Raw genomic sequence first — 288,358 nt, 5'->3', positions numbered from 1 at the left:
ATGAATGATTGCAAAAAAGGTCTCCCTTTTCTCTTGCCCCCTAGCCCTTTTTTGTTCATAAAATCCTTATTACTAAGCTGTAGAGAAGACCTGCTCCTTTTAGGTCCTTAGAACTACCCAGAAAGAGCTTTAGCAGGGGATACTTAAAATTGCATGTTACATTAATTTTATTTAGTAAATTTGGCAGATAAAAAAATTCATTGGTTCTTCCAGCAACAGCTCAAGAATAGTATTTAGCTGTGAAGTTACCTATGACTTGTTTTGTATTTAAGCTTTTTCTTACACAGTTTTTGTTCACAATATAATCCAAAGCCTGTTAAATTTAGTGGGAACTGTGTTGTTGCTTCTGTTGCTCAACTGGAGATTTTTTCTCGTGGTGCTTTAAAAGCTCTGCAGAAATACAAGCAGGAAAGTTTCAGTCTAAGAAGACTGCTTGACATACATTAATTATTGAACACATTAATATTCATAAGGGACCCAATTATCTGGGAAAGTCATAGTGATCTTATTTGCTGATTGGCAGAGAGAACACTGACATATTTTTAAGTTCACCTTGTTGACTAAAATTTGTGTTAGTGAGCAAGCGCAAGGTTAAGATGGAATAAGAGGATAATCACACTGGTGAGACAATAACTGCTCAAGTAAAAGTGATAGACATGCAGCTGAGTATGATTCTTACCTGCTGAAAAATCAGTCACACGATAATTTAGTTTGGAAGGACCTCTGGAGGTAGGTTGGTCCAACTCCCCCATCAAAGCTGGGCCAAACTCAAAGTTACATTCTTCAGGGCCTGCAAGGGACACTGCAGTGTCAACAAAACATGAAAAGGGAAATGCTTGAACAAAGGACATAGATATATTTAGGTATAAAAGACATACTTAAGGGTCGTTCTTTGGAGTTTCATCCAGGGAAAATAGTTTTTTTGAAGTCATCAAGCTGTCCTGTTTGGCCAGGCAGTGTTAAAAGTAAGCAAGATAAAAGGCTGAAACATTATCTAAAATGAGTGTTTTCATTCTGATCATAAGGGAAAGTTTCCCAGTTTTTGCTAAAACAAACCTTAGGTTTTCTAGAAAAATGACAGTGATTCAGGACAGCCATGAATGTAGAAAGTATCAGCTGGGCCTTATCTAACAATTTAACTGAATAGTCAGCATCCCCAAAACCTCTGGATCTCTTACTGAAGGACCACTGCAGAAGTGGCTCACAGGAGACACCTGCCTCAGGTCTCTGGGGATGAGAAGAGAACTTCACAGCACAGTACAGCACCGTAGGAAGAGTGGCCAAGCTGTACTGATGTCTTCCTGAGACCTGGTGCGTTATGAGCAGCAGCCCTACACACACAAACATCACCATGCTCACATGCACGCCTCCTGGCGCATACCTACACTGCTCTCCATCATATATATTAAAGCCAGAGAATATTAGTTTATTCCCACTCCTGGGAAGGTTTTCCTTGAGATTTTATCCAGGATGCACTCAACCTCGTTACAGCTCTGCCCACTGCTCTTTATCTGTCTCCCATTGAGGGTGAGAATCAAAGGCAGGTGAAGTTCTTGTGGGAGCTGACCTTGTTCCGCAGGGCTGTGCCATCTTCAGACAATTTTCAGGTTGCCTCTATACAGCAAGAAAAGGCTGACTCACTTGGTTGTTATGATGTAAAAAAGGTACTCAGTATCTTCCAGGAACTTTAGAAATTGGATTTTGGTTTCTACTGTTTCCACACTGAGAATGTTGCCATTTTTGCAGCTGAGACTGGGCTAATTTGACAGCTGGAAGAAAAACTGATAAAGATCCTCATGGAACAACTTGAATTTTTCCCCTATATCATATACAATTTTTTGAAAGCCTGAAAATTAAAAGATCAGGAAGCTTACTGACTTATATGAGATTTTCTGAATGCCTAATTTCTCCTTACATTTGCTGCTTATTTTTCTCCCCCTTGTTTGTCTTCTGAAGTACCCATGCCAGCACAGCCTTACTGACTGTGCATGTTTCATTATTCAGTTCTGATGTATTGGTGATGAAATTTTTGGGATCTGCCAGCTATTCTATTGTCTCATGAAGTGCTGTAACACTTGCTTTAATTTTGCAATGAAGGATTAAAAAGACTGCCAGTCAGAAAAGCATGTAAAAGTCTGATTAAAAGGCTAGCTTTCCAGTGGTAGCTTTTGGATTTATGCAAGCGCCACAGACAGAATTCTGTGTCCTTTTTGAAATGTTTACCAAAACGTACAATTATTATTTTTGTAACATGACCTCTGCAATGCAAGTTTTATCAAAACTGTGGGTACGAAGGGAAGATTATGAATAATATTAATTTGTGAATATAAAATTCAGTTAATCTCAAATAGTGTCTTCTCTGTTTTGAATTTAAAGCATCATAAGTTCCAGACTGCCTCCCTGAGAAGATCAGCTTGAATAGCTTCTCAGTCCAGAGCTGTTTTCAAGTGAACAGGAATGTGCATAGCCAGAGCTAAGGAAGATAAATTCAGAAAGGTTTTAGCAGTTGGAGGAAAAAAAAAAAAAGAGGATGGGGTATGGCCTGTAAGCTATGAACAGTAAAAAGAGAAAGGCAGAGGAAAGACTTATGGGTGTGATCTTGAGAAGAAGCTAAAAGATGGGTCCAGGCCCTGGAATCACACACACGCACTTTTATGGGTGATGAAACTTCCTACCAATGTTTGCTGCTTCTGCCTACACAGAAACAGCATTTATGCACATTTTTTTTCAAATAAACAAGATTATACTAAGAACATATCTAATTTGTATCAGCAATTTTTATTCAAGTAGAAAAAAAAATCCTTTCAAGGCCTTGCAATCCGATAATCCACTTGAGCGAAAAGGGCAATAATATCTCAATGCAAAACTCTTCAGTAGACCTTGAAATGCTTTGAAGAGTTGACTTTTAGTTAGCATTTTGCTCTGCGATGGTTACAAAGTAAACTAAAATATCAAATTACACTTCTGTTTTTTCTCAAATACTGAAGAACAATGTGTGTGATTATGCACAATAATACAAGACTGAAAGGAGAATTGTTAAAACCGATCTTCAGAGAAGGCAAATCTGGACACAGCAGACAAGCAAAGAAACTGAAAAGGTTTGGGAAAGAAATGAGAATGAGCCGAAAGTCTGAAAATGGACTACAAATCTCAAACATGTTTGGTACTGCTACAGCAAAGGCAGAACTTTACATAATCGGAACTTCTCCAGAGCTAATTAGAAATGCAAAAGAAAATTTTAGGAAAACAAATTTCTGAATTCTCTACATTTATGAATACTTGACATTTGTGAGATACTGAAAGAAATCCTTTTTTTTTGAAGGCAAATATATATTTGTGTGTATACACATATGGAAAATTTCAAACTGTGCAAAGCTAATAAAATGAAACATCCATTTACTTCAGAAAAAAGGACTGATACAAAGTTTTCATAGATCAGAATAAATCGGATTAAAACAGGATTTTCTTGCAGCTGCAGATTCACCTTTAGGTCTGTGACACATACGCAGTGACAGATTAAATCTGGTTGGCTGAAATTGTATCTCTGACTGTCTGTCAAACCTTTAAGGCAGAGCTAATACCACAGTGTTTTAAATCTGAAAGCAAACCAACCGTAAGCACAACTTGCCTTGTCACAGTAGCCTGAAAGCTGCGGTGGTCCAAAAGCTGCTTCACTTGCCATTTACTTATTCCATGGCAGGGTGAGGCACATATGTGGGGTGGGCTGAATCTGCCATCAATTTTAATTTGCCATCACATTGTGTTCAAGCATTGAGTACAGTTCTACTGCTGCCAGAGAAGACGAAACTTCAGCCAAGAAATGTCATTGGACAAGACAAACTTGAGAAAAAAATGTTCAGTCTGATCTGTGAGGAAAAACATACTGAAAAAATGAGCCAGAGAAGCTGGTTTGTGGGTGAGATCAGTTCTGTAAAAGGTATTAATTACCTTAACTATTTAGCCCATCACCTGTATTTGGGAACAGGATGTAGAAGAGCCAAGAAATACCCTCATTCATGTAGCTAACTTTCTTTATAGCGCAGTAGCATGAATGTGTCCAAAAGCATTTTGACCTTAGTTAATGACTTCTTTCACAGCAGAACTGCCCCCTAATTCAGTCACTCCTTGCATGATCTGCTTGTCATTCCAATCCCTTGCATGGTTTCAAATGTGAAATCAGGACTTCTCTGGGACCTTCTCTTTGGCTCTGGCTCCAAATTACAAGAATGCCTGCTGGTGTCCCACACATGGGAAGTTAATGGACAGACCTCACTTTAATGACCATGTTTTGTCTTTGTTACTCTCTCAGTAGAGTCCCAGCACTGTTTTCTCAGACCAGCTCTCCCAGGAATATTTGCATTGCTACAGCTCATTAGGTAATTATAGACCAGGATTCCTCACATGGCAGTACATGGTCTCTGTTCAGGCTGTGAGTAAATCAGCTTATCAAGGCCTGGCAAGACTGTGGAACAACCAAGACCATAGGGAGAGCTCAGTCAGCAGCACAGGAGGCACTCTGCATAGGAGGACAGGCTGCTTGGGCAGCAGGGAGCATCCTGTGTCTGCTTCCCTGAGGGGCAGGCCCTGTGATCCCTACTTGTCCAGTACTACTGCTGCTGGCTCTCCTGTCGGAGCTCCCTGAGCCCCTCTCTCAGTCCCTCCCGATTCCTGGCTCTGGCCCTTTCATAAATAGCAAAGGATGAGGCTCATGTGAATAATACCCACATTTAATAGGAGCACTTCAGCTTTAGCACAGAAGCTGTTGTCCAGCAACACATTGCTTGCTTTCACTCTTGAAACATCCCAGCCACCAGCCAAGAGGACTAGAGGTGGTGTGGGTAGCAAAATGTTTTTTTAAAATAATATTTCAGTTGGAAGGGATCTACAATGTGACATCCTTCTCTCTAAACTGGAGAGACATGGGTTTGACCAGTGGACCACTTGGTGGATAAGAAATTGGCTGGATGGTCACACTAAAAGAGTTGCAGTCAACAGCTCAATGTCCACATGGAGAGCAGCGGCAAGTGGCATTCCTTGGGAGTCAGTGTTGGGACTGGCTCTGTTTAACATATTTGTCGGTGACATGGACAGTGGGATTGAGTGCACCCTCAGCAAGTTTGCTGATGACACCAAGCTGTGTGGTGTGGTCGACTTGCTGGAAGGAAGGGATGCCATCCAGAGGGACCTTGACAGGCTTGAGAGGTGGGCCTGTGCAAACCTCATGAAGTTCAACAAGGCTAAGTGCAAGGTCCTGCACATGGGTCAGGGCAATTCCAAGCACAAATACAGGCTGGGTGGAGAATGGATTGGGAGTAGCCTTGAGGAGAAGGACTTGGGTGTGGTGGTGGACAAGAAGCTCAACATGTCCTGGCAATGTGTGTTTGCAGCCCAGAAAACCAACTGTATCCTGGGCTGCATCAAGAGAAGGGTGGCCAGCAGGTTGAGGGAGGGGATTCTACCCCTCTACTCTGCTCTTGTGAGACTCCACCTAGAGTACTGTGTCCAGCTCTGGAGTCCTCAATACAAGAAAGACATGGACTTGGATCAGGTCCAGAGGAGGGCCATGAAAATGGTCAGAGGGATGGAACACCTCTCCTACGAGGAAAGACTGAGAGAGTTGGGTTTGTTCAGCCTGGAGAAGGCTCTTGGGAGACCTTATTGCAGCCTTTCAAGACTTAAAGGGGGATTATAAGAAAGATGGAGAAAGGCTTTTTAAGAGGGCTGTAGTGACAGGATGAGGGACAATGTTTTTAAACTAAAAAAGGGTAAATTTAGATTAAACATAAGGAAGAAATTCTTTACAGTGAGGGTGGTAAGACACTGAAACAGGTTTCCCAGAGAGGTTGTGGTTACCCCATCATTGGAAGTGTTCAAAATCAGGTTGGACAGGCCTCTGAGCAACCTGATCCAGGGAAAGAAGTCCCTGCCTATGGCAGGAAGGTTGGACTAGATGATCTTTAAAGGTGCCTTCCAGCCCAGACCATTCTATGACTCTATGATTCTTCACATCCAAGCCCAGACTGTAGCAATAAAGAGTAGATGGAAAATAAATGTTAGTAAAAGGGAAATGCTATAGACAGCAAAATGGAAGAGGTCCCCTTTTTCTAGGCTCTTCTTATGCTCTGATGCATTTACTTCAGACTTGCCCTGTTTTTTCTCATCTTCTTGCAGTTACTGTATGTTTGGGAGTTCTCTTTACAAGCTCAGCTCAGGTACTTGCTCATGGAGGAAGCAGTCTCTTCCTTTTCCCAATCATTCCACTGGTAGAGTCATACTCATCTTCATTTCACGATGTCAGCTATCAAGAAGTAACAAATTCATTTTTTGCTCTAAGAGGCAAAGCTGCATTTCGCTTTAAGGTTGCCAGCTAGCATTTTCAGATAGCTGCAACGTTCACCTGCTTCTACCATCAAATCTGACATTTACAGGTGTTTCTGATACAGTCAAGTGCTTAGGTTTTGTATTTGGGATTTTTCCTAGTATTTCGTATAATTAGTATCCCTTGGTGTTTTATAGATGTTCACAGGGTATCTCAGGAGAGTGAGGAGAACTCCTTCTTTCATTAACGCTACTTCCCTCTCACACTGGTGAACAGCTGGTTTTGAAACCATGAGAGAATGCAAATTCATAGAATTAAGTTCCAGGAGGGGACACAGTCATTTAAACTGTTGCACGAAATACAAACCATCTTGTGTCAGTTACCTCTGGTGCCGTTAAAAGTCATATAATGGACAAACAGGGGATCAGGCCTAGCCAGCATGGGTTTATGAAAGGCAGGTCCTGCCTGACAAACCTGATCTCTTTCTATGACAAGATGATCCAACTATTGGACGAGGGAAAAGCTGTGGATATTGTCCACCTGGATTTTCAAAAAGCATTTGACACAGTTCCCCATAGGATTCTCATAGAAAAACTGGCTGCCCATGGCCTGGGTGAGCAAACGGTCTGCTGGGTCAAGGACTGGCTGGATGGACAGTCCCAGAGAGTGGTGGTCAATGGAGCTAAATCCAGCTGGCGGCCAGTCACAAGTGGTGTTCCTCAGGGCTCGGTGTTGGGACCATTTCTGCTCAACATCTTTATTGATGAACTTGATAAGGACATAGGGTGTATCATCAGTAAATTCACAGATGACACCAAGTTAAGTGGGAGTGTCGATCTGCATGAAGATAGGGAGGCACTACAGAGAGACTTGGATAGGTTGGATCGGTGGGCCAACGTTAACGGGATGAGCTTCAACAAGGGCAAGTTCCAGGTCCTGCACTTGGGCCACCACAACCCCATGCATCGCTACAGGCTTGGGGAGGTGTGGCTGGAGAGCTGAGTGGAAGAGAAGGATCTGGGGGTTCGAAATGACAAGCAGCTGAACATGAGCGGGCAGTGTGCCCAGGTGGCCAAGAAAGCCAACGGCATCCTGGCTTGTATTAGAAATAGTGTGACCAGCAGAAGTAGGGAGGTGATCGTCCCCCTGTACTCTGCACTGGTGAGGCCACACCGGGAGTATTGTGTCCAGTTTTGGGCACCTCAATACGAGAGAGATATCGAGGTGCTGGTACAAGTGCAGAGGAGGGCAATGAAGCTGGTGAAGGGCCTGGAGAACAAATCCTATGAGGAGTGATTGAAGAGCTGGGACTGTTCAGTTTGAGGAAGAGAAGGCTGAGGGGAGACCTCATCACTCTCTACAACTACCTGAAAGGACATTGTAGAGAGGTTGGTGCTGGTCTCTTCTCACAGGTGATTAGTGACAGAACAAAAGGGAATGACTTTAAACTCCAACAGGGGAGGTTTAGACTGGACAGCAGGAAAAAAATTTTCACAGAAAGAGTGGTCAGACAGTGGAATAGGCTGCCCAGGGAGGTGGTGGAGTCACCATTCCTGGATGTGTTTAAGGGTTGTTTAGATGAGATGTTGGGGGATATGGTGTAGGGGAGAACTTTGTGGACTAGGGCTGATGGTTGGACTCGATGATCCCAAGGGTCTTTTCCAACCTGAATGATTCTGTGATTCTGTGGTTGGCTAAAGTATGTATAACCTGACACCTGATTTACAGGCATAAAGAGATGGCTCTATCATCTCTCCTGAGAGTCGGTGCCAGGCATTAATCACACTCGGCAATACACATTTGGACCTTATTCCTCATTTGAATGACTCTGGAACAGTTGGTAGCCACTGTTTTTCAGCCACTGATGCTCGATTAAAGAATCCACTGGCACGTGGGATTTTTTTTACACAAAGGTGTTTCTCTGCTATAATTCAGTCATTTCTCAGTCATCTGTTTGACAAATTCAACACAATTAATTTCTTACACATCCTAGTAAAATGCATTTTCTCCAGTCTTAAAAATCAGGTGTGGTGGTCTTTTGCTCACCTTTTTTTTTTTTTTTCAATTTTTAAGGTTGATTTTTGGCCTTGAGAACACAAATTCCCACGGGCCATTCTGGTATCATTGTCAGCAATGCCATATACTACAATAAAATAATTTTGCTTTTTCTACTCACTCTGCTCATTTATACATCCAAAGATTACTACTACAGTACCTCTTGCTACAGCAAGGGGATATGCCTGTTTAGTGATTTTCACAGTTGCTTCTTTCCACAACACAGTTCCTCACTTTATACTGACTGAAGTGTCAAGAGAGATTCCAAGACCCGTGACCTTAAAATACATAAAGCACGAGATAAGCCTCAAGTATCCATTAGCTTTTCAAAAAATTCTGCATCAAGCAGTTAAAAGAAAACTAAAAAGCAGAAAAAGCTAAAGACATCGGTTGAGAAGTTCCAATAAACAGAAATTAGTGATTAAACTGAATATGAATTCCTTTACTGAAATCACCTCCCGTTTGGCTTTGGCCCTTTTGTATTGCAAAATAACACACGCAGGCAGCAGTGGGGCTGTGAATCAGACCCTGATACAGAGACAAAATATGGGAGAGTTTTGGAATGTAATTTAGCAAAACTCCACAAGAGGGGGGTACTAGCCAGAAGCAAAACCTGCTCGGGAAATGTAAACGTCATCTTCCTGGCTTGGTCTGCAGAGGGTTTGGCAGGAGGCTTAATTTACGTAGCAGTGCTTCTGGGGGGGCTCTTTGGAGATGGAGCTACAGCCCCAGTGTGGTTGCTGCTTAGACAGCCCTACCTCAGTTATTTTTAAGATTCTAAAGTAGCTGCAATGCTTTCTATATAAAATAGTTGATAATTACATTTATTTAAGTAAATGTCGATTGAAAATATCCTGTCAGTCACTCCAGCTTTTGAGATAATAGGAAACAAAGTCTGATTCTAGAGACACACAGCAGCACATAACAGTAAAATTTGTTCCCATGCCTTTATAAGAAAGGAAAAAAAACAGATATCCCTTTTTTACAGGGAACATTACTGAGTCAAAACTACAAATCTCATTTAAGCCAGCACTGTTCACATATGACTGCACCATACAGAGCAGCACTTAAATTCATATTTAACCTCTTTTCTTACCTTTTAGCCCTAGATATTTTGTGGGTTTTTTTTTTTCAAACTTGAGAGTTTGAAACAAGAAAAGCTTGAGTCTTGTAAAATCTGTTTTACTTGTTTTCAGTGCAGCTTCATTCTCTTCTGAATGCTAAATGCTTAGTAGAGAACTGCTTCTGTAATCAGGACACTGTGATAGCTGTGTATCTGCAGAATGAAAAGGTCAACCTTAGGGTCCTGTTGGGTTCATTTCTGAACAATCCCGCACGTATCAATTTCTCCATCACTGATGGAAGCTGAAAGCAACCAGCATTCTCGAAAATCATCTGAATTTTAGCTAAGAAAAACAAACTTGAGGTTGTACCTTTAGGGAAACGTGTATAATTCAAGGTAAACTCTGTGTTTATGTTTCTTGATATTTATGTTTCCCCTTGTCCTGGTTTCGGCAATACATTTGCCCCTTCTCCTTTTGAAAGGTAGACAATTGCTAGTTACTGTGGGAATTAAGAACTGATGGTTAGCAAAATGTAAACTGACCTTGAGGTTAGAAGAATGATTGTGGGGAACTGAGGCAACATTCAGAACACCATGTTGCGAGCGTCAGAAACAGCAGGCCGGAACACCGCCTGCAGAATGCATGGTGAGCATGTGAGCAGTAAACAGATAAAACCTGAAGGTCAGTAGGATGTAGAAGGAAAAACGAACCTATGTAAACAGGTGGTAATAAATTGGGAGATTGCACTTAGTGCAGCGGCAATGCCCCCCCTTCAACAAACTGGTGTGAGTTTGTCATTCTTCTGTGCGTTGCCCCGATCCCGGCTGGACCGAGATCAACAAGTTACTTCTGTTGTTGTCCTGGAGATTAAGACAACCAACAGCTGTTGTAACTCAGACCTATTACGAGAGATTGCAGTGGGAAATGCAGTAGCTGTAGCCTAAACTGGTCTGGAGGAAAGGGTCGTGGGTGCTTGTCTCACTAGAGGTGACTACCAGCTCATTACATGCAAGTAGAGAGTCCTGTAGGAGGGCACAAATGCTGTTAAAGTGCTTCCTACAAGGGTTTCATGCAGCAATATTCATCTACACTTTGACAGTGGAGCTCTAGAGCATCTAGAGAGTGACCACACTCTGCCATGGGTAGAGCTCTCTTGGAGACACTGCTTGTGTCACCAGTCCTTGCTGTGGTAGCAAGTACCTGCTAACCACCGTGTTTTTGTCCTCACTCTCAGTGAATGAGTCAGGGAAGGGAGATTACCCAACCAGAGTGTGAGTCCTCTTGGCATTCCACCAGCCCCCAGTTGTGTTTGTGGCTGGTTGCAGTGGGCAGCTAAGGATACAGACAGCAGCTCTACAAAGCCTGGCTGTGTGGAGGATGCCCCACACATCATTTTTGAGGGACTCAACCTCTCCCTGGAGGAAGAGGCAGGCCAGGAAGGACCATCAGCGAGCCTGATTCTTCTCATCAGACTTGACTGAGCTGAAAGAGGCTGGTGATCTTGAATAAGCAGAACAAATTTGGGAGCCAGAGACCTGTCCTAAGCTAGGGGAGACAGAATCCATGGGACATGGACTTGGCATTGGCAAAAACATGTGGAAGAAGCTAGAGCAGGACATTCAGCAGTCACCATTCAGAGATGGTGAGGCAGACAAGAAGGGTGGAGATAGACAGCAGTTTTGGCAGCTGTCTGTTTATAATTGTAGCTGTGAAGCAGCCTTGAGCAATGGTTGTAGGTACCTGAATAGTCCTATTGTAGAGAGACTACTTAGTGAGCTACCTTACAGGGAACACCCCTCTGGTGGAGGAATAGCAAGTTAGAAGGCAGTGCAACCTTTCATCTAGGGGTTCCTATGTCTCTCAGCCAGGGCCAAGTTTGATGTAGCACAGCTGAGTGAATTTCAGTCACTTTTATCGAGGAAATTGTTAAGATGTGAAAAAATACATGAACTAAAGCCTTGCCAGATAAGAAAAATAAAAAAACAGAAGACAGAAGCAAAGTTGTTGAAATTGTAATAGCAGCATAAGGATTAGAGGAGAATTCTGATATGAAAGGTATACATTCCTAAAAAACAGATCAGGAGATCAGAAGAGAGCAACTCAGCAACACTGAGGATGCCTCTGCTCCACAGAGCAATGGAGGTCAGCCTCTCCACCTGACTGATGTTCTTCTGAAAAGCAAAGAGCCACAGGGCATCTTACCTAGGGCAGCAAGCATATGCTTAGCCCAATAGCTCATTAGTTCCAGCTCTGTATTTGTCATATATTTAGGCCAACAAATGTTTGGGTTTTGCTCTTCAATTGTGTTTATCCTGCCTGAAGAGCTTTTGCTTAAACAGTGCAAGTTACCTGAACAAAGTGGCCTCTGATACCCTCATCTCGTCAGGGTGGATCATTATAAAGATCAGTATCCTCAAGGAGGTGAAATAAGAGATGAAAAGTGCCACTAAATTAAGCTTGAACTTCAGAGGAAAATATTCAGTTCTCTGATCCAAAGGAGTATTTTGTTCAGGAGTACTTTTTCCAGTTTTTAAAGATTAAGAACCTATTGCACCTCCTAATGAAAAACTAGAGTAGATGCAGAAAAGACAGAAAAGAAACAGGGAAGATGGATGGCAGGGAAAATATACAGAACTCAGTGGAAGAACTTATCAGCACCCTGAGATGATGAATTTTCAGAAGTTTTTATCACATGCTCCTACAGTCCACAAAGACAATCTTTGGTTTACAAACCATCCAACCAACCAAAAAAACTGCTGAATGGAACTTGCCAGCTGTGTGGATTCTCTCCAAGTTTTGTAGGTCAGACATCTTGCTGTAATGTGCCCCTCCAGAGCCTGCAATTACAGGCTGTCCCCATTTTTACTGACATTTCCAACTTATAATATTCAGTCATAAACTTTACCTATCCTTGACATTTATAGATGTCAAATGATTTATATGTAAAACACTTCTATTTGCAAGCATACTTTTTGTTATGCAGTCCTGTGGAATTTAGTGTGTGGCAATTAACCTTCTTAGGAAATAAGTTAGCTCAGCAGCAGGAAAAGTTCACTGACAGAAAAGTTAGTGTGGATTAATTCCTGTCTCATAAGAGTTTTTTTGTATTTGCTAAGCTCACTCTGCTGTTCCCTTCTTGTCCTGGCTTGTCCTTTCTATCTGCCCTTGAAAGCTGTTCTGAAATTCTGGTGTTTGTTGGTGCATGGATGGATTATTGTTGATGTGTAATTTCCAATTCCACTTCATGGGAATTCACCAATATGAGCTGCTTTCCTGTTTGTAGAGCTAGTGCACCTCTTGCTTCAGCATTGCTCCATACTGAACTTGAAGACTTGATTGTCTTCTGGGTGGATGTGAGCTCCAGCTATGTAGAAACCAACTGCTCACTGAACACACAATGGAGAGAAATGGCCTCTGGGATCCATGACAGCTCTGCTGTAAAGAGAAGGAACTGTTTGGATTTCACATGGAGATAGACACTACAGAGGCTGCCTTTCTGTTCAATGCTGTATAACTGCACAAAAGGAAAGACTTAATAAATGCCACTACAACACTGATATGCTTCTCTACCCTACCTCTGCCTTCTGTTTTTTTAACCTCTTTTTCCCTTCTCAGTATCTGTAGTCTGTCTGCTATCCATTAACCCTATTCCTACATCACCTCCTTCACACCACAAGCCTGAGGACTTTAAATGTCTTTAGTGCCTTGTGAAAACATTCTGCTGTCTTCAGCAAGGCATGACTAGGAAATGTCTATGGAATGGATCTTCAAAATCAGAGAAAAACACAAAACTCTGTCACTGCTGGTGTGAGGACTGCAATTTTTAAAATAGTGAGTCAGCCTTTCCCTTTCCTTTCCTTCTGTCCCAGTCAGCTGACTTGCGATTATGGATATCATTGACTGAAAACTTGCCCCCTCCATATAGTAAGGAAAAGAGGTAAACACACTGATATTAAAAAAATCACAAATTTGCAATCTTAGAGATGAAATTCTAGAAAAATAGACAGCTTAATTGCAACCTGAGAGGGAAAACAGAACCAAGGGGACAAGTGCTTATATATATGTAGCTGTTGGGGCTGACACAGGGGGCATGTGGCCACTGGCTATACCACAGCCTGTATGTTGGCTGTATTCCTCAAGCCTGAGTAACTTTAAATTACAGCCTGGACTCCCCAGGCATTACAGCTTTGCCCCCAAATAGGTGCCCTCCTAATGTTCTGTACTGTCAGACTGCAAAGAACATAATAGCTACTGGCTTTAATTCCCTCATTATGCATTAATAAGAGACAAATTATTTTACAATCTTCCCACTGGGATAGAGAGAAAATATTGAAAAACATCCCTTTGAACACTTTATAAATACAGTATGTCATAAGGATGAACTTTCATGATGTGTTGCATATTTTAAACTTCATAACGGAATTCCAATTCATGCATTACATATATATTTGATGGTTTTGGTGTTCCTCGGACATTAGGCTGGTTTTTTGATGTTTATGAAAAACATACTGAAGACATCTGCAGAGCTCTTCATTGTGATAAGTCTTGAAAATATCCAACTGCACTGCTTTGTTAGAAAAATGAATGAAACCACTCAACTTCTCAATATAATAAAATCCCCATGAGGAATAACAGTTTTGTATTCCTTCATACATCCACTGATATATACACAATTACAGCCTTTTATGCAAGTGACCTCTTGCTTCAAAGCTCAAAGCAACTCTAATTCTGAATAACTGCAGTTTCATATAATCGTTCTTTTCATTTTGAGGAACCCTACCACCTTCCTCTTCCAAACATTTACCAGGCTCTGCTTCTTCTCATGATGATTAGTGAAACCTAAGGATAGATATTTGTCTTTCACCTTTTAGTCTACACACCAGACTTTCCCCATCTATCTACCAGTGTGGGCAGATGACCATTAATTGGATGCACAGTGAGACCAAGCTCTAGGACACGTGCAGCATGTCTATGGACAGTGAGGCTCAGTCTCGTGTGGCACATGCTGGTCAGTTGTGCGGCATATAAGTGATAGGTCTGATACCCTGGAGATTGGTCCTGACGCACGTGCTGCCAGGGTAGTTGTGACCATGAACTAGGGGCATGTTTTCTGTTTTATGGGTCTGCATCACAGGATGGCATACACATGATGCCTGCTTCTGCACAACTGGCAAATTCTTCATCAAGTAGTTTATTTTTTATACCCCAGAGTTCAGCCAACCATGTCTGGTTATTCCAGCATCATATTCTTTCCCTGCCAACTGCTGGTTGTCCAAGTCTGAAAAGAGCATTTCGCTGCTTCTGGAGAAGGGATAAGAGAGAAGTCTGCTCAACTCCAACCTCTTCTTGGGTGCCTTTATTTCCTGGTTGTGACCTTGTTATGGAATTTTAGAAATTCTTGTTTCAGCCTGTTCATGTTAGCCACTGTGAGATTTAAATCATGAAAAGATGTTTCATAGTAGTCATCTTGACAGGGTTTCACAAGTGAAGGAAGAAGTCTCTTATTCTAGAAACAAAATTCTTAACAAAGTTCAAGAATGCACATAAATACAAAACAGAAAAAAACATGTTGTTTTGTAAAGTTGGACAATAAGGCCATAGCAAAAAATCAGTAGCTCTACCTACCTATCTACAGAAATACCTTTTTATTTACAATAATGTGAACATCAAAAAATAGCTCTTACAGTGAACAAAGAAATGCAAATATGTCACGCTCTTCACCATAGCCAAGACAGTGAGAGTAAATGAAGAGGTAGTGGGGAGTCACCCACTTTCAATGTCTTGGCTGGAAATACAGAAATGTTCTGATGATATCTGAGCCTTGAACACATGCCTCTGTGAGTGCTGCATTCAAACCCAGAATTCGGTAATTGCTTCAATTCCCAGCGCTAGCCACTCCAAATAGAAGTAAGAAGAAAAATGACTCACAAATTACATAATCCTGAAAGACATTTTCCATGAGTGTTTCATCAACAGAAGGTGATTTCTTGGGGTGGAAGAACAAGCGTGCAGTTTTGTTGGTCACCTAATAAGATCTAATTACAACCTGCAGCTGAAGGGACACCCACACTCACTCCTTCCTGTACCAGCCCTGTATTACTGCCCTCTGCTCTGGTTCAGGCGCAGTGGCTACCGGGTGACTTGGACGAGACAGAAAGTTGATGTTCTGTAGTGGGTTACACTTACATGTTGTCACCAAGTCAACACAAGTTACCTTACAGCTGCATAAAGGAGGATCCACAGTGGGGAAAGAAGGGTTTTGTGTAGTTTGCAGTAAAGCGTAAGATGAAATCTTCCTCTAATCTTAAAATCATCATACCATTATTTCATTCACGTAGTTCTGCTTCAGCCTGTTTTCTTAAACACCATTCTTCCTTCTGTTAGCCACTTAAGCTTGCTCTGGTCCTCGGTACAGTTCTGACTATGCACTTGCATCACTCTGGTATTATTTTCAGTAGTTGTTGGTTCACATATGTCAATTGACATTTCTTAGTCTTTAGAAGGTTTGTGTTGGTTCCAGTAACTTAAAGGCTATGGTTCTTTTCATGTTTGGTCTCTAGCATGAAATGCCCAGAAGGTTACACGCCGTTTAATTTGGTCTTACAACATGCTGAGTGACTCTGTAGAGCTCAGTTCATTAAAAAAAAGCATGTTTAGCAGGCACAAGGAACATTAGCGAACACATTGAAATCAAGTGCAGATCTATGTAAGAGGTTCAGTCTCAGGTGGTTTAAACATAAAACTTGCTGACAGCTGTAATAAGCCTAGTTCAACCTGGGGAAAAGCAGCTCCTGCTGTGAACACCTTTTTACAGGTAGATGCCTAGGATTACAGATGCCTGTGCTGCACCAGAGTTCATTTCATCACTGAGGGAGTAACCATCATTGCTGGACGAGACCCATGTCTTTACCATATAGAAAAACCTGTGCTTGACCTCATAGCTCACAGGATCTTTATTTTTAGCCTGAACTGACTGATCTGATGGATAAACCAAAGCCCCTTCTCTTACTGGCTCCTGTTTTCGCCTGCATTTATTCAAGTCTGCCAAATTGTTTTCAGTCTCCTTTTCACTGCATAAGAAACTACTAAACGTCTTTCCCCTCTTCAAAATCCGCTCTATTTTACCACTGCAAAGTTCTCATCTCCTTTTGCTCCATTTGCATGTGATTGGTTTTGCTCATTCTTTCACCAGTTCTGCCTGGAGTGGAGTCCTGACGTGTTTCATAGCTTCATCACTTTTAAGTATTATTATACTGTAATAGACTTGTTCAATATTGTTGCACTGCAACACGTACATAGCCCAAGGTTGGTCCCTCTCACAGAGAAAAGGGACGACCATAGGTGTGTGCCCCCGAGCAGCTCAATGCTAAAAAAGGATAATTTCTGTTTTGTTGGTTTTGTCCAGCCATACAAATCATCCCAGGAGCAGATCTTCAAACTCCCGGTCGGTAAGGCTGGGGCACAGCAGGCTCTTTCTTACCTCGCACCCCCTCCTCCCGTTTCTCCCTTGGGTTTTACATTTCTGGGCCCAGTTTGGGGCTGAGCGGCTGGCAGCCTGCCCCTGCCCCTCAGGCTGTCCCGCGGCCGCCTCGATGCCGTCGCCATCGCCCCCCGGGCCGCCTGACGACTCCCGCCCACGGCCCTCGGCCTCCCCACCGGCCCCTCAGGCACCTGCGCCCCTAGCAGCGCGCATGCGCGGCCCTGTTAGGCAGCCGGGCGGGAAGGGCCGCGGTAGCGCTCGGCCCGCCGCAGCGAGCAGCCGCCCCTCATCCCGTGGCCATGGCAACCTCGGCGCTCCCGCCCCGCCCTCCCCGTCGTCACATCGGCCTAGGTGCTCGGCGGGCGCAAGCCCCGCCTACCCCCCGCTCGGATTGGGCGCCTGGCCATAGCGCCATCTCGGCATAGCACCGCCGATTGGCCAGACGCCGCTGAGGCACGGGGCGCGCGGTACCTAAAAGGAGGCGGAGGCGATGGTTCATTAGCATAGCTCCGCCCTCGCCGGCCGGTCCGCCAGCCCGCGCGTGTGTCCCCCGCCCCGCCTTGCGCTCGCGCTGGGGCGCCGCCGGGGTCCGGGGCGCCGGGCGGGACACGGGGGCGGGGCGGGGGGCGCCGGCAGCGCCGCGTCCTCCCTCCGTGAGGCGGCTGCGGGGCCCCGACGCGAGCAGGCAGAGCATCAGCCGCGCCCGCCGGGTGTGAGCCTTCCTCCGCCCGAGCCCCCGCTGGGTGCGTCACGGGCGGCTGGGGCGGGCCCCGCGCAGGGCCGTCGCCTCGCTCACCGGGCGTGCAGTCTCCGGTCGCATCGCTGCCCGCGGGAGCCGAGGCGGGGCTGGGCGCGGCGGAGGGGTGACCCGGGAGGCGGTGGGGCGGGGACGCGCTCCAGCTCCGCGAGCATCGCTTGTGGCGGGCGGCGTCGTGCATTTCCTTGAGGTGCTGTGCGGAGCTGGGTGATTTTTAAGAAGACGTTTTATATTAATTTTTTTGGGGGGCGTTTTTGAAACCTTTCTCTGGGCTCCCGTGGCAGCCCGGCGAGGTGGGGCTTCATCCTTTACATGGTTTTGTGGAGCTCCTTGTTTTTCCATTGAGATCTCCCTCCTTGCCATCAGGAGAGGAAGTCTTTGCGTTTCTACACATATATTTTTTTTTGATACCTTGAACAAAATCCCATTTGGGGCAGCTTCCATCAACGGGAAAGCTTTGGAGAAAGCAACCAGGAACAGTGACGGGTCCCCTCACAATGTGGACCTTTCTAGGTATCGCCTCCTTCATCTACGTGTATAAAAAGTGTGGAGACCTCATGACTTACGCTAATAAGGAGGTGCTACTCTCCGTGTTAGTGTTTTTCTCCCTTGGCTTGCTGCTATCGTACAGGTACCACTTCAGGGGGCCCAAGCAGCAGCAGCAGCGGAAGGCCCACCTGGGGATGCTCTCCGATGTTCTCTCAGCTTTACCACTTGTTGGCTTCATCTGGGCTAAACCCACTCCAGGATCTCAACAAGTTGAACAACCCAAATCCAGAAAGGTAGGTTCAATTCAGATGGGGTGCAGTGTCCTCCTCTTGTTCCCTCTGGCTGCTGATCCTCTGCCCTGATGAGGGAAAGGAGCTAAGAAAGGATTGGAGAGGGTTTGTCTTTAGATGCTGGATATCTGTTTTGTCATATTTTTTGTTAGTTTTGAATGGCAAAAGAGATGGTGAAACTCATTTAAGTAGTAAACTGGGGGTTTTGTGTAGTCAAATGTGTTTTAAGAAAGATTTGTAGTAAAGGATTATTATACTAGCAAAAAAATACCTTCAGTTGCTAGTGTGTTGTAGAGATGAAGGACTGGTGCATCTCTCCTATGAGAAAAGGCCAAGAGAGCTGGGACTGTTCAGCCTGGGGAAGAGGAGGCTCAGGAGGATCTTATCAATGCATAGAAATACCTGAAGGGAGGGTGCAAAGAGATGGAGCCAGGCTCTTTTCATCGATGCCTAGTGACAGGACCAGAGGCAATGGGTGCAGACTGAAACACAGGATGTTTGCTCTGAACATCAGGAAACACTTTTTTACTGTGAGGGTGACTGAGCACTGCAACGTAGTTTCCCAGAGAGGTGGCAGAGGCTCCATCCTTGGAGGTATTCAGAACCCAGCTGGATGTGGTCCAGGCCAGTCTGCTCTGAGTCTACTTGAACAGGGGGTTTTGGACCAGATGACCTCCAGAGGTCCTTTCCACCCTCAGCCGTTCTGTGGCTCGGTGATCAGCTTCCTAATATTTATGGATAAAACACACTTGTCTAGACAGTGGTACATAGAATTATTTGGAAATTATTACCAAACTATTGTTTGTACAATGGCTACAGGCCCTGAGCTGAGATAGTCGGTTCCGCTCAGCCCAGGATGAGACTTTGTGAGACAGTGGAGAGAGCTGTAGTTCCTGGCTGGAGCTTAGCTGGAGTCCTGCCATCTAAGACTGGACTTGCATATTCAGTACATCAGTGGGTTGGCACTGTTTGGCTTCTTTCCAGTGTACTTCTGGGCAATTTCAGCTGAGCACTGACCCCCTGAACAAAAGAACTTGAAACTATTTTTGGCTGCAAGTCAAAGGTTCTAGATTTTTATTTTGTTTTGCTGGTAAAGCCTGCCTTTACGCCAGTTTCTTGTATTATCTGAATTCAGATAGTTTTGCACTCCCTTGCTGCGTCATACATATAAACGTGACACTATACCACTAGAAATTCTGGTGTCAGTGTTGTTCTGTGCATTTGTTCCACTGATGCAATCGTATTTTACCACTGTCAGCAGTGCAGTGCTGAGGCATTTGTGAAAGAGTGAATTTGACTTTATTCTTCATTCTACCAGCTGGAGAAATGACTTGCAGGTTTGCACTGGAATAGCCCTTGCAACATTTTTTCACTTTGAAGAGATGCTGTTAGGAAGGTACTATAACACAGCTGGTCTTCATGTACCAGTTTATATGTTAACTGATACATAATCTGATGTATGACAATTCCTAACAGTTTTAAATGTAGTTGAATGGTAATTTTGCCTGTACTTTTTGACTGTCTGATATCAGAGTTTTCATTTCAGGACCATTTCTTTGTAACATTTCACAGGTAGCTGCTTCTGCTGACACTTTTACATGCTGAGTATTACCATAAACTGTTATTTTGGTAGGTAGGTTCACTTACAGTAAAATTAAAGAGGAATACATTTTCCAGTGAATCTGATAACATTTTCACTGCAAAGTGCTAAGGCCTCCGTGTGGTAGTGACTCACTGATATGATGGCATTGGTGTGTTACTTTATAGACGAAGGGTATGGGACAGCCTTGGCTTACTGCGTTTTATAGTAACTTGACTTTCAGTTTCTCTGAGACTATGTTAGTGGTTGTCTTTGATCAGCAGGACAGTTTTACGCAAGTATCTTGATTTTGTTTCGGGGGGTGTTGTTTTTTCTTTTCTCTGCTTGTTGAGTTTTTGTTGCATTGTAGAGTACAACTGATTTAATTTTGAACAAAACTAAACTGGAAGATGTTCTCTTAACTACTGGTGTGCTCTCAGTCCTCTGGGTCAAAGTAGGACTAGTCCAGAGTCAGCCCTCTGACAAGATTATGGTACACATGCATTGGCACATGTAACTTTGTTGGCTTTCTTTTCTAAAGGGTAAAAGAGAAGTAAACTTCTCAGATGTACATCTGACAGAGACTGCTCCAAATGCAACGTTATCACCCCAATATGATCCAGAAATTATCATTGTGGGATCAGGTGTCCTTGGTTCTTCCTTGGCCACGGTGCTCTCAAGGGATGGAAGAAAGGTGACTGTGATAGAGAGGGATCTGAAAGAACCCGACAGGATAGTTGGAGAATTGTTGCAACCTGGAGGTTTTAATGCACTTAGAGACTTGGGTCTTGAAGGTGAGTGCATTTTAAAATGTAAATGTATCTATAACACAACGGTTATTACACTCAATTATGTTTTTAGAAAAAGCATGCCTACTGGGAAAATTAAGAAATACATTATCTATCTTTAATATTTGAATTAAAATTGCTTGCGTATTTCCAGTCTGCCATTTTGAAAATATTCATCCTTCAACATGTGTGTTTTAAGAAAATCGGACTCTATGTAAAGAGATACTTTTCATGCATGATTAAGCTTTCTTAAAGACTTTTTTAAACTCTTCTATTGCAGATACAGTAGAAGGTATTGATTCACAAATAGTAAACGGTTACATAGTTCATGACAGAGAGAGCAACTTGGAGGTTGAAATTCCTTATCCAATATCTGAGGATGGCAGCGTGGCAAGTGGAAGATCTTTCCATCATGGCCAGTTCATCATGGGTCTCCGAAGGGCAGCTATGGCAGAGCCCAAGTGAGTCACATTGCAAATGGCACAGCTGGGATCCAGAGATTCAGAAGCACTGTTCCCAGCGTCCATGAGATTCCTTAACTATTTCACTCTGACCCCACAAAGAGGGCTGCAATGAACAAGACTGAGAGAAAGTAACAGCTATAGTTGCTCATTCTGTTTTCTGCAGACATGTTCATGAGTTGCATATACATCATACATTACCCTTTGGGACAAGTTAGTCTTTAAACTATGGGAATATAGGCTTTAAATATTAGGCAAGGTACTGGCCCATCCATGTGAGAGAACAGTTCAAGAGTAAGGGGTTGATTCTGTTCTACTGATTCTTGGGTTCGGCATTTTACCAGAGAAATGACCGTTTCTCAGTGAGCAACGCGTAGAACTTTGGTCAAGAAACGAGTGGCAAATCTGGTATCACTTCTTAGCATCATAGAATGGTCTGGATTGGAAGGGACCTTTTAAAGGTCATGTAGTTCAACTCTCCTGCAATGAGCTGGGACATACATTTCTTGCATTGATGTTATCTATGATGCCAGAAATCAAGCTTCTTTTACATTTGCATGTTGTTCTGGTTTTAATGTTAGCAAGAAATCGAGCAAAATAACTAGAAAGGAGCACTAAATGGAAGTAGCTCTTTCCAAGTATTAAGCTCTGGTTTTCAGAGTCTTGAAGACACCTTCTCTTCCTAATGAAAGAAAAATTAGTGTTTGTTATTTCCTCTCTAACTGATTTATTTCTTTTATACAAGAGATGAGAAGGAACTTTTATTGAAAACAGATTCTAGGTGCTGGTTTCTGTGGGGTATTTTTTTGATTTCTCTTTTTTTTTTTTCTGCTAAATAATGCTTATAAGGGAAACGTGGCATCATTTTTTATGTTACATGTCTTTATTCTGAACTGGAAAATCTCTTTCTCCTATCATATCTGTTATATTATGAATTACTAAAGTAGGACTAAAGACAGCAGATCTGTAGTACAGTTAAAATTAACAACAGCCACATTTACTAGCTATAAAAGCTACAGCCTTCTTGTTGAGGGTTCAAGTTCAGTGAAATTTGGACACCTGTTTGCTCCACTTACTGGGAAAAGTCCAGTATCTGTACACAGTCTTTGAAGCAGAAACTTACAAAAGCTAGTTTGTGACTTGAATTCAATGCTTTCCTCTTTCTCCACGCTGTCTTTAATGTTCATTTTGTGTATGTTTGCTTTACATTTTAATTGTAACATAGAAAACTGCATGTTAAATTAAGGTCTGGGAGAGGTCAAGAACTCTTAATAGTGCCATGACACTTTGTTTTTCATCTCAAAGCTTGTGAAAGTGTAATTATTACTGATTAATACAGCCTCATTATAAGTACTAGGCAATATGAATTTATTTCAGATGAGTAAAATTAATTTTGCAGAGTGAAGAGGTAGGGCATCATTAGTTAATTATTTTTATAGTGGGTGAAAACGAAGTGAGCATGCACTTAGATAACTGAAGTGACAACTGTAGAAGAAATTTAAAGCCGATAGGATCCTCAGAACTCTGATTCACCTGCTGTTAACCTGACATGTTGCTGTACTCCCTTGCTGTTAGTGTGCTTACACTTAACCATTCATATTTTGATACAGCCAACCTGCCTGTTGCCTGGCAAATTAAGTCAGTCACGATCTGCTCTGAAATTTCCATGCTGGCTGACATGCAGAAAAGATGTGAATTCAATTGCTTATGTTCTCTGAGACCCTAAAATATTCAACTGTTGTATTCTCACGTGGACCTTTAGCTCATTTCTCCAAGTTCTAGAATTCCATCTAGATATGAAAATATTTAGAGAGAGTGTCCATTTTGAGCTGTGAAGTCTGAACTGCTGGGGTCAGGTCTAACAGCTCAGACCCCACAAGAGATGTAAGTTTACAGAGATTTAATTTGTGAATCCCAAATAGCTCTCATTGGGAGGTAGAAGATGCTCAGTTCCAACTCTAAACATAAGCATTAGCAGAACTTTAAAAGCATAAATAGCAAAATAAAAAAAAGTGTATCCTGAACTCCTGAGGTGAAAAGGTAGATGTCTCTGTCCTAAACAGGTTAGATTATTTTGGACTACTCTGAGAATTGGGTGCCTCACTTTTACCTAGTGTACGTGTTAAGTGTTGAAGTGCTACTTCAGATCTCGCTTCTGAATTCTGCTTGGAGTTATGTCTCACCCACGCTGCCAGCGTTTCCCGCCATTTAGCAGGGATGACTCAGTCAGCTGCCTGATTTCTGACCACTGTTAGGTGTCAAACTCCTGTCTGGAGCCATGGCCATGGAGCACCTGAAGCACAACTGAGGATTCTGCTAAATGGTAGCGTGTTTAAGATAAGGACTACAGTTTTAGAATATTCTCAGGTATCAAACCAAACGGTAGTGTTGAACTGAAATTAGTGACAAACATTTTTGATGTTTAATGTGGCTTCTGAAAGTGGTCAAGAACACATCTTGTCTCTAAAACTTAAACTGTGTTGGCAGAGACAAGATTAGTGAAAATCTGTCTCTCCTGTGTCTAATGCCTTGAAATGTTGGCATCATTAATCCTCTTCCATTCTGTTCTAACCCCTCTTTTTTATTTCAGTGCAAAATTCATTGAGGGAACTGTGTTACAATTGCTTGAGGAAGATGACTGTGTTGTGGGTGTTCAGTACAAGGACAAAGAAACTGGAGACACTAAGGTAAGACAGTTTTCTGTTACGATCTTTGTTAAATTATTGAGAAAATCGTTGGTTTATATATATATATAAAACTTAAAAAAAAAACCCTCTTTCAAAGCACTGGTACAGAAATAATGCAATTATCAAGAAAGTGAAAGCTTTAATAAAGGGAGATTACTTTCTAGTGGATACAGTCCCAACATAGGGGAATTCTTGTTATAACTTCTTGTACAGCTTCTGCTTTCAGTGTCTCTGGAGAATTAAGTTCATTATTTATTTCAATATTCATATGTCTGGAGTTTAAAATCTTTTGAGAGTTACTGGTGAAAAAAACCAATATATTCAGATTTGTGCTTTGCCTGTGTGTAATGGTCTACATTTCCAGATATACTTCTACCATTGACTGAGGTGTCTGAAAATAAGAAGATGGGTGTTTATTCATAGAGATAGTTCTGTTCAGTCATTTCTTGGATCACAGAAAGAGAGTTCTGGCCTATTTTAATTGCATCACTGATTTGATTAATGTTTTTTGCCTCAACTAGTACTAAACTGCTGAGCATTACTAACAATCTTTCATCTTCAGGTCATTTAGAAATGGAAATGGGGATATAAAAACATACATAAGAGAGCCTTTTAAAAGTATTTGCCCAAGACGTAGGAGAGCTAGTTGATTTTAGGCCCTCCTCAGGCAAATGCCTCCCTTGATGGCAAAATGCTGTAAATAGGAAGCTGTAAGAGAGCTGAGTAGAAACAGTATCTTTGGCCCCTCTGGAGGTAGCTGGAGGAAGGGGGAGTTCCAAGTCCTGTTCCTTGGTCTGTCTTTCATGTCATGTAAAATTAATAAAACTATATTAGGAAATCCACTCTAGCAGAATAAGCCATTGAATCACAGGTGGGTACTGGAAAGATAGGGAGTTAGCAGAGGAGGAGGTTTTTGGCAGGGATGGAGTGGTTTGTTTGGTTTTTTTTTCCCCAATCCAATTGGCTTTATCACCCAGCAATGTAAAGGGGTTGTTTTTTGTTTTGTTTGGGGAGTGGAGGGGGATAGTGCATATTTTGCTTTGAGATTTGTTTTTAAGCTTTACGCATTTATGGATGTTGTTGTAATTTTAAGTGTGGCTTATCTGACCAGCAGTAGGGTGACCGGTGTTTTAGCCTGCATCTTTCCTGAGGGCACTTGTGGTGTTCTTAAGGCTTTGAATTCCCTATCTGTATAATGGGAATAAACAAATTCATGTTTCACTCTGAATGCTGAAGTTCTGTGGCTTGAAAGAACTGTTTCATTTGCTGGCCTAGATCCCCTTTGATTTTAGAAACCTAGTGTAAGTAACTTTCACTAAACATTTCTTCTTAACTGTGTTTCCCTACCTCTGACTCTTTACAGCTGGGAAGCTACTTAGGGGAAAAAAGCCAAAGCCTGTTTGCATTCCTTAGTCTGTTTTCATAAAGAAAGGAGGGTGATCTACATTTTGTCTGTGGTTTTCTGTTCTCTCCATCCCTGTTGTCCACCACATTACCTTTGAGATTTTTATTCTCTTAAATGAGATTCAAATTAGCCAGCATGCTAAAAATCAACTTAGAAAGTTTATCAAAACCAGGCAGCTGAATAGAGTAAAGGTCTTAGTATGTTGATTGTGGAGAAATTGTAGCATAAATATTCAGATCATTAGACACCAGGGAACCCATATGGGCAGGTGACTTTGCTCTAATTGCAGGAATAATTAGAGCTTGCAGTCATCTGAGACAGGAATCCGTAGGAAAGTGGTTTTGTTAGCTCTACTCTGGAGCTCACTTCTATAAGCTCAGACACCATAAATGTATATTGTTTTACTCAGCTCTACGCTCACCTGACTTTTGTCTGAGTTCCCTTTACACAGCAAAAGATGTAAGGATTGTGTGACACAAGTGACTGAGTTGATTCCTATGCAGGAGAGAACTGCTCGTAGAGGAACCCATTCACATACTGGCTCACCAGATGCTTCCATCCAATAGTAGAATATTTTCTAGGAGTGCTAATGAAACACAACATGCTTTTTTGCCTTGTTACTTGCATCCTGAAAGCTTGAAAGGAAAACTTTTTTCCTGCTTATGCCAAATGTATGAGATTATTGAAGGCCAAGGACTAATGCTCAATACAAATCTAGTAATTTGCAGTTAAATCACTGAATATACTGACATCAAGAAAGCTGTAGGTAGAAGGAAACATCTACCTCTAAATGCCTTCTAGTATAATAATGTTGTTATATTACCATAATAGTAAAATGTTTAAAAATGTATTTTAATAATCAGAATAATTTGCTCATGTTAGAGAGCAATGTGTATGTGTTAAACATTAGGAATTTGTGCATACGTTCAGGCTGAACCTAATCAGTTTACTCAGATTCTCTTTTCTATTTTGTCTGTATACACTATTTGTTCTTATAGTTCCTAAATATACTAGGAACTGCTCAGAGTTTGCTGCTTGGTCTTTTAAAGAAGGTCTTGGTATGCTTACTGCATTTCAGTTTGCTACACTTCAGTTTGTTTTTGTTTAGTTGCTTATGAATGGTTCTTTAACTTAAAATTTCTTAGGTTTTTTTTTTCTTCCTGAGGAGCATTATAGGCTCAAGGGATCAATTACTCTACTTTTCTTGTGGTGGGTTTTTTTTAATCCAAGTTCCAACACAGTCCCATAACTCTGTTATCTGATTGCATGTCTAAAAAGGCTGGACTATACGATTAGATCAACTTTTAGAGGAAATAGTTAAATATGAATATGAGGAAGGCAAAAAATACTCTATTTCTTAATAACTATATTATAAATATGGTCTGTGATTCTCTTATATGTTTGTTGTTTTGTAGAACATCTGAGAGCTTTGGAGTTGTTTCCTACTGTTAAGCAAAATTGGAAATATCACGTCTTTTTTTATTTTTTCTTTATGCTGCAGGAACTTCATGCGCCACTTACTGTTGTAGCTGATGGACTTTTCTCCAAGTTCAGAAAAAACTTGGTCTCCAGCAAAGTTACTGTTTCATCCCATTTTGTTGGTTGCATTTTGAAGGTAACTTTTATGTATAATACTGTATAAGCCAGTATGCTGCCACTTCTTAATGTGGGTCTGAATTTCACTGAATATATTGTTGTTCATTATCTTTTCCAACAGAATCAACTAGAACTATGCTTTTAGAAATATATATACAGCTGTTCTATCAGTTTCTGTGTCCCTTTGAGGAGCGCTTGGAAATTCTGGTCTATGTTTTTAACTCTTAAATTATTGATGCATACTCCATCCCAGCTCTAGGATGGCTGAACTTGCTATGTCAGACTTAACATGTTTGGTACAGTTACAGATCAGATTTTCAACTCTTAAAACACTTTTAAGTAACTGTGAGCCACTTTTGGTTTTGGTTGTTTTTTTGTTTAAAGTGTATGTTGTTCTCAAAAGTTAGATTCTGGTTTTAAGAGTGGAGTAGTGTTAATCTTAAACATATAGATGAACAAGGGAAGGTTTAAAAAAACCAGAGTAGGATTCAACATCGCTAGTTTAAACTGAACACTGGACTCACTAGACCAGTTCATAGAAAATACTTCTTTCCTTTTTTAAGGAAAAGCAGTTTCAACATTTTATGTAAGGTAGTGTTATGTGTGCTATTAGTGCTATATTTCACATAGCACTAATCTCTGGAGTAGAAGTAGGCACCATTGTAAAGCTGGAACCCAATTTGTAAAATTGTTTCCCTGGATATAGGTTCTTTGACTGGTTTGTGTTAAGACAGCGGTAGCTAAGATGGTGACACTCATTTTTTTGAAATGCTTACGGCACTTGTTCAGGGAGCAGTTTTAGATCATCCTACCAGCTGTGGGTCAAACCACCTGTGTTTTATACTCCAGAAGAATACCCAAACTGTGCTCCTGCCTGAAGGTGGGGTACCTTGTAACCAGGTACATACATACCTTCAGGACCTGTAAACTTCAAGAGAAGAAGTGGGAATCTGGGTTGGTAGCTGGGTGGTTGGAAAACCCAGTTAGAAATCCTGTCTGGGTCTTGCCCTCTGTGGCTGCTGCATTAACTATGGCATTAACAGCAAAAATAATTAAGGGAGAAGGAACCAAAGCTACAGAATTTTCACTGGACTGGAAACACTGACCTGGAGGAACTTCAGCACTTTTTGGTCCCTAACCCGCTTACCACTGCCCAGGTGCCTCCTGTTTCTCTACTTTTGGAAACATGTTTAAGATCTAGTTAGCTAGGACCCTATGATTCTTCCTCAGTTGGTATCTCCATGTAGTTGTATACAGACTAGAGTATTTCTTTCTCTCCCACCACTTTCTTTATGAAAACAATATGATCTTACTGAAAGCTACCACATTGATTACATTACAGGTTATCAATGGCATGTATTAAATATTAGTGAGGTATTCAAATTAAAAGTATAACTTCATATATTCTAGTAAATATTACAGTGTATTGCCAAAAGACTTGTAACTACACTGAAGTTTGGCACTTTCTTTTTGAAAACACTTCTCTTGTTCGTTTAAAGAGAAAAATAACACAAACAATATGATATGGGATTGTATTTCAAAAGTTCTTCAGAAAATGATTTTGTATATCTGAAGTTTAATATCCTTTCATTAATCATTCTCAATCTTTCTCCCCCTTCTTTCTTTTTAAGGATGCACCACAGTTTAAAGCTAATTATGCTGAACTTGTTTTAGCTAAAAGTAGTCCGGTGCTAGTCTATCAGATTTCTTCAACTGAGACTCGGGTCCTTGTTGATATTCGAGGAGAAATGCCAAAAAATTTAAAAGAATACATGATTGAGAACATTTATCCACAACTACCTGGTAAGTCTAGAAAGATCTCCAGCCGTAATTGTCACAATTAAATGTGCCAAAAAAGGCACATTTTATTTAATTCATTGAACTGTGTGGGCTTTTTCCATGTGTGCAGTTACTGTTTCAGTAACCATTCGTTCTTCTTTGATTCCATGTCACACAGCAGTTTGTTCAGCCCACATCTGTAAGGTTAGCAATTCAGAAGGATTATATGTCTTAAGATATATATATATAATTATATAATTATCTCAAGATATATAATGGGTTGTGTGCAAATTATTTTAGACTCTAAGTAGTATAACTAAAATATTTCGTTATTGCAGATCACTTAAAGGAACCATTCTTAATAGCAGTTCAGAATGATCGTTTAAGGACTATGCCGGCCAGCTTCTTGCCTCCTTCAGCTGTAAACAAAAAAGGTGTGTATTATGAAATAAAAGGAGTGAAAAAGGCATTATAAACTTCTTCTGGGACCTAGGGCTTTGTTGTCACAGAGGTATATTTGTTGTTCAGTACAACTGTCTCATAATTCTATGAAAAACAGTATTTTGAAAAGGTGTACCTTGGGCACAATTTAACTGGAACGTCTATCTTGACACCAGACTTTAAATGAATGCCTGCTTTATTTTTAAGTTTAAATCACTCAGTTGTTCAAGATTATAGAAGTGTGGTCTTTTTAAGAAAAACTTGATTGAAAAAGGAAAGAAATTACCTTAAAAGGTGTGTGTGTGCCTGTGTTCTTTCACACACACACATGCATACTTACAGGGAAAGAAATATTTTGACCATGATCATCATAAAGGCTTTTTAAGCCTGTTAATTAAAAAACATTCTTTTTTTTCCCCCTTTCTTTTTTCTTTTTTAATTTCTAGTTGTTATTCATCTTATTTTCTGGTGGGAATGAATTCTGAGTAAGACTGATTTTTAAAAAAATAGATGGTTTGAGTTCTAAGATTGTGTAATGGTCACGCAGTATCCCATTGTTTTTTCTCTCTTACCTAGGTGTTCTTCTTTTAGGAGATGCATATAATATAAGACACCCTTTAACTGGTGGAGGAATGAGTGTTATTTTAAATGATATTAAAATATGGAGAAGTTTGCTCCAGGATATTCCAGACCTTTATGAAGATGCTGATGTTCTTAAGGTGAAGCTTTATTTTGGACTTATTTTAGGTAGCTTTTGCTGCGATTTAATGACACACTTTTAGGTTTTATGCAACTTGGGGGCAGGTAAGTTATTAGTGAGGTACAGCAGTTTTCAAAGCTTTGGCTAGATAAATCATACATTAGTCATTCCCCAGTAAGTGGAGCTGTGAGCGCTGTGGCTGTGTGGCAAAAGGCACATTCAAAACTGCTTATGGACTTGTGTTTTGCTTGAGGAGACCGGTGTGATGTGTCTAGTCAGCATGCTTGGCTAGTATAACCTGATATTCCCATATTAGTAGTGCATTTGTAATGCAGATTGATCTTAAATGGGGTGGGGTCAGACCATTACATTTGTGTGGGTGGTACATAGAAAATAATGAGCATGTGTACCCAGTTTTTCAAGGTGCATCTCAGTGCTCCGCTAGCCTCTTGACTGCTGCATTAATCTCACAGTAGTAAGTTGGAAGACATCCTTCTTTCCCAGGAATCAGCACCATGAGTGTTGATGCTAGGTTTATTTTTTCAGTGAGATTTAGACCCAAAATTCTGATGAGTAGGTAATAAGATTACTTATTTGTTTACTGCTTTTAATCAGGTTAGACACATTGTCTTGGCTAAATTAGAGCTAGAATAATTATAGACTACAAGTAAATTATTCAAAAAGTGTATTTGAAAATTGAGAAGCACTTAGAGGGACCCTGAATGTCAGGACAATACAGGACTTACCTGACCAAATGCACATACTTACATTTCAGCTACTCACCTTAGACTTCCAGTTATTTCCTACTTAATCAACAGAGAGAACTAGGTGGACATTATCCTTCAAGTTTCTGACATACCCCAGCCACCTACTGTAGGATGAGATGAAGCACACCTTGGAACTACCTTTTTTTTTTCTATATTTAGTGTAAGAGGAGCCTAGATAACAGGTTCAAGTTTCCAAAATTCCTTAATGACCTAGCTTGCAACTGATCTAGCCTATCACTAAATCCACTCTACATTTTCACGAGTGAAAATGCCACCTCTTAGGGAATCTTTTGAATGTTCTTCTGTACTTACTGACAGAAATATTTTTTTTCCCCCTTTTTTAGGCAAAAAGAACATTTTACTGGTCAAGAAAAAGATCTCATTCTTTTGTAGTGAATGTTCTTGCGCAGGCACTTTATGAACTCTTTGCTGCCACAGATGGTAAGTATATTTTAAAGGTAACTTCTGACTAGTTACAACGTAGTAACTGCCTGGGGAGGCGATGTGTATGTGTATGTGTGTATGTCCATGTGCTTGTGTGTGTATGTGTATATTGATATACATTAAATGTATGTGTATGTAAATGCATGTATGTGTATATTAATATTAAAAGTATATCAATCAATATATATTAAAAATACATCAATAAATCAAGTATTTTAATGAGTTAGCTTGGGTTCTCTGCCTAGTTGTTTAGTTCTAGTATTATGTAAATGAGTTATAACAATGTGAAGGCAAATCTGGAGTTAAGATTAAAAAAACAAAACAAACAAACAAACAAAAAACCAAAAACAAACAACCAAAACCAAAGAAAAACCCCACAAAGGAAAAAAACAGAAAATACTTGTTCTTGTGTCAGTTAATTTAAGAATATGTAGATATTCTATAAGGCTATCCTCTGCTTAAATAAAACTAGCTCAAAATCCAGCTTAATTTAACAAAACAACAGCTACTGAAGTACCAAAGTTCTGGATTTAATATCACTGTTGCATATGCTGAAAAAAATTTTGGTGTATGTTGAATATATTTGTTGAGTGATTTTTTTTTTGTGATTTTTTTTTTTTTTAATTAATTTTGTAGATTCCTTGCATCAGCTAAAGAAAGCCTGTTTCCATTACTTCAGACTTGGTGGAGAATGTGTTTCGGGTCCTGTTGGATTGCTATCTGTGTAAGTTCAGTGTGCTCCTAATAGTTGATGTGAACCAGGTCGAGCACTGTGAGGCTTGGCTTTGCTCCTAGTCAGCTCTGCACAGGGGGAATGGTCCACATGAGCCTGTATTTTTAGGATTGTACTAAAAATTGGAGCTTTAGTAGAAGCTATGTCTTTAAATGCTGACTTTTTTTTTTTTTTCCTTTGTAAGAAATGCCCCTAAAAGCTGGAGAGGAAGTTAATGTAGGTGGCATGGAAGTTTGAATGAGGTAGAGGGGTCCAGACTAGCAGAGGAGCTGGTGGAGATGTTTCATGCTTCACAACTAATAGTTAAGGATCAGGTGTCCCATAAAAGAGCATAAGGAACTGGGAAATTGGTAACTATGAAGGTGCTTTGAATGACCCCTCAGAAACCAGTGAATGCCCAATAAATCATGCTACTTTGAACATGTGAGAATGTGTGCATTTATATTTCTCCATTTCTGGAGTGAGAGCTAAAACCGATAGAGCCTGTTGAGAGTAATCCCCAGGGGGTTGATAAAGGCAGAGACAGACTACCTGAAATCAAGAGAAAGCAGCAGTGTATGTTGGCTGTACTGTAGAAGGAAATACAGGGTGTGTAGCAGCTCCAAGACAACCAAATTTGTATTTTTGAGTTGAGACGGCAGGACCAGAGCTGTCTAAATCAGAAGGGGGTTTGTAATCTTGAGTGAAGATCTCTATTTGTAAAATGAAAATTTGTCAGTGTTTTCTCATTCTGTTTATTTACATGTTTTATCTATTTATTTTTAATACAGGTTATCTCCTAAACCAATGGTTCTGATTGGCCACTTCTTTGCCGTGGCATTATACGCTGTTTATTTTTGCTTTAAGTCAGAGTCCTGGATCACCACACCTCGAGCGTTTTTCAGTAGTGGAGCTGTTCTTTACCGGAGTTGCTCTATAATATTTCCACTTATTTACTCTGAAATGAAGTATTTAGTCTATTAAAATCCAAGGGGAAATGACTGGAGGAAGAAAACATGAAAATCTCAATGCCTTCAAATCTTTGGACATGTACTATTTAATATTATGTTTTCTTCTCTTCAAAACACAATTTCCTTGATAAGGATTTGACTTTAATTTTGGTTTTGTGGCTATATACATATATATTATATGTAAATATTCTTTTCTTTGCAATTAAAGTTCAAAAAGGAGTTAGCTGTTTACAAGGACCATAATTAAGTGTTGACATGTGGTAGATAATTGCCAGTTTTGTCGGAATTTCATTCCTTGCTTTATCCATTGCTGAGTGCACCACTAATATGAATAAATTAAAAAGTGAAAACTGTAAACCATATGCTGCTATTATCCGTCATGCTTTTTGCTGTTCACTAGTTTCTTATACTTTATTACTGTGAAATATTGTAACATTCTTGATTTGGGTTATTTCATTAGGATTTGCCTCTTATTTTTCTGTTGCAGCTAAGATACTAGTCTGCTGACACTTAAAAGGACACTGTAAAGGATTTCAGATCTTGAAGTGTCACCATATCTTTAACTTCAGTCACTATTGCAAGTGCCATGTTGCTCTTCTGAAATATTTTTATTACACCAGAATTCATTTAAACAGGTAATAATCAAACCATGATTATGTTGGCTACTGCATTCCACTCAGGTACTAAAAGCACATGTTTTTGAAAATTTCTTCCTATCTCACTTTCTTTTAAAACTTTAGGGAGTTTGTTTTGTTTTGCTTGGTGTGTGTGCAACTGAAGTTTAACGCTGCCACAAACTGAAGCATAGGAACAAACCATATCCACTGAAACAAATTCAGTCCAGGCTATTTCCAGTAGACAGTAAAGTGATCTTTAATATTATTTAGAAAAATTAATGAGAAGTACCACAAAAGTGTCCTTTTAATACTTGGAGTATTTTTTTTTCTGTAGAAATTACTGCATGCTACTAAAGAGTTCATGTCTTTAACTGTTGGTTACTATTCCTCTCAAAGTTATCAGTATGCATTCCTTTGTTCTTGTGTATTTTCATTTTTCTCTACCTTTCTTATGATTGCTTTGTGTATCACTGTATAGGTCTACTATTTTGGCTTACCTAAACAATCACACATCAGTGCAGCCAACCGTTTAGAGAGCACTAACAGATTACGTTTTTCTGTACTGGTGAAACTTTGACTATATCTTGAGAATGACAGATTGCGTAAGCTGTATGTAAACATACATTTGATGTTGGACTGTGGAAAACAAAAAATCCATGGAGAGGCTTTTTTTAGTATTTTATTTGACAGATATTTCAAATGACCTGTTCTTTTCCAGAAGCAAAAGTATGTATATTTTTCTAACCATTATCCCTTTTGATACCCTCTTGAAATTACTTGCATCATGAATATGTCTATGTTTAAACTTCAGGGTAAAGTACTAATATTTTCAAATATCATTATATATGGTAACTAAATGATGCCCCTTTAAGGGTACACAAAGTTTGCAGAATTTGTACAACTGTTTTCAAAATTTGTGACAATTTTGAAAATATTGATTAATTTTACATTTTCTATTTTTTTATATTATTTGCAGTCAGTCTCTTTAAAGTCAAGGATAAACAGTCCTGAGCCAAATACGCATCCTCAGCTAACTTAAATAAAAAGTTATGATACCTGTAGAATTTTTTTTTTGTTGCTGTATCTCTGGTTAATGAGTTTTGTTAGGTCCTGACTTACCAGGAAATACCACTGTGCTTAATTTTACATATATGTTTAAGCATTTTTTTCTTTTCTTGAACTCAGTGCCTAGTTAAGTGTCTTGATGATCAGGGTAATCATCAATTGTTGGAAATTACCGTGGGGGAGAGAACAGTCTTGCATGTATGTGTAAGGAAGAGCAACATGAAAATATGACTCATAAAATGATGACGTGCCTTGTCCTCAGGACAAGATGAAGGATCTTGAAGTATCAAACAAACTCGGATCACTTGCACAGGGTGCATGTGGGCTTCTAACTGAAATTACTGATGAGTTAGTCTTGGGTAGTATTTGACAGTGTTGGCTGGGCTCCTACTCCAGCTGCTCAGTGGCACACAGCAGCACTTTGCCCTGATGAAGAAAAGTCTCAGGGCAGAATTTCAAGCTGTGTTCTGCAGTCCCTGGCTGCCATGTTTTTCTCAGAGACGCAGAGGCTGGGGGCTTGGGGGGGAAGTCATGAAAGAAGCAGTTTTTGAGCCAGATGAGAGTAAGAAGAGTAAAGCTGGCGGTGAGTGGGCAATGCCAAAAAATACCAAAATGGCCAAAAATAGAAACAACAGCTAATCCTAGCCACAATATGCAGCATATGGTCTGTTAAGAGTCCTGGTTTTCATTTTCTACACCAATATGCAGCAAAATGAAGTGAGTGATATGCCAGGAAAGATGTGTCATAGCCATGATTCAGAATCTGAGAGGAACACAACGCATACATTTGATGCAACTTGTGAGCTGTCTATATATCTGGAAACTCTGAAGAGGTTAGTTCTAAGGATTTGTACACTGCAAAATTTAGTACCATCCATGGCCTCAGCAGTGCACCTAGATAAGTGGTGTGGGCATGCGAGACATGCGTTGTGCATATGTGGTTACCCCTGTATTCAAAAGACTGGTGCAGCTGCAGCTAACAGCAGAAGCAACAAGAGAAGCAGCTACGTAGAGGCAAGGTTATAGTTGGTGACATGGTGCAGGAGTATGAAAACTTGCTAGTGGTGGGGAAGAAAGAGGAAACTGCAGTTGCCTTCTCTGCTAGTCTGGTGGTCTGGAAGCTTGTTCATAGGTGGGGAGTTGATTCATGCATGCAAGTGTTACAGTTACAGTCCGTGGAGCTTGCTTGAGGAAATTGTGTCATGTAGGTTAAGCGTTCTTGGTCTTCTGTTTTGTGGGGTTTTGGTTTGTTTTGAACAAGCCTGTTGTGGTTTGAGCCCCGAGGGTGACTGAGTACCACACAGCTGTTCACTCATCCCTTCCCTGCCAGTGCTGGGAAGGAGAAAATGAATCAGGAATGGAGATAAGGACAGAGAGGGGTGGCTCACCTGTATGATCATGGGCAAAAAACCCAGGTTTATTAGGGGAAGAAAAAAAATTAATTCAAAACACTAACAACAATGACACTTAACAGACAGAATGGGACAGTGAAAAGCGTTACCATATCTTAAAAACACCTGCCCCCACCCTTCCCTTCTTTCCAAGCTCAGTTTCATTCCCAATATCTCTACCTCCTTTCCCAGCAGAGCAGGGGCAGAGGGGTGCAGTCAGTTCGATGCTTCCTCCTGCAAGGCAGGGAAGCACTCTTCTGCATTCTTCCCCCTGCTCCATGTGGTTCCCCTCCTACAGGAGACACAAACTCTCCACAAACTCTCTCTGCCATGAGTCCTCCCCACAGGACACATTCTTCTCAAGATGCTCTGGCGTGGGTCACCTCCACGTGCTGCAGTCCTCTCAGTGCTGAACTACACCAGCGGGGGCTACTTCTTCCTACAGAGTCCTGGGGATCCTCCACAGGCCGCAGGTGAATCTCTGCTCCTCTGGTGGCCTCCATGGTGGTGTGGGGGGTGGCCTTGCTGTCTCACCACGGGATACAGGGGGACTCTCTGCTCCAGAGCACCTCCCACCTTCCTCCTCCTTCCTTCCACTGACCGTGGTGCTTGTACAGGTGTCCTTCTCATAGCTCCTCCTCACAAGTCCCCCCTTCTTTCAGGTTCCCCTTCCTAAATACCTGACCACGAAGGTGCAGCCACTGCCGCTAATTGGCCCGGCCTTGGCCAGAGGTGGGTCTGACTTAGAGCCAGGGAAGCGTTGAGAAGCTTCTCCCAGGGGCCACCACTGTAGCCCCCTCCCCTGCAAAAAACCCCACCACACAAACCCAGCACAAAGCCCTTTACTAGAAAATAGATGGGGCAATGAGAGGTTTATTACAGCTTTAAAACGCCTGCTCGTACAGGCATGCTGTGTGGGATTTCATGTGAGGAGTGATACCTGTTTGGGCTGTGTGTGTGTTTAGTGCTGCCTCTAGCTCCAGTGCAGCAATTAAAAGGCAGACTAGAGGTGGTAGTTTTCCTCCCACCTACACTTAATCACCTGGAACAAAGAGAAAGCACTTGATTAGTCCTGGATCAGCTGCCGGATTTTGTAATTTGTGACTTGATTGTGCTTCTGATACAGTAGTGGTATAATGTGATGTTAGAAATCTCAAGCATAATTACAGTGCCTCACTGGGGAGGTGTATGAATAGAGGCTTAAATAGTCTGTTCTGCAGCTGAAGAGGAGCCCTCATTTTCTGTAGATGTAAATGATTTGTTAATGACATCTGAATAGCACTTGGAAGACTACACTTAAACTGATATCTGCAGTAGAGTCAGGGGAAAAACAACAACCAATAACAAGGAACACGTGCTATTCCTCAGCTGTCTTGCTCAAGCTCTGTTTCAGTTGCACAATGATTTGGGTTTGAAGAATGACACTTGAGTTTGGTTGTAATCAAGCTGTTCCAAAGTATGTGCAACATCAGTGCTGCTACCATGGTTTCCAGACACCTGTGGAAATCTGAAAAGAGTGGATGATTAAACCAGAGTGTTCCTTCTGGATAATGCCAGTTTCTCTGTTGTCTTTCTCCCTTGTGCTCATGTCGTATGCCTGAGCTCTGCCTTCTTCCACCCAGTTTTCTGGTCCTTGCTCTGCAGTCACAGCCAGAAACATGCTGCAATATAAGGGCTCAGTTGCTGCCCTGCAGAAAGGTTAGACAGGAAAGGTGCGCGGAGCGTGTTGCCTGTACTGGTTTCCCATGTGGAAGCTGTGACCTGTGCTACTTCAAAGGCTGCTCTCATCTCCTAAAACCTCCACGTTGGTATTTATTGTATTACTGTCAATGCACACCGGTTGTTTTGTGTCAGTAGGGCAGTAATTTATGGTTGGCTCACGCTGCTTGCACATATTGCTCACTGGAACCAGCTTGTGTATTCTGGACAAAAGCAAAATCTGTTCAATCCAGAATAAATATGGGCAGTTGATAAATTATGTATCCTGAAATTCTGGCTTGCTCAGCATGACACTACTACATGGAAAATGGTGTCAGCAGTTCCTAAATTGTTCCCTGTGGAGCTCCAAAGAGCTGCGCAAGCTCCTGTGCTGCATAGTGAACAGCAGCATGACAGAGTTTGCTGAGATAAAGTTATTCAAGGTACTGAAAATAGAAGCTGACAGGGTATTTTAAATAGTAACTGAAATCCACTGTTAATGTAAGCAAAGTAACATAAATAGGAAAAATAATCCTGATGGTGGAACCTAGCTGTGAGTGTCCTGGAATCACCATGACTGGTCCTCTCCAAGCTTCTACTCAGTTCGCAGCGGCAGTCAAAAAGGTAAACAGGGTGTTGGAAATTGTTAGTGAAGGGCTAAAGCAAAAAAACCACAGTTCTGCATGAAATGAACCTTTGCACCAGCTGATGTATGGCAGAGCAGGAACTAGTAATGCTTTGAGCAGAGCCAAGAGAAGCTGCAGAGTGAAGTGTGGGACCTTTGACAGTATCAATTTTCAGAAAGTAGAGATAGTGAAGAACCATGGAGGAAGGGGCTTCTGGTATTGCAGCCAGGTTTTAGGGCTGGTCTTCAAGCACAGGTTATCAGGCCAGCCAAACACAAACAGCAGAACTGTAGGCCAAATACTGAAATACTCGTTAACGCTAAGGCAATAGGTGCATACATAGTGGGCAATTCTGGATAAGCACCCAGACGACTTAGTGGGGTGTGTTGCATTCTCATATATGATTTTAAACAGTTCCACTGATGCTATTACAGTGGCTAATTTATTTTTTCATGGGAACGTTTGGATTTTCTTCAGCTCCACACCTTGTTTACCTGTGGGTCACTCTTATGCAACTCTTGCTTTTTCAGGTTTCTGTGATGCAGCTAGTTTCCTTCAGATGCAGATTCACATTTTTCACGCTGTCTTCCCAGGTGTGGTTTTTGATAACCCTAATATTGGGACTGAAAACTTACATTGTCTAGTAAAAGTATACTTCTAACCACTGTCTATATACTTATGGCAGTACCGTTGGTGTGGGATTGCTTTATGGGTTCTTCTAGGCTATGAGACTGGATTCTCTAAGGGCAGGACAGGACAGGGAAGCTTGCAGAGGGGTAAGGGTCCATAGTCCCAGCTGTGGCTTGCTAGCATGAAGGCTTCATCTATACTGGGAAACACACCAGGAGCATGGCTGTCTGTCCCCCTTCACTGGTGTCGCTCTGTCTACAATGATCTTGGCACAGGCCCACTTGTGCTCTCCCAAGCACCTCCTGGGTGTGATTTGGAGGCAAAGGGGATTAGCGTGGAGTAGGTGCCAACACTGAGTGGATCAGGCTGCCCTGTTTTGGGTGTTGTAGTAGCTCAAACGAAATCCATTGCATAGTCACTTCCTAGCTCAAATGAGCCATTGTATAGCATTAATAGAAAAACTCGCTAAAGCCTTAGGCCACAAGTGATGAAATTGTACTGAACTTACGTACATGTGACTTGGGTACACTGAAGGGAGACCCTAAAACCGGTGCCTCCTATGAAAAATAAGGTAGCCACATCTGTCAGCAGAAACTGCATCCTCAAGATAAGAAAGGGAACAGCCAGCCTAGAGATGGAGCAAGGATACGATGAGGAACAAGAATACCCCAGACCCAAATATTACTGTTGGACCAAACCATCACGTGAGGGGAGGGGAACTGAGATTGTATGAGGGTATAATTGTCCAGGGATTTCTTTGTTCAGGACCAGGAATAGGTCGAAACTAGGGAAAGAGAAAGAGGAATGAGAAGGAATAATGGGAGAGAGTGCTATTATTGTGGAAAATCGGGACACATAAAGTGGGAATGCCCTCTCCAGCCACAGGAAAGGGAAGGGAACTATCATTGAGAAAAACTAACTCAGGAGAATATGCAATCACAACGATTGGAGGAAGGGGACCCTGTGGATCATGGTCGGGGGAGAAAGATTAGAAACTTAATATGTGAGTAACCCAATTGGACCAGCAGGGACATATTATAGGTAAGGTTGAGAGTTGTGAAATTGAATTCTTGCTGGATACAGGAGCCACATTTTCCATTTTGAATTTTACCCGGAAAGGGTCTAGGACCACGGACAGAATTTTAATGTATGGAGTCACAAGACAGAGAACAGAATTTGAGTAAACCCCTTCTAATAACAACGGGAAACAAGAGCGGGGGATGTGGGAAGACAACAGAAGATTGGTGACGGGGATTGTAAACCCGCCCAGGTGACTTGCAGCTGGGGCATCAAAATACACATCTATCATACTAATTGTTGTTTAATTTTGTGTGCTTGATAGGCAGAACATCTGTGTTTAGATAACACAACCCTGTGATAGACTCAGAGGCACCTTATCAAACATCCTTGAAATTCCCACCCCGCTGTGGGAAAGATCAAAGCACAGCAAAAATCCCTGATATATACAGGTGAAAGCAGCAGGTTTGAGATCTTTTCTTTCTTCTCCTCTTTCTGGCTAGCCAGGACCAAGCTCCGCGTTCCCTGTGTCCCCACTTGCGTGCTTCTGCCCAGGTGCTGCTGAGATCACCTGGGTCATGAGGTAATAAGAATAAATATACTCTTTGCATTTCATCTGTGGTTTTATGGTTGTTCCTGCATCCTGCCTGTGTCAGCTTACACAGGGGGTGATTTATATTAGCAGAGGACTCCCCAGCACGCCCATTAGGAAAAGATATCTTGCAGGCTCTAGGCACAGACTTACACTTGACACCTGAAGGAATAGACCTAATAATCATGGAAGTGACTGATCACTGAGAGCCCAGATAAGGAGTTAAAAATGCTGGAAGTATTGAAATCCATATCAACAAAGCTGTGGAGTGAAACAAAGAGAAATGTAGGATTACTGGTTTCATCTCAACTCATAAACATAAAAACAAAGAGAGGAACCCCTCCCTCTGGCAGTGAAACAGTATCTTATTACTCAAGAAACTAAAAAGAGCGTTCAAAAGCGGTTAGACTGGTATTTAGCCCAAGGAATTCTAAAAACGTGTATATGACCTTATAGTACTCCTATACTCCCTGTAAAAGAAAAAAAAAAAAAAAATTGGACCTGAAATACTGTTTTATACAAGATCTAAGGGTAGTTAACTAGCACATAGTGTCTCCTCAGCAAGTAGTACCCAATCCCTCTACCATACTCTTACAAATACCACACTGGGTAGGGTGTTTTACTGTAATTAATCTAACCACCACCTTCTTTAGTATCCCTTTAGATAAGGACAGTCAACTTTTGTTTGTCTTTACATGGAAAAGACAACAATTAACCTGGATGTGCCTCCCACAAGTGTTTGTGGGGCCTCCTACAATTTTTTCATGATACTGGGAAATGATTTGAGAGACTTAAAACTACTGGGCTAATCAACTCTTACACAATATGTAGATGATTTGCTAAAAAACAAGTAAAGATGAAGATGTCTGTATAAGAAACACTGTACATCTATCTATGTACTATTTTAGAGAAAAAAAAAAGGTCACATCTCTTTCTAAGCTTCAGCTGTGTCATCAGGAATTAAAAGATTTTGGATTCATATTAAAAGAAGGACAAAGATTAAAAAACCCAGAACGAGTCTAGGCTATTGTTATTGTAAAAGTACATCAACTGGTAACAAAGAAATATTTGTGAGGATTTTTAGGGGCAGTAGGATACTGCAGACCATGGATACCGGGACTAGGAGAGTTAAGTAAGCCATGGACAAAAAACTACCAAAGGAGAGGGAGTGAAGCCTATACATTGAGATCCAGAGAGACAAAAGGCTTTCCAAGCTATAAAAATAAGCTTTAACTTCTGCTCTGACATTGGGATTGCCAGATTACTCCAAGGACTCCCCTGGTTACTCCTTTGTTCTCATGCACAAATAGTTTAAAGGCCCTGAGACCGGTGCCTCCTAGGAAAAATAAGGTAGCCACATCGGTCAGCAGAAGCTGCATCCTCAAGATAAGAAAAGGAACAGTCAGCCTAGAGATGGAGAAAGGATGCAATGTGGAACAAGAAGACCTCAGACCCAGATATTACTATTGGACCAAACCATCGCATGAGGGGAGGGGAACTTAGATTGTAAGGGTATGTAAGGAACTGAAAGGAGTAATGCCTCAAACATTTATTGACACAGAAAACCTCAAGGACAAGCTGTGGCCTTTGTGATTAGTCTAAGGAATGTCACCCAACGAAGCGGGAGTGTATCGAAAGATGCACCTCCCACTCCCTTACCGCTGTACTGGCAAACGCCTTAGATAAGCCTCAAAGGGGGAAACCTGGACTGGGTGAAACCAAATGTTTCCCATCAAGCACAAGGACCCCTAATCACTGTCTTCATTGTGTAAACTCGACACTGTGTGGCTGTATTGTGTAAGCCAGACACCATGCAGGCCTTGCTAAGGCTTCTCGACTTCACCACTGAAGAGGTGATAAGAACTGATAAGAGGTGATCATTTCTGCCCCAGAAGCCAGATGATTGCTCAAGAAGCATGAAGTCAGCAAAAATGTGGGGACTGAGGATAAAAAAGGTGGCCAAGGTGAGCATGACCACCAACTCAATTGGACAAGGGATGGTGCACGCCATTCCCCCTCAGTGTATGCTCAGAACCCATGCTCCACCTTTTTCCTTTTCTCTCATGGAAATGAGTTCATGCCTCTCTTTGTCTAGTATGCTAATCAGCTGATAAGATGAACTTAAAAGGTGACAGGAACTTTGCTGGGTGTGCACCCACCACCCAGGATTACCGGACCTGAGACAACGCTGGATCCAGGGGTGGTGATCCAGATTTCTTTAACTGTCTTTCTCTCCTTTCTTTTTCTTTTCTTTCCTTTCTTTTCTTTCTTATAGATTTATAGGAGACCACCTTCCTTATTATCCTTTTCCAAGTTTAAATTGTTTTCTACTGCGAGTAAAACATTTTAACTGGTCGTTTCATCTTAATTTAACCCAATGGGATCACAGAACTGTTGTGACTCTCTTGGGCTTCCAATCCAGGCCATGACAGGGTATAATTGCCCAAGGATTTCTTTGTTCAGGGTCCCCCTCCAGAAGCACCCAGCTCAAGCTCTTTTTCCTCTGTACTATCTGAATAAATTATTTTTATAGGATTCAATGCCTGAGACTCTGCTATGGGAAACCTGGGATAAAGAAATTTCTTTAACATTGGGTGTGAGCCGTGCTGTACCGGGTGGTTCCTGTATCACAAGATGGGTCCTGACACGTTTTATGAAGTTGTGGAGTGAATACTGAGATCCTGGACCCGAATGAACATGTGGGGCTTCCTGGGCATAGTGCTGAGCCTAGCAACAACTGGTTCATATACTTTTTGTGTGGGAGGTACAGCATAAACATATCCCCCACCTATATTTCAAGATAAATAAAACCCTGTTATTAAGGTTTTAGATTACAAAGATTTACCACCTTTCTTATGACTGGATATATTTGGTGACCCTGCATTTTCCATGCCAGAACAGTGGTCGTTTTATCATGTGCTTTGTCCTCATGTCTGCTGGAGGACACTCTTGCAGAAGAGGCCACTGATACCAAGAAATTGGTTGCTATTTTGAGAATGTGGTGGATGTGCTTTGATCTTGACTAATTTTTGCTTTGCTTTTTGGAATGTGCGTTGAAATGGTGGACTGAAATGCATTTTGTTGACAATGATCACATTTTGGTGCACATGCTGTTGTAGCTGGATAAACCTTTCAAGCATTTGAGATGAGATACTATCATGTGCAGGAAACCATCTTGGGTGTCCCTGTTTCAATCTTCCCTTCAGTCCTTGTTACCACCTCCAGTGGTCGGAAGCGATTCTATTGACCTTTAGCCTTATACTGCTTTTTCTAGTTGAGTTTTCTCTTTCAAGTGAGAATTAACAGGAGGCAGGAGAAGTTTCTTCCACAGGCTGCTGTGGGATGTCGGTGGTCATTTGTACTCTCTGATACCTTGCCCCATGCCAGAAAGTTTTCTGACTAATGACTGCTGCCTATATTGCATTTTTCTCCGAGGTCTCCATTTCTCCTCCCATCACCAGACATGAATCAGATCCAGTACCCAGGTTTTCAACTCCAGTTGCCTTTATCTGTCAAACACGAGCTGTAAAGTGGCACTGCCTTGGCTCAGGTTTGACCATACAGTAACTTGGTAACCAGAGGTCATTACACAGTGGTGGAAACTGGATGTTGACGTACCATGGTTTCCTCTGTACACAGAGTATGCTTGCTAATTGCTATAGAGCATACACAGAACCACTCTGTCTCTCAATAATGTATGTGGTGTCTGCATTTTTTATCTTGTCCACAGCTAGTTTCTACTGCAGATGACATCTGGAAACAAATAGTGCATATAGATGTTATTTGCAAGCCCAGCTTGAGGCATTTAAATCAGAGGTCTCTTGTTTTCATGTGTCTGATCACATCAACATCACCCGGCATCATTCTACTCCATATGATGCCTACACAGTACCTGTCAGCTACCATGTTTGTCACATACCATCTTTATACTCAGATAAATTAAAACCTGTAACAGGAAGACATTTATCCTCTCAGACTTCTGCTTTACCAGTCATCACTGCCTGATACTGCTAAGAAGACCCTTTTGATGATCTGGAACAATACTCTGGGGAGTTGCACACCTTAAAAATATCCTTATAACCTGCTTTTAAGGACCAGCATACCTGTAGAAAGGATTATCTTGATTTTATTCAGTTATATTTGGACAAGTAAATGAAGGTGCTTATTTGCCAAATGCAAAATAGAGACGAACACAGCATTAGGTTTAAAAGACACAAGCATACAGAGAGGAGGTTGTATCTGCATTAGCCTAGTGCATAACATCAGCTTTGAAAGCCCTATGTGATGCTTGAGGCTTCAAAATCTTTTATCCTTGTACAGCCATTGCAGCACTGGGGAGTGTGGCCGGGAGGGAGTCCTGCGCTGGGGCATGTTTCTTTTTTAATGCTGGAAGAGTCTCCATGGATATTCTTGTTTTGGGTGGAGATGCAAGTTACAGATGCCTCCTCTCCTCAGGAAGGAGTTTCAAATGCCCCACTAACATGCAGGCTAGATAAATGCAATCATCCCCCGGGCAGATCTGAGTGGGAGTCTTGTTAGTCAAGCTTCTCTCAAGTCAGCTAATGAGCTTCCCTGGGGCTGGTTAAACAATTAAGCAACGGATAATGGTGCTGGGAGACAACGCTGTCTGCCACTATCAAACTTAGGAGTAAATGCAATATATTGGGTCTTTTGTTTCACGCTGGAATGTGAACTGAGAATTATGTTTTAAACATACTACTACTCACTTGCTCTTAATTCCCACCAATGCTAATGGGAACCAAATAGCTTGTGGTGGAACTGGCTGTAGGGTGAGCTATAGCTGTGGCAGCTCTGGTTTCGGGGCAGTGGTGGGACGTGACCCCATGCAGGAAGGCTCCTGCCACTGCTGTTTGGCGTCCCAGGGATGGGGTTCGCAGTGGCGTGGGGTGACCGGCACCCTCTGTGCAGAGCAGTGATTTCAGCACCACAAAATAGCCAGCTTGTTCATGAGTCCCTGCTCCGGTGGGGTTTCTTGGGAGTCAAGAACTTAGTTTTTTAATTCTTGTGTGATACTTAATTTTTGCATTACAAAAAATTTATAGATGAAGAATTTGAAGTTGGAGGATGTTGTTTGATATTACTTCATTTGTATATAAATGGATTTTCATTGCCTTATTTGTTGTTACTTGTTAAAAAGTACAAAATGTGAAAGCTGGAAGCCTTGTTTTCTGTGGATTTCTACTTATTTTGATTATGGAAGGATGGGAAAATATCATGGATATAACCAATTGATGTCTGCTAGAATCATACCTCTATCATTATTCTAAGTATTAATTTTTCTGTCTGAAGAGACACAGGAGTTAAAATTAAGCATTGTAATTAAAAATGGCATAAATTGCATTTTGACTTCTGTGGAATGCTATGTACCAGTTGGTTTGTACATGCTTGAAGTGAAAGGGAATCCTTGCACTGGTGGTTTATATTCGAATAAAGCATGAGATGGTAATTTCCAGGGAGGAATACTGGTTAACTCTGGCATCATGGATATGTCCCAAAGCAGATAAGTTCAGAGTCAGGTCTTCAAAAAGCATTATGGAGACCTGAAGCATAATATAATGTTTTAAAGAAGAAATGCAGGGATATATTCCCTGCTGAGGCATACTGTGATGAACTAAAGCACAGGAAAGACACCTGCTGATGTTTATGGGCTACATCAGCTGCAGAAACTAATTACAAGCATTTTTCCAGTGTTTTTTTTCTAGTCTGTCTGTGACCACTAGTTTTTCCTTAATAATAAAATCATTATTGATTTTTCTGCTTGCTGAGTCACAGCAGTAATTTACACTGCCCTTGAACTGCCCCTTGTAATCTGCTTTTCCCCCAGGGTCCAGTGTAACTCCAAAACAGGACCTAAGACTTGAAGCTTGATCATAAATAATTGCTTTAATAACAAAAGCCCTAATGTGTTAAGAGTTTTCCGTGTGTTTTAACTTATCTTAACCAACTTTAGGAAACTGTACATCTGTGGTGGGGACAGGATATTTGTATTTGTTTTTGGGAAGTTCAGAGCTTTATAAAGGAAAACCTTTAAATTCAAGTAAGGAAAAAATAGTTTGACACCAGTTTGTATTCTTCCTTGGCTGCTGTTTGCTTTCCTACCTGTTAAAGTAGGGGTACGTGTCTCTAGCATGGGTTAGATGTTAAAGGCTTCAGGTTAATAATGCTGGGTGACACCTACTCCCCTCTTCCCCCATTTCATCCAATTTCTCCTTTTTTTTCTGCAATCTTGCCACTGTGTTCCCGCTTTCTCTTGCTGTACACCTCCATTTGCTTATCTGGTGTTGCAGGTGAATTATTAAGAGACGTCATCATTACGGGGTTAACTAAAAGGATTTTATTAATGATCAAATGATGATCAAATGTTAATCAATTGATGACTGAAAATCAAATGGTAATCAAATGGTGATTAAGCAATAATTTAATGTTAGTTAAAGAGTGATTTGATTTGAGGATGATTTAAATGATAATTTAGATGGCGATTAGACAGTGGTCAAGCACTCTACTACTTACAACACTTCTAATAATAGGTGGATATAAAAATGTTGCTAGCATGCAATATACCTTCAGGCCTAATGTAAAATGTCACTTGCCTCATTATAGATATGAGATGCTGGGTAAGGGGTCTTCCAATCTCGAGGTGTAACCTTGAGAGGCAGCCCTGTTCAAGGGGGAGATCACCGCCGTGCAGCCTGTTGCTGTGCAGGAGAGCTCAAGGGGCTTGAAGGGGCTACAGATTTTTATAGTGTAGTGATTAACTTGTAGTCAAACCCCGCTTCGGTGTATGCGCAGGAGTGCAGCTGTACCAGTTTTAATTATGTCTAGTCTCAGCTTGCGCTGACACTCTTAGCTCCTGATGTGTCCTAGACTTAATTCCCGAGGCGATGTGGCCTAGCACAGTTCTCACGGTTTGCACAGCCAGACTGATTTCAGTCAGGCCTTCTTGTCAGTGATGCCTGAACCAAAGTGCTGCTCACTTACACAGAGGAAGTGCATCTGTCATACCTGGAGGGAGACATGGAGGCCAGACGGGCACTGGATGCCAGAGGCAAAGCCTATGCTGTATCTTGGCTGACATGAACATGCCAAAGCTCTTGCATGGGCAGGGAGATGGGTGTTGGGGAAGCCTCTCCCTGCTGGAGAGGGAAGGGCTGTACTCCTAACAAAGCCAGCTGCTGGCACAGCTTTCTCCCCTGAAAGCCAAGGTACTGTGACACAGGTTCAGCTTTTGCAAAGGCTGAGCTGGGAACAGGTGAAACAAGAACACTTGGCAGTGCCAAACCCCACAGATCAGTACTCAGTCCTTCAGCAGAGGAGGACCAGGTTGGGGAACATATTTAAACAACATGGCTCTAAAGAAGCCCATGGGAGCTGGTGGGATGCACCCTGGGGTGTGGGGAGAGCTGGCAGGTGTCAGTGTGAGGCCACTCTCAATTCTCTGTGAATGGTGGTGGTGATCCTGGGGCCTGGACAACAGCAAACATTACTCTTGTCTTCAGTAACAGCAAGGAGGAGGATGAGGGAATCTGCAGGACAGCCATCCTCACCACAGTCCCTGGGAAGGTGATGGAACAAACAGACCTGGAAACCATTCCCAAACATACAAAGGTCAAGAAGGTGACTGGCAGTAGTCAGCATCGATTTACAAAGGGAAACCCAAGCTTAACCAACTGGCTCAATAGCTGGGCCCAGGGGATCACGATCAGCTGCACAATGTTCAGCTAGAGGCCAGTCACTAGTGGTGTACCCCAGGGATTGATATTGGTGTCAGTGCTATTTAATATCTTCATTAATGCCCAGTGGATCCTTGGCATGTTTGCAGGTGATAAAAAACCATGAGGAGCAGCTGACACAGTGCAGAGTTGTGCTGCTGTTCTGGGGGACCTGGGCAGGCTGGAGAAATGGGCTGACAGAAAGTTCATGAAGTTCAGCAAAGGGAAGCACGAAGTCCAGCACCTGGGGAGGGATGACCCCAGGCACTGCAACAACTGCTGGAAAACAACTTGGCAGAAAAGGCCCTGGGATCCTGGGGGACACCAGTTCACTCCTGCAGTGGTGGTCACCAGCCTCCTGGTCTGCATCAGGCAGAGTGTTGCCAGCAGGCTGAGGTAGTTGATCCTTCCCTCTGCTCAGCCCTGGTGAGACACATCTGGGTGCTGTGTCCAGTGCTGGGCTCCCCAGTACAAGAGAGACATGGATGTACTGAAGGGCCATGAAGATGATTAATAGTTTGGAGAATCAGTCATATGAAGAGAGGCTGAGAAAGTCAGGACTGCTCAGCCTGGAGAAGGCTCAGGGGGATCTTATTCATGTTGATAAATATCCAATGGATGGAGGGAGTAAAGAAGACAGAGCCCAGTGACAGTAAGTGGTGCTCAGTGGCAGGACAAGAGGCAATGGGCATGAACAGAGACACAGGAAATTCCATTTAAACATTAGAAAAAAACTTTTTTCACTGTTCAGGTGGTCAAACACCTGGGCAGGTCACCCAGAGAAGCTGTGGAGTCTCCCTCCCTGGAGATACTCAAAACCCGGCTGGCCACAGCCCTGGGCACCTTGTGCTGGCTGCCTTGCTCTAAGCAGGAGGGTGGACTGGACAGCCCTCATGGGGGACTTCTGAATTCACCGCAAACCAATGGAGACAAGAAGGGTACAGCCTAGCACTGTAAAGATGGGGATTGGCCAAACAGGAACCATCAAAGAGTTCAGTCCTGTTTCTTTTTCTAGCAGTTTTTCTCCTGAGGCTTTCAATCTCTTACACGTAAAAGCACTGAGAAAAAGGATGAGTGCTGGCTGTGCCAGTCTGCTCACATTATTCTAGAATTTAATTTACAAATATAATAAAAAGCCAGTAAAAATTAATGTTAATTAATGAAGCAAGCTGAGTATGAGCACAGTGTTGTCCATCCATGAATTGCTACCATTGCATGAAGCCGTTCAGCCTCCTGCTGCTCGCCCACCCTCGTCGGAGCTGTCCGTAAGGCTGCTAAGGAGCTTCAGCCTTCTCACCTTACAGAGAGCACCCCGCTGCACTGGCTCCCAAGTGGCATCTGGGTACGTGGGATGCCCTGGCTCCGAATCCATCTGTAGTTGTCATTGACACCCAGGTGGCCAAATTTTTTGTGGACCCACTTAGAGAGAGCTTCATCATCGGGTGGCAGAGCATCAGGGGATGGGGTATGAGGAAGCAGTGCCACAAATTTGACCTGACTGATCACCTGTGGCATTGTGTGCCTCATTTCCCTGACACCCCGGGTGATGTGAGCATCAGCATGTCAAACCCACAGGTGTAACTTCAGATATTTCTGTGTTAAGAGCTTCCATAAATCCTGACCCTACCATGGTGTATTGTCCAGTTGTCCACTTACACTAACCCATGGAGTTAATGCCTTATATACCACCCAGAAGGCAGTACATAACTCAGGAGTGGTGGCAGGGTCTCGTCTAATATGAAGATCATGACCGTGAGTTCTGCATACTGGCTGCTACCCTCACCTTGCTGAGTAAGTTTTGCTTTGCAGATCATAGAATCAGAGAATGGTTTGGGTCAGAAGGGACCTTAAAGATCATCTAGTTCCAACTCCCCCGCCATGGGCAGGGATACCTTCCACTAGACCAGGTTGCTCAAAGCCCCGTCCAACCTGGCCTTGAACACTGCCAGGGAGGGGGCAGCCACTTCTCTGGGCAACCTGTGCCAGTTTCTCACCACCGTCACAGCAAAGAATTTCTTCCTTAGATCTACCCTCTTTCAGTTTAAAACCATTACCCCTCGGTCCTGTCCCTACACTCCCTGATCAAGAGTCCCTCCCCAGCTTTCCTGTAGCCCCCTTTAAGTACTGGAAGGCTGCTATAAGGTCTCCCCAGAGCCTTCTCTTCTCCAGGCTGAACACTCCCAACTCTCTCAGCCTGTCCTCACAGGGGAGATGCTCTAGTCCCCTGATCATCTTCGTGGCCTCCTCTGGACCTGCTCAAACGGGTCCATGTCCTTCTTATGTTGGGAGCCCCAGAGCTGGACACAGCACTGCAGGTGGGGTCTCACAAGAGCAGAGTGGAACAGGAGAATCACCTCTCTCAACCTGCTGGTCACGCTGCTCTTGATGTGGCCCAGGACATGGTGGGCTTTCTGGGCTGCCAGCACACACTGCTGGCTCATATTCAATTTTCCATCCACTAGTACCCCCAAGTCCTTCTCCGCAGGGCTGCTCTCAATCCACTCATCGCCCAGCCTGTACTTGTGCTTGGGATTGCCCTGACCCATGTGCAGGACTTTGCACTTGGCCTTGTTGAACTTCATGAGGTTCACACGGTCCCACATCTCAAGCCTGTCCAGGTCCCTCTGGATGGCACATCCCTTCCCTCCAGTGAGTTGACCGCACCACACAGCTTGGTGTTGTTGGCGAACTTGCTGAGGGTGCACTCAATCCCACTGTCTGCATTGCTGACAAAGGTGTTAAACAGCTCCAGTCCCAACACCAACCCCTGAGGAATTCCACTCGTCACTGCTCTCCACTTGGACATTGAGCCGTTGACAGCAACTCTTTGAGTGTGACCATCCAGCCATTCCTTATCCACCGAGTGGTCCATCAGTCAAATCCATGTCTCTCCAATTTAGAGACAAGGATGTCGTGCAGGACAGTGTCAGATGCTTTGCACAAATCCAGGTAGATGATGTCAGTTGCTCTTCCCTTATCCACCAGCGCTGTAACCCTGTCGTGGAAGGCCACCAAATTTGTCAGACATGATTTGCCCTTAGTGAAGCCATGTTGGCTGTCACCAATCACCTCCTTATTTTCCACTTGCCCTATCATAGTTTCCAGGAGGATCTGCTCCATGATGATAGGCAGCATCCTTACACTGCCTTGACGTGCTTTGCTGGGTGAGGGGGGAAGAGGTGGGGGGGGTGTGTGTCTGTGTGTGTGGTGGGGCTGCCTGAGCCCAGGCAGAAGCTAGCAGCATTCCTTCACCTTTCAGCCTCAAACTCCAATGTGCAAGATCATCTCCTGAAACAAGGACATCCAGCTCAAAAGGTCTGCAAGGCTGCCTAGGTCCCAGCACAACTGCAGGGCAGAGTGCTGGGCTCATTCAAAAGCTCTTTTTTCATCTTTCCTCCATAAAAACTGGTTCCTCTTTCTCACTGCATTATACAGGGGCCTTAAAGCCTGTGCTTAGTGTGGGATAAACTGGCGCCAGCACCCCAGTAATCCTACAAAGCACTGCACATCAACTGTGTTTTGGGGCTCAGCTGTATGAAGTTTTATTTGTTTCCATAATCTGGCAGGCTCCTTTCCAAATGATGCCCCAGAATTGCACTTCATTTGCTGGTCTGTGTACTAATTTCCCAAGAATGCCCTCACTAATTTCTCAAGAATGCCCCCATTGCTCAGTGCCTCCCCGATATCCCGCAGGGCAGGATCAGTCTGCAGGTTATCATTAAGGTAAGTAGAGCAGGTGACAGACATGGGAGGGGCTGCACTGCTCCGAGGGCTGAGCCACAGCCCTGTGACGACTCGTGGGGCTGTGCAGGTATCCCTGCGGCAGCAGCCGCTGCTGTTTGAAGGCTATAGGCTTGGTGGGGGGGAGCAGTCACAGTCCTCACTGCCGCGAGCTCCAGGGTCCAAGCTGGTCAGGGACCAATGCAGTGTTTTCCCCTAGTAGGGGACAATCTGTTACAGATCAAGCCCTGTGACCTGTTCAGGCACTCTCGTAATCCTCACCTCATCCAAAAACTGTGGGTACCCTGCTAGTTGCAAGATTACAAAATCTTCTTGATCCAACCCTTCCCCCCTCCCAAATTCATTAATATTCATCTATTAATTCTTGTGGTAATGGGACTAATTTCTATGAATTAGGGCTGCTTCTGCACCGGTAACCAGCAGGGCCCTAACCTGTTATTTGTTAGGCTGGCTTCGCTGTAGCACAAATGGAAGGGGTAGACGCTGGCTCCCTGCCCCCATCCCTTTGTCAGCCATAGTGGAGGGGGACCACACCTTCCCTCTTCTTGTTTCCAGGGGAAAAGGTTGGGGTATTTAGGGGCAGGTGAAGAAGATGCATCTTCACTGCAGCCAGAGGGTGACACAGACAGGACCAGCATCCTGGGGCTGCACAGCTCCTTTGATGTTCCTTTCTAGAACAAGGAGTCAATGTTCCACTTACCCCCTCCAGCTTGTCTTAGTGCCACCAGTGCCTTTTTCTGAGTAACATTTCCCTTCAGCTGTTGCATTTGCCTCCTTTTTTCCAGTCTGATAAGCACCAAGCTGTCCCAGTGATCGCACAACATCCCCCCCTGGCTTTCCCCCAGCAGCCTCTAGCAAGAAAATTATGCCAGGTGTAAAAGGTTCCACACCAAGACTGAAAGTTCTGTGAATAAACACCTTGTCCCCACCATTTGTCATAGCACAGTTGCACTGAAAGAAATCTTTGTGCCTTCAAATAGTATCACAAGACTTTTCAGCCATGGATATTCAATTATTTTTCCATTCTCTACAGAGGAAAATTAACTTTTTGTAGTACAGAGGCAGACCCCAACCTCTTTTCGCTATATATTCCTTCTCACTCATGGTTCTTTTAACAGGAAAATTGACACTTTGGACTCATCGGTCCTGACAAACTACCCAACACCTTTATTTCCAATTTCATTGTTCATTTGGGATACAAAAGTCAAACTTCCACAAGTAGTTCTTCAGAACAAAAAACTAAATGATTTATACATAAACAATTACATACAGCATTTATATAACGTGCAGTACAAAATGTACACTGTTTGGATGAGTTATAAATTGCGTATCGTCAAGATTTAAACAAGTATTAATTATATAGACTAGAGCTGATGGTTACATTTCATAAAGACAGTTGTAGTATTGCCTTAAAGCACAGAAAAGATACACATCTGAAAAGCTGTACTTGTCTCATCCTCAGTCCCCAGCTCCCTGGTTTCAGGTTTGGGGGAAAGACTTGGTCCTTCTTCATATTCATAGAACAGTTCTGAATTCATCAAAAATGAAGCTAGGCACGTGTGCTTCAACAACCTGAAGTAAACAGGAAGGCAGGGGTAAGTATTTTCTTCATTTTCTCATTATTCATTTGTATGCTCTACTCCCCCATTAACAAGCACATCTAATCTATGCATCAAGTACACAACACTATTGACCTGAACCACCTGGCTTTATTATGTGCTCCCGGATGTGTTCTTGCTTGGTGCACAAAGGAAGGGAGGAAGGAGAACACCGTGTCAGGCAGGTAGGGCAAGCCCCGGGCTGTGGGGAGGCGCCAGGAGCACAGGTACTGTGTGGCTGGAGGAACGCTGACACCCTCTGCTGTTTCTCCACACAGCACCAGGCTGAAGGGGCAGCGGGCACAGCTACCAGATACAGCAGCTGCAAGGCTGATGTGGGGACTTCTGCTACATCTCACTGTGGGCTGGGAAGAAGAGAGAAACTGGAAGAATCTCTCTCTCTTTTAGTTGTATTAGCTGGGAAATGCTTATTCAAGAATCACTGGGGTAACGCCTATAGCAAATGGGATTACGACTTATTTTTAATACCATGTATAAATAATAGATCATCCTCAAATGCAGTTAAGTTGCATTTAACCCTAAAATACAAGCCCAGACTTTCAGAACTCCCCTTGCATGCAAAGTGAAGAAGCTGCCTGGGAATCTATGCTTTGGCAGGAAGGGAAGGGAAGGAAATCAAGGACTGAAGATAGTGTTTCACCAAAATTTAAGACTTTCTACTTAGCTTTTTGCCCTGCATTTAGAATACTGTTCAGTTTATTATTACTTAATTCTGCAGCATCTCAGAACTTCCATTTTATTTCTTCCCTTCTCAAAAGCCCCCCAGCAATGTACACAGTCTCTGAAGACTAAACGGAACAGACTTTTCCTAAATCCACACAAAGTTGAAATCCTTTCCGTATTTTGTATCCCCTTTGTATTTTCTAGAAAATAATTTTTCCATAAGGATATCATGACTAATATAGGAACAGTTACACAAAGTACACAAGTAACACAATTTGCAGTTTGTACAGGGTAGAAGAATTCATTATGACCCATTCCAATCTTTTTCAGAACATCTGAAAAGGGTCAATATTGCTTTCTGGACAAACTTAACAAGTCCATTATTTTGGATATTTGTTTTCAGATGGCGCCATGTTCCAGAGCAGATACACGTGATCAAACTGCTAGTACGTAACCACAGCATAAACCAAGATTTAGCTCACCTGAACAGGACCCCTGCTCAGTGCTACATACAGGAGACATGGAATTCTCTCTTACCTTTCTTGGTAACTTTGTGTAGCGAATGTAATCTTCCAGGAACATGAGGGCACCCACTACATCAGCAGGCATTTCTGGTATCTTCTGGCTAAAATTAAACCACCATGAAAGATTACACTCTTACTAGCCAAACAGTTATTTGGATAAAATTACACAAAAATGCCAGCCTTCAAACAACACCATTTCCACTGGGTACCATGTGATTTCATTACAAAAAGAAATAGTATTTTAATCTTATATTTAGTCAAATATATTGCTATTATTATGTCAAATATACTCTGCTAGAAAAACATACTGAAAAAGCAGTGATACTACTATGAAGCCCTCTTCACAGAGGTGATACTTAGGGAAAAAGTAAAACATGGATACCTTGTGCACTGTTCCATTGTTGAACGAATAAATTGACCTATCAGAGCCAGGAATTGTTCTGTGTATCTTGAGTGAAACTGTTTCAAGAGGGTAAGGAGTCCCAGAACTAAAGGAAGCCAGTCAATTTGATCAGCTGGCCGTTTGCACACCACTCCTGCACCGAAAAAAAACCCAAAACAACACATGTTTATAAAATAGAACAAATGCTTTACAGCAGAGGCAAACTTTATAATATACTCTCATGATGTTTTTTGCTGTGCCTCCCCTTCTGCTTGCCCACACATAAAAGCTAATGTAACAACTACATTTCTTCCATAGCAAATAGCTTAATGATATTAACTAAGGCATAGGATGGAATGAGAAAGTCAGGTGTTTGGGTTCTGTTTCCTACTCTGTATTTTTGAATACTCTGTATTTGGCTTCAATATTACAACAAACCTGCCTGGACACATGGACTAAAGTCAGAAACCAAGTATTTTCTATGCAGATAATTTTGCTATCTTTTCTACAGATAATTTCACATAGATTTTCATTAGATTTAGACAAACAACAATTTATACAATACCTAAATTTCTGTTGTATTGAAGTTTTGGAAACTGGGAAATGAGAAATAGGAAGTTGACAGTGGGAAAATATGGCAGACGTTTTGTTGTTATGTAGATCTGAGGGGGAAAAAAAAAAGAGGAACACATTTCTTTCACATGTTAATTTTTTTCTCAGTTAATAATCAGTAAATTAGAAAAAGCAAACTGTACCAAGCACTGGAATGTAAGTCTGACCTTATTTAATGGATTGTGAATACCAGCTGCTTCCAGATAAGCTGTGATTTCATACAAGAGAGTGTTGTCTTCTTTAGGATAAGGTAGTGATGGGTTCTGATAATGCGCTTCAATGTCAGCCAGTATTGCTCTAAAAGGAAAATAAATTGATTATATTAAATACTTATTTAAATTATCACCAAATAAGCCTTATACAATGCCTTATCTCATATTAATGTAAAAACTTCGAAGACACAAAACCTGTAAATGGTTACAAGCAAGAGTAAACCACCTTTTTTGGAATATCTTTTTACAAACATCATACACGATTCAGAATCAGCACCACACATATTCACTGTTCTTATTTCTTATCCAAATATGACCTCAAATCCAGGTATAACCAAATGCAATTAGAAGGTGCACTGTCCACTAGCATGTTCATACAAATTACTTGCCAAGTTATTTATTTTCGATATGTTTGTTGGGTTCAAATTCAAATATTCATCAACAAAAACCTAAATACAATCAGACTCCACATTTTGCTGTAATTTAGATTTTAAGGATTGCTGAGTTGATAACAATTACATCACAGTGATACATGCAGCTCTTCAGCACATTCTGCTTCTTACTTATTGAGATTTTCCAAAGCAGCAGCCAAATGCTTGGAGTCAAACCTGCAGGAATAATTTAATTCATTGGTAATCTGTCGTCTTAAAATCTGCATCTGACCAACCTATTGAAACAAGCAAACAAAAATATGGTGGGGTGTTATACTGAGCACAATGTAGGAAGAGTAAAGTCAAACTAAGGAAAAACTTAACGCGTAACAATTTACAGTTAAATCAATTACACAAACTCCTCATTACACCTAACAGCCTTTGTATGGCTGCCCAAAGCAAGGACATACATATTGGTTGGACCTACTTCCTCATTTCAGTAACAGGACACTGATTCATCATAGAATCTCAGAATGATTTGGGTTAGAAAGGACCTTAAAGATCATCTAGTTCCAACCCCCCCGCCATGGGCGGGGACACCTTCCACTAGACCAGGTTGCTCAAAGCCCCGTCCAACCTTCCAGGGAGGGTGCATCCACAGCTTCTCCGGGCAACCTGTGCCAGTGCCTCACCACCCTCGCAGTAAAGAATTTCTTCCTTATCTCTAATCTGAATCTGCCCTCTTTCAGTTTAAAACCATTACCCCTCGGTCCTGTCCCTACACTCCCTGATCAAGAGTCCCTCCCCAGCTTTCCTGTAGCCCCCTTTAAGCCCTGGAAGGCTGCTGTAAGGTCTCCCCAGAGCCTTCTCTTCTCCAGGCTGAACACTCCCAACTCTCTCAGCCTGTCCTCACAGGGGAGGTGCTCTAGTCCCCTGATCATCTTCTGGGCTCTCCTCTGGACCCGCTCGAGTAGGTCCATGACATTCTTATGTTGGGAGCCCCAGAGCTGAACACAGCACTGCAGGTGGGGTCTCATGAGAGCGGAGGGGGAAAATCACCATCCCTCAACACCCTCCACTACTACCCCCAAGTCCTTCTCCGCCTGCAGTCAGGACTGGCAGACCTCAACAGTGCAGTGCAGCCAAAGGGAGTAGTCACAGCACTCAAGATTTACACAGTTCATGGTAGCAAACACAGGCAGTGTGAAAAGGGCACTAAAAGGCTAACAGGTGTAAAACCCTCATTACTTGCTTGTTTTTCACTGGTAAGCGAAAATGCTTGTACTCTTTTCCCCACCTCTCCCTAGACCTTAGGGTCAGCAATGGCAGGGATAAAAACCATCAGAGATGCTTGTTGCAGTCAACTTTCCCCTTCCTTCCCTGAACCTTCCTCTTCTCTTCAGTAACATAAACAAACATTCACAGCACTCTGAAAGACACTAGTCACAAAATATCACTACAGAGACAAGATAAAGAGACATGTTAATGGGACAGCTTGTTCAAATCTTTAGCACGGTAGACTGCCTTCTGTGTGAACAAGGCAAGTTCAGGAAACGCTACTGCTCCAAACTTCAGCCTTAGGTACATTACGTTCACAAGGCACTGAGGGGATTCTCAGAGCTCCTGATACTGAGCACTCACTCGGTCTTCCCAGATCAGATCTCTAGTGCCAGACCGCTCTTCTGGCAAACATATGAATCTCAGTCCTAAACACTTTGTGGAGTGTGAGCTGTCATACAAACGAAGCTCAGGAGCTCTTGCAAATCCAGCCCTGCTTCACTTGTAATGTTACAGAATTCCAGGTCAACATAATACAACATTGTAAATTAGCAGATTAAAGTATGTAACCAAAGATCCTAGAGTGAATTCTGTGTATGACTAAGTCACGTAAACATACCTTCATTATGGAGTCTAAATATGCTGTCCAGATCTTCTGAGTTTTTGCAATTGCTGTGGAATAAACCTTGTTTGAATTTGCTGAGAAAAGAAAAGGGATGAGGCATTAAAAAAAGAACAAGTAAGAAGAGAAACAAATGCAAGTGTACAAAGACAACAGTTTTCTTCATCTTAACCAGTAAGCACTTACCTATAATTCCTTTGAGAGGACTGACAGCATTCATAAGTGTTTTTAAGGTATCCTGTACTGTCCTGTCACGCCATATATTTTTCTGAAACATACTGAGGAAATTCTAAATAAAAGAAAGAAATAAGTAAGTAAAATCCTCACATATGTACTCTATGCTTAATCTTGGTGGTACAAGAGCCATATTTTTTAACAGCAGGGAAAGAATATTTCCACAAAGAGTTGAGGAATTCTGTAGTTAGACTTTGTGCTTTTCAGTGCTAGGTCAATTAGCAGATCCCCCTCAACAATATTTAGTACCCACTGTAGACAACTCTTAATTCAATTTTTGAGGAAGAACTGTCTTCATCAATACTTATTGTCCTTAAAATCTTTAACCAGGCTAGGACTGGATTCAGAAAACAAAAAAATTTGGTTTCACATAGAAGTATTAGGGAAAAAGTCATTACACAGAATTGACACCTTATTTATATCATGGCAGACCCAAATAATCTAATCCTTTGTTGATATCTCAGCAGAAGAAGAGAAGTTGACCTGAGATCAACTTTTAAGTACACACAAGTGTACACCTTCAAAAGGCGTTCCTTGCAAACCACCGTTTAATGTAATGCATAAGCTTGTGTTACACAGCACCATTTATTCAAGAGTATCAACTTCCATAATTATATCTATAACTGAAATTCTTACCTTTGGGTTTGAACACACATTTTTCAAATGCTTTTGATTTCAATTTACCATTTCAAAAATGAACAGATTTTTCATTTCACTAGAAGTTATTAAACAATGAAAGCATCATGACCTTGAGAAACCAAAGTCCAAAATTACCTGCAGTTCCTTTACAATCATGAAGCACAGCAGCCTGTCTAAACCATTGAGACCAAAGGTACCTAAAGTATCTTGGATCTCCGAGAAGAGACGACTATTGGTTACTTCCTGATGAGTTTTGATATCATACCAGGTGTTCATTTGGTCAATGTAACATGTGATTCTGAGGAGAAATTAAACAAGCAAATACTTCAGAATAAGCTCCAGACAGTTCCTGTGATAATCTGACTGATGAGTTATCTTTATTCAGGCAGAGATCAGAAAGACTCTCTAAGTATCTCAGGTGATGTTTAGTTACTCCTCTCTCTGCAAGGTTTCTGCTACCCTTCCCTGGTTCTTCTCTGCTCTATTTGTGTAACACACTGCTTTCCTTCTTAATCAGAACTTTTCTAGACTAGTTCTTAAAATGTACAGAATGGATTGGGTAAATTTGGTTTTAGATGAAGACAGTGACATGACAGCTATGGACAAACTGTTGCGTATTTTATTTGTATATGGTGAAGCAATCCAACGTGTGGTGCTGTAATACAGCTTGTGACACGCAGTACTTACTTTGGGTCTGTGATCCTCAGGATTTCTCTACAAAGTCGACCAATAAATGTTACAGATTCATCCACAGGTGTGAATTTTGGTATAGGAATATGAGTAGACTGGTATATGCTTTGCCAGTCTTGAATCTGAAAAATAAGTTTTAGAGTAATTTGCAGTGTTACCACTGCACATTTTTAATGCACTTAGAAATTTGATTCCTTTTGTTTAATTTAAAAGTAGTACATTGTAAGATAATATTGTAAATTGCACACAGCAGAACACTATAAAGATAAAATAAATCAGAGAGAAGAATGAGTTTTATGACAAAGAGCAAGCAAAAGGTAAGTGTGGAGGTTGAGAGAACTACCTACATTTCTGGTGAGAATTCCACCTCCTCCTTTCTGCAGTAAGACTAGCCATCATTTTGTTAGCTGAATATAAGATCTATTCACTCCACCACTTGTGAAATATCATAAAAAAAGAGCTGGTAACTACTGCAATCTTTCTAAGCTTGTGTTCTGATGACTAACAACAGATATAGAGAGGACTATTATGATTAAGTAGTTATTTTCTGTTTTCTTTGAGAAAGAGAGAAGGCATATTGTTCACAGGCAAGAGATATTAAAATACTCTGTTTGGGGTACTTTGCTCTCCTTATGTACAACTAATGCAGTGGGGATGCTGAAACCATCCAGAAAAAGCTGAGGGCAGATGTTTTACACAGTAGTTAGCATATTTAGTTGAAGTCACAACAGTGTGGACTGTGCACAGTGGGGTACATATGCTGAATCAGCCACAAGCTTTGAAATCCAAATATAAAGACATTTATCAACTTTTACTCATTCTTGTTTTTGAAGGGGCACCTTTGTTCTTAAGAAGTTATTGCACTCCTGCTCCACATTGTAGTTAATAATACGAGACACTTCCTCTTGCCAAATTTTTAAACCATATATGTTGACATAATCCTGGATATATTCAAATGATCGATGGAACCCATCCATTGTAGCTGCCATTTCTTTCAGTTTGGGCATCAGTTCGCTTGGCTACAGATGAAAAAACAAAAAACAAACCAAAAACCAAAACTGTGAACAGGTAGAATACAAAGAAAATGTATAAGGCTTCTAAATGACTTTACACAACAGCCTCCAGAGGATTTCACTATGTTCCAGCCAGAACTGAAAACCACTGAGAAATTTATCAAAGGTTGTTTGTTATCTGAAGTAATTCTTCTTACTAAATATTTTTTTCCTCCTGCTTTTAATGTTTATTTTAGGCTTCCATGGTACTACTAATTTATCTAGGAGACTCAAGAATCTGGACAGGATCAAATCAAGGAGTCACACTCCTTATTCTATCATTGCCTTTCTATGTTTACCTGGTTTACATATATTGTGTTGTCATCAGTCGTCACAGACAAACAGAACTGTGAACTCAGAATTGAGAGGATACTCGGCAACAGAATAAAAATAGTTTTGAATTCTATGTACTCTTGGCAGTTTATGAACTCATTTTAACATCAAATAAGGCTTTCTAAATATCCTTTAAGAAGTTCCAAAAGTGTATTTTTTTACAAAAAGGAAATCTGTATAGAAAAGTATGAATTATTGTCTAGCAAGTAGTATAATAGAGGTCCCAGCAAACCCAAGATACATAAAATAAAATCAGACCAAGCTCTTACACACCTTAGCTCTAGGATTAAAGATGAGTCCCCTGTGAAGGGCTAGAGCTACACGTTTTACTAGCTCTTTCCTTATTCCATCCTCTAGTAACTGTTTTGGGTCCACCTAAGTAGAAGAAACATTTTTTTTCTTAGTCAGAAAGGTCTAAAAAAATAGAAAGGATTTCATTTGTACCAAAAAATATTTTAAATACTTATGATGAATTGGAAAGCACTGCTAACAGATGCACTTTCCCACCAGCACTGTCCAAAGAGTAAATATTGGAATACCTCTACTAGATAATAAATGATTCCTTTAAGTTGAATGACAAAGGTTTGTAGTTCTGATATTCCATCGAGAATGTTGTACAATTATAAGAAGCCAGTATGCATCAAGAAGTGTATACTTCTTCAAGAATACTTGCTCCTGGTCCTAAAAGAGGTATCTTAACGTAGGAAGAGCAGTCTTTGCCAATGGAAGAAGCAGCTCTTCAGAAAAGCTTGCAGTCATTTTTCCAGTAGTGGAAGAAAAAAAAGAGCGTCAATTAAGGCTGATAAATTTATTTACAATGAGCACTGTGGGTTCTTAACAACCTTAAATAATACCATTATCTGAATGCCAAGTTAGGCGTCACCATTTGAAAATCTGTATGCAAACTTATTTTTTCTTGTCTTTTTATCTTTCCTCAAGGTCTTGCTTAATGTGTCAAAATATCTGTGCTAAAGTGTTAATTGACATCAAATGACTTTTTCCTACTGGAATAATGGAACATTACCTTGATGATACCAACTAAAGTAGTTTTCATCATGAGGATACCTTCAGTGAAGATTGAAATTGCATGGGTTAGCTTGGCAACCTTTAACAGAAAGAGAAAATACAATTTTTTGAAGTGATTAAATAGATTCAAATAATTATGCTAAAAAGATACACATCCTTCCCAGTGGTAGCTTGCTATTTTAAAGTAATTTTTGCTGATATAGTTTAAATTTTACATCTTGTTCTAGACTTATTTATAGTACAATAATAATCTTTCTTTTAATTAATATAGGTATGTTACCAGTAGGAAAGAACAGGTAACCCTCAGAGGCTTTAGAGAGATTATGGGAGGAAAGACCTATCCGGCTGTATCATGTGTGTGAAAACATCATGGACAAAACTCTGAGTTGGTACCTCGGAGCAGGCTAGGGACACAGCTGGAAGTAGTTATTCCATAATAAAGCCTGCTGCCAGCAGTAAGATCAGACAAGCCAGTCTTTTGCCTTTAAGACATTTACAACATAGAACAGAGACAACAGTTCAGACTTACAGTTCTACAGAAATCAAAAATGAAAAGCTTTTGTGTGAAATGACGAGTTTCTCCTCTACCTCCTCAAAATAAAAGAAATATTACTGAATACTGCCTCCTCTTCCATCCCTGTCTGTCCCCCCCAATAAACTGTCTTTACAAAGTTTAATGGGGGAGTCTAAACCTAATGTTTAGGTCTGAACATCAGCTTAATCCAAGATCACAGCCTGTTTGTACAAAACTCTTAACAAGTGAGCACTTTGGCAAAGATACATTCTTTGAGGGAAAGAGTTACTGGTCTAACGCAGGTTTTTGCTCCTCATCTTCCTCTATTAAAAATAAAACCAAGTAATTTTAATGTTTGCTCACTATTCCAGACTGATAACAGTGCAGAAAAGAGCCCTACAGAAAGCCAATGAGCAATAGCAGCTTTATCTGATCAAATCAACATTCCTCCATGCTGTCCTCACATTTGAGGGCAGCAAAAAGGCTTTTTCAGTCCTCAACCTTCTTCTCCTGGAACAAGCACTCCAAATGTGGAGAGCTCCATTTCAGACTTGGGTTTTTAGTTCCCCCCACCTAAATAAATCCAAAAATCTTTACTCTCATTTATAAATATGTTTAGGTTTCCTCCCCTTTTCTACAATATCAAAAGTTTAAACTTTTACAAACAGAAGAGCAAAAGTTACTCATCTGTCCTCAGGAAACCTAAGGTATACTCATGATAACACTAGTCAATTTTAATTCTTACTTGGTCAACAAATCCAACTTCAGTGTTGAAGTATAACTCTCTGGAGCTGTACCTATTTAAACTTAGTCTGAGTTTGGCCACCTGTAAGATACGCTTTTTCAGAATTCCTTATTTTAACTGCACCTCGTATCGTGGTCCAAGCTGAGCATAATCTCGTAGCTTGTCCTTATCAAGGCGAGTAGGCACTTCAATAATATCATGAGTTTGAAGCTTTATAATTTTGAGAAGAGATGTAAACATGCTTTCTGGAATTATCTGTAAAACCTTTGAAATGAGAGAGCAAACACACACAGTCAGTATATTCTCATAAAAAAAAAAATAATCTTCCATTAGGAAAAAGTAATTAGAGAACAAGATAGTTACACGTCTTCAAACGCCTACCTTTCTTACATAGGAAACCAACTCGCCAGAATAATACTGTGATACACTGAGAAGATCGGGACTGTTTGCTTGATTGATGCGGAGAAGCGGCAGGTCAAGCGCAGAAGCAAGCTAGAAATAAAGTTAACATTTTAATGTCACATGTCTGCTTTTCTAATGTAAATTACATGCTTGATCTCTCCTGTTCAGGCTCTTAACCTCCAACTCAAAGCACTAGATTCTTCCTAAAGCGCAGTGTTACAACATCAGGTTACCCAACAGGAAAAAAAAAGCGTTAAAAGTCAAAAAAGTCCAACAGTCTATAATGCTACGTTCCCCTTGTTAATTTTTTTTTAAATCTTACCAGTTGCATGAGATTTTTTTCATTGTAATTTTATACTCCCTCCCATGCTATTTCCCATTCTTATTTCTATAGAAAATATTTTCATCTGATGCCAAATCTTCATCATGACAGACAAAGGGCACAGCCATCATCATACCAGTAACTCCTTCAGCCTCTCTGATACATATGCAGAGGATTCCATCTATGCACCAATGTCTCCAGCAAATAACTGTAATGAGTAAAGGCTGGATGATGAGATTTATTTGCTTAACAGCAGCAATATAACTGGCTGCATAAAAAACCATGCATAACTTGGTTTTATTTTCTTTAAAACTAACCTTGAGTTAATTTAATACAGTCTAAACCATCTGGATATAGAAAATGTTGGTAAAAGGAAGTTTTGACTCTTTTGTGACTTCACAGCCTTAAGGTCTATTTAACAAATGTTTTGGTTGACCTGCAGTGTTCAAATACATTCACTGTTGTTCACACTTACCTTCAGGAAAGTGGCTCTGAGTTTAGTTACCATAGATGGACTGACTCTTATGCTTTCCTGCATAATAGAGGTAAAGCTGGGGTAGGAAACAAACAAAATAAATCAGCTTCTTCCCCTGAAACTCTTATTTTCAACTCTTAAGTCATATGTCACCAGCACCAGTGTAATCTAGAAGTGGCACAGGAGATCACTAAAGAACTTCATTAAAGGAGGATTTTGTCTGAAGAGATATTGGCTAGAAAAAAGCCTGTAAGATAAAGGGGTAGGTGGGGCAAAAGAAGAGGGCATGAGGGAACGTCAACAGCCAAGATAATGAAGTAGTAGCCCAGGAAAGTCACACCATGGAAAAGGAGTTCTCTAACATTTGTCTTTCCTTGTTTGTTTTTGGTTGAAATAGGAACTCCAGTATTTTGGAGAACACTTAACCAGACTAAAGGCTGGAGATAGAAGCCTTATCAAAATTGTTATATTTAGAACAGGATAGACAGTAAAAAGTTACAGTATTACTTAACCTGCAGCTAAAACCATGACAAGGATGACTGTTAATTCCTTTTCAAGTTGATTAGGGTTTAATATACTCAACAACTCATAGAACAACACTTCAAGATTGTTTTTAAATTGTAAAGTTTATAGTATTAATAATATTTATGCCTGTTATTTCCCACAAGTTCTGCAAATGATGACTGAGAAGAGAAAGCTCCTGCTAAGATACCTGTCTATTAATTGCCAAGCATAAGAAAGATCACCAACTATCTGCATGGTGATCAAAACCTCTTCTTTAATGTTGATAGTTCGGATCATCTGATGGAGAAATTTGCGGGTGTCAGCCAGAAACTGGCAAACTTGCAGGTTAGTTTCCAGCTGGTGAAACTCTTGGACCTATATTTAAAAAAACAAACAAACAAGCTCCATAAAACAACCCCTTTTTTTCTGTTCGTCTTTAACAACAGCAATACAAATAGAATCAGTAAACTGCCATCTTTTTTCAGGATGTTATTACAGTAAGACACTTAACAAATCCTGGCCTACTTTAGAGTGCATTAAATAATAAATTTCACAAATTTACGCAAGGAGGGGTACTATGATATTTTTATTTTGCCTTTCAAATTACCTTCTCTAGTTCAAATGAATTTATTTTCAGGAATTCTAATAAAATGAGTAATGCCGTCAAATAATGTTTAATACTGAATTAATTTCTTTGAAAAACCCTACTAATGCTCAGCTACAGGTGGCATGATTTTTCATGCTATATCCCTTATTTTACAATCACAAGTTCTATAAAGCAAGTCCTGCTGACTGTATATATAAAACTGCAAAGTTTTACAGACTTAAAGAGTTGTTAAAATGCAGATCTGTTTTGAAACTCATCAATCGGAAGTCAATGTGTGTGTATCAAATGTTATTTTTCAAAAGGACGAGGTCATTTATCTCAATTTCTTTGCCATACCTCCTCCAGTGCCTGTATTAGCTGCACAGTTTTTCTGCCTGCTGCAGTGGAATCATCATAGTTTAGAGACATTATTTGCTTGGAGATTTCTCTGAACCAAGCTTGAAGATTTTCTGTGTAAGAACAAGAAAAATTTAATCAAATCTTTGCATGTATGGTCAGCAACAAAGACAGGGAACTTCCTAGTTAAAGCAAAAAAAAAAAAATTCAATGCTATAAGGGTAGGTGATTGCTTAAAAAGTCTCCATTTTACTCTTACATTTCTAGTCTTTCAAAATGCAGTCTTGTAAAGAGGCAAATGCTCGGGTAAGTTTCATATACAACATTTAAAAAAAACCAACTACCAACACAAATGGACATTACAAAATCTATATAAAAATGATAAAGCCCTTCAAATCATAAATTTGTGTTTTATGAATGGTTTTACAATGTAATTTCCTTGGCAGTTGCAATTTCTATGTTTTAGCTACAAGTTTGCTGACATGAAAAAGATAAAGGGAAATATTTTAGTAAGGTAATTCTGCTTTTAATTGGAAACAAGTGAGAAAACTGCCTGTATTCTAAGTTTTGTTGTTTTGGACTGATCATAAATGTTGCCCTTACACTGCCACTTTATGCAGTGTTCCTGATTAAATAAGAGAGTGATTCATAATTCTTATTCTTACAACAGTTCAAGAAAAAAAAAAAAAAAAAAAAAGAGATGTTTCAAAAAACAGAGCAAGAAATTTGAAGAAATTTGCAAAGAAATAGATCCAGCACTTTTAAGTCCCTGGAGATCTTGGAGAATCAGAAAGATACCACTTGGTGCAGAAGAGAAGTAAAAGAAGGTTTGAAAAAATGCCAATACAACAGAAATCCATGTTACAACTATGGAAAGAATAGAGGAGTGGTTAAACCATCCCCATGTTTAATGGGCATGATTTTTGCACTCCTTTGTACATAGATCACAGTAATGTGAACTCATTATACACGGAAAAGTGAACTGGCATTTCATAGTCTTACCTGGCATGTCTAAATAAAGTAATAAAAAATATTTTATAAATATGGCCATCTAAATATTAGGTAGCTAAATATGGCTTACATATGGAATATATGCAGAAAACCTAAAGAAGACAGCGTATAAGAGACATCTGTGGCAGCTGAGAGACATGAAAATTTTCTTTATTATCAGTATTAGCATCATGTATTTTCTTCTGGTATCAGTTTAAAAATAAAAAACAAAATTACTTTTTTTCCCCACAGTTTAGTTTTCAATAATTACCATTTTTCTCCACTCTAGTAAGAGGTTTAACTCCTGAGAAGACGTCAGCAAGCTCAGTCATCCTTTCAGATCCCTCTTTTTTATAGTTCTCCCACTTCGTTTGTTTCTCTGACAGCATCTGCTTGAACATCTATTGAAAAATGAAGCCTTTGGTTTACCAAGATGGCAAGAAAGCATACTAGAATAGATGAAATAAAATACTGAAAACTGATGGAACTGACTTACAGTGATTACTACATAACTTCAAGATCTTACCAGAATATTAAATACAAAATTAAAAACATTAAGAAATACAGCCAGTATGATGGACATACAGTGATAGAAATCAACTGAATTTAAAAAAAAAAAAAAAAGTACGATACAGATATTATTGAATTTTAGTCACTTATAAAAATATCCAGTAACTTTTTTTAGCTTAGAGACCCTAGAAGACTCTGGTCTAATGCTGACTTATACTTTGCATGGTCATCTCAGCCTATGCAGAGAAACCCAATACAAAAAGGCATGTACGTGAATTTAAGCATACTCTTACATATTCTACCAGGTTAGTACAAGAGCATTAATGGGGAATCTTTCAGAAATGGCAGAACTTCATACATAGGTGTAAGAGTTTTCTTAGAAGCTTATCCTCAGCGTACATAAGTTTTTGTTTCTGTTCAAAAGAAAGCCTGAAAAAGAGAAGTATGACAGGATAAAAAATTATGCAGCTTCCTCAACAGATTTTGTTATGCCTGTTATCAGGATGTTCATGCAAAATTCTGAGTAAATATAAACACGCTGGGTAAGAATGAAAACTGCCAATTATTGAGAAGACTGCAAAAGTCACTTTCAAGAAACAGTAGTTTGTAATCTTCTATAGAAAACTCACAATTAACAAATCAAAACAATCGTTCTTTACGTAAGTGGACTGTGCGGTAAATGTATCACTACTATTCAAGTCTTCAGCTCTGTTCTGCCATTCAGGGGAAAACACTGAAGAAGGCAGCAGCACATTACCTCTTTCAAAATGAATTCAAATTGAGCTGTATCCAGAAGGAGCTGGAAAAGGATCCTGGGATTGTACCTTGAGTCTGTTAGAATTTGATCCTTTATCTGGCGGAGACGTTTGTTATTTGGATCACAAGCTGAAAATGGAAAGACAACATTTCTCCACTGTTACAGAATTTGGGCAAGCTTTTTAATCTTTGTAAACAGACTCTTTTTTTGATAGTTTGAAAGCAAGACCAATCTGCTCTGAGTCCCTACTTGTTCTCCATTTACATGGGTCTCACCACCCTTGTACAACCCTTCCTTAGAATAGGAAATAATTAAGGTTTCTGTGGTGCTTCAGCCTTCTTAAAACTCTTCTGCTGGCTTCTGCAAACTAAATGTGAATTTAGTACACCTCACTGAGAAGACCAGAGATCAACATTTCTGAAACCATTACAGAAAACTCATGGAGGTGTAACAGAAGCTCGCTCACATACCAAGAAGCCCCAAAGACAGCACAAACATTCAACCAAGAGAATGTCTAAATAGCTAAGTTTACAGACCCAGACTCATGTCAGAGACATTACTCAGCAGTTTCAGTTGAATTTTAGTTCAGCAGAATAAAAACCTTGGTATTCATTACTAAGATAATAAAAAGTTGGCTACTTTTGGCACTACATAAAACTTTCACAATGATGCTTTAAGTGAGAAGGCAGAAAAAAAGAGAAAGTTCCCAGACTTTCTGCTGAGTATTATTCGACAGGATCATGACTTCTCATGCTACTTTTTATATTTGTGTCTAGCTTGTAAGAATTAAGAAAATGTATGTGTGCTGTTTCAGCCGAATACTTCAGGAAACTGTTAGCAAAAGAACAGCTCAACAATCTATTGAAAACAGTAGATGAAACTCTGCTGACTTCAACAGCAGCACACACTGAACTTCCCTCGGGACGTAACAAGAAGCACCAGTATAGCAGGATTGACAGCTCTGTAATAAAAGTCTAGCATGAAGTCTTACCTGTGTCTGCAGTGTGAAGCATCAGCCAGCGGATTGCTACATTGCAGTCTCGCAGGCAATTCAGCAGCTTCGGAATATTGTCCAGCACCAGCTCTTCCCTCAGACAGCCCTCTTTGAGAAACTGCTGCACCTGAGTGTGCACTCGCTCAGTGACTGCAGCATATCTGCTTGCCTTAGAATGTACAAAGCTTGCATCAATATAATCCTTGCCTCAAAGAGAATACATCATGTACAATGTGACTGTGGCTTCCCGAGAACTTAAGGGGCACACAGATCAAAAAAGTGCTTTAAAATTATCATCATTACTAGTAGGCAATATCATACACTGCAACTGCATGACAAAGGATGTAAACTAAATTTTAAAGCAGAGCCTAGACAGGAAGCATAACGTTTCAAAAATGCAGACTTGTAAATCTACTATATTCACTTATGTACTCTCTAGAAATTATTCCTGAAAAACACTACTAATCTTTTGTTGCCTAATGAGAAAGAACAACAAAAATCTACTTCAAAATGGAAATACTTGTTATGAATTAAATGTCAGTTCTACTTAGCGAACTTCTTCTCTAAAGATGAAAGAAAAATTTCTGCTCATATTCCTTAAGTTTACTATTCAATGTATAGTACAGTTCTCCTAATTAGACACTTCTGTCTGTTCTTTCCTGAGTGCTGAGGTCAGATTCTAAGGAGGTATTTAGCTATCATCAGTCAACAAATTGTTGTTGATTGGGCAAACTATCAACCAACCCAATATTACTCACTGTTTTAGGCCTGGAAAAATTATTTCACATAAAAAGAACTAACTGCATTGCATCATAAAACATTCTGGTATAATTCTTTCAAATTGGATGCTTTTTCCAGATTATTGTTTATTTAGTTTTAAATGGGGCCTCCCAAATTAAGTGCCACACTCTGTCAGCATAAATATGCAACTACTAAAACTGTTATCTATGAAAGACCAAACACTGTAGTCAGCTTAAAACATCCCAGTAGTGATCAACATGGCGATAAGTGCTAGCAGCTATTCAGTCAAGTCATAGTCCTGAAACTTTTAGGGGAAACAAACACTGCAAGAGGAAGTGAAACAAACAGTGCTGTGAAGATGAGATTTTGAAACTTTGAAGTATCTTTAACTCAAAGTTATGTACAAAGTGATGTACTCAAAAGTACTGTACTTTAATGTAATGCAAATAATTGTACGCAAGAAAAAGGACCCATGCATTACTGATGTCATGTAATATATTTGAGATGCCCACACAGCTTGAATCTTGCTAAAAATACTTAAATCTGGCTTATGTACCTGCTCTTTGACATTTGAAAGATCCAGCGTGTAGTTGAGGGCAGTTTTAGCAGCTTTGTAGGGTTCCCATGCTTCTGCTAGATTTACAGTGATTCCCATGTAAATGCTAATAACCTAAGATTGGAAGCAGAAAACAAGAAGTTGTGTTTATATTTGTATTAAGAAAAAGACATTATTTTCATTTAACAATATGAGTAGAAAGCATTATGCTGTGGGTATACATATGAGATAACTAAACTCTTTTTGTAGCTGTACTTTTTGTTCCACCACCTCTGGAAATCAAGGAGTAAGAAGACTTTGAAATAAAAGGCACACAGTTAATTGAATGAATCCTGCACTGAGAATGCCAAAAGGACCAAATTGAAACGTAACGCATCTTCTATCGTGAACACAAACAGAAAGAAACTATGATGCCAAGCTATGATTTTTAAGGAGCAAAGAGGAACTGATTTCAGACTCCTAGCTCAAGTTTAAGTGTGATTAAAAATACAGAATTGTGGTTGACTTACAAGTGTTTGTAAGATACCTGATTAAAAATGGAAGACTTGGGTTATGGACAGGTGAAGGATATAGAGAGCTGTGGTATTATGAGCTTTATCACACTATTCCTCCAATATTCCTCCATCCAGGAGTGATCACATTTAGGGGGACACTGTCAGCCTTAGAGCTCTTCTGACAGTGCCAAAAATGAAGCCAGTAAATGCAAATGGGACACTGGTCTGCTGATATGAGGATCCCTCTCATACTGTTGAAGTGAAGCTCATTATTTCCTGTAGATGACAATTCCTCAAATGGCTACAATTCAACTGCTAACAATCATTTGAAACCAGCCTAAGAGTCACGTATTCTGTACGATGCAGCTAACTCATCCATACCCGACAACAAGAAGATAGGTGGTGTCTTAAAATAACAGTTTGTACTGTGAAGTCCAGTGAAAAAAAACGCTGGCATAATCAAAAACTCACAATGTCAAGTTCTCATTTCTAAAATAAGCTTGCAGTTTTTCAGAAACTGGTAGGTTCTAATGTCTATTAAAATAGCCAGCTATTACAGTTTCTTCCTTCTCTCCTTTCTTCACTGTCACACTTGTGGTACAGAAGAATACAATTTGAAATAGAGATACACAAATTAATTTATAGTTTCTTTGTTGAGTCTGATTCCCTTTGATACAGACTACCCAGGGGCTCTATTGTTACATGCCAGCCTGTTTCAGTAGCATTTTTTGCAGATGGATGGAGATCCTAAATCTCAGTACTGAGACACAGAGTAATTCCATTTTGATCATTGCATCTGAAAAGGTCCTGCCCAGAGTGACAGGTTTTGCTTCTAAGTTATTTGGACAATGGCATGGAATGAATCCTTAAATAAGTTTTTAAATAACATCAGTGTGTGGGGAATTGTTGGAGAGCAAGTCTGTCATCCAGAGCATACTTGATAAGCTGGTAAAATTCACCAGCAGAAACCACATGGAGTTCAATAATGATAAATACAAAGTCCTGTACCTGGGACAAAACCAAACCCTTGCAACAGCACAATGTGGGAACTGACTGCCTATATAATGATTCTGCAGAAAAGGACCTAAGCATCCTGGTGGACAGTATCAGACACGCAACCTTATGACAATAAAGAGTAACCATACACGAGGCTGTGTCAGCCAGAGCGTAGCCAGCAGATTGAGGGAAGTGATTATTTCCATCTAGTCAGTCCTCATGGGGTCCCATTTAGAGTAACGTGCCCAGATTTGGGCTCCTCGGTATGAGACGGACATGGACATGCTGGAATGAATCGAACAGAAAGCCTCTAAGACATGGGGACCCACTATGTAAGTAGAGGTTATGGGACCTGGGTTTGCTTAAGCTGGAAGAGAGATGACTAAGGGATCTGACTGTGGTCTTCTACCACCTAAAGGGAAGTTATGAATAAGACAGAACCAGACCAATCTCAGACATCCACAGTGAAAAGACAAGAGGCAACAGTCACAAGCTACAACAAGGGAAATTCCAGTTGTACAAAAGGAAGAAATTCTTCACCATGACAGTGATTAAGCACAGCCACAGGTGCCCACAAAGGCTGCAGATTCTTCATTTTAGATCATTTCAAAACCAACTGGACATGGCCTGAGAAGCCTGATTTAACTTTGAAGTTAGTCCTGCTTGAAGAAGGCTGGACTAGAAGATGCCTATAATACCTTCCAGCCTACATTTTTCTATGATTCACTGTATCATGATGGTACTACAGTGCAGCTGATTTAAGCATTTAAGACAATAATTGATACTTTCAAAGGACAGCCTTCCATGCTTATCCAGAAGGTTTAAGTCAGACTGCTTCACTCTGAACAAAGTAAAATTTCCACAGAGAAGAACCTATTCTAGTTTTAGGACATTATTATTTTCTATAATGCATACTGAAAAAAAAGCTAAATTGTTCCTATAACATTAAATCCAGGGAACAGTTCTAAAACAGAATTAATTTTTACCCAATTATCTGGAAAGTATTTATCCACTATCTCTCTCATTTTTGCTTGCTGAGTGTGAAGAATAGAAGGGTCAAAATACAGTATCACATAGAGCATAGCAGCCTGAGTAGCCAGGGCAGTGCTGCGGTGTTCTGGTAATGGATATGCTGAAACCTAGGAAAAGGAAACAAAATGAAACTCAACATAATATAATGCAATATAAACCACTTGCAAACATGATGGGGCACATTAAGGCATACAGCATATAGATACTAGGAAGACTATGTGGATAAGCTAGACAAGATTACATACGCAGCATATTTACCAGATATATTTTACAGTATATAAAAGCTGACTGTGTAGATACCTGCTAACTTTAACAGGGTATAAGATATTACTGTGCTGTAAATGAGTCAAAGGAGGGATGAACAAAAGAGCTTAAGATGAGATGAAAGGAGCAGAGTTAGAACTAAGTATTTCATAACAACTGGGTATGTTTAGTTCATCTCAGATAAAACCAAGTATTCATTTAACTGAAGTAATAGGCAATTAGGATGCAGTTAATTGAATTATTCACCAATTCCGTGTACCAGCAAGATCAAAAAGATTCAAATTATCAACTGAATTTTCATTTAAAAAATACATAGGACAATATATTAAAAGACCTCCTTACTAACAAAATGTTGGCATCAAAATCATATTCAACATTTTGAAAGGAAAACAGTTCTGTGCTTTTGTTTAGTAACAACCTATTTATCTTTAATTTTGTTTGGTTATTACATTAAGTTAAATGTTCAGACTAGTAAGAAGAATCAGGAGGCTTCTGCCCACTGCCATCAAGAATACGATGCAAGTATCAAACGAGATAACACCTCACACATAACATTATTTATTAGAACAAGTTGTATTCTTTTGGGGTTGAGCTGAGTATTTCTACCCTACTTTTGTACTACATTTGGAAACACCGGTTATAATCATGCTGTGTATAGAAACATCACTGTTTTTCATTATCAACTGTAAGCACTACAAAATAGAAATAAAAATTCTGTTATTCTTCTAATGTAAAGGCAATAAACCAACAGTATTATATAAAATAGAGATCAAGTAATTTTGATAAAGTATCAGCTGATTTAAGTAAGATTTCTAGGTTAAGTGCTTTACAAGAGCATATTCTCAAAAACACTTCAGTTTCCTATCATAGACATAAATTATGTCATAAACTGGTCTCTCTTCACAATTTGCTAAGTTATCTTTTGTCTGTTTCTAGAATTTTGCACAGCTTAAAAAATTCTTAAAGTACCCGAAAAGGCATTTTTTCCCCTTTGAAGGTTATTATGTCTGTCCATAACATGAAAGTGTTTTTCATAAGGTCCCTACTTTCAAATTATTATTCCTGCCTAAAATTTTAAGCCTTTATTTCTTATAATCAGTCATTCATCTTCAAATGCTAGTTTTCTGGCATCTATAAACTGCTTCATTTATTCAGGATTCACTAAAAGTGTGCCAGTCATTATAGAAACAAGATTGCTTGTCCATGCTAAAGATGGAAGCCTGCTCAAAAGTAAATGCTTTGTTAAAGATCTCTTAAAGGAGTCATATCAGAAGAGACTGTAAATGTAGTAGCCATTACTCATACTTTGCTTCAATTTTTGTTCTTTTCCTTTATTAAAACAATTGTCATAGTTAAGAACTGCGATATTACTGTCTACTAAATGATGATAAATCTCTTTTCAGTAACTAAAAGAATGGGAATCTCTGACGGAATTATGAGTTATTAAGAGTGGCCAATCATTTATGATTTAATGACATTAAACATTTTTTCTAACCACAACATGTGCTGGGTTTGTGTGGCAGGGTTTTTGGCAGTGACGGAGGGGGCTACAGCAGTGGCCCCCTGTGAGGAGCTTCTCGAAGCTCCCCCAGCTCCAAGTTGGACCCAGTTCTGGCCAGGGCCAAGCCTAATTAGCAACAGTGGCTGTGCCTCTGTGATAACATATTTAAGGAGAACCGGGGAGGAGGAGTGGGAGTTGGGAGGAGGAGCTGTGAGTAGGACACCTATGTGAACACCAAGGTTGGTGGAAGAGAGGAGGAGTAAGGTGGGGGAGGTGTGCCAGTGGAGAGAGCCCCTCTGCAGCCCACAGTAAGAGGGCAGGCTGTGCCCCTGCAGCCCACGGAGGTCCATGGTGACACAGAGATTCACCTGCAGCCTCTGAGACCTCACACTGGAGCAGGTGGCTGCGCCTGAAGAAGGCCGGGACTCTGTGGGAAGAAGCAGCCCCTGCTGTTGTAGCTCAGTACTGGGAGGACTGCAACACGCTGGGGTGACCCAAGTCAGAGCAGCACAGGAACGGCTGCATCGCATGGGAAGGACTCATGTTCGTGGAGGACTGTCTCCTGTGGGAGGGATACCATGCTGGAGAAGAGGACAATGCGAGGAGTCCTCCCCCTGAGGAGGAAGGAGCAGCGGACTGACCGTAACCCCCATCCCCTGCCCCCTGTGTCACTGAGGGAGAAGGAGATAGAGAGATTGGGAACAAAACTGAGCCTGGGAAGAAGGGAGAGGTGGGTGAAGGTGTTTTTAAGATGTGGTAATGCTTCTCATTGTCCCACCCTGTCTGTTAAGTGGTGTTAGTGATTGAGTTAAAGGGATCTTTTTCTTCCCCTAACAAGTCTGTCTTTTACCCCTGACAATAAAGGGTGAAGTCATCCTTCTCTGTCCTTATCTTGACTCCTGATCCTTTTGCTTTTATTTTCTGCTTCCCATTCCTGAGGGGGAAGGGGTGAGTGAACAGCTGCGTGCTGCTCAGTTGCCTTCTGGGCTCAAACCACAACATAATGTCAGCCAAAGAGTGGAGCAGGTTGCCCAGAGGTTCTGCAGTCTGCACCTCTGGAGGTGCCCAAAACCCAGCTAGACTCAGTCCTGGGCAATCTCCTCTAGCTCACCCTGCTTGAACCAGGAGGTTGGACTAGGTGATCTCAAGAGGTCCCGTCCAACCTCTGCAATTCTGTGATTTTTTTTTTTTTTTTCCCCTGGGCTTCATGGTTAAGTAACTAACCTGAGAAACCATTTTATATTCACCTTTAGATCCCTCTTATCTCACAGTAACTTACCTGGTTATAAATGTCATCTGACCGTAAGCGGCCAATAACCATGCTAATGAATGTTTCACTTATGGGTACCCTGCTGAAGTAACTCTCGGGGTAGTTTGGAGGTCTTTTAGCTCCAGGCTGGCTTGAGTATCCAGTGCTTCGAAGCAATTTACAGATATCATCTAAATTGGAATCAGCAGAGGATCGGGCTGCACTGTGTTATAAAAGAAAGAAACAAATATTGAGCTGTATGATCCAACCATTTCCTCCTCTCCCTCCCCTTGTAACCACACTTTTTTCCAAGAAAATCATCAGATACTAAGATTTAGAAGATTTTAGGTTGTTTACTCTGTGAATATAATGTTTACCACATTACAGGAGGACACCGATGAATGTCCATACTGGAATCTCAGATAAGCAGAAACAGAAAAATGAACTTCACTCAGGAACAGAAACACGTAGCTTTATATTCAGAGGAGGAGTTTTGTTCTTTTTTTTTTCTTTTTCTTTTTCCTTTCCATTTCTGAATTCCTCTTGTTGATCCATTTCTTTATTCCAGAGTTAAGGAATCCTCTCTCATTCTACACTGAGAGGCATAACCATAGTCAAAAAAGCATAGGAACCGGATACCCCCTTTTTTGTATGTGTGAAAGGATTTGCACCGACACCCTTTCAGACCCTGTCATACAATGATGCTATCAACCTACCCTGGAAAACTCATTATTGATTTGACTAATCAAGCACTGTAACTACAAGAAGTCTGACTTGCAATACATCTGTCATGTAGATACTCAGGACTTTTCACCAAGATTTGCTCGTACATTTGGGAACTTATAATACTTTCATAGCTGACACTTTCAAGGTTAAAGCTGTAGCTGAAAGTTTATTTGTCAGTGGACTTCAAATTTCTATTCAGCACAAAAAATCTGTTGCTCCAGTTTTGCAGCTAGACCTACAAACACAGTTCTACTGATATTCAGAGAGTTCTGCTGAATTATCAGTCTATCTGTATGTAGTCAGTTGACCAAAAAGGTGCTGATATTTCCCTTCATCTTAAATCAATAACCTATTTAACTGAATATACTGCATGTCACATCCTTTCAGCCTTGAGTGCTTCTGCATACCAATATACATTACCTGTATCTGTAGTAGGAAACCAACATTCTTTCTCTGACTTCTCCTTCAATCTTCTGGTCAATGACCAGTAGCATGACTCCATACAAATAGAGCGCTTCACACTGTTTGGAAAAAGAAAGAACAAAGGAAGGAAATCACATAAAGACAATTTTGTAGTAACACTTAAAGACAAACACACGTTGTCAAACTAACCCAATGTCAACTACATAGTCAATACAGTATGAAAAATGGCAGGCTGTAGATTTTTGGTCTTTGTCCTCCTTATAGTGAGTCATAGCATTTCCATGCATTTGGTAAACTTAAATTTTTGTCTAGTTTGGCACTAAACTAGTTGGTTCATTTTCTGCTATTACAAAACTGTTCAATACTTACTAGAAGCTGTTTTCCATCTTCATTAAGGAGGACTGTTTCTAATGTTTGCTGAATGTAAATTCCTTCATTGAGGTCATCTAAATATCTAGGAATCATAACAAAGAGTTGTTCATTGGCTATTTTGCTCTTAAATCATATGTCCTCAGAACTCAAATGGTCAATTTTCTCTGAAAGTCAACAGACACATCAGAACATTTCCCTAGTACAAATAGCATGGAGTTTTTCAGACGCAGAAGAAGAGATGCTCTACTGTGAAATGAGAGGCTGGAACTCCTAGCTAGAGCCAACCAGTTGGCAAAAGCATCCTGCCATATCCTGATGGTAGATGTGAAAGACACAAGAGGATACTTTGTAACTTACAGCTAACATCCTCTTAATCTTCTTAAGGATGGATAACAGCCTGAGAAGAGAGTACTGAGAAGGCTTCCACTCCAAAATTAAGTGAAACTTTTCAAAGTTACCTCAAAAACATCTCCTGGAAATACCATAAATTGATCTCAATTGCAATCTGGAAGGTAGAGCTAGAAATAGAGTATGTTCAACTCTATTAACAGAAGATTTCTTCCTATACTAGTAAGAAATGTTAAAGATTTAATATTTTAATTAATCTTTTCATATAAGATCAATAACAAACACAATTCGTATGCTTAAGATTCTCTGAAACTTTATTTTCTTAGAGTATTTCATGACCCTTTCGTACTTTTTTTACAGGTAAGAGTAGCAAACTTGAAAATATCGCAACTCCACTGAAAAATTAAGTTCAGAAAAACAATTCCAATGAAAGTTAAAGAAACAACCCTACCTGATATTGTTTTGCAGACGACAAAAAACTTAGTTTAATAATATGAAGTCTTCTCTTATTAAAAAAAAAAAATCTTCAAGACAATCTCCACGATAAAGAAAAACTAGCTCTAGCTTACAATTGAGGAAATGAGGTGGAGAGGTTTAATGTTTTCAAGTCATGTATTAAGCTGGTAAGCAACAGTAGGAGTAAAAGTTAGTGTTCACTCCAGCAATTCCGGATTACAGGTGCACATGAATATGCTTCAACAGCGAGTGTATTAAATCTCTCAGGAAAAAGCTTCTCATTATTAAGACTAAAAAATAATCTAGTCTTTAAGAAAATCCACATGTATTTAAGATACTGTACCTGTTTAAATCTACAATGTATTTATGTACACTCTGAAAAGCTAGGTAAAATCTTGTCAAAATTTCAATGTTGTTTTCACGAAATTCTTCATCTAAATCCAGTAACTCAGGTTTGGCTTCCAGTTTGCCTTCACATGTCTCAGGCCCCTAAGAGAATAAATTAATCTTTAGAGACAATATTTGACTTTGACCTCTGTTTGACTTCTCTTCAGGAGGACACAGAACACGTACAACCACCACTGTGTGCACACCACCAGAATTAACATTTCTTACCAAAACAAGAATCTGTAGTATTCCAAGCTACTTTATGATTGAACATTGATTACATAAAGATGAGTATTATACTTTGTTGCAATCTGTAATGATTTTAAATTTGATTTATCCTATGTAACCAATGGAAAAGAACAGTTAATGCTTTGAGTAAAGCCCCAACGCATCTGAAGTCACTGTGTGCTTTTCATAGTGCTATCTCCCTGCTGGAAATCGTTCCTTTACACATTTGATCCGATTGATTCCTCCGACAGAAATCATAACATTGAGGCTTCACAAAGCTTAGTACTTTCTCATACATTTAAACTCCTTGAAAGTATTAGACCTGATTTTTTTTTTAATTTTTTTTTTTCTTCCCCACAGACTCTGGCTCTACCTCAATGCTAGTCCCCCAAATTAATGCAGAAACTATGTCATTAACAACCGTGGGGGAAAAAGGGTTGGGATGAAGAGGCTGACTTCCTTAAAGCAATGGTACAAACTTTTCTGACCATTTACCACTGTCAACATTTCTCATAATCGCCGTTTGGTCTTATTATCACCATTTAATGAAAATACCGTTAATGTTTAATTGAAAATATTATTAACATTTAATTGAAAAATACTGTTAATGTCATTCCACAGACCACTTATGACAGACGAGATCATGGCTTAAAAAGATTTAGTCAACACAAGCTCCATAAAAAACAGAGTTAAAATAAAATATCAAGCTTAATCTCAGCTGACAAAATTTTGTGTGATTTAAAAAATGCTCTTCTGCTTCTCTTTTCATGTAAAATACTTACATAAAACAAATGATAAAAGCAGGCCCCAAACTGCCTATGAAGTTCAAATGGAGAAAGTAAACAGCCTGAATTTTCAAAATCTCAAATCTCTTCTCATTAGGTAATTCTAAGAATCATGAATACAGAAATGGCACACTTGCAGTGAAAATATCTGTAAATTCACTACTCTCTGCTTTATATCTTTTATGGATTTTGAGGTGCTTACTCTGAAAAACAGCAGCACTGTTATGCCTCCTTAACATGCGCAAATCTTACAAGTTCAAGGATAATTGTATTTCTCACCAATTATACCTACCTGCTTTTAAATTTTCAAGTAATTTGTGTAAAAAAAAAGACTTCTAACAGGAACTTGGGAGTTAAAGGTATCTGGAAAATCATTTGTGCTCAGGCTTTTCAGTGTCCAAGGCTCACAGTTAGTGCTTAAAATTTACAACTCTTACTAAAAAAAATAAACACACATACACTCCCTGCTTTACTATTAGCACGTCTTATATTGTACAACCCAGATAAAGTCAGATTAGATAGTCTCTGTAGTTCCTTCTTAATCATGTTGGAGAATGACAGAGGGAAATAGGTACTGCAAGAAGCTTAGTTTTGTAAGGCAAATAATGCCTTTTTATGGACACTACCCTTTGATTTATTTATTTGGCGCATGTGAGAAGTCCAGTGAATGAACAATCACTGTACTGTCAAACAGGAAAGCAGAAAGCAGTTTTCAAGGCTGCAAAGAATAAGCTACAGATAACCAAAGGAAGATGGGCATACTGCCCACAGTACTGCTCTAAAGGAAAACAGCGCTTAGGGATATGGTGTAGTTGGGAACTGTCAGTGCTAGGTTAACGGTTGGACTAGATGATCTTCAAGGTCCTTTCCAATCTAGATGATTCTGTGAACCAAATGCACAGGCTCAAAATCTGCTGGGTGAAAGTATAACATAATGTTCCTGCAGGAAATAACAACAATAACACCAAAAACCCCCAGTTTTATATAATCAGTACCCATCAAAGTTTACAGGCCAGATGACTCATCAAACATTTTAAAAGGTGTAGCTGGGACTGCTCCTGAATGCACTTAAAACTGTCACCTGCTTCTTGCCCTCATACCCTCAGTGCATGTGGCGGTTACACTTATATTCTGCCCAGGGGTCTAAGCACAGAACCTTCCCTAGACTGTTTCTGCTCGCTGAAACAAGATGAAGCTGAGTAAGATCATAAGTATATAAAATACAAGACAGCCCAGAAGTGGAATGTTAGCATGCAAGCACATCCTGATTGCTATCTCAGTTTGGTGTGTTTTTGTTAAAAACTCAGCAAGTAAGAAGTCATGATAGTCAATTCTGAAGAATGCTAGTAACAAATACAGTGGTCAGGAACAGCTGTTTCATAACCTGAAGCACCCTCAAGCAGGACAGCAATGCTTTAAGGCGAAGTTTAGCAATAAAAGGATTTACCTTAAAATAACTGAAATCAAATATGATATCCCCATACTTCTGTTGATCAGCCTTGTCCTTTAGCCTGAAAACACCAGGAATAAATTCAGAAAGTCTCAGAAGTTCTGCAATGATGGCATTTCCACAGGAGATAATCCGAAGAACTGCCTGACCACAGAGATTGTTTTCAGCTAGAAAATCAACCATTGTGGAGCTGGACGTGACAGAGCAGCAGAAGTCCTGCAGCTGGATTCTGATTGTTAGCCTTTAGGTTATTTGAAGAAGAAAGTCTGATGAGAAAACTAGCTGCGCCATTAATAACCTGTAAAAACAAAACCACAGACATTGAGTGGATTGTATTCCTATTTCTGATAGTTTAATCTATGTGGATTTTTAAGTATACTCTCAAATCTTTCAGTTTATGAAATCTAAACTATCCACAGCTTTGTAACATGAAAAAAATGCGCTGCATCAATCTTCAGCACATACAGTGTTTGACTCAGTCACCTGTGTGACCAGGCAAGGAAAGCATGGCCTTTTGTACCAGAAAAATTGAAGAGAACTACTGAAAAATGAGACGATCACAAATACTGAAGCAGCTGAGACCATGCAAGGAGACGGCAGCAAGGAAAACAAAAACATGTTACAAGATGTGTTTATAATAACCACTTTAAAAATACAACCAAAATGATTGTAATAGGCTTTAGCAACAAGGAAAACTTCTACAGCAAACGAAACGATACAGCTCTGTTCCTTTATTTATTGATGAAGGGTTAGCTCCCACGCTGTGGTTGCATTTCCTCGTGACATTTTTATTTATTGACATGTTTCCTGCCAGATATGGAGCACAGCACTGCTGAAAATAAGCTTTTACGTTTCGAAACATTTATGGGGAGTTACGAGTTGACTTCTCGCCAATAACCTTCCAAACCACTCACGATGGCAGTGCCTCCTGCGCCCCAAAACGAGCGCCCGGAGCCCGGCCTTCCCGTTCGGCGAGGTGCCGGGCTCCTCGGCAGGGCCCAGGGCGGGCGCGGGACCCCACAGCCGCCGGGCTGGGCTTTGAACCACCGCCCATCCCTCTCCGCCAGCGCCAGTCCCACCGGGACTGACCGCTCCCGCCTCCCTCACGGCTTGAGCCCAGCCCCAGGGCAACCGCCTCGGAGCGGCGGCTCCCCCCGACCCCGCTCCCGCCGCCTCCCCTCACCCAGCGGCCTCCCCGCCGGTGCACCCCCGCTCGGCGGCGCTCACCCTCCCCCGCCGCTGGCGCGGTGAGCGGCGGCGGCAGCGAGGAAGGTGCTCGGCTCCGTCAGCGGCTGCGGGCAGGGCCGGCAGCGGCCGCCTGAGGGGAGCTGCGGCGGCGGGCGGGCAGGGAAGGAGGCGGCGGCCCTGCGTGCGGCGCGGCCGAGCCCTCCCATCACGTGACGGCGCCATCACGTGGAGAGGCGCCGGCTGATGAGGCGGTTCCGTCGCCCGCCCGGACCGCCTACCCCGGGCCCAGCTCGCCCGCCCGCCCGCCCGCTCCTGCCGCTGGGAGGGCTGGTGTGTGGGCCACCTCCGGGCCCGGAGCCTCCTCGGGCCTCGGTGGCTGGGAGCAGGTGAGCAGCAGCCGCTGGTGAGGGCGGCTGCCTTCGCCGCCCCCTTCCCTTCTGGCGGGGTGAGGGCAGCGCTCGCCCGGCCGAGGAAGCGGGGAGAGGCGGGCGGGGAGGGGATGAGGGGCCGTTGCCCTCCGGGCGTGAGGGGTGGGCCGGGCCAGCTGCCCCGGCTTGGCACGGGCGGGGGAGTGAGGTGGAGGGCTGGGAGAGCGGAGCTGCTTGCCTGGTGGGCTCTTCCCCCGACCTGTGTGGCAGGATGGTCACGGAGCGTGTCTAGGGGGTGGACACTAATCCTGGTAGTCAGTGAGCCCTTGTCACCTATAGAACTTGTGTTACAGAAGTAACTTTTTTTTTTTCTTATCTCTGCTTCATAGTTTGGGGTGTTGAAGCATAGAGCAGTTAGGTCATTTGCTCAAATCTTTAAAATAAGTGACAGAAACTGTAATTTGAGTTTGCTGCTTTGTAAGCCTGTCTAGACCATTTTATCACTTATTGTTGAAAGGAAAAAAAACTGCCTCGGTAGTCTCACTTGGTCTCCTTTTCACCTCTGATTTTGCTGGTTGTGTTTTCCCAGAGTGAGGGGGTTGGGTGTGGCAGCTGCAGATTTTAAGTGCTTCATTGATGCACCCATTGAAGACATTCCTGGCAAAAAAGAGTGCCTTGAAAACACTGCTGTGAAACTGATTCCAGTGAAGAATGTGGCATCTCCTCTGAAGGCAGAATGGACAGCTGCAGGCTAAAGTTGAAGAATTCACTTAGAAAATTCGAGTGAAATCTTTGCTTGAGATCATAAACAGTTTCTAAGAAAAATAATCTTTTATTTAAAAAACAGAAAATCTGTCCAAAGATACTTAAATTACTTTCCAAAAGACAAATTGAGTTGAAACTACCAATGCAGTGGTATAAGTTAGTATTGTAAACAGTAACTTCTGTTCCTGTGTAGTTTGCTCAGTGCTTCCATAAATGTCAAGAGAATGAAGAAGCTGTTTTAACTTCTTACTGTTGTTTTTTTCAGATTCCTGCCTTTCACAGTGTGTATCTGTGAAATTTCCAAAAGAACAGCAGGCTTTCTCAGTGAGTGAGATTTACTAAGTTCAAGAAGGGAATTAGGTTCTCACTGTTAACTTTGATACACTAAACGGGCCCAGAAGGATAAAGCTGCTAACATGATTTTATGTGACTATTTAATAGTGTATATTTGCATCACAGAGGTTCTATACTGACAGTTGCTATGAGGCAAACAGGTGCCTTAAAAAATTAGTTAAATAATGTAACAGCTGAAAGCATTTGTTATTAAATCTTTAAGCGCATCCTTTTCCTTTACTTTCAAGGAGTTCTGTAAGGAACTTCTTCCTTGTCTTCTGTTGCCAGTTTGACAGCCTCTAAAGATAGCAATCATTGTCTTTTGGCAGGGAGAGCATAAGCTGACATAACTGCAGCTGTTGCTGAAGGCTGCTGCCACCTCTGTGGCAAGATGCACCTTTAGAAGGAGATGGAGATGAAGGCAATTTGTACGTAATTCAGTTGTGGTGAACTTGAACTGTTGTTAAAATGTTGGAAGCACGTGACCTAAAACTGGTGTCATAAAAGATAGTCTTGAGTGGACAAGTATGTTTTTTAAATGAAAAAAAAAAATCAGAAAAAGATATGAAATAAAACATTAGGAGAGGTGAGAGTGTGACAGCAGGTCTCACAGTCTGCATGATGTTCATGAGGAATGTGATTCAGGTTAGGGTGAGCACAAGATGTAGTGGAGGGAGATGTATGAGTTTCAGCTGTAGGAGTTTCAATAAGGCCAAATGCCGGGTGCTGCACTTGGGCCACAACAACCCCCAGCAGCGCTACAGGCTTGAGGAGGAGTGGCTGGAGAGCTGCCAGTCAGAGAGGGACCTGGGGGTGTTGATTGACAGCCGGCTGAACATGAGCCAGCAGTGTGCCCAGGTGGCCAAGAGGGCCAATGGCATCCTGGCTTGTATCAGAAATAGCGTGGCCAGCAGGGACAGGGAAGGGATCTTACCCCTGTACTTGGCACTGGTGAGGCCGCACCTCGATGACTGTGTTCAGTTTTGGGCCCCTCACTACAAAAAGGACATTGAATTACTCGAGCGTGTCCAGAGAAGGGCAACGAAGCTGGTGAAGGGTCTGGAGCACATGTCGTACGAGGAGCGGCTGAGGGAACTGGGGGTGTTTAGTCTGGAGAAGAGGAGGCTGAGGGGAGACCTCATCGCCCTCTACAGCTACCTGAAGGGAGGTTGCAGAGAGGTGGGGATGAGTCTTCAACCAAGTAATAAGCGATAGGACAAGAGGGAATGGCCTCAAGTTGCACCAGGGAAGGTTTAGACTGGATATTAGGAAGCATTTCTTTACAGAACGGGTTGTTAGGCGTTGGAATGGGCTGCCCAGGGAGGTGGTGGAGTCCCCATCCCTGTAGGTGTTTAAGAGTAAAGTTGACTTAGCGCTGAGGGATATGATGTAGTTGGGAACTGTCAGTGCTAGGTTAACGGTTGGACTAGATGATCTTCAAGGTCCTTTCCTACCTAGATGATTCTGTGAGATACAGCCTTAGGTATGCAAAGCTTTGTCCTTCCTATTTAGGTATTTTTCCATACTTCTTTTGGATTATAGCCTGTCAAAGGCTATTGTTGATAGAACAACTTGCCCCCTTGTTATTTTGTGTACAATTCAGATAAAACTTCTGATATACCCCAAATTTGATTGTGGATTCCATGCTCTACCTCCCCCAGTATCAGCTCAGTATAGGCCTTGCACATATTGATTACTATTTAAATGGACTAATGCAGTTATTTCTGTCTATCCAAGACTTTAGTGGGTTTTTTTTTGTGAACAACTGCATATTTAAAGCTGAGCAGAATTTTCCATACCTCCTGCAGCTTACACTATAAAATTCTGCACACCAGGTTCATGTTGTCTGAGCAAGTTATGGCAAAACATGAAGAAGGAAGAGCAGAAGTTGGAATTTTTGAGAAGAAACCGACTGATGTGAACAGTGTGGATAGGCACAGCATAAGCAAACCCACTTGAAGGTTGTATTTGTGACAGGAGAAGCAGTTAATCCCCGCAAGGCTGTAGGTTGTGGGTCTGTATTGGAAAGTGGCGATAAAGGAGATAAACGTGATTTCTGTGCAACACTATTCTGTGCTACTGGAATATCGGTCCTAAAAGTTTGTAGCATCTTTGGGGGAAGTAGGTATCATTTGTAAGGTGGGCTTTTATTTAAAGATGGTGCTAGATGTTTTGCTGTGAAGTACATTCTTAGAAGAGTGGTCCTTTGTTAGATTATTTTTGCCAAGGGCCCACTGTTGAAACAGGCTTGTAGTTGGTGAGGCGGAATTGGATGTGAGAAGTCTTTTTTCTTTCTATCCTAATTGATAATATGCCTAGAAAACACAGCCAAGTTTTTGGCATGTGGGCTTCTTTGGATCTGAAATAGAGCAGTAATTTTCAAGCGAACATAATCATTGAGTTTGAACCTTATTATGGTTTAGCAATAGGAATGAGCAGCTGAAAACTGAAAGTTGCTTTTTGTGGTGTAGTTTTGCTTAATATTGAATAGGAGGTGAACTGAAAACCTTTGGTGAATTACAGTTCCACTGAAATTACTGACATCTTTGGAGCTAAGATTTCATCCCTGCTCTCTGATGTTTCAGTGGCTCTGTTGACACTGCTTTATGGTTAGCTGTCTGTACTTCTGTTTTCTCTTCCAAATTCTTTGGGTGTAAACTGCATTCAAAATGTTGTATCTGTTATTTCTAGAGTAACGATTTCAAGATGCCAGGCGGTGCAAGAATCTCATTCAACTGTGTGACTTCTTCTCTTTCATCTTTGAAAAACTGCCAGTCTTACATAAATACTGGAATGGATATTGCTACTCATGTTGCCCTTGACCTTGTGGAAAGTTCCAGTAAGTATATTCTCTCTTGTATTGCATCCTGAATCTGACAGATGAGTCCTAGGTCTACATATTTTGACTTAGTTACTGTCAATATCTATCTTCATTATAGGAACTGTAGCTCTTCTGGCTAGACCAGGGTGTTTTCATTCCAATTACTTCATTGTCTTAAATGATAAATTAAGTGAAAATGTAAATACCGGGCAAGCATTGTCCCATCTTTTGTAACACCCAAGATTAATTGTGTTCCAGTGGTTGCTACCCTACAGCTTTGTAAAAACTTTAACAGTGTTGAATGAGATGAAGGCCTCTTAAGTGGGTGAATAAAATGACTTCATTCTAATACTGCTTCTTTGTGTGTTTTATTTGATGTTTAGGGCAAGATATATTAAAATAATGCTAATGATTTTGAGTACAAAGCTTCAGACATCTGTTAGGGCATGCAGTTTTTTTAAACGTGCTCTCTCTCTGCTGAAAATCAGGCCCTTTTAGGGTCCTTCAATTTGGACACTTGCAAAGTGGGGTACCTTAAATCTGTAATTACTTCTATCAGTCTTGTCATTGCTATTTCACAATAACAGGTGCACTGTAAAGCTACTTTTCAAAGGCATCCCATTTCTCAGTCTTCTTAGATCTGTGGTAATGTTTTCACCAGGTAAAAATAAAAACTTTAAAGCTCCAAAACCCTAATAGTTTTAATTATGAGTGGAGAGTGGAGAACAAGAATCCTCTGAAACAAAAGTTTTGCTGTTCATTATAAATCTTGCACTCAACTAAGCCAGGGTTTATGTACAATCAAGACGAATGCTTTTCTCTTTGTCTAGTGTGATAGTTCTCTCTCCTTTGACCTTTTTATCCATACTGAGAGACAATTGACCTCAGAGACAATTGTCAAGGCCTCAGAGACAATTGACATGTCATTTCTAGCTGGGTAGAGGAAATGGAAAGCTTGTCTGAACAGTCAACTGGGGATTCCCTTTGAGGTAAAACTGGTATAACCAGTTCTGTTTCCTCTCTGCTTTTGTAGTCACCATCTCTCCTACTTTGCATAAGCAATACATGGAAATACACTGAATGTAGTGAATTCTTTCAGTCCCAAGACTGCAGAATGATCCACAGAAATTAGTTATTTGTACAGAAGTTAAAAGCTTTGATTAATTTTACCTTTCAGTAGAAGCCCCTGTTGCATTCCCTTTTGGAGGTGTGAAAAGCAAATTAAGCTCTACTGTGGCGGGTCTGCAGCTGGAAGTCTGTGCATTATACTCCTAGGAAATGTCATTATCTTCCTCACTTACCTGCTTCTGACACATTAATCTTTAATTACAACCTTGAAATTATTTTGTTCATTTCATTCAGTAACCAAAAGGACCATAATTAGCATTCTATCCTGAGAGGAGATTACTTTTGATGAAATACCTATGGTCATTGCTACAGTTAAGTTGTATCATGTGACTGGAAAACAGCTCCTAGACCATAACACTCACTTTATTTTAGCAGGGGCAACTTTCCTGTAGAATCATAGTTATAGAATTACCAAGCACGACCTTTTAACATACTCCCTCTCGTTGCTCTACAGAAAAGGTATTCCAGACTTGTATTTGTAGTTTATAGCTCTTTGCTCTGGTGTTATGGCGTTAGCTTTTTACTTACAATAGCTGTCATCTTCAGTCCTACATTTTTCCTCGCAGATGTATGTACATGTGTGCACGGAGCAAACAAATGAGTGAAGCTCCTCACTTTTGTAAGGTTTGGTTTTCACTCTCCTGACTACTCCACTTGGACTTCAAGTTCATATGTTCTCTACACAGTGCCATCAGGAAAGGTACAGGGTTTCTGTTGCATGACACGCTTTTGGTAAACAAATACTTTCAGTGCTTTAGAATTAGTATCATCTGATCTGCCACACTTGACTGTTCAGCTCTTACCTCCAACTCATATGTGGTGATTTCTATTTCTAGAATTGTTAGTCATCTGTGCTACTTTGCCTTCATGTTCTGAGGCAAAATATTAATTTAATTTTGAGCCAGCATTAGACAATATGTTTCTGCAATCTTGTTCCTGTCCCATTTGCAATTTGTTTCAATATCCCTTAAAAATTTTTAACTGTCCAGCTTCTGACAGGTTTCACTGCCAGGCTTTGTAGAAGCAAAAAATTCTCTTCTAAAAGCACTATTTCTGTGAAGGTGTTTTGTTCCTTTGGACTTTCACGTTGGACAATGCTCATTTTTGGGAATAGTAACAAAAATTTTCAGAGCAAGTACATGAGAGAAGTTTACATCTGAACATAAATAACTGAAAAGGCAGGCAAAGTTAGTGCAGTAAGTGATGTCTGTTTCCTCTCTTAATTGCTATTCTCCCCAAGCCCAATCCTGAAAACATTTACTGGTAAGCATATTTATTAAATAGTACACAGTAGAGTTTTCTGGACTGGCTACTGTTTAATGCAGTATCATGGAGGGACTTCCTATAAACATATGTGATGCTAAGATAGATCAAAAGACCTAACTGGATCACTTTTCCCTTCTTTCTTAAGTATGGTAGTAGTGGGTTTGCTCTGGTGCTGTATTTGAGATGCTTTTTAGGCAGCAAACACCATAGTTCTTTTTGTTTTTTTGTTTTTTTTTTTTTTAACAATTAAACAGTGGTTTGTGAAAGAGCCTATGTGTCATTTTTCTAACTTCAGAGCTCTAGTAAAATGGAAATATAAATTAACAAATTTTAAGTTTTCTTTGACATGTGTAAAGGGATTTTATAGTATGCCAATTTTGTGGGTGTTTCCCTGTTCAGTAAAATTCACTTCCTGCATATTAGCACTGCAGGGCTAGAAAAGGCTCTTTGCTTTCTGATGTGTTTAGTGGAGAACGATATGAAGAATGCTTCTAAAGGATGTAAAAAGAAAACAGTTTGGTGTTTCAGCACTTTTATATGCATCTAAGTTATAAAGCAGCCACGCGATTGTTCAGGTGGAGTGAAAATCAAAGCTCACTAGGGGGCAGAAGAAGATAGGAAGTGAGCAGTACTGCGATTTAAGTTGCAAGAAAGTGGCCTCTTTACCTGTGTGTTGGTCTGGCCGTGATCCTTGAGTAGCCTAAAGTCCTCTCCAGTTAAACCATCCAGAGAACAAAGAACTCTTGTACTGGTTATGGAAGCTATAAAATCCTCTCAGAATGATTTTAAATTTAAGCTTTGTAAACAGATGGTGGTAGTGTTACATAGAATGAAGAGGGAATAAAACTACTTGTTTGATCGTGAAACCAGAGGGCTGCTGATAGGAAGAGCTGCCAGACTTGTGGGCAGGAATTGGCTCAGGATATTCCATGATTTATAGTAACCTATAGTAGCCTTTCTTCAGACATCTCAGATGCTTTGCAAATACTGGCTAAGCCTCTCAACTCTCTGGGAGGTAAATAATGGTTACAGGGATTACTTACTTCACTGCCACTGAAATGAAACTTTTGGGTGAATAATAGTTGCTATATAGAAACATTGTAACTGTATCATAATCCAAAAGAGAAACATAAAATTTCCTCCATCTGACTGAAACAACTGAGAAAACTTTATTAGAGAAATAGATAGAGATTTATGAATTTGACATCAGGGACATCAGCTTAAATTGTTTACTCATGAATAAATATCACAATAGATCTTTCACACCTTTATTTGACATAATGTTTGAAAGTTTCAAAACTCAATCAAATACTGGGTTTTCATTTCAACAGTAATTTCACATGGAGAATGCCTCCTGTTGAACTGAACTATCCTTTTTGCACCATAATTCCTTTTAGGAAGCTGCTGTCTACCTACCACTTCAGTCCTGCTTAAATTGAATTTATCTATTTCTGGGGGCAACATGGCTGCAAGCCAGTGCATATACTGATGCTACTATTGATTACTGTGCCTACTGTTCATTTCTGTGCTGCTGTAGTTAAAATTTATTCTGTTTTAAGAGCTCTATGTACATCTATTCATTATGTTCTGAAAAATGAACCCTTTTGCTATTCATAGTTAACTTACACGAGGCCATTACTCTCTGGCAATAACAACAGAGCCTTTTAGTTGGATACAGTTCTCAGGTTTGGGGTTCTTTGCTCTTCTTTTTTTCTCCTACAGGTTAATTGTTCTCAGAACTTCTTATTAACTTGGTATTTTCCCCTATAGCTTTTGACTTTCTGTTCTGGAAAGATAAAGTAATCTCACTGGACACAGCTATTCTGAGGAGTATAAATGACTGTTAAAGAAATTGATGGGGGAGGAAGGGTTCAATTAAATAATTAAACATTGTAGTTCTGCAATAAATAGTGGTCACAAAAATCTAGAAAAGTGAGGGAATCAGTTTTACAAATATAAATTGCAATCCAGATGCCTTTGAAGATCTAAAGATTTATAGCCTCTTGTCACATGGTCCCACATTCTGAAATGTAGGACAGAATGTACTAATTAATCTAATTCTCCATGACCTTGAATGAGTTCATTTTACTACTTTCTGCAAAATAATAATGCTAATAAAAACAATGCTTTGCTATTTCATATGAATAATAGAAAGATTTAATATCCAATATTTTTAGGCAGATTCACATTCATCTCCACTTACACATATAGTTCTCTTGATATCTGTTTGCAGTCCACAATAGTAAATTTAAAAATATTCCTGTCCATTTAAGCTTTATTTAATGCTGTGAAACGTTTTGGGAATCCTAGTGAGAGATAATATGGAAATGTGGATTTTTTTAATTGGAATTGTGAATAATAACAGACCTTGCATGCAGAAGTCAAAAGGAAAATATTTCACAGTAGAATTAAAACAGTCTGAAATGTTTGTGAGGCCTCTAAATGATACAAACACTCAGAATCTGTTCCCAGCTTTGTAATACCTCCCCTTTATTTTTTGCCTTCTAGCATCTTGATCACTGCTGCTGCACTCGAGATAAATCTCAAGTTAGCTCTAACCACAGTGATTCCCAAGTCTCTTTCCTCTAAGGAATCTGCTGTTCACAGTGTGCCATAAGGATGAGATACTTAAGACTACTGTAAGGTTCATTGCCAAAATTGCACTTAAGTCTTAATTTCATCAGTGATGCTATTGCTTAGTCCACTAATACATTATGTCCTCTGTTCTAGTCCTGTATAGATTTATGAAAAAAGATTACTAGTGTTAAATATTCAGGTCAGGCATTGCTTATTTATGAACATGTGTGATCTCTAGCAAAATAAGGCAGAGTTTCTGTTAACTGCTGTTAATTTAGGTGAAGAATAATTTTAATGCATCTGATCCTGAAAACCTTTTATTTTTCAAGTACCTCTGCTGATGTCCATGAAGTTAAATTGTCAATTAAGATCACCCTGTCCATTGAGAATCTGCAGACTCGGGGATTAAGGATCTGTATCTAGAGGTGAAAACTAGTTTTACTGAACTGAATGTCAAAGGGAAACAGCCAGTTTAAAAGCTCATTTTATTTAATGAGTTATAAAGCTGAGTTTTATGTCCATCCCAGTCTTTCTGCTGATTAGATAATGACGTTGTCTAGAGGTCATATTTTTCTCTTTTTATCAAGAATATCATTGTGATATGGAAACATTGTAAAATGTTACTATATAAAAAAAACATGTATGCAGAAAAACAGACTGTGCACAGTTGGTTTCAGTATGTCCTCCCTGTGCTCAAAACACTGTTAGATGTTCTGTGGCCCAACCTAGCAAAATACTGAAGGAAAGGATACATTGACATTCTTGAATAGTCCACCAACTTTCAGTGGTCTGTATATTTTAAAGCTCAAGCACATACTTGCATCCTTTGCTGGATTGGAGTCCTGATACGTGAATTTGAAGGTGATACTGTTCAAAATCAGTTATAATGCAAGTAAAATCACCTAAGTTCTACTATAATTTGCATCTTCCTAAATTTAGCCTCAGCCTGTTTTTGAGCTTTAGTAGCGTGACTGAAAAAAGAATCCACAAAGTCAGTACTTGTTTGGCAATGTCTCTCAATTGTAGTGCTCCTAGTATTGGACTTTAAGCCCCGTATTGACACCTCTGCACACTGAGGAACAGCTGTTTGCACTGCTAATTTAACTTCTCTTAGTTGCTGAACTGTCTTTACTTAAACTACTTAAAGTAGCTCTGTAGAGTTAGAAAGCACTGCTGGACATCCATGTGAAATACTTGGAGGAAAAGTCTTATTCTCTGTATTTGGAAGTGTAACCTGCTATGTGTGTTGGCTGATGTGCTGGTAATGATATGAATATGCCGGCCCAGTATAGGTCTGCCAGATCCAAGACGGGCATCCATTCCCAGCTTTGCTCAGAAGTTATTGGATGTGAATTCTGTCAACTTGCTGAGGATGGCAGTTTTATCTGACTCCTCGGGAGAAAGCAGAAGAGCTTTCTCAAGAATATAGGACTGTGAAGTACGGAGAGCTATAAATATTGGAATAAAAAAGACTAACTCATGGTCATCTCCAGGCTTCCAGCCCAGCAGCTTGCTCTTTAGAGGAGCTGTTGCTTTTGTCTGGGCTGGAGCCAAAGCTATGTGGTACTGGGAGGAATGTCCAGTACAAATGGGAAGTAATTGGGACGGCTGGAGTGCATGCTAACTACTGACAAGATGATATGAATTTCTTAGCATACAACTTCTGAAAAGCATTTTAAAGCATTAACAGATAGAGTTTTGTTTAATTAGCTGAACAGGTTTTCTAGTAGAAAGCAAGATGCTTCCTTGATGTCTGGGACTGACTTTCTTCCAACCACATATCACATTCCCACTGTGAAGTGTAGAGGCCTTGGAGTGTGGAATAGCTGGGTGGAAAGCAGTTATAGCACCTGAACTCTAATCTTATTTGGGGAAAAAAAAATTAGCTGCTTTTTCTTCAAAAACTTGCCCTAAAATGTCATGGTCAGCTGTTACCCTTGGCTGCTTGCCATCTGTATTACACGGCAGTCATCTTCCCATAGCAATATCAGGGAATTCCTCCTCTCCTTCTCCACACTTTGAAGGATTTTTCTGCCCACCAATATGTACAGGGCAGGCCCATGGGTCTTACACAGTGTTAGTGATAGGATTCTTTGGCATGTGCCCCAGATTAAGTTAGCCCTTTACAGCTCTGGCTTTTCCTGCTTGTCTGCTCGTTTCCTATTGCATAACCTGCTCTCTGCCAGCAGAGCTTAACTCAATTCCGGATGCTTATCCCATTTGTCTGTTCCCCTTGCCCCAGAGCTGTCTGCGCTTTTCTTCATGTGTGCTGTACTGCATCTCACACGTACAGTGTCCTCCCTTACTGACTGCTTTCTCTTCTCCAGATTGCTTGGGATCCACTTGTGTCATGATGCCTGTTAAACACTGGCTAAACAGTAGTTGGTAATGTGGATTTAGCTCTGCGAGATTACCCACATCACTTTGATTTTTCTCACTGCTCTTTTGAAACAGTGTTAAACAGGAATCACTAAAGGGTAGCAAACTAAGGTTGCTGACCTTTGTTGACATAGGAAGGAGTGTAGAGAATATAGACATGGTGGTTAGCCTAGTTTTATGAAATTATTGGTAGCCTTTTAATAGTTGGTTCATGAGTTTTTGGAATATCCACTATTCTTACATGCAGTGGCTTTCTAAACACATTGGAGCAACCTATAACAAACAGTCAGACTTGAACATCATAAGTTCAAGTTATTACTGAGAGCAGGAGACCTTTCCATGGAAGTTTCTCTGTCATTGACCTAAAACATATCCTACTTGGGATGGTGCAGACTCCACTATAAGGATGGACTCTGTAGCTGAATATAAAATGATTTGGTTAGTTTATTTCCTTTGTTTTTTTTTTTTTTTCCTAGTTTATTTTTCATTGAAAATTCAAATGCAGGATTCCTGGAGGACCATAACATAACATGAATCTTAACACTGGCAAAGTTCTTGTGCATGAAATGACCATGATGTGATTGTTTTGGGATCCAGAAATAAACGGGCTGACACCTGTGCTCCTACAATTCTCATGCTCTGTTAGTTTCCATGGTGTTAGAGATCATTGTACTTCATAAAAATAATCAAAACATAAGGTACTTGTCCTGAGAACAGGGTATAGTGTATAGGCTAGAATGACACTTTGCAACTTGCTTTGAGTAAGGTGTAGCATGAAGGTTTGCAAATAGCAAACGGTTTTATATGCAGTGCAGGAATAGCAATAGAATTGAGCAATCCATTACTTCTTTATGGACACGAGGGAACAATCTTACCTGGATTTGAAATCTCCCGAGTGTGCCTCAGTCTCTCAGAATTTACTTTGTCATTAGGTTATAGTAAATTCCAAGTAAGAGTTGCAGGATTTTTTTTTTCTTTTTTCTTGTTGGAGAATGTAAGTGTAGAATGTCAAAGACTATCCTGGAGATAAATGGCTTTTCACTGGTGCTTACTATCCAAAAATGTTTTCTAGCTATGAGAGAGGGTACTGTAGAAAACAGAGACCAGTGATCCATGAAGTTCAGTAAACTTTCTGTGTTAGCCTCTACCAGATGCTTCTTGTGAAGCTGGAAGAATTCTCTCATGATACCAAGCTGTTCACAGAGGAAGTTTCTTTCTAACCTCAGGCATTTATCTGCCAGAAGCTGTTTGTTAACTGGTCTGCTTTGTTGCTACACCAATGTCTGTGGTACTAATTGGTGGCATGCACAAACTCAACGTGGGCACCAAAATTACATATTTCTTCTTGGGAAGGTTCTCTTCTGTTGTTTAAAGAAAACTTGTATTTTGGGGTATGTCATATAAAATGTTTCAGATTCCCTTTCTCAAAAATACTGCTTTTGTTTTCCTTCAAATCGCTTGCTTAAAATTCATCCTTTTAGGAAAGATATTCTTTTTTATCTAAGTATTTCTTCTTCAAGTAATTTTTTTTTTGAAACAAAAAGGACTGGTTGGGTTCTTGTGAAATGCTTTTCTGAAGACAAAAAAAAATACATTTTGTGCATTATACCAAAATTTTGAGAAGATAGGGTTGGATTAATTTTTTCTACTACCTTTGTGCTTCAGTAATTACAGCATAAAAATTACTTAAAACATTTACAGCCAGCACTGATGAGCCCATTGCTGGAGTACACTGGTTGTTTCTGAAGGCTCTTCTTCAAAGAAGCTGTCTGAAAAATGAGAATTTGGAAATGTGCCTTGTTTCAAAATCTGGAAAAATACGAGTTGTAATGAAAGATTTGTGTTCTTTTAAATTTATCCAAAAACCACCCTGACCATAGTCTGCAATCTTACAAAGAGGGAAGAAACAAATATGTGGGGTTGTTATTATTTCCTAGCTGGAATTTTGACTGTAAAAAGAACACAGTGCAGCGAAGGGAAAGTAGCTATATTAAGCCGCATGCTTTTGTTCTGCTGGCTCTTTTTCATTTTGGGTATTCAGCAAGCTGAGTGCATTCAAGTATCTTTCTTCCTCAACTTTCCCAGTTCTTGAAGGAAAGAGAAACCCATGAGGTGGCAGCAAAGGCTTTCCCGCAGCTTGTGCCGTTACTCCTTCACCTGCTGTGGTCAGCAGCTGTGGCGCTACAGTAACTCACTCCTAGAGTGGATTTAGAGGTGTTGGGGCCATATCACCATGCTCTTGCACTTCGTAACACTAAAATAGAAATGGAGGATTAAGATTAATAGTGGAGAAAAAGAATTCGTATTATCAGATCATAGATTTTTAAGGCTGTTCGGGACCAGCATGATCTACTGGTTTGACTTCCTGCATAATACAGATCATTGCATTTCGTACAGTTATTCTTGCATGAAGCTGGTATATTGTGGTTGAACTACAGAGTATCATTCAGAGTGAAATCTAGTCTTGATTTAAAGCTAACTTGCTGAATAACTGTCTTTAGTGCATTCTCATGGAAATGTACTGACATCTTGCACCTGAACAGAAGGTCATACTCTGGACAGTCTCAGTTTTTGTCAGAACTCTTGTGAGTGCTCAGATGAAAACTGCACATTTTCTATTTCTTAGGTTTCAGCAGGTGGTATTCACATAGTTGCTGATATCAAAATCATACATACATATGTATGTGTGCATATTTATACTTTTTTCCTATGTATTTTCTTAAGGAAGCAGGTAATTCTTTCCCCCCAAAGGTTATTATGAGTTAGGGAGGTTTGCAGTCACCTGGTGGGTTACCTCATGTACCCATAGTCACTATAAATTTCTCTGTGTCCTAGACCTCATAAATTCTCAGCAGTCTTCAAAATAGATCATAAGTGGGATTTAAATGCTGTATAGACCTTTTTGCAGACCCTCTGCACACTAGTGATGTTAACCTTGAGAGAATGAGTGAGCTTACAGCTGTAAGTTATAGGCTTGAAACTGCTGGGTGAGGTTCTTTGGCCTCTACTATGCATGAGATCAGAATAGATGATCCTAATGGTGTGTTTCAGCTTCAAAATACTATGAAGTACTGCAGAGGTCTTGTGTGGGCTCTTTAGCACAAAGATAAATCAGCCTCTTTGAACATAAGCCAGAAAGGAATATTTTATCTGAGTAATTTACTGTATGAAAATATTCTCTGTAGTATATTAATCTGTCATTTTCTTATCGTCATATTTCTGCCACAGAAATGTGGCAATAAGAAAATACCGCTAACTCCTGTTTAAATGGAGAGGCATACAGTGTATATATAGAAAGTAGTGTGGGCTTTGAAGAACCCTCTCTGAAGGCTTTAATTTTTATCAATTTAAGTAGATCAGTATTTAGCTTTCAGTGATCTAATTATGTGCCTAAATAACTAGGGAGGGAGGAGGAACCCACAAAAGTAGGAAAAAACCTGGGGTTGGCAGCATTCAGAAAGATTAAGAATATAAAGCAATTGTATTTCTTTTCTTGATTCTTTCCATTAGGGAAAGATTTATCTGGGTTAAAAGTAAGCATTGTGCTGACATGTTTTCATTGTTTGGTCAAAACATGAAAGAAGCCCTTATGTAGATGTGATCACTCTGAAGCCTTCATCCTGATCCCCTACCAGAAGACACAGGACACTTTTTTTCCCCCCTTTCTTTTCCTTTCTCTTCTTTGTTCTTCTCTTCAAGAATTCAAGAACTTGCAACTGGTTTTTTCCTTTCTTTTTTTTTTTTTGATACTCAAATAACTTGTCAGTGCATGTAGAATTAATTATGATAGGTTTTTAATACTTTCAGATAAAAATAATTACAAAACTTAAAAATGCACTCTGACTCAAATCCAGGTTTTATGACATGTTTCCATTTACACCAAAATTATATAGCACGCTGATGCTCTAGTGAAGAATGAAGATTATAATATGTACTGATAAAATTCTAAGAATTTAAATAGCAATGTTTACTTTATCAGTCAGAATCACATGTAAGACTTGTGTGTTCCTTATGATTGCTGACACTGAGACCTATGAAAAAATTCATACTTTGGAGGACAGGCAGAGGTTGGTTGTTTGAATTATAGATTTAGGATTTTTTTAATTATAATTTTCATGGATTTTTTTGCTTCCCTTCTCATTTTCCTTCACATTGTCTCTCAAGAAGATCAAGGAACTCATAATACATTATATGAAAGAGATATAACAACTGAGATGCTCCAAGTCTGATTTTGCTGAGGCCTTGAGGCTAGGAACAACTGTTATTTCAAACTGGCACTGCACTGTGTGGCCTTGGGCAAGTAATTGAAGTTCACTAGGCATCAACTTCCCTTCTATAAAAAGAGGTGTCAGGAGTGTTTTGAGAGGATGTATGAACACCTGAATATCTCAAACTCCTGTGTAGATATTCACTTCTGTTGTTGCTTATGTCTTCTGCTGCAAGAGTCTAGAAATAAAGTGAGCTGTCTGTAATGGTGGTAGGTGGGTCAATAAATAATACTATGTGATGAGAGAAAATATTTCACTGATTCAAAAAATGTGCTACTAAAACTGCTTATGGAAAGAACATTTACAGTGAAACTCACAGTCCAGCAAAAGGTCAACTGAAGTGACAGAGAATCCATGCTATCTCTAATAAACAGTTCAACCTTGTATTTTCTTTCTTCGTTAGCTTCGTTTCAGTTTTCAGGCACTGGATCTTATGTTTCTGTCTGATAATCAAAGAGCTCAATATGTTCAGAAATTTTCAGGACGGTAGCAGTAGATCAAGTCACCCATAGCATCTCAAACTTCGCAAGTTGAGCTGCTTTAGTCAGTCTTGATGAAAGTCACACTTTCCAGGCATTGAGTAATTTGTGTTGCTCTTTCTTTGAAATACTGAAACAGCTTATTGAAGGAAAATGCAATTAGCAGGATTTAGTCTCATGCTTGTTGGTCCAGAAAGGGTCTTTGCCCGAATTATACACTATGTGCCATATAAAGATAGGGATGCATCTGCAAAATTGTCAGCATACAATCAGCCCCTTTTATAAAAAAAAAAAAAAAAATTAGAACAATCCCTGTACCCCTCCTTTGACGTTGAACAAGGGTCTGGCATTCATCATAGGCATCATATAGCGCAACCTTCTGTGTAGGGCATACAGTAATAGCCAGGTGACCTGCCAGCACTCACATTGCTGCCCCAGCCACCCTTTCAAGCATTTTTTGCATTATGTTAGTTCCAAAACTGTGCACTACATAGCAGTTACTGTTAATGAGTGGTGAGCTTATGTCTTTTTTGTTATTGTTGTTTCAGTTTGGGGGTTTTTTTGTGTGTTAATGGACCTTTATGCCAATAAAAGAAAATCAACAGCCAGCAGTCTGTTAGAGTTGCTATTATATAAAAGGATGGGAGAAAGTAGGTGGTAACCCCCAAAGATTGTGATCACCAGGAAGATGTCACTTGCTGACACAGAAAGAATCAAAAAACAGGCTAGCAAGTCCTCAGGGAAAAGAAGAACAGAAATGGGGGAACTGGTTAAGGAGGAAGAGAAGGGGAGAGGAGCAAGTGGTAAAGAAACGTGTAATGAAGGAGAAGGAGAGGTAAGAAATAAGAAAGCCACAGCAAAAGGATTAAGCAGGACAGTACGCTGATTGTGCTCTAGATGATGAAAGATATTTAAATACCATGCTAATGATGTTTCCCATGTAAGCAACTTCAGTAGTTTCCACAAAGGTGTTAGCTTTTGCAAATGGGAAGAGTAGTCTGGCATATAAATTGAAGGAGGTCTGCTTCATGTGGCTGAAAATGAGAAGAGAGATGGGGTCTTTCTGATTAGTCTTACACTGTAGTTGTTCAGCATAGATGTGTGTGGGAACCTCCCTACTTTTTTGACATTATCAACAAATGCTGTAGATGCTCTGAAATATGCATGTGCCGTAGCACGCAATAGAAGCTGACAATCTCAAACTGCTCCATAAATTACATATAATGAACTTTCTTATTAAAAAAGACTTAACAAAAGGAGCCAGCTGGCTTAAGGAGAAGGTGGCAGATGAAAAGAACACAATTCAAAGAAGTGTTCACACATTAAGGAAGTATTTTAACAGGCTTTCCCCAGACTGTAAGTGGGAATGGAATTATACATTGCATGTAAATGTCAAGTGACAATAATATCTTCTGAGTGAAATCAACCTTGCAAACTCTTTCCTATTTTTCTTAAGCAGATGAATAAAGTTTAACTTGTGATTTCCTTACTAATCATCTTAGTAAGCAGTGGGTGAGTAGACTTTGCTGTACGGGTAGATTAATGTGACATTTTCACAAGACCTTTTTTTTTAAAGTTTATTACTTGTAGGTGTGGATCTAATTCACAGCTGTTTTTTCAGTAAATTAGGTATGCCATCACTCATTCAAATTCTGTATTTCTTCAGTATTTTTAGATTAATTTTTTTATCCATGCTTTGTTGGAGGTGTGTAGTCTGTCCTGATGCCTCAATGTAATCTCAAGTTAATCAAGATGACTTCTCCACTGAACACACTTACTTTAGTGCACAGATTTGGCTCAGTCACTTTTATAGAAAAACAGATTTTAAATTGAACAAAATTCAAAAGCATATCAGTATAAAGGGGAAAAAATTCTCTCAACTGGTACATGTCAGCTACACAAATCTCAAGCCCAGTCATATGGTTCTGAATTTAATTTATTTTAATAACATGTCTGATAACTATGTGATAGTTTACCAGTTCTGTTTAAGTACTGAACAGAGGGAGCCTTCTTCCTATCTTGTTACAGAACATTTCCACACTTGGTTTCAATTTATGTTCCTGTTTTTTCAAAACGGCCCCTTCAAATGCCATGAGGCCCCCACAAAGCTACTTCTTTCCTACTATGGACAAAGATAACAGTGTTATCTAAAAAACATGCCAAGAGACCATCATCTGTGGTGTACTGTAAGCCATCAAACAAACTCCTGTTTCCTCTCAAAATCATAAATATTTGTGTGTATATGAGAGACCCAGGCAATACAGAATTGTGTTGCCCTTTTTTGCACAGAAATGTGCATTCTCCGTATGATAACAAACTAGCAGCTCCTCATAGTAGGAGAAATTTTTCTATGAAGTTTGTGGGAAATGAAATTCCAGCAATGGAAAGATTTAGCTCTGTCACTTACCAGTATGCAAGCAACAGAATGAATGCCACATACCAGCGATTCATGCCAAAAAGGGGAGATCTGCCAATTCACAGAAGAGGTTTTATGCAAAGGAGGCCTGCTAGAGGCAGAATGAATTGCTGGTTTTCATTATGCTTGCAGTTTATGTGCAGTCTTTGCCTTTGCCTTGTCTGTGTAAGAGGATTAGGTTGTGGGTTGGTTTTTTTTATGTTGGTTTTTTTGGGTCATACTGAGGAATTATGGGCCCTGAAAGTCCTAACTTTAGTATTGCTGCATGGTTAGCACTTCAAGTACCATATCACTATGTAATTCATGCTGAATTGGATGTTTTGTGTGGGGAACATCACTTGACCTTTGCTTGCATGAGACACTGGTTTTCTAGACTCTTTTAGTTTAACCTTGGTTGAGTTCTGTCTGTTAGCTCTCTTCAACAGAAACTGGAAAATATCCAAAGCATATGGAACTATCTACATTTTCAACAAACAATTAACTTTGGAGATGATAGTTATATCTATTTCTACTAACCTTCCCATTTCTGATAATCTAACAAATCAGTGTTTCCGATTTAAAAACCCCAAACTTTCCATTGTTAGCTGTATATTATGAATCTGCTTTATCTTTTGTTTATTCCTTTATGTATGTGGACCCGTGTCAGCTCTGTTGTAAGACACATCACTGCTCTGTTCACAGTGGTGTAGAATGTGGAGTTGCCTGCCAGCCAGATTTGTCTAAAAAGCTGACTATAAAACTGGGTTGTTTTTCTACCCTGAGCTGCTTGCTGCTGCAGCTGCAGTATGGCCAGTGCCCTGGTCAGTCAGCTGAAGTCCAGCCTTTCTCTGTCTGGGGCTACCGATTAGCTTTTCTAAATTCTGAAGTCAGTAGTGCCAAAGGTTGTAGAAGCAGAAATATAAAAACTTAGAATGAGAGACTGTGTGGGTTCAGAGGAAAAAAAAAAAAAAAAAAAAGCTATGTTTGGAAGTATCTAATAAAAATATTTGACATTTAAAAAACAGACATATTTTGGCATTTTTCCTCCCCCAGCTGTTTCATTTTAGGTCAATAATGTTAAAATTTGAGTGCTGGAGGAGGGTTCATTTGTGTCTGCATGAAGCTGTTGCTGTTGGTTGTGGAAACTTAGTTTGGATTCTGTGGATTTTTGTGTGGGAATATAACTATGACCACTGAACTGAGCCGAAATAAGTTGGTGCTGGATTGCCTTGAAGTGAAGGATTGTCGTGGTCTTACCTCCCTGTTTGATATGTGTTCTACTGCTTTAACTTGTATTAGAGCTTATGCACACTGCACTCTGCTAATCGGGCTTTGCTTGCATTAGAAAGAACAGCTCGCTCAGTTTTAGTGGGACCAGTTCGTTGAGCACTTCATGCACAAGCGCTAGTACTGATGCCTGTGAAGTAGGAAGGGAGCGTTGCAATGAGGGACTGGGAGTGAGACTGCCTCTGTACTGAAACTGCACTCTCCATCACTTTGCAAGGTGACTCTCCCATGCTTCTGTCCTGAGTCATGGCCCTATTTTCTGGCCAGGCCATTGATGATGCACCATGTGACTCCTATTTCTTGTGGTGCCACATGCAGCATGTCTAGTCTGTGCAATTAGATTTCCAATCAGATATGTCTGCACCAGACTTGGATATTATGATAGCTTGAGCGCAGAACGAAGATAGTTGCATTTACTGAAACATTATATCTGATTAAGTACGCTCTGATGAGGGCTTGTTAGCTTAGTCTCTGAGCTAGGCTGCCTCCAATTCTGGACAGAGAAGGAACGTTTCTGAGAATTTTGAAGGTCTTGGGTAAAAAGGGGTTTACTTCCCTATCTTTACTGATATGTCTTTCCAACACATTTCCTCTTTCCCCCAAATGGAGGACATTCTAAGCAACTGCTGCATTTAGTTTAATGAAGGTGCACTTTGAATGAGCTTTTCTGAGATGAGAAATATAATAGGTTCATTAAAACGAAGTTTTTTTGTGAAAAACCTAATGGTATTTTTTACTGCTGGATAATAACAATCATGCCTTTTATTAGAGACAGACTTGCACTTCACACTAAAATATTTATTTTCCACCTGTCAATGCAATTTAAAATAAGAGAAGAATTGGTTATTGGCAGCAGAAAACATTAACACAGTTGGCTTGTAAACAAAAAAGGGGTGGATTATCTCTGTAGAATTCATAATGTGCAAGTAGAGATCTTGAGTAATATAGAAGAAATTGTGCTTAAAAAAATTCTAACAATTTGGAAATAAACTTGTTAGAATCATAAAAAAATCATTAAAAATGTATTTTGTTGGTATTCCTTTCCAGTAGAAAGCAGCCTGTGCACCTTTTATGGAAATTGTAAATGCCCATTAAAAGTCTTGAAATAAAATACTTCATTTGAAATAGCAGTTTTAGAAAGTGTTCTGAGGGATCAAAGAGTAAAAATTACAACACCTTAACAAATATTTTACTGTTCTGTGTGAGGGAAAAGATTTCAAGAAAATTTTTACCCAAGTTCTAATGTTACCATATCAAATTCTAAGAGGAGAAAGTGGGTAGAAGGAGGACAGCAGTAGACCCCTTGTTTTTAAATATTCCCAGCCCTCCTGTCTCTCATTCTGAGGAAGGCAAGAGCAGCAGCAGCTCGGGGCTCTGAACCATGCTCTCTTGTGTGGTGTAGACATGCCCACGCCTCCACAGGCAAGAAGCTCGTTAGTCATAGGAAACTCCTTTCCCATTAAAATTATTAGTGAATGTTGTTTTCAGCCTTAATTTCATCGTATGTTGAAATCCACTGAGAAGAGAGGGATATATATATATATATAGTTAGGAAAATAGAGGGGGGTTTGTTACTTGTTTAATGAGAGATTGGTCAGATTTGTGTGTGAAGATAGCATATGTCTTGTACTTGCTTAGAAAATACAGGTGTGGTTCCTCTAATTTTTTCCTGGCAAACAAGTCTGTTTAGGAAGTTCTTCCCCCCCCCCCCCCTCCACCCTGCTACAGTTTGCCACCCCCCCCAGTGTACTGGTACAACTGTTTGTGTATCTGCATTTCAGATTCAATTACTGGAATACCATGGTTTTGGGTTTTTTGGTTTGGTTTTGGAGGATGGAATACTATTTTTAGCTTGGATTGTTTCATTAATCCAATTTTTAGTATAACTCTGTGAAAAGTCCTGTTATCCTAGCTGAGGGGCAGCAGAGGAGGAACACAGAGGAACAGCAAGGATGAGTGCCTGGGGAAATGACCTGTGAAGCTCCCTTTGTTGCCAAAGAAAAGGTACATGAACCCCAGCCTTGGTGTTTTCTTGCTGCTTGTCTGTCAACTTGTGTTTCTCTTCTTGGGCCTGTGGATGTAGATAGTGTTGAGGAATGCTGATTTACTCATTTGCTGAACAGAGCACAGTAGTTCTGGATGGAATCACCATAATGCCAGGAAACTGATACAGAATTATGATAGAGGAGCTTGAGTGACTTCTCAAAACTGTTGCATCTTGTAAATGCTTTATCCTTGCAGAGGATCCTTGCAGAGAGTAAATGCTCCTTGCAGAGCTTCTGCTTACTAGTTACACTGTCTTTGTTAACTTTAAATTGGCCTGTCTGCAAAGTTAGGTATTGGGTAGGTGTTAATTGGTAAAATAAAGATTAACCTCACTGTGATCTTGGAATTTAGTAAGGAGAAAGGAGGTGCTGGACTCTTTTGTCTGAAGGGAGGGAAGTAGCGTGGGAATTGTATAGGCCTTTATTTAGTTAAGCAAGTTAAGCATTTTTATTTGGGGAAGTGTGTACAGGCTACCTGTCTTCATGTCTTGGTGCTGTATGTGTGGCATCAAATGTAGAGGTTACAGTAGCAAAAATATGTAGATACGATATTTACACTTTTTCTGTTCCATAGCTAACTCTGTTTATTTGTATGAGAGATTAGTTGATGTCTTTTTATTATTTATGTGCCTCAGCCTAAATTAAGCCATCTCTATTTGTGTTGAATAATATTTTACTTTGGATTTTATACAGCAAAGCACGTCAGCACATGTTGGAGTGCTTTGCTAAATCAAACTCTCTGTGAGAACCCTGGTTATTTCACTTGGTATTACCACAGTGTCCATAGGTGTTCGAAGGTATTGTCCTTCTTTATGTTGCAGTCTGTTTGGATACTGTGGCAGAAATATCTGGTAAGATAGATCTTTGTTACAGCTCTCAAGTCTAAACTGGGATCATTATGACTTTTTAGCCTTGCCCTGGTAGTCTTGAAGAAAAAACATGTATTGTAAAGAAGTTACTTTCAAAAGCACTGTTGGCCTAGTTCTGCTGGCAATGGAGTTTAAGGGAGTTTCATTCTGAGCAAAAGTTTCATGATTACTTTATTACAGAATAATATAGTAAGTTATTTTCAAAAGTGGTTAGTAATACTGGGTACCTCAGCTTCTCTGTGCCCACTCTGAGATGACTCTGTTTTCAGAATGTGTGCAACACCCACTCGCTGGAAATGCTGGCCCCTTGAGATGTTTCAAACTGGGCATTCAGCAACTGAGATGTTTCAGAGTGGCCATTCAGACCCTGCATGGTCTGTTTCTCTTGAAATTCTGACTCTCTCTACAATATAATGTACTTGGGTTTCATTTCCATGGGACTAGCAGGAGGCTCCTGGGTCACTGAATCTTGTCTCTTCCCATTTCAGACTGTCATAGCCTACAGCGAAATGGCTTGTAACACAAGATGAGGGGTTTTTTTGTCAGGAGTAGTCTGTAATCTAAAAGACACTCCAGGCTCATCTTACTCTAAAAAAAAAAAAAAAGCATGGAGAAATGGATAATTGAAGATTTTTTCAGTTACTTAGTGAATAAAACAAATGTTTAAATCCAGACTGAAAAGCACTGCCCTTTTCTTTCCAAAATAAAACCTTAGAAGACTTTACTCAGGTACAGCAAAATGCTTCACCTAAATCCAAGTATTGTAGTTTGATTTGCAATTTCTTAACAGAAGACAAATAGAAAATAAGATGAAACTTTAGAAATTATTCACAAGTGATAGATCTGGTGCAACTGTGGGCATAGTCAAGTAACAGTGTTCTTCTGTGCTGGTCTTTCCTTTACAAGCTCTAGGTAGTCCTGTCTCCCACACTCCTCTCACTTTTATTCCTTCTACTCAGATTTTTTATTTGATAGAATATGGGAAACTAAGATTCAACTTCCTTCATTGCTTGAGAGGACTTGAACTTGAACTGACTTTCAACCATCTACCAGAAGAATGGTTTAGAGACAAGGTTATTGGTTATTGAGGAATATAGAATCACAGAATGGTTGAGGTTGGAATGGACCTCTGGAGGTCATCTTGTCCAACCCCCATGTTCAAGCAGGGCCACCTAGAGTAGGTTTCTTTTTCTCTCATGTCATTTCATTTTGTAAGACATACCTACTTTTCACCGGAGTGCTGGTATCTAGGAGAAGGTATTGGTCTGTGAAATCACTCATGCATGCTTAGTCTCGTAACTCCATGTGTATGAAAGCATTCTGTGCAAGCAGAATGGCTTCATTAGGGGACAGTGAGGGACATCCAGCTTGAAATAATCTACAGCCCAGTTAAGACATTTCCTGAGAAGTTGGAGGTTTCTTTAGGGCTAGCTTCAGTAGTAACTTACTTCTGACTGTTACATGGAGGGAAATTTTGCAATTGCTGTCCTAAGTTCCCCTTTATTCCACCAATTGCCATTCCCTGAATGATTGTTGGCCCTCTAATGAGCAATAATTTTTCTTCTCTTATGAACTGCAGTGGTTAGTTCCCTATCTAAAGGGCTCCATGGAGATTTTGGGGCATTCTACTTTCAACCATTTCTCTGGAGGACACCTGTATTCAGGAGATGAAAATGGTTTTCTCCAGTCTTTTGCTGTTCCTTTGATTAGCTTCTAATTTATTATGGTTTAGAATTTTCTGTACTAGCATTTTGCTCTTTTTGCAGCTTAATAGATAAAGTATGTTACAGGTCAGGGAGAGTGAAGAGTTTTCTGAGGAGCTGTCCATGTACCTGCAGGAGAAAAAGTGAAGATGCATCCTCAGCACCACAGAAGCACTCAGTCTCCTGTTTAAGTCTGGAGTACCATGGCAGGGTTCAAGTATCTCTAGACAGAGGAGGGCAATAAGACAGTGGTCTACATAGGTAGATCCACTACTGAGCATCTAGACAGTAGAGGGACATCTTGCTACTGTCTACTCCAAGTGTTTTGTGAATCTGTTTGTAAAGAGTGTGGGTTGGTTGGTAGTTTTTTTCAAGATGTATTGTCCAACTTGAATTACTAACAGTTTTGAGTAGACCAAAATTGGGGTTGCAGGGAGGTGTCTTAGCACTTTTGGTTTTGAAAATGAAGTACTTGCTAAAAACAACAACAAAAATGCTTAGCTGTATCCTGAACTAAGAATGTACATTCTCCTCCAGAAGATGGAACAAAATCAAGGAGTTGGGGAGCTTGTGTTCCTCTGCTGTCAGCAGTAACTTGAAACCTGCTGGCAAAGTGTGTATTTTATCTGCTGCTGGTGCATACGAAGACAACTGCCTACTACTGCTGTTGCTATTGGCTCAAGTGACAGATACTTGTGTTACGTGTGTTTTAAAAGTCTGAAATCTACTGTCAAAATTTGTGGGCAATGGTACACCATTCTTCTTCTGCCTTGAATGATGGGAGAGCCTGATAGAAAAAACAGCATGTAGCCTTGAAATTCAAAGCAACCTAATATGTAGTGCAAGAGGTAGAATTGACAATGTTCTGTTTTCTTGAAATTGAAAGTTTGAATTTTGTTAGCCAATACTATAAAAATACACGAGTATATATATTTATGTTAATCCATGTTGTTTGTGCTTAAGCATTCATTTTAAGTACTGTTATATTTGTAGGCTTGGAGCCTTCCTGTAATTTCATGGTATTCCAAACTATTTTGTGTTTGAGATAGTCTGTGGTGGAAGTGAATGCTTATTTGAATTGCTGTGTATTGGCTGCAGGACAGCTCTAATACCCTAAATAAGCAAATACTGATGTTGTAACTTTTGCACAGAAAAAGAGGTAGTTGTAAAAAATCTTTAGAAATTTTGCTAACTCGTGGATGTATACAGGGAACTAAAGTAAATATGAACTCAGATGTTAGAAGGAAATGCAAGTTTTGGATAAATGGGTGGCATTTTAGACGAGTGTTAATATAGGAAGTTTTAAACCAGTGCTGACGTGACTCTATCGTGTTATTGCAACTTCTGTTTTAACACTATGAGGTTCATGATACGTAACCCAGCCCTGATCGATTAGAGTTTGAATCAGCAGTAAGGCACCTGAGCATGATCAGTTTGGCCTCTTGCTGAGACTTTTGCTAGTCTCTTTATGTAATTTTGTTGTTTCATAGTTAGGGAGACTTTTCAGAGTAATATCCCTGTTTATATTACAAAAAGAGATCATAAAGTCATGCGAGCTGGGATTCATAATCACGAAATGCGTATATTGAGCCAGATAACTTGAACATGATGCACGTGGGCCTTTGAAAATGAAAATTATGGCCTTGAACTGGACTTTCTGTGAGTAAAAGATGTAATATTGCAAAATGTATAATCTCTGGGTGGTGAGGGTAAGGACTTGTGGAGAAATGCTTACTAAACTCAACATATTTAGCCTAGATAACAAGGAGACTTAAGTACAGTATGCAACTTTGATGGTATTTTGTGGCAGTAGCTAAAAGCATATGCAAAGAGTTTGGAATGCATTCCTTAGATATGAATTAGAAACAAGATTAGGATAAATTTTGATTAGATAATAGAAGGGCACTGATCCAGCACTTGCAAAGCGTTTGATTTTGGTGTTGAGCTAGGTTGTTGGCCTGCAGAGTGCAAGGTTTGAGTACTTTGGAGAGTTAGCTGGCTTTGTAGCTGGAGTCTGGCTGGAGGGTGTTCAGCAGATAATGTGGTCACAGTCTGCTGGAAGAGAGGCAGTGCCTTGAATCTCTTTACCATGAATCTCCACTGCCTTCCTCACAACTGAAATAAAAGTAGCAGTGGGGCTTGCAGAGTGGATGATGGACAACACCTTTTGAATCTTTCAAAAGCCTGATATAATTATTAAGTTTTGATTCTTCTTGATATTATAGGGTTGTTAAACTAATGGGTTGGTGGGCTTTGGGAGAGTGAGTTGTGGGATGGTGTGAAGAGAGAGAAGTCTTTCTTTTCTAATTGCTTGTTCCCTAGTAAGATCAGGTCAGCTGATGTGTTCTGATTAGTCTATGGTGGAGTCTGTTGTAAGGAAACATTGAAGGTGCTGGGATCCCTGCCTTGGAGAGTTGTAAAACTTCACATCCTCATACAGTCACCCACAGCTTCTCATCATGTGCTCCCAAGCTCTGCTCTGCATCTGCTCCTTACCAGGGAGGGGCAGAAGTGCTCTTAGATCATCAAGGGGAAGGGAGAGTGTGGTGGGAGCAGAGGAGCCATGCACAGCGGGTTATTGCAGTGTGTAATGTGGGACAACAAGAGTTTTTTAAAGGCAATTAGAATAGCCTGTAATGTAAGTTTTCTTTTAAATCTTGTTTAGGAGATGGGGAGATGAGTGGCTGGGAACATGGGAGATTTCCTCTTAGCTCTCAGCACCTTGGACTATGAATTGAACTGCGAATAGAAAATGGACTCTAGTATCTGTCAAAAGGCAGAAATAAGGGATGGACAATTGACCTGTATACAGTCCTTCAGATCTATCTTTATGTCCATAATGCCTTCCTTCAAGGGTAGGCTATGATCATGCATTAGTGCCGCTTTCAGTGATTTCCCAGCATATATAACATACTTAATATGCATGAAAGAACAGCAACAGGGAAACTGCAGTGAACATCACTGAGACTCAAAACAAGCCGGTGGATGGGTGGAACAGTCAGTACATGAAGAATGTAGGGCAGGATGTAGTTGACAGATAAGGTCCCTCTTGCCTGAGCTGTGTTCCACCTCTTTCTTTGAGCTTTATTTTAATGCATCTTTCAAGTTGCAACATTATTATTCTTTACCTAAAGCTTTTTTTAACTTTTAGGAAAGATGGCGTTAATACAGCTCTCTCAGTGTTTAACAATGCACTTCTCTTCCCCTAAAAGAAAAAGATTTGGGCCACTGTAGTTTCTTTATGTTGTGGATATGATTCATTTTGGCCATGGGAGGAGAATGACAGTTACTTGCTACACAAACCTTTCCTGTGATTCATGGAATGCCATTTGTGTCAGCCTTGAAGGAGGCACTTCATATGCTTCCTAGCAGGAAGGAAAAAGAGCATGATCATAGTTACCAAATAGGATATGGAAATTGGGTGGGAGGGAAGGGAAAGGGGAGAGGGAAATGCTGATTATTCAGAAGAAAGTTGCAGGAATGCCAAGATTCTGTCTGCAATATCCATTCATCTACTTAATGAAAAATGGATACATACCAAGCCTATATATAATTAAGAGAAACATCATGACTGGAATTGCCATGTTCACAAAATAATATGACTTATTATGTAACTTTTTTGTGTAAATATATTTTAGCGCTTTTCCTTCTGTCTCCTGGATCCATCACTGTTTCATATGCTATGAAGTTCCTATCCCTGAGCGATGTGTTTCAGCAAGAGTTTCAGGTTTTGCTCTCAAGCTATGATGGCCGTATACAATGGTTTATGTTCGCTTTCTGCAGACAGATTTTTGTGCTCTAACATACTAATATAGTTAGCAACTTAGGAAGTGCACTGGTTTGCCAGATCAGAAGACATTTTCCTCTCTTCACAAAAAAGTAATTTAAAAAGATATACTACAATTTTCTTCTTAAAAATAACAGCACAGAAATCAAATGGCTAGTGAAACTGCTTGTAAAGAAGAATACTCCATTAAATGACAACCCCCAATGCTGCACGGCAGACTTTGGGGCTCTTTCACAGCTCCCAGCTGCTTCCAGCTGTTTTCTCTATACTTGCAAACTGCAGGGTAGGAATAAATGGGAGTAGAAGTGGAAACTTATGTTTCCTAATTTCTTAATTTCCTAAATGGGTCAGGGGCTTGTGGCTGGCTGTCCCTGTGCAGTTGGCAGTATTTGGTGTGGTACATGCACCTGTGTCAGGAGATACAGCTGCGGCTGTGCAGCCCTGTAGCACCTACGAAGAGTCCGTATCCAGCTAAGCAGATGCACAGCAACGTTAGAATGGGAAAGCAGAGGTGTAGTTGGAGATGAAAGGAGTGAAATTAGGAGGAATGCAGAGGAGAATAAAAGTGGATGTGAATTACTAAGCACATGTCCTGTATTCATTTATTTTCACTGGCAATTAAAATTTTACTGCTTGATTCACCAGTGCTATTCAGTCTTCCATTATCTTCCGTGTTATAAAATGCTGGCTCTGTTTTGATTTTGCAGTAGCTATGTTTATTGGGGATAAGGGGCCTAATTATAGCTGTGAACTATACTGTACTGAGAGGGCATTTAAGTTTCTTCTGACTATTTCTGAGGCAATGTGATGAGTCATGAAATATAACTTTTGCAGAAAATATCCTGATTGCCTAATGACTAGGTGTTGGTAGATGAAATCGCACACACTCTCTCTTGTTCACATGAAACCAGGGAAGTATCTTTCTGAATAAGCTGTTTGTTCAAGTTACCCAAGAAATGTCAAGGTTTACAGTTGGAAAATAGGAAAAAAGTATATGAGGAGCTTGAAAACACCTGCTGTGCCTTACAGGTGCTTTAGAAATTCACAGTATTAATACTTGTCTTCATATCTGTAAAGAAAAAATGCTGCCTGAAAATAATACAACTGATCATCCATGTACAAAATATTTTGTTTTGCAGATGATGTAGAGGATGTTAAGAGTATGGAAGATGTCATGTTAGAATATGCTGCCATGGACAGAGAACTTAATCATTATATGAGAGCAGTTGAAGAAACGGTGAATCAGGTAAACTGCCACTTCTATTAAAGTTATGAAAACATATCCTTATTTAAATATTATCTTTTAATAGATACAAATATTACATTAAAACAACGCATAGTTGGACAGATAGATCTTTCACAGGTATAAAATACTACAGTTGCCAGTACAACTATTAATTTTTCTTCCTAACTCACATGCGGTGCAATAGAGTTTCTGATTCCTCCCCACCAAACTCTTGCACCGGTTGGAATATGGGATGAATAGTGCTTTGGGAATGGCTGAGGACTGGGTAGTTAAGACACTGTAGTCTCAGGTAATACTTGCTTCACGTATTGCAGAAGATGGAAGCTGTGTAATGAATGAGGCAGCTGATTTCAGGCAGAAACAAGCGGCAGTGGCGCGGGGAACTGATGAAGCCTGGTTTCCAGTGCCTTCCTGCCACATGTATTTGATGGTGCTTCATACGGGGTGAGCTTGTTAACTGTTCGCTCAGTTAACCAGGGTCTTTGTTCGCTCCCTGACCACTCATTTTGGCAAGAGCTGTCGCGTTTCGGGATGTTCGGGGGGTTTGTAGCTCGGCGTTGAGCGCCGCCGCGGTTGCACAACAGGTGCCGGGGCTCTTGGGCCGGAGCCCGCAGCGCGGGCTGCCTGAGCTCCATTTCGTTACCAGGCCGGGCTCGGCGGGGGTCGCCGCGGGTTCGGCAGCCGAACACCAGCGTTCCGAGAGCTTCTGCCCCCTCGCTGCCGTTGGCGGGCGGAAGGCGACGTCGAACTGAGCCCGCGCTGTCCCCGCCGCGCCCCCAGGGCCGGAGCGCGGCGCTGGCCGAGCGCTCGGGCCGGGCCGGGCGGGGCCGGGGCGCGGCGGCGGCGCTGGCCGCCAGGGGGCGCCGAGGTTGCGTTGCCCACGGGCCGCGCTCTGCGGCGGCCGGACCGGGCCGGGGCCGGGGCTGGGCTGGGGCTGGGCCGGGCCGGGGCCTGCGCAGCGCTTCTGCCCCCCCCCCCCGCCCCCTTCCCGCTCCGGCGTTGTCTCCTCTTTGCTCCCCATTATCGCCCTGCCAGCCCCCTTCGAGTCTCTGCCCCTCGCTCTTGGACTCCGCGTGAGCCACTCAGCCCTGTCACCTCGTTCCCCCGGGTCCTGCGCGCGCTCGGGCTGGCCCTGACCGCTCTCTTAAAACGGCGCCTTGGTTTCCTCTCTCTGATCATCGCAGCCTGGCCATTAGCAAGCAAAGGATTGAAAGTGCAGGCTCCAGGGCAGCGCCAGACATTGAAAGAGTCAATTTCAGTGCGGTCTGTACTTGATCGCTTCGGTTTTTGGGCCACATCATGCTTGGAGAACTCAACTTCCTAAGTAGCCTATTTTAGTGTCTGCAAATAGGCTTTTAGGTGACAGTTTTCTATGGATTTCTCTAGAAAAGACAAAAGCACCTCCCTGATTTCCCTTTGAGATGTCAAATCTGTGTTTCAGAGCATGAAGGTAGTAGAGCTTTTTAATTAAACCTCTCTTGCTATTATCTTGCTATTGTTTTTTGCTATTTTTAAAACAGAAACAGGAGAGCAAAGCAATGCATCTTTCACTAGTTGTATTCTGAAAAATGCCTACATGGTTTTTATTTTTGTAGAAAGGTTTTCCTTTAATTTTTAAAATCGCCCTGAGTCAGATGCTTGACTGAAAAATCTTCATTCAAATAATTAAATATTGCATGTTTAAAGGGAGTTGAAAACTAGGTCTACATCAGCAAATGTTGGACAGCATTAAATACAGTCACTGTTCCCCATGCAGTCTTTAAATATAAATTTCAACTCAGATGTCACCGTAATTGCAGACCTTCTAGTTTATATTTGTCAGAAACTGGGTGGATTAGAACTTTTTCCTTTTATTTGGAATATTCATGATTTTTAAAGCTTTCCTAGTAAAACCTAACACAGTCCTCACATCGTTAGTGATTAATGGTGTATACCCAGACTTGAGTGAAACATAGTAGGTTTATATTTTGATTGTAAGCTATTAACTAATTGATGTCTTATTGTTGTAATAGGATTTTCAAGTCATTTTCAACAATGTGACTTCTTTCATTATTCCTATGTATCAGCAAAACACTTTCTTCATCTTTAGGAATATAAAGAGTAAGCTGATGCCTTCACCAACAAAGCACTCAAATCTTGTTTACTTCAGATGCATTCACTCATGATCTTTGAAGTTAAGCACAGGTTTAACTGTTTGACTGAAGTGAAGATATTTTTGTGGGTTTAGGCAGGGCAATGATACCTTCATGATTTTTAGGGTTGGATTCAGCAGCATCTACTGTGTGCATATCTGTGCTTGTGTGGGGAAAAAAAAAGTCCTGGAAGGGTTGGTTTTCATTTTTTCCCCTTTTTCCCCTCATATAGCTCATTTATGTTGTGTCAGAGACTCCTTGCTTTGCAAAACAGGCTCCTTCCCTGTTCATTCATTCCCAACGTTTTAAAAATGCAGCTCCAAGACATTTGACACATTTAAAGTTTATGTGGATTATAAAGTCAGTAATGGCTAATCTATTAGCCTCTAGCCACACTTCTCCTTTCTGTGTTTCCTATCTCGCTCTAGGGAATTTTCTGTACTTTCCACTGCTAGCATCCTGAACAAACCTTTCTGATTAAGAGAAAGAAATTTATATAAGCTTCTGCAGTAGGACAGAGATACAATCTGTTCTCTGAAAAATAACAGTGCTTTATTTTGGAGGATAGCGACATGCCATGCCTCTAGAACGGCACAGCGTATCTCCAGGTACCTGTGAGAGACAGTTTAAAATCTGCTTCTGGGAAACAGATACTGTTGCTGAATTTAGGAGCGCACCTGGAGGTAGCTACAGAAAGGCTTGGGTTTAACATAGTGGCCTCCACTGGCTTGCTCCCTGTTTCCATCAGAATTCCTTACCTGAGGGCTTTCTCTTGGGAGTTGCAGCAGGTCATTCATTTTCACAAGCAGACTGTTTTTCATATACAGTGTTAACAGTATTTGTCTCGAGCTGCAAAACACATTTTATCTCATTATTTTGTGAATTTGTAGGTTGTCATTTCTTCTGGTCTGTAGTTTCTTCATACAGCAGTGAATCTGAAAGTATATTATAGTCTGTGTTTCACCTTCTAACGACCTGCTTGTAGTGAAATGTCTAACTGGAAGTTAGCAAGATAAGGAGACAGCGGCAGTTAAAATTCCTGATGTATTATTTTATTATGTGTACCTTTAAATGACATTGACAAAAAGATTATATTGTGCAACATAACTATGTAATGTAAATAACTAGGAACTAGCATGAGATATAGTCATATGTTTTTAAAAGCCAGGTTTTTTGTTGATTTAAGCTGCAGTGGGTGGAATGCAGAAGGTGAAACGTACCAGCATCCTCTTCTGGTTGAATCAGCAGCCTGTTGAGCAAGAAATGAGCAATTGAATCACAGTGTTTCCAACAATAGGCTGTGGGAAATCCTTTGTTTGTGGAAACTCCCTGTGCCACTGGATTTTCTTGTACCTGTGTAATGACTGGACTCGTACTGCTGCTTCTTTTTTCATTTTTAACGGGTATTTTTAAAATAGGTTAGTCAATATTCGGGTCCTTTCCATGCAAAGTCTGGACAGCACTCTTATTTTTAGTGTAACAACAGAAGACTGATGGAGCTCGAGTATCTCTTCTAGACTTCTTTATACTCTTGAAGTGGAGCCAGGTGATTGGGACCCAGGCTGATTTAGCCAATTCAAGTGTCCCCTACTCTGGGAGAGCTCTTAAGTGGCCAGACTGCCAGCGTATTGTGCCTTTCTCACTCCCACTCTGCTCTCTAGATTAGCAGGGGTGTTGATGGTGGACTATCTATGGTCACTATCTCAGCTTTTCAAGTGTTTGGCTTGTTTGGGACTGCAAAAGCTAGGGTAAATTTTCTGAAGTTTCCAGACTTCTCTAAATAAAATGAATCACAATGTATTGCAGATTGATCTAGAGAACAAGGAAGACATAACTAACTTTCTAATGTTGCATTATTCCCGCTTCTCTTCTTCTCCTGCAGTGAAAGAGAACCTGGGCTATTTCATTTTTTTTTGCAGGTGAGAGCAAAGTGTTGAATGTGCTAGTGGCATCTCTGGCAAAGATTGCTTAGTACTTCCTCTTGTAAGTTACTGCTTTGCCAGACATCAATTTATCTTGCTTGAATTGTGTCTGCCTTTTGCTAAGCCTGAGAATTGTGAGGGAGGATAAAATCTAAACCAGAGTGAGGTGGAAGAAAAACATAGGAGATGTGTTTAAGAAAAAAATTAAGAGTCATGTTAAGGAAGAACTGAGGGTGGGAAGAGGCAGATGGAAAGGTGAAGCACATGGGCTTGGGAAGCCATGAGGTCATGTAGACAGCTGGGGAAGAGACTGGTTGAAAGAGTGTGAGGAAGAGGGTGGTGTTAAGCTGGAAGAAAAATATGGAAATATTAGAAGTTGTGTTGGTGCTTGGGTTTTATCCTGACTTCTGCTACAGCTTTCTCATGTTGTTTTAGGTGAGTCATTTCTATCACCGTGTCAGTGGCTGCTGACATCTTTGTTTTCTGATTGTCCTGCATGGAAACTGATTTGAGCAATTATAACTGTAAATTAGATCAAAGGTAATTATTGTTTGGACACAGAAAGTGAAATTAAACATGTTCTTTCCTGGGTTTTATCTCTAAAACTACATACAACTGATGCATGTGTGTGTCTTGCATAGGGTTTGACGTTGGTCATTGATGCCTGTGTGACTTCACACCTTGTCAAATGTTCAGTCTTCCTTTGGCAAAGATGAGGAGTGCACCATGTTCGTCCTACAAGAGTGGTTTTGTCTCTACGGAATATACAGGAACTACTCTTTCATTTGTTTTGTACTTTTGATAATAGTTCTCTTTAGACTAGTAAGTTCATTGGGCAAGGGATAGGAGGGGGTGTTTGTTCACTTTCTCGGTAATTTAGAGCAGATTACTTAGTATTGGTGTCTGTTATCTTCATGGCCAAGTGTGTAGATTTTAATCCTGCAGAGGAATAATTCCCTTCGGTGATGCAGGTCATATTCATTCCAAGTGTGCAGCTTGTGAGTGATCTAAGGAGCATCTGCAGGAAAAGAAATAATCCTATTTAAAACTGCTGTACAGGAAAGTCCATGGGCTACGTTCGACTTGCAAAATATTTATAAGAATTCCAGTTTCTTCACTTAAAACTTATAATATAATTCTCCAGTGACTTGAACAGTCTTCCTTGGTCTCAGAAAAATGAAAGGGACTTAAAGAGAACATCTTTGTTACCCAGGCTCTGCCAGCATAGCCGTGTTGTCCACAAGTCCTATTGGAGAAGGTTCTGCCGATATATCCGAGTCATCTTTTTTGACAAAGCAAACTAAACCAACAAAACACTTTCTCTAGTGGTAGCTCCACCTGGAATGTGGGTTTTGAAGGAACAGCAAAGTCAACCGAGGAATGTGATTCCACCCAGCTCCCATCCTCCTCGGTGGCACAGCTATGGCAACAGAACTAATGTGATGATCAAGTCCAGTCTGTGTGGCAGGCAGTGACAGTGTCATCAGTGACCTCTGCAGGCTGTTAGAGACAGGGCTGTGCTTCAAAGTCAGACTGTCACTTAATTTTCTGTAGGGCTAAATAACAGGAAGAATATGAATCCTGTGGGATTCATGTGTTTTAGCTGATTCAGGACTATCTGCCAGTGACTGGCACTGTGATAACCATTACAGTGCTGTCAGTGAAACAGTTTTTACATGGAACTTGCTAGTTTCATGGAACAAACAGCCTTATTTGGTGCTGATGCTTTCTTCATGAGCACTTTGCTCTTCTTTTTCTTCTTGCTGCGCTGTCATGACAGCATGTTTTAGGGCAAAATCCACTGATGATATCCGTATCTGCAACTGTGACCTTACTGTTCCAGCTGAGTTCAGAGCATTTTCTTTGATATGTGCAGTGCATCAGTGTTTCTTGATTTTGAAATCTTGTATGCTAGCCATGAAAATTTTGAGACCTTCTTTTCATCAAAAAAATCATCTGCTACACAGAAATAGCTCAGGAAGATGTCTGCTACCATGAAAATGGGTTTAGTGAAATAGATATATCTTTTCTTGGGCTGGTAGGAAAAATAGAAGAGCTTTTGTAGTCTTTCACTACGTTTATTCTGACTATAAATGTAGAAGCTAGTGAATCTATCTTGAAGTTTGCTTATAGTGTGTTGAAGTGCACCATCAGCAGCAAGTCCCCTGGTGAAAGACATTGTACCTCTGCAGTGTCTTCTCTCCCATCAGAGAGTAAACAGATTTCTGGAGAACTTGCTTCATCTTTAAAGTTTTTATTAACAATGTATGTCTTCTTGACCGTTATTTAGGTACCTTGAATGCTAACTGGAATTGCTCTTTACTGCTTGTTTACTTGCTATCTACTAATGAAGCCACTTCTGACCGGTAATTCATCTTACAGAATAAGCAGAATATGGACATCGGATCAAATGCTTATCATGACTTGGGCAGGATAGTAGAGGAAAACAATATGTGACTCTATAGTTATACCTCTGCATATATAGAATGCCATAGGGCTTACTAAAACTTTTACAGGCAAACTTAATTCTGGCATTTACTAGCTATGGCGTTCTTAACATTTTTAAGTTTCTTCAGTGCAATTTGATACAATTCATAATCAATAGTGTAATGTTTGCTCTGTCCTACTGCCATCTCCAAACAGTAATTCAAACAATATTGCACTGTTGTAGGCATGTACTCCGTTTCCTGTAGAAACTGGGACAAGGATGCATTTCAACACGTTTCTAATATTTACTTTATAATATTTACTTTACTTTTTTGTGTCTGTCTCTGTACGTGTTGGGCTAAACATTTGATGGAAGCTGCTTTTTTATTTTCCCAGAATTAGTAAGCTATGTGTATAGTTCACTACAGTAATGTGTTAGAGGCCACATTTGATGAGCTGCAATAAAAATATTTTTTTAGTGAGCAGTATATAAAGAAGTAGGAGTAGTGTTTTATTTTATGTGGGTTATATAGCACATACTCAGTAGTGTGTCTGAGTGTCTCATAGCAAGCATAAAAAATGTGTCCTGCTTTTTGGAGACTAAATCCTGGAAATCCTTGCACACGAACATAGGTTTATTTGACTTCACTGCGGTTACTTACATTTGTCAAGCTAAACATTTTCCTAAATATTTGCAGTGTCAACACTGTAGCTGCTGAAATGGACCTTGGCTTGTATGGGTAGCAATGGGGCAGCGGGGGCCACAACTGGTTAGCAGAGCGAGGATTTGGGTGAAAAGAAATGTTCCGGACCTAGGACCATCACATGGAGCTGGGAGCACCGTAGACAGGGTGGCAGCAGGGATAGTATTTAGAACAAATGTGCCAAAGAAATCCTCAGAATCCCATTGTAATTTGAAAACTGTGTCTGTTATGTTGGGCAGCAGTGCTGCCCAGTAGGTAGCAAACTAGCCTGGGATTAAGGAGGACTGGATACTATTTTCAGGTCTACTAGCAGCCTATGTGGTTGACCTTGACAAATTGTTTCACTCTGCGCCTTGGGCTATGGTCCCATGTTCATTAATACTACTTCTGTGCAGGACCAAATCACTTCGTAGCACATTCTCATCAAGTAAGCCAGGTCACATGATACCATGTTTACGCTGGCTGTATGCCGGTTGCAGAAGGACAGACGCTACCTGATGGAGCATAACTCTGTGCAAAATTAGAATTGGCAGAGTGGGTTGCAGTTAATCAGTGCGTCATGCAGCTGTGGTGGTTTTGATCTTGTACTAGACATAGTGAAACTGAATTTACTATCTAGTTCAACCACGATCTCAGTCATGTGGACAGCATCCCATATCTCTGTCTGTAGAGAGATTTTTTTTTCTACCTGAAGATTTCAAAGCAGTTTGAATTAATTTTTTTAATGATTTTATTTCAATACTAAGGATTGTAATTGGCAGTCTGAACTGTTTCTGGAATTCCAGAAGGTCAGAACAGAGAGCAACTGAAAGTCTCTGTGGTTTGGATCCCTGCTTTTCTAGGCAATGTCTGCATTTCAGAGTCAACATGAGTTAACTCTGTCTGGCTTAGTTTAGCCTAGAGGAAGAAGATAAAATTATGAAATGTAATGAAATCGGTAGGTGTTGAGGTGGATAGCCAGTGCAAATTAAAAGGCCATCTTAATCTCAAATCATGGATTATTATTTTTTTTTTGTTGATGAAACTTGTTACTGGAAACACTGGAGTTGTAGTTTCAGTTGATCAGTAGTGAAAATAGTTTTCAGATTAACCATCTCATCTAGAAAGCTCCTGCTGACAGTCCAAGGATTTAAATGCTGGGGCCAGGAGGTAGGGGAGAGTGCTAAAGGCTGGATGATTCTCAGCAGCAGGGGTTTTGACTTGAAATTAATTTCTCCTGTTAATTGAACACACCCAAGTTGATCAGTGTCTTTGGGGAGGCAGTTTTGGAATTCCTTCCATAAAATGTCTCTCTCCAAATGTTCGGTGTTGTTTTAATTACTGTAATTGTTTCCAGAAATTATATATGTATGTTGGTTTTTTTAATAATCCTCCCCCAAAAGTTTAAATGTTAGGTCACTCATTTAAAAACATTTACTCTTTCTCCTAGTATGTTTTTTAACTGACCTTATCAATAAAAATATTCAGTTATACAGATTTTCTCTCTACAAAATTCTTAGCAGCTTCATAATGAATCACAGATAAAACGTTGCTTACAGCATTAACTAGATCACACTTTTTTGTGGCTGCTACTACCATGAATTTGTTTTTGTTAAAGAATTTCAGTTAAGAAGAAGTTAGAAGTTGCTACTCTTGTTCCTAGCTTTCTCATAAGTTGTATTGTTTGGGACTTTTTCTCATTGAGCTATCCAATACTGAGCATAAGCAGGAGTGTGCATGCAACATGTTACGTGTAGTTTTGAATGTACCAAATTATTGTGACTTCGTAATATGGATTGTTCTGAATGTTCTAACTTTTACAGAACTGCATATTTAGGGCCTTTGTTAAAATGGAAAGAACCGAAGGTTTGTGGAGCATTTCTTTGTTTTAATTTTTGATGTTGGGAGTTCAGAGAGCTTTTTGACATTTATTTCATTAAATTGTATAATGAGTTTCTCATGATTTTTAACACACGCACTCAACCTGTTCTGCAAATGTTGAATTGTCTTTCTCACCTTTCAAATTGCTCCCGTTGATGCGAGGTAGTGCTTTGATTTAAAAGAAGCAGCATGACTTCGTGTTTGTGATTTCTTGCAATATGTAACTATGCCTATTTTAATGCCTACTAAAATAAAAAATCTGCTTAATAGTACATATGCATTTTATTATCTTTCCAATTTGAGGTAAAGGTTTCAAAAAAGACCTAAATCGTGCCAGAAATCAATGCCAGATGTCACGGTATCTCCCAAATGTGGCCCCATTGTTGATAACCTACAGTGAGTTACAAACACTGTGCTTGATAATAAGGGTTGGCACGTTGGACTAATTTCTGGGCTTATTTAGCTGAGCTAGGTGAATAGCCTGAGTAAGCTGATTTAACAAGCTGAAGGATTTCTTTTATCCTTAGACCTGTGATCCTTAATACTGACAGTGAATGAAAAATATTTTAAAAGACTTAAGAAAATAAGTGTGTACATCAGATACACTCAAAACTTCCTTGTAAAGTGTAAAGTTCCCACGTTAACATGTACTCACACATACTATGCCTGATAAATTCCACAAAACCAGAGAAATTAAAAGCTCAGTGATGTTGTTACTGTTAACTCCTCTGGCTCTTTTCAAATGTTGGTGCCTTACTGCACTGCCACGGCTTCTGTGTGAACAATTCACAGTGTTTATTCAACTAGATACTCATCCTCCGTTCAAAGCTGTTATGATGCTATTTTTTCTCCAGCAGTCTGTTGTGTGGGGAGAGGATAGGATGGTAAGGACTTGGATGCAATGGTGAGTTTACAAGGGTTGCTGGGAAGATGGCAAGTCTAGTAGGGAAAACTTACGGGGTGTGGTTTTGTGGTGTGTGATAATTGTTGCAATGATGAAGTGTGGGCTGTAGATTAAATGTTTCTCCATGGATATTTTTATGCTTAGTTGGAGGTGATCAGGTGATACAGATAAAGGCTGGGCTGCACTAGAGGCAATTTGGTCCAGTTCAGTAAAACTGTCTATTGAAGCAGGGTGTTTCTGGACATAGCTATTAGCAACCTCACTGTATGCCCTTACTCCCTGCTAAACAACCCCACCTTCATCCACTGCTGTCTGTTAAATTCCACTAACTACTGGAGCCACAGCCCTCATCACCACCTCTTCTTGCTGGAGTCACGTTGATTATGTTCAGTTTGGTGGGCAGCTCCTCTTCCTCTCCCCTTACTTCCCCTCTTACAGCCTGCTTGGGCTTTAGAATCTCTTTCTTGTCTTCTTTTAACCAAAACCAGAGTTGGCTGTTGTTAGTTGGTGGCATGCACTTGGAGAAGACTTAGAGAAGCACTGCCTTTTCTCCTATCCACAGCAGTGCATTGTATCTCTTGGCAGACAAAATCCGACAGAACAGTAGAGATCCTGTTGAACTGTGTCTTAAGGGAATCTGGTCCATCAGTCAGATTTGCACAGAGCTGCCCCATCCATTATAACAATGTATGTCTCTGCTAACCCTCTATGAGCTAATTAGACCTGAGTATAGCTAGTCAACCTCTGTAATCTACCAGTTAGGTTTGCATATGCCTGGCCTCCTTCATCAGTCAGGCTTATAAACATATATCAGACAAATCCCATCAACCAGGTTTATATGCACAGCGTAGATAACTGTAGTTGTAGCATGTATTACAGCTCAAAATGAGTTTGCACTCAGCCATTTCAAAAACCCCACAAAACTCAAACCCAAACTCCTTATATTAGTCCCTCCTTATTCAGTATTTATTTGTCTGTTAAATTTTTAATAGAAGGACAGTGTTTTATGGTAAGGAGAAAATCCAGCTAAAGCAAAAGGCACATATAAGGTGTCACAGGTGTGGCTTTACTGCTGTTCAAGGAGAAACTGTCAGTTAATTCAGATAGGAGGTGACTATAATAGCAGTATGCACAGTCATGGATGGAACAGAAGGGCTTGTTCACAATGTGTCACATAAAAACAAAGAGCCATTTAATGAAATTATCCAGCAGTATGTTTTAAACCAACAAAAGGAAGTAACTTTTTACACAGTGAATAATTACATTGTGGAATTAATTGCCACAGCATGTTATAGAGACCAGAAGCATTAATGGATTGAAAAAGCTACTAGACAAATTCATGGAAGAAAAACTAATTGACAGCTATTTCATGTAAAGATTAAAATACAGTCACTGTCTTGGGAAATCCCTAAACTGCAAGTTGCTAGAAGTAGGGAAAGTATATGGTGGGAAACAGGGGAAGATCTTTCTGTTTGGCACTCTTGTTATACTCCTACTCCAGCTTTTTGCTTCTGCCACTGTGAAAGACAAGAGAATATGCTGGATAGATCTTTGGTCTGATCAGTACTCACATCTTTATGCAGCAGAAAACAAACTACATAAACTATACAGAGTCCACAAGCACTACTGCATCCTCAAATTTATGTTGACTGGCTACATAGCTTTAGATAAATAACATTTATACTCTGTTTCAAATCTATTTTGGAACATAGTTCTATCTAAAAACTACCTTTCACCTCCATAATTTTAAAATTTGGAAAGTCTTCAGGGTATCTAATAATTTATCTCTCTGTTCTTACTCATATATTTGATGACTTAAAAAATAAGTAAATGAATAGCTCCTGCTCTGGGCATTGTTACATAATTGAAAAATTCTTAATCTCAAAGCTCACTTCAAATCTCTATCATATAAAACCACACAAACCATTTAATAATTAGGTTCTAGCAGATAAAATCCGTCTTGAAGTTAGCAGAGCTACACCCACTCGGACCAAAGAAGGGAGGAATCTTCAGCTAGATCCTTGTCTTGCAGCCAGTTTTGTCCTTAATGCCCAAGAAAAACTTAATAACTTTTTCCAAATAACAAATCTTGCTTATAATATTGATGGGAGGAGGTGAGCTACAGCTCTGGGTGAGTATCTGCTGGGACCCCTTCTTATAAATTTGGTGAAATTCCAACTTAAGTACCTGCTCTGATCTCAACCATACCAAATGGGATGAAATGTTTTCCTGGATGGCTAGGTACCATACAATGTAGATTTTACTTATTTTAATAGATCAGAATCTGAAAGTTTTAAGATCAGTCCTTGAGATTCCTGGATCAGTGAACATAAAAATGCCTTTTATATCCTCATCAACAGTGTTGTAAACTAGAAGGGTGATCCAACTGGGATTATATATATGGTCAACTAAGTTGTGACTATGGGCTGCTTATTACAGGAGATACTGAATAAGAGACAGCAAAGCATGTCTTATTTTCTAAAAAACAAAGCACTAAGTTCATAGCACTGTCAGAAAGAGACTGTGATTTTACATGCATTTTCATTACTTGATGAAAGCTTGGTTCCACCATTTTTGTAACTCTTCTTCAAGTAGTTTTTGCCTCCCTTAGCCTCCTGTTTATCAGACTAAAAAACCCATCTGCTTCAACTTCTATCAGTCATGAGCCCATGGCGCCTCCCCAGACTCCAGTTTCTCCAGGTACCTCTTGAACTGGGTAGTCTGATACTGGATGCAGTATTTCAGCTATTGACTAATCAATGCTTCATATAGGAGGAGAGTAACTTCCTTTGTCCTACTGGCCACACTGCTCCTAATGTAGCTGGTATTCAATTTGCCTTATCAGCAGTGAGAAGTTTCCTCACATTTCGCTTGGCATCTACCGTAACCTCCCTGTCCTTTTCAGCAGAGTTGCTACAAAGCCAGTCAGTTCCTAGCATGCACTGATGCATGGGGTTACCCTGCCCCTAGAAAAACTTCAGAACTTTTCTTGTTGAACTTGACATTTCCAGTCTTGAATTTCCTCAAGGTCCTTCCTGATTAAAGCTCTACTGTCAAATACCACTGTGTTAGTATTGTCTAGAAGATTGGTAAGAGTGCATTGTGTTTCATCATCCAGGTTGGTGGTGAGGATATTGAACATTTTCAGCCCTGCTTGGTACTGGCTACCAGTTGGATATCAAACTAATGCTTACTGTGAGTGTTACCCTCTGAGCCCAGCTGTCACAGTAATTTTCAGTCTACCTACCAGACCATTTGATTACATCCACCACTCTCCCCACATCTGCATTTCAGGTCAGTTCATCACATAAGGCAATCAGTTTGATCAAGCATGAACTGCCCTTTGTAAGTCCATGTTGATTGTTGCTGATTACCTTTTTGTTCTCTGCGTGTTTGGAGGTGGAATCCAAAAGGATGTGGTATGTAATCTTTCCAGGGGCTGCGGTGAGGCTAACCGGCCTGTAGTTGCAGGCAGGGCTCCTGGAGTCACATCAGCCAACTCTTTCAGCACTTTCAGATTAATCTTGTCTGTCCTCATAGATCTGAATACATCCAGCTGCTCTAACTCATTCCTAACTTGACATCCCTAACCTGTTCCTTGCCAAACCATCCTGATGCACCTGGAAATCTAGGAGTAATCTTTGTGAAGATTGAGGCAAAAATGTATTGAGTACTTCAGCCTCTTCCATCTGCACAACCACTAGGATGTCTCCCCCATTCATTAACATCCCCACATTTCACCTGAATTTACACAATTCCCTCTTGCTGTTCTTCATATCCCTCACTTGTTCTAATTCTAAATGCACTTTGGTTTTCCCAGTTTTGTTCCTAAGTGCTGAAGTAGTGCTTTTGTACTTTTTTTGTTGCCTGTTCTTGTTTGCTATATGCTGTCATTTTGCATTACAGTTCATTAAGAAGCTCCTTGCTTAGTCAAGTGCATCTTCTACTGAATTTTCCAGTCTTCTTGTACAACAGGATTATTTGTTACTGAGCTCTCAGGAAGTTTTCTATAAAAATTTACCACCTATCCTAGGCACCTTTTGCGCCAGCTTCCTGGGAGATTCTGCTGAGCCATCTCCTGAATAACCCAAAGTCCACTTGCATAAAATCCTGAGCCCTAATTCTTCTGCTTACCTTCCCAATCTTCTTCTGCATCCTGAATGCAATCAGCTTGTGATCACTGCTCCCAAGCTATTGTCTGTGACCACATTTGCCACTTGTTCTTCCTTGTTTGTGCACAGAGGTCACATAGAGTATTACCTTTGTTTGGTCTCTCTAGCATTTGCATTAAAAAGTTATCACCAATGCAGTCTAGAAATATCCTGGATAGCTTCACAATGCCATGGTGCCCACATGGTTGAAATCCCTAATGAGGACCAAGGCTGGTAATCGGGTTGCTTTTGGTAGTTGTTTGTAGACAGCCTTATCCACTTTGTCCCCTTGGGCGGGTGGTGTGTAACAGGCCCCACTGCTGCATGGTCAGTGTTGCTTTTGCCTTTGTTTTCGACCAGAAGGTTCCTGTCAGATATGTCTCTGGTTTCACACTGGACCTCTGTGTAGACAAGGAGATGCTTTGTAAGAAAGTGCAGCTGCCCTTCCTCTTCATTGTCTGTTCTCCTTGAACAGCCTCCACAATGCTGTTCTGGTCATGGATGCTATCCCATTTAATCTTTGTGATCCTGATCACATCAGAACTCTCTGACTGTGCATAGACTTCCAGTTCTTCTTGTTTGTTGGCCAGGCTCTGTGTGTTAGCATCCAGACACCTGAGGTAAGCCTCTGCATGCCCTGCCTCCAAGTAGAAATGTGTAACTTTCACTTGTGGCCTTTTCTCACACATACTCATACTTTCTCCTCCCTTCCCTTACCTCTGGGCCAAGTACCCCTTCCTCAGTGAATTTAGTTTAAAGCCATCCTCACTAGAATAGCAAGTCTCTTTACAGACATGTTTTTCTTGTTGTCAGGTGGCTTCCATATCTTCGTAGCAGTCCATCTTCATTGAATGAGGCATTGTAATCAAAGAAACCAAAGTCTTGCTGGTGACAGCAGCTGTACAAACAGGCATCAGTCTGCTGGTTACATTGACTAGAAGGATTGAAGAGAGCACCACTGGGATTTCTGCCTTCTCATGTTTGTTTTGAGCTCTCTGTTCCATTTGAACTGCTCAGGGTTTCCCTTGGCTGTGTTACTTCTATTCCACAAGGGTTAACAGCAAGAGGCAGAATTTGGAAAGCTGACTGAGTGTTGGCAATTTCTCTGCAACATCAGTGATCTAGGTTCTGGACAAGCAGCAAACTCACTTGGATAATAGGGATGGATTCTTCAGTTTCACACAGGGGACCATCATCAGCCACTAATACCAGTGCTTTCTTTAGTAGTGGTACTAACCCCAAGACTTGAGATCTCCACTCAGAATTTTATCCCTAAACACCCCCTACTGTTCCTGAAGCTGTTAGCTAGGCACAGCTGGAGGAGGAAACAGAGCTTTATTCCTGTTACTAGAAGTCACAGGCTTCCAGCTTCCACCCTCCATAAGTTTGTATACTCTTCCTGGTCCTTCAGTCATACCTTTCTTCTTAGGATCATAGAATCAAATCATAGAATTATTTAGGTTGGAAAAGACCTTTAAGATCATTGAGTCCAACCATAAACCTAACACTGCCAAGTCCACCACTAAACCATGTCCCTAAGCGCCACATCTACACGTCTTATAAATACCTCCAGGGATGGGGACTCCACCACTTCCCTGGGCAGCCTGTTCCAATGTTTGATAACTCTTTTGGTGAAGAAATTTTTCCTAATGTCCAATCTAAACCTTCCCTGTCACAACTTGAGGCCTCTTGTCCTATCACTTATTACTTGGGAGAAGAGACCAACACCCACCTCATTACAGCCTCCTTTCAGGTAGTTGTAGAGAGCGATAAGGACTCCCCTGAGCCTCCTTTTCTCCAGACTAAACAACCCCAGTTCCCTCAGCTGCTCCTCATAAGACTTGAGCTCTAGACCTTGGCCAGCTTTGTTGCCCTTCTTTGGACACACTCGAGTAATTCAATGTCCTTTTTGTAGTCAGGGGCCCAAAACTGAACACAGTATTCAAGGCACTGCCTCACCAGTGGTGAGTACAAAGGGACAATCACTTCCCTAGTCTTAGTAGCCACGCTATTTCTGTTACAAGCCAGGATGCTATTGGCCTTCTTGGCCACCTGGGCACACTGCTGGCTCATATTCTGCTGACTGTTGACCAACACCCCCAGGTCCTTCTCTGGCAGGCAGCTTTCCAGCCACTCTTCCCCAAGCCTGTGGCATTGCATGGGGTTGTTGTGACCCAAGTGCAGGACCTGGCACTGAGCCTTGTTGAATTGGCCTCAGCCCATCGATCCAGCCTGTCCAGATCCCTCTGTAGAGCCTTCCTACCCTCAAGCAGAGCAACAGTCCCACCCAACTTGGTGTCATTTTCAAACTTACTGAGGGTGCGCTCAATACCCTTGTCCAGATCATTGATAAAGATATTAAACAGAACTGACCCCAGTACTGAGCCCTGGGGAACACCACTTGTGACCTGCCACCAGCTGGATTTAACTCCATTCACCATCACTCTTTGGGCCTGGCCATCCAGCCAGTTTTTTACCCAGCGAAGAGTACGCTCATCCAAGCCATGAGCAGCCAGTTTCTCCAGGAGGATGCTGTGGGAAATGCTGTTAAAGGCTTTACTAAAGTCTAGGTAGGCAATATCCACAGCCTTTTTCTCATCCAATAAGTGGGTCATCTTGTCATAGAAGGAGGTCAGGTTATTCAAGCAGGACCTGCCTTTCATAAACCCATACTGACGGGGCCTGATCACCTGGTTGTCCTGTACGTGCCACGTGATGGCGCTCAGGATGATCTGCTCCATAACCTTCCCCAGGACTGAGCTCAGGCTGACAGACCTGTAGTTCCCTGGATCCTCCTTCGGGCCCTTCCTGTAGGCAGGCATCACATTTGCTAACCTCCAGTCATCTGGGACCTCCCTGGTTAGCCAGGACTGCTGATAAATGATGGAAAGTAGCTTGGTGAGCACTTGTGCCAGCTCCCTCAGTACCCTTGGGTGGATCCCATCTGGCCTCATAGTCTTGTGTGTGTCAAGTGATGTAGCAGGTTGCCCCCTTGTATTATGGGGGCTTCATTCTGCTCCCCATCCCTGTCTTCCAGCTCAGGGGGCTGCGTACCCCTAGAACAACTGGTCTTACTATTAAAGACTGAGGCAAAGAAGGCGTTAAGTACCTCAGCGTTTTCCTCAGCCTTTGTCTCTATGTTTCCCCCTGCATCAAATAAAGGATGGAGATTCTCCTTAGCCCTCCTTTTGTTGTTAATGTATTTAAAGAAACATTTTTTATTGTCTTTTATGACAGTAGCCAGATTAAGTTCTAGTTGGGCTTTGGTCCCTCTAATTTTCTCCCTGCATAACCTCACGACATCCTTGTATTCCTCCTGAGTTGCCTGCCCCTTCTTCCAAAGGTCATAAACTCTCTTTTTTCCCCTGAGTTCCAGCCAGAGCTCTCTGTTCAGCCAGGGCAGTCTTCTTCCCCACTGGCTCATCTTTCAGCACATAGAGATGGCTGTTCCTGTGCCTTTAAGACTTCCTTCTTGAAGAATGTCCAGTCTTCCTGGACTGCTTTGCCCTTCAGGACTGCCTACCAAGGGACTGTGTCAACCAGGCTACTAAACAGGCCAAATTCTGCCCTCCAGAAGTCCAAGGTAGTTCTGCTGACCCCCCTCCTTACTTTTCCGAGAATCGAAAACTATTGTTTCATTATTGCTATGCCCAGGATGGCTTCCAACCATCACATCACCCACAAGTGCTTCTCTGTTCACAAACAACAGGTCCAGCGGGGCACCTTCCCTAGTTGGCTCCCTCACCAGCTCTGTCAGGAAGTTATCTTCCACACACCCCAGGAACCTCCCGGACTGTTTCCTCTCCACTGTATTGTATTTCCAGCAGACATCTGGTAATTCTTACCCCAGTGGGGCTTAAACGTGTGTCTGGGAGAAATTTCTTCAGAGATCCTAGTGGTGTCCTGTGCAGCACCCCGATGCAGTGAAGTCTGCTGACCTCTCTGGCAGCTCTTCCCTGAGTGTAGCAGTGACTTGATCAGAACACAGTTCCCCAGCTCCCTGCTCAGGGAGGAGCACCGGGTGTCTGAGCAGTCCAAGCCCTGGATGGCCCAATGTACCCTCAGCACTTCCTTGGAGGCTGAGGTTGCCAAACTACCAGAAAGGCTTCACTGGTGACCTGTGCTGTGTTATCACCGTTTGGGAGCAGCTTCTGTTGGTGACACATCTGGGATTTCTTTATGCTCTCTGCAATCCAACTGCCATATTAACTGCTTTGCTTCTGGTTTTGCGTCCTGATGGCAGGGCTCCTTGTTGCTGGTGTTCCCTAAGGAACACCATCTCATCTCTAGATGAGTAGGAAGCTGATGCAAGTTAACTCTGCCTGTAGTGAGACTCCCACCTGGCAGGGAGCTCCTCATGCTGCCGGTTAGTTAGTTAGTTCCTTGCCCTGTTTGCTTTGCCTTGCCTTGTGATCACATCACATCACACATTGCTTCCTCTTGCACTGCTGCTCAAAACAAGGGTTGGAGACTGTGCATGAGTTAGCCATGCTGCTTTAGGACTAGGACTAGCAGTCCTAGTTTTGGGATAGGCAAATTAAGGTGATTTATACAGGATTTGGTTTTATGTGCTTTCCACAACAACCATTCAATAAAGTAAATATATGTTGTTATTTTCTTCTGTAAAGTATTTTTAGTAAATCCTCAGTGCCTGTTTTATTGAATGACTAATGCATTTTGGTATACCTGAATTACATCTATACTGAGTCACTTTGCTTTGTAATGACCTATCTAAACGTTTAAATCTCTACAGAAATTAAATATTATAAAAGACTTTAACCTTTTGTTCTGGGAGTTGGTTTGTGCCTGTATTATATCACCACAAGCCTCTGCTATGGGGAAGAACTCCTCTAAGCTGAAAACTAACAGAATGCTGTTGTCGCAGAAACCTTTTTGGAAACCATAAATGAGCCAGTGTGTTTTTGCACAGCCAAAATTTGGTTTTTTGAATCACATCTTCCCCTGCTTGCTCTGTAATGTTGTTGCATTTAACATTTCACAATACTGTTGTTGGACTCTTAATTTTTCCTAAGCCACTGTTCACCCAACATTTCTAAAATTTTCCCTCATCTATTCTCAGACTGCAGTTACTTCACATTTTGAAACTAAGACTTTGTTTATGGGAAGGTTTTGCTAGTGACAGAACTGAAATAGTTATATCAGGGTTTTTTAATATTTTTTTTCTTTTTTTTTGGGTGGGGTTTTCTTTTATTTTGTTAAACTCTCATATAGGACATGTAAGCTGAAATGAAATAAAAGGATCTGCAAGTTTTATACCAGGATAACTGTAAAATAAATGTAAACATTTATTGCTTGTGTAGACCAGTTGAACAGCCTTCCTTGAATTACTTTGTCATGTGTACTGCTTCTTGAACTACTTCTTCCCTAGTCTGCTATCTTTCTCTTATCAGCTCACGATGCCCTTATAGTCCTTGAACAAATGCTTGTTATACCAGGCTGTCCTTATTTTGAAATACCTTACAAGCTTTCACTTGTGCTTCATTATCATGGATTTGTAATCTGTGTTTCTCCCGATCTGTGGTTTATATTGTGTCTTTGCTTGTGTGCCAGGTCCATCATTCACTTTGCAAGCTCTTTAAGGCAGAGAGCTGTTCATCACATCATGTGCTTTCTGAAGCCCATACCATATTTTTAGAATCCAAAGAATGATCATCAGTCATTGTGAAAGACCAATATCCCTTTATTATGCTATCTGTGAATACTGTTTGAGGCTTCTCGTTGCCTTCTCCAAGCAAGGAATCAAAACTAAGAACCACAGAAAAAGTTGGGTTTGTACTTGCACAAATGGGTTGTATTGTGACAAAAGGTTTGGAAAAGATACACATCCCCACCCCCACCCCCACCAAACACAACACCTAGCTTTCACCATTCAACAAGAGAGCTGGGACTATGTGTGAGAAGAATAAGAGATATTTGTAGTGGTAATCCTGAGATGAATGTCACTTTCTGCTCTGTGAATATTTGTATGTAAAATGCAGAGAATAGGATTTTCAAAAGTGCCTACATGATTTAAGAACCTTGCAGAAACAAAATGAGAGACTGAATCCACAGCTGAATGGTTAGGCAATAACCTGGGATGTGGGAGAGTCAGGTTCAAGTACTTGCTCCAATTATCTTTTAATTAGTTATACAAAGTGGAACAACTTCAAACAGGAAAGATCGAGATGTCTTACCCCTGAATACCCAATAGCCTATGGGCTAGGACAACTAATATGGGATGAGCAGAGATTTGAAAACAGGTCACTCACCTTACTGATGACTGTTTCAACCACTGAGATATTAAATCTGATAGTATGTGGATTTCTCTCATCACTGTTTATGAGGAAGGATTTGTCTGGCTTAAGCAACTGACTGAAGGAAAGGGTTTGTGGTGGAGGCACCCATTGCCATTAGAGGAATAGGACTCCCTATCTCTTAGACAACCTTTGCTTAGGTAGTTGGATTTTGTGATTCCTGTTTTTTGACATTGGCTTTCTCCATCCATTTTATAAAAAAGTCTGACTGTCTAATTTAGGGAGGGGATTACTTTAGGTAGCAGGATCTCTAAAGCTTAAGTGCTACAATTTGCATCTTTGCTACAACTTAGTCTTTTTGTGCATCTAGTTGTCTGCCACTAAGTAGGGATTGGAACAGAAAGGTGCAAAGGACTTTCAGCAGGGCTGACATAATAAATAGCAGACATAAAGACATTACATATTGTTAAAATGTATTTACTGCTAAAGGAGGAAACCATGCTAATATACTAATTACATCATCTTGAGAGACTCATAATTATCTCAACAGGATTTCATGAGTCCGCATCCATTTGATTTGTCCTAATTCAGAGCCTTGTCATCCTCATCTGCAATCTCTTGCCCAGATGGAGCATGGAAATCGACACAAGCGTTTCTAATATGCAAATAGAGATCTGCAGTTCCACTTCAAAGCAGCAGCTTCTGAAGTGGGAGTTTTAATTATTCAATTTTGAGTTAGTGACTCTGCAATAGAGTTTTTTTCTTCTGCCAGTGAGTTGGGTGTTCTTTTTTTTCAGTTTTGTTATCCAACTTTGCAGTAGACATATCTCATTTTCTCTGTCATGCGAACAATGAAACGGTTGACCAGTTAATGATCCATCTGATTACTGATTGTAATCCATAACTTCCTCAGGGACTTGCTTGTCCTGTTCTTGTGTTCTTTTGCATGTAGTATTTTATATAACAATATGAGATTCCTCATTGCTCGTCACAGGAGTCTGTCATGAACTTGAGAAACAAGGGCAGGTATCAACTGCCCTGTATTTTATAGAGATGAGCAAATGCTGGCAAAACTTAAGTCCCTTGGACAAGAGAATGTGCTGGTGAGATTGGTGGAGAAGAGAAACTCATGAAGCAAGAATTGTTAACATGTGACTGTATATTGCATGGAAGAAGACAAAAACTAAAGAGAGTAATCATGATGGGGATTGATAATAGTTAATCTGCAGGAACTGGCCAAAATAGTAAGTGATCGGCTGAGAAGCAGCTGAAATTTCATCTGATTATGAATAGCTACAGCGTAGTGTCAAGTCAAATTTAAGTATTTTGCTGTGACATATACTCATAGAGAAGATCCCTGTTGAAGTGTGAGATGCAATTATAAGATCTAGTTACTTATGGTGAGTTACAGTGTTCCACTTTGGATGGTGTATTTTCACTTTATAATGAGGTGACTTAAGGAGGTCACTGATAGTTGAGGAAAGTGCGCAGCAGTAGCACTGTCAGGACAAAATATTCCTAGGTACCAGTGGGTGCACTTGGGAGAGCACGTACTAACAACACCCTGTCAAGGGATCAGCACAACGTACTGTTCCTGTGAGACTGCTGACCCGTGCGTGTAGGGGAGGCAGTCACTTGCTCCGTCTGCTCCCTAAATCCTTTGCCAGTGACTCAGGAACTGGTGTTTGGTGAGAATGTAATATATAAAAGGAAGAATGGAGGCATCCCATAATTAGGGCTAGTAATGAGAGAGGAATCAGTTTAGCATGTGATATACAGTGAATGAGTCAGAGAAATGAAGGAAAAGCGAGTTTGATAGAGTTATAAGAAGGAAAGTTTGGTACTGAAAAATTGTGATGAATGGTAATGAAATGAGCTTCAAAAGAAGCTAAAAAAGGGAAAGCAAAGTAATATGAGAAAGAGGAAGGGCAAGTTCAAAACCAGTACTAAATATAAGAGCTAGGAGTGTAAATTCAGGAAGATGTAAGGAGAAGTTCAAATGGCAGGGAAGGTGTGATCAGGAGACTTGGCTGGCATAGGGTTTATGCTAGCAGCCTGAAAGAATTTGGGGAGACAAATTTGATAGCGTTGCAGAAACTGAGGAACAAGAAAAAAATGCATCTATTGAGTTTGAAAATAACAGAAAGGAAATACTTGCATGCATAGAGTGATAATTTTAGAAGAAAATTACTTCTTTTTTATGTTTTTAAATCACAGTAAGTGACAATTTCTAGTCATGGACAGCATCAATTTCTGGGATTGCCAGCCAGCATAATGGGAATGTTTTTGATAGTCAAATACTGAGTTTTTTCAGTATTATGGCCAAACTCATACTGGTTTGACTTCCTGTGTGAGTAAGTTCTTACAGAGACAAACAAGATTTCTACTCCATAACCTCTTATTTTCAACCAAGGCAATATTAAGAAAAGTGTATTTAAATTTGAGGCTAAGCTTTTTAATGTATTTCGCTTTTACAAACAATATTTCAACAGAATATGTGAAGAGTACTCCTTTTAGGAATTCTTATGTTTTGAGCTCCTTTTTTTTCCTATTGCCGTGCAGGCAGACTCTCAGAACCATCTCCTTCAGCCTTGTAACTGCAGTTGAGGACTCTCATTTTTTCCCTGTTTCTTCTCACCCTATTGTCACATTTTGCATGCATGAGTAAACTAATACTGTTGTCACACACCATTCTCATTTACAGAAATTGTTATTTTAACTACTATTTAAAAACTTTGAAAATAAAGTTGTATTTTAATTACTTCCAATAACATGTAAAAATCAAGGGCTTATGTGTAATGGGGGAGTCTATATGGGCTGGAGAGTTGGAATATGATTTCATTTTTAGTCACAATTTTAAACCTGGATTGATAATTTATGTTTATGATTTTAAAAAGGCATTACCTATAAATTGCAAGAGAGTTGCAAAACAAATGTCTCTGAATTTTTAAAAACTCTTCTTGTGTACTTTGTATTCTACAGTCAGCTATCGGGTTGCCTCCTGTATCCACCTTACAGTTAGGTATTACTATTGCTAGTATTTTAATTACAGCTTATTATATTGTTCACAGTTTTTCAGGTTTCCTTTAATGTGGAGAGTATGAAGCAAGCTGGTTTTGAGCTACAATGTGGAAGTTAATGTAATGACGTATAATAAAAAAGCTGCTCAGGTTTTTACAAATTTCTCAGGACCCAGTTTTGCGAGGCTCTGTATAAAAAGGGATGCTGTGGAATCGGAAAGTTGGGTTGAGTCATGCAGGACACAGCTGTCATAGCACAGAAACTGTCAGACAGTTGTGAAGGGCTCTGTGGGCATCATAATAAAGGAAGATGTTTTTGAACAAAGATTTTGAAGAAGGATTTAAAGATATATTCCCAAATGTTAATGAGGAGCTTTCTGACAGCAGGACCAGGAGACAGTGCGAACGCATTTGTTTCGAAAATCAAACAGGTAGAGTGATGGGGACTGGCGTCATCAGTTATCTACTGGCAAGAACCAGCCTCTTGATGCTCTGGTTGATAACAGGAAAGGTGTGGATAGACTTCAAGGATTTTGGAAAGTCGGTGGGAAGGATGTGTAGGGTAGTAACGTAGTCAAGATTAATCCAGGCTGTTACACAGCACATATTGTCTGCAAAAATTGGTGACTATAGAGGAATGTATAAGTAGCTTAATCTAGCATACTAGGAACAAAGGCCCTTTGAATGCTAATTTTCTGATACAGTTCTGCTTCTGAGGTGTTGCTGAAACAGCATTCATAACAAAGATGGGACCTATAGCAAAGAGGAGGAAAAGAATTGCTGTTGAAAATATCATCCTCTGTCAGATGAGACACTGCCTGCAGGGAGCCTATAAGAACTAGGGAACTGAGATATCCTGGGACACCTAGATAGCAAAAGGGTATGTTAGCTTTCCAGAGTGTCCTGTGCAACAGAAAAGAATCACTTGTGCGTGTACTAGAATAGCACATAGTGTTTGCCAAGACAAGGGAAGAGGTGCAAGCTGTCAGCCAGAACTGGTGAATCAAGAAGGATAAGAATGGAAGACAGACCTGGGATTTAGTGGCTAATAACTCTACTGAGGGCTGTCCCAATAGGAAGCTGGATAAGAATGCATCACTAATAATGATTGAAGAATATGATATGTGGAAAGGCTCAAGGGAGAGACTTGTCTCTAAGGCATTCACAGTAAAGTACAAAATAAAAGGCAGTTCTGACATGGCACAGACTGGGACTGTCATACAGGCGAGGTGTTTTTTACCCACTGCAGTGTAAGGAAGGTAGGTACTCCCAGTTTATAAGGAAATTGAGGGGGCATACTGCAGTTGCACTTTTTTTTTTTTTTTTTTCTGCTTAGTGCAGTGGAGCAGACCCTGATGGAAGTATTGCCATCTTGAGCCATATATTAATATAGATACATTAATTCGGTGAGTCTAGCCTGTGTCAGCCAGGATATATGTTTTTCAACTAATGTCAATTCAAATAAAGCATGAGTCTGTACTTAAGAAATCTTATTGCTGTTTCCCAAAAGTGTAAAGGTTACATTTAGTCTTGATGAAAAATGACAATATGACTCACATTGCTGTTTTGGAGAGTATGAAGAAGAAATGCTGTCAGTGCTGAAGAACTTTTTGAGGACAATAATTTCATCAGATGAATGTAAAAAAAATGAGAGGAGTAAAAATCAAAAAAGTCTGCTTGAATTTTACTGGAGGTATACCCAAGGAATTTGGAAAATATCCCTCTGGAAAATCATCTGATTTTAACAATACATGCTGTATGCAGGTCACCAAAGGATAAGTCACACTTTGTATTTAAACAGGGATCAGCTTCACAGCTGGCATAAATCAACAGTGTTTTGTAGGAGCTGTTGAAAATAACACTGAATTGTACTTGGTTTAGGATTTAGCCCTTTATTTCCACACTATGGAAAACATGGGTTTTAGTGATCTCAGTCAACCAAGCAGAGCCATACAAGAGTAAACAGGTTGTTAATCTGAAATCACCTTAGGGCCGCCTTCTGCTCCCACTGAAATCAATGTCTAAATTCCCATCAATTTGAGTGGGATATTAAAGGCAAAAAAAAAGCTCTAATATCCATGTTAATGTATTTTCTAAATACGGAATTAATCAGCAGCTTGGTAAACTGGTTCAACAGCCTGATGCATTTGCTGAATCAACCTTGCTAAAACAGATGCACCATCTGCCTCAGTTTCTAACATGCTGTTAAAACAAAGCAACGTTTTTATAAGAATAGTTATTTTTGCTGTTACAGGCCTTAATTTGTGCTTCTGCACATACTTCATATATTGAAAAACTACAGAGAAATAAGATGAAGACAGACTTCTGTTTGTTTGAAATCATTAAGAAAATTCAGTCCAACCCTGACAGCAAACCACAAGCAGTTGGGATTTCAGAAATGCTGAAGGGATTAAGGTGCTAAATATCCATTAACTTTCTTCACTTTGGTACCTTGGGAAAACCTCACTGCTAATGCTCAAAATTATTGCTGTCTTTATGAGCCAGTGTTACATTACTGGTAGCAAGTAGTTTCAATAGTGGTATTTCAGTAAGATCCCCTTTAATTGCTTCTTTTTGCCCCTTTGCACTTTGCAAAGCAGTGCACAAGGGGTCTTGGTGAAAGACAAAAAGATGTTCATGGTCTGGTCTCTACCATAGTGGGTAACTGGGGAAAATACAAAGAGCATTTTTTTTCTCTTAAAACATGTGCAGAGTAAAGCATTTTGCTTGAGGTGAAACTTCTAACAGATGGGAACCCCAAGAAATGCTGTTCAGGCTGTAAACTTTGCATTTGGGCCCAGGCGATTTTGTTTCTTCACCTGGTGCTCATTTACTTTAATCCCACTCTGTATATATAGTTCCTTTCTAAACAGGAGAAAGAAAACAAACAGGGTGGGCCAAAGTCCATTTCTAGCCTTACCCAAATGACTCTAATATGCCATGACTTGTGAAGAGCTCGTTTGAATATACCCCAGTGTACATGGAAGCAGTGCGTGCTCCGCTGTGCTTACTTTCTTTATAAAGGTTAAACATCTCCAGCTGCATTCAAAGCAGGGAAAAGACACTGTGGAAGGTACTAGCAATTTCATTATGGGGAACACCTTAGCTACAACCACCATATTGACATGCTGCTTTTGAACCATGGCAACCCTGCTTCACCTTCAGACTGTTACTCTGGCAGAGTTTTGGAATATTTGAAATGTGCTGACAGTCATTTTCTGTTGTGTTGGCCCAGTTTAATAGGCAGAATGTGTCATAAGTATGGGTCAGCCCTTATAAATATGCCTCTCTTGGCATTTCACAATTGTCTGTGAAGGTGTTGCTCAACCAGAGTCCCAGCCCTGCAGCCATGATGTATAGAGGTGTTGAATCTCCTGAATCAGATGTGGGCCCTTAGGCAATTCTGACTGCAGCAGAGCTGTGTTCAAACTAGCGCAGCTCCTGCTGCTGAATGATGATATCCTTTTTGACTGCCCTTGCAGCTGTTTCCAAGAGCTGTGTTTTATTTGTGCATCAACAAATGATCTGATATTTGCTAAGGGTTTGAATCCAGCCATTGAAGAATAATAAATGACTGTTTAGGTTGAGCTGAAATTTTGCAGCCTGATTCAGTTACAGTGGTGACTCACTTAGAGTTGGTTCTCACATGATTCACAAAGTGTATGGGTGACTCAACCCACAAATTTACTTAGCTCCCATGTTATTTTCCCTCTCAGTGAAAAAAAAATTGGTTATAATAAATAATCACAGAAAACTTTGACTTACCCTGAGGTAAAATAAATGTGCGTGTTGAAAGGCTGCATATTTGTAATAATAAATTATTTAGTGAGGTAAGGATGAAATAATAGGATGTAGAAATTGTTAAAGAAGAAAGAAATATGACGTGCATTTTTGGTTGATTTTGTTTCATAGCAGTTGTAAATAAAGGAAGAATAGTTATTTTTATCTGATGAAGATGCTGAGAGAGGCTCTTTTGACAGCATCTGTACTTATTGCTATAGCCAACCAATTCTTGGCATTTGTTCTCTGAAATAAGTAGTTTTAGATATGTCCATGTCTGTGTCAGACATTTTAAAGTGATGTCAATTCAGAAAGTGTGAGATACCTATGTTCTGAAAACTGGGTCTTAGGATGCCTTAGGCTAGTCCCTCCAAGTCAGTACCTGGAGTTGTCTGTGAAAAATCTTGACTGAGTTCCTTTACAATATCAAATTCACAGAGATAAGAAATTGTGTCCCAACAGGAGCTATAAGATACTGTTTTTCTTCAAAAGATGCAGGCTGCTATCAGTGTTCCATAAGCATATGCACAGGCACATGGCTGTAGTGTAAACACAGTCTAAATTACTATGAGTTTAGAGTTAGCTGGACACATCAGTGCATCCTTTTTTGGGTTGTCCCAAAAGGCTATAAATATCTAGGTAACTGCATACCCCCAAGCTTCTTAGCACTGAGTGACTAATCACCCTCCCTTTCATAAATGAAACGACAAAGAATCTGAAAAATGAAGAAATTCTGCCATGTCAGCTGACTTGGTCATTAAAAAGGTCATTAGCAAGCTGGAATGTTTCTTTACCTCACAAATACCAAATGCCAATAATATCCATAAATTAAGCTTTAAAAGTCCGTATTTTGTAGGGATTAAATTACAGGGAACAAATATTGTGTGGTTTGAAAGATTAAGGTGAGAGTTCCGAATTCTTTGGAAAGATAGTTCTGCAGATTGCGTCACTGGTTTGAGGAAACCTCAACATGGTTCAGGTACAGCAAGAAATTTCTGAGAAATAGAATGGATGGCACTGGCAAATGCCCCAAAACCAAGAGACATAAACAAGAGCCCTGAGAAAGAGTATCTAGAAACAGCGACAGGATTCAAAATATGCAGCTAAAGGACTTCTGTGCTAGAGAGAGAAGAAAGAAAAGGCTAAAAAATAACTGTGGAGTGTCACATGCTGAACCACTGCAATGCAAAGTCCAGTGGAGCATTTTTGTGGTATACAGAATCCTGCTCTTTTATCACAAAGTTTGCCAAGCAGCCACAAACTGTTTTAGGCCTCTTTGTAAAGAGTGAACTAAATACACATGTTAATTTGAACTTTCCCTCAGCTAAAGGAGAAGGTAAAAGGATGGCTTTGTGCTCAAAGCACAGAACTGGGATTGATTATTCTTGTTTCTGCCACAGTCTCCCTGTGCAACCTTAGGCCAATTTATTAATCTCTTCATGCCACAGTCTCCCCATTTGTAAAATACAGTTGATGGTACATATGTCACAACAGGCCTTTGAGGCTAAATTCTTTAACGTTTGTAAAGTGTTTTGGGACATAATACTGGGAAGGACAGAGTACTAAATGCTGCAATACTGCATGCAGTTATTCTAATTAGTGACTTTTTAGACACTGATTCTTTACTGTATGTAGACTAATACTGCAAGCTGGTCCAATTTTAGTCTATGGTACCTTTGACCTCATTGGTTCTGGAATTGATCTGGAACAGAATAATTTATTTCCTGTTTGGTGGTTATGGTAATTGATGAAATAAAAATTCCCCAGACTGCCCCTTAGGATACCCTGAGTTTACTGTTATCTTGGACTGTGCAAGTTGACCTTTCAAAAAGTGTGATTTTTGGAGGCATAGTCTAAAAGTTTATGCATGTAATAGACACACTACCAGTGAAAGAACCTACAAAAGGAAGGCTCATCCTTACAGACAGATACTGGCAGAGGTCAAAGACCTGCCATGTACTGGCTTATTTCATAAGCATTGCCCATCAAGTGCAGTAACCTCTTTGCACATATCAGCTGTGACCAGGTGGTGTGGTGTGTTGCCATGAGCAAATGTATCTTTTGATAGGTAAACCACAGCTACGTTTTTCTAAACAATTATTTTTCTAGTGTTTCTAAATGTGTTTTCTTATCAGCACTGCTGGTAGATCATGTATGGAGTACCATTAATTATCATGTATAACATGTCTGTTCTCCCTCTTACTGCTGAGCTCCCATGTAAACACCCATGTGGTTCTTCGATGCTATGGGACTGTCACAGCAGATGCTTTTGCTTTTTCTATTGCTGTAAACAAGCTGTTGTGACTGATACTTCTTTTCACCATATGTCCAGAACACTCCCAGTTCATAGTTGTATGTCATTTCCAGGATGCTTTGTAGGGTGTGTATGCCTCCACCCCATTTCAAAATCAATGTAACTCTCAATGGATTGACTAATGACTGCAAGGTGTTACTTAGCATGCTGGTTTTGGCTGACAGTGCCACTAAACGAACAGTTGTTTGCTTAACATGTCTTGCATGGTTCCCATGTGAAGTAACTTTTACTGACAAATTGAACATGGCTTCAGGTTTGCTAGTAAGCATTTATCTGATATGCTGCTGAGACCAAAAAGAAGTATGACCCCAGCTTGTTGCCCTGAATATCGATAATTTGCCCTGTCCCTTAGCCATATCCTATGTTTGTATTATCCTCATACATATTGTTGTGCTGATCTCATCATCACTACATACATCATGGATCTGTAGAGTAGGAGTGGGTGCTGAGAAGTAAAGAAAACTGTCATGTACCTGTAAGGGTGTTGTGCTGATGCTGTATATAAGAAGTTGCAATTCTGTCCCACCATGAGGAACTAGGACTGATGTCATATTTTCTTTCATTAGTTTACAGTTATGTTGTTGGGTTGGACCATTCTCAACCCTCTTCATGGAATAGGATATGTAGCACGAAAGAGAATTTGCTGGTTCACAGCAAACGTATTTACTTGTTATTATAGTGGGTGGACATGCCTTATTATTCACCTGTGACATGTTGACCTTCCAGAAGGTCTACCTGGCATTTCAGTAATAGCATGTGATGGTACAGTACTGAGTGTGGTCAGGAATGGTGCTTCTACTAATCATTTTAATGAAAGCAATAGTCTGGAGGTGAACAGAAACTGAATTTAAATTGTAAACGTGAAAGAAGTTAAAACTACAGGAAAGAGCATTCTTTGAGCATCTCTCTCATCTGAGTCTTTAGGTTTCTATATTAGATGGTTGTCTGATGATATGTCATATGTGCTGCATTGCTGGACTATCCTCACAATGTAGTATATTGCTATTGGCAATATAGCTGTTGTGAAATACTTTTATTTTTCTTGATAACTGGTGGAATTGTTCATGTTGCCTTTAGCAAATAGCATGCTACCTCTTATTTTGTTAGATATATGGCAGCAAGCTGTATGATTATGGTTACGTAGCCAAGGGACGTTTTTGTATAATTGTTCTCTTGAGCTTAGTACAGATGTCTACATTCAAATTTTTGTAGCTCCACAGTGGCAGGGGCAAAGCTTATTCATGTGCATTTAATGCAGTTTCTCAAACATCTGTTCTTTTTGCTAACATAACGGTATAAGTTACAGTTCCTGCTCTTTTTCTACTCATATGTGTAAAGTCCTTTAATTCTGGAAGTTGGAGTTGAGAGAACCACTGTTTGAACTAACACTGACTGTGCCCTTCTCTTCACCTCTCACTCTGAGGGTATGATTGAAGATGCTATGTTGGTGAATTTCTGTACTCAAATCTTCCACGAGTCAAGAAAAAGATGAAAAGAGCCTGATGTAACTATATCAACGTGTAACAGAGTCCCTGTGGAGAGGAAAAGATTATTGACATTGTCTTTGCTACAGATGGATGTTTGTAATGAATGTCTACATCATTTCTTTTACTCTTTGTGTGACTATTGGAAACTTAGAAGCATTTTGGAGTTTTTTTAGTATACACAGCTGGATCTTCTGTATGGTGTCTGGCCATAGTGCTCTTGTTCGTGATGAAGGCAGGTCTTAGTGATGGGCTATGCTTGTGAGTGTGTTCCTGTGTTTGTACGTTATTTTTATGTTAGGGAGAGAATGTCTGTAAAAACAGCCTGATGGAGTTGTTGAAGAAAGGAGTATGTTTGCACTACATGTTGTCTGAATCAAATCAATATAACATGTTGAATTTTAAATGTATTTTGATTCAGTAACTGCTTTCTTGTGCTTGCATACACGTGATGGGCAAGTTTCTTCTCCAGATGAGTACTGAACAATGTTGGTTTTGGTTGTGATAGACCTTCTTTTGCAGCAGGTTTGTGTGATGCTAACATGGGCAAATCATTTGATCATACGATTGCCCCCAGTGACCTGGACACAGGATGTTCTGTTTTCCTTTGCTCCTTTGGTCAAGTTTCATAGGGTAAGGACTGTACGCTACTGCTTGGCTTTATGCAGCAGTCTGAGCATCTGTGATGACATGCTGCTGGCCTTCCATAGTCACTGTGCTCCTTAGGTACCAAGGTATTCCTGAGTCTTTCCCATTCACAGTTGGATGTTGTGGTAGGTGATCTTTTATCTCCAGGTGCCTTTGAAAACTGCATGCTATCACCTGGCAGTGTGTGGGTTTTTTTCTTATTTTTCTTCTTGCCACAACTCGCATCTGTCTAATGCAGATGTGCCAAACTGGCTTTACTCTTGGAAGAAATAATATTTCTATGGATTGCTTTGCTTTGATTAAAAGGAAAGTTTTCATGGCTATGTAGCATTTCATATATCTGCAAAGTCCATTTTTACATGAACATTTATTATTGCTTTGGCTCCTGAAATAAAATATATAGTTCCATAGGATTTCTAAGGTCCCTGTAATCTCTGGAACCTGTAAACAATTTGATGAAGTGGACCATTTTTCCCTCAGTAAGCTCTTTTCCTGTCTTTTACAATGAATAGTACCATGATCTGGTGACGAATTTAATGTGTGTGGTAGGGGAAAGGCTCAGCAGAAATGGTGGGTACCTCCCTTTTTTCAGATTGACATGTTTTGCCATATGTTTGGGATAGAAATATCCTTTGTCTGGTTCAGAAAATGCTTAGCATTAAGGATTTGACAGATGTCCACCTTCTTTCAGAGTCTGTGCTGTTGCTGATCAGCATTGCGTAGCACAGTCCCCACCACGTGTAAGCTAGTTCTTATGAAGACCTGTCAAAGGTATAGTTCCCTAGAATATAAAGTTGGCTTGCAAAACAGAAGGGAAAACTCTGATTACTGTTTTTTGGGGGTTCTCAAAGTCCTTTTGGCATTCTTGGAATATCTTGATATTGCCTATGTGATGACTTCCCTTTTATTTATAGTCATTTATTCTTCAGACCATTCCAGATGCAATTACTGTAAGCAAGTGCTTTTCAAGAAACTGTGTTTTTGCCTGCCTGTACAGCATAATGCTTCTTGTTCAAACAGCAGGAATAAATTGAGATGGTTTCCTTTTACGTTAACTATCTGCACTGCTTTTGCTGGTGTTATCATGCTAATCATGCATGTAGTGGATAAACTTCTGTAAAGCTGATTCAAAAATGGTGAGAAGAGTGGGGGGTTTTAGAAAACTCTTAAAAAGGTTATTTCTGGTTTTCAGTCATCTTCTCACTTTTTGGACAGAGTCTTATTCTTTGGTTTCATTCACGTTCAGTGTTGTGCTGGTTGTTGTTAACATGTTGACTTTTACCAGTCATAGAAGTCAATTTGACTGCAAGTTTCAGTTTTCCCTATGGCTAGTGTGAGAAATACCCTGTATACAGCAACTGAGTTAAATGACACTGAGAAGTTAATCTCTACATTTCTGTTACTTTTGCTGAAATAAATAATTACCTGAAGGTTATGTTTTCAGAGCAGGAAGCCTAACTGTAGTCAAAAGAAACTGAGATTATGGTCATGAATTTTTGCTTGATGTCTTTTGCTTTGCGTTAAAATGTGTCATAATTAATAATATTCTGTTACTTATTCCTTACAGATAAAACGAGAAAAACCAGAAAATATACCAGATTTAAAAAAACTGGTAAAAGAAAAATTTACTGCACTGGAGAGCAAGAACAGTGACTCAGATTTGCAGGAGAATGAAAAATATATGTATTTTAAGGATCAACTTAAAGAGATGCGAAAACAATGTAAGTCTTATTTTAAAAAAATACAGATTATTTGAATGCTAAATGGTAAGATGTGACTAACTGTCCTAAAATACAGAACTGCCAGTTATGGCTCTGAGGTGAGTGTTCTTATTTAAAAACTTATTTAAATTGATATCTGTGTAGAAGAAAGCCAGTGTAATTACCTTGGTAGTGTTGTTTAGACTCCCACAGTTTCTGCCATGTTTGAATAGAAATATCATGAAAATGTTGCTTCACATCTTTTTTTTGTAAGGTGGGCTTTTTCATTTGAAGACTTTTTCATTTGAAGACTTTTTCATTTTTTTTCCTTAACCGATATGATCTTCTAATAAGGATTAGGTAAGCTGTTTTCATTTGTCACTTAAACAAATTGCTCCTGTTTCACAACTTAGAGTGTTGCAACTCTAAGAAGACCTTTGCTTTAATCGCAGAACTATATTGTTGGAAAATGCTTACTGTGTGTGTTCTCAGGTTTACAGCTTCTATGCACGCACTGTGTAACACTGCAACTTATTAAAATCTGTTCTTCTTAATTCATGTGGTTTATCAAGTGTTAAAATTTTAAGTAATTTGTGCTTGAATTACCAGAAACGTTGGAGAGAGAACAGTTCTAGTATTTATGCAACACAACAGAATTACAGGCTTTTATTGCCCTGCACGTATAGCAGCCATTAGAATATCACTCTGATTACTGTTGCCAGGAAAGTTCGTGGGCTCTAACACTATTTGTGCTGTTCTTCCCCAATCATGATTATGTTTTGAAATCATACTATTCTGCTTTCTGTCCCTTGACCCCTGTACCTATTCCCTCCCACCCTACATTTTGATTTCAACATAAGCTGGTATCTCAGGAACTTCAGGAGTCATAGATTAACGATTTATACCATTGGAAAATGATACTCTGGATGCTGTAGCTCTCCTTGAGTTTTGTTTTCTTGGAGCCCTATCCAAAACCCACTGAAACTAGCAGAAAGAATTTTACTGCTGAATTCACTGGACTTCAGATTACTTCCCTATAGAGATATATGAAGTGTGAGGACATGCTTGACAAGGTGAATTTTAGATCTGATATCTCAAGACTCCCTAGGATTAGAGCTTGAGGGCTTAATATATTTGTTTCCCATCTTTATGGTTTATAAGATTTTGGATTTGAGTATTAGCACCGATCTCTGAGTTTAATAGAGCTCTTGGCACTACTCTAAGAATGAACATACCAAGTTGTAGACCACAAAACAGTATAATTTTCACTCCCTACATAACCATAAAATTATTACTGCCCCACCATTATGTTGTAATTCCTAATTTCCAGGTGTTTGTAAATGAGAAGATAAAATCTTGATAACTGACTTTGGATTTACTTTCTACCCTGTAATTGCCTGAGGAAGGGGTGTATGCCCTATTAATACATTTAGCTCAGGCTGTGGGACTGAGTTCTGACTGGCAGACCTGTTGAAAAAAACCCAAATTAAATAAGAAAATAAGAGTTATTATTTACAAAAAAATCCCCAAAAAATGAAAAAGGGCATCATTCTGCTACTACTGCCTGGAATCCAGATTTGTCTTACTAGCCACTTGGACTTTTGTTTTGGTTATGCATAGAGGTCAGACTGTGCTCCAAATGAAATAAGTGATGATGTTGGATGGACTGCTGTGTTCAGTACATGGACTATTGATCATGTCAGCTTGGGTCAGCTTGGGTTTCATAGAATTCATTAAGTTTTTGATGAGGTAAATCCATCACATTTGCTCCTATTGCAGCATTTAATGCAATTTAAAAGGTTGAATGGAAAATTGTTAGTTAGCCTTCACAAACAGTCTTGGATGCAATATAATGAAGGTGTGTTCAAATAAAGTCTGGTGCAGCCCACCTCCTTTTGAAATGGATAACTAAATGCCACCTCAGGTCTGCAGATAGAAAACAGGTGGAAAATTCAAAGTTAAATTTTTCAAAGCAAGCACAATTCTGCTGCCTTAAACTTGCACCAGTGTTGTGTCTTCCGCCTAAATAATCTGTTGATTCACCATAAAGTCACTTTCCTACTATACTTTCCTCTTCAAAAGGCTCCTTTACCAGGAAGGCTCCCAGAAATTCTGGATTAATAATGGGTGACTGAAGATCAGTGCAGTTTGTTTATATTCACCTAGTAAATTTGCTTCTATATGTTACAGTGACCTGGAACCAGTAAGACTGTCCAGTTTCTTGATTTATTGTAGTTACGTGATCTTCTTGCCATTACCCTTATCCTCCCTCTCTCCTTTTGTGTGTTTTTCTCACTCATACCTAGCTTTTAAAAAGACCCAAGGAACTGAGTATCACAAATTTATTCACAAGCTTAAAAATGGCAGATACCAACATTCTTATCGGATCAGGACCTCTGGGTTTAAGATCTTTGTGAGAGGCTAAACTGACATGTGTACTCCCTCTGGTACAAAAAGCCTCTTCCCATTGCTGGGCTCTAGGCAGTAAATTACTATGCTGAGATGTGTAATTGAGCACTGTCAATATTATCTACAATATCACATATGCCATGTAGAAAGTGGTATTATTGTAAAGAAAGTGGGTTCAGAGGCAGGAATTTCTGGGTTGCAATACCAGCTGAGCTGAAGAGTCTTAAAATATGTAAAAGACATTACTACTTTTGATAAGCTGGTGATTTACCCTATAGCACACTTTGTGTACATGTGATTTCTTTTTTCTTTTGTAAGGAGAACATTAAGGTCACTGTTAAATATTCAGCGGCCGTGCTTAAGTCATCTGTGTATTCTTTAGCTTCTCCTGTATGAGTTGTGGTTTCAAAAACATGAGTCCTACAATACTGGTCCCATAATACAGCCTATTATAATGTGTCTGCAAATTTTGGGGCACATTTTAAAACTACTTGATGTGTTACCTGTATTGACAACTTGATCATCAGCTACCTGATTAATATTTTGTTTTCAGTGATTAGTCTTGCCAAGTTTGGGCACAACTTAGTGCATAACTCTTGGCCCTTTCAAGCACACATATACAGTATGGTCCAATTTTTAACTCTCCTGGGATTTGGTTTTATTGCTAAATCAGTTAAAATAACTCCAGCCAAGTTTTCACAGAGGGGCTTTCCTGGGGTTTTCTTTTGTCCCAGCCTTTTTTTTTTCTCAAAGGAGCAGATGAGGCAGATGCTAAAATGATTTGTCTTCCACGATGAGTTACCATTAATCATTACATAACTTTTATGCAGAGTTTGGCATTTGTATTCCAGAATAGCTAAACAAGGAAATGTTATAATCTCATATTGTCTTGCTACTTAGCAATTAACTAGAATTTAAAGGAGAAAAACTTTCTCAACACAGTTTTTAGGCACAGTGCAGAGTGTGAAGTAGTTAAATATAACCTTATTTTAACAGAAAATTAAGAAAGCTAATACATTTTCTCTCTTGATATTCTGCCACAGTGATGAAAGGGAGCTGCATGGTTTTTCCCTGCCACCTGAGATGTGACATGCAGTGTGGTAGGTAGCTCTAATAGTCAGGGAGGAGAATGGCCCTGTATCACCCTCAGATTGTCCTCTTCTCTAGGCAGTCCTGCGGGAAGGAGACCTTCTTAGCTTTGAACTTTAGCAGCAACTAAGGTGCAGAAATGAAATTGGGAAAGTGCATCTCTGTAGCCCTAAGGATGATATCATGCCTCAGAGCAGTTTCTGTTCTGCTCATCTTTCAGACAGTTTGCAGGCATTTTCCTTCAATCTGTGAGCCTTTATTATGCAGCTACTTTAGCTGGAATTTGAGCAAAAATGATGCAAAATCTCCACCTCTGATGATATGTGTCAAAACACTGTCAGACAGGTTTTATGTGAACAGCAAGTGATTTTTCTGAAGTCTGTTTTCAGAGCTATCTTACATTCCTAAATTCCCACTTCTTATTTTTAATGGAAAACATTTTCATTTTTCTACTCAAACCTGCTTAGAATGTAAGCAGTAGAAAAGAAGTGTTGAGTATTATTTTTTTTTAACCATTTCTTGTACCCAAAAGTGGCTACATTATCTTTTCAAAATAATTGAGCACTTGAAGGGATATTCACTAAATCTGGTAATATCAGAAAGTTCTAAATGATTGTATGTGTGGTTTGTAAGGAAGATTTTTTGTGACCTTAACCCTACATGACTGATGCTTTCTTTACACATAAGGGTCCTGGATCTGCTTAGTGATTTCCTTTTGATTAAGTGAAATACTTAAGCAAGTTGCTTAAATTAAATTGCGTGAGTAGATCCTTTGAAATGAGTGAGATTGCTGACATGTTTCACTTCCTTATTGAAGTGTAACCACAGTACAGAACCTTGCAGGACTGAGCCTATAGAAACTAAGTCATGATTACTGCAGGAATTGTAACTTTGCATTTTCTCTCTTCTGTAAATTTAAAATCCCACTTTCTGTTTAAAGTTGTATTACCAAGTCTTTTTATTTCATGCCAGTATATGTATATCAAAGGCATCTTCTGGCACAAAGTATGAGAATTTTGCCTTCACAAAATGAAAGTAAGATCTGTCTTTAATCTCTATGTATCAGTTTAAATTTCTGATACTCTGTCAAAAGAGCTAATCAGAAGGTATAATCTCTGCTTCTGTGACCCTAGCTGCCACTGCTGTATTTGCTGAAGCTTATTTAGTTTCACATTTGGTGCACAAAGGATGACAGATTTCATAGCCCTTTTATAGCAGCTGATAACATGCACTTTGGAATCCTTGATAACTATGGTCTGTACGAACACCCAACAGATGCATGCTTCAGTAGTCATTTTGTAGAAAGTGTTAAGATTTGAGTGAATGACAATATTGCTGGTTATGCCAAACAATTTAAGGAGTTTGGCAAATGTAGGAAAGATAATATTTTTTTGATAGGGAACAAATAATTTTGAGACACAATAGTAGTTTAGGCAACTTTTTGTCATAGGAAACCAGTCATTGTAATGTAGTTTGGAAAGTCGTAACACTGCACTTGTAAAACTCTTCCTTGCCCTCTCCACTGAAGAAAAAAAGTCTCACAGGTTTTGAAAGGAAGAAGCATGTATCATGATTAACATTTTGCTAGGATGGATTTATAGTCGTTATCAATAAGCAAATATTTTGAAAGGAGCAGATTTAAGATTTAATATTTAAAGTTCAAATAGACACCATTATGCCCTGTTGATACATATATTTTAAGCCATGCATATGCTGAGAAATAATGATGTAAAAAAAATGTTATTTTAGATGCAGTTTGAGGTAGAAAAATTGACACTGTGAAAGGAATTATCTTTAAATTCATAAAACAGTCTATCTGGAGATTCCAGGAAAGACTAAAGTCTTTGATTTGCTTTTATTAGGAGAAGAAAACAAGCTGCAACAAGACAGCGTGTAGTATAACGCTTGACAAGTTTCATCCAATTAATCCTCACAACATCACACTGAGGTAGGCAAGATTTTACTCCTCACCATATAACAGAGGTGAAACTTGAGTAAATAGTTACTTCTGCAAAGTCATATCACTGATTTGCAGGTCTGGGCTTCTTCTCAGTTGTACCTAACTTCTTAGTCTATTTTCATCTTCATACTTAGCTGTGTTGGCAGAGGATCGGCTGAAAAATGATGTTAGCATATTTTTCTTTGTATTTTTGATATAAAATAATAATTTAAAATCCCTTTGCTGACTAATTATGGGAAAACAACTTCAGCACAAAAGTTAAAAATTCTAGCTGAAAGTGGGATTGGTGTTATGACAGTTCAGTCGTGTGTGTGGGATATGCACTTTTCATTTATGTAAAATTCCTTATAGACAGCCCTTTGACTAGTAAAGAAATGAAAGATGATCTAGCACTCAGGAAGGTCACTTAAAGTTTAGGAGACCTTGGTTTAGTTCTTTGCTTTCTTACAGTCTTCTTGTATTAGATCAAGTCATCTAGGTTCAGAACAGATCACTGGGAGTTAGATGCCTAAAAGCTCGGTGGGCCTGAGCCTTGTACCTAAATTCAGCTATATATATATTGTGTTTGTGGACTGTGCAAGCAGAGACTAGTGAACATGGACTGGCTCATATCCACACTGCTCCAGGCTAGTACCCTGTGGAGTAGAGTAGCCATGTCCACTCTTCACTGCAAAACACTTAATTGCCCTGCTTCTCTTGTGGCAATAAAACATCTTTTTTTTTTTTTTCTTTTTTTTTTTTGTGATTTTTTTTCAGTTCAAAGAACTGGAAATAATAAAATAACTGTGTTTTAGTCTGCCAGAGTAGTGTTTTCATGACATGATGCTGAGGGACCAAACTGCAGCTGCTGGGAGTGACATGAATATATTTAGAGTCATTTGTGTGAATGAGTTCTGACTTTTGGGTAGGGTTAAAGGACTACCTTGAGAGAGAAACTTGGCATGGTTTTGTCCTTTTGGGACTGTCCTGTCTGGATATTTTCTGGAAGAAACTAGTTGTCTAGCTCAGGAGTGAACTGGCCCACTTGTAGTTTTGAAGGATGGAGTGAGTTAAAGTGATGAGGATTATGGCTGACATAGAAACCCTGTATTTCCTAGAGTTATTGGAAAGAGAAGCAAGCTAGAGAAACAAACTAGATAAATGGGATGCTCAAATACTATAGCAGTGGGAGCTGTACAGTACCTAAGATTAATATCCAAATTGCAAAATTACCATCACAGCTAGTGTCCTTGCTAGTTCATGAAGAAGGACCAACTCTAGAATGAATGAAACTGCCAGAACTTTTCTTTTGCAATCTGGGACAACTTTTCTGGGTCAAAAACTAGCTATGTTGATAGGATAACAGGTAGAAGCGTGCATTAACAATAGTTCTGTTAGTGGATTAATGAAGAACATCAGTTGTCAGTGGATCTGATGAGGGTTTCTTTGACGGAATGATTGCCTTTCTAATGTGATTGATCAAAATAAGAAGTTTCTTGCTTTGGTATTTAGAGCTCTGATGTGGAATTCATAGTTAATCCACCTTCTCGAACAGCCCTTCTCCACTGTGAGTAACGTGGAGTATAGGAGACCTGGGTTTCAGTCTCAGAGATTTCAAATCAGAACTTGACTGATTGACCTATAGCTCTGGAATCAGTCTCCCTCTCTCTCTGTTCAGTGTGTATTTAACTATATATAAAAAGGGAAACAATGGCAGAAGGAAATACTGAGAGACACTGACCCTTTAGCCTTATGGTGAAGGCACTCAGCTGAGGGAGATATCTAAATCAGAAAGAGCATCAGACGTAGGTCTCTCCTGTTATAAATATCTACCCTTCCAATCAGTGAATACTTAAGGGTAAACTCTTTATCTCTTTCTGTGTCTCTCATCTGATCTATACATATATTTTTAAAAGATCTACATTTTATTCCATTACAGAAGTCTTTGCAAGATATAATTCTTGATTTTATATCAGGCTGGCTTTCAGATCAGTGCTGAGTATATAAAATCTAGAAGGAAATGGAGTGTTGCATAGAAATAATTTTTTATTATTATTATACACTTAGGGATAATACTTTGGGTAATTTATTACCTACTGTCATGGGATAATTCCCTCTGAAGTGAGCACATTGATGGCTACCAGCATGGCATTTTTACTGTTTGTAAGAACATACAGGTCAGGAGGGGAGCTTCTGGATGCTGATTCCATTCCCTTGATGTTGCATTCAATCACATTATCTGATCAAATGCCATCTTAAAATATATTATTTTTTCCCCTTTACTTCTACTGGAATAGTGATGAAAAACCTTAGAACCTTGCCCAGATGGTGAGAAATTTTCAGGAAAATCAAGTCTGTGACCAAGTTTTTGCTCATTTGTTCTTGTGCCAGCACTACGCACTAGTTTAAATAGGTGCTCTTCCTCAGTGGTGTTTAGTTCAATCTAGTCAGTTCCTGGTCTTTCCTGACTGTATGGTAATCTATTTGTGCAACATGGAAACTTATAAAATCTCATGTTTTGTGACCATATTTGAAATCATCAGAAATGTTTTATAAGTTTCGGGTGAGTAAGAAGCATAGAGATAGATGCTAAATCTTGCCTGTATCTGAAATTCTGAAAACTTCAATAGATGGATTATACCCCATGGAAAATTTGCTTTCTGGTAATAAAACATGAGTGATTTCACTAAAAGTTTTCATTCACTTCTTTCATGGTGTAATAAGGCACACTATTTTTCTTGTAAAAATCTGAGCTATAAAAAGCCAGCTCAGTACAATTTTACTTACCATTATGTCTTTTGCATGCTATTCAGACATATTTGAAAGATAAGGGGATGAAGAAATTCCATTCTTGTGCCATGAGCTTACAGCGTAAACTTCAAGTGTGATCACAGGAAAACAGGTGAAGAACAGTCGAAGGAGAAGAAAACAAAGAAAGAGGAAAGGGAGAGCATCTCAGTGTTATGATTTTTCAGTTGAGATGTTCTCAGTTTGAAGTTAGGATATTGAGGAGAAAGAAGGAAAATAAAGCTCAGTGGAGCTTTAAACTTAGGGAGCTTTTTACTTTATTAACTCATTTTTTCTGTTACTTGAGTATTTATCTTACTTCTGGAGGGACAGTAGGGGTTTTTTACCATTCCTATATGCTCATTTTAATCATTTGTATGTGGGACTTTGTGCCACTACTATGCACAGGGATCAAAGGAAATACTACTTCAAGTAGAACTCTACTCCAAGTAATTCATTTGGATTGAGTGCCAGCACAAAAAGCATTTGAGGAAGAACGGGGAAGTAGATCTGAGATAATGCTGACTAAATAATAATCCATCAGTGCATATCACACTGCATGGTAACTTCAGAGTACTCCAGTTCAGAGAAAGGAGAACACTTGGTGTTTTTATGGTTCCTGAAACTATTTGCCATGTAGCTATTTGGTGTGTCCTTCAGAAAAGCTGCAGGTTGAACTAGATCTTGCTTTGATAAGCGTCAGTGTAGCTTCTGAAATCAGTGGAATTTCCCTGGTCTATACTTGCAACATACAGTAACATGCAAACTAGAAATGTACGGTAAGATTAATAAACATCCTCTAATTCCTTATCAGAAGTTCACGTGCATTGGCTGCTTACTGTAATTTTTGATATCCATATTGTTTCATTTCCCTCTTGAAAGCCGTAGGCACCAATAACATCACAGTAAAGCATGATTTCTTTCCAACTTGAATTTTATGCCATTAAATGAACTGGAGATCTTCTTCACACTATCCCAAACCTGTTAAGTAAGTAGAGCTGAAATGGAGGAAGAAAGATAGAGAAGCACTAAAGGACTGCAACACCCATCTTATAGGTTTGTGGACCTCAGACGATGCCAGAGCCCAGAGTTAAGTGCCTTGGCTCCCACAACGAGGGTTATGGCACATCTGCGTGAACAACTTTGTTTAGTGACGAATCTATTCTGTCAGCCTAGCATGCTTTGCATCTATATGTCAATCACCGTATTGCATAAGATGACTAAAAATGTGCCAACTATAAAGTAACGCAAAGGGAATGAATCAGGGCTTTTACTGTGAGACTGAGCATACATGCTTGTATGATGTAGCTGGAGAGGAAATGGACCATGACTCTAATCTGTGGATTTGGTAGTTGTGTGTGCTGTCTCTCAGGGGTAGTCTAAGATATGTTGCTTTCAGTCACCATTAGCACAAAGTCAAAGAAGTCAAACAAACACCTTCTATGGCATTTACCCTTACTCTAAAACAGGCTTGGAGCATTCACTGTCACAACTGAGGAGTGGTTTAAGTTGTCATCTTTCAGCTGTTATTAGCTCTCATTTGAGACACAGCATCTGACTTTAAAAGTGTGGATAGGTTTATCATGTCTTACCATCTCAAATGTGGATGTAGATTTGTTGTGTTACCAGACTTGCAGCGAATGATCTCAGGATTAAAGGCAAGTTGCTTAACAGGTGTTCCAGCAGGCACCAAAAATACCTCATGCGAGAGAGAAGCAGTTAATGGATGATGGTGAGAATGCTTATGTTTTTTATCATAGCATTGTGTCTACAGCAGTTGACCAGGAAGCGATGCAAATAAATTCTCAAATAGGCATCTAAGAAAAATCCCTTACGGGTAAGATGTCACTTTTGGCTCCTTGCTGGATCCTCCAAATGCTCCTGACCAGCTTACTAGAGGCTGGACAAGAATACCACGAAAACATCGCTGTAGGCTTTCCCTGCCCCGTGCCCTCTGTAGGGATTTGCTGTTATTCATCATCAGAGTCAGACAGCTGGGTGGGATAGACCTTACATCAGACATCGTACAGTTGCTCATAGGCTTTTAAGCAACCCCTCGGCTGTAGGCTAGTCTGTAGAGGGCACTCTTCAGCCCTTTAATTGAAGGAAAATGTGCAGCTGGAAATGAAAACGGGCTAGGAAGGATGCAAAGAGGGTGCATAACTGTGTGCTCCAGTAGTTAAAATCACTCAGCAAGGAATGGGAAACTTGGTTCTCTACATCTTCATCACCCCCTTGTCTTCTTCCACTTGAATGGAGCTGTGCCTACTTCCAATAGCCAAAGAGGTCACAGGACAAACAAGGTATTCCTTGTTACTCAGGCTGGGGCAGCTCTGGGCAAGTACAGAAGTCAGAACTTCAGATCCCTGGAGAACCTGGGAGGGGCTTACCAGAGTGAGATGCCTTCAGGGTTAGGAGGCCACTGAACAGGATTTTTCATCATTTCAGTGTCTGTAGTCTGCTTCAGTTCTTTGGATCTGGCCCAGACTTATATATTCTCCCTCACTCCCTTTTGAAAGTTTATGGGTCAATCCAAGACTTAATGAAATCAAAAGAAGTCTTTCCAGGAAGGCTGTTCATCAGATCTATCTGTAAACTTTCAGTGTAAACTGAGTGGTTAGTTTATAATCAAATAGGAAAACATGAAAAAAAAGCCCTGCTTATCGCAGTATGGTAGAAGACTTCATGCAGAAAAGCTACAGTTTTCTTTGAGGGGAAAAATGTAAAAGCTTCTTGATTGCTTTATCAGCCTATACAGTTAAAATAGTAAGTACTGCCATTTACACTAATGAATAAATCACTGTATTAAAATGTGAACAAAAGGTTTAACAAACAATCATATGTAATCATTTGGCAGCTCTGTTGTATCAGCAAAGTAAGCTATTCACCTAACCTTTGCTGTAGCATCAATTCTTTGGGTTTTTTGGTTGTTTTTTTCCCTACAACTCAAATTCTCCCTTCCTGTTCTCCAGCAGGGTTTTGTTGTGCCATGTCAGATGTTTACATTAGTTGGACTCACATTCCACAATTCCACAAATACCGGCTCACCTAAGAAAACATGGCTGTGCAGATAGCTCTATTGAAATCGTGCCTGCACATGGGTTTTGTCACATCACAGCTATGTCATGGAAAGGTATTTTTCAGCTCTGTCATACTCTCTTTGCCACTTCTGCCATTTTACTCAACTGCTCCCCAGCCTGAATCAGCATCCTTCCTCGTTTTTCTGCAGTTCCTTTCCCTTTTCACATGACGCCACAACCTCCTTCCTCCATTCAGTGCTCCTCTTCAGCTTTCCTCCCTGCCAGCTCCTCAGAAATGTCACAGAACATCTTACCCATGATTGATGTATTTAGTTTCACTAGTGAGGCCTTTGTGTCAATCTTGGTTTGTCCTGAAAAAAAAAAGCGTAACTTCATTATCATGATAAACCGTTTGGTTCATTTACACTTGCTTTTGACTGCACAGTCACTGATAGGCCAGCATGCTTCCAGCTCAGTTGTGTACACAACACAAGCCATAATTTAGAGGAAAGTAGTGGCTATTGACCACTAACAGTACAGTTGGTGGTGTGCTAGCTATGGCTTTACATTTTTGTTCCAGTTGGAAAAACTAGTAGCTGAGTGAGTCATGAAACCCAATGTAGCCAAATTCAGTTGTAAATGAAAGAGGAACATTTCCATATTCTTAATTTGGCTTAATTCCTTTGCCTAATGGCTGTGTATATACCATAAACATTGTGAAGGAGCAACCATGGAAACACTTGTTTTCTTGCATTGCTAAATTTACTCTGGGTTGAATATTAACACAGCGCCTGGCATTACTTTAAAAGCAAAAATAGCTAAAGCGTGACTCACTGTGAGTCATTTACTGCTAGTCCTGCTATACTGCCTAGAGCTTGACATTGAACAAGTTGGCAGCCTGCATTGCTACATTTTTTTCTAGGAACTTTGAACACATTTCATTCTTGTGAATTCTCTTGTGCAACAATATTAAACACAGCAATGTGTTTATTTTGCTTCCAAAGTCAAATGAATCAGAAAATGGTGAAACAAAGAGTATTTTTCTTGGAGATTCTGGAAGAGCTGGATTCTGAGAATTATTTTTTAGCTGCAATAACAAAATGATTGCATGGATGTTAAAAGTTAATTACATTTTATCCAGATTATGTAAGATATACTTTAAACATTTTAAAATATATTTAAATTTATTTGCACTTTCGACAAAGGCATATGTGGAGTCAGAAAGCTAAGCCTGTAGATTGAGAACGTTTTCGCTTTGGTTGGCAAAGGTTTTATGATGGGAAGGCAGTCAACTCTTAGGGGCAGACAAAACGAGGCAACTGTATTCCTATTGGCCTCTGTATTTAAAAGGCACACCCTAAATATGGTGCTTGGTATCTGACAGCGAGTAGCTTGCTGGCTGACTGTGGGAATGCCTATAAAAGATCAGCTGATTTCAGTCAGATGGGAAGGGGTAATGAGAGAGGGCTGAAACCAAAAGGAACTTGCTGAGGCAACCATGTGATGATATCCTGAAATACACTGGCAGGGCCAAATATCACTCTTCAGTATGCTAGAATTTTGGTTCCAGCTAAGTGTAATTTCTAACTAAAAGCCTTTTCTTGGAACAATAGATAATGAAATCCTTTAATATTCTCCCTAATTTTTTCTACTTAAAAAAAATATGACTGTGACAATTGAAGAAAAATCTTATGCTATCAGCATACAACCTCCTGCATGTATTTAAAAGAGGTACCATCAATCAAATTAAAATACCAATAATGTAAGTTCAAAACATACAAAAGTAAAATCCCACATACCTGGGTAGGGTTAAAAAGCTTGCTGTGTATCTTTTCCTTTAACTGCAGATGCTGATGCTGGAAATAGAGTCTGTAGGTACATTCATCTGTACATTTAATAATACATGTCGTTGCAGGATCTTTATAAGATCAAGTATTTTCTCTATCTAATCTGTTAGAACACCAACTTCAAAAATTTCTCTTGAAGTGGTTTCCCTATAAAAAAATCTCATTATGATGACTCAAGAGAGAAATAAGAATGATTAATTAAGCTTAACAGTGGCATCCTAAGCATTGCCCTGATGTGCACTATTCTATATTATTTCAACACGGGTTTGTGACTAGAAGGACACACATAACTGCACTGAAGAGACTTCTTCTGTTTAAAACTTAAAATTGTTCTGTAAACTTAACTAAAATAAGGTTAAAGTAATATTTCTTTAAGTTTTCCTAACAATCATCGTAAAAAATGATGCCATGTTATTTTCCTAAACCTAGAATAAAAAAATGACTGGTTTTTATCAAACAGTGTAAAGTGGGATAGGGTTTTGATTTTTTTCTGTGTTACCTCTTTGACAGTGACCCCCAAATCATTGTTGTTAAAATGGTTTCAGTAGTTACTCATGGTATATGCTCTTTAGCAACCTCTTCATAGCTACTGAATAGGCTGTACCTCAGCCACACCTCCAGAAATGTTATGCAGAATATAGACATGAGAATTTATGTTAGGAGTAAGACTGTGCCTTTTAAAAGACAGCTCTGTGTAGGAGGCTTTTCTGCTCTGAGGATCATCAGAAAGATTGGAGCTGCCTAAGGCATGATATCTCTTGGGCATCTCTATACACGTCGTGTAAGTAATGCCTCTGTTAAGCTACAGCAAATTATTCCCCTCACATATGCGTGTGTTTCTGTGTACACATTGAGAGTATGGGCAGGGCAGTGATGTGGAGTCTTTCTCTTTAGGAGCTAATCGAAAGACCATGTGCTGAACTCTAGATTAAGCACACAGGAGCACAATAGTCTAGCACTGAATGTGAACTTCATTACAAAGTATTAACTGTTTTCCATAAATACATGAGAAATTCTCTGTTGAACTGAAACCAACATCCTGTTACATGTGCGTGCTAAAACGACAGATGAAACTCTCAGTTCTCAAGTCACTTTCTGTTCCAGTTATGAATCCAAGATGATCTTCTTTAATATTTTCATGTGATAGAACAAACAGAACACATTATGCAAAGCTGTAAATCATGCATGGTGCTGAAAGAATTTGTATCTACTTAACCACTACAGCTGTGAGGATGTCCATTTTGTTGCATTCTTCTCCTGGGTCTTGAAGTGTGACGTGCAGTATAGGAACCAATATGCCTGTGAGATGTCAACAGAAAAGTGGTAGGAATTTTGCATTAACAAATTGTGTTCTGTGGATATTTCCGTTTCACCACTGCTTTCAACAGCAGAACAGATGCTTCTTTTCCCCACCCTCCAAATTGGTTTTATCATGTACATCTAACCTGAGGAACTCTCTTTCATATATAATGGATGGGATGTTTAAGATGTAATTCGTTATTCCCCATGAGTTGTGAATAATACAGTTATTACTAAGCAGATTTGCCATTAAATGTAGTACTTGCATAGCATGAGCCACAGATGGCCAGAAAAACTGTTCTTTTGCACTGTTCTAGTGCACGTTGCACTATTTTTTATGTGACTGTGCCCTTATAGAACCAACCTTACTGACTAAGGTTATTCTGTGAGTCTTAATCTTAAAAATTGCATTTTTGCTGCATTTTGTCTGAGGCTGATTCACAAGCAGTCATACAAGGTCCAGTAGCATCATTGGACTGACTGATAATCACTGTAACCTTTTGAGAAGAAGAGACTGTATGTTAAATTGCTCATTTCTAAATAGTTGTCAAATTCCTTTTCTTTTTCAAAAGAAAAGATTAGTCTGGCAGATTTCACTGCTCCTGTTTTTTGGGTTTTTTTCACACTTAAAACCTATGGCAAGCCTTTTATACTTACAGTGGCAGGTGTTTTTGTGAAGTATTAGTGGACAAATTTGCCCTGAGATTAACTACAGACCGGAAACTGCAAACTGATGTTTGCAATTGAAAAGTTCTTCCAAGTCATGACAGTCCTTAGTCTTGGGACCAAAGTCACCAAAGACTACGGGAGTGAAGAGAGTGAAGAGACATGCTTGTTACTAAGCAAGTTAGAAACTCCTACTTTAAGGCATAACTAGTTTGTGTATTTCAGATCAGCTGTGCCAGTTGAGAAATTTAAGATACTGAAAGTGAACTTTCTGTGTCAACACTGCACATTACAAAGTTAATTCCTAAATCCACATGTAGGAATCTAAATTTGGAGCCATATTTTTAGTTTATATATAAACTTGGTGTATCGCTTTAGCTCCCTGATTGAGAAACTCGATTATCATCTTTATTATGTTGCCCTCTGTATACCGGGGAAAGTCTGCATCTCAGGATAAGTGTCTACAGACATGTGCAGACATATTGAGTTCCTCTGCCTGCGTTGTCTCTACATCTAGCCAGTTCAGTGCCATGCAAATGTGGCTATACAAATTCTGAATCAGCACTAGTCTCCATCAGTTCACCCAAGGGAATGGGTGAAGAAGCTCTGTTGACCCCTACCTATCCAGATGTGCCCTCAGATTCTTCAAAATTCCAGAGAATGAAGATTGTAATTAGAACAATGTGCTCATACTTCTGCTTAAATAGATGTCTCTACATGTGGGTTAATTTGCTTTTACTGCTTGTTCCTCCTGAGCAGAGGTCAAACCTCTGCTTGAGACATCAGCATGATTAATATTACACTGGATATGTAGCACAGCATCATTATTGTATTTTTTTAAGCAGGTAAAAATGGGCAGCAAGAACTGAGAAGCCTGTATGTATAATGTATGAAGCTTATTTCAAAACTGCTTGAATAGAGTTCTTTAAAGAAAAAGATCATGATGTTTGCAGTTCAGGTATTGTTTTAGACCTTAGTAAAATACTACAGAATGTGAATCAGTCGATGGTTATCTGTGATGAGCAGGTAAACAAAAGATTTATTTCCCAATGGGTTTTTCATATGATGGTGACAAACTCCATTGCACAACAATGGTCACATTCCAAAGCTGCAACCAGGTTCTGGAGGGCTTAATTTCACAACTGCTTACTGTGTCCTATTGCATTACAGTGACCTTTCAATAAAGAAGGGAGATTGCTGGTTTGGTTTTTTTGTTTGTTTTTTAACTTAAAAACTGAATGAGGATATAGTGCAGTGCCCTACTTCTACATAGCAAATTTTGTCCTTGACATTTTTAAACTATGTCCTCTAGTAAAACATTCAGAAGCTTTTGTGTTTTCTACATTTTTATTACTTATAATGTGTAGATCTACTTAAGGTTTGCATTTACGTTGGCAATACAGTTAAGAAAGTAATTTCTGATAGTGAGAGACTGACATTAAAAGTATGTTTTCCTGGTGTAGCAACTTGTATATCATCCTTCTGACATATCAGCACAGCAAAAGCATTTGTTGTTTAGTTTATATGTAGGGGTTTTTTTCATGAAACCCTGATTTCTAAAAACTATTTGGTTGAAAAAATAGCTACGAAGTAAAAATAAAATCATGTTAACATGATATAAGAAATATATAAAAAGTCATCTAAATATTATTTAGTTCTTGGCTGTTACAGTTTATTTTATGCTCATGACATTCCCTACATAGTGACTTATTTTTGAGTTTGAATTTTAATAACATAAAGCATCCTGCTACAAGCACACTCTTAGTTCATAGTGTGAAAGTTATGTCAAAATAACCTCAGTCAAAAACTACTGAAGCTGATAAATGAAGACAGTATTTAACAACCTGAGAGAGCAAGCTAAAATTGCCAGACCTGCAATGAAAAATAGTTTACTGTTGATCCTGGGAAGGCAAGGTAGAGAGAAGCCCAACAGACACTAGCCATAAGCAGGAAAGGACAGCTAGTTAGATAGTTTCTTACAACAGTTGGGTCTTAGATCATCTGTGTCTGTGATGTGTGAACATCACATTTAGACCTGAGCAGGCATTAAGTGAATAGTATATAGATTCTGAAGTCTGAGTAAATGCCTGTTCAAGATAACTGAATAGTAACTATTAAACCCATTCTCAGCTACAGATTTGCCCATCATCCACATTGTTTATGTTGGGTGTGTGCTTAGGTGCAGACTTAGCTCTGACTCTGGGAGATGTTCTCAGTGAGGAAAGGTTGAGGCTGCTAGCCTGACCCCAAGCTGTCAATCATGTGGTCTGATCTGATGAGGTGCGAGTAGATTTGAGTACCTAACAACCGCAACTCACCAGCAGATCACATAACCTCTACCGTTTGTAATCATAATTTGGATGCTTCAAACCTGAACTACAGCTGTGCTGGCAGCTGGCAGCGTGGTACCAGCCATGACACCTAGAATACTTTGCTTTCAAACAGCTGTTGACTTTACAGTATAGACAGAAGCCAGGGATTACCCCTGAAATCCAGTAAGAATTAAATTGAACGTGTAACACTAGCTTCAAAGTGGTCTGTGTCATTAGTATCAATAGATGTCTTAAGAAGAGTCTATGGCTTTAATGAGATTCCTAGGAGAGAGAAAAGGTCACTTCCACAGCGAAAGTCTCCCCCCACCCTGATTTCCACACCAGAAGGAAGCTTTCTGTGGTGCCAGCAAGTCTGAAAGCAGTGTAAGCAATTAGCAAGAAGAGCTTGAAAATTCCATGCAAGAAGCAGGACTGCTCAGGAGTGGAGACGCTTGGGATTTTTCAGCCTGATTAGCTCCACTGACAGAGAGGTGATGTATGCTAATTACAGCTCCTTAACCTCCTTAGAAGCAGTTGCATAAAAGCACAGAACATCTCTGTGTTGAAACTTAAGGCACTGCAGCATTCCCTGGCTTCTCTACATTGGTATTCTCAGACCATCTGTACAATCCATTGACTTGCCTGCATGATGCATAGAAAGGTGTGTCTGTGAGCCAACCTGTCAGTGGTTGCGGGTACAGGAATGGGAAAGTTTCTCATTAGGACGTGTGGCTGAGTAATATAACCCCTGATACTATCTTTGGGTCACTCAACCTTTGAGAGTGGATCATGAAAACTGCGGTGCAGTATTTAGCCAGTGCTCTGTAGTGCATGTCTGATCCAACTATAAAGAACAGAAAATACTTTTTTATGTTATTTCAGTTTTACCAGGTGGTATTTTCTACTCTGGTGTGGTTTTTCTGTTGCATTCATTATGACAGCAAGAAATAATGACATTTGAGCTATAATAGGCAGCATAATGAAATCTGATTGTTCAGTATTGCTTAGAGAGGGAAGGAGAGATCAACACGATATTTAAATTAACTCTTTGTAAATACAAAAGTCTCATCACAGATAATGACTGTCACATTTTTTCCAGGAATTATAATGAAAGGATGTTTTTCAACTATTTTTCAACACATTTTTTCCAGGTGGTTCATGGAACAGATTATTTAAGACTTAAAATAGAAAAGCAGTCTTTAGGTGAAAAATTGTTTTAAAATACTGTCTTTTAAATAAACAACCAAAGACTTGGACAAAAGATCTAACTTGAAATAATGCTTTCTGTTCTGCTCTTTTTCTAGGCAATTCTCTTTAAATTGATGGTAGTGTTGTAACACCAAAACGTAATTCCCTTATAGAAATTAATTCATAAACAATAATTAAATAATAAGGGATGTTTCACATATGTAGCACTAGAGTTTAATCTGGAAAAACTTGCATATTGCATAGTCTAAGTCTTATGAGACACTACAGGAAATATGTGCCACAGCAAGCACTTCACACCATCATAAAATATGCCTAGATTTTATGCAGGTAATTAGCATTGAGGCAAATGTCATCCCTACTCCATACAAATTTGGTTTAATGTTTGGTTTCAACATTATTTCAGGTGAAAATTAATATTTAAGTGAAACCTGGTGACTGTAAACATGGCAAAGAGATGTTAGTGCACTTTTTTTGTTTGAGACATTGCATCTTCTAACTGGTTAGGCATTGTGTGTGGGGATTCTTTTGTAACCATCGATAATGTCATTTCCCCAGATCCTGTTGTAACCATTGACATTAACAGTCTTTCTACTTCTCAGCTTTTCTTCAAGAACTGAACTAGAAGCTATTTAACTGCTCTTTCTCCAAAATCTAGCAAAAGTATAGTATTCTGCTGAGGTTTGAGGGTAAATATACAAATGGCTTGCTGTACCTGGATGGAATTATGGATTTTACATTCAGAAGTAAGTGTTTTAAGCACACATCAAAGGAAATACCAACATACTTGAAGTGCTGTTAGAAACACGTGTATTAAGTTTGAACATACTATCAGCTAATTCAGTCTGTCCAGAAGCACTGAAGAATGCAAAATACATGAGCTAGGCCTTCATCCATGGCCACTGTGGGACTTGACCCAGCACCATTATTCTTAAAACTTGTGTTTATGGTCCGTGTGGTCAATTTAAGCAGGAATTTTCCCCATTTACTAACTTCTCAAGATACCATGTATTTGTTTCATGCTGTGTGTATGTTCACTTCTGTAACTGTGCCTGCTACCTACTCCTGTCAGGCAGTGTGCCAGCCATGGGGGAGTCACTGATTTGAGCCCTCTCACACTGCTTCCTTGCAGTGCCTGTATCTCACTTCTTCACTTTACAACCCTGCGGTCTTTCCTTTTCTGGACAATGGCTGATGGATGTGATCTGAAGTTTTGCTGTCACAGCGGCAGTGCCATCTAGCCAGATTCCAGCTTGAGATCTTCCTCGAACGTCCTTTCCTTGAGAAACAGACTGACACCAGAGCCCTCTCTAGACATTCAGTCTGGTTTATCCTCATTGAGGATCTAGATATCCACTGCCCTTGTGGTGTATCACCAGGTATATGGAGGGTCATGCATCAGTGTTGAGTTATGTTGAGAGATCTCTAATGCCCAGTCCTATAACCTTGCTCTCAAATCCTGCCTGCTGTTGAAATAAGAGCAACAGGAGGTGAGCTGTGGGTAATTTCTGCTAATTCAGTTGATAATCCAGCCAGGCTTTTTAACTCTTCCATATGAAGCCTACAGTAAAAGCTGTAAAAAACAAGCTTAAAAGTTAGGAAAATAAAACACAAAAAAAGGCCTTTGCTGCTATTTTTATTAATCTTGTATTCTTGATTTACTTCTGTGAACTAATTTTCCTGGAAATAGATTTTGTGTTAAATCTTCTTGCTCACCACCACGTATGATTTTTTTTAACTTGTTTGATTAAGCCCTATTCTGAAGAGTATTAGCTGTTCAGAGATTTCATGGTGATGCTGCCCAGCATGAGGCACATGTACTAGCATAATTCTTTTTATTTCTCAAGGCCTTAGACGTCCTTGCCAGTGCTTCACTGTAACTGTTCCCCTTCATTTTCATTTCCTTCATTTCCATTATTTTCAAGAGTAGTCTTGGTTTTCTACTTTCAGTTTTACTCAGTTATTTTTCATCCTTGATCAGTGTTTTTGTTTTGGGATACTACAAACGCAGACACACAGCTGACAGCTGTGAATTTCCCCCAGATTTTATCTTAAATACAGCAAATCTGCCGCTGTCAGTGTGTATTGTAAAGCTGTGGTTATCTGTTCCTTGCTACAGGGTAATGGTTGCAGTCGTATTTTGCAGCCACTCAGGGTATCCACCCCTAATGTGAGCAAGTACTATGACTTTCTTTTTAAGAGCTGGCTTATCCATAAAGAATTTTGCAATACTGAAGCCTCAAGTTCAGTGAGCTGTTTTTCCTGTCCTAGTAGAAACTGAAAATGACTTCTATTTCCAGAAAGAAGAGACAGTGTAATTGTGTAAAAGACTGTATTTACAGAAAATGTCATGGAATGTAGAAAGTATTATTTTTGCATCTTTATATTCAGTAGATATGTTGCAATGCTATAATAACTGTTTTTGCTAAACCTGAATTTCATGCCTGTTTAATCCATAGTCCTTGCTCACATAATGGAGTGATTTATCAGAATGAATTGAAAATGAAATCTCAAGTTCTCCACTTCAGAATTGAAGGGCACAAATCTAGATACGTTGAATAAGTTCTGAATCTACAGATTTAGAAGGTTTCAAGGTGGATTGTGTATGACCATTTTATTTCAACTGTTTAAAATAGCAATTGCTAGAGTTGGTGAAAGCAGCCGTTCATGAAAGCAGTTCATGTATTTTGGTTTCCTCTCCTGAGAGAGACTGACATAGTGTTTTGGAAGAAAGGATAGAAACCCAAGCAGGAATCATTATGTTTAAGGAAAAGAAAAATATTGACTTCCTTATTTAGAAATGTTCATGTATAACCCTGAAGAAGTAAGTTTTCAGTTCTTTTAAATCACTCTCTTGGTGTTCACACTTCCAATAAAGACGTCTTCATTTCGCTGCAAATGATCTCAGTGCACGCTAAGAAGTACAAAGCAACTGTTCAATGCTAACAAGTTGAGGTTATACCCTTTCAAATAAGATAGTGTACCTGAAAATAGCAGTTTCCAGTCCACTGTAAATGAGAAGTAAAACCAATTAGCTTAAACCACCGTGAAGGTGACTTCTAAAGAATGTTCTGACTCTGTGAGCAAAACCTAAACAAGCAGAATATACCTTTCTGGCCATTTAGCTCTCTGTCTGTGACTTGTTCTCTCACTACGTCCTTGACACCTGCCTTTGTTGCTGGTCTCAATCTTCCAATTCTCCTTGGGCATCTTTATGCTTTCTCTCATAACACCTTACTAAGCATAGGAGAAACACCAAGACAAAGTCCTGTCCTCCTCCAAGTGTCTCTTCAAAACTGCTCTGCTGTACTGCATAGAGAGAACTCTAATCTAATTACGGGTGGGCAGATGGCATGTTGTGATTGTTCTTCCTCATTGCCTGCAAATCCTGTGCATCCTATTATTTGTTACCCCGTCTTTGCTACCACCCCCAGACCAACCCACTTGTTTGTCTCCTCCACCTGGTTTGTCTTGCCTTTTAGGTTGCATGCTTTGGAGCAGAGATTGTCATTTTACCTAGTATAATGCTGCTCTGATCAGGCTGTCATTCAGGTGCTACTGCAATATAGATATTATATAATTGTAATACTTTTGCAGAGATGGAACAAGTGTTTTATATAAAAAGAGCCTCATTCTCTTCCAAGATGCACCACATGCAAATATTTTGTGGGTTTAACTGTGAGCAGAAGCATATACATCTAAATAGAGATACTTTGGCAGACTCCCTGTGCCAAGAGCCAGCATTCTATGAATGTAATTTAATCAATGAACTGTATTTAAACCACTGAAATTTATTCAGTCTAAACAAATCCAGACTCTTTCATGGCAAACGTTTAATCCTTCAAGATTGCATAACTGGGGGATTTAGGGATTAGTTAGTTTTGAAAATAGGTCAGGGAAAACATCTACATTTGGTTAAAAGCTAATCAGGCGAGGAAATAAGTAGAATAGTAGAAAAGCTTCAGAAAAAGTCTTTTGCAAAATGAGTTTTATGTAATAGTACAAAGAATGTTTTCTGTTTATATAAGAGTTGAAGAGCCTTGTGTCCCCCTTCATTTACACTGCTAGAATTGAAGGGAAACTCCACTAAACAAGCGATGCAAGTGTGTGAAGAGTTAGGAGTTGTGTATTGTGTTTCTCTTGCGCCCAATGCTTTGGAATAACTTCATATAATTCTGTGAAAACTTCAAAATTACTATTAAGAGCAGTGATTTGCAAGTATGGACACTATGAAAAGTTGCAGTGAAAATAGGGTTGTAATCCTAGAAGTGGGGTTATGAAAGAAGAGTTTAGGAATCACTGCAGTGGGGCTGTTGACCTGAATCTAATAATCTCCCCAACCACTGAATTCTGAATTCCTTCTTTCAACTACTATTCAACTTTTCTTCTTCACTTCACCTCTCTTGCTCTCTGAAAGAGGCTGTCTGCTTTCTAGGGCTGTCTGACACCATGGAATGGCTTGTATTGTCAGAGGTTATACAGTTTTATCATCTGGGTTCATAAGGGTTTCATTTTGTCAAGTTATTGGAGAAATAAGTTCCAAAATGCCCTACAAGCTGGTGCTCCAAGTTTAATCAAGGTCTTTGTGATGCATAGAGAAAGAGATGCTGTCTCTGAGATGCACTGTGTAAGTCTGTGTAACTTTGTGCTTTTGAATGTTGTAAGAAGCAAAAAGCACAGAAATATCTTCAAAACTGCAGCACAGCTCACAATGCAAAATGTGCTCCCATGATCACAATGCAAAATGTGCTCCCATGAACAGGGATTGCAGACTAAATTTTTTCACCTTGTGAGATTTCTGTGTAATACACTGAATACTTTGCAGTTTAACATCACAGCACTAGATCTGCATGGTCTTCTAGTTGAATGAACAGTTGAAGAATATTTTTAAAAAAAGTTTTATTGGCTACAGTAAGTATCACCATCTTCAACATATCCTGGATTAAAAATAATGAAGGTTCTCAACTACTATATAGAGTTTCTGAAAAATTAGCTGATACAGTAATTCCTATGAATACAATTCTTGCAACGTTATCCTTTCCCTAGCAAAACATACATTTGGCCTGAGTAAGGACTGTGGGGATTTAGCCTACTGACAGGGAGTATTATTGTTTATTTGTTCAAGGTCTTTTAGCTTTCTAAAATTTCATTGTTTCAAGGTTACATGAATGTAACTAATCAATTTGCCTCTTTCTTTAAACAGTTATCCTTGGAACACATGCAGTGTTTTATTTTCTACCTGAAAAAGAGTTTTACTAAGTGACGATTTATATTGCAGGCATGTGATATCGAGATGGCAGCTTTGTTACAGAAACACTGAAAGGCATGCTAGAGTTGAGCATTCCAACTTAGGTAAACTAATAACGAAGCTTCTTACTAGGCTGGGAGAATGAGAAAGGAGAAAAAACATACCCAGCAATGCATGGATCATTGACTTGTGATCCAAAATTTAGCGTTAGAGTCCCTTGTAGCACTATGAAAATCTTCTTTTCTGTAGTTCTGTAGAACTGATTTCGTCTTTGTTCTTTGCTGTTTTCAAATCTTATTTTATAAGCTATTATTTTCTATGCCATGCCTTCTCAGTTACCTCATTCCTGTTAACCATCTGATCAGATGCTTTTATATGCATCTATTTTCTTGTCTTATTTAACACAATATATTAGATTCTAATTCAGCTGAAAAGCAGGAAGATAAATGGCACAGGGTTTCGCTTCCCAGTTCTAGGCTTAGATCTGAACTGCCCAGATGCCGTGAGGCTGTTGGAGTCCATAGGAGTGGCAAAAATCAGTGGAATGCAAAGATGCCCTGTGCCACTTGTCTCCTCTGTGAACCATGCAAGTGCCTCAGAGAGGAATGGTGGTGTTTTGAACTTTATTAGCTGAGCTGCAAAGTTTAAAAAACATTGTGGAGTCTGTACAGATCTAAGCTTAATAGAAATTCATGTAGCTTTTTTTATTTAGAGCTTATTTTAGAACCAGAATTTCTTTGAGTCGTAAATTCCATCTAATTTCTTTTGTCCTTTTGCTTGACAGATATGGCAAAACCAGCCAAAAATAGGATTTTTGTTTGTTGAACTGATTAAAATAGAAAGTTTCGCATGCATTGAGAACTGTGAAAATACTTGCTGGGAAAAAATGGACCTGTTGCTCTGAAACGATATGCTGTGTCCTAGAGTTGACTTGAACTGCGATGTTCTTGTTTGTGTAACCACTATGAAACTGGCAGGAGTGGCTCTTCCAGCTTCAAGAACCCTAACACTGCTCTAACGCAACCTCTCCTTGAAAGATCTACCTTTCTGGTAGATCGCTTCTCTGGCCTACAATATTCCAAGTCTTGAACACCTGCAGTCCCTTGTTAGGGCAGTCAGAGAAACTACGGTGGCAATGGAGCCTCTCCCATACAACATGGCTTTGAATTATACCTTTGGGCTTCCTTGTCTCTTACTGCTGCAAAGTCTGTCAAGAGTAGAATCTTGTGGGCCTTGCAATGGCCAGATTTCTGAGTCTGCAGCAGGAAATCTGGGACATATAGTACAATGAGACTGTTTTGTGTTCGAAGTTCATTTTCTCCCAGAAATTCATCAGAAGATCAGAAATATGCTGGTGACATGAAAAAGGTATATAAATCCACAGTGTTTTCTTGAAACATATGAAATTGGTCAACTTTATGTTTTTCATTGTAGAATTTGTGGCTAGCTTTAGTTGATAATCAGTTGCTCATGAATTTAAGACAGAAGCATATTTGGAGCCACATCTGGTTTGTGGGACCTTCTGCAGCATCCTGTGTAAGCTGGCAGGAGTTACATGAAATTGCAGGGTATCAGAGAAGCAGAGAACTGTCATTTAATACATATGTCTAGAAGACATTTAATTTCTCCTATTGGGGATTTCATTTCAACATCTATACTCAACTGTTAAATTTAGAAAATTCCACTGTGAGGCTGAGATAGCTTATTCTCCAATATCCATTTGTCTTTATTTTCTAGAGTTCACCAGTCAAAACCAGTATTTTCTCAAGACCTTTCAAATTTAGATTAATTCCAAGCATTAGATTTAGTCATGAATCCCCTGGTGTAACTGTGTACATAAAAATGTAGATAACGTGAAATATTTATTCATTTGGGACAATTTTTGCAGAAGCCAGCTGTTGAGTCTATGACATGATACAGACTGGACTCCCTTACAGGGGCATTCAGCCAGAGCAGCAGCGTTTGTTTCATTATGCAGTGGTATATGCTTTTGATGTTGAGTTTCATACTCAGTTGTTTATGACCCAGATTTGGGTTTTAGCTTTCAGTTACTGTAGAGTTCACTGCATCATCTAATGTGAATTAACATAAAAGAATAATACACTAGCGGGGGAAAACAAGCTGGCCTTCTTGATACTTTACAGTCTAAAGACAAACAAGTCAACACAAATGTGTTTGATACACAAAGGAAAATGTCTTATGCTAAAATCAACAACCCGAACTGCAGTCCCCAAGCCAAGCTATAGCTGTAACTGTTTCTCTGTTAACTTGAGCAGATACTTGTCTTTTGTTATCCTCTGACAAACATGGGAACAGAAGCACAATAACAGGTCAGTCATAACTAAATGCTGTTCAAAACATAGTACACATTTTACAGTCAACTTCTTATATTTGTTGCGTCACAAAGATTTATTGAAGAGATAAAAGTGGGTATGGAAAACACTGTCCAGTAACTATGGCAACAGTTATTTGATCTCACAATAATTAGCTTAGCATTTGGTTGCATAATACTTTCACAATACCTCCTTGGTTAGTTCATTAAACAAAATTAGCTTTTGTTTGAACTTTCATCATTTGTTGTTTTAAGATTAGTCTGAGTTCAAAAGATTTGAAAAATGTATTTTCAAGCTGCTATTGTACATGAATAATTTATGCTCTAAGTGAATTTATTACCGTCATTGTGCAGTAACACCAAATATATTAGTTCTAGATGTATTTTATTGGTTTAACTGAAAATTACTTGATATATAGGTATAGGTATAAACACAGTGTCAGTGTGGAAGATTTGTGAGTGCCTGCATGAACACCAATACATGCACACACGTAATGTGAAGTTAATGGAAATTACAAAGGCTGGAAAGGTAACCTTACAAACTAAGTGTCTGAATTAAAATTATTATTTTATCCTCTCCTCCTTCCCCCACACAAGATCAATCAGATAACCTTTAAGTCACACAGTCACAGTTTACTCCATCCTCTCAATTCTGATCCCAGTATTTTGTATTCTATACCTTCTTGGCTATATGGTCAGTGCTGTTTTCTTACTACTGTTGCAGGTATTGCTTACAGTCTATGAGTTATTAAATACCAAGACTTCATTCTGTTAAGATATAAACATAGACAGAGAACAAAAGGCCCATTTGTTGTTGACTGCAGACTAGTCAAACCCTGTTCTTAATGCAGTTAGTACTTCTGTTGTGCTTTTTTTATGATACTCATTACAACAGTATCTGCAAGCATTAATGAATTTGTTTTTACATTACCCATATGAGAGGATTATTATTATTCCCACTTGACAGATGGGAAACTGAAATTCAGAGAGATTAACATAAATGTTTTTGGTAGCTTTTGAGAAGCCTAGGACTTGGTTTATCAGAGTTGTTATATGGCACTCAGTTCCCATTGACTTCAGCATTTATGCAAAGCAGAGTGCAGTCTTACATCAGGTTTCATAGGTCATCTCAAATCACTCCTTTTCTAAATTTGAAATAAGGAAACTCCCTTCCTTACTTCCCTTTTCTTTTCCCTACCAGTCTTCTATTCATTCTATCCCCCTCAGGCTGCTTTTCCCAATCTTCCTCTTTCCTCCCCAAGGCTTGTGCCTTATCTCGTTTTGATCAGAAAGCCTCTTCCTCCACTTAGTCCACTTAGTTTAGGCAGGGGAATGATCATCTTCCTTTCTTCTTTCTGGACTCATGCCCAGCCTAGATGAAATCTCAATATTACTAAGCCCAGAAGCCCAGAACAGAATGTGTAGATTTCAGCTTTTCAGAAGGTTATTGTTGGCTAAAATGGACAGATTCTTATAGGAAAGACAAAAATTTATTCCCAACACAGAGATGACTTGAGCTTAACTTCAGGTCCCTGCTTCAGCACAAAGGGACGTTGGAGCTGTCCAGAGAAGAAATTGTCAGAATTATGGAGGTAAAACTGCATAATTTTCCTTAGCTTTGTGATTTTGGTGCTCAGGATGCACTCTTTTGCTGAAATTCAGTCAGTCAATGTCAGTCCAAGTGGTTCCATTTAGCAAAATTATAAGCCCTATATTGCTGTATTACTGACACTGCTATTTCTAATAAAAATGCTGAATGTGATCTGTTTGTGTATATGTTTGAGAACAAAATATCATTAATTTAACTTATTTGATACTAGGTTTATCAGATGGCTTTACATTGGGACATGAAAGAAATGTACAGATCTTTTTCTTTAGGAATTAATCTTCTTTAATTAAATTGCTACTGTATTATTGCACTATATACAATAGAGTGTTTTAGCTTCTTCACAAATACAGTAGAAAAGTGGCAGAAAAACCTGAGTATCCACAGGAGAGGTAAAGTCTTGGGGCTGATATAGGATATAGTTATCCTCTGTGATAGGGTGTTCTGGGGTTGATCCTCTTGTAGCACTTGCAAGAGTCTAGCAGCAAACTTTGGAAGGATTGCAGGTCAGCATTTATCCGCATTTTAACAGTAAAGAATGTTATATTTAGTCCTGTCTCAGACAATCTGTTCATCTATGCAACTATTCCATCCAGATACTAGCACCAAGAGTATTGGCAGGACAGCAAAAATACTGGAGAATTCTGCATGATGTCCTCATACCTTAACAGAATATATTCGAAGTGGCAGAAATTATGTACTTCTTGGGCATCAGTCTGGTGAGACCAGAAAGAGAAAGCAATTTTCATCTGTAACAAATGGCTTTTTTATCTGAAAGTACTGTAAACAGAAATCTTATAGTGTAGCAATTCATAGCTTCTGAATTTGTGGGCTGAATTGCTGTCACAGGTTTTGTCTGTGCTGGATGAGAAAGGTAATGAGATTAACAGGGTTTACTAGAAAAATGGCTTTCCACTTTTCTAACTGAAACCAAACTGAAAAGACATGCACATGTAGCTTTAAGGCAAATTCAGAGTAGTGTCTGATAGCTGTAAGAACAGAGATCTTTTCCCATTTTTGGAAGCAGAAAAAGAGAAGGTAGTGAAATTTTTTGACAAGCAGAAGTCTAGACCCATCCCCAATGACAGCCTGATGAGCTAGTAAAGCCAGTAGATAGTATGGACTAAATAATAAAGAGAGTATTAGGGGAAATCCAGGATGTTTGGAATCTCATAAACAGCTTCTTGTTTGTGGGAGGGCTGGTCTACAGATCCCAGTCCTACTCATATATTGCTAATCTAGTTGTTACCAATTTCAAATGCAGGCTTCACACCATGAAGGTGTTGGCCCTTAGAAAACCAGCCCAAGTCTCATGAAGATTAGTTTGCTTCTCTTAAGACCACAGACTAAAAACCATTGACCTACAGCTCGTTAATGAATGGGGCCTTATCTTGCAAATCCTTGAAGACAGAAATGTTAATTGTAAAATATTTTTAAATGTCATGGAAGCACAAAGCAGCACAATAGTAAATAGCATTTCAGGACTCGTACTATAAATGGTACTGAACTACAGAGGGAGATTTCAGAATTTAAAAATTCACAAGTGCTTTACACAGCATAACCAGACATATATAAAAAAGACCATTATATTTAAGATTAATTGTCCAAATGATACTCTGAGATTTGTAAAGGAAAGTTACATTCCGTACTTACTAATTACCTAAGGTTTGGCTGTCAGCTACCCAGGTGTGCAGACACCCATTGTTCAAAATATTTGCTTTTGCAATAGCTTTAGCTGTAGCAAAATACGCTCAAAGTTGAGCTCTTTCTTAAAACATGCTTTTGCTCATGATAGTATTGGCCCCAAACCTTTCAGGTAAAGGATTTATAACTACATATATGCATGGGAATTAAGGGTATTCAGCTCCCTTGGGGAGTGTTTGGATTTGAATCTTAAATGCTGCAACTCTGGCAAACAAATGGTATCAGAGGAGTGATGAATGCTGGAATTGCTTGAGAAGGAATGGATTGGAAAGTGTAAAGGGAGAGTGGTTAAAGCTACAGGAGTGGGAACCCTTTCTTTGCCTAAATTAGAACAGTCTGATTTGCTGCAACTATGTCCATATGGAGACTTGCATTTATGTGAGAGGCTGATTTCACCAGATGATAAGCAGTCATGCATCTACCTGTACATCAAAGAACTTTGCATTCAGTACATGCTATTTTATGCTTTTAGCAATCTCAGAAGAAAATACCTGGGCAAAGGTACATCATAGTTTGATCATTTCAGTTGGGTTTTCTGCTCTGAATATGGAAGTAGCTCATATGAAAGCTATTAAACAACAACAGATTTTGATTCAAAAACTTAAATGCAAGGTCAGATTTTTTTGAAACGTGTGTGCCCAGTCTGGTTCCTCTTTTCTTTTTTTAAATTGCATTTCAGAAATATTTTCCTTTTGGATTGGTTCCTTCAGAGTTGCATATTCAAAGAGTCAGTGTGGTCAGCAGTATGGGAGGAACAATAAGAACATAAAAGATTTTGTTGATGTTTTAATGACTTCTATTATTTGTTCTCAAAGATCAGTTTTCAAGTTAGTTATGAATTTGGGCATCTGGAAGATTTTAACTTCCTTTTCTTGAATTTTAAGGAAGTTTGTACTTAAATTGTCTTCTCTTTCTAAGAAAAAAAAATTAGCCCAAAGTTCACCAAAATGTCACCTTCCAGTAATTATTGTTTGTGTAGTCCTCAACCAAGTATTTGATTCCACAAAATCTTTTTATCTACCAGATGTTTTTACCCCTTAATGATTGTAGAAACTGTGAATGTAAGATATGGCTCAGGATGTGTCCTGAACATGTGGTTATGAAAGTGAAGAACACAGGTATTATGCAGGTAGTCTAGCTGGAGGAGACTGGAGATTTTTTGGTGTGAACACCTGTTTAAAAATTAAACGCAAACACCAAAAAAAATGTCATTTACATTAATGTAAATCATAAATAAATAAATAAATTATCCAAATCCCAAGTAATCTGTTGCATTATTTAAAATGGGATTTTGCTTGCTTTTCCTTAGCCTCTAATTCATAGGAGAACTGTAAAATCAAATCCGGTCTTTGGAACTTTGAAAAGAAGAGAATGTCTTAAATGAGGTCTCTAATGTATATAGTTTTTATGGACTAATTAACAGTGACAGGTCTTTGCTCCAAGCAGCTTACAGTACAAATACTTTAAGGAATGTGATGTGCAAGAGAAAGTGCATATTGTTTGTTAATTCTGGAATATTCACTTTGGTGCATTTATATACGATTAGCTATGGATTTGGTATCCACGCATTTTCAGACCCAGCTTACGGCACTGTGAATAAGCCTCTTATTTGAAGCAAAAGTGCTTAATTTAGTTTTCTATAAGCTGGATCCTTCTTCTATTGCATTTCCTTTGATTGGCAACTCTTCTGGGAGAACATGAGCAAAAACTTCAGGTAAAACACCTTGCACAGTTTGAGTGCTACTTGAATACAAATAAACCTGGAAAGTAACAAATAATAAACTCTATTCTCTTTCAGCTACACTGAGTGATCAGAAAATATTTCAGCTCATAAAACATCCTTGTGAGAAATGTTCAGTGTCTGTAATCGAACTCAGTCTGTAGTGTAGAGTGTGGTTGGCAAGATAATAGACTGTTCAACATCAAATACTCTGTGTTCTCTATGCTTACTAGGCTTGTGAGTCTCACAGTTGTTAACGTAACAGAAATCAAAGCATATTCCTGATGTAAGCACCAAAACTTAATGTCCATGTATTGTGTGATCAAGGAAATATTTTTATTGCTCTATAAAATATGGAGTTTGATAGCTGAAACAAGGCACTAAACCCACATCGCTCACTGTGCCACTTGCTGAGGTTGTTGATACCCTTATGTAATTCCCTGCCTTGGTCTGTTAAGTCTCCTTTTGCTTCTGTGATTGGTACCTCATGAAAGGGAGTGTGGACTTGTAGGGCTAAACAGAAGTGAGGTACACATTGAGTTCTGGAAGGACATGCTGAACATCAAAAAATAGTTCAACAGTGCATGTTGCTTACTCTTGATTTCATCATTGCTTTTTCCTAAGCCTGCTCTTTTCTGTGGTGGAATTACATGTTTATTCAAGCTATTACCAGCTGAAAATGGCTTCGCATGATGCCAAGTGCATCTGTGAAACAATCTCTTGACAGCTGACTTGTCAGTTCCTAGAATCATGTTTCCTAAGCAGAAAATGGTAGAATACTCAAACAATCCAAAGCAGCTTCTCTCTTACTTACAGCTGCAGACGAGGAAACATGAAGAGCTCAGACTGCAAAAAGGCCGTCCTGATAGGAGAAGCAGTAAGATTCTGTTATTCTATTATTCTGTTATTCAAAATGTAGATAAATGCAGCAACATGGAAGCTGCTACAATGTTTATCTACCAAGAGGAAAACAGGGATGCTGGGATCCTGCTACACAGCTGATGAATGTTTCAAGTATTATCCAAGAGGAAAAATGCTTGAAAGCCTGACAGTTAATTTCCTGCAGATGAATTACAGGCACTGTTAAATGGAGAGTTTTGCTTCTGACTTCAGTAATACCAAGATTTTATCCATTTGGAAACAAAGAGTAGAGAATAGTTTGACTTTGCCTGTCAATGGCATCTGGAAAGGTCCTGGGCCAAGCTTGGCTTTCCTCCATGTTTTGTGCTAGGTGTGTTGGTTGTGAATTAATTTCTTCACTCTCAGATCTAGGTTGCCTCATCATCGCATTTATGCTGAATGTCTAAAAGAAGGTTTGATTGTGGTTTATTGTTTTGGTGAATGAGGGACATTGCTGATATGTTGGAGGCTATTCTTCTTGCTCTTTACTGCACTTCTGAGAAAGGGCTTAACAGGTACTGGCAGACAACTATGTCATCATCAACTGTTTTGAAATGCAGCAGCCCTTAAGGCCATATTCTGCCTCCCAGGTAGTTTAATATGATGCCTTGTAGAGCCACCACTTCAGAATTTAGAAAGGAGACTCATCAGTATGCTGGTGAAATACAGACATGTCTCTCTTTAGTCAGAAGAACCTGAAAGTTCGGCATCTCCCGTGAAGTAATGCTTGGATGATAGTGCCAGCTGGCTATGTTAAAGCTACCTTATTTTCAACCCTGGGAAAACTAAAGTGCTGCTGTTGAGTAAAGGTCATTGATACAAAGAGATTTATTCTACCTTTGTCTACCTGTTTATCCAGGCTGTGTGTTCACAAGTAACAAAGCCAAGCTAAAGATCTCAGAATCTTTTAGGACCATGCTCTTTTCACAGAAAATCTTCTGTGTTGGATTGCTAGGATGTATTTTTTCTCACTAACCAGTTTGTGCTGTCTGTGGTTTATTTTGCTTGTAATTGTATCAGAATAGCAGCGTATACCTTATGCATCAGTGCTCACAGATGGGCTTTTCTGTTGCCTGTAATTTGTTGATTCACCAACGCAGCTACTCACCAGTTTGCATACACCTTTACATGTATGACTTGTTTTTGGATTCTTTATACTAACTGTTACCAGAGTAACAGGTTGACCATAGAGTTGCACTATTTCTTTTTAATGAAGCAGATTCTGGCAGTGTAACTGTTTCTTTTGAGCTCTTCCTAGTGGTATGTATCCATTACCCTCACATTAGTGTATCTAATACATGAAACCTTCCTTAGCTTCTTCTGTGGAGGCGTATGTATGTACTCATGCTGCCTGCCACTTAGGCAGTCTGTTGTGATGTCTTCTTAAATCATCAGCCTGATCACAATTTTATTGTATTGAGACAGTTAGCATGAAATAAATTAAGCTGACAATTTAGTCATGAAATGAGAAGCATAAGTCCTAAAAAGCCCTAAAGTAAGGGGCTTTGGTACTGTCATAAGCTTGCTGTATTAATGTGTTTCTTTGAAAAATTGCTTGGGTTCTCTTTAATTTACAATCTTGCAGCCTTAAAATTCCAGCTGTTCAGCAGACTATTGAACACCATACACAGTGATTTCCATTGTATGTTACTGAACTCTTTTACACACATTTTATTTTCCAGCAGGACATGGAATTTCCAAACTTTCCAAAATATGGCTTTTCAAGAACTTTTGCTGTCATCAAGCCAAAGACCCCTTTTACACTGTCTGTTATAATAGATGGTAAATAAGTTGAGCAAATGACAACTGCTCTCACCAATGTGAGAGTTCATATAGAGAAAACATTTTTCATACCTAATGAGATAACTTGATGCAGCAAAAATGTCTCTTAGCTTCACATCTCTGTGACATGCTAGGGTGCAACTGCACTGTAGATTCCTAGTGAGGCAATATGAAATAGGTGCTAAAAATAAGCAAAATGTGACTCAATTTAGTTCTTCCTTGAACCTCAGATCCTATACTGAAGTGTTGATCCAACTGAATTTGATCAGTATTTTCCAAATAATTTCATGTGTAGGACTTTATTTTTCTCTTAAAGTATCTATCAGTAATTAATTACTATAAATAACCATGACAAGCAAGCTGTTGGAACACTTAATATGATTTTGATTACATGCCTGCTGGAAAGGACAGTTTAAATAGGAGCAGCAGGAAGTGGCAATAAATCAAACGCATGAAACTTAATGACAACAGTATTTTGGCAGAAAATCTTTGATTCTGTTTCAAATGTAGAAATGTTTCCTCTTTCTATTTATTTTTGAAAGGAGGAGTAGGTTCTATACCCTTGCTGGTTATCTTTCTTTTTCCCATGGCAGTAGAGCCGCTAAGGTTTTTGCTCTTCTGGAATCTTCCTAGCACAGCAGTGTGTGTCAGAGAATCTGTGACTGCTGAGGCACTGGGACTGTTTATTTTAAAGACAAGTACAGCTTTGGGACTGAAATATATTTTTGTAGGTCTCTTTTTCTCCTGTCTATTTGTGTAATATTCCACACAGCCAGTATTGTCTTTAAATTCTTCTGTACTGTGGATACTAATGGGGAATATGTGAGCTGATTCAGAAGAAATGCTGTTTTGCAGTAATACCTATTTTGTGGATGGATACTGGAGACCCAGAAAAACAACAAGACTTACTTCCACAAAAATATTTTTGGAGCCTTAACTCTCAGGGGTTTCAGTGGAAGTTAAGCATATCATTCTCTGTGGATCTGGGTTAAAGTGATTTGTACAGAAGCTTTCACAAAGTGTGTCAGAACAGAGAATTGAATCCACTTCTCTTCTGTCACAGGCTAATACTTTTTCTTCCAAACCATCCTTTCTCAACCATATCTTTCCTTATTTTCCCTGTCAGTCTGTCTCTATACATACTTTAAAGCAGAACATACACCTGGAGAAGAGTACTTGCTGCACGGTATCTTTGGCTACAAGGATCTCTAGTAATATGCCTGCTCACCAGGAGTAAAGCTGTGCAAATGGAACTTACCCCTAATGAACAGAGACATAATTTTCAGAAAGCCTTTAAAGTATTTCTGTTCAGGTAGTGAACAAGTTAACATTGTTGAATTTTCTAAGCATGAGGAAAATTTCAATAGAGTGCTGTTAAACTATGGAATTAGTCTGGTCTCCTGACCCATGGCACAAAATCTGAAATTGTTGTGGATAATAAAGTCTTTATCAGATTTGGAAAAATTAAGTCACTTTCTGTGGCACAGGAGAAGCCTGTTATTTCAAAAAGCAATTAAATATGGACAAAGAGAGGATAAAATAAAGAATGGGAATAAGTAACACATTTTGTCATGAAGGAGAGTCAATCTGAGATGACTTAGGGGTCCATTCAGAAAAAATACTGTAACACAATCACTTATTTTATTGAGTAAATTTTAAAAAAATAATTAACTTAGACCAGAATAGGAAAACTGTGTGAACTGCAGTAAGCATTACGTTAGCTAGCACAGATAAGTTTAGGGGTAATGCTTACAGAAAAGAGAACTTCAAGTCTGCATACGTGTGATTAGGCTCAAAACCTTCTGTCTGCCTGAAGGACAGCTGGGAAGTGTTCGCCCAGGTCCCACAGCCAGGCACAAGCACAGAGACTGGAACAAGGTGCTACTACTGCTTGTCAGCCAGCAGTCTGCTCTTCCAAAGGACTTGATATGGAAAATCAAGGCATTTCAGAAATAAAAATAAAGTTATTTTCTGTAAGAGATTTTCTGACTTAAGTCAGTATAAAATACACTTCAAACACAGACTCAGCTCATGAGGTCAAGTAGATGTTACAGTCAGGTGGCTTTGTTGTTCTGCACTTGTGTTCTTTAGAATAACTGTGGAGGAGAGCTCTAACTTTCCCAAGACCTGATCCCAGCAATACACTAGGTTCCTTGTGTAAAGCCTTCTTGGTTGCAGGCTTTTCCTCCCAAGCTCTTTAGAAACAGAAATAATTTCATCCTAAACGTCTCCAGCTAGATGTTGCCTTGTTTTGTTACTAATACATGGACAAGAAGGGCCCAAAACAATGAGTGCTTTCTTTTCTGGGTCCCCAAAATCAGGCCCATCACAGTACAGCAAGAGGAAAAGGATCATGTTAAAAATGAATAGAGAAAACTGAGAGATTATATACAAATTCTGTATCCTCACTGTGAATGTGGTATTCATCTGCAGGGATTTTATCTTCAAAGAGAAGGCAGTTAAAGTGAAGTTCAGAGAGAGGCAGGAAAAACTATTAAAAGCACAAAAAACTTTCTTGTATGAAGAAATCTAGACTGGAAATGAAATGACAGAAGAGAGGCCCGTAAAGTGATGAATCATGCCAAGAAAACAAATTAGAGAGTACAATTTACTCCTTATTTCAGATAGAGATACGCTCTACAGTATTCAAGTAGGTTCTGTTTAAACCTGCAGAGTGAACCACTCTCTTAATATTAAATGCAGAAGCTTAGAGTCATTCAATATTAAAAACAAAAATTAAAGTGTGTATTTTGAATACCTCCTCAAAGAAAACCAAAAATCTTTATAAGTAGCTTCCAGAAACCAATGTAGTTACGTTAGGAAACAAAAGATATTCAGAAAAAACAGAAACCAAACCTCTACAGAAATTCAAAGTTTTAATAGAAATTCAAATAGAAAGAAGGCGTGTGAGAAGGGGTTTTTTATGGGTGTAATGATTTTTAGTCCTAAATCTATGATGTTAAATAGCCAGCAATTCAGACTGAAAGAGTTCATCATAAATATGTGAAAAGGAGAGTCTTACAAATATTTCTAGTAAATACTCAAAAATTAATACATGAATGATTCTGGGCTGCATTTGAAAAGACAGCTAGGTTCTAAAAAGTAGATCTCATTCAAAAAGAATTGTTGGAGGCCAGTGATGCAAGGGAATTACTCAAAACTGTAGTTAACATCAGAACTATTAAGAGAAAAAAAAACATTCTTCTATAGTGAATAGAGAAAAATGTATTTTCATCTATAGTGAATAAAGATGACCAATAGTTCTGGCACAGTGAGCAAGGCGTGTGTGCATGCATTCGTATGTGCAGGGCTGAATTTAGTAACAGGGTAATGAACACCCCAGGTTCAGTGATGACTTCTACGTTGCTCACAGAAAAGGAGGTAGAAAGTGTGCAGCTGGAGCACGGTTGCAAAAGTGTTCGATGTCCTCTCAGTACACAGAGTAACAGGTTCAGATGACATGCTGAGTCACAGGTTTTACAGGAAATCAGCAAGGAAATAAATGAACCTCTAACTGACATTTGTAGATGTTTGCTGCAATAAGAAAACTGTTGGAGGGTTACAAAGAGAAAAACAACATTGTACTTTTAAAAAATTGGATGTAACTTATAAACTAAAAACAAGGGAAAACAATATCTTGATTTCTACTGTGAAATCTGTAAATACTGCATATGTTTGTGCTGTAGAAATACTGCGAGCAATATCAAGAGCACTGTGTACTGCACCATTCATGGGTGTATTTGTATTTCCACATTGTAGAAACTAAGGCTGCCTACCTGTATTTTGCAGTCTGCATGGCTATTAGACAAATCTTCAGTATTGTTTGGAGGGTTTTCATGAGTGATTGCTTTATTGTTCCTATTGCATCTATTTTCAAGTTCCTCCCCACCCACCAATTGGTTCCCATAGCTGTACCATTCATATTTATGCACGCATTCATGACTTTCATAGGAATAAATTCTATTCATCTCAGTTAAGATGTGTATCACATCAGACTGTGTACTACACATCCGCATAATAAGAAATAATCCCTGCTCAGAATAGATTATAGTCTAGATGCAGAACATGTGGTGAGAAATTCAGTACTATTCCTAATTTCTGTAAAGCAAAATCCCAGAGATTACATGTGATAATGCCCAGATCTTCTGAATTCTGAACTATTCCTTTGCAACAAGACTGATCCCTTCTTTGGGGAGCTCATTGAGAGAAATATTGATGGCCTCTACTAATTTTTTCTTTGGTTTTTTTTCGTTATTATTACTTCGTAATGGTTGGAGGAGGAGAGGGTGATGAAAAGGGGTTTTGTTTGGTTTTGTAAGTAATTAGTATTACACACTTTGAGTCCTATTTTGAAGTAATATCCTGAAAACAAAGTGGAAAATGGTGAATGGAAGGTCCAGATCTAAATTAACCAAGCAAAAGTATTCTGTAAAAAGTTGTAAGGTGGAACACTAAGGGTCACAGAATTTCTCAATTGAAGTGAGCTCGTTAGATTGAAGAGTTTATATTAAAATAGAGAAGCAAAACGTAATCATGTGCTGTTTACTCATTTTCAGCAGAAGTTTCATTAAGCATGCTTTATTTCATAAGTACTTGGAAGTGAGGTTTCACATCCTTTCTGAGTCTTTTGTAATACGAGCTCTCCTTGATATGGTTAAATATCCAGCAGTCCCTTTTTCTAGCAGCAATGTTGTCATTTTACTGTACAGAAAGTATTAGCACTACAGAATATATTTTAATGCAAAAAGATCATCTTCTATGGGGGTGTAGTGGAGGGCATCTGTAAAATCTTCCTGGGTGGCAACAGGGCAAGCTGCTGCTCTTCTGTTCTCTCTTGCACTGTTGTCCATCACTACTGTCACCATGATGCCACCATGCACTGATGAACTTTTTAGAATGAGAACCAGCAATAAACCCCATTACTTGGTTATTTTCTTTCACTGCTACTGTTTGTGTTTTTTTCTTTTGATTGTACATACAACTCCATTAAATACCATTTAATGTATATGTTTATATTGAATATATAGTTTATTTAAAAGGCTGGAAACTAGAGAAGAACTGGTAAAATGAGTTCCTTATCAGCAGATTCACTGAGAGCACGTAACAGATGATGAATGAACTTGCAGAAGTCCATTGCTTTTAGTATCCTCCTTTACCTGATGTTGAATTTCCTCACTCTAATCTAGTACTTGTCAGCATCTATACAGAAAATAGCTTCTTTGATATTTATGTATTAACAATAACAGTAGTCATTATCAGGGGTACCATTGTGTCAAGACTGGTGGGTATGCTGATGACTTTACAGGCCTTAAGTACAAGATAACTGGCTTTTACTTAATTACTACTTCATATATACCTTGTTTTTAATCAGTAGGCCTTAATGTGTTTTACCAATAAAGGCATTTCAAATGAGGAAATTCAGACACTGAAAGTGATTTTCTGAAGTTCACCCCACCAGTCAGTGCAGCATCAGGAATACAGACCAATGGCATGGAAAAGCCTAGGAGGATATGGATCTTTCTGTAGTTCTGGTTTTGATGGCTCTAGTGAATGAGACATTGAACCACACACTGAGTCATGATGACAGAATGAAATGTTAAAGACTGATCTATTTATTGCTTTGCAGCTATCTTGTGTTGTTAATAACACAGACCTCGTGTATATTTTTTTTTGAAGTATGAAACTATAATTAAAGGACTATTTTGTAATGCACATGACAGCTTATCTTCAGGAAAGAGTGATGTTTTTAAGATATTTTTTAAAAGTGGATGTATAACTCTTGATGTGCCTCACTGTGATACTTCAGAATATGCAAGTAAACCAAGTCAAAATTTGTAAAACAAATATAAAAAATTCATTTAGCTTCAAGTTCAAATGTCAAATGCACTTGGTTTTTAAGAGCAAAAGCATAAATTATGTGTATTCGAGATTCTTTAGCTTTCTCTCTTTTTATAACTTCCTGGAGAATTTGTGGACAAGTACTAATCTCCGAAATTTAGATTCTGCAGATAAAATGGTAAAATCAGTGAGTTTCTTTTTCATCATGTTAAAGTAGTCTAATGTTGTTGTGCTTTATTTTTTTGAAAATCTCGGTGCTGGAAAGAGAGAGGCAAAAAATATGCATTACAGGAAGAAAAACTCAAATATTTTTTTTCTGAAAAGATAAGAAATGTAAAGTAAGGATAAAATAAGCATAATAAGCTAAAATAAGGCAGAAAATAAGGCTAAACATTCAATTATTGATTTAATTAAAAAATATAAGTTTACATAGAAGCTTTTAATCTGGAAGAGCCAACACAAAACAAAACCCGAGAGAATAGTTGTGAAACAACTGATGCATGAAGTTATGTCTAAGGCATTTAGAATATCAAAACTATTAAACAGATCTTAAGCTATCCTCATAGGAGATGATAGCCTTGTCAAAGTTAGATAGCTCTTCCCATTCATCTATTCAAAATGATTGTGAAATATTTGGACGGTAATGGGAACAGAGAAGTGGAGGACTCTCATGTAGTGAATACAGTGCAGCTATTATTAAGATTTATTTGATGTTTTACATCACTGAGTTTTAGATGAGTAGTCATTAAAATCACAGAAAGAAAAAGTTAATTGAGTTTGTAGTTCTCTTTGTAGCAACAGATTTCTCTTGCTGCCTGAGAGTTTTATGATATGAAGAAATACCGTTAATAAAGAAATGAAGTACTTTAGACACTTATCCTGTTAACAGATATTCTTGATATGATATCTCCCACTCTCTTCTTTGGATTCCAAGACTTACAAAAATGTAACACAAAATATAAAGATAGTCAGTATAATGAATCATAATTTGGGAAAAAATATATACCAGAAGTAGTTTATGTTGGCTACTTGGGTTGGATAATGTCCTTCTAAGTGAAAATGTAGGGGCACTTAAGACTGAAAGATTTATATGAATACTTTTTTAAATGCATGTTTTTAAAACGAAGGACGAGACACAAGTGGTGTCAAGGAGTAGTCTAGCAAGATGTTTCAGAAGAATATTGCACAATTCCAGCACTTCAAGGTGGAAGTATTTAATCACACTTGCTGTTATGAAATATTTTATTATTCAAGTCAAAACTATAGATATGAATAAATATGAATGGAATTATATTTGGATGTGGCTAATCAACTTAGAAGATTTTTAGTTTGATAATATCTCGAATAAAGACATTTATTTACTTAGACATGAGGTCAAAAGGGTAAATTCTAAATGCATAGAGAAACCACAAAGAGTATGTACGTAGCTCATAGAACTAGATTTGTCACCGTTTTCATTAGAGTAAATCCATTTTCTGTTTTTCTGATGAGAAAAAAAATAATTCTGTAATGTTGCATCTGGTGGTTTGTATTTTATATTTACAAGTGTTCCTTCTCTTTTTCAACAACCATTTCTTTTCATACCAATGCTAAAAATACCTGTCTGTATAAGGTGGCTGTAGTGAGTTTATTGCCTCCTGACACCAGTTACATGTGCAGAGTGCAACCTGTTGGAAGTCTTGTCTTTGTGGTTCCTATGGTCATCAGAAACCAAAATAAAAACATATCCTTATGTCATAACGTTATACCTTGCAATTGGTACATCTTGTGCAATTCCTTCAGCGGGGATTTCCCTTTCTTTCCTGTAAACTGAAATCTTTCATGTAAGCAGTGTTTAGACATACTCTTTTGTAAAACTGATCTTATCAGAATTATACGAGCTTCCCACTTTTCTACAGGGGTTAAGGAGTGCTTACCATAAATGGTACAAGTATTTCAACTGGAAAAAGGAGACACTTTCAATAATATGTTTTTTTAAAAAAAGTCTTGATATTTGATTTTTTTTAAATGGAACAAAAGCTATTGTATTTCCATGAAGACAGTATACTGAGTAGCATATGTGGAGTTAGACAACTCCCTCTTAGGGATGTAAGGAATCCCTTGTTAGTTTATTATCCATTATTGCAACAGCTTATAAACAGGCTTGAGTATTTTGTAAGTTTTATTGATGTTGGAAAATGATTCATTGAAATGTCACAGAAATAGCCTTATAAAACTTCAGAAATATGTCTCATTGTTATGCCTTACTCCTCCCTTCTTTTCCACCTACCAACCTTCTGCTAGCCCACTACTCCACTTCATATGTATTGTCATGCCATAACACGACAAAACTCTTACAAGACTTGCAAGATGAAAATTTTAGCACTTAAACTTAAGAAATATAAGAACTGGCATTGCTTTTTGTTTGTCTTTTTGTCTTGGTTTGGGGTTTTTTTATTGGTTTTGATCTCATGTCAGATATATTAAGATTAGAATTTGTTGAGCAAAAAAATCCAACTTTTTCTGACTCTAAATGAAAACTAGCAGATTTAACTTATTGTCACAGGGCATGGGGCGGGGATGAAAAGAAATGCCAGAAATGTTTTAATAATTGTATTCCATTATAAGCAATAAAGCAGAATGGTGCAGCTGGCTTGTCCTCACTTCTTGAGAAGATACCCCCAAACCTGCTGGGTGGGATCAAGAACTGTCAAAGACATTCCCTTTCAATGTGTTACTACAGGCAATTTAATTCACATGGAACCATACAGAAAAGATTGAAAAGATAAAGTTGTATTGAGCCTGCATGTTATCAGCTGTTTTGGAACATCTGGGTATATGGTGTCCCCTGCCACTAAGGCAAAGAAATACCAGCAGAAGCAACAGTTATGGTTCTGTTTTCTAGTGAGAGATTTTCCCAGTGCTGAGGTTCTGGAATTTCAAGTTTAATTTCAGAGTCAAGTTAAAAATGTATTTGTAGAAATTCTTCTATTGCAGCCTTGGATATTTCTCCCTGCTACCCTTTCCAGATTTTCTTGACATTCTCCAACCCAGCCCCTGCTTGTGCCTGTCACTCCCACCTCTTCTCCTTCAACCCAACTGCTACTATATTTTTCATCTTACCATCCTAATCCTTGCCCACTTCATCTGCCTTTTGCACTCCTGCCTCTTATCTTACTCGTTACCCAAATCTGCCTCCCTTCCCCTTCCTTCTATTCCTTGTTTCCCATTTTCATTCACTCATAGTCTCTTCAGACTCAGATTCTAGGCTACAGAAGACTTTCAGCATTTTTAGTCTCTCCATGTAAAGCAGTTTTCCCCTCTCCTTGATCATTCTAGTTGTTCTTTTCTCTACCTTTTCTAACTCCACTTTGTCCTTGAGTTGCAAAAACCAGAACTGCACATAGTACCCCAACTGTGGGTGCACCAGTGTTTTACATACAGGCAGAAAGGCACGCAGTGTCATGGTCTTAATGCCATTCCTGGTGATGCCCAGCAGTTTCTTGGCTTCCTTGACTTGTCCTGCACATTGAGCTGCTTCAGGACTGGTAGTAGCAACTCCAGGATCTCCTTCCTGATTTGTAACTACAAGGTCTGAGTTCAGCACTGTACAGGCATGGTTTAGATTACTTTTCCCTAGATTAATCACCTTACATTTGTCTACATTGAAGCTCTTCTGTCACCTTTTTGACCACTTACTTCTGTAAAATCTTAAATTAGTTCCTCATTCCAGCACTTGACTAGCTGAAAGAGTTTAATAGTATCCTCACACTTGGAGATTCCACCACCTTCTCATTTCTCTAGGTCACTAGTGAAAATGTTGAATAAAATTGGTTCAGCAGGGATCCCTCGAAGGGATCACTGATCCTACTGCTGACTCTTCTCCAACTTTTAGTACATAAAAGCATCTTTCCTTAGTCCTGCAGAAACAAGATTTCTTTAATAATCTTTGAAGTGGAAACTTCAATTCAGCTCCTGCTTATGAGGAACTCCTTAGAAATTTTAACTCCTAAGTAATAGTAATTTAGTAAGATACGCGCAAAATCTTTTTTTTTTTTGCTAAGCTTTTAACATGCTTGGTTTTGTGTGGCGGTGCCAAGTGTCAAATCCATGACATGATGGTGTCTCTTTAATTGCCAAATATCCGATACTGGAGATTTTTTAAATCATCATTTACAACACATTTTTTCTAATCTTTGTAATTCCTATCATATGTCTTGGCCTAATTTAATCTCAGAACAGATTTGTACCACATTTGCTGGATTTGGTATCAAAACATATATATCAGCCAGAATCAGGCAGCTGGCTCAGAAAATCTCTGAACCTTTACAATTTAATAGTATGATAGCTGCTGAAAATTGTTATCATTCTGCCCATAATTTCTGTTAGTAAATTCACATTATGAGTCTGCTGGGAAGTGATACGAAGGATTAAAGGTATGAAATTTTGAAAACATAATTGGAGAAGAAAGGTAACTAATTTACAGTGATAGTGTAAAGTTTAATTAATTCAGGTGAAGCATCATTCTTGAAAATTATTCTGATCTAAGGGAGATCCAGGAATCCTTATAAAGTCAGATATTACTTGGATAGTTTTAGAACGGCAGAGAGTTTAGAGAGGCAGAGTTTTAGAGGGTCTTCATATTTGGTGGAGTTCTAGAAAAGTGGCCTTTCACAATCTGAGCAGGACAAATTAATTCACTTTTAGTCCTGCACTTAAAGTCCTTCTTCATGTATCTACCAGGTAAAATACATAGTGAAACTTCCCCCCTCCCATTCTCTCACTTTGCCCACCCCAGAACATATAATTTATATAATTTGTGGTGGTAACTAGCCAAAGGAGCTAATCAGGGAGCTGTACGGAAACTGAGACTTGTTTAAATCAAGTCTTAACTCCTGTTTGGCCTCTTCTGGCAGGCCTCCACAAACACAAATGGCAAAGAAAGATTGCTCTATGGCCTTGCTGAGCTTTGCCAGAAACAATTGGCAGGATGCAGAGAGCAGATCCTCAGAGAGAAAATCATTAAGAGCAAACAATGCTAATTTCTGTTGTGAACAAAAATATTTAAAAGCTAGGAAGAAGTTCAAACATTTTTAACTGTGCTTTTAGAAATGTGGCAGGAATACTTTCTTTGCAGTTTTCCCTTGAACTTTAGGAATGATCTTGAGCCCTCTGAGATAAGTAGTTTCTGTTAATCCGCTCTTGCACTGCAAAAATACTTAGGTAACTGTAACTGTTTACTTTTAAAGATTGTGTTTTATTCTCAGTAACGCAAGTCTGCAGAAGGAGGCTCTGTAAATAATTGCATTCATATGTGGATAAAGAATTACTTCTGTTGGAACATTTTATATGAAGACAGGAAAATAATATATGGATAGATACTTTTGAGCTTGTAGATAACTAATGTTCTAATCTGAAGGCCAGTTTTAACATAAGGTTTCATTCAATGCATGAGGTAACTAGCAATACTGTTCCTTAGAAGAGATGCCATTTCACTGTTATGGCATTTACTGGCATAAACTGACCCAGTGTTTAGACATGTGAGTAGGTGTCCTGATTTCTTAGAAACACTGTGGCCCAAGTGAAAGGAATTATACATAATGAGCACCTTGAGAATCAGGACATTTTTGTTCAGGTGCCTAAAAATCAGTTTGCAAATAGTATGTTAGACAAATTTCAAGGTGGTGGTCTTTCTTCTGTAGGTTTTCTATTTATACAGATGCTTTTCTTTTTCTTACAGGTTTTCTGTTTATATGCTTTTCTTTATCTTCTGACTCTAATGAGTTTATATTCCATATTTGCTTGTTGGATAGTATCTCTCATCTTTATTTCCCTTTTCCTATGAGTTTTGTCATCAATTGGGAGAAAAAGTTGAGAGACAGATATTGGCTTTGTTGAAGTGAGTATGTATATGCTGTGATCACAAAAGGGGCAGAAGCAGTGTGTTAAACTGGGTAGGGCAAATACTGATATCAGAATTTTTAGTGCAGCTCAGGCCAACGTGCCCATGGAAAAGTAGATTATCAAAGACAATGCTAACGTAGACATGAGTAGAGGCAGGTAGTGGAAGAAGTATAGGGGTTCAAGAGCAAATGTAAGGGGTGCTCTCTCTCCAGTGATGTAAAACCAATATTCACTGACTAGACTCCCAGTTCTAAGGAGCATAACAGATGCTTCTGTGACTTTCTTAGAAGTAAGGGGCCATCATTGGAAAGGCATCCCTTCTTGTCATCACCAGGCTCCAGAATAGCCCCCTGGTATCATTGGTGGCCTTCTTCAGACAATGTGGTTTCTCTAATTTGTGTTTGGTGTTGGACTCTAGAGAGCTTAAATATTTTTTACTTTCTTACTCCTCATTTCATAGGCTATTGTGCAAATCTGTCTGAACAGTAGATTCTGGCCTAAAAATTTTATTTCAGCACTTTCTATGTTGATCTCAGTGTTGAGGTATGTGAGAGGGAGAGAGATGGGTTGAGATACAGGAGCAAATGAAAAGAAGGAGGTTAGAAAAGGAAAGACATGTATGAACTGCAGATAGTACTTGAAGCAGTGCAAGTGGTTGAGGTCATTCACTGATAGAAGTGTAGTGACAAAATAAAAGATATGAATTGTCTCTGTGACACAGAAATGTTAAATTAGCAGAGTTCTGTAAATAGAGTCTGTGAAAGGTTTGGGTTTGTTTTTTTTTTTTCAGGCTACCTCTGAAGGATCTATCATTCTTTGCATACTAATGAAGCAGCCTAAAGGGAGACAGTAATTAAAGTTTTACATTAAATGGGCTATATGTTTTGATTATATAAAACACAGATAACCTGAAAAAGGAAAAACTCTTTTTTAATAAATATGTTCCAGTATTTTTAGTTGCAGAAAGGGAAAAAGGATAATTGAATGAATTGGTCAACACGGTAAAAATTGTTCACTGTAGCTCAGCCGTTGGGTATTTTCCACAATTAGTTTCTAAGCAAGTGTAGTTCTGGATGATAAGCTCTTTTGTTATTGTTTTCCCCCTCATTCTTTTTTTTCATTGTAATGAGCACACAAAATCTGCACTTCAAATGCAATTGCCGTAGAGTACACAAATCTATGCTGAAAGAGAGATATGCCATAGACTCCATGAAGACCATTAAAAGGAAGGATTGGTTGGGGAAACATTTGTAGATTTAGATACATGCTTCTTAAAAGCATCAGAAGACCAAGTCATATAGTAGAATGCCTAATGCTGAGTTAGGCGCCTACATGTTCTGTACAATGAATGAAAACAGACCTTTAAGGGTAGGATTTACAACATATAACAAGCTTAAGCAGCAGATTACTTAGAACACCTAAGTGATCTGGCCTGCTACATGGAGATGAAACAGTGTCTCTCCTTTAGACACAGGTACCTTGTTCAGGGATGGAGCTAGTACATTGTGCCATATACTGTTCCTGTGAGAGACACTTCTATGTCTCCAGTGAGCAATCCAAAAGCCTGAACACAGAAACTGCATTTTTTTATTTGGGTGTAGACCCCTGTCTTCCTTTTCTCCTCAAGAAGAGCAGGGGTGGCAAGAGGACACCAAGCAAAATGTAACTTTTTTGCTTTTTAGTGGTTGGGGCATGCAGCTAGGTGTTGGCACTGGTACTGCTCTCAAGATACTGAGGACTGCATTTTACATTAGGCATTATGTGAGTAGATACTAGAAATAACCCAAGGAGTTAAGGGAGAAGCTCAGTACTTTCTCCCTCCTGGTTGAATGCCTGGCTCTTGGAGCTGCAAAATCATGCTCTGGATTTTTGGCTTTTGGTTCCAACCTGTTGCTCCAGAGGCACAGTGGTCTGGCTTCAGCAGATGATGTCAGAGTGGCCTCTTACCTTTTCCTTAGTAGGGCTGCAAGCTACCCAAGATTAATTGAACTTTTTTTCTTTCTTCTTAGTTATTGAAAGAAATGGAAAGACTGGTGCTATTGCTTTCTCTTCCTGACATATTTTGAAAGAAACAATATTGTGTCCTATTGTTCTGAAAGAAAAGCCTTTGAACTCCAGAGAAGCCTTAGAACTCTAAATCTCTGGTGGTAGGATGCTTTTGCAGAATAAAGCACCAAACTCCTCAATATGAGAGATCTGAAGTGCTGTCATCAACATGTGCTGTGTGATATCTTTAGCAGTTTCAACGTTGGTGGTAGTTGTAGATCCCTTTGCTAGTTACCTGACTTTCCTGAAGCACTAGGTAAGACTCTTCAGTACCTAACTTGGTGCTCTATCTGCCAATGCAGTGGCTGAGCACCTTTGGTGGAATCACCCATAAAAGAATCACTTTTAGTTTTACACAGCAGGTACCCAAGCAAGGCATTAATAGAAATTTACATAAAACATCAAGACTGACAAAGACAGGCCATAATCTGGGTTGGCTTGTGTGTCCTTGTAGTAACAGCCTCTGAGGCAGAGCTAACTTTGGCCACAGGATTTAGGTAGTTATCTCAGTCTGTACTGATGATTACTATGCATCTTCAATTATCAATTCGGACTATTATAACAAAAGACCTTCCTGACCATCCTGTACTAAAATTTCTTTATCAGCTCCCCAGCCCACATGTGCATGCTGAGGAAGGGACCAACAATTTGTGTCTACAAAAGAGATTTGCACCCTCAGAAAACTAGTAAACTGTACTGCATGGCAGACTGCTGTGCCATTGCAACAAATAGTAATTATAGGCATGCTTGAAGCAAGACTTTCATAAAACTGAATGAAAAGTATGATTCATTTCACAGGAAGACCCACCCACCCATTCAACCATTGACATGTCTGTCGTCTTCTTTTGCTTCTTCTTTTTTTTAAGTTTCAAAGGGAAATAAAATGTCTGAAATAGAAGACCTGCCTGAACATATTCCTCTTCTGTATTTAAATCAATTTGTAAAATAAAGTTTTGATTATAAGGTTTCCTAATTTCTCAAATGTTAATAACTCTGCATTTCCACCCATCTATTTGTGTACTAATCACAAGTATTGCTCAATAGATTAAATCTGATGTTGGCCTCTGATAAGAAAGTTTTCATCATTTCAAATCATATTTGAAATAATTTAAGTTGCTAATATTGGTTAAGTGCTCTAGCTCAAAAAATTTTATATGTACCATTAGAGCTGTGCATTATCTCAAGATAGTTAATTCCTTTTGGAAATAAATGCGTGATGTTGTATTGCTAGCTAAGATTTCAGTTAGGAACTTGTTTTTACAATATTATAATGCTCAACCCACTTTAAATGTTCAAGCATCCAATAACTAGATCTTTACGATGTTGCATATTAGAAAAGATGCCTATGGCTACCTATGCCAGACAAGTTTGCAGGATTAAAGTGAAAGTGTAGTGGGGTGGTGCTACTGCTACTGGTTTATACCAGTTTTAGTATGTTAGTGCTGCCTGGTTTCTGTACCTGTTTCAGGATTCTCCAGATAAAATTTCCCCTGCATCTTCAAAAGCATTTTTGTATTATTTGATATTTGTAATTGTATTTGATTTCTCATGTATGGATACACTTTGTCTCAGTGTTACTTAAATTCTAAATTTTGTGTGATCAACAGACTAGACAACATTCTTCTCAGGATATTAGCCACGACAGCAGCATATGTAAAGAGGGATTTCCATCCTTCAGTGAGCTTAGGAACAACAAGATGACTGTTCAACACAATTGACAAGACTGCTGGTACTGCCCCTGTGAAGCTCATTTCACGGTCAGGATCATAATATAGAGTCAAATTCCCTAGTTAAAAAACAAAACAAAATCCCAATCCATTTGTGATTTTATTGGAAGAGGAGAAAGTATTTCATAAGGTCCTTAGAAATTCATGTTTGTCAAAAATGAAGAGAGAGAGTAAAATAATGTACATTGTAAGATCTATTATTGGGTCAGTATGCAGACAGCAGAATGCGTAACTTAGATGGCAGCATATAATATGGTATATGGTCAATACAGATGCAGCCTCAGTTTACCAAATCGAGCTGATCAAAACACCCAATTAGTCAAAGATGTATTCTCGTCTCCAGAGTGAACTTTACTCTTGTGGAGACCTGATTAATGTGCTTTGGAGACCTGTAATGAGGGAGAGCTTAATTATGCAGATTCATCAGCTTGCAAAGGTTTTGGATGATCCCACATAAGCCTGCTCAATCAGCATTCCAGAACATGTGCAACCTGCATGTTTAACAGTGGTCGTGGTTTGTTTTAAGCATACACTTTAAGGTTAACCCCAAGATTTTCAGCAATGTTTTTCATTAACTGAAGAGATCCCCTCTTCTAGACAACTGATTTTTAATGCTTATTTGAGAAGTTTCACTTTATACACTGAAAGAATTATTATTAATTATGCATATAATGCCATAAAAGCACTGCCTCTTTACTATATAAAGATGCGTTCCCTGCCCCAGAATGCTTGTGATCCAAGATAAGTGAGACAAGACAATGAGAAAGCCATACAAGAAAAGGAGGGTGTGGAGTGAAACAAGAGACAGATAAGATGGGAAAAAAGCACCTGACAGATAGGACTCTTGCAGAAGTAGGCTCTGGGAATGCTTTACCTGTGAGGACCTTCAAACTGCTGCCGCACCCAGCTGCGCACCGTGCGACTTGATGGAGTCACCCACTTCCCCTCTGCTTGGGCAGCGCTGCCAACCTCAGTTGTCAGCTTTGCTTATTTTCCCCTATGTGTCCCTTTGGTTTTTCTTGTGCCATCCCTTACATGAGAAACACTCTCCAGAAGGAAGGGAGCCCTGTAAATTTGCCTTCCCTCAAACCTCCCCTTTAATGACTTCCATTGTAGAAACACTACTAATCCCTGAACCAGTGCTAAACTAAAGCTAATAATATATTTTTACTGATTAAAAGAAACTAAAAATGCTCTGTAAGAAGAAACAGTATGCCCAACTAATCTGTAGAAACAAACATTCTGCTTGTAAACCATCTCTCTCACTCCACTATCTGTTTGCGTCACTTACCTATTATGTTTTGTCTCTAGTGAAGTGTTTTTTGGCTTTCTAGATAAAGTTGTTTTTAAACTCACACAGCTTTGCAGCTGGACATGTAAACTTGTAGCAGTGAAAATTATGAAGAAGAAAAGTGGAAGGTACTTTTGACGCAGAAGTAAGACACTGTTCTGACCCCAAGAGAAACATACCCCAAAGTAGGCAGCAGAGTTGAAAATAACACTAAAAGGGTACAAGAAGACTCAAAGTTAGAAAGAAGAAAGAAAGCCATTTTTCTACTTTTGACAGAAATCTGGGAATAATGAACCCAGCAGCTCCTCTTTTATGAAATCTCCAGCCGTCAGCATGAGCCAGAGTTTCCATTTCTATCCAAGTAGCTTTCTGTCTGAGGAAAAATGGGCAAAATTCTCATCGGCTTTTATCAGTGAGATTCCCAGTGTACAACAAAGTGAATTCAGAAGTCCCCTGTGATCACAGACAGCGTATCAGGGTCAGAGAGCTAAGGAAATGACCTACTCCAACTTTTGAAGAGCACTGATGTATCAACCTGCATAGTCTTTTACAGGAAAGTAGGCTAAAGCTTTTGATGGCAAAAATATGAATAGAAATACTAACCTATTATTCTGTCTTGGACAAAATAGTGCCACATCTAGATTTTAGCAAAGTGCATTGGGCTAAAAGAAGCTGCTACCAACTGTACTCTAGCTTTGACTTGGTTTTCCACCTTTGTTATAATTTTCTATATTCTGTTGTTCTTGAGATGGCTTCAATAGTTCTCCATCAAAGACTTGTCAGGGAAGATGCTTAGGGACCTATGGATGCTGCCAAAGCCAGGGAAAGTATAGAAAATCTAGATGTTCCAGAAAAAACTTGGGGACTGCTGAAAACAGTGCATCTTAGGTGTTCCACAGGAACAGCAAAAGAGGTACTGAAGCAACCGCATATACATGCAAAGTAAATAGTTTGCTGTGCCACTGCATTAGCAAGGAAACCACTTCAAACACCTCTCTCTACCTAGGGAAAAATGTAGTAATAATAAGCAATAGCATAAGTCTCCACTCCTTGCCCCAGAGGTTGTCTACTAATCCTTACAAGCCTTTGCACTCTGCAGGCTTCCTTTTTCTATCCTCATTTGTCACTGGAAAAATATTTGTATGGGTCAGAGGCATAGTGCAAGTTAAAAAAAAATATTATTAGTGAAAAAATGAACAGTTCTCCAGGGAATCCCTTTATATATGAGAAGTAAACAACAAACAATTTATCTTCCCCAAGGACAACAGAAGCTTAGTAAAGAAGCTAGAAATCCCTACAGTTTGTGAGTTGCTGGTAGTCCATTGTGCTGATGCTTCTGAAAGGAAACTGAATGCACTTACAAGGGTTTTCTTTTCTTTCATTTCAAAAGCATTCTCTGGTTTGAGATCTCCCCATAGCTAATTAAAACAGAACACAGAGTGACATTAGTTATGCACCAGAGTGGGAGTCATAAGATGTAAGTTCAGTTCCCAGCCCTGCCACCAACTTCCTGGGTGACCTTGGGTAAGCCTCTTGATGTAGATTTTCAAAAGACCTCTGGGCCAAATTTTCATATTGGTTTGATTTTCAAAGGAGCTCAACATCTAGCGATTTCCATGATGTTGATTATGGCTAGAATTTCAAGCAAGCTCAGCAACAAATATGCTGAGCTCATTTGAAAATCGGGCTCTTAATCTTTTTTTTGCCTCAGTTTCCCATCTCTGACAGTGCTGGTAAAACATTTTCCTTGTCTGCCCTGATTGTTTAGACTGTAGCTCTCCAATGCCAGAAATTGTCTTTTCATGAATGTGTATAGTGTCTTGTACAATCTTGTTTGATCTCTATTATGGTTTTTAGGCATTACTGTAATGATTGTTACACCAGTGATCTGTTTGAGAAAAAAAGAAACTGTGATCAGAAGAAAGTTTAATTGTTGTGTTGTTTCTTGGATCTGGGTGAAGATCTATACTAATTTCTTTAGTTTGCTTGGGAGAATGTCATCTGGAGAACATCAAGAGCTGTATTTAAAATCAGCATATATATGTTAGCTGACTTCTCTCATTCAGTAGGGACAGTTAATCTATCAGAGAAGCAGGTTAGATCAGTTTGGCATGATTTGATCTGGAAAGAAATATATTGGCTGCCTCTTACTACCTTGTTGTCCTTTAGCTGCTTACAATCAAATCGTTTAACAATTTGCTGAAGAATATTTTCAGGCGCTGAGTGGTGTGGAATTTCATACACCTTCCTGCCCCCCGTGGTAAATAACGTGATGCCGTTTGTAGTTCCTACTGCACCAGCTCTGTTTGCACTTTTCCCACACTGCTTGCATGCTCTTGCAACATCTCAGAGCAACATAACATTCTGTGTTGGCAAAGGTATAGAGTGCTTCTTCACTTCATAAATGCTGTTTGCTTCCCGGGACCCACTACAACCCATTCCTGAAATTCCAGATCAGCATTGTCAGTGATAATCGAGCTCCTGGTTTCAAGCTCTGCGCTGTACAAGCCAGAGGCCAAATGTAGTAACCCAGGAATGCGTGATTGCAAAGACTGTCACTTCCCAAGGAACTCTGCTTACTGCTAAATGACTGCCCTTTCCACATACCTGTGGGTGTCACTAACATGGTGACTCTTCCCTGTTAGGTCTGTCATATATGAGTGGACAGCACCTCAAGCAGCTGAAAGTTTTGAAGTGATCATTTCCTATGTTTACAAAATCGGCATGCGACTTGCTGCTGTTTTCCAGGTTCCCCTGTACTCCCTGACTAGAATTATTTATTATTCAAGTATGTGCCCTCTGAAGAGCCCCTTTGATACTTTATGTGTTTTCCTTTACATGAAATGGGACACTATACCTTGATCAGCTTTGCAATGAAAAAAATAGCAAAACACCTCTAGGAAGTGTATGGTTGCTGCAGTTTTTCAGTTAAGGCTCAGTGTGTTTTGTTATGGGGAGAGCTTAACTGTGTCATTTGTCTGTGACTAGCATTTCCTATTGTTGCATTTTTTTAAGGACATAGTCCCTTTATGGTCTTTACTAAAAGTGCTTTTCAGCTTCTTAATCTAACAAATAATTTCCTAAATTGTGTTACATGTTCTAGTACTGTCATGCACGCCATATCAAGGTAGTATTTGATCCTGAAGAGCTGTAACTGCCAGTGCTGGTATGTGCAAATAAAAGCTTGGAATCAGGGAAATATTATAGAATGGTCTTGGTTCAGGGGACCTTTAGAGATTATCTAGTCCAACCCCCCTGCCTTGTGCAGGGACATCTTTCACTAGATCAGGTTGCTCAAAGCCCCGTCCAACACTTCCAGGGCTGGGACATCCACAGCTTCTCTGTTCCGGTGTCTCACCACCCTCATAGTAAAGAATGCCTTCCTCACACCCAATCTAAACCTACCCTCTTGCAGTTTAAAACCATTTCCCCTCGTCCTTTCACTGCAGGCCCTGATAAAAAGTCTCTCCATCTTTCTTGTGATCCCCCTTTATATATTGATTCTGTCCTTAAAGGTTTTCCATTCCTTCCAGTCACTGAACCCAGTTCCCACATATTTTTACTAACTGTAGCCAAATGTGTAGAAAAGGAGGACTCTTAATTACCTGTACAAACCAGAAAGTCCCTGTAACACGGACCTAACCTAAATTCTGGGTTGCAGGGCTGTGCTTGATTTCTGATGTGAAAGGAGCATTGACAAAAACAGTCTGTGCCTTACCGTCATTGTTTTGAAATGGTGATTCCTTAGTGTAGCTTTGTTGTATTCAGTTTTGTTTTCCTTTCTTAATTATTATAGTTTGATTGTTTCACTTACTTACATTAAGATTTTTATTTTGAGATATAAAATCTTGATCTTCCTCAGCATACATTTAGGGATTGTATGTGTTTCTGCAAGAGCTGATGTGCCAGCTGGAGTGCAAGGGAAATTAATAGTTCTTAAGAGGACAACTATAATGTTACTCCATCTTGGTAATAACTATAAGATTGAAATAGCGAGTGTAACGTTAACTGCTCTGCTAGAAAGATGAAGACTGTGCAGAATGCCATGTGATTTAGCTATGTGCTCGTTATCCTTATTATGAAGCACAAGCGACACTGCAACTGCTGTCCCATCAATTCAACATTAGCTGCCCTTGCTCTGCTTGTCCTGCTTAGCCGTTCTAGTTTCTGCTGCTGCGTGCATCTGTGCTGAGGGTGTTCAAGTCCTTTCTCTGTCCCACTTCACTACCCTATGAAACCTGATCTGGAGAGGAAAGTGCAGACATAGAGAGACCTTGAGGGTTTAAAAGACTTTGCTTTGTGCCTGACCTTAGTTAAGCCCCTCACAGTTTTTCCAGCACATTTGCCATAAAGCACAGTCATTTCCAGATTGTCTATTATCTGCACCATGCAAAAATGTCAACGTGAAGTCTGAAATGCATGTGTTGCTAAATAAATGACACCTATAGAGTGGTAATGATTTTCTGATGCATGTAGCATTAATGAAGATGCACTCTGCCAGTTACACTCCTGGCAACTGAGAATCTGCAGAAAGAGATTTGAAATAAGTATCGATCAGATTTAAAATTAACTGCTAATTACCATCAGAAGAGCTACTAGGCTGCTGCAGTTATAATCCATGAGTATTTATAGCTCAGGGCTTTAGCATTAGATTTTTTCTACTGACTGCCATTCAAGAAGCCTAATCTTACATCACAGGACAGGTCGAGAAGAATAACTGTTCAGCTGTTCCAAACTGATGATAGCATTATGTTTAGCTGCACCTGTGACATTGTTCTGGAGTATGCTGTATAAATTGGGATTAGCAACATTTTTTATTTCTTTTAGGGAACCGAGGATTATTATAGTGAAGATCTGCTCAGTGTGCACAGCATAGTTTATGCAGAATGTCTTAGTACAACACATGCAATATGTCACTCTTCCTTAACCTAAATGAAAACCTTGCAGTTTTATGATTGAGCAATGGCAATCTGTAACTTCCTCTTTAAAAAAAAACCTGTGAGTTTTATTTCTTAACTTGTTTCAATATGACATTAAATGTTGATTTTTTTTCCTTTTCTCAATTAGTCTAGCAAAGAAGCATTATTTTATAAATATGACTTACCAGAAAATGATCACATGTTCTTCAGTGCAAGTGTTAGTTTTCTCAGAATAAACCAGATATTGTTCAATTACTAGAAGATACTGGTTTCTGTGTTGTATTTTTTGCTTTTAGCATGGAACTGATGCGTTCCCTAAGAATGTATCTGAGAGCTGTTCATAGCCTTAGTTACTCGGGGGAAGGCAGGGTGGTCTAATGGGAAAGACAACAGTCTAGCACACAAAATGTGCTAATGGCCCTGGATGTATCCCTGCCCTGTGCCTCAGTTTTCCACCAGTGACACAGTCATGGTAGTAAAACTGACCTTTTTTATAGTGTTTTGTGTTCAAGAGAAGAAGGAATTTGCTGTTATTACTTCCACAAATGATTCATTGCTTTAGGAAAATTCCTCTTCTGAGGAGGTTGTTGGGGCTGTGGGCTGGTGACCAAAGGCAGGAGCAGAGCGGGAGATGCAGCCCAGGGCGGGTACCCAGCCAGTGCCCGGAGCAGTGACTGCAGCAGGGACAAGCTCTGAGATGGTGCTGGAGTAATGACCATGGCATGCAGACAGCTGAGTCTCCTTGCCCATCCCAGAGGCCATTTCAGCAGAGGCATTTCAGGCGGTGCAAAGCTGCAGAATTCAGAATAACTGGAGTGGTAAAGTTTATATGTAAATTACAGAAGAAATTAAGCTTGAGAGATGAACAGAACTTCTCTCTTTATACATCTTAATAATGTAACTCCAGTAAGTTATGTGGACATATATAGTGCTTCACTGCACATTGAATTGTCATCGCTTGTTGTTATGTATTTCTAAATGAAGTAAATTAATTTTTGAAGTAGCTTAGAGTTTTAGAAAGCGCTCTGAAGGATTGAAATGAATCATTAAGAACAGAATTGCAAATGCTGCTCTCTTCATTAATATTAATTTTGAAATAAAATATCTCGCCTAAAAGCTCCTTTCAAGTGTTTCAACGTTGGGCCTTAGGGGGTGGAGAAAAGAATATTTTACCCCCATCATTTCGGTTTCACTTCTTCTTGTTCGTACTCATGTCTTTATTCAAGAGTGATACAGTGCATCTGTCTTTTCCTGGTAAAGAAAGGCAGATCTGTCTCTCCAGCTTCCTTTGGGTGAAGGGGGCAGTGGAGCTGGTTTCCTGTACTACAAACCTGCCGATTCCCAAAGGTGAGAGATTGCTCTTTCCTGTGCTCTCTCTGCAGTTTCAGACAGCTGCTGAGTTGGTGCCATCCTCACCAATCACCAAATCAACAGGTTCATGTTCAGGGTTTATAGATTCATGCCCTCTCACCGTATACGTCATAAATATTTCCTCCTTCTGCCCCAACACATGACACACCACATGTGTCTGTATTCACCACTCTCCTGACACCAGGGCTGGGGGCATTATTTTGGTGACTTTTTAAAGGTGTTTTACAACAGGCCTGTTTAGGAAAGACAGTGAAATCTCTGTCAAAAAGTCTTGTGAGGAGAATGGGAAGAGACAGATTGAAATGATAATCAGAATGATAATCTTCTAGGGGTGTGATCATTTGGGCTAGCTAGGGGCTTTTCTGCTCACTGGTTTCACAGCAGGCTGTTGGATGGACTGCTAGGAAGCTACACTACCTGGTCTGCTTGCCTGATCACTACTCTTTTTGTTTTCTGTCCCTCTGTTACCCTGGAACAGTTCTGTCCAGGAGTGTTTTCTAGCAGAAGCTTGTTCCACCTTAAAACCTGTCACCATTTCAGCTTTTCACAAGTGAATGACTACAGGAATGCACAAATGATACACTGAAACGAGCAAAGCCACCTCCAGTATAGGTTACAAAGATGCATGATGTTACATTTAGTTCAGAGATGTCATAGACATTGTTTCTGCTTGTGAGCTAATATGTAGAGAATACTTGGCATGGATTGTTCTGTGAAAATTTGATTTAAATTTACAGAACAGACCATCCAAGGACTTGTAAAGGCTCATGCATAAACAGATGTGGCTCTGAACTGCTGTCAATACCAACAACTTTCCTCTCACTACTCCTGTCCAGCATTAGCAGTGCCTTTCTCAAGTCCACTGTGGAAGTGGATTAGGCTAAACAGCCAAAGGCACTCCTACTGCAGAATAAGAGCGTCCACACCGTGTGTTAATGCCAAGTAGCTAATGCATTCTACATTCACACCCTCGCTTATTTTGCAACAGCTTCCCTGTGTAGGCAAGCCCTACATGTTCATGTCATTTGATGGTTAGCATTGCATCAGTGACATTCCAGATTCTGACCACAATGTTAGTAATGGAAAGTGGTTCATCTTCTAATGAAATGGTAGGCCTTTTTTTCCTGGTTGCATCTTTTGCAATTTTTTTCTTTCACGTGTCTGGAGCGAATTTCTTCATTTTTTGATTGTGTGTGATATTCTTCTAATCTCCAATATATGAAGTCATGCTGTCTAAGAAATTGCCTTTATGCAGTACGGAAATTGCCTTTATACAGTACACTGTGTGAAGCAGTGCTTGTTCAGCCTTTTTTCTTCTAAAGAGCGGGAGAAAACCCAAATAATAAAAATGTTCTTTACATATATTTGCAATTTAGTAGCTTGTGTCCGATATATATTTTCCTTGTAAGATATTCTAGTTTTTGTCTTGCTTTGCTTGTACTATGGCATCCCTAACGCTTTTGCTGTATTGTCACATGTCTGGCACGCTTTCATGTAGACCTGGAGTTTCCTGGTCATTTAAGTAGTCTGTTTATCAGTTAGGTTTATTTTCAGCGAGCCTTTGGTGTTTAACTTGCTTGTTAAGTTTACATGCCATTGTGGGTGATTATAATTAAGATGGAAGAATATAGCTGCTTTAGATTTTCCAGAAATAGTGACTTGTCTGAGTTTACTGATGAGCCCTCATGACACTGTTTTAGGTAATCTTCATCTCCCCCAGGAGCTTCTTCAGATTGAGTCCAGACTGCAGCAATGAGGAAACTGCTGTTTGAAATGTCATCCACAGACTTGTGGATTTCTCATGTTTGTTTGCAATAACAGAGGGAGCAAGAAGCTGCCTCGGTGTGTTTGACTACCAAACTGCTCCAGTTGCATAGTTTATAATCAAAGATACCCTTTCTGTTCACATTTCTAGGGACACAGCTCCCACTGCACAACAGTCTGAATCTCCCAAAATCTAAAGACAAAGATGATGTCTTACTTAAAATAGTATATGAGCTGAAGGTTTCACAGGGCACCTCTGGAGTTTGTTTTGGTTTTTTTCCTAGGTGGAATTTGTAGTCACATTTAATTTATTAATACATTAAACAGGAAATTGTATCTAGCTTCAAGTGTCTTTCCGTCTCCTTCACTTACATTTCTGTAACGAGTGTCCCATAACATTTACATCAAAATATAGTCTCTCTTCATTTTAAGGTCATTCTGGAAAACTGGTATCAACCAGCTCTACCTTGTAGTGAAAGGATAAAACAGGAATAGTATTTCAATTTGAAACAGTGTGTTTTAAAAGGCCTGTAGCTTAGTGGGACAAAATATTGTAAAATATGCAAGTGCTGTGAATTTGATGGCATTAAAAGAGTTTTTAGAGGATTGTTGCTTAGTGCAGGATAATGTCCTTCCCCATTCTTATTATGTAAAGGAACTAACAATTTGCTAATTTGTTCATCTAATTTGTCTTTCACACTCCAGGAAAATCAGGCTTATATTTACAGGATTGTCATTTTATTTTGGATTGACTGAATGCATGTCTATGCATTTCTTACACAAGTATGTGTAAAACAGGGCACATACAAGGGACTTAGTAAATTACCAGCAAATTGCTTGGCCTGGGTAGGAGCAAGTAAATTTGCAATTGCAAGCTGGAGCAACATGTTAGAGGCCACCTTCCTTAGATCAACTTGTGTATTGCAACACCAGCAAGTAATGAAATTGTAATGTACTTTAATGCAAAGCCTAGTTTGGCTTGGTTGGCAAATTAAACTATCGCATGCCTCTGGCAAAAGCAGAAAGCCTTTGAACTGTTTGACTGCAGCTGTAGCTTGCACACCTTATTTTCCCTCTTAAAAATCAAATTAAACTGTAACCTGCAGCCTCTGTGGTAAGTTTCAAGGAAAATTAAACTGTTGCTAACCTTTCTAGCAAAGATAACTGTCTCTAATCAAGCTGAAAAGTCCAGGCCCAAATTCCCCTCTCCAAGTTTAGACAAATTCATTGGAGGAAAACTCCAGGGCTTATTAAGTGCAAAGATATTACCTCTGACTCAGGAAGTCCTTGACCACAAATTGCTAGAGACTGAGAAAGTTTGCCAGAAAGGTATTACTCTGTGCTTCCCCTCTTCTTTCATTCCTATAGCATTTGCTGTGGATCTGTCCCGGGGGCAGGACACTGGACAGTTGTTCTGGTGTGCTGCTCAGGATGTGAAGTCTAACCCAAATTCAGAGCACTAATGGGCGTGCTGACCCACTCTTAAGCATTGCCCATGGTGGTCTCAGCAGTGTGTTTCATGGAAAGCACTGTTTGGGCTCATTCCCTCCTTTAGACTTGTCCTTGGACCTTCCTCACCCCATGCTCGCAGTGCCCCCGACTCCTTCTGACTCTTAGAATACCACTCTTGGGTGTGATGATGTCCTTCACCTCCCCCACCTTTCATTATTTTCTGTGTCCTGCTGGCAGGAACACTTTGCATTTGACTTGTCCTCGTAACATTCATGGGGCTTTTGGAGTGCTCAGAGATAGGATTTTTCCCAGCCTGGACGAGTTGCTGTTATTTCTATAGAGTCAGCAGTACAATAGACCCTCTTGGGAGCCAAGACCTTGTCTGTCTAGTAACTCAGGCTTACAAAGACTCAATCCTGCATGCTTAATGTTACCCTTTGATTTCCAGGAGTAGTATCTGACTGATGGCAGGTGAGAAGGCAGAACAGCACAGTACAAAAGGAAAGAAATCAATTAAGTTTACATTGCAACATGTACTCACTCGGGGCCAGGTTAGAGAAACAGGAATTGGGTAGAGGATGTTATTGGCACTGGAAGCAGTGAGCAGACAGCAGTCTGTCTGTCGTAGAAGTGACGATGTCAACGGAGACAATCTTTCCTCTAATGCTTTTTAATATGTATACTATCCATGCCTAATATAATTCACAGTATAGCAGTTAATGTCTCCGCACTATGGTTTTCATGTTTTTAAAAGTTGGCTTAAAAGTTCTCAGTCTCTCTCAGCAGAGTAGGTAAAAACTATGCTAAGGCATATTAGTCACATTTTTATCAAGAGATGAAATTGATAGGGATATAAAGTACTACCAGCTTTTAATTAAAATTGAATAAGTAAAAAACAGTTGGCAGTTGCAAAATTCATTATGATGTGTTACCAAAAATAGCTACCTTTATGAGAATGCAGTTTTATTACAACAGTGGGCACTAATTAGCTGTAAACATCATTGCTGAGATAGCCAGATAGAAAATGTGTTAATAATGCTCATAAGAGGTTTCAGTTGGCTAGAATGGAAAACTAGAAACTCTAAAGGCTCTTAAAATGTAATCTCTGAGACTACGAAAATAGATGTATGCAATGCTGTTATTTAAGGCAACATCTGAATTTCAGGAACAATAACTTAGTGTTTTCTGAATCTGGTTTTAATTTGCAAGGAAAACTCAATTTTACAAAAATGTAACCTGACTTAGCTGAAATATGTATGGCCCAGTGTTTTTGTTTCTTCTTTCTATGGAATAGTGAAACTTGCAGGTTAGATCCTCCAAACTTTTATACATTTCATTTGGTAAAAATTCCCTTTGATCTTAATAAAAACATCTTTCAATATGAGTTTAAAGATATAGATCTACAGTTTAGAGCATCTTACTGGCCAGTTTGGGATGTATGTGTGTCTTGCGTAATCGCTGTAAAATTTACTGTAATTGGAAAAAAGTTATTTTTTTCTCTCCTCCTGTAATCTAGAACATCAAGCAATAACAACAAATCTGTGGGTGGTTTATCTGATTTATGCTAATTTGCTACTGACATGATTGAGGTATCACTTGCATCATCCCAGTCTTGCATATTTATTATTAAAAATCTTAGCTGCTTATGAAAAGGAAATGGTTTAAATAATTATTCATTTGTGCTGTGATAACCTCTTGAAACCAGGGCCCCAATCTGGTAGACTGTATACAAAATCATTGTAAATTAAGTGCAACCTGAAGTGTTTAAGATAAGCTTGCAGCAAAAGGAGTTTGAATCCAGGAAGATTAATATATCCCACCTACAAGGAGTGGGTCTCAACTCATGGAATTTCATCCATTAAACATGAGACATCTAAATCACCTCCAGAGCCGGTATGAGAAAGGTAAACCCAGCCTGTTATTTAGCTCAATAATTTGGAGACCTGAGGCCTTCAGGGGAGACTCAAGCACCAGTACCCAACATTGAGCTCATATTTTCAAACATGGATGCTTCAACATAGCCTCCTAAATTCTTGTGTCGGTACCTAAGTAAGCACACACAGAAGTGATGAGTGAAGTGGTGACTCCTTAGCAAAGTCAGAAGATGCTGTGCAAGGTGAACACTCTTACAGAAGAGGCCACTTAGGATGCCTTAACTTGGAGTGCTGAGCTTTAAAAGTAAAATCACAGGCACAAACCCCATATTTTAAAAGTTTACTCACCTTCCTTGACATCTACATATTGATTTAAAAAAAAAAAAATCATCCTTTATAAACAGTCACCTGTCGTAGATCTTGCTAGTACTGCTGTGTTCTAACTTCACTAACCAACGTGATGTGCTGGTACACTGGAACTACAGACCAAGTTCATGAGTTGAAATAAAGTACAACATAGAAAAATGTGAGTTTCCTGATGTTTTCAGCAGGAAAGATTAGAGCTGCAGTGTCAAAATTTGCAGATGCATGAATTTAAGGAAATTCTGAATCTCTTTTTCTTTGTTGGCATTACTCATAGGAAAAAATCAGTATGGTATTTAAATAAAGCAGCCCATGCCAAAGCTGGCACCCACTAATATTTGCAATATTGGTTAGCCTTGCTGTCTCAGTGGGATTTCACCCTTTGCTTTGTATTTCAAAAGCTTCATTAAAAAAACCCACTTTTTTCCCCAAAAAGTTGTGTTTTCTTCAAAATACTATGTGTTTATGATAGCAAAATCCTTATATATAAGCAATCTAAGAATGATATGTGACAGGTTTTTTCTGAAAACTGGTAACTGATGCAAGTCTTTTTCTGATGTCCATACCATTGCAGTTTCAGTATTTACAGTTAAATTGTACTCACTTTTTCCTTCAAATTTGCAAGTGTTTAGTTTTTTTTAGGGGGTCAGTATCTGATAAAGGTATGTTAATATTCTTGGAGATGAAAGCCTTTAAATTATTACTGACATTGGACATTTGAGCTCCTTTACCCCCTGCATCTACACCCTATTGATTGAATGAGGACTTAGAAACAGAAATACCCTTGATGCTTGGCTGAGTATTGCCTAAGTATTTGTGGGAGTACCTAGGTCAGAAACATTCCTGAATGCTTGGAAAACTCTTGGTATATTGGAATGGAGAGAAGGGCAAGCTGTGTTAAGGAGGAAGGAAAAATATGCAAATAAAACCGGCATACCCAGAGGTGCTGTGGTGGAGTGATGGCTGCCATAGCCATGCCAAAAGTACCTCAACCAGAGATGTGCTGGCTCATATGGAAGTGTGCTCAGTCTAGACTGGGTGTGAGAGATTGTGATTGCTCCAAGAGTGATGTCTGCTGTTATCATCCGGAAGGTGATGGTACTATACAGGCACGCAGGACTTGACCATAAGTTAGGAAACACTGGTCCTTAACAGATGTGGAAGGCTGAATACCAGGGATGCAAAGATGCAGAGATTGGCTGATAGTGTACAATAGCAGCAAAGGGAACCGAGGCGGACACTTTGTAGGAAGCAAATCATAAAGTAACTAAGCCCTCCCTATTCACTTGTGTTTCTCAGTGCCCCCCTTGGCAGTTAAAGCCAACACAGGCCATGGAAGGATTTCATCCTCTCTGAACCCTGTGTTGCTACATTGCAAACCAGCTTGCCCAGCTAGAGAGAAAAATGTTCTGTTCAGCTTGGGACAGCTTGAGGACTACACCCCAGGGCACTGCTGTAAAAACATTGCAGAACTACCCCAAAGGAATGGAAAGTTATGGCAGGTGTTAAGTTTGCTATTATTATCAGATAAGATTTAAAGATAAACAAAGGCATTCAACTAAAAGCCTAGATTCACAATAATAGAGCAAAGTTAGGAAAAGATAAAACAACATGTATACATTTACTAAGGTTATACTTAATAATATATATCCTCCTTAGCTGCTCCTGTGTCTCAGCTTTTGACTCTGGCTAATTAGTTTCTGCGTGGAACCCTGGGCTGGTGTGCCCCTAGGTACACAGAGTTGCTTACACCTTGCCTTCTTCTTCTGGTAAAGGTAGGGACCTGCATCTTCTCTAGCTCGAGGTGGATTTCTTCTTCTTTGTCTGCCCCTCATTCGTGCCTGGCATGGGGCCATGAGGTGTTTTCTGGGAAATTTTCATATTTTATTCTGCCCCTTCTCCTTAAGGATACTTCGCTAATGTTCTGTTGTCCATCTCATCTCAAATAACACTTTCTTGGCTTTTGTTTTTCACTAATTATAGTCTTGTTGAAGTACAGCAGCATCACTTTACAAATGATGCATTATGATAAGTAGTACAAATTCCTTATAAAGTATATACTGTGTTTACAGGCTATATAGCAAGCCCATTTATGACATTCAAACACAAACTGATCTTGAGGATAGAACTGCCAAATCTGCAAAAGCTCCACCTCATCCTTGGTTAGATTTTGGGGTCTCATCTGCATGTTACCGGTTTTTGGTGAACTTGAACAGAGAATACCAAAGGCTTTGCATATATTCAGGTCATCTTGCTTTCCTTTCTAGAATTGGCTTATAAATAGCCACACACACACACACACAAAAGTGGTTACCATTTTCTGAGAGACACAGTTTCTAACAGAGGCTATAGTACAGTATCTTTTGCAGTATCTTGTTTGGGGACTGGTACAGAAATATGTTGTGGCATCTTAGATATCACTGTAAGATAATGCTTGGCAAATACTGGATATTATTTGCTTATTTTAAGTATTGGCTATCTATATTAAGTATTAAATTTAAATTGTCTTGTTTCCCATTATAGTTTGTCATGGATCAGATAATGATAATGAGGCCATTGAACAAATCGATGAAGATATAGCTGTGACTCAGAGTCAGATGAACTTTATTTGTCCTATTACACAGGTATGTTATCACTGCTACTATAATCGATTGGGAAATAGTTATTTCATATTCTTCATTGGATTGTTTATTACAAATCTGAAATACTTGTTAAAAATCAGGCAGTATAAATTACAAGCATTATCAGAGAACGGCAACATTGCTTGGGAAAAAAACCCGTGTACGTAGGAATGCAGTTTACTATGCAGGACCTGACACTGTAATTTGAGTGGAATGCCATGTATAAATGTCAAACAGACTTCCTGTTTTACATAAAATCTCATCAGAAGCATTTTCATGGGCATTATCAGTTCCTTTAAATCAAACCTTATTGATTACAGATGGAAATGAAGAGGCCAGTTCGAAACAAAGTCTGTGGACATACTTATGAAGAAGACGCCATTCTTAAAATTATCCAGACTCGAAAGCAGCAAAAGAAAAAAGTCCGGTAAGCTAACAAAGAATGTGTGGAAAAGCTATTTGCTTTGCTGTGTAAGTGGAATTTTACTCCGCTTGTTCTAGGAAATGTATTTGGATTGGCAAGGCTGCAGGAAGTAATACCTCAGTGTCTGCCCAAGTCACAGTCTCCTCATTAGTACTGTACACGTGAAGGAGCTTTTCTTGTTAATGAAAACAATGTGTAAGGAAATATTCAGGAAGTGTGTGGGGAAGTTACAGCTACTTATGGTACCTGCACAACAGAAGCAAAGAGATTTCGTACAGCCATGAACAACTAAGAGAAACTTCAGCTTCCTAAAATTTAGTAGCTCATTTTGTTCCTACTGCTTATTTAGCAAGCCCTGAAGTTAATGCAAAAAATAAACAGCTCCTCTGTGCACCCTCTTTTGCATTTATAATCCAATACAACTGAGAAGTATTAAAACACGTAAGTGAGTGTTAAAATGAGAAATATCAAAGCACAACTTTTTAGGTAGTACAGAGTTTAAGAATGATCAGAGAGAGCTTTAAGAATGATCAGACGGTATTGTGCAGTTCCTACTACAATGCAATTAAATAATTCTTAGTTATATATCATCAAAGCAGCCTGCCACTTTCCACACAGGACATATTTTTTTGAATGAAAAGACGTAACAGTTGAATTTTTTAAACCTGAAATTCTCCCAGGTAAGTTTCAAATTTAGGATGCTTTTGATTTTTAAAGAGAAGAGAAGAGAAGAGAAGAGAAGAGAAGAGAAGAGAAGAGAAGAGAAGAGAAGAGAAGAGAAGAGAAGAGAAGAGAAGAGAAGAGAAGAGAAGAGAAGAGAAGAGAAGAGAAGAGAAGAGAAGAGAAGAGAAGAGAAGAGAAGAGAAGAGAAGAGAAGAGAAGAGAAGAGAGAAGAGGCTCAAACACTTTTTAGAGCAAGTTTAGAGGACGTATCATTTCATCATTAATTTCATATTTGTTTTTACACTATATATGCTAGAGCTTCATGCTTTGGTGTTGACCTCACAGAAACTTACCAGTTGTGGACTTTTTAATATAAATGTGCAGTCTGCACATTCTCAGGAAGGTCTATCAGAGATTAGCAACCTGATTTCCCCAAAGATAATGCCACAGGCATCTTACTTCCTCTGTCTGTTGCTCTTGCATTTCTGTTAGATTCTGCATACTCCACCATGGAGGATACAAAGGTGGAAGCGGGACTTTTTATTTCATACTCCTTCCTGGCTACAGGAAAGCACTACCATGAAATCAAGCATCAGTTGGGATGTCCAGTCACCACCTTAAGTGTCAAGACAGCTTGAAGAACAAGATGGAAGTAGCTTTGTTTGTGTTATGAGGTCTAGGGAGAAAAAATGGAGTGGGTGCAATATCCTGGGAATAACAACAAAACCAGCAACATGGATGGACAGAAACTTGGCTGGAAAAATGAACGGGAGTTGGGAAATAGCTCACAAGTTGGACAGAAGAGAGTGTTCTGGAGGATAGAGACAGGCTAGGAAGCATGCACTCAACAGCCCAAAACCACAGCAAAAATACCTTCTGCAATACAGAACTGAGTTTAGGATGTTCATATCTAAGTACTTCTCTGTGTTGTTAAATCCATCAGGAAAATGTTATGGTAGTAGAGTGTGTTGTGGTGGATCAAAAGTTTTGGCACTGCTGAAAAACTAATGGGGTCACATGACTGAATTTTATTTTACCTTTTAAGAAATTAAAGACTAAGAGAAAGTCTAGAGTAAAAAAAATCTTGTAAACTGTAAAACACCTAGCTTTTAAAGCTACCTTATACCTAAACTGAAGTTATTTGTACAGTCTGAATACTGGCAGTTCTTAATTTTGAGCTTTTAGCTTGCAACCTTACCATTTTTGCAGCAGTTCCAGTGTGCTAGAAAAGCACACACAGAGCAATAACTCTGCCTCACTGTAACTAAGTTAAGAAAGACTGCTTGGTTTTCTCTGCCCAGTCTCACTGACTTGCTGTAATTTTAACCTCTCTCGTGAAAATGCAGTCAGTTTTGGAAAACCATAGTCTGCTGTGGTGGGAAGACAAGCCAGCTGGTGCAACAAGTTCCCCATTTGAGTACCCCGTTCTCGTGGTATTGCTGCTTGTCTGTGCTCCTGCCAGAGGTATTCAAGTGGAGGTAGGTGTCTTGATAGAGCAGAGTTGTGGTTAGGGGGATTCTGTCTATCCTGACTCTGAAATCAAAGCTGTTGCTCACTCTGAGTTACAGAAGTGGCTGTTTCCTCACACATACTTTCCAGTTTGAATCCCTGGGATCCCTTCGGTGCACTTGGCAGGGCCCTGGCTGAACTTCAGTTCTTCAGCTGACATACACACAGCCACTGGTTTTGTGCCGATAGACTTGCCATAGACTCCTTTAGGCAACTCTTACGTGTCTTGGTTTGCTCACTTTTTTCCACTGCCTGGAAGGACATATTAATACTTTATGTTTACAGGAAATGTGGGAAGCTTTCTGAGGACTTGTTATTCATTAATCTGGCAAGCTATTGCTCTAATAAGGTGATAAATGGGAAAACTGAGGCACAGAGCAATTAAGTGACTTAACCATGACAAACACAGTAAGCTGTGGACAAATCTGGAGTAAAAGCTATGAGTACTGAGTGTAAATAAGTTCCACACCTCAGAAAAAAGTTACTCCTAACAGAGGAAAAAGTCAGGAAAAGTGTTATTTCTGACTACAGGTATCATCTGTGTGTGTTTGGGCCACTGCCAGAGGAAAATGACCTTTGGTCCCTGAATATCTTTCACCCTGCTGTCTTTATCTGTCTGTTTCAAGTAGTTGTAAGACATTTGGTATTTGATTATCATTTAGAGGCTGTTAATTTGACCCCATCTCTCCTTTCTGTGCTTTCTCAGTTCATAAAAGGCCAGGTAAATTTTTACACCAACTAGATAGTCCGCTGATTCACTGGTCAGCCTTTGCAAGTCTCATTCTCTTTTATCTATTTTCCTAGAAATTAGTTTCTCTATTTATCTATCAGTGAAGATTATATTTCTCCATTGCAGATTAATAAGGTAAGAGGTAGTTACCTGTAGTTTGTAGAGGACTACAAAGAGAGGAGGCAACACTGAAAGATGTCTATGCAATGCTAGTCTCATTACTGATGCAGGTTGGTTTGTGTACATAAAGCAAGAGAGCGATCTACAGGTGAGAGGTTCCATCTCTTGCTGTGTTCCTTCCTTCCTTCAGCTGTTGATTCCCTTCAGTTTAGATAAATTGATTTATTTTTCCCCACAGAGAGCTGGTGAAGAGGAAAAGAGGTAACGAGGAACTGATGGAGAGAGTGAATCCCAGATAAATACAATAAATTAGCAGATGTTATGTAAAAGCCTATGTCTGACAAATACAATTCTTCCAATTTAATGAGTCTCTCTTTTCTTTTTAACAGATGCCCTAAAATTGGCTGTAGCCATGTTGATGTAAAAGGATCAGATCTTGTGCCAGATGAAGCACTTAAAAGAGCGATTGACAGTCAGAATAAACAAAGATGGTCAACACTGGATAAGTCAGCTGGATACGCTGCTGCCACAGAGAAAATTTGTTATTAGAGGTCTTGTGAGATAAGCTGCTGATTGTAAGTAGGTTGTGTAACTGATTGTTATTTAAAGTGTTTCATTTATAGGCAAAGTTGAAGGTCTCAGCTATAACTGAAAGCATTTTTTAAACTGCCGAATATGAGGAATTCCAGTTTAACTTGTTTATTGCTTTTTTTTTAACCTTCCTGAAATTCTAAAAGCTTGTATTTGATAAATAAAATGTGTTTTGCAGCATTTAACCTTCCTTGTCAGTGTGCTAATTTTTTCAGCATATTAGAGATGCAGATTCTGCTGGCATGTAATAGCGAGTGCTTTGCTCAATATTGCAGATAGTTCTGTTACCGTCTCTGTAACTGCTGGGAATATTCAGAGCAGGGCACTCTGACCAAGCATTTACCCAAGTCATATACCCTGCTTGGGAGTACATTCATGTTTTAATACAAACCTCAGGAAACCTTAATAGAGCTTAAATTGCAGGAAGTGCTACACATCTATACCTTGTGTGTGGATGCACAAAATTACCACTCATCTTTGAGGATCTTGGCCTTGTTCTTACAATTCTTGAACACTCTGCCCTCACTTAGGCTTTTGATTTGAGATTCAGAAGCTTTTATTTCAGTCTTTTTGTGTTTGGAAGTCTCTGAGGGCTTTATCTTAATACTGTAGGTTAGGAGAGTACAATTATTTACAAATGTATTCCAATAACCAATTTGTAGATAATACAAATATATTGTAACTATATGCCTTGAATTGAAAAGCAGTTAATCTCATTTTATATAAGCTTTGGATATCTATGCCTTTGGGCACAGATCCAAAAAAGGACTTAAACTTTGCGACACTTCATGTTTATTACCTAAATTTTTCTGAACACATCTAAGCAGATAAGGCACTACATATATGAACTAGAAATAGTCATAGGTGGAAAGAGCTGCCTTGGTGGTCAGATGGCAATTATCTCTTGGCATGTGTGAAGCAGAAAATATAGGTTTCTTTGAGCTTTGGGATCCTTAGCAGGTTAGATGGTATTTTCCTAGGTCATTTTTCTGAATTTATAATCTGACATTTATTGTAATGTGTAGCTAAGGTACCTAAATGCTAAGCTTTTCACCCTGTTACTGTTTGCTAACAGCTTTCCTTGAGCAGACCATAATTAACCCCAATTGCACTTAAGAGTGCAAGCCACTTCAAACTGAAATTGTTATTTTGTAATTGAAGAATATTAATCTGCAAGCTGATTTCATAGCTAAAAAAGGGACCTGAACCATTATTATTTGCACTGAGCTTTTGTGTTCAAAACACTTCATGGGAATCAGCTGGGTAATTTTCATAATGTGGTCTAACCCCAAAAGTCCATCTTTTCAAAACTCAGCAGTGATCATGAGTGCTTCTGTCTGTGGAAGCCCAGCTGAAATAGCTGAAAGATACTGGGGGCAGTTGAGCAGTATGTATTTGTTTGTATTTTTATGTGTAAAAATCAGTCCCGTTTAAGACATTTCAGGTCTCAGACCTATAGATTTTAAGATGGGTCACCAATTTTCAGTTAAATACCACAAGAGAGGATGTTAACATTAGCATTTGTCAAAAAAAAAACCCGAACGTGGGGGCAAATGTCCTAAACTGTTCACAGCTTTTTGTTTCACCTTTAAGTTTGTGGTTAAATTTACTCCAGCACCATTTATAAGCAGAACACTCAGAAACAGAAACTTGCGTTGGTGAAACAGTCTCTGCAGTCTCTGACAGAGGTGCATTAACACTGTCCTCGTGGATCTAATTCAGTCCCTAGTAGTGATCGGTCTCCCAGGTTTTCGGGTACAAAGATGTACATACATTTTACATGGCTGCAGTGTTGCACCTTAAATTTAGGTCGTGTAGGTGTCTGGATGCTTGAGTGTGCCTTCCAATAACACATAACCTTATAAATGCTAAATTATACCCAGATTAATTCATACCGACAAACTGGTGGCAGCAGGTTTGGTTTGCTACCTGTGGTGTTTGTACCAGAATACCCTTAGATATATTGCTACAGTTCCTGATATGGTCATTACCCCCATGTTCCAATGAGTAATGCTGTAAGGGAGATTGCTGTCTTGGTTACACCTTGTTGTTGTACGTTAGAGAGGCTTGACCCATAGCAGTGCTGGTGGCCCTAGTGGAAGCTGCACTCAACCTGTCTCTGTGTTGGCTAATCCACAGGTAATAATGTGAATTGCCTGCTTAAGATGATGCAGCTGGGAGAAAAAAAACAAACAAATCTGAAGCAACACTTTAAATGAAGAGAACAAATAGTCAAGCACTCACTTATTACCACTCTAAGTGGAAAGGTATTTCTGAATGTTCACATTCCTGCCTCAAAATACATGATCTTCCTTCTCCGCTTTGCTAGCCTGAGCCAGGCAGCATCAGTGAATCAGAAAGCCTGAACAGCAAGTGCAGGTTCAACCTAAATTCTGAAATCCTTTTCAGTCTTCAGCTGAAAGAAATGGACTGATTTTTGGCAGCACTTGCCTGCTTGGGTTTAATAACAATCACATATGAGGTGAAGAGGCAGGTGTGTTTAGATGGAGGTAGGTTTCTTTCTTTTATCATCAGAGATACCTCTTTTCAAGTATGGCCACAGCCATATTATCCAGAAAAAGACAAATACTCATGCACTTATGTCAGGACTGCTGATGAGAGTACTTGAGTCCCATCAAAATCAGTGATGCACCACATAGATTCAACTGGTAGAGAAAACTGCCTGTATTTACTGAAATCAGTGAAGTTCCCCACAAAATGTTTGGCATTTCTGAATTTGCACTATATCAACATCCAAGGAATCCTAGTACGATGAGTGCAATTTTTTTTCTCTGAACCTGGAATTTGAGCCACCCTGTTGATTTTTCAGGGCTGATTCTCTCTTGTTGTTGGTTCTTACAAGTAATTTTCCTTCTGAAACTGAAAGATTACAGGCTTGGTCATCAGCATGAATTGCAGCTGGCACTTTACGAGGTGGAAGGACAGACTAGCCGTGGCAATTGGGGAAGGCTTCTGTGCCTGTCAGCTGACCTGATGGAAGTTAAAAACTGCTACTGATTCATTGGGGTGGCTGTAGTTACTGGCAGCTCTTTGCTCTTTCATTTGCAAAGTTTGGGGTTTATTATGCAGTTGTGACCTCTGTTCCCATGTCCCCCATAAACTCCGCTCTGGATAGAAGCAGTTTGAAAGAGTTAAAGAATAAAAATAAGTGTCTGTGATGAATAAGCTGATCTGTGTGATTCACAGAAGTGGAAACTCAACAGCAGTTAAACCTTCAAATCTTAATCTGTTTTGGCTATAAGATATCATATGTAAACAGGCATATGTTAACAGTTCACAGGGTAATTTGTGTCTCATTGTTTGACGTCAGACATTTTGCAACAATATTTAAGGACAGAAACTCAGAGGTGAGGTGTTTGGGTCTTTTTCTTTTCCTTAAGAGGTGTTTTACAAATGCAGCAAACTTCAGTGTAGCTGAGAAGGGTCTGTCACTGAAACCTGGTGAGAATCTGTCTCTGCCAGCGAACAGAAGTTCCACATAGTATTTTGAGTGATTAAAGAAACATCTAATCAAACATTAAAATAAAGAAAAGGCAAGAGAGATCCAAATGCAACAGCTTTCAGTGGTACCCCGAGGCACAAGCCATTAACACAGCTCTCTCACTCGAACAGATCCTCCTGTGAAGCAGAATTCTCCATTTTACAACTATTTTACAGCCATGACGTGTAAAGATAAAAACTAATCAGGCAGACATCTCATGGAAGATTTAGCACACTTGTGCTAAAAGGAGTGCACATTCCTCTGAATCAAGGACATATTCATCATTACTGCTCCGGAGCTGTGATCTTATTCATTCTAGAAGAATCAAAAAGACTAGGCTAAGTCAGTGCTCCCTTGAGAAATACCCGGAGCAAAAGCAGGGGCTGCAGGAAGTGATACCGATGACTCAACAGCCAAGGCCAACACACTGCCTTATTTTAGACAATGTCCTCTTGGACATACTCATGTTTCCTCATGAGTGGCTGATGACAAAGGTCTTACCTACCTGTGGTCACAAGTACCTCATGACGTTTTTCTCAAGAATAGCTCTAGTATTGTTGCCAAAACTAGCTTAGAATTCACTGCGCAACTTGATTAACTTCCACTGCCATTTTCCATGAATGTTAATCTCCACCTTCTCTAAAAATCTCCACATGTGGATCCTGAGGTACCATGTGGTCCATTAACTGAACATTTCCATAATGGTCCATTAGCTGAACATTTCCATAATGGTACTCTGTTATACAGTGAAGAAGATGCACCTAGGAAAGGGGCTTCCTGGAGAGGAAAATGTTAGAATATCCCAAGGACAGGTCTTCCTTTCTCTTGCTACAGCTGAACCCTTAAGCTGATGGCTCCTCACAACAAGTACAGACTAGTACTGACTGAAAATTCCAAGCCTTCCATAAATAATGATTTATTTTCTGGTCATAAAGTAGTTACTGTTAATACATATTATTTGAAAGACATGATGTGGTCACAGCAATGCTCAGAGGAAAATCCTATGTGTAGGTGCCAGCAAATTCTAGGCTGCCAGCCAGTAACTATAAGAAGTAAAAGCATTAGATTGATTGTTAGGCAAGTAAAATTCTGGGATGTGTGTACATTGTACAGTAGATACCCATATATGTGCTTAGCCTCTTGATGCATGAGTAATCTCAGCGACTTAACAGGACTGCAGCAATGTACAGAAAACACAGCGTGTTTCATCATTTCAAAACGCTGCAGAAAATGCTGTGGTGGGCTGAGAAGAGAGCCTGCCTCACTCGCTTATTCTGATGTTAGTCCAGACCAGAAGACAGAGCTTGAAAGCACACACATGAATTGAATTGCATGGGAAGCTTACCAAAGGAAGTGTTTGCTTGTAAACTCAGTATGAATAGGATCTTCTCTGACCGCAAGGGAAATGGAGAGACACTCATTCACTGTCCGCTTGTGCAATCAACTTCTGAAATAAAAACAGGATTTGAGGTTTAAAACCTGAACCTTCACACGTCTTTCAAGCAACAGAAGAAGCCTTCATGCTCTTTAGTCCACAAAGGAACAAAGTCAAGAGGTGTTGCACATGAGATTCCTTGGATTTGGTAACAACTGGCTTATCAAAAGGGAATTATTTAGAGTTCCTAGCAACAGCAACCCTCAGAGCAGTTTCTGTGTGGGCTTAGGGGAGACATCTGAACACCATTACCTTGCCCTTCTTTTGATGTCACTACATGCTCATCATGTGTTTTATATCTTAACAGTGAATCTGCCACTGAGTTCCACAGTGTCTAAGGATGGTTGTGGGTTTATCACAGATGCCATGCCTGCTATAAAAAACATTACTTTTAAGTTCTTTATCACCTGACCACACAACTACTCTTTGAGTCCTGTCTGTGCAGGGTGATTCTGTCACCAGTAGATTATGGACAACCTGCTGGTTTTAAATTGCTGCCTTTCATTCTAGCAGTAGTTTAAGTTTCATTACATGGCTTGAGATAACTTGTGAAATAAAGTTATTTGTTTTTCATCATTTGCCTGATAGATTAATATTAGCTGAAGTATTTGTGTGTCACGCTTCTCTCATCTGATAACTAAAATAATGACTTTTTAATTTCTTCCCATAGCAAGCAGCCAGTTTATTTATAAGTGGCCTAATCTAGTAGAGATTTACTCTGTGTGTCCCATGATACATATTATCAAAGTTACCAGACCTGTCCCAAGCACTTGGGAAGTGGGGAGATGGTTACACAATTCTCATTGCCTCTGGCTGTTCTAGTTACAAAGATAAAGGGTCAGAGAACTGGAGCAGTGGAGATAATTTTGTGAGCATCTAAGGAAAAGCAGCCGATCAGGTGAGTGTAGGCACTGGCTGAGGGTGAGACAGGTAGATGCTTGAGTACCACATAACAAAATTCCCCTTAAACAAAATAATATGCCAGGAAAAGGGAATGGTGATGCCTGACCACCAGAAATTCTGGATTCTTAAATCTTCATCTAGCAGATGCAATAGTGCTGCTTGTCTCTTAAAAAAGAGGAAAAAATGTGAAGAGCAACATCCAGCTTGCCACAGCTCTGGCAAATCTGTGCTGGGCAAGTCTTCTGCTGGGACGTGCCAGATCTGTGATACACATCCCACAGGATCTTGTTTCTGCTCCAGCCCCAGCTCCTCGCCTCGCAGTTGGGACTCCAGGAAGAGGAGAGACAGCAAGCAGTCCTGCTTGCTTTGACCATCCTTTTCCAAGGCAGGATCTACTTTTTGTAATGATTTTGTAATATCCTTTCACTGCTCGTCAGACTTCCTTAGCATTTGGAAAGTGCCTGTTGCACAGTGTTGTTCTCTGCCAAGCACAGACTACTGATTTGTACTCCCAAAGGCCATCCCTGCCCCACCTCACTGGTACCGCGCTGCTGTCGGAGCATCCAAGGCTGAGTGTTTGGTTCCTTGTAGTCTGCTGGCTCACAGCAGTTCATTATTCTGGCACCTGGGTAGCAAGACTCATCCACAGAGTCCATGTTTTATCCCCAGGTTAGGTCCATAAGTGTAATTCTGCACTGATCTGCAATGATTTACAGTGCTATCCATTGGAGATGCGTAACACTGCCTTGGTTCATTTGGAAGGGCTATAAAGCCATTCAGACTCAGATTCTGCCGGCACAGCTGAGAATTGCCATGCTGGTATTCGTCTCATGTATGCCAAGCAGGTAGCCCCAAAAAAATCTTTTTTGGGGGAGGAGGAGATAGAATGATGAAGGCTTGTGGAGGGCATAGAAGGAAGACCCCCAATGGCTTTTGATTTCGGGAGACTAATGCAGGAGATGTGCCTGGATGCTTAAAAGTCTGTGGGGTGACCTACAATGAACAAGAGACCGCTATGGCAAGTGTGGTAGCCCCATCTTCTGCAAAAATCTTCTAATGCTGAAATGCTGCAACAGTTCTTCTATTCTTTACAAACCTCTTCCTGGAGTTCCTTCTGTTCTCTGCATAACCGAACCAGGCCTGCATGCAAGTGTGGAGATGGGTAAGGAGGACAAGTTTCAACCCTCTGAGAAGTGCCATGCCATGCAGGTCATCAGACACCATCCTTGGTATCCCCTTTTTTTTTTGCATTTTAGGGATCAGCCAAAATTAGAAAAAACAGAAACGCCAAAGTGGGAATCACTACTCTGCTCTGCATGATGGAATGAATTTGGTGGGGATGGAGAGGAGTCTGGATGTGGACCTTTTCTTATGATCCATACCAAAACATAAGACTGAGAATAAGGTAGTGAGGTTTATTAATTTGGTTAATAATTGCTACTACATGTTTATTCATTAATGCTTTGAGCACCTCAATGCATACCAGGCATTTTAAAGAAGCAATGAAGGTTTCCTACTGTAAAGAACTGCCCCCATTTTGTAAAGACCGGACACCTGGGGGATTTAAGCTTGGGTTCATCTCACAGTCAGCTGGGAGAGGGTACCCACCAGCACTTCTGGGATGAATTGCCCAGGCCTTACCCTTTCCTGACCTCTGGGGACTGCACACCCAGTTTCTGTGCTCCAGTTAACTGGGACGCCCCCACGAAGTGTGAAATCTGGGGAATCCCCATGAGAAGAGGCTGCCCAGACACCAGGAGCCTGTGGCAGAACTGTGGGGTGCAATGCTGTGTGTACCTCTGCGCTCTGCTCTCCTCTCACACCCCAGATGGTTTTTGGGGAGGACAGGATGACGAGGGGGCTTTTTGCCCTTCTTAAGGACCAGTGGGTGCCATCCCCACTTTGGCTGCCAGTAGCCTGAGCCAAGCACCTGTGCTGGTCCTGGTGGCATAGGACCAGCATGAAGGGACCAGCTGTGGAGGCTTTAAATGGGTGGGAGGCTGGAAAGGTGAAGGATACAGCTTCCAAGGATTTGTGCAAATGGATGCTCAGTATGACCCTTCTCCTCAGTGGGGACAGTGAGCTGGCACAGGAGCTGAGAGAGGGGATCTTCAGGAGGGTGAGGACCAAAGACACACACTTATCCCAGGTGCACCACTTGGTTTTTACACTGACATCTTCACTCCTGCTCACACTGCATCTCAGCCTGAGAGAGCTACTGAGGATGCTGTTACACACTAATAATGCCTGTGAGTACATTTATGCAGGTCCTTATGCAGGCTATTTTGATGTGTCTACACCCTTCCCCTGTCCCCAACAGCACTGACACCCCCCTCACCTCGCACTATCTCAGATGTAGGAAGAACCCACACATTCGCCTGGCAGCAGCATCCCAATCATAAAACTTCCAGGAAGGGAAAAGTAATTCAAAGGTCTGATGGATAGTTGTGCATGTTTTACCTATGAGAGGAACGAAATAAAATAGCATGCTTTGAGACTTGTGGTGAATTGCTCTGAAACAATCTGCAGACATTAACGGAATTGTATTTCTGGGGGGGGGAAAAAAAAAAAGAAAAGGAAAATGCAGGCCCTGGGATATCCCTTTATGGCATATGCATTTTATGTTTAAATGCATTAATGGGACTGCTATGCTATGAGTCATACCGCACAAGAGTTTCATGTGTTTCTTAAAATACACTAGAAGTAGCTGAAGGCATGCACGGGTTTGCCGTGCAGTTATCTATCAGGAATCTGAGCAAATACCTGCACGCGTGGCACCACGGGCTTCAGAGCTGGGGCGGGGGGGGGGGGCGCATCCTGGGCCCTCTCTGCTGCTTGAACATACCAGGGTTGGGGAAACCGAGACAGGATAGGAACTGATCCTACAGAATAACAAAGCGCAGGCTTCCTGTGTTATTAGGGAAGCCTCAGCACTGAATTACAGAAAATTTGCATATATGTAAACAGAAAAGCTGGAGAGTTTCCCTCTGAAGCACTCTTGTCAAAACTACAGCTGTCTGCATTTTTTCCAGGGATGATTTGTTGTCTGGTTTTCTCTCATTTTTCTTCTGTTTACTAACAGTCCTGGCTGCAAATCTATTTACTCTTCCTTTAAACCCACACTTTCTGAGCCCGATGGTGGCTGCTAAGCTCGATTCTCTGCTCCTCACAGGTCACTTCAGCTGCTGCTTGCTCTCCCTGCTATTCCTTTTAGGGAGAGCTGAGTTTTAACAGGGGAAACACCCAATGCAAAGTATTTCTGATGGTGCATGTTAAGTCCATGCTTGTGAACGAAGGGTGGTAAATACACAACAGCTTCGTGATGCAAACACTGGGGTGAATGATGGTTAATTAGTGATTAGTGAAAAGCAAGAATTGGGGCTGGGGAGAAGCTGTGGCAAATTTATAAAGGAGAAGCTCCTGGGAATGGAGCTAGGCAGGGTCTCCCTCCACAATTAGCTTGGCTTAGCTTCTTGTTCTTACACCTCGCACGAGGCGATGCTGTCTCAAAAGCACTACAGAGGCATTTGAAATTTCTGGCACCGTTTCCCAGCAGCACCCGCCGGTCATGGGTAAACCCGCTGCTGGCATTTCCAGGGCTGCCTTTGCAGAAGAGATGCTCATTCTCCAGTGCTGGGGACTTTATTAAAGCTCGGCTTTGCTAAGAAACTCTCCCTGCCTCGATCTTTGTGCTTACAAGCGGGTGGTGGAGGCTTCTGGGAGCACGTTGGCCTTGCCTGGGGTGAACCCCAAAAGCGAAGGGGTGACCCCCAAGCGCTGCCATCCTCAGGACTCGGACATGAGATGACCTTGCTCCAGACCGGGGCGGGGGGGGGGGGTCCCCGCCGCGCCCCCGGCCCCAGAGGGTCACGCAGTCCTAGGGACCCGCCGCCCCGCCCGGCTCCGTGACCCGCTGGGGCCGGGGGCGCGGCAAGCAGCGGGCGGAGCGGCGCGGAGCGGAGCAGGCGTGTCTGAGCCTCCCTCCTCCCATTTCCCCGTGCGTCAGGACCAGGAGGAGGAGACTCACTTTTTTTTTTTTTTAATTTTTTTTTTTTTTTTTTTTTTTTTTAAAGCCTCCAACTACTTTAGCGCGGAGTCGGCAGCAGATGGTGGACACAGCCCGAGGTTTCGGCGGGGAGCGCGAAGGGATGCGCCAAGCGCGTACCGCCCGCCTCTAGCTCCGCGCCCGCGTCCGCTCCCCCCATGAGCCGCCCCGCGCCCCTGCTGCCGGCCGCCCGCTGCCGCAGCGCCCCGGCCAAGCGGCTCCCGCCGCTCCACGACGGCTCCGCCGAGGAAGCGCCGGCCGCCAAGTGCCCTCGCCTCGCCGACTGCGGCCCCCCGGACTGCCTCAGCGCCCCCGGCTCGCCCTGTGCCCCCGCGTCTCCCGCCGGCGGGGGGGCGGCGGGCCCCAGCCTGATCGCCTCGTACCTGCTGCTGCCGCTGGCCGAGCGGGAGCAGGTGTCGAGGGCGCTGAGCGTCAGCTCGGGCCGGGAGCTGCGCTGCAAGGTGAGCGCGGGGTTCCGCGGGCGCGGATTGTCGGGGGGGGGGGGCGCGGAATTCGGGATTCTCCCGGTGTTCTTCAGCGCCGCGTAACCGCTCGACCCGGGGAGAGCCTTGCAAAACACCCTCCCCGGTTAGAAGTGCCCGGCCCGCCGCCGGTGGGGATTTACATGCGCTGAGAGTCAGCTGTAACTCCGGGTTACCTCGGAGTACCTTCCCCAAAAGGCTTTGGGGATAGCGGTTTGTTTTATCTTTTTTTTTTTTGTTCCCCCCCTTTCAATATAAAATGAACAGGGTCTCGGTAACCGCTTTGAACGGCGCTCCTGCCGAGCCCTGGCTCCCCTCCAGCTCCCTCGTCATTGTTTGGGGAGAGTCGCTACGCGAGCGGCTGCTTTCAACGCCCTTGAGAATGAATTTCGGTTTAATTTCCTCTTTACAGGTGTTCCCCCTCAAACACTACCAGGACAAGATCCGGCCTTACATTCAGCTGCCGTCGCACAGAAACATCACTGGGGTCGTTGAAGTTATCCTCGGGGACACCAAGGCCTATGTGTTCTTTGAAAAGGACTTTGGGGACATGCACTCCTATGTGAGGAGCTGCAAGAGGCTGAGGGAAGAGGAGGCTGCCCGGCTGTTTAAGCAGATCGTCTCCGCTGTAGCTCACTGCCACCAGTCGGCCATCGTACTTGGTGACCTCAAGCTCAGGAAATTTGTCTTCTCTAATGAAGAAAGGTAAGCGGTTGTCACCAGCCAGCCATGGGGTGAGTGGGGAGGGAGGAATGCCACATCCAGAGATGCAAAAAGCATCTCAGGGAGGGGAAACAGCCATGTCAGCCCGGCATCACCAGCGAGCGATCCAAATCGGTCTCCATCACGTGTGTGTAGTAGGTCATGGATCTAACTGGTACACACTTACTCGTAGTTGGATCTCGGCTGATGAAAGGGAGGAAGCTCGCCGGGAGCTTCCTCTCATTCAGCAGAAGTTCAGTGAAACCTGCTGGTAGACAAAAGGACGATAGTTCGGATGCTCATTAGCGCCAGAAGATGTCATGTGTGCCACTCATTCAGTGTAAAATGAATCAAAGGCAGAGAGAAGGAGAGGAGGGAGGCCGAGGCGTTGTGCCGGCGAGGGGGAGCAGCCCGGCTGGGGGAGCGGGAGGTGTGAGGAGCTGGAGCTCTCGTTCCTCCTTGCACCCAGGAGAGCTGCCCCGTGGCCACAGCAGAGCTGCAGCGCTCAGGAAGGGTCTCCTTGCTGAAATCCCCTGCTGATCAGGGTTACGCTGCTAACGAAAGACCAGCTGTGTCCTTTGAGGCTTTTATCCTTCCTCCACTACCGATGGCAGTGCTTTCCGTGCCCCGTGTGCCTGGGGATGTCGGCACGCACGGGAGGGAAGGTGGGACATGGTTAAATATTGTTTTGGGAACCCTGCACCGAAGAAAAGCACTTTGGTAAAACTTAGCCTAAAGCCTAGGTTTATAGAGAGGAGATCTGGAATCTAGTTGTTAAATTTAGATTAGGGAAATAATTCAGTATTTCCCTGGAGTGTTTGCTGCTCCTGCAGTGCCTCACCACACATGGCAGAGCCAGAAATACATTTTTAATCAGCAAAACTGACTCTAACTAGCTGCTTACCCAGTGGAAAGCTAAAAAAATAACTAAAAGCTGTAACGTAGTTGTACTTAATCTGATGAAACTGGAGGTGATATTACTGAAGCAGAAGAAAATGCGTTGGTTTTTTTTTAACTGGGCTTCTCCAGGATATCGTTTGTAAAGATAAGAAAATTAACCAGCAGTGCCCCTCTTAAACAGAAACAACCATATGTTGACATGCAAAGAAAGTAATTCCTTTGAAGGAAACTATTGCAGCTTTTCCCGCCCATAAGAAGATGAAACATTTGTTGAAATGTTACATTGCACACAGTCTCGCTCATTTGGAAATAATGCGTTGCACAGGCAAGTGTCATGTGCATCCCATTTGGCAAGAAGAGGGTTAAGCAATGGCAGGCGGACTCGGGCTCTCCGGCACAGGTGCAGTTTCAGGGCTCCTGCAGCCAATCCCGGGCCCACGGTTCGCGTTGAGTCATATTTTCCGTTTGCAGAACCAATGGGTATTTGACGAGGTCACGCTGAGGACAGGCTGCAGCCAAGGCAGCGACACCCCAGCGGGCTGCAAGGCAGCGCAGAGACCTTCCAGGCACGCTCGATGGCTTCCTTGCCGATGCGAAGCCCCTCTTTCCCCCCTGAAAGAGGAGGTCAGGGTGGACCCATCGCCACCCGGGAGGTGGCGGGTGCTGTGGTACCCTCCAGAAAGGCAAAAACAAGAACAGTTAAAAAATAAATTTAAAAAATAAAATACAAAACTCGGGAGAGATTATGGTCCCCGCAAGCGCGGAAGGGAGCTGGACTTTGCAGTTTGCAAAATCACGCACTGGGTGCTGTTTGCTGAAAGCCTGAACCGCAGATAGCGGCGTGTACAATGTATTGTAACCGATTAACCCCCTGCAGTTGCAGTGCAACCTGCATAGATAGAAGGTGACTTGCTGGTGTTCCTCGAGAGCCCTCTGTGTTGTTAAAATCCTCAGTAAATAAAATAAGCAGGCGTCGTTGGGTTCCTACCCGATGCACGTAGCTGTGTGTGCATTACACGAGCCCAGGCAACTTCCCTGCTGCAAATTAAAAAGTGTTTACTTTCCTTTATGCCAGTGTGAGAAGGGGAGCGGGCGCTGCTGTGGCAGGGGGCTTGCCGTGCTCACTTGTGCCTGGGTGTTGCTATTTTTAACCTGTGGCTTCCTCTCCTGTCCTCCCCAGGACTCAGCTGCGGCTGGAGAGCCTGGAAGACACACACATCATCAAAGGCGAAGACGATGCGCTCTCAGACAAGCACGGCTGCCCAGCGTACGTCAGCCCTGAGATCCTAAACACAACGGGGACTTACTCTGGAAAATCGGCTGACGTGTGGAGTTTGGGAGTGATGCTCTATACTCTGCTGGTGGGACGCTATCCCTTCCATGACTCGGACCCTAGCACTCTGTTTTCCAAAATCCGGCGTGGACAGTTCTGTATTCCTGACCATGTCTCCCCCAAAGCCCGATGCCTCATCCGCAGCCTCCTGCGGCGGGAGCCCTCTGAAAGACTCACCGCTCCAGAGATCTTGCTTCATCCTTGGTTCGAGGCAGTCTTGGAGCCTGGATATACAGACCAGGAGACGGGAACTTCGGATCAGATTGTTCCAGAATACCACGGAGACAGTGATGATATTAGTTCCTTCTTCTGCTAACCCTGAAATCTCCAAAACCTCGGCGGTTCTCACCTCCGGCATCTTCGTAGGGTTTCATTTTTCCACATTTGCAAACTCAACAGCATCTTAAAGTGCCAGTATGGTCAGAAAAGTGACCTTGTTTAAAATAAATGCCAACCCATAGATCTCCGCTCCCTGAGCATACTCAGAGTTTCATCCTCTTGCTCTGCTGGTAGGTCCATCCCGCCAGCCCTGGAGGACCCGTGCAGCTTCGTGAGAGCTGCCTGGCTTTTCTCCTGTCTCCCGCATCCTCCACCTGTGTAACTGGCCACATCTTGGCTGCAGAGTCTTATGGCTGGCAAGGTGTGAGACCGAAAGGCAGCCCCGTCTGCTTTCCTGTGGTGGCTACAGGGGTGCGGAGCCCTGGCCGCGATGCATAGGGGGTGGGGGGCACGAGACGTGCCTCTAACTGAGCAAATCTGACAGAAATGGCTAAAAAGGGGAATCGACTCAGCATGCCACACCAGCCGGCTTGCAAAGTAGCTTTCTGACTGTAAGCACACTTCAATGAGAGAAGGAGGTCTTCGCCTGCCACGGCCAGCTGCCTGCTTGCTGCTGCTCCTCCAGCTGATGTTGCTTTCAGAGGCATGAAGCTCCTAGATCCACCTGTAAGACAAATCACTGCTGTGGCTCTTTCTGAAGCAGAAACTGGTGGATCTCTCAGCCGGATCCCCTCCAATTCCATTCACTGACCGGGAAAGCATTTTAAATAGACTTAAGCCTTGCGTTACCATGGTGTAGCCTATATAACTTTATGCCCTCAGCGAGCTTGTCAAGTAGCAGGTCTCGTTAGCTCTGAGTGCCAAAACATATCCGTTTACCAAACCGTAACACTATCGGCTGGGGCGCCTTCCCTTGGAAAACAATAAGGGGTATCTTGTACAGTACATGTAAACATGGTCGTGTTTTCCTACAGGCTCAACTCTTAAAAACATCACATCCCCTCTCCTCTTCCCTCCCCCTGCTCCCCCCCCCCCCCCAAATGTTAGTCTTAAGAGTAAAATCTCCATACGCCCTTAGTTGATTATTCAGGTATGTTTGCCTCTGGCTACATTTTTTTCCCTTAATTTTTTTTTTTCTGCATGATTATTCATAGTCTTTCCAATGTGCGTGGATAATGAATATATCTAAATCATTAGCTTCCTGGGTTGGGGGTAAGTAAAGCTTAGTCCTGCCTAAAATTACTGCTTTGTTTGACATTTGTGTCCAGTGGCTTATGCAAAGAGATGTCCATTCTCCTTAGGTGAGAGTGTGGCTTCTGAAATGGCCGTGAAGTGGGTAACGCACATCCCTGACACGGCACAGTTTGAGTGAAGTAATTTTAAGGGTTAACCCCCGGCAAGCTGCAGGCCCACCACGCGTTGCAAGAATACCATGTATACCTCATGGACTGTGTACTTTGTACATACCTTACTGTTTGGGGTTTTGTTTTCTTGTTTTGTTGTACTTTGTTTGTCCTAATAAGAGGTGTCGAAGAGCAATTTAATGTGAATTATTGTTGGCAATACTAACTTGACAGAATCATGAGCATTAAGAGCAGGGCACTATAGCTCTCCGTTGCACTAAACCTCTCATGATTGCTTGACATTTGTATCTGTGATACAGTTTAACCCTTCTATGAAAAACAGTACATTTGTATATATTGGTAGAAAACTCTGCCAGAAAAGCTAAAAACACTATGTCCAACTTGTAAATATGTATACGTATGTGGAAAGCTGGATGATAAAGTCTGACTTGTAGAAAGTTTTAATAAACTTGGTTTCATAATGTTTGTCCCTATTTCTTGCGATGCCTCGAGGGGAATGCAACTTGAATATGTTTGGTTTAATCTGAAAAAATGGGGTTTTGCATAAAAGAGGTCCCTATACATGCCTCATCGTGCCTGAGCTGCTGGGGTCTGAGCCCTGACTCCCCCAGCTCTGCCCAGGGGGAATCCCCATAGAGATGAGTGGGGACAGGGGATGGCTACTGCCTTTTGAGGGGTGGAAAGGGCGTGACATGTCCCCAGAGCTGTGTGAAACGGGGTATCCTGTTCATCTGATAAACAAGGGCGAGAGGAGTTACAGCTCTCCTCTGAACTTCAGAAGCCCTACTGCCTTTCAGCATGTGCATTTATTTCCATCTCTGCCCCGGGAGCAGAAAATGCTATGGCACTGCAAGGCTGTCACCCCGCACCTGTGTGCGTGGCAATGTGATGCTCAAGCCAGTGGAAAATCAGATCTCAGGTGTCTCAGGAGCAGCCAGGAGCAGAGACAGTGGTCGAGAGCACTGGCTTTAACAGGGAGCCAGAGTCAGTGGGCAGGGCCTTGACCCCCTGCTTGGAGGCATTGCGGAGGCCACCTGGTGCTCCTGTTAAAAACGAAGGCAAAGATTATTAGAGCTGCTTTCCTTTGTGGCAAGAAGAGAGGAGTATAAATAGCAGCAGTATCAAGGTTAGAGAATGTGCTTTCCTGAAAGAGATCAAGCCACCCTTGTAATCCACCCGGAGCGGTGAGATCATCGCTCACAAGTAGAGAGGAGGAGGAAGAGAGTCTTGATTTTTATTTATACTTTGCCTCATGTTTAACTTTGTCCTTTTGCTTGAAATCTGTTCACCAGAGCAACTGCTTCCAGGCAGCTTTTTGAGCAGAAGCAACTTTGAAAAGAATTTTACTTTTAGAAGGGGAGTGGAAGGACAAAAGGAGGGAACAGGGACCTGGTCAGTGATAAACCAAAGTGCACTGACTTTAATTAGGCACCTTGACTCCCACTCTGAGAAACCAGCAATCTGTGCAGTAAGCATATTTTCTTAGCACTTGCTGAGTGAATGTCAGACACCAAAATATCTCAAGTTACTTTACTGATGTTATTCTTGCAAGACTTGTAAAAATACATACACCACATAGCCTGGCTGATTAAATTACCCCCTGCCCTACCATGCTTTTGGGCTTGGACAGAAGCCCTGATGCATCCTTTTAAAACAACTGCAGGAGGTTTGTGTTTTAGTGAACCCTTGAAAACTTTCAAAACACTTCTTTTTTTTTTCTCCACTTGCAGTTAAGTCACCCTTAGTGGGTGAATGTGTAGGTCATCCTATGACTTTATTTCACATGAGCTACGCTGCAGAGCAATTAAAATAAACGCCAAATTGTAGTAACATCTGCAAACAGCCTCTGTGTTGCTTTAGGGATTATAATGCAACATCCGTTTGTACAGCAGAATAAATTGCTATTGCTTCGTAACCCCATCGTTTGTATTATTGTATACAAAGTTTCAGAGCATGTTGAAAGAACCAGCATATTAAGTGATTAAACGTTGATGGTGGGTGTGAGAACTTTGATTTATGCAATGCATACATTTCTTTTTGAGAGAGTCATAATTTGTCTATTTTTAAATGGTCCTTTTGGATGAGGACTATATGAATCTCTTACGTATTTCTCAGACCTGGTCACCATTTTCATCTTAAAGTTGTAAGATATTTCTGGCCTCTCTGAAAAGTGCTGGGAGCCTTCAGTCCTCCTCACTTTATTGCTAAAAACACAAGAAAAGTTGAGGCTTTTCACAACATCCTGGGTTCCATCCTAAATGAGCATCAAGCCACCTCCCATTCAGGATAGATCTTACATCCTAAATATATACTCTTATCAACTCTTGATACTTTAGCTGCATTTTAAGCATCAGTTCAGTAATTTTCTTTTAAAGTAGCACAGCAGAATTTATAAAACAGCATCCTCTTAAAGCACCAGGTAAAACAGCCAGCTCAGCAATTTCAGGTTTAAGGTCAACATCTCTTTGCCAGGCAGGTGATACTGCTGAGGTTATTTGCAGTTAATTAAGGATTTGTAGAGGTTCAGTGCCCTGATTTTGGGAGAACACCTTCAAGCTGGTCAAAGGCACTTCTGCATCAATGTATTATTTATGAAAGAAAGGGGGGAAAAGAACATTTTTTTATACAGATGTACAAGACAAAGATTCACTGCACTTGGCTGGATCACAAAGCTGGTGCAATGCTCTTCTCTAGCTCTACTTTAATGCACTGAGGGTAGGGCTGAGAGATAACCTGAAAAACACATTTTATTCAATCAGTGCTGAGTGTATTCTGTCAAGCAAATCTCTTCAGACTATCTCTTTATACAGAAGTGGATTTTTTTTTTCCTTTTTTTTTCATGCTATTGCATGCTGTCAGGGAAAAACCCCAACGTTTAGCATTATGGAACTGCACAGATTTAGCAGCACAAAGAAATATCCTATGCAAATGCTTCTTACAAACGTGTTTTCCTAGCAAGCATTAAGAACAGCTTGACACGTAACCATGTCTGAACTAATCCCTTGCAAAAAATGGCTTTGTTAAATGCAACATCTCTCTGAACTATTGTTGGTAAAAGTACTGTGAAATTTGCAACAGTTCTTACCATGATTCCTCCATAACTTGCAAAATCCTGTTCTCCAAGTGAAATCCAGAGTTCAGATTTCAGCCAGGATCAATTTTTGTTGCAGCAAAACGACAAATCCTTCAGGATATGAGTTCACAGCAGGAACATTTTTTGATTTTTTTTATGAAGCCAGCTATTTAGAAAATGCCTTAAAGAAAACTCATTAGTTTTCATTGCCCTGTATGTATTTATTTACAGTATTTAACCAGCTAAACAAGCTAATGTGCAGCACTTCATTTCCTAATTTGGCTTTGAAGCTGGAGCAGCCGAAGTATCAATTACATTCTGTCAAATGCAAACATTAACATAACTGTATGAAGCAATCATGTTTCTAACAACAGCAAGCACTGCCCAGAGGACCAAAATAAATAAAATTCATAGAGCAAGAGGTAACGCTTTTCTTTACGGCAGGATTAGGGCTGGCGAGCGCCTGTGCACTTTCCTCTCAAGGGACGTTTGTCTCACAGGGCTGCAGAGGCAGCTCCAGCACTGAAATGCAGGTGATTAATAAGGCACTTGCTCACCCAGGGCACAGCCTCATCACAGCGGGTGTGGATTTCTGCATGCAACTCCCACTGTTATTAATGGTTAATTAATGTGTAATTTGCAGAAAGAGATGAAACCGGGACCTCGGCGGTGTGTTGTGAGCACACATGCGGGCTTATCATTCGAAGAAATATCAGGGTGACACGAAGGGTGGATGACAGAAAATAAGTGCAGCATGAATCAGCTGCCCCGTGTTTATCATACGGCGCTGTTGTGGGAAAACATTCACCTCCACCGACTACCATCTCCTGCCAACAACAAAAGTTGAGTTTGATAAATTATTAGTGGAGATGTTCTCAGTGGCTTTGCTTAGATTTTACTCCTCTTGCGCAAATTGCAGATTAGGAAAGGATTAAGTAACAACAGTGTGGCTAAAGTATTACACATCGCACTGGCAATTAGCCAAAGAATGTAGCATGCAAAAACTGACATTGCCTAAGAAATCAAATATAGCTCCGGTCACCACAGAAAATGACTCTTCCCCACCACCTAAGGTAGTTGCTCAGTTTCTCCTGTGTCACCCAGAGTCTTGCACCAGCGAATTGTTCATTAGAGGCCTTTTTTTTTTTCCTTTTCTTTTTTTTTTTTTTTTTTCTGTTCTTAACTTCCAAGTAGTGATAAAGCCATAAACATTTAGATGAATCACAGAAACCATAAATGTAATTGAGTGTAAAGCCATTGTTGGGCCTTGTGATAACATCCCTGTCAAGTCTCGACTTGTCAGATTTGTAGTCTCGCTGAGGTTCAAATACTGTGAGTTTTCTTTGCTGTGCTAGCAACTGGGGGCAAAGTATCAACATAGTTTGGGGCAAAAGGTTGCACAAGACTCTCATGCCTGATGACAATGACTTTGTAGATGGACAGTGGGACGCCTGGTGTGAGTAAGTGTTTCCCCTGGTGTGTAAAGGTGGCAGAATAAGGCTCACAAAGGTCAGCTGGCAGCCTTTGTTGCAAAGCAGGGGGGAAATAGCCCTCAAACCCCAGGAAAAAGGGTAAAATCCACCCTGGTGTCTGTATGAAATTGCTGACTGACAAGCATGGTGGTGAACCCTGCTCCTTCCCACCCACATGCCTGTGCCTAAGCTGCCTGGATCAGGGGGAAGTTAGGATGCTATTGGACCAACAGGTCCACCGGGCCCCAGGAGAAGCACTGGCAGACACCTACAGATGTGCATGGGAACAGGGCAGGTGCCCATCGGGCTCCCCCAGTGATGTCCCCCCTGCAGCACAGGGACACAGTACTTAAAGGGGGCCTACAGGACAGATGGGGAGGGACTCTTTATCAGGGAGTGCAGTGATAGGATGAGGGCTAACGGTTTTAAACTGAAAGAGGGTAGATTTAGATTAGATATAAGGAAGAATTTCTTCACTATGAGGGTGGTGAGGCACTGGCACAGGTTGCCCAGAGAAGCTGTGGCTGCCCCCTCCCTGGCAGTGTTCAAGGCCAGGTTGGACGGGGCTTTGAGCAACCTGGTCTAGTGGAAGGTGTCCCTGCTCATAGCAGGGGGGTTGGAACTAGATGATCTTTAAGGTCCCTTCTGACCCAAACCGTTCTGTGATTCTATGACACCATGGCCCACTGATGCCCACCTGGTGTTTAACCACCCTCCAAGGACCTTCCTATCAAACAGTTGCTTGGCTGCCTTTGACCTTATCTTTACTTTGGGGTCTTGAAATTCTGCAGCAGTGAATTCCAGAGCAGAGCTTGGCACTGCCCCATTAAATTACCTTGCTTGGAAGGGGGATGTGCTGTAAAACACAAAAATAAGACTGAAACCACTGAAGAAGACCAACTGGCCTAGTTTTGGAGGGTCTTTGTACAGCCCTCACTCCCTGTGGGGACCGGAGGTGACACAGAGTAGCCGTGCTCTGTGCAGGGCAGCAGCCTTTGGAGGCGGCCACGACACCCGGGGCGATGGGGACTCGAGCCCAGCGGACAGAAAGGCTTAATCAGTGAACTCATGGGATTTTTCTATCATGAGTCTTGTGATCCTTAATATGTAAGAGCCCTGTCTGCTGAAGTTAATGATCTCCAGGAGATTTCAAACTTTCATGTGAGGAAGAACAAGCAAGTGTCCAGTCCTCACTGTTTTAAAGAGGGATTTGAAAGGATGTGTCCTGTGAACTCTTTGGACTATTCCCTGCTCGTCACCGGTGTCCCAGCCAGATGCTCTGTGCTGCAAAAGCATGCTTGACTGGCTGCCTCATTACAGCAGGCAGAGCTTTGTCCTTTTATCTGAGCAGCTGGCAAAACAATAAATTAAAAAATAAGGCAAAGTCAGCAAATAGTTTTCTTTCCCCATGCGTGAGGTTAGAGGAACTACCACCCCTCCTCCAGAATGATTTCCTGACTTGGTAACATTTTTCTCAATCTCTTCTGTTTCTCCAGGCGCATGGAGAAAAGCAGGATCTGTGGTTCAGCTGGAGGGGGAGCACCTTTTCCTGACATGCTGTGGCCCCAGGCTCCTCATGTGTATCTGCCAACCGCAGAGAAAGCCCTGAAAAATCTCTCTCCAGCATGGGGCAAGAGTGGTTTTGCAGAGAGAGTGCTTTTGCCACATCAGGATGTGACCTGGGCTCCAGACATGAGGGACCTCATTGCCTCCAGGCTCACTGGGCAAGCTGTGCCTGCTGAAGACAGCACTGCCTTTAATAGCCACGGCCAGGAGATGGTCCATCCTGGGATGTCTTTCTGTGCTGGAGGGAAGATGCTGGAGTGGCATATAGCTTCAGTCCTGATGCTGGGTATGGTTCGGGGTCGCTGGCAGGGCTTTGGCTGCCGGATGCAGGCAGGGCTGCTCCTGCAGGGTGCCGGGGCCGAGCTGGTGACCTGGGGCTGGCCCGTGATGCACATCCTGCTCACGCATGTGGGCATGAGTCAGAGCCTGAGAGGAAGAGGCCTCGCCCAGCAGCAGGCAGAGCGGCACAGGGAGCTCAGGCTGTGCGCTGATGGAGGCGATTGCTTATTACTGCTGACAGCCTCCCTCGGTGAAATGTCTGCACCTGCGGCATGGGGAAGGGGATTTGGAGCTAGCCAGGTTTCCCACCGTGTTGTCAGAGGTTCAATGCAAATGCTACAAGATGGGTTTGTAGAGGCAGCTCAGGGCCTGCCTTTCAGCAGCTGCATACCTCACAGCTGAAGGAGTTGCAGGGGGCTCTCAGCACAGACATCCCAAGCTGCTGCCTGTCCCCTGCAACAAGAAGACACAGCAAGGCTGAGCAGATCCATGTCCTTCCCCTTCTACTACACTCTCGTGAGACCCCTCCTGCAGTGCTGTGTCCAGCTCTGGGGCCCCCAACATAAGAAAGACATGGACCTGTTCAAGCAGGTCCAGGGGGGGCCACAAAGATGATCAGGGGACTGGAGAACCTCCCTTATGAGGACAGGCTGAGAGAGTTGGGGGTGTTCAGCCTAGAGAAGAGAAGGATCCAGGGAGACCTTATAGCAGCCTTCCAGTACTTAAAGGGGGCTACAGGAAACATGGGGAGGGATTCTTTATCAGCGAGTGTAGGGATAGGAAGAAGGGTAACCATTTTAAACTGAAAGAGGGTAGATTTCAATTAGATATAAGGAAGAAATTCTTTACTGTGAGGGTGGTGAGGCACTGGAACAGGTTGCCCAAGAGAAGTGGTGGCTGCCCTGTCCCCGAAAATGTCCAAGGCCAGGCTAAATGGGGCTTTGAGCAACCTGGTCTAGTGGAAGGTGTCCCTGCCCATGGCAGGGGGTTGGAACTAAATGGTCTTTAAGGTCCCTTCCAACCCAAACCATTCTGTGATTCTATGCTGGGCAGAGGCTGCTGGAAAAGCAATGCAGTTTTTACCTCTCGTCTTCCCATCAGCTTGACCTCAGTCTTGCTATCTTCAGCACTCATCAGCTGCTCTTTACCCAGGTGCTAATCTCACTCGGGCACTGGGACAGCTGAGCAATGATCCAGCCGGTCCCGCCGCCGCCTTGCCAGGAAACAGGTGTCCAGATATTTTGACCCCTGCAAATGATTGCATTTAATTATTTATGGAAATTTTCCACTATGGTCTTAGAGTGATTCTTCCAGAAATCAGGTCCCTCTTTGCTAGGAAGCTGTTGCATGTCTCAAGCAAAGGTCAGGATGAATCATTTTGGAGAGTACTCCAGCTGCAATGGACTTCCAGCACTGGGTGAGTGGAAACGTGTCCATGGTTTGGCACTTAAACACAGAGCCCTGAACATCCCCAGTGCCTCTTGGAGTCAATGGGATGACTTGCATAGAGTAACAAATGCTGGGTATGACTGTAGGCAGTTCAAAAGCCAGCGGTAGATGGATCACGGTCTCGCAGCTGTGGCTTTAAAAGGGTTATTGATTCATTTGGAAACAACTAGCAGGAGTGACTTTGTAACAGACAGGATTAGTCTCACCACATGCCAAACATCGACAAAGTACAGTTCAGCACTCAGATTCTTCCAGTGACCGTCACATAAAACACCCGACAGGATAATGCACCAGTACACTGGATAACGCACTTCCCCCAGGTATGTTTGCAGCTGCCAAAGGATGCGTGTAGCCCTCAAAAGCAAAGGGAGAAATTCTTCAGTTAAAGACCTAATAGGAAGGAGTTAAACTGGGAAGCAATCAACCAAAACAAAAGGAATATGCAGATAATGATACAGCCATGATCCAGGCTGCTGCAGCAGTTCAGAGGAAGGAGAAATAAATCACTCTGTGTGTGTGTATAGAAAATGCATGCTCTGAAAACACACAAGAACAACTTCTCATCTCATATCTGCTTCCTATGCTGGGCAGCCTAAGGGAGCTGGAGTTTTCCTTTATGGGCCAGCTGAGGGTGCTCCTGGTGACAAGGACACACAGCATGATTCCGATGGAACCATCTCATATCCCAGTTGCTCCTCCCTTGCTAGCAAAGTGTCAAAAAATGCCAGGGAGTTACAGAGGCAAAGACAACCGGGGATGGGAACAACCAGCACGTCGCTGAGTTGTCTGCTGTGAGCCCTTGTGTGTCCTACCCCATTGGTGCAAGTTAGAAAGGCTTCACTCAAACCAGATGCCTCTGAGAAAGCAGAGCTGCAATTAAACCCTGGCAGACTCACCGCATCTTCTGCAGGGATGAGCCAGTTTCGGTGCATGGGGTATCTGGTCCCACAGATCCCATATGCAGAAAATCCCCAGCTGGATCATAAGGGTATACCCAGAAGTTTTGTTCTGACATTAACTATAATGCAACTATATTGAGGATATACTCAGGAGTTTTGCTCTGGCATAAATTATAACGCAACCACTGTAATCTGGAGCAAAGTCAGGCTTGGCCTGCCCAGCAGCCCACTGCATTGCCATCCTGCCTGCAGTGTGCTGGGTCAGACCTAGAGATTCTAACTCAGTTTTCACCCAGCAGAGCCTGAGGAACAACCCAGGGAGAAATTCTCCAGCGCATGCAACATTCCTGTGTAAATCAATGGGAACTGTAGAGTCTGGCCTGAAGTCAGGATTTCAGGATTTGACCCAATTTAACCTTGGCATAAATAGTTGCCCAACTTCAAATTTATTTTTTTTTTTTTTTTTTTTTGTGAGGCTCAACAATTAACTTTCAAAACAGCTTTAAAAAAAAAATAAAGTGGCTGGGGTTCAGAAGTGCTGTGCTAGCCAGCAGTGTTTTGTTAAAGTTACTTCCACTATTATGGTATTTGTTGGCGTCAGCACTTTGTGCAAAGTAAAGCGCTGCTCTGGGCTCTCCATACAGGGCAGAGCTGTACAAACGTGGGGCAGAAGTTGTGACTCTTCCCATATTCAACACACAGGCGCGGTACTTCCTTTTACCGTCAGGTTTTTTTTTTACTCACTGGAGTGAAATTCAGTCATGTGCAAAATGCAAGAACTGCTCATTGCTCAGATCTGATGAGTCCCAGTGTTGAAGGTTCATCGGAGAGACTTTGTGGGGGGACCGAGGCGTGGGATAGGAAGATGGGACGAAGCAGGACATGTTTACACCCTCACAGAGGGGTGAGCTTTACCCTGGGGACTCACACCCTCTCTGTGCCTTCCTGTTTCTGTGCAGAGAAAGAATACTGCTTCCCAGGCTGTTTTCAGGGATCTCTTTCAAAGAGCTGATGCAGATGTAAAGCTCTTTTTTTCTACTCACCTTCCACCCACAACAAAAGGCACCATTTCAACCTTAAAGATTTTATTGTTTTAATTACTCCACTGCATCTTGGAGTTTACTGTGCCACTACTTGTTAATATATTTAATAGAGCACAGGGGATGCCAATACCATTGGAGCCTGCTGACATTTTGTTTCACCTCAGATCCTGACTTGTAACCATGGACTGGGCAGCCCCATGGCTCCAGATCCAACCCAGGCAGCAGCTACCAGGGATGGGTGTCCAGCTGTGGCAGCATCTACTGTGATGGTAAGGACAAGCCCAGCACTCGCAGTGTGGGAGTGCAAGAAGTCACTCGCAACCCCGTTGTGCCCATTAGGCAAACCAAATATATTTTCAGGGAAAACTGGTTTTATTTCCCCTAGGCCAAATACATACATCATTTCTTTTGGGTATAGAATAAAATTGGCAGGATGGCCAGTTGCAGGGTGTTAAGTAGGAGTGGGTTTTAATCTGTGTTTAAGTGCTTTACTTAGTTTTGGTTCAAAACTCTGTTCTCATTTTTAACACTTCCAGCTATGAGACATCCCTCTGGGTTCTTCAGCTGTGGCTTCATTTGCAAAGGACCATGAAAATAAGAAAAATGGAGATTTTGGCAGTAAAACTAGCCCATGGAGGTTTAAGAGGCGTGGGGACCCCCTGAGGCTGAGCTCTCCGAGATGTTTTGATGCTAGAAGCGTTGCGTTGTGTTGGTGTGTGTGACAGCACGAGAGATGCTCGGGAACCCACCAATGCTTTGAGTTGGAATCAGGCAGGGTCATCAGTTGTGCATTTAACATAGGCCTGGGCAACTTTTGGCACATGAAGCAATTTTCCCCCCATGGCACTGGGTCCCAGGCTGCTGGGGAACACAGGGAAGGATGAAGGTGAGAATGGGAGCTGTGGCAGCAGGGGAAGGAAGAGTGTGGTTGTGGAACGGAGATCCAGGACTGGAGCAATTGAGGGTGGGAATTTTGTGAGTGATGCCAGGGTTACCTGGGCTGCTGGTTGTGTTTTATAATTGTGTGGGTGATGCTAGGCCACTGGCCATCTTGCTCCCACCACCCCTTGCCTCAATAAGTGACTGCAGCTCAGCCTCTGGGCTTATTCAGCTTGGGGAGTGGAGAAAAGGGGGGTCAGGGCATGTGTTTGGATGACTCTGAGGTTGCACCCAGCCTACTGAAAGTCAAGAAGCAGCCTTCAATACACTCGCTGGGCTTGCAAGCGTGGGCAGAGAATGGGAGGGTTTCAGTAATACCGAAAATCTCAGATTCGTGTAGGAACTTTTTACTTTTAGCCTTTTACTTTTCCCCCTGCCACTCTGCCTGTGACTCAACACCATCGCGGCACAGCAGCGTAACTCCAGGCATGCAACCGTCCTCCAGATATTACGACTGTCAGGCAAACAGATTGCTCACTTCATCCCATGCTCGGCTGAAAGGATTACAATACAGATTAGGATCAGGATTGCCTTCCTAATGTTCTCAGCCTCAAAACAGGTGTAAGGGGAAAACACGTGAGGGAAATTATTTGCCAGTGGAGAATCTCTCCAGGAGGAATTGTTGGATAAATATTAACTGGAGATTGGGATCAGGCAGCTGCTGAGTTGGACTTTTCCCACTCGAAGGTAGTCTGAGAGCAGCATTACAGGGTGCAGGCCTGTGCAAAACAAAAATGCCATTGCATGCATGCATGACGGTAATTGCCTGTGCATTCACACGCTGCGTCCTGAAAGACTCTGGTAAAACTGTAATAAAACAATGTAAAAAAAAAGAACTGAACACGATCCTTTGCAGGAGAAGTGGACAATGTATGATGCCTGCTATTGGAGGTGGGTTAAAGAATGGAGTGAAAAGAGTGACTGCAGAGCGAGAGCCCAAGGATTCATGCATATATACAGCCTTTTGTTCAGATAAGCCTGCGTATGGTGAGGTTGTTTGAGAACTGCAGATGCAAAGAAAGAGCCACAGGTCCAAAGTCAATACATATTACTGAGAGTCTGGCATCTTTGTTATGGATTATTAACTCTAGCCTGCATGTGTGGTATATCAATTTAGGTTCTTTCCTGTAAATACATCTGTGCTAGAAAGCTCAGATTGGATTCAGCATGTATTTCTCGCCTGCTTTTTTCAGCTGGATAGATTTAAGCAAACTGAGATCATGTGACTTGCCAAAACCACCCAGTGAGTCATTGGCTCAGCCCAGATTAGATCTCAGGAGCTTTCCAGCTTTGATCTAGCCACAAGACCACATGGCCTCTTTCTATAGTCTTTGATGAAAGGCTACATAAACACACATAAGGGAGTTTACTAAATTTTTTGAGGTTCTGAAAAAAGTTTTGCCCCTGTGGCAAGCAAAATTGGAATGGGCTATAAACGGGTGCCATGCACGTATCTGCTGGAGTAAAAAAAGTAACAAGGAGAAAAGTATATGTCCGAACACCCAAAAGAAAAACACTGTGCAAATGACAACAGGATGCTCTGGATAATAGTGCTGTGGATGCTGTACCTGCCATATGGGTCTTTCCACAAGAGCTGGTTACCTTATAAAGAGATGTTGTTGCGTCATCCTTCAGAAAGTATAAACACATTAAGCAATGTTATTCTCTAAAACATCAACACATGAGCTACTTACAATGGACTAAAAAGTCATTGTTGCTTTGAGGATGTATTTGTCCCAAGTGATTCATAACAATCTGTGGCACTGAGGCTATGAAGACTTCTAAAGGATGCCTCCACTTCCAGGCAAGTATCCACGGAAACAAGCCCACAAGTTTGCTTTGTTTGCCTTCTTTTACCTAGGATAACCTTTTAAGCTGCTTTGTAGACAGCCAGGCTTCCTGGCTGAAGCAGATGTCTATCCCCTCCGGATGCTAGGCTTCGTTTTCTGTACCTGCTGTGCTGCTGACCCCCGCAATCCGTCCTGGAGGAAGGGCAGCGGTGCCCTTTGGTGGGGCCGGATGAAGATGAGGACATCTCAGTGGCAGTAGTTCCTATAGTACAGTAATGTGGTTCCAGAGGTGGCTGCCAAGAATTTCTTGTCCATGCCTGCCTGCGCCAGGAGATGCGTGGAATGATGAAACTGAAGCTAGTGGAGTTCAGGGGCCGTGTCGCCACGACCTGGGGATTTGGAGCAGGACACGAGAAGAGCTCAGATATACCCTCGTGCTCTCAGGATGGGCAGCTCAATTAGACAAAGTCCATCCTCTGGCAAGGGGAAGCTCAATCATGACCACCAGTGCCAGAAGACTGTTTAGGCCTCCAAAAACCTTTTTTTTCTTTCTCTGCACCCCCCCCCCCAGCCTCCCTGTCCCTCTGAAATCGGCTCTGACATGTAGGGAGACATCCTCTAATATTTTGGATCCTGTGTAGCCCCCATGGCTGCCTGGAATTCAGCTCTCAGTTTTCAGAGAGACCCATGTCATTAGGGTAAACCAGTGTGTGTGTGTGTCTGTGTCAACACATAACAAAACACATTGTATGCACCCTGAGCTCAGGAACTAATACGTGCTCTGGCAGGAAGACAGCTGTACCAGCAAGAGCGCAGGGTCATAAGCAAAGGCAATATTGTCTCCTGTGGGACTAATAAAAACAAAAGACAAAGCAACTGTTTACTGTAATTTTGAGGGGGCTGTTTGGGACACTGTACTGGGGAATGCAGCAGCTACTGTCACATGGTTGTTAAGCACAGGTAAATGTTCAATCTGAAAAGCATAAAGAAACTAAACCCCAAATTGTACACAGATGATCTGGGCACTCAGGCAAGTGCATAACTGAGGCACATCAGAGAAGCTGGTCTGCTCTCCTCCTCTCATACTGGTATTAGCTCATCCTACCTTCTTGGTTTGAATCAGTTGAGCATCCGCATTGACTCATGCTTTCTATTCAGATCAGTTGTAGAGATGCTACAGATCAGTTGTAGAGATCCCTTCTGATGCTTTGGGAAACCCAGGACCTCTGTGCTTCTGCACCAGGACTCGGCTCTGTACAGCTGCCAAGCTCTAAAAGCCGGCACAGCAATTGTGCCTAGTACCAGCAGGAAATGTCTTCCTTCTGGTACTGCAAGTAACAAGATGTGATTTATGGAGTGAAGTTCTACTTAATAAAACTGGAAATGAGATACTGATGGATGGCTGTGAAAAGACCACCTCACTGTGCGAGAGAACAGGGTGTTCAGTCCTCCAGTCACCTCTTCAAGTTCAGAGGAGGAAACCCCACCAGGATTTCAATTCATTGTTAGTTGGGTCACTTCATCCAGCCAACAGCAGCTCTTCAGAGTTTTAAAAAATAGGGGTTCATTTCTTAAACTTCAGACAGCTCTGGCTAACTCAGAAGAGAGCCTCCTTCTGACGGAAATGGAAGGACTAATCATTCAATCTAAAAATTAGAAGTTGTTTTTGTACCACAGATAATAATCAGATTAGATTTATCTCATGAAAGTAGATTAGAGCACTAATTATCAGCCTATGTGTACAGTATGTACACACACATCTGTGAACATAAACACCCATACGTTTCTATATTCAGAAATACATATAAGGTTGAACCCAAAACCCAAGTGGAGGTTATTGCTGCCCTGTGTGGGGAGGAGGATCTCCACATGTGTGGTGCTGGACAATCTCCACTTCACCATTGGTTTTTGATGCTTCAGACATCTGGGCTTGTCCATAAAGATGGTATCTTGGAAGTGGAGGATTTGGCAAAGCTCGTAGTGGTGGTGGAACAACAGTTAAGACATAGACAAGCATATGGCCTGGTAGGACTGGAAGAGATTGCATCAAAGATTGGGTTTCTGCCAATGAAACATTAGTAGCCATAGGGCAAGTTAAGCCCTTGTGACCTTGTGGTCAAATTTCTATCTGTAGCCTCTTCAGGAGAAAATCCAAGTGATGCTGGTGCCCTTGCTGAAGTCAGCAGACCTGAAGAACATGTATCATTGTCAGAAGCCCAAGCACACACTAACAAACTTCGTCACTTCTTGAAGACATAGGCTGGTACATCACATTACTTCACTGTGACTGATGGAACTGAGACCTCTGTGGAGCAGCAGAGAGCACCATCCTGGAGACAAAGATCACTGACTTTTTTTAGTAATGACATGACTGAAGGCCTGCTCACCATATCAAGGGTGGGTTAAATGCACTCTCTCACTTTGGTGTCATTACAACACATTGCCAAGTCTGTTCTTCGGTGTTCCCACTTCATACAAATTATTGCTAACACGGCCATTTTTCTTGCGGTCCCCTTGTGTCTGAGTTTTCAACGTTGCGCTGTGTTTATGTGTGTGTGCGTGTGTGCACATATTTAAAGCAGTTGCTGGCATAGTTGCCTGGGAACATAAATGTAAAATGTGAAGTGTTAATGAAAACTGGAAATTATCCAAGACTATTCTACTGGATGTTCAAAAATCCATGATATCATGGAGATGGAAAATAGATATGTGGGGTAAGAAACAGCCTGGTTAAAAAGAGATGTAGAAAGTCAAATGTAACATGAAGAACTGATGTATAAAGCAGGAAAAAACCCCAGGAAATAGAAAGACGATGATTATAAATTGAAAGTTAAAACAGTGTAAGTAGTTGTTAAAAGGAAGCCAAAGGATTAATAGACAACAGCCAGTGGAGTGAAAGAAACACAGAAATATTTAAAAAATCATGTCAGGAACAATGCTGCCTCCTCTCTCAAACCCATCCCCATGGCAGTATAGATCAATTGCTAAATGAAGATGGCAAAATCATAAACAGTGGTGCAAAAAAAAAAGGCAGAGATGTTCAATAGCTATTTCTGCTCTGCATTTGGAAAGAAGCGGGATATTCATCCCATATGATGTTGCAGATGGAGTACAGCATTTACCATCTGGAGCAACGGAGGATGTGAGGCAGCATCTGCTAAAATTAAACATTTTTCACATCATCTGGCCTAGCTATCCTTGCGTCTTAAAGGAGCCAGCTAAAATGCTTGGTGACGTTTTATATTTACGAATCTGGGGAAATTCCAAAGACATGGGAGACTGCCAGGGTAGCTCCGGGACTTAGTAGGCATAAAAGGGACACTCCGGGGAGCAATAGGCTGGTTAGTGGGACAGTATCCCTCCACACAATCGCCAAAATTTGATTCAGGCCTCCAACAACGAGGCATTAGAGGCTAAAAATAAAACCAATGTTAATCAGCAGGGTTTTGTGGAAGGTATGTCTTGTCAAAGAAACCTGTTGTCTTTTTCTTCAGACAAGATTAAAGATCTGGTTGACACAGTATTCTTGGCTTTCTCCACCACATGACAGGTTGATTAATGAACTCACATTAGACAGGATGAATAGGGTACACATTACCTGGATTAGAAGTTGGCTGAGTGACAGATGTTAAAAAGTAGTTATTAATGGGGAATTAATGGGGAAGCAGTGGGACAGGGATGTTTGAGGGGGTAAAGTCAACCACATGGAGCTCAATGTTTCTGCAGCTTCAGTCTGGGTAACTCGAACATCTCCATCCTATAGTAAAGTGTTAGAGAGCCTAACATTGTACATTTGTCTTGGCAAGGTCTTGTCTGTTTGCACAGCACTAGGATACATCTGAGCAATTACCCCCATTATCCAGGTAGAAAAGCAAGGAAGTAACAGAGATAGGCTGCTATTTTAAGAAGCTGTGAGAAACAGTGGATGATGAGAAACCAGCCGCTTTCTTAAGGGGCAGTTTGTGCGGGTGATATCAAATTTCTGGCCTGACAAACCCACCAAGGCCATCAAGCAAATCAGTAGCAGAGCTGGGAAGAGAGCTCAGCAGTCGCTGGCTCCGGGCCTGACCCGGGATGACTCACTTGTCTTACACATGTTGCATCTTTTCCATGCAGGGAACTGGCCTTGACATCAGCAGAGCCCAGAAGAACTTCTCCCGCACTGACTGCTCTCTTCCCAGCACACGCATCAACTTCCACCATCAAATAACTGGACCAGCACTTAATTTAAAAAAAAAAATACCACTCCCCTCCATTACTAAATGTTTGACAGAAGGTTAAAGAAGGAAGTTCTTGTATGCTAATGTACTCATCAAGTATTTGCTCCTAATTTATCACTTCACTTGCTTTGTTGTCTCTCCTGACAACTTGACTATTCACAGGAAATGTCAGCTTGCAGGGTACTGCACAGGCTGATGTGACTGTTAAACACAGTTGTAGGAAGAAGCCAGGTAAGGTAAACTTTATTATGTGCATTAATGTTTTGTTTCTACAGCTGGCAGAGCAAAAAGCTTGTGTCTCAAAGTTTGCCAGTACCCCTTCAGCAGCAGCTGGTACCTGGTTTAATGCTGGGGGTTGGCTGTGAGGCTGCAGGTAGAGCCCTGTTCTGCCCTGGGAAGGCTGCAGAAGAAATGAGAAACCCCTCGGGGATGAGGCGCTTATGGCAGAGCTGCCCTGCACCCTCTCTCCAAGTGCTGCTCCCTGCCAAGCTTGTGCACGGCGGGGAGAGAAGCAATAGCTGTTCTGAAGGTGAGGGCAAAATAGGCTTTATTAAAAAAAAGAAGTGGGAAATGAGGTAAAATAACTAGCTTGCAAATATTTTATTATCTGTTGGAAACCAACAAGATTAATTTTATTTCTTCTGCAGTACCTCTGCTTGACATAGGACAACTGCCAGCTATGACATTTCACCTAGGATCAACAACCCAGAGAACAAGAGCAACCGACAGCTGGACCCGTTTGGGCCTTTCATGAAAAAAAATAAATATCTATGATTAATAAATAAAACACAGGACAGAAAGCGTCATGCTGAGGATGCTCCGGGAAGGGCAGGGTGCAGTGCTGGGCTCCTGCGCCTGCTCCTCTGAATAGGCCATTTCCCACCCCTGAGGAAGGCAGGTCCCTCCGAGACTGGGGCAGTTACCGGTGGCACTGGGGACAGTAGCAGGAGCAGTGACAATGAAGATGTGGATAGAAATCCCCTCTGGGTGCAGGGGTCCCCGGGGGCAGGGGAGCCGAAACTCAGCACTTGCCCACATGGCAGCTGAGGTGCTGAGCTTGGAGGGCAGCTGGGAAGCCCTACCTGACTGCAGCCCTGTAACAGTATGTCCTGGCATTTGTTTTTATCAGTAACAACACTCTCCATGCTGTAATTACAGACAATCTCCCAGGAAAATCAGCAGAAACTCTAACCCCTCCAGCAGTATGACTGCAACAGAAACCAACTATGCAGCTGGCACACCCTGCTGCTGCCTCCGGAGGTCCCAGCACAGGACTGAACCCCTGGCCATCTCGTTATAGTGGCAATAGTTAGCTTTGTCTTGAGACTCCGGCATGCACCCACCCAGATCCCGTCAGAAAATGCCAAGAGCACGATCAGGGTAATAAGCAAAAGAGATGTGACAGGGCTGGGAGAGTCTCCTGGGGACCCTCAGGGCTTGAGCGCAGCTGCAACATCGTGAGTGAGACTCTTCTGCCGGTCATGGGAGACACCTCTGTGGAGGTGGAGTGACTGGGCAAGGAGGCCTCGCTGGCAGCATGCCGGGGACCAGGGCACTTGCTGAGGTGTCCCAATACCCCCATTTGTTCACTCACCACACCCTTGGGTGAGGAAAGCCTTATTGTTCCTGGTTATCTCAAATTGCCCACAATGCCAGCCAGCGTGACGTGAGACACAGACAAAAGCACTGATGCACAGTGGAAAAAAATAGCTAGGACTCATTTCTAAAGAGTGGAGGTGGAGACCCCTCTTCCTTATCTACTCCCACTAGGAAGAAGCTGAAGAAGTTGCCCTGGACACCACCACCACGTGCTGCCTCACCCAATGCGATGGTGCAGGGGCTGCTATCCTTCCATGGCTCTTACACCCCTGGGGCATCCTGGAAAGACCATCTGCCTTCCTGGTGGATTGGGGTAGTTTCAAAGCCTGCCTGCCCCTGGACATCCCCTAAGAGATCCTAGAAGCATTTAACCATTTTCCCAGAAGCCAGAAGCTACTTGATTTCTTCCTTTTTCAGGAGATGGGCTGATAGCTCTTGACTGAACGAAGCCCCTCTTCACCTCCTTGGGGCTCAGCTCTCTCTCTGTTGGATGAGCGCTCACACACTGTCCTTCACAAACTAATGGTCAATCCTCCTCCCTCTGCTCAGGTACCTGTTTGAGTGGGAATTGCCCTTTCCTGGAAGCAATGTGCTGCAGACCCTGGCACATTACTGTACCTGAAATTAAATTTAAATGCAATCAATGTGTGTCTCAGGGCTGGCTCCTGATTGAGCTAATTCACTGTGAGAGTGGGGAGGGGGTCCTGACTCCGATATTTTTCCTCTAGACAGAGCTTAACACAAATTTCAAGAGCACCAGATTCATGGGAGAATCTTGGAGCGGTGACATTTCTCTGTCTCCATCTGGTGCACAGACACCCCAGTATGCTGCATGCTAAGACATCTCCTGCCATATTTGTAAATAATACTAATTACTCTGAGCTTCTCCAGAAGCACTGGAATTAGAGAGAATAATGAGCAAACTTCAAAGCTGTCCTCCTGAGGTGCTGCAAGCCTGGGTTAATCAGACGATGTTACTGAGCACAGAAAACTCCACAGGTGCAGTAGTGCTGCAAAGCCCTGAAGACGAAACACAGCCGCACTGGCAGGGCAGAGCTGGCAGACCTCACCTGGGCTCAGGCCTCCCTAAAACTCCCCAGCAGTAGGGCATCAAAAGGCTCAGTTCTGAGCTCAGCTGAGGAGTTAAGATGAAAAGGCTTTTTCTTTTGAAGAAGCAGTGGGAAGTGGAGGCTCCTGGGGAGGCTGTGGGATGAGCTGCCCAGGCACCCACAGCAGCCCCAACATTGTAGCCGTAGAAAGGAGATCACATAGATGTGGACTCCACAGCTGAGTTACGAGATCAGGATTTTCTCAGGAGCAGTACATCAGTGAAATCCATGAATTGATATGGAGGATGTAATCAGTGCCTTGCAAGGCTGTGAATAGGCTAGCAACGGCTAAGGCTGCGATGTTGGACTCAGGAGTCTCTGTTTCTGCTATGACCAGGCTGTGTAATTTTTTCAGATTGTTTGGTGTTGCTTTTTTTGTTTATGATAGAGAGAACAAAAATCAATAATCTTCAAAGGGCATGAAAAAAGGCAAAGACCCTCCCTTTTTTTGGTATAAAATATATATTTTGCAATATCAAAAATTATAATGCTTATGGCAAAATATAATTCTCATTCATTCATGGGTCAGGCACAATTCAATCTCATTTATGTCCAAGTGCCAAGATTAATTTAGATTTGTGCAGCTGCAAACTTGTCACTCACTGCCTCAGCCACATGCATTAACCATGGGCTCTCCCTGACACTGACACACGTCTTCATGCTGTGGTCAGTCCTGCGGTGCTGCCCACAGCACGGAAATAGCTGGGGAAGCTCCACAGGCAAGTTTTGCAGCCTGTGCTGAGCTCTGGCTGAAGGCAGGTAGTCTCACACTGACCCAGCTGCTCTAATGTGGACAGGTCCAGACCGCAGTGGCCAGGAGCTGCACGAGGAGATCGGTGCAGAGCGAGAGCACATCTACATAGGAAAGAGGGTTCAGTGGGGGGGGCGGGGGGGGGCTGAGGTAGCTGAGACCCAGCTGGCACACCCACAGGGCACAGCAAGGGTCTGGCTAGCTCCAGGTTGGAGAAGCCAGGCTGTATTTACACGGCGCTGCCTACGAGCTCCCAAGCCTTTACTCTTGGCAGCTACAGCTTTATTTGTCTAGACTACATCTGGACTTGTCCTGGCTCCTGGCCAGCTCGAATGAATCTCTCAACGCCTTGCTTCCCACATGTCCAACCCTGGGATTAGTATGGGCAGAGAAAGCTCCCATCTATCTGCAACAACCAATGCAGTCAGGCCCGGAGATGTTGATAATATATCCTGGATTTGCTAGAACACTTATCTCTGAAAACCTTTGGAGCAGACACATCTTGTTTTGTGTTTGCAGCTCGTGCAAGCATCCCTGTCCTTGACTGGCATTCCTTGGCAGTACTGCAACATAAATACTAACAATATGCACTATAAATATATATTTTCTAGCAGCTGAGCCAAAATTGAATGAGGTCCATAGAGAGGCATAGACAGCCTTCATTGGTTTTACAGTGGGACATTTATTTTTGTTCTGAATAAAAAAAATAATTACCATCTAACAAAAAGTTTTCAGGTCATAGTTGACTCTCAGGCTATGTCCATATTAGTATATTAAGCAGCACACATTCCTGGGCCCTGATACACAATCATCCATGTTATTGAATAGTTAAAATGTTCCATTGTGCAGTGCTGGCCAGTGTTAACTAGCAGGCTTCCAAACAATTCCCAGGCACTGTTGTTTGGGAGTCAACACAGGCTATTCAGCTCTCAATGGGCAGGTTGGATATGGCTACCCTGTTTTGATGGGTAAGGGAATTTAACTGTACGGACATGCTGTTCCATGCCAGTTGGCCTCAGGGCCAGAAATGGTCCCAAGCACATTTATTTTACCAGTATAGACATAGCCTTTGGTTGTGACCACTTATTTAAATGTGTGTAAACAGGTAATTAGAATTGCACAATTGTTGCCCAGATTAATTTTGTATGCCAGATCTTTAAAAGAAGGTGGGTGCTTAGCACCCAATATGCAACTTTTTTTTTAAAAAAAAGAAGCAGTAATTGTGCATAATAAACACTTGAAAACCTGGCCCCAGGGGTCTGTGTAAGTCTGGCAGAATTCAATAGAAGTAGTTGACTCTACTATTTCCATGGTGGTTTGGGTTGGGGTTTTTTGTTTGTTTGTTTTATCTTTATTGCAGTTTCTGAAATTTGTGGCTTATTGTGGCTGGCCAGATGGATGTGAGAGTAAAGAAAATTGTCTACTCAACATTTTTCATAGAAAATTGCAAAGCTAGAAAGTGGAATCCTTGAGAGTCCAGGAAGGAAAAAGAACAGGAATGGTTAAAAATAGAGGCCTGGGGCTATTGGAGCATCATGAGCTCTGGCTGCTGGAGACCTGGTCCACAGCACTAGAATCATGGCAGCAGGTGATTTAAACTGATTTTTTAAATAGTGTTAATTAGCGCTATAACAAAGAACTTAATTTTTATTTTCACTGAGGATCATACTAGGATTTTTATCTATTAACAAAATATGTCTTTTTCATATTTCTTCAGCTCATTACGTTACTTACTGTTCTTTAATTCACATTAGATTAATAGCAAGAACATTTCAGATGCAACTTGATGTGATTTAACATGTTGTCTATTGATCAGCCTGGTTACCTGGGGACTGCATTCCTCAAACTCTTTCCTGGTGTGCTGGTCATTCAGCACAACCCCAGGACGAGAATAAATCCTGGATTACAGTGAATTTCTGTCAGACTCATGACCCCACTTGTAGTTGCAGACACTCCAGTTGGGCTTTTGAGCCCTTTTATTGGGAATCACAGTGTTAGCAACAAATTTTTGATAGTGTTCTTCAGTTCCAGTTGGCTCTAGTTTAGATACGGTTGCAGATACAGTTGAGGGTTTTCTGATTCAGTTTATCTGTTTGCAAAATGTCTATCATCCTTATTAATTAATAATGAAAAAATCTTATTCTGTATAGAGATCCTTTTTTTTTTCCTCCTTGTAGGATTTCAGAACCTCTTGAAAATGTCGCAAATAGTTCCCAGAGGTCGCTTTATCTCCTGCTGAAGTACAGCCAGCTTTGGAGTGACCCGTGGCAAATATTTAACATTCCAGAGCAACAATTTAGGCTAGGAAGTGGAAAGGAAAGCCTTGTTCAATTGAAACTAGAGGGAGATTTCAGATAGGTAGGATGTAAGTACCTCAACTGTGCTTTGATTAATTACAGCTACCTCCCTGAGGTAGTCATAAGCTTGGTCACCTTTTATAAACAGTCATAAGAGGAAAGGAACTATAGAAAGGGAATTTCAGAATCATCCTTTGCAAACATGAATGAGTTAAACACTATCTGATAAGAAGGCAGTGTTTTGGGTTTTATTTTCAAAACATCCCATGTGTAAATGAGTAATGCAACGTTCAACCTCTTGAGCAAGTGGCCATGTACATAACAAGCTGTTTACTCAAGATACTTCCATCAAACACAATCAGGTTGCCTAACTAAGTTTGCAAGCAAATGTTACAAGACCCCCATTGCAACAGGTACTGACTGCAAAGGCCTCTCACAAAAGTCTAAGAAAGGATTAAAGCTGAATGTGACATGGATAGATAGTGAACACTGACGTACAGAAATGTTATCTCTGGGAAAACAGAGCCAGTGACAGGCGGGCTGCTGGAAAATAAAGCCTGACAGGGAACCAACAAGTGTAATACTGGAGAGAAAACCTGCCAGTCAGGGGAAAGGTGAGAGAGGGGAAAGGTTTAGTGGGAGATTTTGCTCTTTTCTGTGACTGATTATATCCTTCACAGCACAGAGCCTGGAGCAGTTTGATTTGATTTGACGGCGCAAGGCAGTCTGGCCTGGAGGTACACATGTTCTGCAAGAGCATGCACAATTTACTTTTAAAACTACATCTGATAAATGAGACCCATGATATAATGTACCAGTTTATCTCAAGAAAGCCATAAAGCAGAGCAATAATCAGGAGAAGATTCATAACAAAATGCCAGGATGTATATATAATATTCTGAAACAAATTACTCTCTAGTACTGGAAGTCTAAGATACCTGCATATTAAAATTCTTAGTCTTTCCAGGTTTTGGCACAGGAGCCATCAATTTCTGCTAGTCAGACATTATTTTCCAAGCACTGACATTAAAAGTTGGGCATTTTTAAAGTATTATTCAAATTTACCCATACATTAGTAGGTCAATGTCCCCTGTCTTATGCCAGACAGGAGAGCCAATTCATGGATGAGACTTGCAGCTGGGACAAGACTCTCACAGGCCTGGCCAGTCCTGAGGTTCCAGTTTGAAGCTCTGACACATCTTTCTGCATCGTTTCCCTCTAGACTCTTCTATGAAGTAGGCATCCCTTGGGCAGTATTAAGATTAAGATATGTTTAAGAAGTGGAATAAAGGAGAGGAGAAGGAAGAAGTCGAAGGATGGCCACTTTCTAAACCGTGGAAAACTCTGGAAAAAGTGTCAGACAAACTGTCTGCAAGCCCAAGAGGTGGGCAGCAGTCAACATGGTTTAAAAGCAAGTTATATTAAACGGATCTTTCCTTTTATAGTGGGGTAAATGGTTTAGGGGATGTGGAGAAGGTAGGGGCCTTCCATCTTGATTTTTGCCTTAGTGTAGTCCCACATGACAGGCAAATATGCTCTAGAACAAATCACTATGTAATAGCTAGCAAAATGGCTTGTGCTTGGAAAGTACACTCTTAGTTTAACTGTGAGTTAATCATCATTGATATGGAAACCTGTAGCCAGTGGAGTTCTGTAAGGGTCTGCTCTGGGTCACCCTCTTCTATAAAAACCTGGGTGGTAACAAAGCTGCATGTATGCTAGAAGCCACAGTCAGAATTCAAAATGTTTGGGACAGGTTGCAAAAATGAGCTGAAAAAGGAAGAATTCAGTGGCGCAGGTGCAAAATGTTACATGTGAGAAGAAATAGAGTAACTAGACCAATTTGGGACAGGGAACAATTGTTTAGCTGGCAGTTCTCTTTCGAGAAGAGTCTAGGGTTATAGTAGATCACATGCTGCACATGAATCAGCTGTGTCATGGGATTGCAAAAAAGGCAGACATTGTATTAGGTTCTGGTAAGAGGAATGCAGCTTGTGAGACAGATGAAGTCATCCTTCTGCTCTACTTATCATTGGTGTGGCCTTGGCTGGGGTATTATGTTGAGTCTGGGTCACTTCAGTAAAGATGTGGGTCAACTGGGAAGAGCCCAGAAGGGGGAAACAGGAATGATCAGAGATCTGCAAAGAGTTACTTTGTCATGATGAGACTGAATAAATTGTGGACATCTCAGGGAAAACTGAAGGGGAACACAACGGCATTCTCCAAATACAAAAAGAGTACTTAATCTTTTTTAAATGTATAGTGCATTGTAAGAGTGGCTTAAATTTCATTAGAAAAGATTCAGATTAGTCACTGGGAAAAAAACCTAACGATCAAAGATAATGAAATACTAGAATCAATAGTAGAGCTTGAAGGACAAGCTAGGCAAACATGACAGGAATGACATAGGTACAGTTTATTGTTTTTAAAGGATCTTGTTTTGAAATAAGAAGGATCATCTTTAGAGATCCTTTCCCTTCCATTTACCTGGAGTCTTGGACAGCGTATTTTAGGTAGCTCAGTATCACAACATCATACCATGACTGAGGTTGGAAGGGGCCTCTAGAGATGGCCTATCTTAACCTGCTGCTCAAAGTGGGGGAAACTAGAGATGCTAGCTCAGCACCATGTCCAGGGAGGTTTTGAATATCTCCAGGAATTTAGACTCTACAATGTCTCTGTGCAACTTGGTCCAGTGTTTGACCATCCTCATACTAAAAATTAATTTTTGGTTTTTTATTTAATGGAATTTTCTGCATTTCAATTTGTGCCTTTGCCTCTTGTGCTGTCACTGGGTGCCACTGAGAGTAGTTTGGCTCCATCTTCTTAATGCATTCCATCAGGTATTTATTCACATGCATAAGATGCCCCTCATCCTTTTCTTCTCCAGGCTAAACAGTCCTAGTTCTCTCAGCCTTTTCTCATATGACAGATGCTCCAATCCCTCAATCAACCTTATGACCTTTCTCTGAATTCATTTCAGTATGGCTAGTGCACCCAGTACTGGACACAACACTCCAGTCTCATCAGGGTTGACCAGAGGGGTAGGATCAGCTCCTGATGATGTTCCATCATCCAGGTTGTCAATGAAGATCTTGGTGTATTGGTCCCAGTATTAACATCTGGGGTAGAACACTGATGACTGCCCTCCAGCTAGGTTTGTGCCAGTGATCACAACCTTTTAAACCTGGCAGTTTAGCCAGTTGTCAGTCCACCTCACTATCCCATTATCTAGTTTGTACTTCATCGGTTGATCTATGAGGGTTTTATGGGAGACAGTGTAAAGAGCCTTGCTAAAGTCAAGATAAACAACCTCCACTGTTATCCCTTCATCCACCAAGCCAGGCATCTCATTGTAAAAGTCTGTTGGGTTGGTTAAGCACAATTTCCGCTTCATAAATCCATGATGAATACTTCTAGTCACCTTCTTGACCTTCATACATTTGGCAGTGGTTTCCAGGATTATTTCCTCCATCACCTTCCCAGGGACTGAAGTGAGTCTCACTATGTTGTAGTTCCCTAGTTCCTCCTCCTTGCCCTTGCTGAAGACAATAGTGACATTTGCTTTCTTCCAGTGCACAGGAACCTCCCCAATTGCCATGACCTTTAGAAGATAACTGAAAGTGGCCTCACAATGACATTGGTCAGCTCCCTCAGCACTTGTGGATGCATCCCATCAGGTCTCATAGACCTGCATTATGTTTGCTTTAAATTTCCTAACTTGGTCCTCACTCACTAGTGGTAAGTATTCCATGCTCCAGACTTTCCCTCTGATCTCAGGGGCCCGGGATTCCTGGAGGCAGGTCTTACCAGTAAAGAGTGAGGTGAAGAGGGCATCGAGCACCTTGGTCTTTTCCATGCCCTTTTCAGTAGGTCCCATGCCCCATTCAGCACCAGGCCTACATTTTCCCCAGCCTTCCTTCTGATGCTGATATACCTGAAGAAACAGAGAAGTCCAGGTTGTGATCCTGCTTGTTGCCCTGCTCCCTTCTCTCAGGATCCTGTACTCCATCACCTTATGGTCACTGCAGTCAAGACTGCCCCTGACCTTCATATCCTAGATCAGTCTTTCCTTGTTTGTAAGCATGAAGTCTGTCACTATATAAAGGTGTGTCAGTGTGTGGGGAAGGGGGAAATTGCCATGTGGGGAAGTTCAGGAATCAGATTAATTTCCTGACTGTGGTCTGAAAAAATAGAGAATTAGGGTATGGATCTCCTTATTTTCAGGCCATCTGTCTATCTCACACATCTGACACTGCATCTGGACAGGAGTTACCTCTGAGTTCATTCTGGCAGAAAAGCAGGCAGGGTTGGGCAGGTGTCTGTGTTAGACTTTTGAGTCCAGTCCACTATAGCCAATCTGACTAACTTTTCCCAAAATCCTCTTTCTAGACTAGGCAAAGAGAATTATCATAAACTTCTGCTGGGGCTGTGAGGGGAGGTAAGGTGTCTGGAGAAATGGTGAGGATGGGAATTAGAGAGAGCATAAGCAAGGGAGAAAAGGCAAAAAGAATGTAAAAAGAAAAAAAAAGCAGGACAAGAAAATCTTCCTGTGTGTAGAGCATTACCCTGAAATCCAGAAGGCTGATTCAAGTCATACCTCCCCCACTGACCTAGAATGTACCTTTAGGTAAGTCCTGTCATTTCTTTGGGTTGTTCTACCCGTTTCCTCCAGCTGCAGAAGTGCTGAGGGCAGGGGAGGGAAGAGGAAGGGCTTGGCCAAGGAAGATCTATCTATGCCTCCACACCGCTAAGCCTGCACACGGTAGGCACGTGTGTCCCATCGTGTGAGGTTAGCAGTTATGTGGCTGTGTAGCTCTTTTCCCTGTCTGCCTCAGCCAGATGTGTAAGCCTGTCTGCTGCAGGAGCTTTTCCTCATTCTTGTAATAAGGTTGTGACCTCAGGCCCCAGTGATCTTGTGGCTGAGCACTGGATTTCCACTGCAGAAGGACAATTTTGGTCCGTATTCTCCACGCCTGGGAATGGCCTGAGTTCAGTGCTGTAGTGGTCTTTCTTCTTTTCCTGGCCCAGCAGAGAGGGAGGATGTTTGGAAGGCTGGAAATGAACGAGGTTAGTTGGAGGATATGGAGGTGACTTTGTCAGGGAAATACAATAGGTTGGTTTATTTTTCCTGTTTCCAGGGAAATATTTTCTTTTCTCCTAGGGCAGATAGGAGAGGTTATTCCTCTGCATCGATAGCTGCACTTTACATGGACTTGTCAGTGTTTGAGATGGCTGAGGTGTAGTCACAGGAATGAAAAAAAAAATAATAGAAATCCCTTGTTCTGCAGATAAAACATGTAAAATAAATCCTGAATGAGATGTAAGGGAGAGGGGGATGGGCAAAATTATCACCCTTTGTAGTTAAATGGCACAGCCCCAAGGAAGGATATGGCTTACACTTGCACAAACAGGCGTTACCTTTTGCCCTTGCTAGAAGTGACTCAGCTGCAAATATCATCCACAATTGATTGTTACCCCGGAAAAACAAATGATTCAAACTTTATAGAAGGGCATGTGCAAGGCACTGGCAACAAGACACAAGAGAGATCATTAGTCTGCTTGCAAAAGGGGTCTTCTTTTGAAGCACACTTAAAGACACAGAGTAGCACTACAGGCAGGCAAATAAGACCTGGCTCTCCACAAAGTCAATGAAAGTATTGCCACTGGCCAACTTCCTCGGGAACAGGCTGGGAACTGTACTGCAGCCTCTAAACTGGGATTATATGCACTGCAGCAGTACTTACTGGCCTTGGCATGTGAATAAACAGCAGAAACAAACTTCTATGCAATGAGCAATGGAGAAATATTTACCTCCCTGAAAAGTCAATATTTTAGCACAAACACAATTGGGAGAGTTTATGAAGGTATTTTGTTTGTAAGCAAACTTCAAAGCTTTTTATGGGTTAGTTTTTTAGCTACTATTATTTACATTTTTTAATGGAGAAACAGTTCCCAGAAGACTGAATGGGATGAGTTTATGGCTTCAGCAAACCGAGGGAGTGACACACAGCACTCCAGTGCTGGCTGTGCAGTGGGAATGAGCGTGCTAGAATACTGGGCCAAGCGGTTTCCCAAGGAGATGTTCAAAGCGATGTCCTCAGCCTGGGCTTCTGGCTCCTGTTAAGTGATGTGATGTACAAATACCCTGCAGATTAAAGAGAGCTTTCCAGTGCTCCCCACTTCTGAAAACTGTGCAGATTGACTCCAAGTTTAGTTGGCTGGTTTTTTTTTAATCCTGTCCAATTCAGTTCTTTGGTGTATTCCTATAAGATAATACTTGTTGGTATCTTGAGAGCTGTTTTAAAGTTCCCAATTCTTCTGTCAAACAAATGGAGGGACTCAAGAGGGGTGACCTTGGACTCAGAAGAAATGAGACCAGGCCACCCGACTTTAGTAACAAGTGTCCCTACAGCTGATACAGACATTACCCTAAGTTCTTCACAGCTCCTCAGTTTAGGTAGTAATTCAGTCTAATTACCTCTTTCCATTGACAGTACAGGGAGTTGAGGTAACCATTTTCCCAGCTTAGCAAAGTGCCAAAAGCTGAGTGATGAAGTGTCTAACCTGATGCTACTTGGCAAGCCAAAGACTGGAGTCTTATCCCCCAGTCTCCTTTGTGCCTTACTGTGCAGACTCCCTGCTTAGCACTGTAAAACTGATTGGAGACAAACATTAAGTGCTGCTCCCTCTGACTTTCTTACCAAAAACTCTCACTTTAATCTTGAAATGCTGTAAGAAAATGAATCCAGACGTGTGCTTCGTACAAAGCCCTGTGGCTCTAAATAGATGGTTTAAATAAAAGATGAGGTGCAAAACTGAAAGGTCGTGGAAAGATCATTAACCACGCAGAACTGTAGAGTCTGCAGTTTTTCTCCTACCTCACAAATTACTCGTTTCCTGCTTTGACGACTTTAAGCATAAATGTGATATTAGTAGGCCTTCCTGAGCACCTCTGTCCCATAGATTCCAGTGAAAAAATGTTCTGTGATTTGCATCACTTTGCTGCATATGAAATCTATTTGTCACATGTAGTGCTTCAGAGCTGCACCACTTAAAATTGTCCTGATAACTCTGTCTAAGCAAATTCCAGCTGTGTAGCTGTTGCTGCCACTGTTGCTATATCCTGCCCTGTAGATGGCTAACATGACAAAGAAGCCAGGGTTTCCTGGAGTATCTCAGTGGTTAGGATGCTGGCAGATGACTCAGGCACAGAGGGGTTTAATTTTGCTTCTATTCAGTGACCCTGCATAAATCATTTCCCACCCTCTGAAAGTGCTTTGAAAATGATGTCTGACAAGTGGTATATAAGAGCTTGGTGTTTTAGCAGGGCCTGGTAGTCATTTCAACACAGCCATTTTGTAATCAGAGAGACAATGGTTTATACTGGTGCCAATGTATTTCATTAGGGCCCTCCAGTACTATGTGGTTCCCAGTGGTACGGCTCACTGCTGTGCCATGAACACCTCAGCCCTCTTTCCCACTGTCCTGAGCTCCCCATGCCTGTGTTGCTTGGTGAGAGTGATGACTTCAGCTTTAAAGGAAAGCTAATATGGTTAGTGGGCAATCAATTTTTGGTTCCCCTGACCAAAGGAAAATGTGCAGCATGGGAGGATGGCAGACATTAGAGAATAGGAATATGAAAATGGATTTAAGGAGAAATTTTTCTGACAATGAGATTTGAAGCAAGCTCATGAAACAAGGACCAAAACCACATGGAAATTCCAGGCTTGTTTCTGAGTGTTGAATCAGTGGGAACCGTTCTTGGGAGCAGAGTGGAAAGGAAGCACTCGACACTAAGAGGAGTTCCTGCATCTGGGGCAATGGATGCCTCAGTCTGCTCCTTACCTAAGCTTCCCTGTGTGCAGAGAAAACCCATTATCTTGTACTTTCTTCAGCTACTTCAGGTATTGATTACTTCTGGATACTTTAGGCCTTTCTGATTGCCATGAACTAAGTGTCTATGATTATATTCTGGAAAAGAGAGTGCTCAGCCAGGCTGCTACATTGAGAATCAGGTGGGGCACAAGTGAGATTTATACTTTCCTTTCTGTCACTTTGGCTCACATGTGGGAGTATTTTCACATTAAGCTGTCCAGAAGTTTCTTAATCTGTATCTCTCCCTGTCATCCTTCCTGTTCTTCTTGGTCTTCTCTTTTAATTTCTGCAATTCTGAGGCTCTGAGGCCTTTTTTTTTTTTTTTTTTCTTTTTTTTAAGATTTGTTCAGATGAGGGGGCTTGCTTACAGAAATCCAGTTGTGGGATAGAAAAACATGACCTCTGAATGGTTGTGCCTGTACAGCACCATTGCATCAAGTGCTAGCTGACTACAGAAAACACAGATCATTAATTACCAACTGAAGACTGCTCTCTGCTCTAGAAGAAAGGGCAGTTTTCCAGTAGAAAGCTGTCTATATGCAAATCATCACCTCTGTTGGCATTAGAGACCAGATTGAATTGGTACAGGGGACATCTCTCTGAAGGACGTCTCTCTGTTTCAGTATCAGGAGATACAGAGAGCTGAGTAAGAAGAACGTTGACCTGATACATCTCTTGTCTCTGTTCTGTGGAGAGTAAGCAAATACGTATTTTGGAGTTAGATTACATCAATGTCCTTAACTAACCTCACGATGCATCACATTGCTAGAAAGGGCAGGAAACACTAGAAAAAAGCTTTATTTCCCATGTCCTACCTACCTCTGTCACACCTGAATGCTCTCTGCTGTTGCTCATTGTTTCAGGCAGGTTTCTGAGATCCATGGGCTATGCTTTTTACACTGCTGCCTGATCATGCACTCTGAGAGGCTGTGATCTAATCTTGTAAATTGTTCTGAAACACTGCTTGTCTAAAAAGTGCCCAGCCTGACGTGATGGCCCTAAGAATCCCTCTTCAGAGTTTGCCTTTCAACTCAGTGCTCTGCCCTGACCTTATCTCTCTGTTTGTGTGTTCCTTTTCTTAACATCTGGAGGCCTAACAGGTATTTCAGGGTCACAGGTAAAGGATCTTCCAGTGTGTTGAGTATATGTGCTTGATTGCTATGTTCTTGCTTTTCTACAAAACCAATGTGTCTCTGCATCCTCTACCATGTAGCCCTGAAAAGGCAAACGGTTGGCCCAGTGAGATATAAGTTGTATTTAACCTACTGGGAAGCTAACACTGCTTTTGCTTGTGTTGTGCACCTTGAGCTTTGAAATCCCATTTCCATGTCAGGATGAAGAATTAGGAAGAATCCCAGAGTGACAAAGTGAAGAAATTATCTGGCAGCCTCATCAGGACTGCAGTGAGATTCAAGCAGACGTTAGATCATTGTCAACTACTGTGAAAAGGGACCCAAATTTGCCTTATATACCACATATTATTGTACAAGTTGGCCCAGGTACATCTACTTGTTTTTCAGTTCCATTCTGCACGCCTGCCTTGTTACGAATGTGAAGTTGCGCAGTACTCCTTCAGGCTTGGTTTCTTTAAAGCAGTTTGTCATTTGGGTTTCTTTCGCTGTGCATGACAACTTTTATGGCAAGAACTTTCTGAAGGCCTTCATCTAGTATTCCTGCATACACAAATTATATTCTTCTCCAGTCCCAGCAAATGGGCATTTTGAGAGAGCGAAGTCCAAAAGCCTTGTTTTCCAGTGTGCCAAATGCACAGAGCTCTACCAATTTCAGCTGGATTTCAGATGACTTAAAAAGAAACCAGGAACAAATCCAGTCCAATCTGGAGTGTTGAGACTCAACTTTCACACCAGTGTAACTCCATGGATATGTAACAGCACAGATTTGAATGAATATGGGAGTAAAAAGGAACCCACAGAGTTCTTGTGACAAAAGTACCCCTGCCCTGATGGCCTGGCCTGTGGGCTAACCTGTGTGTTCCTTGCATTAGGGAGCAGCTCCTGCACCAAACAACACCCATGAGTTCAACAGGGCTAGCAGCAGTTGTATTTTTTTTCCAGTATAGGAAAGGGGCTCATCATCTGGCCCTACAGGTTCTACTCTGAAAGTTTTTTAAGGGTATCTGTGAACACTGGAAGAAGGCCTTGTCCCTGTCCAGACTTCCAGGTCTCTTCTATGTGTTTAAGGTAGTGTGGTGGAAGTGTAGGGCCTAAGCAAAAAGCACGGGGGACAAAAGCCCCATGTGTGAATCATAGCTCAGTGGATGAGGTCTGGCAGGTTGCTTATGTGTGAAAGGGCTAAAAACCATGTGCTTATGTGTGCTCTGAGCCATCCTTCAAGTGGTGCTCATCAGGGTGCTGCTGAGCTGACACGTGCTAGGCTGTGAGTACAGCAACAAGTGCAGAGCCAGGCCCGGATAGAAATGGAGAAAGGATTGGACAGCGCTGGTAGAAAATGGCTGGAAAAGCGTATGTTCATTCATACCTTCCAGCCATGCCTTAGCTGCTCAGTTTAAAAGTAAAGAAAAATATCAGCTTGGCAAAATAAAAAAAAAAAAGTCTCTACAGATTTGTCTCCTTTTTTTCGTTGAGTTTGCACATTTCACTTCTACAGGGGGAATAACAGCTGCAATCTTTCCTCATCACAATTGCAAAGAAATGATCATCCCCTTTCGCTGCATTTCCTAACTCCCCCAGTTCCTCTTTCAGGTTTATGCCTTTTCTGTATGAAGTTCTCTTGGCGGCATGGAAATTAATTGAAATGAGTGTGACTAAGAGGGGAAGACCCAATAATGTCAGGATTTCAGTAGTAGCTCCTGAGTTGCGTAAGTACTATTTTTACAGCGATTGCAGACAATGTCATGAATCATTGCAAATGTACACAGCTAAACACAGGCTGTTTCTTCCCAAAGGCTGGGCCTGAGCAGTTAAAGCTTGTACATCCATGGTGCATGGGCGCTAATAATAACCCCTGCATTTAGACAGCGCCATGAGCTGGTGTCACTCACAAACATAATGGTGCCTGATCTACAGAGGTGTAGTGAAACCACAGCATTCATTGAAACAAATCTCCTGCAAGCAATTACCAATTCCTGTAGCCTCCTTGGACTTCCTGCAAAATACCTCACCCGCACAGACCATTAAAAATGTCCCTGCCAGGAGTCTAGAGGCAAAAACATGTCTAAATCCTCACCTGCTGTATTACTTCTTTCCTTCCTTTGTCTGTACATAATTTAAGCGTCTTCCCCTTACCTTCAATGTCAGCTGTAGCCCTTAGAGGCTGCTATTTGAGGCAACTTCTGTACTCCACATACCATTTGACCAATTTTCCTGTGGAGGCATTTGAACTTTCTTCCGTCTGCATGTCTTTCTGTCTGTATCGGGAACTTCTTCCTGAACTGATATAGACTCATTGTTCAGTGCCCATCTGCAGAATTATCAGCCTAGGCTGTTTCTTTAGAAAGAATTAAAAAAGGAAAAGGGAGAGAAAAAGCTACCCTCTTTTCTACATGACCTTATTAAATTTCTCTATAATCTGTATTGCTATTACCACTTGCTTCCCTCTGCTCTGCACTCCTTTTTTCCTTCTTTCAACCTGAGCAAGCTGGGAGTTTTACCCTGGTGTGCTTTTTCATTCACACTGACCTTGAGACGGCATATTTCATTTTGGGAGAGGCAGTATTAATCAGTGTGGCTGCATGAGTATCTCTAATGCCTCATGGAGAAGGCTTCCTGTGCTTCCAGTCTCGGCTCCTCTTGGGCCCCTTGGCCCCGTGGCCGCATTACATTACCCTTACTTAGTGCACTGTAGTCTCCGTGCTGTCTACACTGACAGGATGCATCATGGCAATTTGATGACTGCAGTGCATTACGGAGACGGACTCCAGCCAGGGAGTCTAGCTCATGCAGCAAGAAGCAGGCGTGAGGCTAGTAAATGATGGGGACTGAGAAATAGAAATTACATTAGCTGAGACAGACAGGTATGGAGACGGACACGAGACTCACTTTCATGAAAAAGCTATGCTTGGTCCCTTCTATATTACTGTAAGGGTTGAGCAGGCATTAATGGGGTCAGGGAACCATAAAATACAGGATCAGAAGAGACTGTGTCCATTCCCCAGCTAAAAGGTGGGAATCAGTGAGTCAGTGGCGAGGGACAGAGGAATGCCATTCTTACACCATTTATATGACTGTCAGGCTGTAGCTCAGAAGATGAGATTGTTTGGAGTCAGTTTTACAACTTCACTGTTCTCCTCCAGGCATTTGTGAAGCATAAGGGTGTATGCTCAGAGCATTGCAGATTGAGAACGTGTTTCCATCAAGATGCATATTTACAGTTTGCTGTTGCTCTTAAACTGGATCGGTTTCCTGTTTTTCATCTGGCAGTTCTGGCTTTGGATGGACAAATGTGCTGCTCCTCTTTCACTGTCCGTTTGCCTTTGTGGTGAAGAGCAGCAGAATGACACACTCTGAAGATCCTTAAATCTAAAGGTTAAAGTAGGTTGCAGATTGCTTCTCCTAGCCCTATTATTAGGATTAACAGAGAGAGTTACCCATAAATCATGACAGGTTTTTTTTTCTACAGAAGATGTATAGCTGTATTTATAGAGTTTAAGAGGTTGTGAAGTCACTGCAAGCGTGCTTCCCCAGCCAGAAGCAGAAGATGCTTGAATGCAAATTGGAGTAGGACATTTTATTGCTAATAATACATCCATTTGTGAAAACACTGTACAGCAATGTTGTAAAATATTCTTTTAAGAAGTACATGTATAGCCACAGGGAAAACAAAATATTTTGTATCTATGTATGAGGTAGAAATATGATAACAACAATGCAATAGGAATGTGCATGTATGTTTACTGTAGTATGTAACTGTACTAGTCTCAAAGCGTTGGACATGCAGTGAATAAAACATGGGCTTCTGAGTTAGAGGGCTGGGGCTCTGGGACTATCTGGCCATTGATATGTATTGATGCAGTATCTGATATGTACATTCAATAAAATTTCTCTAGCTGTGAGCTTTCCTCTCTCCTCTGACCATCTGCACATTTTCTTGAATAGTTTTCATTTCTGTAATTTTCAAGAAACCTCAAGATTTTAAATTCCATGAAAAGGGAAGTCGTAAACCTCCTCTCCAACCCTTTCCTCTGTGCCTTGCTGCCGTGAAAGGTGGGCAATACATTACATAAAGGCCATTGAGAAGTAGGATGGAAAAACATGAGTGTTGTTTCACTGTTTTTAGAGATGAGTGTCTAAAATATCCAGTGAACAAGTTTGTTGAAATTGTTACTCTAATGAATCCCCAAAAAACTAAAGATGGTGAAGATGTGAGGAACGATAGACCTTAACTGTAACATGCATCAACATTCAGGGTGTATTCCTTCTTGGATCCCTGACAAATTAGCTAGCTATCTACCCTTTATCTTAATCTTACCTAATGCTAATTATAGCAGCCTGGGCCCTGTAGGGACTAGGGATTTAGGGTAGGCGCTACACAAGGACAAAACTGTGGAAACCAAATACTTAACAATGTAATTAAAACCAACCTGCTCCCATTCCTCCGCCAAAACAGCCTGTCAGAGGCGCAGTCAGGGGAGGAAAGTGGAGCTGGGCGAGGCAGTTATGTGGTGGCTGAGAGGGGCTGGCCTACACACAGAGCTGGGCACTTCTGGGGTAGGTGGGAGCCTGTGGGCCCCGAGAGGGTCCTGTCAGCCAGGAAGGTTTTATGCTGGAGTTGGGCCAGGTTGCTGGGATTAAAACCTTAAAAATGGTGTTAGGGGGTCACTGTGGAGCAGAGGCTGATGGTGCCCATGCCCGGGGCAAGCAGGGTGCTGCCGCAGAGCAGGGCGGGTGCCAGTGGGGAGGGAGAGCCGTCTGGCACAGCGGGTGAATCACCCGAGCTCGCCCTTTGTTGTCCCGCCTGAGCGCCAGCCAAGGCACTCAGCCATTTTCTCTGAGGTGATCCGACGAGATTGCAGTGCAAGGAGGGCAGGACACCTGAGGGACTGGAGTTTTCTTTTCCTGCAGATGCCGGTCCCCGTCCTACTCCCAAGGGCAGGTGGCCATGTGGCCCTGGTGGCTGCGTCACCATCCCACGTGTGCCACCAGCACCGGGGCCTGTTAAGTCTTGTGGGCCAAGTGCTGCCCACCATCCCGGCCCATGTCTCGTGTGTGGGGCCCATGGTGGTACCAGCATCTGATGGGAGGGCCCTGGCTGGCCCACATCACAAGCTCAAAGGTGCCTGCTGTAGAGTCCCACTGCCACCATCCTGCCTTTGGTCCAGCAATGCCGTTAGCCCCACTCCCTCCAAGTCTTAGTCCTCAGTATGCCTCTCCTCCATTACCTGCCCATGCCTGCAGCATCCTGGGGCTCCTGAAGGTGTCTGGTTATACAGCTGGTTCTGTGGTCATGTCCATCTGTCCCTGGAAATGTTTACCACTGCCCTTTCTCCCTGCAAATATGCAAACAGTAATCCGTACTGCAATACAATCTGTTTCTCTCATCAAGATAGCTGCACATCTCAGCTCTTATTAATCACGCTGCCCGCAGCCATTCACCTAGGTGGCTGCTGTGTACACAGAGGATGAGCTGCTCTCCTCCCCATACCACTTGCACTGACGTCACGCTGGGCTGCTCCTGCATGCAGTGAAATGCCTGCCTTGATGCACCAAAGGACGCTCAGCACCTGATGAAAGCACCTGGGGATTTGCTGGCTTCGTATGGCCCCTGTGTGCTGCTCAAGGCAGAGACCTAGGCAGGCTGCCAATGGCTCTGTCATGATCACGCTGTATAGTCTGCTGAGGAATTCAGCAACAAAGCAGAGGTACAAGGACACAGACACTAGAGGACACATACAACCTTGTGAGGTGGACCCCAGTGCATTGCAATTCAGGTTTGGTGGAAGAATTTGACTGTATCTTGCTCTATTTTTTCACCCCAAACTATAAACACTTACAGATGTGAATATTTAATTCTTTTGCAATGAGTGTGTCACAGAACAGATGCTCCCACCTGCACACCATGATGCAGACAGGTGGGCACCAGGGAGGTCTGTACACCACATTGCACAGAGACATGTTTTCTCCCTAATACCTCTTGTTGACCAAAAAATGCTTTGGGGGATGTTGAGAAGAGAAACAACTCAACTCTTTGCCTACATGGCTCACAGTTAAATTCTGTTTGCTGGGGAAGCAAATTTCTCTTGCTGGATGAAATCCACCTCTATGCCAAGGTGCAAGGAGCGACTCTCCACTTTGCTGAGCTGGCACCCATGGGTGAATGACCTGCTTGGTGAGCATAAAAAGAGGTTTTCTAAAATGTTGCTTATTGAGCTGTGGGACAGAATATATTTCTCTGAATTTAAGGTGAGTCTGTGGTATTGAAGATGTCAGGGATAATGATACATGGTTAGAAGTTCACAAAGTGAGAAAGAGCACGAGAGACAGTCATTTAATTTAATGTGTTTAATTTGTGGTATGACAATGTATTTCATTATCCACAGACATAGTCCACATAGGTTAGAAATCCCCTGGGGACAAGATAAATCAGGAGAGTGCTTACTTAAATGTCATCTGTGGGGACACTAGAAAGTGAAAAAACTGGTAATTCCTGGGGAATGTAGCAAAAAGAAAAGTGTAAAGTTCTCAGATTCTGTGTAGTGTAACTTGGTATCACTTCCCAACTGCGCTACCTTCACGCAAAGAGGGTTAGTGGAGCAAACTTCAGTGGATGACAACATTGAAATGCCTTGAGTCAGCTCTGAAAAGTTCATTTGTCCTTCCTGATGTGCGCTGCCAGGACTTTGCTGTGGTGTGCTCTATCATACCACCTCCTACTTGAATGTGAAATAGTAGGTTTCAACAGGCAGCCTCTTTCTTCATGGGACGTTACTCCATTTCAGCGGCTTTATATTGCTATGTACTCTGGAATTTCTGAAATGTTCCGGGGAACAAGTGATGACTGCTTGGAGCTGATTAAGGACAGGCAGGAAGAGAGCAGCTCTCTATGTTCAGCTTTGCTTCTGGTACCCTTCTGGGTGTGGGGAAGTAGCAGGATTGCCTTTTTCCTGAAGTGCCCTTACAAGCATCAAGCAGCAGGTTGCCTTCCCATGACACATACCAAGGCAGGTTACAACAGGGTTTGTTGGTTATGTCACACAGTGTGATGTGGTGTGGTAACACAGCGTGACAGCAAGATGAAATGCAAGACCCTGTGTCAAAGAGTCTGCTTTCAAAACATAGCCTGCTCCTTACCAGCCCACGGTGCAAGAAACTCTTCACCCAGATGTCACATGCTCTCTTGATGGTCTGCCCCTCTGTTTGGATTGTATCTCTAGAGCTTGTTTGCCATGGCTGAGCAGGAGGTCAGGAGAGATCAAAAAGGCATAAGGAAAAGACACTTTATTTTTGCTACTTCCCCCTCCTCTCCTACATCTGTGTCACTTTAAGAAGAACTGAAGTGCATTAACAGGTCTGAATGTGTTGTTGGACTTTTCTGAACACACTACTGGTCCCAGTATTGTTGCTCTAAATTCACTGGATTTTGACAGGAAACAGGTCAAAGTCTAATGCTTATTAAATAATGCCCTTAAGTACCCCAGGGTGTATAGCACAAGTTATTCTCCATGTGCTGCTCTGGTGATGGCCCTTAGTTCTGTCCTGAAAGTATTTACCTCTGTGGGCAGGACCGTGGTGTTAATTATAATGCCCCAGGAAATAAGGTAATTGTGCAATATGTTAAGGAATAGTACCCCTCAACCCAAAAACCACTTTCCATTTAATCTTATTGCCTTTTCCAGGCAGGATCCAGCACTTACGTTTCTGTAATGTACAGAATATAATGATGCCTTGAACCTAATTGTCCTGCCTGACTACATGCATTTATATCCACACATTTAATGGATGTAATAGTTTATTTACCTGTTTCTAATGACCTCATTTGTAGTCAGCTCCATTGCTTGCAAGGGTGATGCATGGAGACAACAGTATCGATATTGCTTCTACTAAACAAACACAGGTAGTGCAGAAACGTGCTGAGCTGCTGTAAGCAGAAGTACACCTAGGGTCCTCATGATCTAGAAGGATGGAGATAGGCTTGAAAGGAGGATTTCAATGTCTAATTGCCAACCCAGACCCTCAAAACCTCTCTTTCATTTTTTGTTTCAGGGCACTGCTCTTTCTGCCAGGAATGTCTCTGTTGCTTCACTATGTCTACATTTGCATTTCTGGATAACTCTGGAGAAAGCAGGCCATGGTTTGCTTCTTCATTCATGAGATTCACAAGCTAGGTGTACTTCCTCTTGTCTTGCTGTGATGGTCCAGTCTGACTCTGAAAACAGCACATGAAATGAAATCCCCTCATGTCTCGAGAGGATGAGGGTGTTGGGGAGCACTTGGGTCATGCAGAAGCTCAGCTCAGATCTGCTTTTGGCTGGCAGTAGAGCACTGGGGTATGCGTGCAACTCCATGTCAGTTGGGCCTTTGTGAATTATTATGAATGCCTCTGGATGGTGGGCTTCTGTTTTACATTAAAAAATATTATTTGGAGAAGGGACTGGACTGTGACTCTTCCAGATGTTGGTATTGGGCTTTTAGTACACCAGCCATTTAATTATAGTCACAATGAATTCTCAGAAAGACTTCAGCATTGGAGTCTCACCCCTAGAGAAGAGCAAGTCCAGACATTAAATGAACTAATCTACTACAAATTAGGTGGTACATAAAGTTAGCAGTCATCAGGTTTTCACCAACAAAGTTCTGGCAGTCCCTAACATCTCTGCTTCTAGGCATGTCTGCTTTGTTTCTGCTTCTGCTTTGCTTTGAGTAGAGGAGTGCCTACACCCCTACATGATTCACAATCCCTCCTGCTCATATTTGTCACCTGGGGCCTGAGCCAAAAGTCATCCCAGAGCACACATACGAAATCAGAACTTCCCCCTAAAAGTTGCACCCAGATATTCCTGTGGTTAATTCACTCAGCCAGAATGTGGGACACACGACCTCCATCTCTCTCTACCAGAGGAGGTTTGGACCCCCACCTCCTCCATAGCTGTCCTGGTCAGCAGCTCAGAAGCAGACTCAGGGTGGGACATTCTCCATCCTGCCCCTGCGGAACGGGGCAGGTGTCCATCGCGCCAGGAGAGAGTCCCACTCCGCAAGCGGCGGTCATGGCGGCCAGGTTGAGGTTCCCGCACCTCTGCACGCGTGACACCTGCCTGCTTGGGGCGGCTGCGGACGCGCCGCCCGGGCCGGGTGCGGAGCGGAGCCGGACACACGGTGGCAGTGCGGAGCCGGGCGGAGGCGGAGGCAGCCCCGGGCCGGCGGGCGGCGGCGGGGTGGCGGGGCGGGGGGGCTCCGCGCTGGCGGGGGCGGGGGGGGGGGGGGCGCTCCGCGCTGGGCGGCTCCTCCGCGGGCGGCCGGGACACGCTGCTGCCTCAGGGCTGGAGGAGGCCATCTGGGAAGGATGGACTCCCAGGGAAGGCAGAGTGCAAGTGCCCTGGCGATGGCCAGGCTTCTGCAAGCCAATCCTTTAATAAGAGGGACTGGAATAAGAGGGTGGACCGAATTCCTGATGCACAGATTAGGCTTGCTTATTTTCTTCTCTGTAAGCATACAGAGGACTACCAGATGTCTTGCTATTGTTTTCCCATCAAACAGGGGAGTACGTGTGACTCCACGTTCCTAAAAGCCTCCTGAGAGATGGCAAAGGTGACTGGGAGGTTAGTTTTTCTTCCCTAGAGCCACTTGTGTGTGGGAGCTCAGGCTTGTAGTTTTACTTAACTAGTTACAAGGATGTCCAAGCTGAATGAGCAAAGGCATCAGAAGTCCTAAAGAGACAGTTTCTCTGGGAAATGCGCTATGAAAGTGCTCTGTGATGTGGGCTCTCAACTTTGACAGCAAGTGACATTGGGCTTTCTGCTATGGGGTTTGGCCTTTTCATGCTAGGGAGGCTTGGGAACCACAGTTGACAGAGTGAAGCTGGGACATTTTGCTGCTGCTAACCTTTCTAGGGAGATGTAGTTAGGACTATCTAAGTGGGTAGTCACGCTCTCTTTTGTCTGACAAAAGAGATAAGTAAGATGATGCATTTGCTGAAGAAGCAATTTCAGAATATCTTGAAACAACATCAGATAGAGTGGTAGGGTGGTCCAGTTCTTGGGTCAGGGATATCAGGGTGTAGCCACTTACAAATACTTGTATAGAGGAAGTCTTATTTGACAATACCTCGGCCTTGGTGGAAAGGAGGAATAAGGACTTTTTTTTTAACACTAGACAGGGCTGAAAATACTAAAAATTATATATATTTAAAACCTTCTTGATTGCTTATTGAGTGGAAAGAGCTCATAGTCCAGTAAAACCACCAGGTTCTTTAACTCGCAGGGAATCTGAGAAAGTAACCAATTAGCAAAGTAACAGAAGGTGGGTTGCTTTTTTTAAATGGGCCCAGTTTCTGCCTGTCGTGTAGAAAAATCTAAACCAAAATAGAAATCTTCTGTGCCAGCATGCCTGAGATTAGATGTTATGGTATCAGTTCTGTAAGATGTGGAAATATGAAGGGAAATATAGATCTAAACCAGCGTGCATTAATCCCAGTGGTGTCTATAGTGGGAGAATCCATCATACTCTGACCTTTTCAAAACCTGTGAGACAATGATCTCCTAAGAAACTTCTCCAAAATGCTCCCACCAACTCATTTCACAGTGGCTACTGACCAGTTATTGGGTATCTCCTTGGGAGAGTAGGAGTTTATGCTGTATTAAATCTGGCAGACTAAAACTTCAGTCCTCCAAATTGCCTAATCCTCTCCATTTTACAATCTGAATAGGAAAAAAAGAGGGATGAAAACCAAAAGAAAATCATCAACCATATATTTTTAAAATATCATCAGAGTTTCCTATCAGCTGTAGCACTATCTGGTTACCAGTTTTACAGTGGCTTGAATTTGACCTCCATGTAGAGAATTAGCTCCAAGCACACACCACTTGAATGGGTGAATTTTAGTCTGTATAATTTTATTATTCTTCTGACTATCGCAATCAAGGACATTAGCATAGAGGGCACACTTTGAAGAGGTTATTACTGAGCACTCATCGTTTGCTTAAATCCTCAGATCTTTTTCATGTAGCTATAGAGAGAATACTTTCATGAGCTTGAAGATTTTTTCTCTGGCTGTTTTTCATTTCCAAGGAAACAAATAAGAATGACTTTGAAGAGCTGATTAGCCTATGAGCTAATTTATGGATTTTTCATAGTCTAGTTCTTTTGAGCCTCTTGCATGGAACTGATTTTTGTTTGGAGTAAGACTGTAGAATTTAGTCAAGACAGACAAGACTTTTAAAGTAGCTTAGCACTGGCTGCAGTGTTCTCAAGTTTAATGGGAGTATTGGTGCTAATTTTAATGAAAACAACAGTGAGGGCTCTTGAAAATCTGATTTTTCCTACTTGCTGAACCCTGTGTGTTCACATAGGAGATTTATTTAAAGCTCTTTTTATGAAAGAACAGACCATGTTCTATCAACAGTAAGCTGGCACTAAGATATTTGATGGTAAAATCTAGGCCAGGATATTCAGGGAAAATGCTTTGCACTGAGTAGGGGGGAGAGGGAAGGACTATGCTGAGGCGACTGGAAAAAGTCCTGATGCCTCGGTTTCTGCAGGTGAACGTAGGCAGAAGTGCCCAAGGGCTGACGTATGGGATCTGTCACAGCCTCCGCTCATGGTGGCACTTCACAGGATTCTCAGATTTGCCATTCTGGGGTATATTTGTCTATACAGCATCTTTGGAAAATAGCTAGGACCCAGTCTCCTATAAAATGCATTTGGATTAAGCTTGTTGGTATTGTCTAGAAGGTGGCTAGTGAATATTGCACATACACTGGTGCAGCATTACTCTGGCACATGGGAGCTTTAAATTCAAGGCTGTCCCATTCCTCTTGACTCAGAAATCTCAGAAATCTGAATCTAAGTACTACAACTGTATGATTAGGTGGTTTTCTTTAATGTCTTTTGTTGTTGTTGCTTTTTTTTGTTTTAATGAGAAAAGACTGGTGTGGGAGCTTCACTCCAGGAACAACAACTGACTGACAATCCTGGGAGCACATAGGTGTGTCCTTCTGACATGGAATCAGACAGAACTGTCTCATTTAAAACATCTCACATTCAATTAATTTCCGCTGAACGTAGAGCTTCACCCATTAAAAACTTGCCTGGGTCCCTGGCAGACTGCCTTGCCTTTGAGAAGTTACTGCCTCCATGATCAGCAAGTGAACAGGGGGTTGTCCAAAAGAATTTTTGCCCACCCAAATATGCAAGAGTCTGAACCTTAGAGGGCATTTTAGACTTCCCCTTCCCCCTTTCCCCCCATGTTCCTTTCTTGTGGATACTAGCAAAGAAGGCAATCAAGGATCTATTAGAGCAGAAAATCTGCACCATTCTTTGTTTTTGCTGTCTTGAACCTTGTAATTTTATTTTGAATGCTGTGTGTAGAATATAATGTTCTAGAAAGCTATGTGTGTAGCTCAGAGGCTGTGAGAAAAACAGTCCTAGTCCTACTACTACGGACCCACTGGATGGCCTTAAATAATTTGGTTCCCACTTTCTCACCTGCAGAATAGGGAAACGAATTATTTACTGACCTTGCAGGTCTGATGCAGGATGACCCTCTCTACTGTTCTCTATTCAGATCAAGCACTGTGGTCTGGCTGGCAGCTTGCAGTCTCACTGCACCCCTGGGCTGCTTTTACCCTCTTTTTCTCCTCTTGCATGTGGACGACTCTTTGAGGCTCTGACATGGCAGCAGCTGCTGCCCCTTATTCCAGTGGCAGCACTTTGCACTGCTGGCAGTGCTATTAACTTTTTCCTTTGGTTTGTCTTAGCAGGCCTGGTGTGGGAATTTGTGTGTGTTTGCCTGGCTAAAGGTAATGCAATGGCTCTGAAGTCTGTAAATGCTGAGGAAAGGGAGAATAAGATGCATGATTTTTAAGATGACCAAAATGTGGTGCAAAGGAAACATCCTTCATGGTTTTTGGTTTCCTTAAGTATCCTGGTACATTGGAACCACAAACTATAATACAGAGAGTGAAGAAAAGTCAGCCAAACAGATAAATTGATGTTATGAATCCAGGACAGGATATGTCTGATTATCCTTCACAACTGAACTGATAGGGTTTGCTCTATTTATGGCTGAGCTGTTCTGTGATCTTACAGGAAATTGCTCCCTGTACATGCCATTCTTAATAGATTTTTAAATTCATGGCTGCTCTAGGAAAGTGGATTATAACACAACAGATTATGAATTTTTCCCCAGCTTTTAAGGAGCAGCCTTAATGATGGTTATTGTTGATGAGGGCATTACAGAGTATTCGTGTAGCAACCACCTTGAATAGCTTAGTGTTGAAAGCTTTAATTTTCCATTTAATAATAGTGAAACTAGTTAATACTAATTTTATACAATCACTTCCTAAGCTTCTTAGAAAGCATGCAGTCATGGGTTTAGTCTATGCCATGGGGGAATGCCATACATCATGAGGCTCAAAAAAACCCAGGGTTATTAGAGCTATGTGTAATATTTTACATCTCGCCTCAGATCCACTTTGTAAGGACTCTGATTCACGGGCAATGATGACTTACCTGGAGATGGCTGCAGTGATTCCTGCCGCCGGCTGTCTGCCCCACCTCTCTCTCGGAAGTTTTCATTCGCACTGTGAAGGTGGCTCAGCTCTTTGGGAGTCAGCTGTTGAACCAGCACAGTTCACAGCCCAGTAATATTAACAGAAAAACTGGCACTGACTTTGGCTCTCCTTAATACACCAAGCTGTAATTTGCAGTGGTTCAGCTACTGCCACACTAGCAGCTGAGCTGTCTCAAAGCAGGGGCAGGGCTCGGAGGTGAAGATGGGAACCCCTACAGCCATTCATTGCCATCCTTATTCATCAGCCAGATACCCAGATCTGGGCTGGCGTTTGTAAACATGCATGGTGGTTCCTGAATATATTCAACCAGCTCTTTTCTCAGACTGATTTCCCATCTTGCCCCATGAGACCCTGCAGGGGTCTATGGTCTCGCTGCATCCCATGGGGATTTCCATGAGGAGGAAGCCGTTCTGCCTTTGGGACACGGACCCCCGTGGAGCACTGGGGCCTCGGGACTGATGAAATATGCTTTCCTGCATGGGGCTGGTGCAGGACTAAAGCCCTACATGTGTCTCGCTGGAACCTGCTTTTGAGGTTTCTGTGGTAACTTCTTCAAAAGCAAATGTCAGAGGGTAATATTGGGTTGGGGATTTCACAATTCACTCTTACCTAAGATGCCCAGCCAAGGGGCAGAGTCAATACCGTGTTATTTAACCAGTTTATGTGGGACATACCAGCCTGTTACTGGTTCACAGGAAAGCCTCCCCCTCCTGTGGCTGTCTCACTGTGGGTTCCAATAATCAACATCCAAGACTGCCTTGCTGCTGAAAATCACTCACATTTTTTCCCCGCAAGTCACTCATGGGCTGATGATCTTTTGTGAACAGCTTGTGCTTTCCGCCTGCATTTGGTCTCAACAGCAGGACAGAGCATCGTGTTTGCCATCCAGTCAGAAAATAACTCACAGATGCTTTTAGAAAAAAGGGAAAAGAAAAGGGGAATGAAGCCCAGTTTTGAGGGCTTCAACAAGTCTTGCTTTTCATTGGACATGTCCTTTTCATCTCTTTTCAGGTGCCATTGAGAGACATTTTCTGAAATGTGTGGCTAATGTCCTAATTGTGTCCTTCAGAACAAGAATCAAAAATTGTTTATATAGAAAGAGCAGGCCAAGATCCTGCTTGGTTGTGGTAACCAGTCCTGTCAGCCCCAATTACTGCCATCCCCAGGGCAAAGTCTGTCGGAGGGGCAGCATCCTCCTATGGACATGCAACCTGTCTGAGCCCTCCACTTCTTCTGAGCAGGGTAGATCAGAGGAGGGAGGAGAAGGGGGTTCAGGGGTGGGATGCCTAAGTCACTGGGATGGGCTGAGAGGGGATGTGCAAGTAGAGAGGGGTGTCTGCCAGAAAAAGATAGTGGGGTTTTTCTGGGACTTGTTGCTGAGAGTGGTAGGGGCTGCTCTGGTGTCAAGGTTGAGAGGCAGAGGGGTGTGGGAATGGAGAGGCTACAGTGGGAGGTCTAAATCATAGGAACTGTGAGGTGAAAACCATGATACTGATGGAACAGGACAAGCAGGGGGCTTAGAGAGTAAGGCACCCTGTCTCAGACTATGTTTAAATTTCCTATGGGGCACCCTGCTTCTTCCCACAGCCTCGGTTCTTCTTGGCTTCGAAGCAGGACGCACACAAAAGCCTACCAAGAAGTTCCCATCCTTTTTTTTTTTTATTTTTTTTTTTTTTCTGCAGGAAGCAGAGCAGTCCTAGTTGCATATTCAGTAGTAATTTACATGGTTTTGGTTAGTTACACAAGATATGTGGAGTTTCTCTTCCCCTAACTTGAATGTCTTGCACAACTAGTCAGCATAGTGTGAATTGTCAGTGTGAATTGTCAGCCCTACAGTCAGGACTACCAACTGCATTTTGCCCTGACAAAGGAGACAGCAGAAACACAGGGGGGTTGAGAACAGGCAACAAATATAATTAAGCATGGACAGACTTCCCTCAGGAAGAAATTGAAAAGAATAGGACTACTTTGTTAGAGAGCAGATGACTAAGAGCTATACAAATTAATGAATGGGATAGAGAAAGTCGGGGCGGGGGGGTGTTCCTGTTTATCCTCTTGAGCTATAAAAGAACTAGGCAACGTTCAATTAAAGGGGAAGTAAGTATCAGGTGACAAAACCCACTTTGCTTGGGATGGGATTGAGTTGCGTTTGAGCAGTCTGTCTCACCATGGAGCGTGGATGGAGCCTTGAGGACTGCACAGCTTGTAGGCACTTAAGCTGATGAATCCCACAGTGTTGTTTTTTTTTAAGGAAAGACTTGTTTACACGGAAAATGAGGGTAAAAATAGGAGATGGTATGTGTTTGAAAGCGTTAAGATTTTTTTTTTTTTTTCTAACTGCTGGTTTCATGAATGCAGGGTAAAAATTTCCTTTGTGGACAAATATATAAATTTTGAGCATCTTTCTCTACTGCAGCAGACTGTATTTTATTGGTTCCAGCAGTCCTCCTCTGCACTATCTGACAGTTAAACGGTCATTTAAAATGACATTTTCCTTTGTGCTGATTTCCTGCTATTAGCCTCCTAGTATGGGATATCTGATTATTGGCTCCCTTGCTCACAGCAGGTATAAGCATTTTCATTACAGGGACTGGGAGCAGAAGTTCTATGAACACAATGAAAGGCTGATAAACACCCAAAAGAAAGACTTTCTCCTCCACAAAGAGCTAGTATTCATAAAACAAGAGACAAAGGATGAAAAAAGAGGGAAAAGCATCCAGTATTTTTGTTAATTTATTATAGAGTGATTAGAGTCATAGGTTGAAACCGGACCTATACTGGATGCTTCATATATATGGGAATACTCTGTTCCAGTGATCTAAAATGGTACCCAAAACTCATGTGAAATGTTGGGTCACAACAACCAATTAATCTCAGATGCAACAGATGATATCAAGGCTCTCTACTACCTGAATCAACTAGAACTTGAATACTTTGAGCTATTCTACAGTGTCTTGCACAAACATGATCTGATGCCTAAAGGCTCCAATTAGGAAAGGGAATACAAAATGAGCTGCTCACTTATTGAGATGGTGCTCAGCTACCAGAGTAAATATGGGTGAGGTAGAAACAAACTGATTACTAACTACATGAGAAGATAAAGGACTTGGCAGAACTGGACTAGTGCCCAAACCAGCCTCAGTAATGAGAGAGTGTAGGTTTTCCTTGCTTGTGTAGTGGTCACATACTGACATATAATCACCACAGAAACTCACTGTGTGCTCGCAGGGCTCTAGGACAGTTCTTCTGGGACTAGAGGTCATGCCCCAAGTGGGTTACAAGTGGCGTCCTGACTCAACAGATACTAAACTGTTTGGGATTAATATTTAGAGTCATGAGAATGTCAGAAACTGAGTTATAACAAGGAAGTATTTGAGAACTGCTGTGTGAAGAGCTTTGCCCTGTAAGATGTTGCATACCTGGCATACCTGTCCTAGTAAAGTCAATGAAGACATACCTGTGCATTGAGTTGAGCATGTGCTTAAGTGCTTTGCAGGCTCATTGCCAGCACACATAACTGAGAGTCAAGGCTTGGCAGTTTCTGGTGCTTCCTCCCCCCACACATTTAAAAATCTTTGGATCTTTGGATTCACTGAAGAAAAACATTATTGAAAAAAGATCTACATGAAAATACATATTCCAATAAACATGAATAACCAGTATCAAACTTTGCCATGGTCTGGACATTTCAGACCGTTTACAAGATTATAAAGCAGGTAACCATGCTGTAGCCTGAAACACACTGACATTAGTAGGGGGTGAAGAGCCAGGTGGGAATGCCAGGGATATATTATCTCACACACTTTCAGTGTTGTTATAATGAAAGTGATATTTGGCCTAAAGAAGCTAAAGACTAGATTTTCAGAGTAGCTGCCTGAATTTTTAAATGTGATGAGTGGCTTGACTTTCAGAGGCACTGATCCTAACGGTTGTATCTGGAAGGTAGGACATGTTTTGTAATTTTTAGGGTCAGAAGGGTCAGGCAGATGATCTCATCTGACCACTTGAAACAGTCCATACCATTCAACTTAATAATTCTTTTGGTTGAAGGAATTCTTCTTCTTTGTGTAAGCAAACACAGCAGAGCTCAACAATACATGCTAGTTTTTCAGTTCCTTAATGTCTACAGTCAACTGGACTGATTCTCTTGATGGTAAGATTAAAAACAAGGAGGTAGTTCTTGCCCGATGTTTCTCTCCCAAGTGCATACAGGCAATGTTCATCTTTACTGCATTTTCTCCTATTAACAAGATACTTTTCTAGTTTCCAGGCTAAGTCCTTCATGTAAACTTTTCCTACCTTTTTACTTCCTGTGGCCTCTATGCCCAGCTCTCCATGTCCTATCCCTAATGTAAAGCTCATGAAAAGCAAGTCAATGCAGCAGAGTGACGATCTTTGGACTTTACCTTATCTGAAATCAGAAGAAAGCATACTGGGAAATGGTTGTGAGAAACAAGGGAAATTGGATTAGAAAGTTCAGTTGGAGTAGAAGAACACAAGGAAGATTTCTTCAGGCAATATTTGATGAAAAGTTATTTTTTTTGTGAAGGACAGAGGCTTGGTGAATTATGTGCTTATTTTCTACCATTCATAGGTAAATCATGCCACTTAATTGATCCTTCAAAAACACAAGTTCTTTTCTGTTTGTTACATGCCCATGTTCAACTGAGCAGCAACATTATTTGTTGATTTGACTACTACTGCTTCTAAGTGTTTCTCTTATGTGTCTCATATTATAGTTCCAAAGTTACTTTCCTGTTATTAAATTTTAGGTCCTCACGACTTTCTAACAGATCCTCTACTTGGATCAGAACCCTTGTCATGAAACTAGAAGGAGAGTCCACTGTGCTGACCAGAGGAAAAAATCCTAGAGGATTGTGAGATTTATTCCTCCTGGTTACAAAATTAGTGTCCCTTTGATGATTTTTATTATCTCATGTAGCATACCTGGCACATGGCTCAGAAATCTGACATAACAAAGACTTTAGTATGTACCTGGATTTAGATGCCAGCCCAAATTTTGTACAAACAGTGTTTACAAGCAGATGTATATCCTAGGATTTTCTGGGATATATTTTTTTAATGCTTGAAATTCACAGCATGTTTCCAATCTTCTGCTGTGTGCTTAAAAATAAGGATTTACCTGTAAAAATAGAAGATGATATTTCATTAGCAAAGAGTGTTGCAGGTCTTGTAATAAAAAGACCTCCGTCAGTGTTGAAAAGTGCTGAATCTTTAGTTTCACCTTGTGGTTATCTGCCTTGTCACTGTCCTGCTTTTGGATCATGAAAATCTAGGTTCTGCCTAAAATTTGGTTCTTTTTTCTCAAGTTGTGCTCATTGTATTGCAGTATGGGTACTCCAGAAGGAGTCAAATGAAGGGAACTGTGCATTTTTTGTGTGAACACTTTAAGATTATTGTTATAATTTAAAAACTTTGTCCATTGGTAATCTGAATCTCCCATTCAGATTTAACTGTTGAAAGCATCATCCACACAGTATGAAGGCAGGTGCGATGATCTGCACCTCAGTTCATTCAGACTGATAACTCTGTGTGAAAGCACTTGAGTTGAGCAGTATGAACACAAGTACCAGAATAGGAAAAGAGTCATGATGGCCTCGATTCCAACTTCAAGGTTTAGTCTTAAGGATGTGTGACTAAACCGTCACTGGGTGTGTGACACAGAGTACATGAACATGTGTCACAGAGAGGACATCTAAGTCTGACTTAGTCAACATTGAATCTTTTGTATTAACTCGATGGGAAGAAGAAATTTGAGTGAAATTGCTTCTGACTCCCCGTATAATGAGCCTAAGGTGATTAGAGTAGACCATGGTATTTAACTTTTGGAGAGTGAAGTGAAGGTGAAGGAATCACACCCACGGGAACTAGCTGCCTGTCATGCAAACCTGACTTACAGATGTAGCAGGGTTAGCACTGCCACATTTGCTGAAAGAAAAGATGCTGTATTGCAAGCTGAGGACTTCGCTTATCTGGAATATTTCTCAGAGCTGTAGTAACTTATTGCAGCCTTCAGTAACAAACTGCTGTTTTCTGAGGAAATCTGAGCTTGTGCAATTCACTTCTAACAGAAAGTGTATTCAAGGTTGAGACAGCGCAGACTTCCCATGCACCCAGAAAGCCTCTCTTGCAGGCCGCTGAGTGTTAAAAGATGCTTATTAAATTCTCTACTTTTCTGGGCATCTCTGGTAAATGGAATGATGAGGACTTCACAAGATCATCTGTCTTGGCAGTATTCAGGCCTCCTTGAAATCCAGCTACTGCTGGCTGTGTTCGTACCAGAACTGGAAAATCAAGACATACAAACAAAATGGTAGGAATAATTTCCAGTCTCTTGATATAGCTCCAAAGCTGAAAGAAGTTCCAGCCTGAGGATCATGTTTTAGTGTATCATTAGTAGTTGGCTTCTTTAAATTCCCCTAGGTGGGCAGTTGCATCATTTAAGCATTAAAACTCTCCAGTTTATATCAGTCTTCTTCTAAGCTAAGTAAAAGAGTTCATGCTAATGAGAAGCAGTCTTTCTCTAGAAGAATTCAGCCTAACAAGAGCAAGCGATGACAGAGCTGGGGGAGGGAAATGAAGTCCTATGGAGATGAAGGTCAGGCAGTAAATTGGTATCAGAGCCAGGACCAGAACCAAGTTCCTAGCGTACCAGATTAGGCTACTCTCAGCTTCTGTCACTTTGTGTGCTGGAAAAAGGAGTTTGGAAGAGGCTGTCAAATGCAGAAAAGAGCACTTACCTTCTTCACTGACTTTACCGATAGAGGTTCTTGAGACAGGGTTTTCACTAACGAGCAAAGTAGTTTGTTTCATTGACAGTAGTGGAAAAGGGAAAAATAAAGCATGTGCAACATTTTCAGCCTAGTGTTGAGAATGTTGCAGTTTCAAAGCATGTGTATGTAGAAAGTACAAGATGCCAATGTTTGTGTTCACCGGCAAGTTTCTCGCAAAATCAGCTGACTTTGCAGTTTCTGATGGCAAGTGTTGCAATGGTCAGAGACTCTGTTTCATTTCTCTGTGAAATACCTCTGAGGCCCTTTGGGCTAACTCTTTATGTGATCATAGACATTGCATTGCCTAACTTTCAGGCACCCTGCTGTCTCGTGGCATCCCCAGCCCTGAGTTAGGCACTCAGACTTCCTTCCCATGCAAAGCTGGGGGAGGGTTTAGCTCTTGTTTGCCTAATAGGAAAACCCAACAGTTAGGCCTCTTAAATGGGGTGCCTTCCTCCAGGACAGTCCCAGTATAGACTGTACATGATGAAGATCTCTTCTGTTGTTAGAACTTGCCAGCACAATCCTTTCCCATTGAGGAGAGGGACATGCCTTCTCACTGGCACCAAGATATTCAGAGCTAGATCTGTCATTCGGGAGACAAGACACCTGTTTTCTAGTTCTTCCACTTCTTGAGTTGTTGGAAAAGGTAATAAATATAGATATCCCCCATTCTAAGGACAATTACCTAGGTATGGCTTAAAATGGGATGGTGATAAACATAAGATCACCTTCTCACCAGTGGTCTTCTGTATGAGTCCTGGCCATGAAGTTGTGCCCATATATAGTGTATACCTAAATATACCTATTGGTTTGAGACCTTGGAGACAAGTGGGAGAATATCTAGGTTCAATCCTGCCCAGACAGGATTTGGGCATTAGTTAAGATGTTATCAAAAAGCTCGACAATGTCAGAAGCAAGTTGTTGCTTCTGGCATGAACTTGGTTGCCTGTAGCTCTAGATGTCAGCTGAGCAGCATTTTTGAAGATCTTAGTGATAGTAAGATGCCTTCTGAAGCCCTGCTGAAAGTAGGCCCTTTTTGAGTCACACACTCCTTGTCCAGTCTTGCCACTATTTTAGTTCACCTTGCAAATAGTAAATACAAGTCTCGTTTGGTACTAGCAGACTGTGAAGGACAAAATGTTAATGTCCTAATCTGAACATAAATAATTCTCTTCACTAAAGTTTAAAGGCTGTAGAATTTTTTTCTACAACATTAGCTAAAGGCTAGAGCAGTATTTCAAAGCCTGACTGGCTAATTACAAGATGATACTCTTTTAATGGAGAACAGTAGTTCTCCACATGGCAGGACAACTGTCTCCTCTGTTCTGAGATCTATTTCTTTTCACAAAACAGAAATACTCTGAACGGGATAAATGAGAATTACCTGGAATTTTGTGTTTACTTCAGAAGTGTAATGTATGTTTATGGAGAACCTTCTGACGGCAAAGATTTTGAGGGATCAGGAAAATGCATGAGCCCTGTTTTCTTCCTTTTTGGGCAAGAAAGCTGACTTCTGTGTACTGCTGTCCTTCAAGGGAGCGGGCAATTGTCTTTCCATGGCCGTCTGCTTTGCACAACCCTTTACAGCAGTGCAGAAAGGATGGACCATCATTTACTTGTGACAGCACGATAACCTACCTCCGCAGTGCACAGATGTAAATGGTAGCACCTTGTCCAGGATAATGGCAAACTGGACAGACCATGTAGAGTGAGCTGGAGCTAAAGAAATGAACATTTACTCCATAAGGAGGTATTAATAAAATGTAGGGTGCAACATGAAGGGAGATGGTAGAGGAATGCAGTCTTTGAAGAAGTTAATGACCCTACAGGTGAACAGTTCTGAAAAGCAGAGTGATGTTCCAGTCAAGGTGTTGCCTCATGTCCCTGCTATTGTATGATAACATCAGTTTATGGTCCTCTAGTAGATGAAAGCAGAGTGTGGATTCAAGAGCTTGGAAACTGGACAGGGTGTCTAAGAGGTCAATAAATAGAGAAGAAATGTCAAACTGCTGAGGTACACCAGAGGTTGGCAAATATACTGTAGCCTGTCCCTGTGGGGTGAAGTACCTGCCCCAGTAGGTGTGATGTTAGTCGGAATGGAAGAAGATAAGCACAACCTCCGTGACAAAACATACAGAAACTGCTCTAGCCTGGCCCACTGTGGCTGGGGTCGTGGAGGTGCTGGAAACATTTTCCCTGCAAAGAGTTAGTCCAGCCCGTTTTTCAGTTTAAAGAGTGAGACCTATCAAACTCACGTTTCATTACCCAAGCCCTTCAGCTGATGGAAGCACTAGGATATTCTAGGGAGATTTCTGGTCACCCTTTCATACATAGCTTCTTGCCCAATTAATTCACCTTTTCCTTAACCACATGAACAAAACTCTATACTTGTGGGAATAAATATGCAAATGCAGTCTGTCCACAAGAAAGTTCTCATTCTATTTCCCCCCCTTTTTTTTTTTTGAAATAGAAAGCAAGAAAACTTCTGTTCCTTGCAATCCTAACTGTGTTGCATTCAGCTGATTTGATGCAGTTACTCCCAATTTACATCCATATGAATGAATAAAAAAATCAGGCCCTGGTTGAGAAATGTGTATTTCTACAGCACCACATTACAAGAGTCCTTAATTCCCTGATCCTAACCCTGGAATGCAAGGAAGACTCAAAATTTGGCAAAGGTTGTAGCCAGATGCAGTGTGATTCTCTGTTCACACCCTCCCTAATTATTACTCTTTAAAAAATAATAATAAAATGCAAATAACTTACACCTGGAAAAGTTGGAAAGGCAAAGAAAAGCAGTAAAGAACCTGGAGGTTGTGGGAGTGTTGTTATTATTATTATTATTTTTAATCAGATGAATACACACCTGTCTAAAGGTTCCTCAGACATTGTGTGCTGTGCTTTAGTATCCCCTGTTAATACATTGAGGTAATGTCCTTTGGTTGTGTTACTTAATTGAACAGATGACGGGAGGTGGAGGAAGCTTTGCAGGGAAACATGATAGAGATAGAAGAGAAGAATTCCCACCCACGCAGTAGGCATGTACTGTAATAATGGAATAATTATGTGCAGTTTGTTTATAGCTGTCTTCCCCTAGCATCGATGCCTTGGGCTAGAAGTGAAGCAGGACGGGTCCTGCAATCAGTTTTCACAATCATGTTGTTGCCGTGATTTGTCTTTTATTCCCCATTAGAAAGCAGAGCATGTCTAGAGCAAATGCAGTGGCTTCAGCCCTTCAGGATACTGCAAATTTGCTCGAATTTGGGGAGGGAGGGGGTGTTTATGAGTGACTGGTTTGGATTTGTCCCATGACCTGTGGATCAAGAAATCTGTAATGATGCTTCTCGCTCCATGCTCCCAATCTGCCCAGAGTTGCTCAGAGCTGGATCAGTCTTGGCCTGAGACATTTACCAGCCTTTCAAATAACAAATGCTGGGCTGTGGAAAAAATCCAAAGCCAGATGGCTTTGTGTCTTGGAGACAGCTAAGTAACTGTTACTGCAATGGGCTGGATGGCTGGAATCCGTTCTTGGTGTTTTTGAAGCAGGTTAGAAATTGTTCTTGTGGATTCTTCCAATTAATCAAGTCCTTGTTTTTGCATTTCAGCATGCACTCTCAAAGTGTTGATTGTAAAATGCTGATGATTTTCCTTCTGCTGCCCCTTTAAATTTATTAGAGGATGCTGTTGGCTTCATGCAGGTGCCATTTTAGGTTCAGTTCAGCTGCAGTTTGCCATGGATGTATACACAGCGTTTCATTTCCACTGCCACTTAGGAAAACATTTCCAGACAAGTGGAGTATTCACATGATGAACTTTATCTTTCTCTTGCAGAAGGCTGCATACCATGTCCATGTAGTCAAGAAGAGAAATGGGAAGTATTCACAGATTAACTGCAGGGAGGTCAATAAACAGATGTTGGACTGGGAAACAACTGGAGAACTCCCAAGATAATTTTTGACATAATAGCCACACCTGCTGCATTGGATCTGTCACACAGGTTGTGAACTTTGGCAGCAGATGGCTTATTTCATGTGACATGATGAGGGGCTTGATTTGAGGTTTAGTGAATATAGCTGTATCTTGGAAACTCAAGAGCAACCTGCAGATACTAACTAATGAAATACCTCCAGCCCATTTATATGCAAAGTAGACAAGAATGTGTACAGAATGCATGGGCTTTGGAAATGCCTTGGAAATTCAACAGAACTGTTATTTAAAGGATCAGAGAAGTAATAATCATGAGCTGACAACGAACAATATGCAAGGCAGCTGTTAACATCACCTTACACGTGCAGCAGACATATTCCTTTCCTGAGGATGTTACAAGCTGGAGTGCTATTTTAATCAGCTAAAACTGTTGAGAGGAGTGTAGAAAAGCATGATTTTGTTATCAAAACTGTTCTAAACAAGATGGAATGAAAAATCAGCTTTCCTACATCAAAAAAGCTTGTCATAGATCTCATTTAAAAAACAGTTTTGGAATATATGATTTCTAATTGTTTAGACGGTTCTGGTGACAATGCCTTGGCTTTTGTAGGGAATTGCTGGAGAGACAGGGCAATGGAAGGCCTCCAGGGTTGCAGGTAGATGCCAGCCACTGCTGTGGAGTGCTGTTTTCTGGAGTTCTTCTCAAGTTGAGTAACAGGAATGAACCAATCAATGGGTATGCCAGCTGCTTGGACCCTCACTGGGGATTTTGATGGAATGAGTGCACTTTTGTGCAGTAATGATGTCACCCAGTTTTTTCTGATGGAGAGCCTTTTTGCTGAAATGCAGTTGCTGTGTCTCATAGTTTTCTCCCTTGGATCCCATCATGGTAGGGCCATATGGTCATTAACAGTGGTCTTCTCCTCCTATTCCCATGGCATATGTAGGAAGTTACATAAAGCAAATGGGTGAATCAAGAATAAATAGCAAGATACGGTGTGATAACAGAGCTTTAGGAACTAGTCTTTTTCTCTTTGGCTTACTAACAATGATTTACCGTGAGGCCTTGGGTAAGTCACTTCATATTTCTATGACTCAATTTCTGTCTCTGAAACAACTGTCTGCTGATCTCATTGGGGTAGTCTTAAAGCTTAATTTACTTATATTTTATAGCACTTTGAAGATGTGAACTACACCATATTATGGGAAACATCAGAAGTCATAAAAGAAAGAGTCAGTGTTGCAAGAGGAGGTATGATAATGAAGCCTAAAGTCAGAGACTTAATGCCTCAGTTCTTTGCTGAATCAAAGCCTAAGACTGTGAGTTCTTTGAAACAGACTCTCCTCAATTAGAAGCCTGCTCAGAGCTGAACATAATAGGGCTACGACATAGCTGGGGCCTCTGAGCCCTTCTGTAATAAATGATTAGGAACATAAGCATGAAGATGGCACCAGCTGCAGGACTGCTACAGGTCCCTGTAGGGTCTATCTCTTTCTCTCACAGCTCTTAGGTTTTTTATTATCTTCAAATGTCTGTACCTTACTGCTTGTTCCATTCTCCAGATCATTAAAGCATTGTTCATGCTATAAATAAAGAAGATGAAATTACAGGGTACTTATACACATGCTAGCTAGGAAGCTGAATGGGCATGAAAGGGCTTCCTGGTTTCCTTCCAATTCAAAATGTTATTGAGTTACTATGTAATCAGATAAATGAGTTGTTAATCAAAGTGATGTCAGCTTGGGACATACTATAGAAAAATGATTCCGTTGTAATCAGAACTGTATAATTAAGCAATGAGGCATGACAGGGCTTGAATTATAGCACGATAATTTTCACCTCAGTGCTACTGATGAGGGCTGTGGCTTTCTGCCATCCAAGTGCCCAACTATGTCTCGCTGTACAACAACTCCAGCGCTGAAACATCTGAGGCAAACCGGAGTAAAAGATATTCTTTCATCTTCAACCGCCCCCCCCACCCTGCTCCAGAATGAAGTACTTCTGTGATCAGCTGGATCAGGCTGAGCCCAGTGCATCTGGGAGCAAGTTTGACTATGTGTCTGTCTGCTAGCAGAATATTTATGGCATGAATGCATTTTGCTTAACATGAGTTTAATGTGACAGTGGTGTATGGGATCCTTCACAGGGCCAATTATTTGATCCATAGCTACTGTTAATTAAACTTCAGCAAAATGCTTAATGTTACAGAAGAGACCCACAAAAATGGTCTCTCTACCTAGAAATGTTTAGAGTTTCCTAGATTTAAGCCCCCTTCTTCTCTACATCTGAGAAATTTAAATGAGGAATTAGATTAGACATTAAGAATCCATTTATTTTTTTTCCCTACCACCCTTGGGATAGAGAGAAAATTGGGTAGACTTAAAGGAAGAGCTCTGAGGAAGCCTCAGAATAACATGGGCTTTGGCAATGTCTTCCATGAACAAGGGAGAAGGGATCTTGTGACTTAAAATGACTTTTTCAAATACCTACTTTGTATGGAGCAGTGACCAAATCCCGCAGTCATAGCTTGGGCAAAACTCCCACTGAAAGCACTGAGTGTTTGTCTGAGTCAGCAGCTGAAAGTTTGTTCCACAGACTCAGTTTGGAGGCGAAAATGCCGTGGCTGAAAAGTTCCCCTTTCTAACAGAGGGAAAAAAATGTCACATAAAAATAAAACCATGCCACCTCATTTTTCCGCATCAAGTGCCGGCTTTGCTGAGGGGATGGGAAATATTATGCAATTTACCCTTTCCCTCATTGAGCTCTCTCCCCTCGCATCATCATCAGCCTTGCTCTGCACAAGCATTGCTCACATCGCTGCTTTAGGAGTGGGATTTGCTGGTGAGATAATGCATGGCACCACTGGCTGCCCAGGCAGCACTTCCACAGTCCGCTTGTGGTTCATGATCCCTGGGGCTGCGGAAAAAAGTGTTATACCCAGATAAAACATTTTTGCACCTTCTCCAGAACCTCTTCCAAAGCGTCCCCTGTGATGGCAGTGCATGCAGCCTCATGGGCACCTTTGTCTTCTTGGAGGTGGAGCTGGGCCTGT

The 288,358-nt window shown here is 40.9% G+C and overlaps 4 protein-coding genes across 9 annotated transcripts; 3 read left to right on the top strand and 1 right to left on the bottom strand.

The window, feature by feature from the left end:
* Positions 1–17,624: 17,624 nt before the first annotated feature.
* On the top strand, positions 17,625–33,144 carry SQLE (squalene epoxidase). Its single transcript, XM_074843005.1, has 11 exons — positions 17,625–18,457; positions 20,575–20,827; positions 21,102–21,282; positions 23,873–23,969; positions 26,876–26,989; positions 28,602–28,773; positions 29,088–29,183; positions 29,767–29,909; positions 31,002–31,098; positions 31,738–31,825; positions 32,605–33,144. Exons 1-11 carry the CDS (start codon positions 18,173–18,175, stop codon positions 32,795–32,797), a joined length of 1,719 nt encoding a protein of 572 aa, XP_074699106.1. The 5' UTR covers positions 17,625–18,172; the 3' UTR covers positions 32,798–33,144.
* A 19,891-nt stretch (positions 33,145–53,035) lies between these two features.
* WASHC5 (WASH complex subunit 5) lies at positions 53,036–82,715 on the bottom strand. Of its 6 annotated transcripts, none has more exons than XM_074842319.1 (29): positions 82,540–82,715; positions 81,310–81,610; positions 78,806–78,951; positions 77,656–77,740; positions 77,284–77,384; positions 76,168–76,360; positions 73,078–73,230; positions 70,602–70,715; positions 69,302–69,473; positions 68,311–68,438; positions 67,315–67,444; positions 66,054–66,166; positions 65,319–65,485; positions 64,607–64,682; positions 63,789–63,899; positions 63,531–63,671; positions 62,147–62,227; positions 61,396–61,497; positions 60,577–60,756; positions 59,735–59,859; positions 59,183–59,345; positions 58,361–58,463; positions 58,172–58,251; positions 56,467–56,570; positions 55,859–55,988; positions 55,645–55,741; positions 55,080–55,233; positions 54,711–54,798; positions 53,036–53,463 (listed from the first exon to the last, which is right to left on the bottom strand). In XM_074842319.1, exons 2-29 carry the CDS (start codon positions 81,493–81,495, stop codon positions 53,407–53,409), a joined length of 3,480 nt encoding a protein of 1,159 aa, XP_074698420.1. In that variant the 5' UTR covers positions 81,496–81,610; positions 82,540–82,715; the 3' UTR covers positions 53,036–53,406. The 6 variants fall into 6 exon arrangements, with proteins under 6 accessions (XP_074698420.1, XP_074698512.1, XP_074698588.1 ...); XM_074842411.1 differs by lacking the exon at positions 82,540–82,715 and adding an exon at positions 82,496–82,511; XM_074842487.1 differs by lacking the exon at positions 61,396–61,497.
* NSMCE2 (NSE2 SUMO ligase component of SMC5/6 complex) lies at positions 82,682–214,753 on the top strand. Its single transcript, XM_074842875.1, has 7 exons — positions 82,682–82,886; positions 86,658–86,805; positions 112,110–112,216; positions 145,384–145,537; positions 210,434–210,534; positions 210,852–210,958; positions 214,367–214,753. Exons 2-7 carry the CDS (start codon positions 86,673–86,675, stop codon positions 214,524–214,526), a joined length of 762 nt encoding a protein of 253 aa, XP_074698976.1. The 5' UTR covers positions 82,682–82,886; positions 86,658–86,672; the 3' UTR covers positions 214,527–214,753.
* A 9,617-nt stretch (positions 214,754–224,370) lies between these two features.
* On the top strand, positions 224,371–229,974 carry TRIB1 (tribbles pseudokinase 1). The gene is made up of 3 exons (XM_074842196.1): positions 224,371–224,914; positions 225,348–225,640; positions 227,718–229,974. The coding sequence occupies exons 1-3, from the start codon at positions 224,612–224,614 to the stop codon at positions 228,184–228,186; spliced, it is 1,065 nt and encodes a 354-aa protein (XP_074698297.1). The 5' UTR covers positions 224,371–224,611; the 3' UTR covers positions 228,187–229,974.
* Positions 229,975–288,358: the final 58,384 nt, after the last annotated feature.

This window comes from Strix aluco, chromosome 1, assembly GCF_031877795.1.
Source record: "Strix aluco isolate bStrAlu1 chromosome 1, bStrAlu1.hap1, whole genome shotgun sequence".
Classification (NCBI taxonomy): domain Eukaryota; kingdom Metazoa; phylum Chordata; class Aves; order Strigiformes; family Strigidae; genus Strix; species Strix aluco.
Note: the sequence above shows the minus strand (reverse complement) of the source record. Positions and strands in the feature narration are given on the sequence as shown.

Excerpts from the sequence above, each read along its gene's own strand:
- NSMCE2 (XM_074842875.1), top strand. The coding sequence starts at position 86,673 with ATGCCAGGCGGTGCAAGAATCTCATTCAACTGTGTGACTTCTTCTCTT. Across the intron at positions 210,535-210,851 it reads TTATTTGTCCTATTACACAG|ATGGAAATGAAGAGGCCAGT; the intron begins GTATGTTATCAC and ends TATTGATTACAG. Across the intron at positions 210,959-214,366 it reads CAGCAAAAGAAAAAAGTCCG|ATGCCCTAAAATTGGCTGTA; the intron begins GTAAGCTAACAA and ends TCTTTTTAACAG.
- TRIB1 (XM_074842196.1), top strand. The coding sequence starts at position 224,612 with ATGAGCCGCCCCGCGCCCCTGCTGCCGGCCGCCCGCTGCCGCAGCGCC. Across the intron at positions 224,915-225,347 it reads GCCGGGAGCTGCGCTGCAAG|GTGTTCCCCCTCAAACACTA; the intron begins GTGAGCGCGGGG and ends TCCTCTTTACAG. Across the intron at positions 225,641-227,717 it reads GTCTTCTCTAATGAAGAAAG|GACTCAGCTGCGGCTGGAGA; the intron begins GTAAGCGGTTGT and ends TGTCCTCCCCAG.
- SQLE (XM_074843005.1), top strand. The coding sequence starts at position 18,173 with ATGTGGACCTTTCTAGGTATCGCCTCCTTCATCTACGTGTATAAAAAG. Across the intron at positions 21,283-23,872 it reads GCAGCTATGGCAGAGCCCAA|TGCAAAATTCATTGAGGGAA; the intron begins GTGAGTCACATT and ends TTTTTATTTCAG. Across the intron at positions 29,184-29,766 it reads TTCAGCTGTAAACAAAAAAG|GTGTTCTTCTTTTAGGAGAT; the intron begins GTGTGTATTATG and ends TCTCTTACCTAG.
- WASHC5 (XM_074842319.1), bottom strand. The coding sequence starts at position 81,495 with ATGGTTGATTTTCTAGCTGAAAACAATCTCTGTGGTCAGGCAGTTCTT. Across the intron at positions 77,385-77,655 it reads AAGATGGAAAACAGCTTCTA|TGTGAAGCGCTCTATTTGTA; the intron begins GTAAGTATTGAA and ends TTTTCCAAACAG. Across the intron at positions 66,167-67,314 it reads TACTAGAGTGGAGAAAAATG|AAAATCTTCAAGCTTGGTTC; the intron begins GTAATTATTGAA and ends GTTCTTACACAG.